We start from the raw sequence: 242,742 nt of genomic DNA on the forward strand, positions 1-242,742 counted from the left end.
ACAGGTCCAGAGGATGCCATGGATGTGATTTGAGGGCTGGAGCGCCTCCTGTACGAGGAGAGGCTGAGAGAGTTGGGGTTGTTCAGTCTGGAGAAGGCTACAGGGAAACCGCAGAGCAGCTTCCAGGACTAAAAACGGCTCCAGGAAAGCTGTGGAGGGACTTTATACAAAGGCTTATAGTGATAGGACTGGGGACAATGGGTATAAGCTGGAGAGGGGCAGATTTAGACTAAACATAAGGAAGAATTTCTTCACAATGAGAGCGGTGAGGCACTGGCACAGGTTGCCCAGGGAAGCTGTGGCTGCCCCATCCCTGGAGGTGTTCAAGGCCAGGTTGGATGGGGCCTTGGGCAGCCTGATCTAGTGGGAGGTGTCCCTGCCCATGGCAGGGGGTTGGAACTGGATGATCTTTAAGGTCCCTTCTAACCCAAACTCTTCTATGATTCTATGAGAGGGAATCAGAGTTTCCTCTGCAGCTCTGGATAAGCCTGTTCTGCACCTCAGTTCCTATGTGGGAATCACAATAATCTTCCTTTGCCTGCTTTCCTTGGACAGGCTGGGGTTTATCCAGGATGGAGACTGCCTTTTCTTACAGTCCTCACTGGGATCACTAATTTTAGCAAACAGTGAGCCTGCAGGAAACATGGTCATGAGTAAGGAGGGAGAGGGAGATCAGGCATTTTCACTCACACCCCCATGTACACAACAATGTCACAGGAGGAATTATACAATATATCTATGTGTGTATATATATCTCTATATATAGTTTATTTCTCACAATCCTGGTAAGAGTTACAGGTGTATTGGGAATCATTTACAGTTTCACAGCATATGGAGTGGCCATACAGCTTCTGATGTGAGTAACATACAGTGTGTAGAGAGCACACGTTTCCAACCCATCCACCCACCACTCATACAATGGGTTTTCAAAGCTAATACTAGATTCAGCTACGTAGAAAGCCTGGAAAATGTCAGGGTACAGCGTTGGGTGTCGGACAACACTGTCAGTCACAATGGGACAAGCTAAACTACTTTAATTTTCAATCTAGTATTTCTAGTCTACCTGCATTATTGCATTTATACGCTTTTGTTTTTTTTAAGTCAAAGTAAATAGAATACTATATGGGAAAGGAAAAATTCTTGACTATTTTAGGATTTGAGCTGCAGCCCATACAAAGTGTCCATAGAAGCATAGACAAGATTATAAATTCAACAAGGTATAAATTAGCTGTAGAGCTTTGTGTGTAGGTAGGTGTCCATTTCCCTCCAGGAAATGTGTCTAGCAGCAAAGTGTTTCTGAAAGCAAACCAAAACAACCTGTATGTTGAACACAGGTAAAAATGTGTAAGTGACAAGCAGGTCTGTTTGTACAGGGAAGAAATCAAGGTGTCAAATCCCTGTCATTTGGAAAAACACGGTCAAGAGCTGGTACAAAACCCACCGGTGTCGTTGGAAAGACGCCTGTGGCTACCGAGGTAGCATCTTCACTACCAGCGTTTGAGCTTTCCATCCGACCTCCGAGGGCTTTGGATCAGTCCCTGGAAAAGAAACAGAACCCAAGCAAAACAAAAGAAAAAGTAAAATCCCCTGTAGTCTGACCTCTGAGTTCCCTTTCTCCAATTTTCCTTTCTCCACAACAACCTGCACCTACCACTGGAGGAGAGTTGGGTTTCACCAGGGAGTCAAGTTCGCTCCTCTTAAAGGTCTGGATTGAAACGGTCCTAACCGGTGACTCGGGAAAAGGCACCAGGCGTAAGGAGAGCTGCTCAAAACTTAATAAAGCCAAATTATTTGCTTGTTGGTTTGTTTGGGGTTCTTTTTAAACATGATAAAATTGTATGGCATCCTTCTTCTTCTCAAACTGCCCCAAAAACCTGACTGCTTGAAGCTGCTGTGGCTAAACCAGGGATACAATGCAGGTCTGTATTGGTGCAAAGATGATTGAAGACTCCTCTCTACCTACTGAGAGTTTTGGTCGCATCATCGCGCGCAGACGGAATGAAGCTCTAACTTCATTCTTGGTATGGTTTGCGTTATGACAAGTGGAAAAAAAGTTGAATTTCAAGCTGGAAGTGAAAGAAACCAAAAGAGAAACAGGAGGGAGAGTAATGTGTTGGTCTGAATCCTATTTAATCCAAATTATTTTTTTCAGAAAAGAAAATTGGTTTATTTTGAAGAGCATAGCATCAGAGAGTGTGAGTCCCCAAGGGCTGCCCACAGCAGCGAGCAGGGTGATAGCTCGCGGTAGAGCCAGCTCCCTGTGTGCCGAGAGCCAGTGGCTGAGATCTGTCTCGCCCCTTGCTGCTCTGGGTATCAATTTGTTAGCACGGTTGGTGGAATGAGCTGTGAATTTTCAGAAGTCTCCCATTTATGAAATGGCAGCACCTGAGCAGCCCCTTCAAATGGAAAAATCCTTGCAGTTTCCTGTGTTCTCAAGCCTGTGGGTGATGGAGGAAGGGAGAGAGCGAGCTGCAGCATGTTCCTGCGAGCCAGCAGAAATGGAGATCATTCGGTTCACCTGAGAGCCAACTCTTGAGTGCTTGTGATGCTCTCTTCTCTGTTGGTATCTATGGTGCTCCAGTAAGAAGAGGACTGCAGAAGCACCAACTGCAGCCAATGTAGAGCACGCTAGGGCCCTGTCGGCATCTCTCAAGCAGCCAGAACACCACACACCTGACCAGCACGCAGGCTTCAATCCAGAGCGGAGCTTGTGGCTGTGCAGCGACTTACAGGCATGGAAGAGCAAGGACAAGAAAGGGACCTTTCAGCTGAGGTTTTATCATCTACTCGGCTCCTGTGGCAGCCAAGAGCACTCAGCACCTTGCAGACTCAGACCCTCAAGCCTTATCAATGAAGGCAGAAGCAACCTTCATCCATTCCGTGTTTCACAGTCTCTGCACTCCCCTGAGGTGCTCTGTGGCTGAACATGGCCTGTGTCTTCTGTATGGGGCTACCCAAAATCTGTCTCGGCCCTGGACCAGAGTTCCTTTCTGGCTGAGGAGAGGTCAAGACTGCAGAGATGCCTGGGAAGAAAGTAAGGAAAGGAAAGGGAATGTAGTACAGTACCTAAAGAAGAAGTGAAGGACAAGAAATGAATCAGATCTTCAGAAACCAATGGGGCCACATAGTTTGTAGAGATCTGGCATGAGCCAACAGCCAGGAATTTGGGCATTAAAAATGAAAGGTGGTCATAAGGCTGGGGTGGTTATCAAAAAAAAAGTGGAAAAAGTCATCATAAAACCCCTTTTCTGCACAGATTAAGCTTCCCAGGGCCAGTCAATAAAGGTAATATGATCTGCACTAGATGCAATAAAAGACATGGAAACTGTGTTGGGCAGACCCAGCCAAGTCCAGCTGAATGGCATGGGAGGCACGAGCTCAGCCTAATTGCAGTATCCTCAGCAGCACCTTGCATCGTCATCTGGGCTGCTCAGTTCAAGATAACCCAGCTCAAGGAGATCTACTTTCTGTATCGTGACCTTCAGTTTGATAAACCTAGATTAAGCACCCTCTCCTTTTTGCCACTGAGACAGCTAAGACTTCTTATTCTGTGCTCTTTGCCCTTTATGCCACTTAAAACCTAACTTCCCATTAACGATTAAGACTTCAAACACACAAACTTCAGGAAAGAACTAGTCTGCCGTGCAATGAGGACAGGAGAGGTTTTAAGAAGGATGATAGATCAAAAACAACCACTGCAGGAGAAGCGTTTAGGAACCGATGCTGGGCTGAAAACAGAGCAGCAATGTTTAATCCACAGTAGCAGGCAGACACTGCTCAAGTCACCCTTTCCTGGCTTCTTCAGAACCCACAGAGCATAAATCCCGAAAGCTGTGGCTGGTGTCGCAGCCCAGGCTCAGTTTGCTGTGCAGGCTCCATCGCTTCCTGGGGTGGAACTGTCAATCATGGGGCCAGATATGTGCAGGGAGAGCTTCAGCATCCACAGGTTCCTTCCTGACAGAAGACTGAACACCACTGGTGTAAATACCAGGTAATATCCTGATTCCAGCCTCCTGTGCTGAGAGCTTAACTAATTTATAGAGGGAAAGGAAGGGAAATTTTTAAGGTCAGAGCAAAGGGAGGCATCTAGTCTGTAAAACAGAAGCGCAGACAGTTTATGGAAAGGATGTAATGTGGTTCCCTGCCCCACAGAAGGCAGCTTGTCCCAGCTTGGGAGATTTCTCCCACCTCTGCAGTGATAGGAGCGAGGCTGCATTAAGATGCTGCACAGCTTGGGAAGGGAACCAGCATCCCTGCTCTAGCATGAGGTCACAGACCAAGACGATCAAAGCATGATTAGATTGGACCATCAATACTTCTAATAGCAAAGCATGGGAAGAGAGAACACAGCCCTTCAAAATGTCTAAATCCTAGCCTTGCCCTTTCCCTTAATCACCCAAAGTTGGTTGTAGAAAACTACAGATCTTTTTCTTCCTTCGCAAACCTTTCAGCATTGAACAGAGGCAGCAAAAATTCATTTGGGGAGTCAGTCAAAGGATGATTTGCACGGCATCAGAGTTGGTCATTTTCACTTTTGTCCAAGAAAAAAATAGATGTGGATAAGGAATAAATATTAACGTGTCCTCACCAAACGGTTTAAGATAATGATGCCATGTGCTTTTTCTTTTATCTGCCTTTCTCTGTCCTGTTTCGTGCACTCTTTCAGAAGCAACAAAACCTGAAGCTTTCCATAGAGCTGATTGGAATTCCAAGAATTTCACTTTTTTAATACAATTTTTCACTGCCTTCCAGTTTTTTGTTGTTCCTTAAAGACTTCAGTTTTTTGTTAAGCCTTCAGGACTGCTACTCCCAACTAATTCCAAGAAAAGTTAGAAAGATGCCAGTGGCATTTCCAAGAAAGGAAGGGACATTTTTAAGGCAGAATCATCTCCTTTCCCCAACTCGTGGGTTTTTTAGTTGTTTATACACACATATTAATATAGGTATAAGCATGGTTGTAGACCGTGGCTGCCTCAGTCAAGAGCCGAGCCTTTCCTCCCACTCAGCAGGACTAAGGTTGAATGACTAAGGAATGCTTTGCCCAGAGATGCCTTTCCATTTTACAGTGACCTGCAATCGTATCCCTGGTGCCAACATGATCTCAAAAGCCTCAGCAGAGCATGGCAAAGCCAATGGAAAAATCCCCTTTGCTTTCCGTAGCCTATGGATTAACCCCAAAACTTTGCTTCGGCAGAGATAACCTAATTTTTAGTTGATCACTCAACCTAACAGAGCTAAGAAATGCTTCAGGGCAAGCAACTTGCTCAAGGCTTAAGGGCGAGTCTAAGAGGTGAACAGCACCTGCAGGGATTCATCCCGCCCTCCTGAAAATGCTCCTGCTTTATCATTTGGTTTCCAGATTTGTTTGGATCCTGTTAGGAATAATTGGACTTATCCATAGCTTATTAAATGGGTAGAAAAATAAGAAGGAGAAGCGTAAACCATTTCCTCTTCCTTCGACATAGAAGCATCAAAAGCCTTCTACAAAGTTGTCCAAGAGAGCGTAATGACAGCTTTATATTCAACTAAAACTTACAGCTCCTTGAAAATAGGTTGAGATCGGGTGTAGGAATTGAATCAATAGTTTTAGTGATAAGCTACGATGTCTGAAGTCGGTTTTGCAACTTGATAATTTATACTTTATCAAAAGAGTAAACTAGCAATCTAGATCTCGTCAAATCCCAAGCACAGAATCCGATTAGATTTAAGCGTCAGCTTGTTCTCCCCACGGAGGTACCACTAGAAGGACTTCATATCACAAACACCACACAAAGAAGAACATCAAGCAAATAACGGCGTGTGCTCAGTACGAGAAAAGACAACTATTTATTTAGCACAGCGAGTTCAGTCATTTAAGCCTTCCGCTTCAACAAACCTGGTTTCAGCCTCCCTTTGGTTCAGAGAGGGGTGAATTTACTCTTCTCAAACCTACTTCTCGCTGGACATATTTTTGTCTCAAAACGAAACCACGGCACAGCCTGGCACATTAAGGCAGAACAGGAGGTGTTTGCTAAGAGGATGTTGTTTGCAAGTCAGGACTGAAGTGCAGCGCTCTGGCTGCGTGCTTAGGAGCTCGTACGGCATCTATGCTTGAGCTACCTGACCCGAATCAACACTAGACCCACACTTGGAAAAGCGCTACAACACAGTCCAGTATAGTTCAGTAAAGTCTAAAAGTGCCTTATTTGAAAGCTAGTTGCTCACACGACTATCCAAGGGAAGGAAACAGTAATTTGGAGCTTCTAGCACAACGGGCACATCTTACATTCAGCAGTTCACTAGCCATACATTCTTTGCACTGAGAAAGAAACCAGGGACTGAAAATGAATTCAGGTGCTGCATGGCATGATGCAAATGGCACAGAGAAGACATCACAGACACTTTGTGTGAAGGCAGGGGAATGAACAAAGGGTCATCTCCAGGTTGATTTGATTTCCCCCCACCTCAGACTGCAGTAATATAAACATATATGTATGTGGACATACATATGCAGAACACTCTTCAAGGCAGGGTGGTGTCCGCGCGTGCACACACACACACACACAGATGTTTTTGCCAAACCAAGCTGCCACAGAGGTGGTTCCAGGTAGCAAAGAGGTGGGTTCCAGGTGGGGCAGGGGAAGCTGGAGACAGACAGACATGGTTAAGGCTCATGTTGGCTGAGAACTGTTTTTTTTTTTTCCCCCTTTTCTGTTACCAAAGGTTAAGTCAAGGACTGAAACCACTTTGTAAAGTAAAATAGGAGACTCAACTGGAGCAGGTGGTTCTATTTACTCCTCCTGTATCTATCTACTCTGATCAGGACAGAATAGATAGCGACATCTATAATCCCGTCGTGCTGCTAAATGAAACAATCCTACGCCAGGGCAGAGAGGGAGGGAACACAGAAGACAGGGAGCAGCATCTCTCGAAAACAACCCTCCTGGTTGGAAAGAGAAGCTGCTGTCTGAAAATCACCACCCTACTTTGGCAAAGCAGGAATCAGAGCAGCAGTGGCCCATTTCCCTTCCTCACAATAACAACAGCAAAATTTCCCTACAGCCGAGAGCTTTGTGCTTCAGAGATCTGAGGGGAGGGCAGCCCAGAAACAGCCATCCCCACATCCAAACCCCGGTTGTTTGGATACCTTCCTCCACAGCACGCAGCTCCCAGTCAGAGACCAGGTTCCTGGCAGGACTGCACTGTGGTTTGCTTCTACCTTGTGCACCTCAATTTCCCCTTGTGAGGATGTTCAGGGTGCAAGCAGGAGCTGGGGGAGTTGGTCTGCAATCGGGTATCTCCCTAACAAGAGGTTGGGGCACCATCAGGTTCAGAGGCACTCCAGTTCCCAGCCTCTCAGTGTGGATGCTGCAGCCTCACCGCATCCTCTCACAAAGCCCTGCCACAGTCGCTGCTTCTGAGCTGCATCCTCTGCCATCTCTCTGCTTTCCAAAGATCTTTCCTATTCCTTTGGTACCGTTCTCCCTCTCTCCCCCCACTAAAAGAACCTCCGCAAAAGAGAACAAGGGGAAATCGCATCTCTAGACATAAGTGGCACCATAGAAATACCCCAGCATGGACCCTTCTGCTTCAAATCAAAGAGATTCTCCAGGCTGGGAGTGACGTAGGAGACATCCACAAGACAGGCAGAGAGTGCTTTGAGCCACCAGGATTTCACTCAGGGCTGTAGCACTTGTTCCAAAAAACACTGTCAAACCAACATTCCCAGTCTCTGTCTCTGCTGGTAAAGGCAGAGGTAGACGTTAAATCTCACCTGCATGCAGACAGCATTGGATTCTCCCAGAGGCTGTGCACCCTTGGGAATATTTAGTGAGCCTGGAGGAAAAAAGCATGACAGATCTCACCATTGGAATGGCCAGGCTGACTCAAAGACCTTTTGTTTGGGGAAGCCACATGCATTTTAGCAAAGCAGATTTGGAGGTAAATAAGACAGATGTGAGCGGAGGTTATGACATCATTGTTAGATAAGGTTATACACACCCACCGTCCTATCTTCTAATCCTGCCAGCAGCGGATATCACAGAGGCATAACCTGAGGAACGTGTGCCTCTCTCTAACCCTGCACCCACCAAATTCATAGAGCCAGGCTCAGAGCTGTGTGACTTATGCTCTTTACCTGAACTCACTCCACTTTGTCACAGCCTCTTACGAGCCATCACTGCAAACCCTGCCCGCTGTCTGCAATCGCTGAGCTCCAGCGGCTGTGGTTCTGACCTCATCTAATCTCTGACCTAGTTTAAAAACAACACTTAAGGCCCTATTTGTAAGACTTTTTTTTTTTTGCTGCCAGGAGCAGTCTAATGGAAACTTTCAGATAAGGAGATCTGCCCACTTTTTGGCGTTAGGAGAAGGGCAGCAGCCAACACACTACATCCCCTCTCTCATCACCTGCCTGCCTTCTCTCCTTCACAAGGTCTGCCTTTAGAGCTGCCTTGTCACCGATGAAACCAGGCTAATCAAGGGCTGGGAATTTGTCATCATTTCCAAAGCTTGGAGGAGTCACAAATCCCTGCTACTGTCATGGGAGAAATCCCCCACAGACAGACTTCCAGTGCCCTTGAAGAAGGTTTTCCTGGTATGAAGCAGATCAGTCTCATTCTCATGGGGTCCCAGGTCCTCTCCACCCATAAAACCATCTCATCTCCACTTTTTCTACCTTCTTACATATCAGAGACTGTAGCCTTCAGTGAGAAAAATGCAGGCAAAAGGCCTGATCCAAAGTCCAAAGAAATGAGCAGAGAGTCCAGCTGACCTTGGGGGAGTTTGGGCTGAGGCCACAGCATCCTGCAAAGCCCAGCTTAACTTTAGGAAATACTAATCCAAAACACAAAGTCTCTCTATCCTCAAACACTGCCCATATGAACCTGGTGAGCCATGGGATCTTGGAGGCTGCCTGCCAGCATGCCAGAAACCCAGCAACTGCTTGCTGTCTGTTTGAGGTCGGCATAGGACTTGGCCAGGTACCTCCACGTGCTGAGCCCTGTGGGTCAGAGCACAGCCCCTCTGCTCACTCCCCCGCTGGCAGCTCAGCCAGAGCTGTGACTCAATGTGATGCCCCGAACTCTGCCACGCTGCAGCCTCAGCCTCCAGTTGCAGCCAGCTCTTCTTTGGGGTGTTTTCCAGTTGGGTTTTTAAAGGTGGGTTGATGAGCAGCAGATACACAAAACACCTATTAGAGATCACACTTGGCTGTTTGGTCAGGGAGATGTCTTTTGCCTGCATTTCCCCAGAGGCGGGATGGATAAACGCCAGCCCAACATGCAGCGACAGACAAGCAGGGTCTTACCACTAAGCTCCAACGCCTCTTAGGACTTCTTCACCGCAACCTAACTCCAAACCAAACAGAAACCGAAACACAAAGCAGAGACTCTGGATGGGACGTAGAACACTTTGGACTTGAAAACAGGGGACTGCGAGAGAGGTGGGGGCATCTCCCAGGGAGGACCGCAGGGGAGGGGAGGGGACACCGTCATTTACACTGATCAGGAGAAGCTGTAATCTATACACAGTGGTATAAGCCAAGATATATTACATGAAAGAACACACTGAGTGCATGGAGTTACCCACACCGGGTCAAACTGGCACAGTTGTCTTGAACAAGACTCTTGGATTTGCAGTTGGTGTTTGTCGTTGACCTATCTAGCTCGCTCTATATATATAGATATGTATAGATTTTTTTCTGCATGCATTTGTCTCAAAAGGAGCTGTACAGCTGGGTTGGGTTTCTCATCCCCACCCTGTCTCCATCTTCATTTTTTCCGGGCTAGGAACGCCACTCCCACAATCACAGCGAGTGCAGCCACTGCCACTCCTCCGACGATGATCAAGGGCTTCATGTTGTCGAAGATGCTTCCCGGTGACTCCTCGGAGCTGTTTCCCTTGTGGTCAGAGTCAGGGGACTGGCCGGTGGCCTCCTGCGTCTCCGTGGAGGCAGGGCTGGGTTTCAGGTTGCTGTGGTTGTTCACAACAGCAGCATCACCACCTGCCTTCTTGGTGGTGGAGGTGGTGGTGGTGGGAGCAGGTTGCTCTTTGGGGGTCTCCTTCTTGTCTGCATTCGTGGTTGGCCCAGGGTTGGGCTTTTCTGGCTTTCCAGAGCTGGGGGCCTTGGCATCAGGTTTGTTTCCGCTTCGGACATTGCCTTTGGAATCCATCCTTACGAGTGCTGTGGGTCACACCTGGATGCCGTGCACACAGGGCAATCCCACCTCTTCTTCACTCAGCTGCTGGAGAAGGCAGAGGAGCCACCTGAGAGGGACAGCTCAATCTCTTGGAGCAGTTGTCTCAGGACAAGTCTTACACTGGTGGTGTCCTATCTGGACATTGTACAGCACCTGGAAGAGGAAGCAGAGCAATGAGAGGTGAAGGAAGAACAGAGCAAGCCAGTGGTGTTCCATCCAAGTGATGGAGGAGAATACAAAACTGGAAAACCGCTGCCTCGCTCTTTAGTATCTGAGCTGTATTCAAATCATCTATGACAGTGCCTGTATTTGGGAGAACACCAAACACGTCAGAGTGGCTGTCACCTAAGGCTGCCACAACCAAGCTCCATGTGTGATTGAGACCCATTCTGGCCATCTATGTGCTACCATATGTCACTGATCAAATATAATCACGTCCAACTAAATAATTCTTACTTTTCAGTTGCTCAGCACATCTGCCTTTCTCCTGGGTAGGGAGAAGGTGCTGTTCCATGGCAAAGCTGATCAGTAGCCCCCCAGAGGCTGGACGGGGCCTTGGGCAGCCTGATCTAGTGGGAGGTGTCCTTGCCCATCGCAGGGAGGTTGGAACTGGGTGATCTTTAGGGTCCCTTCCAACACAAACTATTCTATGATTCTATAAACCCATGGTCCTGGCCAAGTGCAAGACTGTTTTCCTCTCCTTGCTCATTTTGTACTATTTCTGGAGATACCACTTGCCTCAACTTTTCCTTTCTGCTGCCTCCAGAGAGCATTCCCACTGCTCTGCTCAGTAGGAATCCTGCGGGCTGAGGCTGTACACAGGGACTCACAGAACTCTGCTCCTCTGGTTTGGGAGCAATTTATCCTCATTTTACAGCCAGTACAATGATGAAATTGTAAATGGAGCCCAAGACTGAAGCAGGCTTAGAGGTTAAAGCGGAGAGAATCAGATTCATCATGACATAAACATTACCTGCTTAGTTACTTTAATATCAATTAGCTGAGCTATCCCCACACTCTCTACTATTTGTGTGGTTCTACTGTACGAACAGAGCACTCAATGTTCACTGCAGTCTCTAGGACCTCAGTTTCTCCACCTCCCTCATCGACCAGAGCTGGTTTCCAGTTGCCTGGAGGCAGGAAGGCTGGTTCGGCTGGGAGGCTGCGCTGTGCTGCGTCCCACAGCCACACCCTGCACTGCCACAAACACCAAAGCACAGGATTTCTTCATTTTCTAAGGGAGTTTCCACTAACAGGGCTCTCTGCCAGTGGTTTTCCATCACTGGAATGTAGTTGGAATTGGATGGGTTTTAAGGTCCCTTCCAAACCAAATCATTCTATGATCTCCCCAGACCTCGTAGCTTGGTTGAGCTGATGCTGGTAAACACTGCAGCCAAGAATCATGAGCACCCTTTCTCTCCCCAGTGTGGCAGCAGCCAGAGCCACTGGCTGGGTTAGCATCACCATCAGCCATCCATGCTGCCCTCCTCTTCCTCCTCTGGACCCAGGATGCTCCTAACAGTATCTTTTTCCACCAAGGTACTTAACCCTCTCCTGTATCTTATTTACCTCCCAATCAGTCCCCCTGCCTTGGACATCATCCCTTCTTACCTTTCATGCTCCTGTCCCTATCCAGCCCTGTGCTCTCGAGGACATGAGCGTTTGCTCATCTCTAAGCACCTCCATGTCCCACAGACTGAAAAGTTCTTTCACAAAATCATAGAATCGTTTAGGTTGGAATGCACCTTAAAGATCATCCAGTTCTAGCCCCCTGAGATGGGCAGGGACACATCCCACTGGATCAGGCTGCCCAAGGCCCCATCCAACCTGGCCTTGAACACCTCCAGGGATGGGGCAGCCACAACTTCCCTGGGCAACCTGTGCCAGTGCCTCACCACTCTCATCGTGAAGAAATTCCTCCTAATGCCCAGTCTAAATCTGCCCCTCTCCAGTTTATACCCGTTCCCCCTCGCCCTATCACTCCAAGCCTTTGTGAACAGTCCCTTCCCAGCTTTCTTGAAGCCCCTTCAGGTACTGGAAGGTCACTATAAGATCTCCTCGGAGCCTTCTCTTCTCCAGGCTGAAGAATTCCAACTCTCTCAGTCTGGCCTCGTACGGGAAGCGCTCCAGCCCTCTGGTTATCCTTGTAGCCTCCTTTGGACCTGTTCCTCTTTCGTCATTCTCAGAAACTAAGCCTGCACATGGAGGTGTGAGGGGCTTTCCGACAGCCCACTGCCTGCTCCTCTTCCCTCATTCGGTCACACAAAGTTGTTCTCGAATGCCCCATTTCTTCACCTTTGCTTTCTGTATAGCTCCTCACATCTATTTATTCCTCCCTCCTCTCCTCAGTCGCTGTCTCTGCCTGTCTACCCATTCCTCACGCTTCCACCTCCCTCTCTGCCTCTCATACTGACAGCAGCACTTAAGAAGAAGGTTTTGTGATAAAAGCTTCATCCCCTCCTTTTCCCCCTGCCACCCCATTTCTTTGTTTGACAATTTGTGCCTTTTCTGGGAGGTTTTCACTCCGCAGCAGCTAACCAGATCCTTCCCAGGCTAGGAAGAGGGAGCAGAGCTCACAAAACCAATGATAAAGGAGAAAAAGGGGAAAGCAAAGCCCTCCAAATCCTTGCTGCTGCAAAAAGCAGCACACAAACACCTCAGCCCTCCCGGGATGCTGCTGGGGTTGTTGCAGCTCTTGAGGTCGGCACAGTTGCTCACCAGCGCAACAAGTTGGCCAAGGCCAAAGCAACGGGGCCAACATAAGGAACAGCTTTCCTCAGCTCCCTGAAGGGCACCTTCCCTGTCTCAACCCCAAGGAAATTAGCAACCGCATTTCTTCATCTGCCTCCTGTGTGCACAGATGAAAGTTGCATCATTCCTGGAGCAGATGAGTCATTTTGAGCCTTACTGTTAAGATATCACCAGGAGAATCATAGAATCATGGAACAGTTTGGGTTGGAAGGGACCTTAAAGACCATTCAGTTCCACCCCCTGCCATGGGCAGGGACACCTCCCACTGGATCAGGGGCTCCAAGCCCCAGCCAACCTGCCCTTGAATACCTCCACGGATGAGGCAGCCACCACTGCTCTGGACAATCTGTTCCAAATCAATCCCCTTTGCCATGACACAACTGAAAGTCAATGAGAGCTGAAAGCACTCAGCAGTGCTGGAGAAGGCGGTTTGGCCACCACAACCTCCTCTCCTGAAGCCGCAGAGAGCTATGAGATCTCCCCTCAGCCTCCTCTTCTCTAGACTAAACAGCCCCAGGTCCCTCAGCTGCTCCGAGAACCCCTGTTCTCCAGCCCCTGCCCCAGCTCTGTTCCCTTCTCTGGATGCATTCCAGCCCCTCAATGTCCTTCTTGGAGTGAGGGGCCCAAAATGGAACCCAGAATTCGAGGTGCAGCCTCCATTTGAAAATATCAGTCTCAGAAATAGCCATGTCTGATCTGGGGGAAATTTGCAGTAGAAGCCAGAAACGACAAAAAATAGACCTTCTTTATCTTCAAATCTTCTTCCCTAGCCCCTAATGTCCCCTTTACTTCTTCATCATTCCTACTTGTCTGGAAAAAAAAAGCTGGGAATTTTGTCTTTTTGAGGTGAAGAGGAGAGCTGGAATTACCCCATTCTCTAAAGTAGCATAGCCTGTGTTGGCTTTTGGGCAAAGAATTAAACGGGACCTCATTACTAAGCAAGCACTAATGCCTCTTCCTGCCTCATCTCCACTATCAGCTCCTAAACCCCTTAGCCTGAAGCAGCTGAACCATAGAATCAGAATCATGGCATGGTTTGAGTTGGAAAGGATCTTAAAGCCCGTCCAGTCCCACCCCCTGCCGTGGGCAGGGACACCTCCAACTGGACCAGGGGCTCCAAGCCCCATCCAACCTGGCTTTGAATACCTCCAGGGATGGGGCAGCCACCACTGCTCTGGACAATCTGTTCCAAATAAATTCTTTTTGCCATGACACAACTGAAAGTCAATGAGAGCTGAAAGCACTCAGCAGTGCTGGAGAAGATGGTTTGGCCTCTGAGGACCAGTCCCCTCCTTCCTGAAGCCAAGGCAGGGCTTTGAACCAGAGAACACAAAACCCAACGTGGTTCTCATCCTATTTTTCAGTCAATTGTTCTTACACCACCACTGTGAAAGGTTTTCAGTGCCATGGAGGAAGAACGTACGCTGAATAACAATTCATTCCCAGCCCCTTCAGGAGGTTCTGTCTCAGCTGGTGTGCTTGCATTTGGTCATTTAAGACAAACGAGCTTTCTTAGGGACATCAAACGGTCCTCTTCTCAGATAATTCCCCTTCGGTGAGTGCAATTTGCACCCTGCCAAAACTGGCTCATGGGACTGAATTAACATCCCCTTTGCAGGCACCGGCACCGACTGGTAGGTGAAGAGCAGTTAATTTTAGACTGAAATCTGCAGATTTCATTCCTGCATGCATAAAGAGGGAAATTAGCATGTGGCCACTTCAAAAAAGCACCTGAAAATACATCATTTTCTCAAAGGGAAAGAAGAAGCACGCAATAAAAAGCAGTTCTGACTACAAAAGGTAAGGTAGCTCTGAGCTGAAGTGACCGGGTGATAAGAAATTGGGGGTGTGACTGGGGAGATCAAGTGTGGCCACACGATTGTGTGAGCTTTGAGTGTCACAAACTCTCTCTCCTTTGGTGAAAATCAATGCGATACAGGGGGCTGAACTTGTGAGACTCTCCACTGGAAGACAGCACGGTCATATGGAGGATCATGATCACCAAAGGGGACCTCACTGAAGCGATCAGAGGAAAATCAGTTGGAGCACTAGGCCAAGGTGAGTTCATAGAATCATAGAATGGTTTGCGTTGGAAGGGACCTCAAAGCCCATCCAGTTCCACACCCTGCCATGGGCAGGGACACCTCCTACTGGATCAGGGGCTCCAAGCCCCATCCAACCTGGCCTTCAATACCTCCAGCAGCTACCACTGCTCTGGGCAACCTGGGCCAGGGCCTCCCCACCCTCATAGCAAAACATTCCTTTCTGAGATCTCACCTCAATCTCCCCTCTCTTTCAGCTCCAAATCCTTCCTCTTCATCCTCTCCTTGCAATCCCTGATCCAGAGCTGCTCCCCAGCTATCCTGGAGCCCCTTTCAGCCTTTCAGTCCCCACTTCCCCAGTCTGAACAACCCCAACTGTGTCAGCCTGGCCTCATACAGGAGGTAATCCAGCCCTCAGATCATCTTCTGTTCATGGTGGGCTGAGCAAAGTGCCAAGGAAAAGGTAGCCCATTGGCTTTTCCAAAGAGGCCTGAGGTTACTGGCCACAGGGCAACACCAGTTCATTGTCCCTTGTCTTTTGATGGCAAAAGAAGACAAAGGCTGCAGTCACATTCCCCCGAAGAAGGGATCATTTCAGAGAGCCACTGGCACAAGGTTTGGGGCATCCTTTCTAAGATCCTAAGGCTCAAGAGCTTTCTTGCCTCCCTCTCTTCTTCCAGAGATTACCAGATCTCCTCATGAACCAAAGTGGCATGGAAGAGAGGTAAGAAAACGAGGGACTTTGAGCATGGGCTCAAGGAGGGAACGCAAGTTCTGTCTTGCTCAACTGAACATTGTTTAAGAAACCAGGAAAACTCCTCTAAAAGAACCCAGGATTTGTCCCCTCACAGCTGCTCACTGCAGGCAGAGCTGGAATCACACTGCTGAGTTATTTTAGCGGAGAGAATAGAATCAGCTCACTGACTCACAGCCAGGCTAGCCCTGCTTTTCCCCACACGGGATGCATCTTAAACTCACTGGCCCAAATATAGTCCCTCCAGTGTCTTTTGAGGACATCTGCCCATTCGAGTTTGTGCCAGCCACCAGAGCATCCAGGGGGTTGGAACTGGATGAGCTTTAAGGTCCCTTCCAAACCAAACTACCCCATAATTCTATGGTTTTGTTTCCCAGTGCTTCCACTCCCCATTTCCAATGTGGAAAAACAGCACTTCTGCCTCTTTCCAAAGTGCTGGGGAATAAACACATTAAAGGCAGAGAGATGCCAGGTAAGCACCTACGATAAAATCACAGAATCACCAAACCATGGAATGGTTTGGTTTGGAAGGGACCTCAAAGCCCATCCAGTTCCACCCTCTGTCACAGGCAGAGACATCTCCAACTGGATCAGAGGCTCCGAGCCCCATCAGAGGATAACGATCTGGGATGGGGAGGAGTGTGACTAAGCCTTTCCCCCCCAGTCTCCACAAAGTGGAGACAGATGAGGTAACGCAGTGCCTCTCGGAATTACCATAAATATTAAAACAGCTTTACATAAGGAGCTTGTGTTTGTTCAGCTGCTGGGAGCAGCTCCCCGAGGAGGATTTTAGTTCCCTTACAATCTATTTTGGCCCCCCTGCTCCTGATGCAACACACAGCAAAGGTGATAAAACACAACGTGAGCACAACGATAGCAGAGGTCACTTATCATGGATGCTTCTAAACGGCCCCAGCGCACCAGGAACAAGCTGTGCAGGGAGACAGCTCTCCTTGCAGCCCCACCAAAGCAGAGTCTTGGAGACAGCAGCACCAAGATCCAGCAGACGCCGCCGACCCACTTCGTTCTGATGAGATATTTATGAATCCCTTTCCCCATCTGTTGTTTGCTGCTCCCCGTATCCCTCCCCCCTCCAGCCCTGGATTAAACATTTCCCTTCCAAACAAGCTCTTTGAATCTTGACATGGAGAATATCAGATGCCAAAAGTGTTTTCTCAGGCAGCTCCAAATCGCTGGCACGGTGGGGATTTGCCAGCAGAGCCTCTGCTCCATGGCTGCGGCAGTCCTGCAGCTGCACCGGGACCCAGCACTCTTGTTGCCTCTTCAGCTAGTGTTGCCAATGACCAAAACTGCAACCATCACCCACATGGCCCCTAGAGTGTACAGGACCCTACCCCTCGCTCCCTGTACCACCAAGACATCGTCACCTCTTTCATAGCCTGGGTGATGTATCAATGCTTAGCGGTTGGGTTTTGCCTGGCACTACGGGAGATGTGGGAAGAAGATGGGCCCCTGTTCCTTTGTCCTGGCTTCACCTTACATGTGCAAAGAGAACAGCTGTGGGGGACAGCCCCTGGGCGTGCTGGTGGGACACCGGCATGGTGGGGTGAAGTCCTGGTTTGCAACGCAAGTGCCAGTGTCCCCTCCAGAAGCTGCCCTGCCCCAGCCTGGTCACACACCCTGCACGGGTGACACAGCATTTCAGAGCCCCACAGCCAGCCTCAATGTACTCCCCACCAGCACAAGCCCAGGAGAAGGCGAAACAGCCTTTTTCTGCACCGTGAATTCTGAAGAAGATGGCATCTGAGCCACGTGTCACATCTGCAAGCCACACTTGCCCTGACCCCAAAGATCCCACCGAGGTCACATCCCATGCTCCTGCCAGGGGCTTTACTTCTGTTGTTCTTCTTTTAAATGCAAGCCACAGCTCTAACCCCCACTGGTCAGGCCCTCTGCCTGCATACAGCCACCTACACGGCAAAAACATCCTCTACGCTGTTATCTTCTCTCACCCAATATGAAAATAAAGCAAAAAGAACCATGAGAAATGGTAAACTGGAGTGACTCTGCCCTTAAACCTGCAACAGCGAGGCAAGGACTGCTCTCTGCCGTTCCACTCTGCCCTTCAACAGACCCAACTGGACCTCCTGTCACACATTTCCTGCTGCAGCGCCCACAAAGATCTGCCCAGGGCATGTCAAGGCACAAACCCAGCCGTTGCTCTGCAGCAGCACAGGCTGAGAAGCACTTACAGTTCCCTTCAACTTCCTGCCCACAACTCCATTCAAACATATAGACTGCTGCCAAAAATCCTGGCCAAGCCCCCTCCTTCCCTCCTCCATCAGGGTGGACCATGCATGGTCCCGAAGGGGCAATGCATCACCCAAACCCCTCACTGCCAGGCACCCTGTGCTCGTACGGGCACAAAGCCAACAGAAAGCCCTTTCTCACACCTCAGCTGTCCCAAAGCGTGGCAGAAATTGGAATAGCATTCCCAAAACAGCCTGGGGAGGCAGATCTCTGGTGGTGCCCATTGCATGCTCTGTTGTCAGACAAGATCATAGCGGTTATCCTTCAAAAACCAGGAGCTGTTGGATCTTAAGCCTCTCCCCCACAGGACTGAGCACCATTCACCTCAAGACAGTAATTATGGGGAACAAAGGAAAGGCTTTTTTTCCCATGGCAGCTCTTTGGCAGGACACTGGAATGAAGCACTGGGGTAGCTTCAACAGGAAACGATCCAGGAGATGCAGTGGAAGATGCGCAGCCACCAACAGGAATACACAAGCATGATGTCTCGCAGGCAGGCATGAGGGCTTCTGAGTGCATCCTGCACCCCAGGCTCCTGTGTCACCCTTGCATCCCACCCTGGGCACCTCCTCACATCTTGGCTTTCACCACACTCACCATTTCGCTAACACGCTCCTTTTGTTGCTTTATAACCCTTTTCCAGCCCTCCCAGAGCCAGCAATTCAATGTCAGCAGCTCTGGGGCACTAGGGACGAGCTGCTGCACTGAAAGATGGACAGGCTGAGGACAGGCTGGTACCTCCTGCAGCACCAGAAGGGAGCTCACCAGAGCCCAAAAGTCCCAGCAGAAGCTGGCCCAGCAGCCTCCTGTTGCGGCCCTGCAGCCTCCTGTTGCAGCCCTGCTAGTGAAAATGTAATTATCCCCCTTCCATGCACAGCTTTGTAGCTCGGCATCAGTGACAGAGAGGGGTGAGCCACTCATTCCTGTCCCCCACAAAGCCCTGCCCTGCACGTCAAACCTGCCAGCGCCTGGAAATCTGCCTTTGGCAAGAGGGCAGATGCTGCCAGATTGGGGTGCTTCTCCCCACGGAGCCAGGAGCAGGTATCCAGGTGCAGAAGGCTGGTTTCCTTTCTAAGATCTGTGCTTTTAAGGCCTCTTCCTAACAGTCCGTGGGTCTTGGATCTCTCAAGTTCTATATCCACAAGCAAAAAAGATGAAGGTTATCTCTGACACAGTAAAACGGCTCCAACCACTGCAGCAGATTTAACAGCGTGTGGGCATCCTAAACCCATCCCTTCCGAGTGATGCGGGATTGCACCAGGCTTTCGGGGCATCACCCACTCAGCTGTGACCAGCAAAAAAATTACAGAGGCAATTCCGTACATGCAGAGCCAGGTCCTGAATCCAACAGCCCAAGGATCTGCAGGCGTCAGCCAGAAAACTGTTGCTTTGCAGCTGAAATGCAAGAAGCCACTGCAGGCTGACAAGGGGCCAATTCAGCGAGAGGCGGTGACCTTCCAGGGAGGGTCCTGGCACGCCCTGGGGTAAAGCCCATCGCTTACCTTGTGCGGCAAAACCAGAGTGCTCTCTCCCTCCCTGCAGAAAGGATCTGGGGAAGGATAAGCAAAGCTCCTCCAGCAGAGAAATGCCTGCTCAGAGAGCTCCATCCCTCCCTTCCACCCCATCTGCCTGCCTCCACACCTGACCAACAACAGGGAGAGCGTGCCAGGATGCTCACCAGCCCAGTCCTGGTAGCCTGCCACCGGAGGGGATGGATGCTGAGGGAAGAATACCTGCATTTAGGGGAATTCTAGGTTTTCTGCTCCCATCCTGCCACAATTTAGAGGCTGATGGTGGGCACTGTGGCTGAGAAAGATGGAAAATGCTTGAAGGTCAGACCTGTGAAGGTCAGACTTTTGGAGGTCAGTCCAGAGATGGAGCAGGGAGCTCAATCCAACATAGTCCATCCTCTCTCTCCCGACAGCACCCTGCCCAAGCTCCACCCAGGAAAACAGAACTGCGATGGGGAGGGCTCCCTCCTGTTGCCCCAATGCCAAAGTTCACCCTGATTCCAGAATAAAAATCCTCTTCCTTCCCAACCCCACCAGAAGTTCCCAGATGGTCACAGCGAACCAAGCAGGAGCAGGGAACAAATCAACAGGTCTTGGCAAATACATAGGGCACAGATGCACATGGATGCGCAGAGACGCAGGGACAGCGGATGGAAAAGCCCAAGACATCCCCCGCATGCATTTTATCTCTGGATGCACACACGTTGAACGAGGAACCATGATCTGGTGTCCTCCTCCCTCCCACTCATTTGGGGTAATCTTCTCCCCATAGCTTAAGAACAGGCACTGTTGCCTCTGTCTTCTCTCACAGTTTGGGGCAGATTTCCCTTTGCGAGCTCCTTTCCAGCACAAGCCAAAGGTCATATCAGAGGATACCTCTTTAGTATCAAAGCCTCCCTCCTACCAGAACAATTCCCAGCTCCTTCCTTGGGAAAAGTGAGGGCTAACAGGGCTGCTGGCTGTTCCTTGCCTCAGGATTGATAGCAATAATGAAACAGAAACATTAAACCCATCCAAACAGAGCCAATGGCAAACAAACCCCACTGCCATGCAGATGGGAGAGGAAACGCAGCTGGAAACCTGATCCAAACCTTCCAGGGAGGTGTAGAAGCTTTCCTGCCAAGGCTGGGAGGTTTCAGCTGGGGATAATGATTCCCCTTCTCCCTCCCAGCGGCCCCATTTCCGGCACACAGCCAGCTCCACTTCTCCATGCTCGGAGCTTCCAGCCTCCATCCCAGCCTCCATCTCCATCTCTAGGCTGCCTGCTCCTCTCTGAAGTCTGTCAATGAGGACTAGGCAAGCCCAGTGCATCCCACAGCACAGGCGACGGATACGCAGAGGCAGCAGCCAGGCTCCCACACACTTTCGTTTGCAGAAATGCCTCCTTCTGGCTGCCTGACCTTCAGGGAGCAGAAGAACAGAGCTGGGGTGGGAGAGGAGCTGCTGGGGGCCAACCGTCCTCATTATGCTCATTATTTTGCGCTCAGAAAAAGCACTTTTGCCTATTAACAGGGAGAGCTGCGTGAGGTCGCGTTTCCGAGGGCATGGCAGCTCCTGGCCTCTATCCCGGGTGGCTGCGAGGAGGTGGACGCTCACCTTGACCAGGTAGATCTGTATTTCACTACGTCACCCTGAGCAGGAGCGCGGCACAACCCTGTGCTGAAAGCTGGGGAACCCCCAGCAGCTCTGTGCCCTCATGCCCTGGGTTCTATCCTACACCGAGGGAAGCGGCATCCCTTACCTTCCGTCCTCTGGCCGCTGCACAGTGTCCCACCTTGGGAGCTGGCTCTTGCGCAGAGAGGAGGGAGGGAGGAAGGCAGAGGAGGAGGAGAAGGGGGGGGAAACTTGGGAGTTTCCCACAATGCACCTCAACAGACTGCATGAAGATGGAGAGCAGGGGAGGTGGGGGAGGGAGACAGCGCTCCAATCCAAGGGAAGGGCAGGGCTCCGGTGGGGGGAAAGAATGCCAAGGGGAGCTGGCAGAGCAGGGAAGGCAACCCAGCTGCATCTCCACGTCCCTTGTTATTTGAGGCTGAGCTTTGGCCATTCGGGGCTGTTCCCTGCCTGCTTCACTTCTCCAAAGCCTGCCTCGCTTTGCAGGGTTTACAGTTAATAAAGCCACAAAGCCAGGGGGAAACACAAAAAAATGGGATAATTTGGGATGCCTGTGTGTAGACAAGAGAGGAAAAAAGGAGGATGAGGCTCCCCCAACCAGGATAAGGGATTTGCAAGCAGGATAAGCCCCCAGCAGCAAGTTAAGAAGGGGCAATGTGGCCAAGAAGGAAGATTGCAGGTTCCCCAAGGCCACTTTGGAGCTGGCACACACAAGATCGGCCGTGGCTGATGCTGATGGCCCCGCTGCTGCCTGTCTGGTCCTGAACCCAGCAGTACCAGCCCTCTCCACTTTCTCAAGGACTTGGGCCAGGCACAGCCAAGCTGTGAAGATCCAGTGGCTGCCGACATCTTCCCTGCTCCATCAAGAGCAGCAGAGAGGAGCCGAGTTTCTGCAAAGCTTGTGCAAGCCTATGATTTAACACAGGAGAAACACCCAAACTGCTGCTTCAGGACACATCAAACCTTTCTGCCACTTCTACATCAGGCAGAAACATCCTCAGCCTCTGTGTCTCCCCTTAGGACGCCAGGAGGGAGTCTGCTGCAAGGAGATATCATCAGCTCCAATGCCCAGAGCCTGGACAAGCTGAGACCAGGCGGTTCCAGCTGTGATTTCCTCTTGTTCACGCATGCTGCCTCTGCTTTAGGAGCTAAACAGCCCCACACAATACCTTTATATGCCTTAGACTTTTTGGATTTACCTCATATGCCTCAGATTTTGAATCTAACATGCATTTTTACCGACAGAGAAAAAGGAAACCAAAAGAAGGAAGCACTAAACCAAATAACCTCCCCCTCCTCCCCAACTGCAGAGGGAGGGAGAAGCCAGGAATGCAGCACCTGAGCTGGGCAGCACTCGGAAGCCCCAAGGAGGGGAAGGGTTCCCCGTGTGTCACATCACCCCTAGCGCAGCGTGGGAGAGCGCCAAGCACCGGCACAGCAAGCAGCGATTCAGAGCCAGTCACGGCAAGGTGAAAACGACTTCCTCAAGGTCAGACGGAGATGGGAACCTTTAGCAGCGGTGCTGCTGTTTTCTCCTCCTCCCTCTCCACTCACAGCAAACCCCAGGATGAGTTAGCAGGTAGGAGAACAGCTCTGGCTCCTGGGAGAGGATGGCAGCAGCAGCCTTGGGAACGAGCACAGCGTGTTCTGCATTTTCAGAGAGACGCGGTTGGTCCCAGCCCTGTTTGACATCCTGCAAGGGGGAAGGAGAGGATGCTGGCAGACTCCGAGCAGGGAAACTGAGCTCCATGGATCCAGCTCAGCCCACGGTCATTTCGGGGTCTGGGAAACCCTGAATGTTTGGGTAGAACCATCTCCCCATCAGCGCTGCCTTGTCGCTGGCAAAGCCTGCTGGCCTCCGTGCCCCATTCCCTTGCTGCAGGAGCCACCCAGCAGGCTCCCCACAGGCTTTGCCGTAGCAGCTGCTCCATTTGCAATGGGCTGCCAAGACGTAGTCAATAAGAAGTCTATTTTCTCTCTTCTTAAACTCCTAAAGTGCCTTAAAATATCCTTTCCCCCTTTCCCAGCATCCCTCAAAGGCAGCTTCACTAAGCACATCCCTTTGAAGCATTTTCTTTTCCGTCATGCCTAGTTGAAAGCCTGATCATTTAGGATGCTTGTGGATAGATAAAAGAAATAAAGGAATATGAGGCTCAGACTCAGCTGCAAAATCCACTCTCGTACCACAATTCCAGTCCCCGACAGGTTTACCCCCTTCTAAACCAAGACACAGGTGCCCCGTTCATAAACTGGAGCATGAAAATCAGGAGAGCAGGGCTTAAACTCATTTCAGCCCTGAGCATCAGGAACCCCCAGGGAAGCCCCTCGCCTTCCTTAGAGCCCCAACTGCAACGCAGCTCTGCCTGCAGGAGAGCTGGGGGAGCTCTTGATCAGGGAGGGCAGGGACAGGACAAGGGAACGGTGTGGAGCTACAAGAAGGGAGAGTGAGATGAGAAATGTTTTCCTGTGAGGGTGGGGAGGCCCTGGCCCAGGTTGCCCAGAGCAGTGGTGGCTGCCCCATCCCTGGAGGTTTTCAAGGCCAGGTTGGATGGGGCTGGGAGCCCCTGATCCAGGGGGAGGTGTCCCTGCCCCTGGCAGGGGTTGGAACTGGATGGGCTTTGAGGTCCCTTCCAACTCAAACCATTTTAGGCTTCCACAGTTCTACAAAAAGGTTACACCAGCAAAAAACTGCTGCTATTTAGGCAGAAGCCACTTCTCCTTACCTCTGTGCCTCCAGCGAAGTGGAATGAAGGGCATTTCTCAGGGTAGAGCACCTTGTGACCACAGCCCATGGGTTTGCAGTCAGTACAGCAGCTGAAGGGCTGTCTGGCTTAGCACAACCAGTCCCTACAGTGAAAAGTCAAGCCCAGCTGCCTCTGAGGGGCTTTTAATAGCCTCAAAGCCCTCATCAGCCTCAACGGGGCTTCCCCACCCACTGCCTGGGCTCGATTTAAGCTCAGCCCTGGGCACCCAGGCTCTGAGCATTGCTGGGAGGGGGGTTGGGTTGGGTTGGTTGGTTCAGTTTGGTTCAGTTCAGTTCGGTTTGGTTCGGTTCAGTTCGATTCTGTCTCCTGCATGGGCTTCAATACAATGCTGCAGCCAGCTCATTCATTTGCTGCATTCCTCCAAGGTGCATTTTAGCTTGTCATTCATAAGCCTCATCCTTTAGAAGTTCCCAAGCACCTCCCCATAACCTGGCAGTGATGGGATGTCCTCTCCTCCCCATATCATTTCCTGTTAGCCAATGTGTTTCCCTTTTGCACAAGCACAATTATACTTATTATCATAGAACCATGGAATGGTTTGGGTTGGAAGGGACCTCAAAGCCCATCCAGTCCCACCCCCTGCCATGGGCAGGACACTTCCCACTGGATTAGGGGCTCCAAGCCCCATCCAACCTGGCCTTGAACACTTCCAGGGATGTGGCAGCCACTACTGCTCTGAGCAACCTGGGCCAGGGCCTTCCCACCCACAGCATGAAAAATTACGAAGAAAACCAGCCTCTTCTCTCCCCCCTCCAAAAAAACACAGCGGCTTTTCTTCCCCTCTCAAAAACCAGCCTCTTCCCCCCCTCCAAAGACCAGCCTCTTCTCCCTCCCTACAAAAAACAGCCTCTTCTCCCCTCCTCACAAAAAAACAGCCTTTTCCCTCACCATTAAAAAAACAGCCCCTTTTCCCCTTCCAAAAACCAACCTCTTCTCCCCTCCCCAAAACCAGCATCTTCCACCCCAAAACACAGCCTCTTCCACCCCAAAAACAGCCTCTGCCCCATGGCCTCGCTCCCCAGGCTCATCCCCGGCTTCCGTGGGTCCCTCTGCCCATGTGGGTGGTTTTGGGGAGGCTGGTGGACCAACCCTGCCAAGGGATGGAGGAACCATGTGCTGGATGTCAGGAAGCCATGCGAAACTGAAACCCTGCTTGCATGTGAGATGGAGATTTCAGGCAAGGCTTGAGCCCTTCTACTATCCCATCCCACTGCCCGGATGGTGCAGTGAGTGCATCGCGAGGGATGGGGAACCAGCCACCGGGACTCTGTCTCCCAATCTGGAGACAACCCCCCAGGATGGTTGTTTGGGTGCTTTTCTCTCTCCTGTGCCCCAATCTGGATTCAGGTTTGGGCTTCTCAGGACAAGAAAGATGTTGAGCTGCTGGAACGTGTCCAGAGGAAGGCAACAAGGCTGGGGAAGGGACTGGAGCCCAGGTGTTCTCGGAGCTGCTGAGGGACCTGGTGCTGTTTAGCCTGGAGAAGAGGAGGCTGAAGGGAGACCTCATGACTCTCTACAACTGCCTGAAAGGAGGTTGTGGGGGGGCGGGTGATGGGCTCTTCAACCAAGACGAAGTGATAGAACAAGAGGAAATGGTCTCAAGTTGTGCCAGGGGAGGTTAGATTAAGATTAGCAAAAATTTCCTTACCAAAAGAGTGGTGAAGCACTGGCAGAGGCTGCCCAGGGCAGTGGTGGAGTCTCCATTCCTGGAGGGTTCAAAAAGCGTGTGGCTGTGGTACTTCAGGACATGGTTTAGCAGGCACAGTGAGGTTGGGCTGATGGTTGGACTGGGTGAGCTTACAGGGCTTTTCCAACCTTAATGATTCTATGGTTCTGTCCCATGAGGGACATCTTCATGGAGCAGCCCGGGTGACCTTGCCACGCTGGGGTGATTGCCACCAGCCTTTCCAGCACAGGAAGAGATGGGCTGTTTGGGACAAACTTGGTGCCCAGATCCAAAACCTCTTGCTGTGGTGTTGCCGTGATCTCTAACCCTTGGTATTTTCGGGTGACATCCCACAAGGGCAGAGCAAGAGCAGGCATTAGCTGTTCTCGTATGAGCGCTGCAGGCTCTCACACCTACAGGCTTCCAGGAATTTAAGATGAAGTTATCGGAGGCTCATGTGGAAGTAGGATGGAATATCCCCAAGGATTTGCAGGCAAAGGCCGCGCACCCTTGCAGTCTTGCCAGCTGCATGGGCAAGAACTACAGCAAAGACACTGCAATGGACATCGTGATTGGGTTGTTTGAAGAGATAAACCAGAGAGACCTTGCTGAGAAGGTGAAAGGTAGGAAGCCAGTGTACGTTTTGCTTTTTGTTTTCTCTCTCTCCCTTGAGTGATCCTGGAGATGAGTAGAGTGTGGTAAGAGCAGGTTTTGGCTTCCTGGGGAGCCTGGAAACATGAGATCTCCTGCTGTGATCCTATTAGCTTAGGGGCTGCAGCAACCTCTCTTAGTGCCAGGCTTCCTGTTGTCCTGGAGAAGAGCCTTCAGCTCTCAGGACCACCTGGCAGATAGCTGGCCAGATCCCTGCCCATGGCAGGGGCATTGGAACTGGGTGATCTTTAAAGTCCCTTCCAACCCAAACCATTCTAGGATTCCACCCTTTCTTCCTGGGATGGGGAGTAAGGATGTCTCCACAGAGTTCACACTTGGTAATGCTGTGGAGCCAGGGGCATCCCTGGGAGCCCTGAGACAGTGCCTTTGGCCCCAGGAGCATGAGCAGAGGGGACAGATGCTGTAGGTGGCCCCAGGCAATTGCATTTGCTCCCAAAGTGGATGAGGATTGCAGGGTGGCTAAAGTGTTGATGGATCAGGATGATGGGAGAACCCAGGAGAGGAAAAGGACCCCCACAATTAGAATCATAGAATAGTTTGGGTTGGAAGGGAATTTAAAGATCATCCAGTTCCAGCCCCCTGCCATGGGCAGGGACATGTCCCACTGGATCAGGCTTCCCAAAGCCCCATCCAACCTGGCCTTGAACACCTTCAGGGATGGCCATCCACAACTTCCCTGGGCAACCTGTGCCAGTGCCTCACCATTCTCATAGTGAAGAAATTCAGAAGCCCTAAAGTCTCGCAGACAATGATGTCCTCATTGACTTTTCCAGACTTAGGAAACAATCGAGTATGCTGACAAAATCATCAGGTGCAGGATTTCACCACGAGCCAGGGAAGATTTGATGAGATGGCTTCAGGTGAGGCACAGAGGCAGCTCCCATCCCAGCTAAGCAATGAAGGTTTCCAAGTTGGACACTTTCCACTTCCTATTCAAGATGAACAAGGAAGGCTTCACGCAAAGCGCATTGGGTCATTTCATCGACATCAACTTGCAGAACGTCAAGTTGACTTCTATGACCAAATGGCTCTTTCCTTCTGCATCCGGCACCGGCCTGGGCTGGGCTGCGTCACACTCTGGGGATGCTCCTTCCACCAGCAGGATCCCGAGGAGGAGCTGGCCACATCACTGCCTCAGTGAATACTGCCCCTACACATTCGAGTGACCCAAAATCACCAAGTTTTCTTCTTGTCCACCCCAAGGGATGGATTTAAAGGCACCTCTGCTCCTTCCCCCCAGCTCTGTTGCCCTTCTTCTGGGGGTTTAGTTCCTCACTGGAGGATTTTACTTTGACGGGGAGAGAATTGTAGGAGAATAAGGAACACGTGGGCTCCTTCTTCCATTGCATGTGGTGGGATTGATGGAGCATCAGCTCAGCTTTTCCAGCCTGATCAGGTCAATCTGCTCCCAGGTGTTGGTTTGGCTTTACGTTTCCCTTCTCACATGCAAAGTGGAAATTCTCACTGTGGAGATTTTAAGCACATCCCAAACTGGGCTGGACAGCAGGATAACTCCAGATCCTTTGCATCTCCAAAGCCATGGACATTCTTTCTAAGGAGACCTACTGTGAGATGGTGGCCAGCTCTGCTTGGGGTGGATTATGTGCCAGCACCAAAGCCAGGAGCTTCCGATACTGGGGAGGGCTGCCTATGCCCACTGTGGCTCTGTTCCGGTGCCTCAGGAGTTGGAGGAGGTTCCTGTCCCATCGCTGAGTGGCAGCAAGAGGAGCTGCACTCCCCCATCCACCTGCTCTGCCAGGCACTGCGGCACCTGGGCAGCAACCTGTAGGTGCTCCAGTAAGGGACCTCCACGCAGCACTGAGATGGAACAGGACTGCCTGCATGGGGAAGGGGTGATGGCCAGGGCCTGATGAGGGTGGTTGGGTGAGGTCCCTCCATGCTGATTGTCTCTGGGAAGTGTAGATGTGGTCCTTCCATGCTGATTGGCCATGGGTGGTTGGGTGAGGTTCCCTCCATACTGATTGGCCATGATGGGTAGGTGGGGTCCCTCCATGCTGATTGTGGCATGGGTGAGTGTGGTCCCTCCATGCTGGCTGGCCATGGCTGGATGTGGTTCCTCCATGCCAGTTGGCTCTGGGATGGGTGGGAATGGTCCCTCCATGCCAGTTGGCTCTGGGATAAGTGGAAATGGTCCCTCCATGCCAATGGCTCTGGGATGGGTGGATGTGGTCCCGGGTGACAGGGCTGGGCAGTGTGGTGGTGTGATAAGCCAGTAGGTTCTCTGCACCTCTCCTCGCAGGCTGCAGTGGTGCCAGCTGTCAGAGAGCTGCTGTGTAGAGCTGGATGAACACCCCAGCCTGGCACAACTGGAGCTGGGAGATGGCACGTTGGGTGATGCTGGCATGCGCCTGCTCTGCAAGGGGCTGCAGCAGCCCAACTGCCACCTGCGCGTCCTGAGGTGAGTGGTCCTGGCACCCCAGCATCCCCCAGGACACCACCAGCATCTCCCAGGTGGCCAAACCCACGAGGAAAGCTAGGGAGGTACCCCAAAAAAGTCCCTGCAGGGTAGTACCATAGCTCTGTCCCACCCTCCCAGGGTCAGGACCTCCAGAGCCAAGGGAAGGGGACCATCACCATGGTGGGGTGGCACCGGGGGTGGCTCAGGCTGGCTCTGAGGGTCTTTCCTGGGGATCCTGGCAAGCTGTGGTACTCCCACCTCACCAGTGCCTCCTGTGAGGACCTCACCACCATGCTGGGCACCAGCCCGTACCTGGAGGAGCTGGATTTGTCCTTCAGCAAGGGGTTGCGCGATGCCAGCGTGAAGCTGCTGTGCAAGGGGCTCCAGTGCTGGACCTGCCAGCTGCGGTTGCTGTGGTAAGGAGCCGTGGCACCCTCATTCCCTTCTTCCCACCTGGAGCAGCCCATCAACCGCTGGCAAAACCCTTTGGTCCCACAGGCTGGGGAGCTGCCAGTTGACGGGCGCCTGCTGCCAAGCCCTGGCTGCTCGGCTGGTGGAGAGCCCTGGTCTTACCTGCCTCGACCTGAGCAACAATGAGCTGGGAGTTGATGGTGTCCTGCAGCTCCGCCAGCAGCTCCGGCATTCCACCTACCCGCTGTGGGTGCTGAGGTAAGGTGCCTGGCATGACCCTCTCTTAGGTTCCCCCTACCCACTTCCAGCCTCCACATCCCTGTGCCAGCACCACAGGGTTGGGCGTGGTGGGACAGGCAGGGGGACACCAACATCCTGATGCCCAGCAGAGCAGAGGGTGGGTTTTGACCGCTCTTCTCCTTTTTTCCCTCTATTTAAAGCCTGAGCATGTCTGAGTTAAACGAGGAAGCGCTGCAGGAGCTGGCGTTGCTGCGGATGCTGAAGCCAAACCTGAAGATCGGGTACCTCCTCGAGCAGGATGTGCCGCAAGCACGGGCCATGGTGCGGCTGCCCTTCTACCGCGGGGTCCCGCCGGGGGGCAGAGGTTCAGCAGGCAGAAAGCTGCTCCCCTTCAGTAGGAGAGGTCCCTGCAACAACCAGAGCCGTTTCTAACCCAGGTCTTGAAGTTGAGGAGGAGCCTCCTTGGGTTTGAATCTGCCTCACATGTAGGCATCTGGTGGGGGTTGGGCAGAGCCTGTCCAGGTCTTTCCCTCTCCCGTTATCCCAAGTGTGGTGGTGGGAAGAGTTCTGTGTGTGTTTGCCAATGCCAAATAAAAGCCCTGGGGCCAGTCCTGTGCTCTTCTCCACCCAGTCCCCTCATTGCCCGTGGATGTGTCTTTGGATCCACCTCCTGCTCCGCATTCCCAAGGGATGGCTGATGTGTCAGAGTCACAGAATCACAGAATGGTTTGGGTTAGAAGGGACCTCAAAGCCCATCCAGTCCCACGCCCTGCCATGGGCAGGGACACCTCCCACTGGATCAGGGGCTCCAAGCCCCATCCAACCTGGCCTTGAACCCCTCCAGGGATGGGGCAGCCTGGGCAGCCTGGGCCAGGACCTCCCTACCCTCATGGTGAAGAATTTCTTCCCAAATCTCAATCTTCCCTCTTTCAGCTTCAAACCCTTCCCCTCGTCCTGTCCCTGCACTCCCTGATCAAGAGCCCCTCCTCAGCTTTTCTGGAGCCCCTTTCCATACTGGGAGGCTCCCAGGCCCCAGCCCTGGAACTGAATTTCCAGCCAGTTTGGGGTTTTAATAGTGAAACAGATAAACTAACAGTGAAATAAGAGTCAAATCCCTGGTGGCGCGGCTGGTGGGAGGGATACGGGTGCAGTTTTGCTGCCACACTGAGGTACTGGGCAGGGTGAGGTGATCACCTCTGCAGCCAGGGCCACCCCTTCATGGGGATAGAGCCCCCCCACCCTGCACACGTGTCCCCAGGGTCTCCTGCGGTGGCCCAGGCATCCTCAAGGCGATGTCCCCACGGTGCTGATGCCAACATCATCGTAGTCTGTGTCTCCCGGGGGCGATGCTGGGGGTTCCCACGTGACTTCTGGGGGACCTTGCGGCAGACAGGTCCCACCTTGGGGGACAGCAAAGACCAAGCACCTTCAAGATCTGCTCCGTGTCCCTCCCGCCAGACCCCATCTGGGATCTTGCTGCAATCCCTAGGGATTTGCTGCAGGCTCCCTGCCCGCACCACAACGAAGCCCTCACGGAGGTGGCTGCGACCCCTCTTACCGGAGGGTTGGACACTGTCCCAGCTCCTCCATGCCACCTCCTCGGAGGTGTCCCCAGCGCTGGGATCAAGGGATTCTTCTGGCACAGCCGCAACATCATCATAGCCATCTGGGGAGCCGTGCTGGGCAGGGGAGTCTGGGACAGGGAGTGAACCGAGGGCCACAGCAGGGCTCTAGCTGTGCCATCCTCCCTCCACCAGGCCACCAGGGATGTCCCCAGTGCCTGGCCGCATCTCCTCTCCCCAGGGCTGGGATAATGCCACCATGCCCCTACCTGGGTCTGCCTTGGGGTCGCCCTCCTCCATGCTGTCACCGGTGTAATATGGCAGCTTTGTCCCCGAACCCTCCGACAAGGAGCCTGGGGCAGTAGAATGGGGTGTTGGGGTGGCCAGGGTGGTGGTGGGATGAGTGGGGACACCCCCATGCCATGGGGACAAGCCAGTGCCACATCAGGGCTCCCAGTGCTGCTGTGGGGCAGAGCCCTCAACCCTTGGGGACAACCATGGGGCACCGACCTGCATGACTGAGCACGTCCTGGTACTCCGGGGCCTGGACATAATCCAGCTCCTCGTAGATGGCATCAGAGATGGCATCCACTGCTTTGCCACCACCTGAAATGATGGGCAGCGCTCACCTATGGGCAGCACCCCCTGAGCCCCAGGACCCCAAACTGGCTCTGCCCCGGCACCCACCTCGGTGCCAAGCGCGGGCACGGCATGTCTGCGCGGCCAGGGCACCCAGGGCCAGGCACAGCAGTGTCCCCAAGACCAAGCTGAGGACTGTGGGCACTGGCATGGTCCCCACCATTGCTGCCATTGGGGTGCTGCCAGGGAGCCCTGTGGGGACAGGGCCAGGCAGGGTGATGGAGGGGACGCCAACCAGCCTGGTGTAGGGGGCTGCAGGTACAGGCAGCGCTACCTGTGCTCCCCGGGGATGGGATGGGTGTCCCGCTCGTGCCATCGCCATCCCCATCGCAGCTGATGTAGGTGTCCTCTCTGAGGCGGCAGGGCTGCAGGCGCCAGGGGGCCGAGCGGCACTGCCAGAGCGAGCGGGAGTCCTCCTCGCAGCCCACCCAGGCCAGCCAGGCAGGGGCTGAGTCCTGGCTGGGGGCGGCCACCAGCCTCCCTCCTTGCCCACAGCTCAGCTGGCGGCACACGGTGGCCGCGGTGGCAGGGCTGGTACCATTGGCACACACGCGGCCCCACATGCCGTTGTGGAACACCTCCAGGTACCCTCCGCAGCGCCTGCTGCTCCCCACCAGCCGCAGGGAGAGCAGTTCTGCAAGGGGGCGCAGGGGGTTACTGCTGCACCAGGAACCCCCCGATGGTCCCCAATCTGGTGATGCACGGCACTGACCTGAGCACACGGCTCCTGCGGCGCCGCCGTGCTGGCAGATGCCCTGTGCTGGGCAATCCCAGAGCGACGCCTCAGTCCCGGCACAGCCAACAACACTCTGCCACAGCAGCCCCGCACCGACACCGAAGCGAGCGGAGCTGGGTGCTTCCAGTACCGTCCCACATCCCAGTTGGCGGCACACAACAGCAGCTTCCAACATGTCCCAGTTGTCCTCGCACACGGTGGCCCAGGAGCCCTGGACATAGACTTCCACGCGCCCGGCACAGCGCCTGAGGCTGCCCGCAAGCCTCACACGCCGGCTGCCTGCAGGGCACGGAAGGCACCGGGCTGTGGTGGCCGCTCGCAGTGCTGGCACCCTCAGTCCTTCCAGGCACACTCACCTGAGCAGACGATGGCCACCTCCTCAGGGCTGCCAGTGGGCGCGGTGGCCACCCCCGAGGTGTTGCACTGGGCCAGGTTCTCCTCGGTGCCAGTGCACCACAGCCCCTGCAGCCCTGTGGTTCCCGAGCCCGGCATGGCATGGATCTTCTCTGGCACACCACAGCCCAGCTGCCGGCACACCACACCAGCACCCCGGGCATCCCACAGCCCCACGAGCACACGGGCCCAGGTCCCGGGGCTTGTGGTGACCTCCAGCCGTCCATCACACCGGGTCTCTCCCTCCACCAGCCGCAAGGGCTCAGCGACACCTGCAAAATCCCCAGTGGTGCCAAGGGGCTACAGGGTACCTGAGAGGATGTTGGGGTCCCCCTTCAGCCCCCCCCTTGCCCCAGAATCATAGAAACATAGAATCGTTTGGAAGGGACCTCAAAGCCCATGCAGTCCCACCCACCTCCCACTGGATCAGGGGCTCCAAGCCCCATCCAACCCGGCCTTCAACACCTTCAGGGATGGGGCAGCCACCACTGCTCTGGGCAACCTGGGCCAGGGCCTCCCCACCCTCACAGCAAAACATTTCTCCCCAAGATCTCATCTCAATCTTCCCTCTTTCAGCTCCAAACCCATCCTGTCCCTGCCCTTCCTGATCAAGAGCCCTTCCCTAGCTTTACTGGAGCCCCTTTCCCGACGGGCACCGCACAGACCTGAGCACCAGACGGCTGCTGTGTGGCCGACCTTGCAGCTGGGCTCTCCCAGCACTGCCGTGGGACACTCGCCTGGGTGTCGCTCACTGCCGATGCAGCCGAAGGTGTCCTGCCACAGTGGCGCATCCCCAGCGCCGAAGGAGCCTCCTGGGGGCACGGTGGCAGCGGGGCCACAGCCAAGGTGGTGGCAGAGGACATGGGCATCGGGCAGGTCCCAGTCGGTGGCACAGAGGGACCCCCAGGTCCCCCCTGCCTCCACCTCCACCCGCCCGGCACAGTCTGAGCCGTTGCCCGCCAGCCGGAATCCTGTGTAGGCTGTGGCAGAGAAAGGGCATTGAGAGGGACGCAACGGCTCAGGGACCCCCCCGACACCCCTCGGCGTCCCCAGCGCTTACGGGAGCAGACGATGCTGGCATACGCCATGCAGCCCTGTTTGCGGGATGGCCGTTGGGCGCAGGCGGTGAAGAGGGGCTCGGTGCCATTGCACTCGAACTCCCCCTCCCAGAGCGGCCCCATTTCTGCCTCAAACTGGCCAGTGCCGGGCATGGCGAGCGCCGCACCACAGCCCAGCTCCCGGCACACCACTTGGGCAGCCTTGATGTCCACGGCGTCCTTGCAGACACCGACCCACGCTCGGCCCCGTCGCACTTCCAGCCGCCCGGCGCAGGCACTGTCACCGCCAACCAGACGGGCAAACCCTGCCGGGAGCAGCAGTGAGGGATGTGCCGGGTCTGGTGCAGCCTCCCCACCACCGGGCTCCTACCTTGGCAGACGACGGCGGTGTCGAAGTCATGAATGGCGCTGTAGGGTCCCCAGCCGCGGACTTCGCAGTCCCAGATGGCGGCTTCGTCCCCGCGGCAGTTGATTATGGCCAGGCTGATGGGGCCATTGCCTGCACCAAAGCGCGTGCTAGCAAGGTAGGCACCAGCGGCCGAGCCGCAGCCGAGCTGCTGGCACACCACCTCGGCATCATTCATGTCCCAGTTATCATCTGCCACCGAGCCCCAGCGTCCTTGCAGCTTCACTTCCACCCTCCCGGCACAGGGACCTCCGCCGGCCGCCAGCCTCAGCTCCACCGCATCTGAACCAGAGCACCAGCATGGCCTCAGCCCTGCCTGGGGATGCCCCGGCATGTGGCGGGGGTCCCGGCACGGCCACGTCCTCTCCTCACCTGTACAAGTCACACCGACATCCAGGTCGTGGCCACAGAAGTGCTGTCCCCAACCGAAATGGGGACAGGCTTGCAGCGTCTCTTCTATGCCCCGGCAGAAGAAGGGCTGGAGCCAAATCCTGCCAGTGCCCTGCCCGAATGGGGCATAGGCAGACGCCTTGGCCACAGCACCACAGCCCAGCTGCCGGCATACCACAGTGGCCCACCGGGCATCCCAGTCGAAGTCATAGTTGCAGACAGAGCCCCACTCGCCCTCGTGCTTCACCTCCACACGGCCGGCACAGCGCCCGCCACCATCCACCAGCCGCAGATCCCCGGCACCTGCAACAAAGAGGATGCTGAGCCCAGCTCCCGGCTGGGAACAAGGTCCCTGTACCCCAAGGCCAGCACTCACCCCCGCAGAGCCGCAGGCACAGGAGCAGTCCCAGCACCCCAGTGGGCACCATCGTGCCGTGCTGGACCCTCGGGCGTGCGGTGGAGGATTATATAGGTAGGCGGGAGCCAATAGAGGTGGCAGCACCTTCTGAGCCATTATCAGGCGAGTTATCTCCCGGCTGCCAGCGCCCCAGCCTCCAATAACCGTCTCCGTGCCCAAATATGAGGCTCGGCTCTGCTTCTGGCGTCACACACCTCACCACCGCACCCGGATGTCCCCAAGAGGAGGCAACCCCACCTGAGCACCTGCACCCACACAGGGAGCCTGAGCCCTCCCCACTCGTGTCCCCCCCGTGGGGTGACCCTGCCGGAAAGCCCAGCAAGAGCCCAGTCCCAAAGGTGACAGAATTGACCGCAAAACCCATCAGTGACTCCATGGATCCCCAGTGAGTACTGGGGGCAAAGCCCAAAGACCCCCCATCCTTGGGCTGCTCCCCTCACTGGGCAGAGACACCGGTGGGGACACGGCGGTGGAAGCAGCCCCTGGGCTTACTGCGGTGGGTGCACGTGGCGGGTCCCCAGCCCCTCGCGGTGGCACATGGCAGCGCTGCCTGCAGGTGTCTGGGCAGGAAGGAGGTGGTTTCCCCCTCAGCGAGGACTCAGCATCAACGTCAACCACTCACGGCTCCCCAGCCACCTGCAACATTACCGACAACACCACACTTTGGCACACCAGCATCTGCCTGCAGTGACACCGGAGCTGAGCACGGTGCTCAATGGGCACGGAGCTGAGCTGGTGCTGGTGGGACACGCCTGACTGTGCTGCCGGCAAAATCCGATGGGCACAGGAGGTGGAAAGAAGCAGGAGCTCCCTCGTTCGCATGTGTGGACGAGTTCATGGCTGAGCCACCCATGGCCACAGTACCTGTGATGGGCCTGGCCAGGGCGGTGGGACACGGATCATCCAATCATAGAACGTCCTGAGGTGGAAGGGACCCACAAGGATCATCTAATTCACCTCCTGTCCCTGCACAGGAGGCCTCCACTGTGGGGCTGAGGGGTTTGGCCAGGCTTAGCACCATGACTGCTTCCCTGGGAGCTGTTCCCATGCTCCACCACCCTCTGGGGCAAGAACCTTCTCCTAATGTCCAACCTAACACTCCCCTGGTGCATCTTCCTGCCACCCTCTCAGATCCTAGCAGGGTGAGGAGGTGGCGATGCGGCTGGCGAGTGGGTTCACACTGAAAGGCTGCAGGTGTTCAAGCACATGCAAAGCCACCAAAAGCACAGGAACAGCCCCAGATCGTTGAAGGAAGCGGAAGAGCCTTGTGACTGTTGCGGGGGGCTGTAGGGACACACCTGCAGGCAGCAGGGAGGGGTCAGGGACCTGCCACCTGTAGCCTCTCCACGTCACCCTGGGGCTGGTGAATGGCATAGGATGGACCTGCCAGAGCCTGCCTGTCCCTGCCAAGGTCTGCGTGTCCCTCCTGGAGCAGCTGGGGATGGATCCCACCAAGGCTGGCAGGAGGAGGGGTTGCACAGCTGTGGTGGCACTGGGCCGAAGGTGACCCTCCCCGCAAGCCGCAGGGACACCAAAAGACCGCTGCACCGCATCCCACGCCACTTCCAGGTGGTTTTTATTCTGGAATCTCCGCCTTCGTTTTCCAAGAGTTGGGCGGGGCGGGATTCGAACCAGTGGCTATCGGGGCCCAGAGCCTCGCTCGAGGTGGCCACGCCCATTGCCCAATATGGGCATACACCGCACTCGGCGCTGGCCACGCCCCCATCTGTACTGGTCACGCCCCAGGCCCTATAAGGCCACGCCCACCGTTAGGCGCCGGTCACGCCCACCGCCCGCGGCCTCCGGGCCGTGAGGGGGCGCCCTCGCGCGGCCGCGCCTCTCCGGAAAGAGCCGAGCGGCGGCGGAGGTGGCCGAAGCGGGGCGCGGGGACGATGGCGCAGCAGGTCGAGCAGCTGCGGGCGGACGGCGTGGACAAGGAAGTGCTGCGGGAGGGCACCGGGCCGCTCCCCGACTTCCGCGATGGCACCAAGGTCAGACCGGCACCACCAAAGGGGGGGTGGGGGGGAAGGGAGCGGGCGAGGCGCGCATGCGCACCCCCCGCGTCCATGATGACGCCACGGGGTCCTTGTCTCCCTGTCCCCAATTTCAGGCCACTTTTCACTACCGAACGCTGCGGTGCGGGGATGAGGAGCGGCCTCTGGACGACAGCCGCGCGCGGGGGAAGCCCATGGAGCTCATCGCGGGGAAGAAGTTCAAGCTGCCGGTGTGGGAGGCGGCGCTGCGCACCATGCGGCCCGGCGAGAGGGCGCGCTTCCGCTGCGACACCAAGGTGGGCGGGGCATGATGGTGGGGGCGGGGCATGGGCTCAGAGGGGGCGCGGTGATTGGCTCGGAGGAGGGCAATGGGGCGTGGTCATCGAGGGGGCGGGGTCTAGCGCCTGGGGCGGGGATTGGCTCAGGGATGAGTAAGGGGGCGGGGCCGAGATTCGTAGGGGTACAGTGATTGGCTCAGGAAGAGTTGGGGGTGTGGTCGGCGAGGGGGCGGGGGCTGGGATCATAGGAACATGGTGATTGGCTCAATAGGAGCAGCGGCGCGGTCTGGGCTCATAGCGGTGCAGTGATTGGCTCAGGGGTGAGTGTGGGCGTGGCCTGCAAGGGGTGCAGCCTGGGCTTATAGGGGCACAGTGATTGGCTCGGGAGGGATGGGGCGTGGTTAGCAGTGGGGCGGGGCTGTGGGCACGGTGATTGCTGTACAGGGGCCTGGTTAGCGCAAGGGGCGTGGTCTGGGCATATAGAGGCATGTTGATTAGTCGATGCTGTAAACGGGGGCGTGGTCACTGAGGGGGCGTGGTCTGGGCTCAAGGGGTGCGGTGATTGGCTCGGAGGAGATCTGAAATACAGAGGGTGGGGTCTGGGCACTGTCATTGTGTTGGGAAGCAGGCGGGGCTTTTGCTTAAGGGGCGTGGTCAGTTGTAAGGGGCGGGGTCTGGGAGCAAGGGGCACGGTGATTGGGTCAGAGCAGTGTGAGGGTGGGGCTTGGGCGTGGGGGCCTGGTCAGCACATGGAGCTGTGTGCAGGGGGCTTGTGTGAGGGGGTAGGGCCATGGGAGGTGGGGGGACAGCAGTCGTTATGAGGTAGGGGGTGTTTGGGGAGAGGCCTCACCACACAGGGCACAGCCATTGCATCCCAGCTCCTCAGTGCAAGGCTGGGAGCATCCCAGTTGCCGCATCCCAGTGCCATCCCGACTCAGAACTACCTCAGTGCATCCCAGTTTTCCCCGTCCTAGTTGCATCCCAACTCAGAACCACCTCGTTGCATCCCATCCCCAGGGTGCGAGGCTGGAAGAATCCCAGTTCCTCCCAACCTGGTGCTGTCCCAACTCAGAACCACCTCAGTGCATCCCAGTTCTTCCCATCCCAGTTCCATCCTGACTCACAACCCCCTCAGTGCTTTCCCAGCCTCGGGGTGTGATGCCCAGAGCATCCCAGTTTCCCCTATCCCAGTGGTGTCCCAACTCAGAACCACCTCAGTGCATCCTAGCTCCAGGGTGCAATGCCCAGAGTATCCCAGTTCCCCGCATCCCAGTGTCATCCCGACTCAGAATGACCTTGTTGCATCCCAGTTCCCTCCATCCCAGTTCTGTCTCAACTCAGAACCACCTCAGCGCATCCCAGTTCCCCCCATCCCAGTTCCGTCCCAACTCAGAATCACCTCAGTGCTTCCCAGTTCTCCCTATACCATTTCTGTCCCAACTCAGAACCACCTCAGTGCATCCCATCCCCGGGGTGCAAGGCTGGGAGCATCCCAGCCCCAGGGTGCCAGGCCCGGAACATACCAGTTCTCCCCCCAGCCCAGCAGCCTCTCCTCCCACCCCACAGCACGTGGTGCTCTACCCGCTGGTGGCCAAGAGCCTGCGCAACATCGCGGCGGGGAAGGACCCTCTGGAGGGGCAGCGGCACTGCTGCAGCATCGCCCAGCTGCACGACCACTACTCCCTGGGCTACCCCGACCTCGATGAGCTCCAGAAGAACCCCCAGCCCCTCATCTTCGATATCGAAGTGCTCAAGGTGAGGCACCTGCTAATGCCAGCGTGGGGTATGGTGAACGAGGTTGTCCTACTCCGGGGTGAGCTCAGGGACAGCCACCAGCACCCCAGCCCCGCATGGAGCTGTGGGCAGGAGGGCGCTGGGGCTATGTTCCTGCCCAGATCCAAGCTCTGCTGGTCACAAGTGGTATCCCCAAAGCTCAGTGCTGGGGCCCGTCCTCTATAACTTCTTTATCCATGATCTGGATGAAGGAATTGAGTCAGTTAGTGGATGACATTAAGCAGCGCAGTAGTGTTGATGCGCTGCTGGGTAGTGTGGCTCTGCAGAGAGATCTGGACAGGCTGGATCCAGGGACCAAGGCTCTGCAGAGGGATCTGGGCAGGCTGGATCCATGGGCCGAGGCCAACAGGGTGAGGTTCAACAAGGCCAAGTGCTCAGGGATCTGCTTTCGTAGTGGACAGGGATGATTGGACTCGATGGTCTCAAAGGCCTTTTCCAACCAAGCAATTGCATGACTCTATAACGGAATGCCGGCAGGTGGAGGCCCCTGGCTCCTACGAGCAGGACCCGTGGGCCATGACGGATGAGGAGAAGCTTCAGGCCGTCCCCCAGATCCACAAGCAGGGCAACGAGCTGTATCGGCAGGGCAAGGTGCAGGAGGCAGCTTCCAAATACTACGATGCCATCGCCTGTCTCAAGAACCTGCAGATGAAGGTGGGGCTCCCTGGTCCCTCTATGGGGTGCACAGAGGTCTCTCTCCACCCCTCCCAGTAAGGAGGAGCTTCCCCCCACTCTTCCTCTTCGGTCTCATCCTGCAGGAGCAGCCGGGCTCTCCAGACTGGATCGAGCTTGACCAGAAGATCACACCCCTTCTGCTAAATTACTGCCAGTGCAAACTGCAGTGCGAGGAGTACTACGAGGTGCTGGACCACTGCTCCTCCATCCTCAACAAGTATGAGGGTAAGGAGCCCTGGGCCAGTGTGGCCGGCTACTGTGGGTGTTGGTGGGATAAACAGGCCTTGGGGGCTCCCCCGCATCCCCCCAGCCCAGCGGTTCTCTCCCCACAGACAATGTCAAGGCTTACTTCAAGCGGGGAAAGGCCCACGCAGCGGTGTGGAACGTGGCGGAGGCACAAGCTGACTTTGCCAAAGTGCTGGCCCTCGACCCCTCGCTGCGTCCCGTCGTCTCCAAGGAGCTGCGGAGTCTGGAAGCGCGCCTGCGTGAGAAGGACGCCGAGGACAAGATCCGCTTCAAGGGCATCTTCTCGCAGTAGAGAGCCCAACGCTCTCTGAACAGGTTCTTTTAGATATTCCACATGTGGAATGGTCATCGATGTTTATTAATGTTTAATACAAATTTTACTTATTTGAAGTCGTTTGAAGTGGTCCGGGAGCTGGCCCCAGCCCGGTGACACTGCAGTGCACTTAAAGTCGCAGTATTAAGCAGCGCATAGCGATCTCAGTCCAAGCACGAAGCTCCTTGCCGGGCTCTCGGCTACGCTCGTCATTACCCCAGGAAAAAGACGCTGGGGATGATGTGCACTCAAGCCCACTGCTCCCTGCCAAGCGCTTTTATTCGTTGTTTTGATGGTGTTATACTTTCCGTCGGGCTGAGCCGCCACGCCTGGGGCAGCCGAGCTGTTTTATGGTTGCAGGGGCTGCGGGCAAAGCCTTAGCCCCGTCTCCTACCCCTCCGTGCCTGTACTGTGCGCCATGTCCTGCACCGTCACTTCTCAAGGCTGCTGCATCATCCCAAGCCGGCGCTTCCTCTCCATCGTCATGTCAGCGTCGTAAATATTTTATATAGAATAACTGCTCGTTACTGCTATCTATATAAAACTCTGGTCATGTTATGCCAAGATAAACAAGATTAAAACTAATCACAGGCATGTGGTCACTTGGAAAAGTTGCTCTTAGAGGTAAAGAAGGCAAAACAGGTCCTGCAGGCAGGAGCAGGTTGGGAGGACAGAACCTGGCAAGCCCTGTCTTGCTTAAGCGCATCAGGGATGGGTCAGAGCTGCTACGCAACTGTTGTGAGGGGCAGAAGCAAGAAGACTCCAGCAGGGCCCATGGTAGGCGTTAAAGCAGCTCTAACACACACAGGGGCTATGCCAGCACATGCCCCACACGGCCCTGTGCTAAGAGAGCTCAAAGCCAAGCCGGTGCCGCTGCAGCCCCCTAAACTCCACAGCCCTCACCCCCTAGGTGACATCAGGGTGGCAGAGCTGCCCCTGCTGCGCTCTGCTCGCTCAGCCAGCAGCTTTCCCCTTCCCCATGGTCCCTCCATCCCTGTCCTAACACCTCTTGTAGAAAAGGTTTAACCGCTCACGTGACATACGGCTTCATGTCAGCATCAACCCGAGAGCTTTTCCCTGCCGCGACGTGTCCTGAATTCCTTATGACCCAGCTGCTATGCCTGAAAACCACTTCCCTGTGTCCAAGGATCCCTGGGGTCTGGGCTTTGCTGGAATCCCCAGTGCCACCTTCCATAGCCCTTAGGTACGGAGCAGACACACAGGCCCCAGCACCTTGTCTTTACAACAATTTATTTGACACCGCCACAAAACGAAGGGAACAAAGGAACTGTTTTTGAATCTCAGCCCTTCGCCTGCCCTGTGGCTGGCGACACCGAACGGAAATAAATAGGTGGGGAGCAGAGAGGTGCCGCTTGCCCTGGGGCATATCCACAGGCCCCCCAACACTGCCCAGGGACAGACGAGCCCGGGAAGCTTCGCACTGGCTCCCCTGAGGGCGAATCTGCCCCAGCACTGCCGGGCAGCAGCTCTGCACCCCTCAAAGACCAAGGGGATGGGGCAGCGGGGTGGAGGCAGAGCTGGGGGGAAGCAGTGGGGCCGAGGGGTGGCTCAGCTCCGACGGGATCGCTCTGACCCTTGGGGTGGCTCCGAGCACCACCTCCCACAAACCCTCAGTCTCAGGGAACCCAGCACCTTTGTCTTCCTTCCTATCAGCTCTGGGCCCATGGCAGGCTCCAGCCCCACGCGCTCCCGGCTGGGAAATGAAGGCTGCGGACAGAGGGCGGACTCACTCCTCACCTTCCAGCTTGAGGCTGACGCTGCGGGGCTTGGTCCTGGGCAGGCCGGAGGCTGCCGACGGGGGACCCCCATCCCGCTCCACCTGGCTGGAGCCCCGCGACCGCAGGAGCTGGCTCTGCTTCCGTAGGAAGTCGACAGGTGCCGGACAGCCATAGGTGCCTTTGCCCAGCACAGGCCGGGGGGGTCCTTTGGGGGAGTTGGCCAAGGCCACAGCTTCCAGCTGTGCCAAGTGGGCTACGTAGCCCTCGGACAGGAACTGCAGGACACACGAGCCAGCAGCCTCAGCCATCACACACTTGCTTTGCCCCAGGGGTTCAGTAATTGTCCCCTGCAGCCCATCCCCAGCCCCACCACGGTACCTGGCACTGGTTCTGGAACTTCTTGACGGCTCGGCCCACGATGTAGATGTTGGCCGGTGCCAGCCCCAGTGAGCTGTAGACGGAGATGTCCTTGGTGGAACCATAGCCAGCAACAATGGTGATCTCTGCCTACACATGGATAAGAGCATTAGGGTAGGGAGTGACCCTTCCCGTGGGGATAGATACCTCCAGGAGACTGGAAAGCATGGATGAGGCACCACAGCCTGGGAGCTGCCCCTCTGTCCCTGGGGTAGAGGATGGCACCAGCTCTGCCCTTGTAGCATGGTCCAGCTCCAGCATCTCCCCGCGCAGCTCCACTGATCCCCGGGATGGAAAGGGGCTGCGGCACAGTCCACACCACCCCTCCCCACCACTATCAGTCCCGTTTTCCTACCCCGCCAGTGTTCCCATCCCCACCTCGGTGAGCAGGCTCTGGAGGAAGGCGGCTTTCTGGCGCAGGGGGTCGTGGGTAAGCCCATCGCAGAAGGAGACGGCGCCATGGGGGAAGTTGTGCTGGGAGAGCCAGGCCACCACACGATGCTTCTGCATGTCGGGGCGCCCCGTCACGTAGATGATCATGTAGCCCGAGTCCTGCCAGTGCCTAGGAGAGGACACGTGTTGGTGCCACAATCTAGCACTGGTGGAGAACCACTGAGCATCTCCCAACACACCACACATGCATGCTGCCTCCAAAACCTCCTCCACACAGGGAAGTAGTGGAGCCTCCATCCTTGGAGAGCTTCAAAAGGTGTAGATGTGGCACTTGGGAACATGGTTTAGCAGGCACAGTGGGGCTTGGGCCGAGAGTTGGACTGGATGAGCTTAGAGGGCTTTTCCAACCTTAATGATGCTATCATTTTAGCAAGGCTGAACGCACAGTGGAGCTGTGTGGTATCACAGGAGGCTTCAGGACCAAAACTGGGAGCAAGACTGCATTTCTGCAGCATCTCAGAGACACTGTGAAAACACTCCGGGTGAGGGGGTGGCAGATCTCCCAGCTCATCCCTGGGAGGGCAGCTTGCTCCAATGTCCCCAGTTGGGTTGTCCCTACCATGAGAAGAGCACCTACCGTACAACATCGACAGCCCCGGCCCGCACTTTGGGGTCACTGCCCATGATGGAGACGCTGGCAGTGAAGGAGCCATCAATGCTGAACACGACCGATTCGGTGCCCCGGGCCACCACTGTCAGGTAGGCCTCAGCATAGCTGTGATCCCCCCTGGAATGGGAGAGCCAAGAGACTCAGAGGAGGCTCTGCTGCACAGGGAGCTCTGCCAAAAGGGCTGGAGGAGGAACCAGGGTGGCACCACACACCCATACCTCACCTGACCACCATGCGCACAGGGTAGATGCCGATGGCCAGAGCCTTGTCTGGAGGGATGGTGAAGGTCAGGCGCCCGCTGCCGCTTGTCACCTCGGTGCCATAGTGCAACCACTTCCCTGACAGTGGCTGCGTCATGATGTAGATGTCCACCTGGGAGGGGAAAAGAGATGAGCATGGACTGAACCTCCAGATCCTGCTGTGTCCCCAGCCTACAAGTCCCTACAACCCTCTCCTGCATCCCATCTCCCTGTTCACCACATCCCTTCCCCTGCTGTGGGTGACACCAGCCCCGTGTCCACTCCTGGATGCCCCACCCTGTTTGATTGGGTCCTGGTAGCACGCATGAGCCCCACAGTACCTTCTCCCCAGTCAGCGTCACCACATCCAGGGGTCCATACATGAAGCGCCCGCTGAGGACCTGCGCTTTGCCCTCGCAGATGATCACATCACAGGCCCGGTGGTTGGCTGTCACATTCTGCAGTGACATGGGGGGTTCAGCAGCCTGCTCTGAGGCTGTGGGTGGCACCCAAGGGAGCTCCCGAGGTGGCACAGGGACCCTGCCAGGCTGCAGGACCATCCTGGCAGACAAGAATCTCCTTGGGCACCTAGGGACAGCTGGAGCCCAGCATCACCCTGGCAAAGAGCTGGGCTCCTGCTGGCCACAGGGCACGTACCCGGATCTTCACTTGGGTGCGCTTGCGCTGCCACTTCTCCCGGGGGATAGCGGGGCTGTAGATAGAGCTCTCCTCGCTCTCTGCTGGCTGTGGCCCCTCCTTCTCCATCACCTGCCGAGCAGCACAGCCCCGGCTCAGCTTCCACCGGCCCCAGTAAGCCGTGCTGCCTGCCCTGCCGTGCCCGCCCTACCTGGCGCAGGATGAAAGCCACCACATCAGAAGACTCCCAATAGCTGGCGTGGAAGAGATGGGGCAAGGTGATGGTGGGGAAGGCGGTCAGGGCATCAGGGCAGTACAGGGAGTAGTCGATGCGCTTCAGGCCCCACCAGCGCTCCAGAACTGTGGGGAGAGCTGGAATGAATCTGTTCCTCGACCTTATCCCGTTGTGCATCCCAAGATGTCAGCATGGGATGGGATGGGTATGGATGGCACTTACTCTTGACGACTTCACTGGTGTTGGCAGGAGTTGGGGGCTCTCCCAGCTCGCTGCCCCTCCAGAAGCCCCCAAAGCTGCCGGTGGGAGTAGGGGGAGCGGCCACGTCCGCTTCAGGCAGGAACAGGGCAGAGTGCGTCTGCAGGGCCTCCGCTATGGAGAGAGGTGAGGCCACCCAGATCCCTCCTCTGGACATCAACCACCCTGGGATCCCCCCTCCAGAAGAGTCCCACAGGGGTGGGCTTAGAAACACAGAATCCCGGAATGGTTTGGGTGGGAAGAGACCTCAAAGTCCATCCAGTCCCACTCCCTTGCCATGGGCAGGGACACCTCCCACTGCATCAGGGGCTCCAAGCCCCATCCAACCTGGCCTTCAACACCTCCAGGGATGGGGCAGCCACCACTGCTCTGGGCAACCTGGGCCAGGGCCTCCCCACCCTCACAACAAAATATTTCTCCCCAAGATCTCATTTCAATCTTCCCTCTTTCAGCTCCAAACCCTTCCCCTCATCCTGTCCCTGCACTCCCTGATCAAGAGCCCTTCCCAGCTTTCCTAGAGCTCCTTTCATTCCTGGAAGCTGCTCTAAGGTCTCTCCACAGCCTTCTCTCCTCTAGGCTGAACAACCCCAGCTTTCTCAGCCTGGCCTCGGACAGGAGGTGTTCCAGCCCTCGGATCATCTCCGTGGCCTCCTCTGCACTCGCTCCAACAGCTCCATATCCTTCCTGTGCTCGTGTAGGACTGGGCTTCCACATCCCTTTCCCCTCAACGCAGCCAGGCTTCCGCAGTGCTGTGAGTGCTCTGGGTACCCCAGGGCGATGCCAAATCCCCACATGCACCTCAGGATGCCTGGAATCAGCCCAGCATAGGAGTCACTCACCCAGCAGGGAGGAAGTGCCATCACCCAGGGGGTATTTCTGGTAGCGGGGCACGCTGAGTGGCGGGATGGCATGGAAGGCTTTGGCCAAGAGGGGCTCCAGGCGAGAGGCGCAGGGATCGGCCGCATGGAAGAGGTTGTAGATCTGCTCACAGGCAGGACGCAGCTGGGCCACTGTGGCAGAGAGGGGGGAGTTGGGGCTGTCCCACAGCGAGGACAGGGCACGAGGGCTGATGGACAAAGGGCATTGCGGCCAGGAGCTCAGCACCCAGCAAGGAGAAAGCAGGACCCGGAGAGAGGAAAGGCTGGGGATGCAAACCCAGCACACTGGTGACAGTGAGGAGACAGGCTGGGGCTGACATACAGCAGAGAAGGGGACACTGGGCACACACCAATGCTGACACCCACACAGCCAGGGTTGGGCGTGCGAGGGGCTCAAACCCAAGCTGGGCTCTTTGGGGAGGTCCCAGGAGGCTCAGGCTCGCAGGGGGCAAAGGGAGAACGACTTGGGGACAAGGGAGGGTTGGCAGCTGGCACGGTGGCTGGCAGGGGTCCTCACCATCCAGAGTGGGCATGACGGTCTTGCGCAGCGCGAGCACCAGCCCCAGCGGGGAGCCAAAGAGGAAGAAGCCGGATACCTTAAAATCGAGGCGGGTGCTGGTGCCCTCCACCCCATCCAGCGCCGCGGTGCCGCTCCGCAGTGCCTCTGCCTCCAGCGGGACCTCGCTGGCCTGCAGGCTGGGACAGCAGGGCCAGTGGGCATGGAGAAGGCCAGAACCATCCTGCTCCCACCAGCACAGGGATAAAGCTGTGCCCAGAACAGCCCTGTTAGCCCAGAGGAGCTGCTGGAACCAGGGGAGCTCCAGCAAGATGCCCAAAGGCAGGCGGCCCCCATGCAATGCTCCTTCCCAGACTGGTGCAGATGGGAAGTTCTTCCTTTCCATAAAGTACAAAATTATTTGAGAGATCACCAGCATTCCCACAGGGACGGACCCCAACGCTGCCAACTGTTCCCCTGGCTCTCACCTGCATGAGGAGCTGTGCTGGTGGCTCTCCCCCTGCTCCCGGCAGGGTGGCTGTGTGCCCAGCTCGGGGCTGGCCTGCCCTGCCCCTGCTGCTCCGTCTGCTCCATCAGCCAGCGGATCCCTGCTGCTGCACAGCTCGGGGGAAATGGGCTCTGTGCTCTGTGGGGGGAAAAGCAGCAAATGCCCACACCCTCTTTAGCCAGCATCCAAGGGCACAAACCCCACTCCCACCCTTCCCAAACTCCATCGGGAGGCAGGGTGCCAGCAACTCACCAGGCTGCCGCGGCGGCTGCTGCTGCGGCTGCCACCCGAGCCCACCCGGCTCTGGCAGAGCGCATCAAAGCCCAGGATGCCACCCACGCAGTCCCCCAGCAGCACCACCTGCAGAAGGCATGCACCCAGGACAAGGGTGAGGAAGGACAGAGCCCCCAAGCTCTCTGCTCTGGGACAAAGTGGTCCCAGCGGAGCCCTAAGTGAAGCCTTTTCCAAATCACAGAATGGTTTGGGTTGAAAGCAAGCCTTACAAGTCATCCAGTCCAACCCTCCGGCAGAGGAAGGGACATATTTAACCAGATCGGGTTGCTCAGAGCCCCATCCAACCTGACTTGGAATGTTTCCAGGGATGGAGCAGCCACTCCTTCTCCAGGCAACCTGGGCCAGGGCCTCCTTATATCCAGATTAAACCCCTTCTCACCTGGCCACAGAAGCCAGCTCCCTCCCCAGAGCGCAGGAAGGCGCTGTAGGCCTGGTTGGCGCGGGTGATGACAATGCCCACGGCGTGCTGGTAGCTTGCTGAGGAGGTGGCCAGCAGCGGGAGGGCTGCCAGTGGGATGTGGTCCTGGCTGCTGGACAGGCTGTCCCTGTCATGGCTGTAGGGGCTAAGCCTGGGAGTGAACACAAAGGATGAACCAGGGTGATCCCGATGTTCCCATCTGACCACACGACGCTAGGTCAACCCCAGGGTGCTGCACCAGGAGTTATCCCCATCCCACCCCTATCCTATCCCATCGCTTTTCCTGGATCCTTCACCAGGAGAAGGAAAGTCCCCCCTCTGAGCCCAACACCTCCCTGCTCCCCTCCCACAGCTCTGGGGTGGTTTTCCAGGGGGACAGCCCACTCCTTGTCCCACGGCACAGCCCCAGCATCCATACTTGGAGACGAGGGCGTAGGCAGCGGCGCAGATGGGTGGGCAGGGCACCAGGCGCAACGCCACGTGCCCCAGTGCCTCGGGGAAGTGGACACGGGTGACAGCATCGAAGGTGGCCGCCAGCGTCTGCACATCCGCCTGCTTGGAGCCTGGCTCACCCACTCCCTGGTCCAGGATGTTGCCGCTGTGGAGGATGAGGAAGAGGGCGTGGATCCGGCATGCCTGCGCTGTGCTGTCCACCGAGCTGCCCTGAAGGAAGGAGAGCACTGCCATTGGCACCCACGCCAGGGAACATGGCCTAAGGGAAGGGACGAGTGGGACACACACCTCGGGGAAGCCAGACGCTCCTAGTCCTTCAGCATCCACCTTGGCAGCGCTGGCTGCGTCCCCTGTGAGCACACGGCCCCGGTGAGCCCGGCTGGGGCATCCAGGTGGGAGTTTGACCCCTTTCGGGACACCGAAATCAGGGTTTGGAGTCCCCAGCCACTCACCCAGAGCTTCGTCCAGCTCCACCGGCCGCTCCAGAGTGTCCAAGAAGTCATTGGAGCTCCACTTCGTAATCTCCTTTGCAAAGACGTCATCGCTGTCGGACAGGTCCTCTGCGGTGGCAGAGAGGGGGCCGTGGGTGTGGAGCCCACAAGGTCCCCCTCAAGGGTCACATCCAGCCCACCTCAAGCTGGTGCCAAAACACTGAGCCACAGGGCTGCCCTGCCATACCGTGAGCATCGAAAAATTCCTCTTCGGAGCTGTTCTCAGAGTCACGGGCAATGTTCTGAATCCGCCACTCAGACAGGCTCTGAGGAGACACCCCCCCTGCCACCGGTGCGGGATCAGCACCCAGAGCCCCCCCCCAACAGTGAGACCCTGCACCTGAACTCCCCACCAGGAGACCCAGGGCTACCCCTGGGGGCACCCAGGCCAGGGAAGAGAGAGTTCTCTGCTGCATCTCCTATGGAGAACGGCAGAAACCAGGGGATCCCATCCCACCCATGCGGGACCTGGTCTCTCACCTCCATGCTGGGAAGAGTAAGAGGATCGTGAAGAGGTGGACCACTGCTTGGCAAAGGTATCATCAGGGGAGGCATCAGCCCCTCCTTGGACCTCAGTCCCCTCCTGCCCGCTGGCATCCCCAGGCTCTGGCTGCCCCTCGGGGCTGGGCCCAGGGGTGGGAAGCTCCTCAGTTTCACCACACTTGGCCATCTTCTGCGCTAGCATCCGTGCCGTCTCCTCCTCCAGCTGCCGGATATCCTCCATTGTCAGGTCCGTCCATTCATCCTGCCAGCACCAAGCCTGGCGATGGGCACGCAGCATCACCTTCCGCAAACCTGTGACGGCAAGAGAGAAGCGGGGAGAGAGTCTGGCATGGCTCCAGTGCTCCCCAAAACTGCCCCTCTGGCAGCATCAAGACGTCGGCGGTTGAGGGATCACCACACTCACCCACATCATGGATAAACTGCTCGATTTTGGACTGCATCCCCCAGTAGCGAAACTCCACCTTGCAGAGCTTGTATGCGCACATCAGGGGCCCACTGGCAGCCACCTCCAGCCAGTCATCCCCCAGCGGGCCCCGGCCCGTCTTGACCGAGCGGTAGAGCTTGGGGTCCTCCTCAGGTTTGTATTCCCCAGGGGAGATTGGGTCACGCACAATGTCGATGGTATCTGTGAGGAGAACAGCGCTAATCCCCCTGCAGCACTCATCGAGGGGACATGGGCAGGTGGGAGCCCCCTCGGACCAGAAATTGGAGCAGGCACTTGTCAAATCAGTCCCACATGCCAACAGCTGGCAGCAAACGCTCCCCATCCTGCGGCTATAATGACAAAGGCATCCTTGGGTGCATCAGAACGTGTCCCATCCCTGCACAGGGGCCTGATCCAGCACCCGCGGGACACGCAGCACGGCTGCAAGAGGCACCAGGGCCATGGAGAGAGGTGTGGAGGCAGCGAAGCATGCGAAGAGCCGGGGCTGACACAACTATGCACATTAGCCAGGAGATTTGGCAGCTGGGAGAGCAGCCCTGGCAACCCCGAGAGACGCAGAGGCTGAGTAGAGCTGGATGGAGCAGCTCAGCACAGTGCGGAACCCCACCAGAAGCCCCCCCAGATCCGAGGAGCCCCCAGTAATGGGGCGGGGGGCACAGCAAAACCACATTGAGTCAGAGGATGCGATGGCAACATCTCCTTCACCCCAAATTGGAGTGGCATTTCCAAAACAGGAGAAGGGCTCACGGAAAACATGACCCAACAGACCTTGGGGGGCTGTTCAGGCCCAATCCCGCACAAAGTCTCCTGCAGTTGGATTGCTCCAGCCCTGTCTCCAAGCCAGCTCCCTCCAGTTGGGTTTTGGGGAGCACTGAGGGGGTCCCAGGGCTCCCCGCTGGCCCACGGGACCTTCCCAGAGTGCCACCCCACATCAGTCCCTTCAGGACATCCCCAGGATCTTCCAGACCTCGTATTTCTTTGCTCCACTGATGCCTCTGAGGTGCCTGCAGCTCAGGCCAAAAAAAAAAAGGGGGGAAAAAAGGACTTTGATGACCCAGAACGTAAACGACAGCTGCAGGGCAAGCACTATGAAGTCGGACTTCTCCCATGGTGAGGAGATGAAATGCAAACTGTTCCAAGCACCCCAGCCTGCAAAACAACACCACGGGGTGGGAAAGCAGCCCTGGTGTCTAAATCACATGGCAAGAGAGGTTGAAAGGACATCCCAGGGCTGGCACAGGGGGGAGCACATCTCCCTACCCAAAACACAGCCCTGTGTCCCCTCTGATTATCCCTGTCCCAAGGGTAGAGCAGGTCCATGGCTGCACCGCGGACACTAGAAATGCTTCAATCCCACAAAGCTACCACTGCCCAGCCTCAGGCTGATGCACGGCACATGGCACAGCCGCGGTGGTGAAGGGAACACAACACCTTAAATAGGCATCTGATGGGATGGCTGAGCAGCTCGCAAGGAGCCGGGACATGATCTGCCGGCTGCAAGCAGCTCCCAGCAGCATCAGCAATGACCAGCAAGTCCATTTGCTTTTACTGCTGCGAGAAACTTGTCGAGGAGGCTGCTATTCCCGCGGTTCACCCTGACAGCACTGACCATGTTATTCTACCACCCTTTGAAATACAAGATGGGATTTAAATCTGTCACTGCTACCGGACACCAGGATGAGAGTGAGAACTGGCAAAGAAAATCCCAGCACAGTCCATGTCAGAGCCAATCCCACCCCAGCCCCACTCCCCATGGATCCACCTAGGACGCAGTGTGCCTTGCAGAAAGCCCGCAGGATGGGCATTGGGGCGGAAAATCAAGCAGAGCAGCAGGCAGCGGGCACAGGGCTGTGTCCTGCCCGCTATCCGCTTGGCCTTGGTTGCTGCCTGGTGGTGTAGAGGTAGAATTTGCCCCCCCGCAGCCCAAGGCACCGGCATCCTGGCTGAACATCCCCAATTCCACAAGAGCCAATGAGAGAAATAGGTCAGATGAATCATTTCCTCCGAGTGCCTATTTTAGGCCTCCATTTTAAGAGGCAGCGCATCATGCTCTGCGCTCCAGCACCCAAAACGACACCGCTGGACAAGGAAGGCTGCAGCACTGGTGCCAAACCTGCCAGTGAGGGAGGAATCCCACTTTGGGCTCCCAGAGCTGCCTGCCACCCCCCAGCATGCAGTGGAAGGGCTCAAAGCCGGAGAGCGATCTGGAGCGAAGCCCTGGGGAACCCAGCAAGCAGGACAAGGGATGGGAAAATCAGGACATGCTCTTCCAGCTTCCCCTCCTCCAGCTGATCCAAAATGCCCTGCAGGAGCCCAGTGTGGGTTCCCAGGAGAGGGAACCGGGAAGGCAAAGCTGTGACAAAGTGGGACAAGGAGACGGAAGCAGGCTGCGATCAGGAAGGGGAGGGCTGCAATCAAATATAGTCAACGGAAGAAGGCAGAGGATTAAATTGTCCACCTAAACTTCTTTAATGTGGACTCTGGGGAGCGGGCAGAGAGCTCAGGACAGGGAGCTTGGTGGGTGCTGGGCTCTTCTCTGAAGTGAGAGGTGATAGGATGAGAGGAAATGGCCTCCAGTCGTGCCAGGGCAGGTTCAGATTGGACATTAGGAAAAATTTCTTCAGTAAAAGGGTTCTCAGGCACTGGCAGAGGCTGCCCAGGGTGATGGTGGAGTTACCATCCCAGTAGGGGATTAAAAGATGGGTAGATGAGATGCTCAGGGATGGTTTAGTAGCGGACAGATACAGTTGGGCTTGATGATCTCAAAGGTCTTTTTCCAACCAAGTGAATCTATGATTCTATGACACAGGCACCGTCCCCTGCCAGGTTCTCCTCACCGCTGTCCCCAGAATGCGAGCGAGAGCAAAGCTGAGTGCGCTGCAGACAGCAGGGAAGCAGAGCCCCTCAGGTGCCGTGGCACACCCCCACACCCAGCCCTGCAAGCGCCGTATATGAACACCGGCAGCATTGGGACCTGCCCAGCGCCCCGAGCCAGCCTCGCAGTGGCTGTACGCACCCAAAATCCTCTGCCTCTTCTCAGCCACGCTCAGGTTGAAGACGTTGGTCTGCTGGCCCGCATCCGGCCGGTAATATGTCTCGATCTCAATGGAGAACTTCTCCACAAAGGGACAGGTGTACCTGGGAAACGCGTGGAGACAGGGATGAAGAGAAGGTTCCAAGGAGCTCTTACAGTGACCTTCCAGTACGTGAAAGGGGCCTATAAAAAAGCTGAAGAGGGATTGTTCACAAAGGCTTGTAGTGATAGGACGAGGGGGAATGGGTATAAACTGAAGAGGGACAGATTTAGATTGGACATAAGGAAGAATTTCTTCACCACGAAAGTGTTGAGGCACTGGCACAGGTTGCCCAGGGAAGTTGTGGCTACCCCATCCCTGGAGATGTTCAAGGCCAGGTTGGATGGGGCCTTGGGCAGTCTGATCCAGTGGGAGGTGTCCCTGCCCATGGCAGGGGGTGGGACTGGGTGATCTTTAAGGTTCCTTCCAACCCAAACTATTCTATGATTCTACGAGCCTGGTGGCCCTGTCAGCCCCGCAGCCCATCTCGCGTCCCCACCTGGTGCGGGTGTAGGGGTAGGCATTCCAGGATTCCTCCTCCACCTGCAGCGCGGCTTTGGGGAGTAGCGCCCGAAACCAGCTGGGGATGTGCGAGCCCACGTGGTAGATTTTGTGGGTGTACTGGCCGCTGCCACCAGGGCCATCGCTGTAGGGTCGGTTGGCCAGGATCTCCACCCCGCTGCCCTCGCCACTCGACTCCTCGCGGCTTTTCTTCTGCAGGAAAAGCCGCTGAATGAGCTCGGGCCTCTCCCAGACCCCAGACGGCCCCAAGGGCTGGCACTGGGACGGACCCAGACCCATAGCTGCTCCTGAGATCCCCTGCTCAGCTCCATGTCCTCAAACCCACCCAACCCTCAGCAAACGCCCCTGCAAAACCCTAGAGGCATCCTCAGGCCCCCCTGCACCCTCCAGATCTGTGCTCAGCCCCACAGACCCCTGCAACCCCAGCTTCCCACGCTCAGCCCCATAGATCTCTGCACCCCCAGCTCCCATGCTCAGCCCCACAAACCCCTGGACCCCCAGCTCCCCATGCTCAGCCCCACAGACCCCTGCACCCCCAGCTCCCCATGCTCAGCCCCACAGCCCCTTGCACTCCCAGCTCCCCATGCTCAGCCCCACAGACCTCTGCACCCCCAGCTCCCCATGCTCAGCCCCACAGACCCCTGCACCCCCAGCTCCCCATGCTCAGCCCTACAACCCCCTGCACCTCCAGCTCCCCATGCTCAGCCCCACAGACCCCTGCACCCCCAGCTCCCCATGCTCAGCCCCACAGCCCCCTGCACCTCCAGCTCCCCATGCTCAGCCCCACAGACCCCTGCACCCCCAGCTCCCCATGCTCAGCCCCACAACCCCCTGCACCCCCAGCTCCCCATGCTCAGCCCCACAGACCCCTGCACCCCCAGCTCCCCATGCTCAGCCCCACAACCCCCTGCACCCCCAGCTCCCCATGCTCAGCCCCACAGACCCCTGCACCCCCAGCTCCCCATGCTCAGCCCCACAGACCCCTGCACCCCCAGCTCCCCATGCTCAGCCCCACAGCCCCCTGCACTCCCAGCTCCCCATGCTCAGCCCCACAGACCCCTGCACCCCTAGCTCCCCATGCTCAGCCCCACAGACCCCTGCACCCCCAGCTCCCCATGCTCAGCCCCACAACCCCCTGCACCCCCAGCTCCCCATGCTCAGCCCCACAAATCCCTGCACCCCCAGATCCCCATGCTCAGCCCCACAAATCCCTGCACCCCCAGCTCCCCATGCTCAGCCCCACAGCCCCCTGCACCCCCAGCTCCCCATGCTCAGCCCCGCTGCTCCCTGCACCCTCAGCTCGCCATGCTCAACCTCACAGCTCCCTGCACCCTCAGCTCGCCATGCTCAACCTCACAGCTCCCTTCACCCCCAGCTCCCCACATTCAGTCCCTCAGCCCTCTGCACCTCCAGCTCCCCATGCTCAGCCCCACAACCCCCTGCACCCACAGCTCCCCATATTCAGCCCCTCAGCCCTCTGCACCTCCAGCTCCCCATGCTCAGCCCCACAACCCCCTGCACCCCCAGCTCCCCATATTCAGCCCCTCAGCCCTCTGCACCTCCAGCTCCCCATGCTCAGCCCCACAACCCCCTGCACCCACAGCTCCCCATATTCAGCCCCTCAGCCCCCTGCACCCTCAGCCCCGCATGCGCTGCCCCACCTGGATCATGTACAGCTGGGCCACCTGGTACTCCTCCAGGCTCATGGGCAGCAGGATGTGGTACTCCTTGATGAGCATGGCGGCGGGGGGCAGCGCCTGCGGGGCCGCCGTTACCCCGGCCCGGCCCGCGCCGCTCCCATGGTAACGCGCCCCCCGACCGGCCGGCTTCGGCTGCGCTCGGCTCCGCGCGCCCCCCGCTCGCTCTGCTCCGCGCGCCCCACTTCGGCTCTTTCCGGACGCGTTCGGCTGCGCTGGCCCCCCGCCCGCTCACACTTCGGCTCTTTCCGGCTGCGCTCGCCCCCCGCCCGCCCGTCTTCGTCTGCCTTTGGCTCTTTCCGACTGCGCTCGGCTCTCCTCGCCCCCCGCCCGCTCACACTTCGGCTCTTTCCGCCTCTCTTCGGGTCCGCTCGCACCCCCGCCCCCCGCCTTCGCCTCCCTTCGGCTCATCCCGCCTCCCTTCGGCTCCGCTCGCCCCCCGCCCGCTCAGCCTTCGGCTTTTTCCGCCCTCCTTCGGCTCTTTCCGGCTGCCCCCCGGCCCCGCCGCACCTGCGCCGCCTCCGCCCGGACCCCCTGCCCGTGACATCACAGCCCCATCACGCGGGGACGGCCGTGACGTAGATAACGGGGGGGGGGGAAGGAGGGGGGCCGTGACATCAGAGGGAGGGAGGTGGGGAGTGGCGCCGCATGGGCACGTGGGGAAACCGGGACCCCCCTGCTCCAAGCTCTGCCCCACAGATCCCTATGCCCCCCTGCTCCAAGCTCTGACCCACATCTCTGCGCCCCCATGCTCCAAGCTCAGCCCCACATCTCTGCACCCCCATGATGCTCAGCCCCACAAATCCCTGCACTCCCACGCTCCAAGCTTTGCCCCACAGATCCTGTGCCCCTATGATGCTCTGCCCCACAGATCCCTGCACCTCCATGCTCCAGCCCCACATCCCCGTGCCCCCATGATTCTCAGCCCCGCAGATCCTGCACCCTCATGATGCTCAGCCCCACAGATCTCTGCACTCCCCTGCTCCAAGCTCTGCCCCACAGATCCCTGCACCCCTCTGCTCCAAGCTCCAGCCCCCTCAGCTCCCCCTGCTCAGCCCCCCATCCCAGTGTAGCTCCAAGCCCTTCCCCATTATAGCCTCTCCCTGGTGTCCCCAGGGCACTAACACCCCCCCCCCCCCCCCCAGTTCTGCTCCCCCGTGTCCCCTCATCATCCCCAGGACCCCCCCTACACGCTCAGCCCCCCTTGGCTGCAGGGACACGGCTGGGGGCAGACTCCCAACCACCTTCTTTATTTATAAAAACAGGGATTTCTAAAGCAAGGGAGAGCGTGGGCAGCATGGTGGTCCCCCCGCCGCCAGCACGGCAGGGACACCAGGGGACCCGGGGGTTTTAGGGGGGTCCCGGGTGACAGCAGCTGTTACGTGCGGGCGTTGCGCTCTGTCTCTGCCAGGCACTCCCTGACCAGTGCCCGGGCGTGGATGATTCCTGCGGGAAGAAGCAGAGACACATCCCACATCAGCATCCCTCCCTCGCCCCACCCCTCCCCGTGGGGCATGGAGCCCTAGCGGGGGCAAGGGGGTCAGTGTCCCCTCCATACCCCGCTTCAGCCGCTCCATGGCACTCTTGCTGCCGGCATAGGTGGGTCGGATCTCCTTCCCCATCTCCTCGATGACGGAGAGCAGGTCGGTGTAGGTGCTCTGCGACCCCTGAGCCCCGGGGGGCTTCATTGCCTGCAGAGGAAAGGAGGCACAGAGGAGCTAAATGCTGACCCCGCCCCGGGTCTCCACCTGCCCTGCCCTGCCCCACAACCACAACCACATCCACCCCCAGTTCCCCCAACCCCGGTTCCAGTCCCACTGCTCCCATCTTTGGTCCCCTGTGTCTCCTCAAACCCTGCCTTCCCCCCACACACACGGTGACCCCCTCACCTGCACGTAGCCCATGGATGGTGGGCCGAAGTCATTGAAGAGCGGTCGGAACGGTGCAGCAGCACCGGGGACCGAACCGGAAGGCGATGGGACACTCGTGGCTGTGGGAGATGCAGGGTTACCAGTTACACCCACCACCCTTTCCCAGTCCCCTTCCTTTCCCTGGTCCCCTCCCTATTTCCCCATTCCCCGGTGCACGCCCCTGCACTTTCTTCACCCACCCCATTTCCCAATCCACCCCCCATCTCTGATGCCCCCCAGCCTTTTCCCCATCGCCATTCCTCCCACACCATCCCCACACTCACAATCAGGAAGCAACTCACCCCGTTCTCCGCCCATCCCTGTCCCCCCCATTCCTCTTCCCCCCTCTCCTCGTTCTCCCCCGCTTCCCTCCCATTCTCCCTCTCCTCCCCACTCCCCCTCAACTCCCCTTCCCACTTCATACCATCATTGTTCCTCCCATCACTGTTCCCCCCCTTCCTCCCCACTCACCCCTATCCCCATTCCCTTTTCACTCTTATTCCCCATTCCCTTCCCACCCCCTTCCTTGTTCTCCCCCATTCCCACAGTCACCGGCAGGCAGTGCCCCCCACATTCTCCCCATTCCCCATTCCCACACTCACTGGCAGGCAGTGTCCCCCACCCCGTTCTCCCCTATCCCCTTCCCCACCCCCTATTCCCCGTTCTCCCCCCATAAGCCCCCCATTCCCCCCACTTCCCACTTCTCCCACCCCATTTCCCCACATTCCCACTCCATCCCTGTTCCCCCGCTTTCCCCATTCCCTCTCATTCCCTTCCCCCCCCTTGCTCCATTCTACTCCCCCCATCCCCGTACCCTCCCGTTCCCACGTTCACCGGCGGGCAGCTTGCCCCCCCCCCCGCTCCCCCCTATTCCCAGTTCCCGTTCCTCTCACCCGCTGACCGGTAGGCGGCGCCCCCCGTTCCCCGTTCCAGCTCGCCATTCTCCCCCCCATCCGCCCCCCGCGCTGACCGGTGGGCAACGCCCCTCCCTTCCTCCTCCTCCACCCCTGCTCACCCCCCGCCGTCCCCGGTCCGTCCCCGCCTCGCAGATCGGCGGGCAGCGCCTCTCCCGTTCCCCGTTCCTCCCCCCTCTTTGCCCTTTGCCCCCCCCGCTGACCGGCAGACAGCGTCCCCACCCCCGGCCTTCCGTTCCCATTCCCCGTTCTCACCCCTGTTCACCGGCGGGAAGCGCCCCCCCCCATTCCCCTTTTCCCCCCTTCCCACCCCCCCCGCTGACCAGCGGGCTGCGACCCCCCCGTCCCCATCTCTCCCGTCTCCCACCACCCCATTCCCGTTCCCATTCTCCTCGCCCCTCCTCCGCCCGCGCCGCCGCCGTGAGCGGCGGGCAGAGCCCCCCCTAGTTGCCCGTTAATCCCCTCCTCCACCTCACCCCCCGCCCCCCGGTGACCGGCGGGCAGCGCCCCCCTGGTCGCCCCCCGTTCCCGTTCCAGCCCCCCGTTCCCGTTCGTTCCCTCCCCTCCCGCTTCCGCTGACCGGCAGACAGAGCCCCGGGCCCCGTGGGGGCGGGGCTGGCGCTGGCGGCTCCGGCGGGGACGGGCGCGGGAGCGATGGGCTTGTAGGACATCCCCGAGCGCCGCCCCCGCCCCGCGCCGCGCTGACGTCATTGTGACGCGCCAAACCACGCCCCTCGTGTCACGCGACCGGGCCGGCCCGTGACGTCATCGCAGGGGGGCCTTAAAGGAGACGCGAGCAGAAAGGAGAGCTCGAGTAGAGGGAACTTCATTGCAAAGGGGAAAGGGGACACGTTGGGTCATTGTCCCGCCCCAAAGCAGGCGAAGGAGGGGGGGGGACACCGTGAGGAATGATGCCATAGGTGACACCATGGGGGACACAATGGGTGACATGATGGGTGATGTGATGGGCAATGCCATGGGTGACGCAATGGGTGACATGGGTGACACGACGGGTAACATGATGGACAATGTGATGGGTGACGCAATGGGTGATATGATGGACAACGCAATGGGGAACGCAATGCATGACATGATGGGTGACAGGATGCACGACATGATGGGCAACACAATGGGCAGCAGAATGGGTGACATGATGAGCAGCGTGATAGACAATGCAATGGGTAATGCGATGGGCGACACGATGAGTGACACTATGGACAATACAATGGGCAACATGATTGGCGATGCAATGGGTGAGATGATGGGCGATGTGATGGGCAACACAACGGGCGATACGATGAGCAATGTGATGGGCGACGCGATGGATGATGCAATGGGTGACACCATCACTGTATCACAGTGTGGAAGGTGCGAGGTCAGTGTGAAGGGCTGGTCATGGGGTTCAGGGATGGAGGGATGGGGTGGGAGGTCCCCGGCACAGTTCAGATTTCCTAGAATCGTGGAATGGTTTGGGTTGGAAGGGACCTCAAAGCCCACCCAGTTCCACCCCCTGCCATGGGCAGGGACACCTCCCACTGGATCAGAGGCTCAAAGCCCCATCCAACCTGGCCTGGAACACCTCCAGGGATGGAGCAGCCACCACTTCTCAGGCAACCTGGGCCAGTGGGAACAGCTTTGGTTTGGGGAACAACAGCCAAGGCCTAGATGAGTCCACGCCCAAAAGGTACTCAGCGTTGGCCCCAGTGTCCCATGTCGTGGTCAAGGGTGAGCAGGAGCACCTCGGGTGCTGCAGCCCCGCTCCTGGCCCAGGTGCCACGCTGCACCGTCACGTTTCCAGCTGCAGCAGCCAGAGCCGGGTGACTCCTCCGTGTCCCCCACCTCTTCATAAGGCACGGCGGGGGCTCAGATCCCGTGTTGGCATGCGCTGCCCTCAGCGCGACATCATTCGCACGAACTCTGCAGGCAGGAGAACATATAGAGAACATCCTGAAGGTCCCCAGGGATGCTCCCAGCCCCCTTCCCGATCTCTACCTTCGAAGTCCACCAGGCCGTCCCCGTTAAGATCCACATCCTTGAGTATTTCATCCACCTCCCGGTAGTTGAGCTGCTGCCCCAGGAGCTTGCGCATTGCCTCCCGCAGCTCGGCCATGCTGATCTGCCCGTCCCCATTGGTGTCGAACTGCACAGCAAGTGCCCATCGGCAACAGCTGCCCTGGGCATGCCAGCAGCGTGCCCACACCGCCATTCCCCCATCCCCTCACCTCACGGAAGGCATCACGCAGCTCCTTGATCCCAATCATATCCGCCGTCTCCGCCAGCATCTTGGGGCCCATCAGCTCCACAAAGTCATCAAAATCCACCTTGCCGCCAGCTGTGGAAGAAGGGAGGTGTCACTGGGATCACCAGGAGCAGGTCCGGAGGGGACCTCTCATACCCCATCACCTACTGATCTGCTGGGACAGCTCGATGAGCTCCATCTCGGTGGGCATGTAGCCCATGGTCCTCATGCACTCGCCCAGGTCCTTGTAGCTGATGTATCCGTCACGGTCCTTGTCAAATTCCCGGAAGGCCTGTTTCAACTCTGGGAGCAGTGCAGCATCACCATCGGCATCGCCGCACACCCCCACCCATCACCACATCACCACCCATCAACTGCGGTGAAGCCCCCAGCCCCATCCTCACCTTCGATCTCTTCTGGCCGCAGCTCTCGGTCCTGGCAAAGAGAAAATGGGAAGAAGCAAAGGCAGGGACCTTCCCCCACGGATCCCCTTGAGGATCCAGCCCCAAATTCTGTGCCGGCTCGCATGGTAGCGCATCCGGCAGGCACGCGGGAAGGGTGGCTGCGTACCAGCTGGGTGATGGCTATGCTCTGCCGCAGGAAGATGCAGGCCGGCCCCACCAGCCCCTGCAGCACTGAGTAATTCTGCAACGGAGGGGATTGCGTCGCATCCCCTGCCTCATCGGGGTCCCCGGGGCCAGCAGCTGAGGGACCGGAGCGTGGCTTCCCATCCTGCGGGGAGAGCGGACATGGGTGGCGAGGCAGGGGCCAAGCCCAGCTCCCCCCTCACCCTTCTCCTACCCTCCCTGGGCGTCCTTACCTTGGCAAGCCTCCGCTCAGGGGTCTTGGTGCAGTTGCCCATGGCTTGGGGTGGCCCCCGCGCCGCAGGACATGCCTGGCCACAGCTGAGGGGGTGCGGGAGCAGCCGGGGCTGCGCGGGGATTTGAGTTTTTTATGGAATATCTGGGGATATGCAGGGCAGGCGGCAGTGAGGGGGGGGGGGTCACCGTGCCCGCGCACACACATAATCCTCCGGATTATTCCCTGCTTGGCCGCTCTGCTCCAGATGTGGGGAGCCGCCCAGCTGTTCCCGCAGCCCCGGCAACGCTCACGCCTCCTGGAACCCCCCAAGACCCCAACCTCTCCCTCCACAGCCATTACCTCTCTGACAACGGGGCGTGGCTGGGGTCGCGGCCACTCGGCCCCATGTCGACGCTCCAGTGCGGACGTGCCACTGTGGCTGGGATGCCTGCATCCCTCAGGGGTGCTGGTGGTGCTGGGACGCCCCTGTCCCCGGAGCTGGGGAACGAGGCGGAGGCGACGGCTGCTGCGGGAGGTGCTGGGGGACACGGGGGGCACAGGGGTCGCGGTTCCCCGACGCTGTGGCCCACGGAAGAAGAAAAACATGTTGCTGTCCGCCCTGTCCCGACGCCTGCCACCAGACCCTGCTCTCCCGCAGAGGGAAACTGATCCCCTGAGCTCGGCATTCACCCCAACCCTCTGCCTCGAGCGGACGAGGCCACTGGCAGTTGGGGACGAGGCCGCTGATGACCGGGGACAAGGACGCTGCTGATAAGGAACAAACGTGGCTTCAAATGTGGGGAGAGCGGGGCTGGCTCTGGGCACCGAAGGGCTTGGGGGACTGTGGTTCCCCCCTCCTCAGGGCCGGGGGGGGGGGTCGGAACCGGGCGCCCCAGGGGGTAACGGGGGAGGGAGGCTGTGGGGGCTCCAATTTCAGCTGCGAAACCCGAGACGTACTGGTGCACCCGGCACGTGGCGGGGGAAGGGGGGCACTGGCCACGCCCCTTGGAGGCCGCGCCCCCTCTTGGGCGACAGTCATACTTGGGTCACGTCCACTTCCTTGAGGCCACGCCCATCGCCCTGTGGCCACACCCCCCGTGTCCTGGGCTGCACCCAGAGCAGTTGGACCAGGGAGGGAGGGGATTCTGACCCTCTGCTCCGCTCTGTGAGACCCACCTGGAGCCCTGCGTCCAGTTCTGGAGTCCTCAGCACAGGGAGGACATGGAGCTGTTGGAGCGAGTGCAGAGGAGGCCACGGAGATGATCCAAGGGCTGGAGCACCTCCTGTCCGAGGCCAGGCTGAGAGAGTTGGGGTTGTTCAGCCTGGAGAAGAGAAGGCTGGAGGGAGACCTTTAGAGCAGTTTCCAGGACTGAAAGGGGTTCCAGGAAAGCTGGGGAGGGACTCTTGATTGGGGAGTGCAGGGACAGGATGAGGGAAAGGGTTTGGAGCTGGAAGAGGGGAGATGGAGATGGGGTCTTGGGGAGAAATCAGCAAACTGATGGTGGAAGGCAGGGACAGGGCTGCAGGTCTGGACTTTGGAGCTGCTCACAAGTTCCTAGAAGCAGTTGATATTCCACCTGAAGGTGGGAGATGCTTCCTTTATGGAAACAATTTAGTTAACCAAAAGTGACCACCTCCCCAGATTACCCTTCTCCTACTCTGGTTGGGCAAAGAATCACAAAAACAGTCTTTTCAAATGAAAGGATGTCACCCACAAAGTAAGCAACTCCAACAGCCACTTCTCTGCAGGGGAACAACCCATAGGATGCCCAAGTTACCACCAGCTCTGCATTAAAGAGGGCACAAGGGCGGGGCTGAGCTGGAGGTGTGTGTGGAGGAATGCTGGGGCTTGTAGTGGCAGCTTCCCTGAACATCACAGATTCTCCTCTGCCTCCACGACTGGCCTTGTCTGGGGTCCATGGCTCCCACCCTGAGCACCATTCTGGCAAGATGTGCTCATAGTCCTGGGTTATTCGGTGTTGCAGACAACAGAGCAGGCCCTCCTCAGCGTGAGGCTGGAGAAGAGAAGTCTCTTGGGAGACCTTAGAGCAGCTTTCCAGGACTGAAAGGGGCTCCAGAAAAGCCGGAGAGGGGCTCTTGATCGGAGAGTGCAGGGACAGGATGAGGGGAAGTGTTTGGAGCTGAAAGAGGGAAGATGGAGATGAGATCTTGGGGAGAAATGTTTTGTTGTGAGGGTGGGGAGGCCCTGGCCCAGGTTGCCCAGAGCAGTGGTGGCTGCCTCATCCCTGGAGGTGTTGAAGGTCAGGTTGGATGGGGCTTGGAGCCCCTGATCCAGTGTGAAGTGTCCCTGCCCATGGCCGTGGTGGGACTGGATGGAGTCTGAGGTCCCTTCACACCGAACCCATCCCGTGGTTCTACGATCCCACACGGCCCCCAGCCCTGTGACCACGCCCCCACCCCATGGTCATGCAGCCGCGTTTTGGCCCCGCCTCTCAGAAGACGAGTGCTACAGCGTGGACACACCCCTCGCTTAGACCACGCCCTCTTCTCATGCCACGCCCCCTCGATCAGCCTGGCACGCTTCCCCCTCGCCGTTGTTGTCGCTCGCTGATGACGTCACGTCGTGCGCCGCAGCGGGGGCGGCTGAAGGTGACGGCGGCTCCGGTGCCGGTGCCCCCTCAGCCCCGCCATGGCCGCCCGGCAGCTGCTGGCGCTGCGGCGCCTGCCCGCCGCCTCCTACTCGGTGAGCGGGGACGGGAAGCGGCGGGCGATGCGGGGCGGGTGCCGCCGGGACCGCCGGTGCTGAACCTGTCTGTCCCCGCAGACCGCGCCCAAGAAGACGCAGTTCGGGTCGCTGCGGGATGAGGACCGGATCTTCACCAACCTCTACGGGCGGCACGACTGGAGGTGAGCACCGGGGCTGGGCGGGGGCCGGTGCCTCGCATGTCCCGGTGCAGCCCCGTCCCGGTGCCTTGCATGTCCCAGAGCATCGCAGTCACAGTGTATCCCAGTCTCAGTGTATCCCAGTCCTGGTGCCTCATATGGCCCGGTGCAGCCCAGTCCCAGTGCGTCTCAGTGCCTCACACATCCCAGGGCATCCAGTCGCAGTGCATCCTGTCCTGGTACATCCAATCCTGGTGCATCCCGGTGCCAATGCATCCAGTCCCAGTGCTTCATATGTCCCAGTACATCCCAGTCCTGAAGCATCCCAGTCCCAATGAATCCTGATACTGGTGCTTCACATGTCCTGATGCATCCCGGTCCCGGTGCCTTGCATCCAGCTACCTTGTGTCCCAGTGCGTTCCTGCTCACCCATCCTGGTGCATCCTGTCCCTATGCCACCCTTTCCAATGGCAGCGTGGCCAGTGCAGTGCAGTTTGGCTTGGCCCAGCCAGTCCCAGTGCTACCGGTTGTGCCATGCCCACAGGCTGCAGGGCGCCCTGCGCCGCGGCGACTGGTACAAGACAAAGGAGATCCTGCTCAAGGGAGTGGACTGGATCCTGGGTGAGATCAAGACTTCGGGGCTGCGGGGCCGCGGTGGTGCCGGTTTCCCCACCGGCCTCAAGTGGAGCTTCATGAACAAACCCCCGGATGGCAGGTGAGCCCTGTACCAGTGTGTCTCTGATTCCGGTGGGGTTCCCTCCTCACGGGGAGCCCGACCCTGACATCTCCACCCCCCAGACCCAAGTACCTGGTGGTGAACGCAGATGAGGGGGAGCCGGGCACCTGCAAGGACCGGGAGATCATGCGCCACGACCCCCACAAGCTGGTGGAGGGGTGCCTGGTGGCAGGGCGAGCCATGGGCGCCCGCGCCGCCTACATCTATATCCGTGGTGAATTCTACAACGAGGCTTCCAACCTGCAGGTGAGTGGCAATGGGGCAGGGACTCCACTGGCATAGAGCCCCCAGACCCACCCTCAGTGTCCCTCTCTGTGTGTCCTGTGCCACAGGTGGCCATCCAGGAAGCCTACAAGGCCGGGCTGCTGGGGAAGGATGCCTGTGGCTCCGGCTACGCCTTCGACGTCTTTGTGGTGCGTGGGGCCGGGGCCTACATCTGCGGGGAGGAGACGGCGCTGATTGAGTCCATCGAGGGCAAGCAGGGCAAACCGCGCCTCAAGCCGCCCTTCCCCGCAGACGTGGGTATGGCTGGGCCCTCCCTGCTTCCCAACCAGCTTGCACGGCTCTTGGTGGCCTGAGCCCTAATTTTGTAGAATCATTGAGTTTGGAAAAGCCCTCTAAGCTCATCCAGTCCAACCCCACCACACCAACCAAAGCATGTCCCCAGGTGCCACGGCCACACATGTTTTGAACCCCTCAGGGATGGGGACTTCACAGCTGCCTTGTGCAGCCTCTGCCAGGGCTTCACTGACCTTTTCCGTGAAGGAATAGTTCCCAATGTCCAATCTGAACCTCCCCTAGCACAACTTGAGGCCATTCCTTCTCAGCTTATCACTTGTCACTTGGGAGAAGAGCCCAGCACCCACCTGTCTCCAGCCTCCTTTTAGGCAGTTGTAAGAGTGTGATGAGGTCTCCCCTCAGCCTCCTCCAGACTAAACAATCCCAGTTCCACTCAAACATGGCCACTCAAAAGCAGGACACAATGGCAGCATCCAGACAAAAGCAGTTCTCCCCAAGCCACTGTCCTGCTGCTTTTGGTTGAGAGCTCCTGCTGCTTCTACGTGTCCCTTCCCATCCGGCTCACGTGGCTCTTGGTAGCACGAGCCCTAATTTCCACACAAAGGCAGCCACTTGGGAGCAGGACAAAATGGCAACAACCAGACAAAGCCAGTTGTCGTTAAGCCACCGTCTCTCTACTTCCAGGTGTCTTTGGCTGCCCCACCACAGTGGCCAATGTGGAGACGGTGTCCGTGGCCCCCACCATCTGCCGGCGTGGCGGCACCTGGTTTGCCGGCTTTGGGCGGGAGCGCAACTCTGGGACGAAACTCTTTAATATCTCGGGTCACGTCAACCACCCCTGCACCGTGGAGGAGGAGATGTCGGTGCCACTGAAGGAGCTAATCGAGAAGCACGCTGGTAAGTGCTGCTGGCCACCAAACTGCACCGGGATGGCGCTGGGCCTGGCTCAGCCCCTCCTGTCCTCGGCTCTTTGGCAGGGGGTGTCCGTGGGGGCTGGGACAACCTGCTGGCTGTCATCCCGGGGGGCTCCTCCACGCCGCTGCTCCCCAAGTCAGTGTGCGAGACGGTGCTGATGGACTTCGACGCCTTGGTGCAGGCACAGAGCGGGCTTGGCACGGCTGCTGTCATCGTCATGGATAAATCGGTAAGGGAGGAGCCCCCTCCCTGGCACCACGGTGCTGCTGTGGCATCCTCACCCTTCTCTCCCTCCCCAGACCGACATCATTAAAGCCATCGCTCGCCTCATCGAGTTCTACAAACACGAGAGCTGTGGGCAGTGCACACCCTGCCGAGAAGGTGAGCGGGGAGATCTGGAGGGAGCCTTTCCCTCCCTCTGAGCCCCTCACAGCTTTTCCCTCCCCGCAGGTGTCGACTGGATGAACAAGGTGATGGCGCGATTCGTGCAGGGCAACGCGCAGGCAGCCGAGATCGACGCACTGTGGGAAATCAGCAAGCAGATTGAGGGCCACACTATCTGTGCCCTGGGCGATGGCGCAGCCTGGCCCGTGCAGGTGCCAGGAGGGAATTTGCGGCTGGGAGCAGGATTTGGGAGGGCTGGCAGCCTTTCTTGTGCCTTGTTAACTCCCTTTGCTCTGCACAGGGTCTCATCCGCCACTTCCGACCGGAGTTGGAGGAGAGGATGCGGCGCTACGGTGAGGCCAAAGCCCGTGCAGCGTCAGCGTAAGGAGTCACCAGTGGAGCCGGCTGCCAGCGGTGCTTCCAGCCTCTGTGGGGGCAAGGGGGTTCCCGGAGCAGTTGGGGCTCCTCAATAAATGCTGCTGCACTCGCGGGCTCCTCTCGCTGCTGGGGCAATGAGGCTTTGGGCATAAAGCAATGGGAAGGGGCTGCCAGGGGGCTCTGGGTTCTGCTTCCCTGGAGCAGGGGATCCCTAGGGATCGGGGAACCACACAGCTGAGGTCTGGATACCCCCAGACTGGAGATCCTGACTCCGTGGAAGTCCATGTACCCTCTGGGGCTGGCAGGGAGGGCGCTGTGGGGCAGCACCTGGGTTTCCACAGCCACAGGTCCATCCCTGGGGACTCCACACCCTTTGTCATGACTGTGGTGACACCAGAGCATCTCCTGCCTGTCCTTGTGTCACGGGGATGGATTTCACCCCCTCCACCCCATGGTGAGGTGCTGGGGCCCATCCTTGTGCCACAACTTGGACCCCCCGCCACACGTGGTTTCAAACATGTTTTTTTTAACCAAATCACAGTGTTTGATGGCACCCATGGGCGCAGGGAGGCAGCAGCACCTACGGCTCAGCGCCGGTTCCCCACTTTGCAGCGAGGTCCACGTGCAGGCAGATACCACCATCTGCACCAAAGGAGCTCTGCCAGTGCCCTCCACCCCAAAAATGGCACCTGGGGTTCACCCCATCAGGCTGACCTCCTAGAGTGGGACGGCACGTCGGTCTTCTTGCGGTAGTGGCCAGGCACAAGCAGCTCCAGGGTGAGCTCAGTGATGATTGCCGTGAGCCCCCAGATGCGGTGGGGGCCGTTGAGGAAGACTGGCAGGGTGTAGCCGTAGCGGCCGGCGGTGCGGAAGTGTGTGTAGCCCTGGTTCTCCTCACGCAGGAGATGATCCAAGGACAGCGTGAAGACCTCCTCCACCTGCGGACACAGCATGGAGGTGGGGTGGCCACGGCATCACCGAGGCAGCCGGGGAAGGGGGTCTGGTGTCACTCACCTCGTCAGGGTTGGGAGTCAGCGTTAGGTCCTCCAGAGGTCCCAAGTTGGCCACGATGGGAGCCACCAGCTGTCCCTGCTGGAAGGAGGGGTCTGGAAGGGGCAGGAGTGCCAGGCTCCTGGCCCCAGTGCCACCCAAACCCAGCGCGTGCCTGTCACCTGACACTTCTGCAGACGGTGCCCTGTGTCCCTTTCACTGCCCAGCCCTGTCCCTGCTGCCTTGTTCTTGCCACCCTGCCCTTATCACCTCTTTCCTGGCCACCCCCCCCGCCGATACTTGTTACCTCCTGCCCTTGTGTCCTTGTCCTCTTCATCCTCATCACCCCCCACCCTCGGTGGCCCCAGCCCCTGTCCCACCGTGGTGTCCTTGTTGTCTCCCTGTCCTTGTCTGTCCCCCCATCCCTGTCCACTCCCTCATCCTGGTGTTCCCCCCGGTGCCAGCAGCTGGTGTCTCATTCTGCCACCCCCCCCAGTATGGTACCCAGTGTGTCCCCCTGGTACCATGCCCAGTTGGGCAGCACTCACAGCTGTCACCCCCCGGTGTCCCCGTTCCCCCTGTTGTCCCTTGTCCCCTCAGGTCCCCCTTGTCCCGTACCTGATTGGACGGCACTCGCAGTTGTCACCCCCCGATCCTCCTGGTGTCCCCGTCCCAGTACCCGGTCAGGCAGCACTCGCAGCTGTCACCTCCCGGTGTCCCCATTCCCCTCACTGTCCCCGTTCCCCGGTTGGGCAGCGCTCGCCGCTGTCACCCCCTGGTCCCCTCCCGGTCCCCTCGGTGTCCTCATTCCCTGGTCCCGTACCCGGTCAGGTAGCCCTCGCAGCTGTCACTCCCCGTTCCCCTCCCGTTACCCCGGTTCCCGGTCCCTGTACCCGCTCGGGCAGCGCTCCCAGCTGCCCCCACACGCTCTCCCGGTCCCGTACCCCGTCGGGCAGCGCCCGCAGCTGCCCCCACACGCTCTCTGCCCGCAGCCGCAGCCCCAGCTCCTCCCGCGTCTCCCGCAGCGCCGTGGCCGCCGCGTCGCGATCCGCCGGGTCCCGCCGCCCCCCGGGGAAGCTGCAACAAGGGAGAGGTCGGTGGAACGGGCCGGGGGGTGGTGCGCGGGGGTCGCCGGTGTACCGTTTCGCCCCCCCCCCCGTACCTGACGTCGCCGCTGTGGGGGCCGCTGAGGCAGCGGGAGCGGAGCGTGAAGAGCAGCGCGGGGCGGCCCCGCCGCGAGCACAGCGGCACCAGCACCGCCGCCGCCGCCCGCACCGCACCGCCCAGCGCCGCCCGGCACCGCCGCTCCGCCCCGGGGCTCAGCACCGCCGCCGCGCACCCCACCTCCGGCATGGCACCGGCACCGCCCCTCCGGGACCGGGGAGCGACCGATAACCGGCACCGCCCCCCCGGGACCGGGGAGGGACCGATTACCGGCACCGCCCCTCCGGGACCGGGGAGGGACCGATTACTGGCACCGCCTCCAACTCGCCCGGGACCGGGGAGGGAGCGGTTACCGACATCGCTCTCAGAACTGACCCCACCTTCCCCGGGACAGGGCAACAGGAGGGAGCGATAACCGGCACCACCTCCCCATGGCACCGAGGACAGACTGGTTACTGACACTGCCCCTGAGCCTATCCCAGCCTCTCCCATGGCACCGGTGCCACTTCCCTGCCGGTAACGGGCACGGCCACTCCACACCGGGGCTCAGCAGCCCCGACCCTGAGAGGAACCAGTTACGGGCACCAACCCCCACCCCCGCAGCAGCAGCTGGGCACCTGCCAGAGGGTAGTCACCCCCTCAAAGTGGGCAACCACTACACCTGGGTGGGCAACCTCGCTGGTGGGTGGGCAACTGCCCCACCATGTGTGTAACAGCACCATTCCCGTGTGTGCAACCACCTCCCAGACGTGCAACTGCCCCGCTGCCAGGCGCCCACTGTCAGGCCAGGTGTGCAGCACCACCCCTGAGTGTGCAAGCCCTGCGCCCCTCCTGTTGCACATGGAACACCCCTGGGTGTGCAACAGCCCCTGCTGGGTGTGCACACACCCCCCCCGGCTTTGCACACACCCCTCAGGGTGTGCAAGCCCAGCTCCAGCTCCCAGCACTCTACCAGCACCCCAGAATTATCCATAGCTTTTAACGAGCAGCGCCAGCCCCAGTGCCCCTTGTACAGCTGAGTGTGAAAAATCGGGGTCTTTGGGAAGGCAGCGATGGTTCCAGGCAGGAATTCCCACTGTCACAACAGCCCTAATTGGGTCCAAAGGTGGGAAAAGGCTCCTGGAACGACCAGTTGGGAAACAGAAGAGGGATTTCTGCTGGAGGAGAGATGCGACAGAGGTGCCGTTGCCCATGGAGAGAGGATGGATGCAACCAGGTCTCCTGGGATCAATCCCACACCCAGCCTGGTGGATAAAGGGTTGGGGAAGAGCACGGAATAGGAGGGACATGGCACCGGTAGCTGGAACGGGGAGGGAATGCCAGAGAGCAACAGACACTGAGACGCCGCCTTCATCTCTCAGCATTAAATGATTTTAAAAAACTGTATAGAAATCATCACTCTTCCATTGTTTTTTGCCTCCAGAGCCCGGCATTAGCTCCACAATTCCACTCGTCTCCGGCTTCAGCGAAATCTCCTCTCCTCCCAGACATACCGCTTCCCTGTGGGAACCTTGCGGAAAAACAGGCTGTTCCCTCGGCTCATGTTGCCCTGGAAGAGGGAGAAGATTCCCGTTGGGTGAATCGGGGGTGCCCGAGCCCCACAGGAGCCCCCCAGGTCCCGCAGGACTCCCACCCATCCCTTCGCATCCTGGCACATCCCAGCTCCAGCTGCTTACCTCCCGGCGCAGCTGGCTCCAGCAGTCCAGCCAGGAGGAGTAGGTGGGTGCATAGGGCAGGAGGCCCCCAGCCAGCCTGGGGAAGGGAGATCCACAAGGAATTATTCCCACTCAGGGCTGAGCTGGTGGAATCAGAGCCGTCCCCTCTAGAGATCCACACTCAGCTCAGACCCCTTTGACGCCGGGCTCCCCCCCACACCTCCAACCTCAGAGTGTGCTGGAAACCTCTGCTGAGCAGGATCTCTGGAAAGGTGATCTGGGGGCTGATCTGGCAGCCCAGCGGCGCGCGCTCGCCCTTGGAGCGGGTCAGGAGCTGGTGGGACTCACCCGCAGTTGTTGACAGCCATGAGGTTGGAGACCAGCACGAAGGGGTAGGTCAGCATGCTAGCGAAGAACTGCAGGGAGAACGGGACTGGTTGGCTGCGGATCCTGCACGGATCCCTGTTTCCCTCCACAAGCCCCAAAAGATCTCTATGAAACCCCCGGAGAGAGCCCTATCTGCAGGATCCACGCGAACCCTGGCCAAGACCATGAGCCAGCAGGCATGCAGGGTCGCACACCTCCTCCACGGAGGGCTGGTTCCTCCAGAGCACAGGCCAGCAGCCACAGGACAGTCAGGATTACAGGAACACAGCATTCCCTTGGGAAAAGAGGACTCATTTCTCCCTCCCTGCCAGGAAACTCAGGGATATACTCACTCCAGTGACTGCTTGGGAGTAGCTCTTCATCTCAGCCATGGTTGAGACCTGCGGGAGGAGAAAAGGCGCTGTTGGCCCCCACAGAGCTGCTCTGTCCGCTTTGTTTGTCCCTGGTCCCTTCCCAGTGCCGGTGATGCCACCAGAGAGTCCCCAGCTCTCTGAGGCGGGTGCAAAGCCCATACCCCATTCTCCAGTGCGTAGGTGTTGATGAGGTAGGCCAGCATGTTGCAGAGCCAGAGGGAAAGGATGTCCCCCAGGAGCCGTGGGATGAGGCCACTGGAAGAGAGGAAGCAGCGGGAATGTGAGCCTAGAGAAGACAGGGATCCGGAGAAAAGCTGGGTGGAGGGGGAAATCCACCCTGGGAATAGGGATGCTCGGATAAAAGGTTCCCAGAGGGCACGGGTGCTGCCAGAGGGATCCCAGCCACCCCATAAATAGCATTCCCAGGAAGGGTTGCTCTCTTTCAAAGTCCCCAGGCACTGGACGTCACCCCTGCCGGCCCTGGGCTTGCCGGATCTGTGCCGGGAATCCCGCTTGGGAGGGCAGAGTGAGACAGGAGCGCAGAAGGAACACCCGAGCTGTGAGAGAGGATTCCAGGGATGGATTCCGCTGCCCATGTTGCCAGCACTCACGCGAAGAAGCCCAGGATTCCCTCTTCCCGGTAAATCGTAGTGAAGGCGCTGAGTGTGCCGCTGTGCCAAGGAGGAAGAGAAGAACGCTGGGGTCAGCGGGGCCTCCACAGGCCGGCATTCCTGCCCGGCAGCTCCCTGTCCGTACCTGTACTTTGTCTCCCGGCCGATGAATTGCACCATGCAGCGCAGGGTGATCACTGCGGGCAGAGACGAGCATCAGCCGGGGCACAGCGATGCCTTGGAACGAGGCGGGAATATCGCCAGGCTGGCACACGCCAGCTCTGGAGTGGCACCTACCGTGAAAGGGGTGCGTGATGAGCGTGGCAGCAGAACGAGCGACCATCTCCCGGGATGTCTAGCGAGAAACAGACAGTCAGGGAGGGAACGCAGTCGGTAGAGCTGGAAATGGGCACCTCTGCCACCCCAGTACCCTCCTCTTCTTCCTCACCTCCTTGAGGACCTGCTCCAGCGAGGACACAGGTTCCTTTTTGCTGGCTCCAGGCTGCGAAGGGGAAGACGTGTCAGGTGGGAAACAGTTTCCTGGGAAGGAACTGCACGCTCCTCACCATCACTGAAAGGCTCCAGACAACCAGTGCGGGATTGGCAGGCCCGGATGGGAGAGAGGGAGCGAAGAGAGGGATGGCAGGGGGGGGAGAGAGAGGAGGGGAAGAGGGAAGAGAAGGAGGGAGGAATGGCAGGGATGGGATGAGGTGGAGAAAGAGAGAGAAGCAGGATAAGGTGAGATAGAAGTAAGGAGAGAGGAAAGAAAGGGAGGGAGGGAGGGACGAAAGAACAGGAGGGAGGAAGGGGGAGAGGGAGGAACGGCAAGGATAGAAGAGAAAGAAGAAGAGTGGGAGGGATCACGAGGATGGGAGGGAAGGAAGAAAGTGGCCCTATGCTCACCTCAGCCTGCTCGGCTTCCTGGTACTGCTGTGGAGTAAAGGGCAAAGTCAGCAGGGCCGGGCGCTACAGCCAGCACTGCAGGGAGGGGTTCCGCCCATCCCTGCTCCCGAGCCCCAGTTACCCCAGCATTGCATCTGGCTCCCTCCCGGTACCTGCAGCACTTTGCTGTGCACGACGGTGCCGATGGCGCTGGAGCAGAGACGCGGGGTGAGGCCCTTGAAGAGTCCCGCTCGGCCATCCAGCTTCACGATGTGCTTGGCTGAGAACAGCAGGCACTGGTCACGCCACCGGCGACCGGTCATAGCACCAAGGCCCCTCCACACCCCGCAGGGAGGGGGAACCGGGGCTGCACTCACCGTAGGCGAAGAGACCGGGGAGTTGGTAGACCTGGCGTCCGAAGATATTCCTGCCCAGGGTGGGCGGCAGCGGCTCGTACCCGACCTGCGGTGGGAGCAGCACTGGTACTGATACCGAGCCTGGGCCCTGCCGCCCCAGCCCCCGTAGCCGGTACCGGGCTTGGTGCCCTTCCCGGCCCCCACAGCCAGTACAGCAGGTGGTACTGGTGCCCCCTGCCGCTACGGCACCTGCTGCCAGTGCCAGTAACGGTTCCCCCCTAGCTCCCAGTAGCCGGTACTGGTGCCCGCCGATGCCACCTCGACCCCTGTATCCGGCACCGGTGTCCCCACTGCTACAGCCCATGCAGCCGGTACCAAAGCCCCCAGCCCATGCAGCGGATACCGTTGCTCCCAGGTCATGCAGCCGGTACCAGTGAACCCCGCGCCGTCTCGGCCCCTGCAGCCGGTGCCCGTACCGGTGCCGGTACCCTCTCCGCCTGCGCCGCCCCAGCCGGTGCCGGTAGCGGAGCGGGCCCGCCCTTACCTGCACGAGGACCTTGACGTACATAAGGGGCTGTGAGAGCACCGTGAGCCCCGAGCCCAGCAGCACCTGCGAGGCCGTGTCCGCCATGCTGCCCCGGCCCCGACCGCGCTTCCGCCTCCACCCCCCGCGCTTCCGGCGCCGCGCGCGCGTACTTCCGGTCTGGAGGGGCGACGGCGAGACGGGCGTCGCGTCGCCATGAAAACGGGGCCTGGCGGGGGCGCTGGGCGGGGAGAGAGCTTGGAGATCAAGGCCAGTTGTCCCTGTTCTCCTCTGAGCTACTCTCGAGCGCCTCGTCTGCCCGGCTTTTAAACCTCTGCAGGCCTGGGGGCTCTATGGCCGCCTGGGTAGCCTCTGCCAGGGCATGAGAACCCTCTGAGTGAAGAAATTGTTCCTGATGTCCGAGCTGAACCTGCCCTCGTGCAACTTGAGGCCGTTTCCTCTCCTTCCATCACTTGGTTGAAAAGCCAAGCACCCACCTCACCTCACCCTCCTTTCCAGGAGCTGCAGAGAGCGATGAGGCCTCTCCTCGGCCTTCTCTGTGTTCAGTCCTGGGTTCAATTCTGGGCCCCTCACTACAAGAAGGACATTGAGGAGCTGGAGAACATCCAAAGAAGGGAGCAGAGCTGGGGAAGGGGCTGGAGAACAAGGGTTATGAGAGGCAGCTGTGGGACCTGGGGCTGTTCAGCCTGGAGAAAAGGAGGCTGAGGGGAGACCTCATCGCTCTCTGCAGCTCCTGGAGAGGAGGTTGTGGTGAGGTGTGTGCTGGGCTCTTTTCACAAGTGTCAGGGGACAGGAAAAGGGGGAATGGCCTCAAGCTGCGCTGGCACAGGTTCAGACTTGGATATCAGGAAAAAAATTTTCACAGAGCGGGTCATCAGGCTCTGGCAGAGGCTGCCCAGGGAGGTGGTGGAATCACCATCCCTGGAGGGGTTCAAAAGACGGGTAGACGAGGTGCTCAGGTGTCTGGTTTAGTGGCAGATAGGAGTGGTTGGACTCAATGATCTGAGAGGCCTTTTCCAACCTAAGGATTCTATGATTCTTCTCCAGGCTAAACAGCCCCAGGTCCCTCAGCCACCCCTTGTAACCCCTGTTCTTCAGCCCCTTCCCCAGCTCCGTTCCCTTCTCTGAACACGCTCCAGCAGTATTGCACACCTTCTCTCTTATTTCCACAAACACACCCTTTTCTGAAGCATTTGCTCTGATTTCTGACCAAGAGCTTTAATCAGGAAACTCGGCAAGAAAACTGTACACGGGTCAGAGCTCATCACAGCCCTCTGAGAGGGAACACTCCTGTATGAGGGCAACCGATAGATGTTTGAGGAAACATACCCTCTCGTAGCTGTCTTCTTTGAAGGCTGTTCCACTTTCTTGGCAGATTTAGACAGATTACCAAGTCTGGCAAAGTCTGCAAAATGCTAAGCCATCCTTAGGGCAGAACCACAGAATTGTTTAGGTTGGAAAAGACCTTTAAGATGATCAAATCCAACCTTCAACCTGCCAAGCCCACCACTCAACCATGTCCCCAAGTGCCACATCCCTCAGCTGCTCCAAGAACTTTTGTTTTCCAGACCCTTCCCTAGCTCTGTTCCCTTCTCCAGAAGCGCTCCAGCCCCTTGATGTCCTTCTTGGAGTGAGGGGCCCAAAACTAAACCCAGGATTCAAGATGGAGCCTTGAGGGACGATCCCTTCCCTGCTCTTGCTGGCTGCACTGTTCCTGACACAGACCAGGACACCGAAATAGTGACTTGGAAACGGTGAGGCAGAATGTCAACTGCAATGTGTTAAAACAAAATTGATGACTACAAAACTGTAAGGACCCTGATCCTCTTGTCGCCCAAAGTTGTTAAGTCTGACAGCTCAGGTACAGCCAAGCTTTAACGACTCGGGGTGGGATGAATTTCATCCCCTGGGTGTGCAACGAGTTCCCAGGAATAGGGTGGGCTTGTCATTTTGTGGAGAAGTTATGAAGACACCTCTGTGTATCCAAAGTTCTCCAAAATCACTGTTGGGTAGAAGCACTCTGGGGATGAATCCTGGGTCTGTATAAAGCGCAACTTGCCTTAATAATTAAGTTAAATTATTAAGCGTAAATTTGTTTCAATGCTCTTGTCCTCCTTGGCCCCCTGGGTCACAGCTGGCTCATGTTCAGCTGCTGTTGCCCGGCACCTCCAGGTCCTTCTCCTCCAGGCAGCTTCTCAGTCTCTCTCCCCCAAGCCTGGAGCTGCATCGCGGCCTGAGGTGCTGTTGCAGCACAGGGGCTATTGTGGTGCAAGGCCAGGGGACACAAGGCAGTCATGCAGGCACAGCACGATGGAAGCAGCTGTTCCCCCATGGAATCATGGACACTTTAATCCCGAGCACAAGCAGAAGGGGTGGCGAGGGGCACACGAGCCCTGTGTCGGGGCGTGGTGGTTGCCTGACCCCCCTGCTGCCCCCTTTGCCTGTCCTGCCACCGCCCCGTTCCCGCTACGGGGGATGCATCCCGGGGAGAATCACCAGTGCCACGGTGAATGCTCGGGCGGTGCCGTACCACCGCGCTCATGCCACCGCCTGGCTGTAACTGCTCCTTGGCAGTGTGGCAGCCAGCCCAGGCTCCGGCTGCCCTGGGAAGGGTCCCACCAGAGCCACCACCAGCCCCTGCTCTGGCTGCACCATCTACCCTCGGGCTCCCAGGAGGAGCTGGCTGCCTGCAGGGGCTGGAGGAGCCTGGCCTGGCCTGGCCTGGGGGGCACAGGAGAGGGATTGGACCTGCTCGGAGCACCGGGAATGCTGGCACCAGGCTGGGACAGTGCTGGGGACAAGCGTCCCTGCAGGATTGTCCCCTTTGGGATGGAGTGCACCACGCTTGTGGGCTCAGGCTCACCAGGACACCGGCATAGCTCTGGTGGACAGCATTTATCCGGTGCAGGACATTCCTTGCTCTCCTGCTCAGCAGCCGCTTCCTCCTCTGTTGCTTCAGCTGTATCTTCTCTGTCCTTCCCGCTCCAAAAGTGGTGGCACCTGTGGACTCACCGGCTGCGCTGGACTGTTGAGGAGAGCCACCCACCCAGTGTGGAGCCACCAAAGGCCACTTCCATGGTGTAGCTATTGGAGATGCCCAGGTGCCACAGGACACCCCTGCCCGTTGCCGCCTTGCTCCTCTGCACCTGGAACTTGCAGCTGGGGAAGGAGAACTGGCAGCAGCCCCGGGGTCTGCGTGGTGGGGATGCATCCGGGCACACGCACAGCACAGCGCCCGCACTCCCTGTGGCAGTGAGGATACCGTGCCCACCTTGGCAGGAGCCTTTTTGCTCAGCATGAAGATGTGCTGGGGCAGCCACAGCCCTGTGCCAACCCCACTGCCATCACAACCGTAAATGAAGACGTTGTTCTTCCAGCTGTGTTTGTGGAAGATGCAGTACAGCACCACCTCCTGCTCCGCCAGCAATCTGCACATCAGGATATGGCCTCTGGCACTGCTGCCAACCTCCTGGCTCCCTGTGCCATCACCTCCTGCTCCACCAGCACCCCGCACGCATCAGGATATGGCCACTGGCACTGCCGCCACCCCGCCAGCTCCCGTGGCCCCACCTCACCTCTCCACCATGGCCCACAGGTGCCACACACCGGGGAAGGAGCTACTGTCCGCCATCCCATAAGCCTGGTTGGGATCGCGGCCAGCCAGGGAGTAGTGGCAATTGCCCACCAGCACCCCATCGGGATTGAACACAGGCACCACCTTGAAGACGAAGAGCTGGCGCAGGAGCCTGGCATCAGCATGGGCGCTGAGCAGGAAATCCAGGAATCCCCGCATGGCTCAGGAGCCGCTGCTCTCACCAGGATACGCACAGGCACTCAGCACCACTGCCCGTTTGCCGGCCACACCGCTGGGCCTGGTGATGGTCAGCAGGAAGACGGTGTTCCCGACAGGCTGCGGCACAGCACCCGCACCGCACAGTACCAGGAGCACTCCGGGTCACATGCCAGAGCCCGCAGGTAGCGCTGCAGGTTGGAGTAGGTGTAGGGGTAGAAGTGGGCGAAGAAACAGGTTTCGGCATCGTGTGGGAAGTGCGACGTCCAGGAGAGGCAGAAAACAGCTATCTCCTCACCACCACTGCCCGGGTAGTAGCAGATGTTGGCCCCAACCTGGTGCCAGCCAATGCTGTGCATCCCACTGGGAGTAGAACAGCGGCTGCATGCCCTCGCCGTAGAGGCTCTTTAGCTTGACCAGGTAGGCGATGGTGAAGCGATAGAGTTGATCTTTCTGGGTGTTTTGGATGCGAAAATATCACCGTGTGTGCTTAGCGGTATAGAGGTCCAGCCGCAGTCTCAGCACATACTCAAAGGGGCCCCTGCGTGGCAGGACAGGCCACGCTCTGGATCCCAGCCCCGTTCCAAATCCTTGCCCCACCATTCCCACTGCCCCAGCCCCTCTCTTACACCACGACGGCTCGCTGGAGGTTCGAAGCGGGCAGGGGACCCTGGGCTGAGGGGAGGGTGAAGAGGGTGCGCAGCTGCCCCGGCGACCCGCAGTGCCGTGCTGAAGGGAGCAGAGTGCTGCAGCATAGGGACAGATCTGGAGTCCCAGGGGCTGCAACAACATTGGGAAAGGCTGGGAAGCTCCCCCAAGGAGCCCAAACTGGAAGAGTTGGAGTGGGGACGCTCCCAAAGCCACCACCACCCCAAGGCAGAGGAAAGGAGGGGCTGGGAGGGGGCAGCTCCGGGATGGGGGGCAATGGGATCACACTCACAACTCAGCTCCTGCCTAGGACCCGCGGGGGGCTCCTCGATGGGGTTCCCTGGGAACACCAGGCTCTTCTGCCCACACGACTCCTGGCCTTGGGGAGAGCAGTGCTGCATCACAACCGGCTGGGGACAGGGGAGGACGTGGCCCCTCAGCCACCGCTCACCTTGGAAGTAGCCGAAGTAGCGCAGGTGGCTGCGCATGAAGCGGTCGTAGGGTGCGGGGAGTAGCCCCGCGTTCCCTTCCCCATCTGTGGGGAGCCCCGAGTGCCGCATGGGCACCAGTGCGACCTCGCTCTGGGGCGGCAGCGCCAGGGAGCCACATCGTGGTCGCTGAGCGACCAGCTGGCAGTGGGGAGGGACTGGGAGCAGAACTGGGAAGGGAGCCAGAGGGAGGAAAGGTGCAAGCACTGAGCTCCTCTTCCCTCATCCAGCAGCGCTGTAGCCCCAGCGCAAGTGGCCACCAGATTTATGAGACTCTGCCCTTAAAAGCTGGAATGACGTGGAGCTGTTGGAGCGAGTGCAGAGGCCACAGAGACGATCCAAGAGCTGGAGCGCCTCCTGTACAAGAAGAGAGTTGGGGTTGTTGAGCCTGGAGAAGAGAAGGCTGCTGGGAGACCTTAGAGCAGCTTCCAGGACTGAAAGGGGCTGGCGAGGGGCTCTTGTTCAGGGAGGGCAGGAACAGAACGAGGGGAATGGTTTGGAGCTGGAAAAGGGGAGATGGAGATGAGATCTTATGGAGAAATGTTTTGTTGTGAGGGTGGGGAGGCCCTGGCCCAGGTTGCCCAGAGCAGTGGTGGCTGCCCCATCCCTGGAGGTGTTGAAGACCACGTTGGATGGGGCTTGGAGCCCCTGATGCAGTGGGAGTCCCTGCCCATGGCAGGGGGTGGGACTGGATGGGCTTTGAGGTCCCTTCCAGCCCAAACCATTCCACGATGGCATCAGGCATGGCACACACCAGTGCCACGCTGCCGGGACAGGCACAGCCCTACACAACCAGACAGCACGTCCCAAACTGCTACGATTTATTGGTGGAGGGTGGGGGTGGGAACTGTACATCTGTTAAAAAAAAAAAGAAGAGCAGGGCGGTGCCTTATGTGCTGGAGGTGGTTTTCCTGCGCTTCAGGCGCGCTCGCCAGTCCTCTGGCAGCGCCTCAAAATTTGCGTTCCTCTCGGCCATGCCACTGCGGGGAGAAAGCAAGGGGTCAGTGCCGGGCAGGGTGAGGACACGCTCCCCACCACCTTGTGAATGCCCGGAGATGCGGACCTCAGCTCCCTGCTTTTACAGGGAACAAGGAAACGTCCCTGCCAGGAGGAGCAGAGTGGGCAATGCGCCATGGGAAGCGCTGCTTGCACCAGCAGAGCTCTCAGAGCCCCTACCTCATCAGCTGCTGCTGCTTCCACTCCTCAATGCGCCGCTGAGCAGTGGTCTCCCGGTCCTCCTCGCTGGAGCTGGAGTTCTCCTCCTCGTCCAGCTCCCGCTGGATGCTCTGCCACTTTTTCACCAGCGACGGCATCTTCGTCTTGGCCTTCTTGCCCTGTCCAGGAATGCAGCACCGCGGTGAAGGCAGCTGGAAAGGCAGAAGAGGGTGCCCGGCCTGGGACTGGCACAGCACCAGCCTACCTTGTCCTTCCGGCTCTTCCTTGGCTTCTCCTTCTCTGGTGGCAGCGGGGCCTTGGGGGCAGGAGGTGGAGGCGTCTGGGGGGGCGGTGGTGGTGGTGGCTGTTCGGTGGTGCCGGCAGCAGGCAGGGCTCCCCGCGCTGGTGTTGGCTGTGTGGCAGCGGCAGCAGCCAAGCTGACAGACGCGGCGCACTCGGAGTAGCTCATGACAGCCGGCGCAGTCACACCGAGGTAGCCGGACTGCAGGCCCATCGTGGCAGGCTGGGGGCCAGCGTGGCTCGGTGCCATGCGGAGACTGGGCCGGCCCTGGATCTCGCTCTGCAGCCGCTGGCGCGGCCTCAGGGAAGCAAGCGGCACAGCTGACGGCTGGTACTTGCTGGCGGCCATCAGGGGCTGGCTGTAGATGACCGGGCAGCTGCCGATGGTGGCCGTGCGCTGCATCAGCCCCGGGCTCATCTCCACAGCTTTCCTCTTCTGTGGCTTGGCTGACAGCAGCGGTGTCGGGCTCGACTCAGTGGTGCCCTGGAAGAGAGAGCTGAGGTGAGTGCCGTGCCAGGGCCCTGGCAGCACTGAGCCCCGGTTTAACCCGTCAGTGCTGCTCACCTGGCTGCCACTGGGTGCTGGACGCGGGAGTGGCTTCAGCAGTGCATCCTCCTCGGTTCCTGGCGCGGGTGGCTCCTCGCCCCCCTCATCTTCCATCTCCACTTCCTGGATCTCGCCATCTTCTCCGGGAGGCGGTGGTGGCGGCGGCGGTGGTGGTGGCGAGTCTGGTGGCGGTGGAGGTGGCGGAGGCATTTCCAAAGGCAAAGGAGGTTGGAGGGCCGGGACAGAGGACTGAAGCAGAGTCCAAAATGGAGTGACCGGCATGAGAGATGTCGCAGGGACTTGGCCTGAGAAGGATTCTTTACAAAGGGAGCCTGAAGAATACACAGCGACACTGCCTTCAACACCCCAGCTCTGGACTGCGCGGCTGCTCTGGCCCACTGCCTCCAGCCAGCACCTGCCTGGGAGCGGGTGGGCAGAACTTTGGCCACAGAGCCTTCCCTGGCACTACTGTGACCCCTAAAACCAATGGGAACAACCTGGATGCAGGACTGGCCCTTGTCCTGGCCTTGTTACAGCCACCACGAGGTGCCTGGAGCTGAAGGGCAGCACCTCTGGGTGCCCCGGCACTTACTGAGACCCCACAACACCCCAGAGCCAAAGGGCAGCACCCCCAGAGCCCCAGCGATGCCCTGTCTGTACCTGTGGAGCGCTCGGTGGTGTCCCCGGTGCGCTCTCCTTTGTCTTTCGGAGGTGGTTTAGGAGGACCGTTGGCTTTTCCGTCGGTGACTCGCTGTCCCTCCTCTTCGTCCTCCCCTTCGGGGAACTCCCACTGGGACTCTCCTGAGCGCTCGTTAACATAGAAATAGCGTCTATGCTCCCTAAATACAAGAAAGAGAAGGAGGCTTTAGATTCCATTCCCCGGAACGGACACTCTGAGGCGGGCCTGCCTACGACAGCAGTGCGCTCTCGCAGGGAGGACCCTTCAGCAGCAGGGCTGCCGCTCCCAACACACAACAAACAACTTTGAGGACAGAGGCAGGAGAGACCCGAGCCGGCCGGCTCAAAGCTCTTTGGCGTTTTGCTGGCTGCGTGAACGTCGCCCTGAGCCCCCACGCTCCGAGGGGAGGGGACGGCCGGGAACGCCAGCCGGCACGCAGCCCGGTGATGTCTCGCTAGCACTGGGACTTTCAGCCGGCACCCTTGGCTGAAAGCCGCCCTCCGGGCAGAGGCACCGGGGAACAGCCCAACAGAGAGAAGGGGCTGCTCCCCTACCCCGTGGAGGTCACGTTTATGCTACTCTTGGTGTCAAACACACAGTGAATGCTAGAGAGAGGGAGCGGATCTGGGAGCTGAAAAACAAAAGAGCAAAGATTTCAAACAACGGCAAACGAATCAAGGAAGCCAAATAGACAAAGAAATGTTTGGGTCTGACCTGCTGGCAGGAGACAGAAATCTCGTTCTTCATTCCGTCGGTGAGTTGGGGTTTGTCCTTTGTCAGAGCTGTTGGTCAGAAGAGGTGATCCAGAGATCCTGAAAAGTTCACAGAGCTCTCGCATGCGCGACCCCCCAGGCCCGCCCTCCGCAGCGCTTGACGCTCGCGAGAGTTGAAAACCAGCTCTGTCCGATCAGGGAAAGCAGCTCCATCTCAAAAAGCACCAAGCACTCCGTTTGCATCCTCCAGTTAAGGGTCGGCCGGCCCCAAACTCTGCGAGTGCCGGATGGTTTTTTTCTCTGCCTGCCCAGCACTGCTAACACAGAAGCTGCTCTCAGTCTGCCAGAGTCGGCGCCAACGTCGTCAGGTGGTGATGGTCACAAATCATGTCTGAGATGTCAGAGATGAAAGGTGAGAAAGGTAGGAGAGCGCGTACCTGTCCCAGTGGCAGGACCAGCCTTTAGGGGTGGCGTTTATTTCGTATTGTTTTAGCTGTTCGGCTGCATCTTGGAGTTTGCGTTTGAGGTAGTTTCCATTGAGAGCACCTTCTCGCCAGTCTGCAATGCGGGTCTAGAGGGCAAGAACCGGGGGAAGCTGTTGAGGGAGGCCGCAAGTGGCCCTCGGGACAGGACACAAGGTCCGGGAGGCTTTCCCTTACGGCAACGGGACTCAGGGGGGGCCAGGAGGAAGACACCGCCTCCACGCAAAGCCATGCTCTCCCCCCGCCGAGAAGGGCCCTGCAGGAGGCGGGAAGACGCGCGGTGCTGGTGCCACCGCAGCGGCCACGAGGTTCACACAGCACAGGCGGACAGTATTTGATCCGCTTCGGAACAGAAGGCCGGAGCGAGGGGCGAAGGCTCGGTTACCTCTGTCTGCAACAGCAACATGTGGAAGTTGGAGATAGATTGTCTGTTGATGCCCAGGAACTCCAGTTTGTTGGTCAGAGTGTTTGCCAGCTCTCCGATCTGAAACTGCCAGGGAGAAAGGGCAGAGTAAAGAGCCGCCCTTGGGGCGCAGCTCTGGGCTGCTGTGGCCTCCAGGCCCTCCCTGGCAATCGGGATCCAGGACCACCCAGGGCCCCTCAGCCTGGCGGGACTGGGACGTCCCTGTTACCTCCTCCTTCGTGCCCCGTGCCCTCCTGTGCCCCAGGGATGGGGTGGTGGGATGAGACCTCTCTGGAGCTGCAGGAGGTGCCAACGAATCCCAGCTCCTGCGAGCAGATCCTTCCTTACTCCCTGCCACAGCCCCCGGCACGGTCACTGCTCTGGACTGGTCAGAAATGGGTGTGGGCTCAGTCTGTGTCTGCACCGCAGCTCTGGAGTTACAGCAGAGCAACCGCCAGGGCTGCAAGCATTAAGTACACTGCTGCAACTGCTTCCCAGAGGAAATGGGCCAGGAGAGAATTCCAGACTTTGTAATTGCTGCTTTCCAGAGGAGCTAGCTGGAAAGCGCGGGAGAGGGGTAACAGCTCTGGATTTACTCCAGAGCAGAGACAGCCACCAGCCCGCAGCGAGTGCTGTTCCTCAAGGAGTCAAACCTCCGATCTGGGCGCTGCTTGGGAATACAGGGTTGCCTAGACTGAGGGCACTGTGTGAAAGCAGCAACAAGCTGGGGAGCGATCCAGCAGAAAGGAGATGGACGCTTGCAGACGGCACCACGATTGCATGAGGAGGTCTCTTAAACATTTGTGTCTTCCTTCTCTCTTTGGAACAGGCTTTGGGAGGTTCCCAAAGCTGACAGTGCAGCGACTGTCTCCAGAGAGGTGCATGGGCCAGAGAGACATGCAACGCTAGAGAAGCCTGAGGCAGGGAAATGAATTTCCACATTAATGGGGCTACGGAGAAGCCAGGGAAGATCCCACAGCAGAGGGTGACTTCGCAGCAGAGGAGCAGATCTCCTGCAAACCAGAGAGCTGGTAGAAGAGAGATTACCCGGACCCGATGAAGCGAGCGGTACCCATTACCCGAGGAGACGGCATTCCTCCACGGCTCTAATCGGATCCTGCATGGGAAAGCACCACGCTACAGCACACAGTCTGTCACAGAGCTCTGCCAGCGCCGGGATAGGAGGGGACACAAACAGGACAGCTTGGGGTGCAGCAGCCAACAAGTATGACACTGCTGCCGGCTTTTTTCCCCCTCTCTTCTTAAATAAACTTAATTTAGAAGCCCGATGAGACCTATGTAGGTGCTGCACTGAGGGAGGCTGAGGGGTTTGGGCAGGGAAAAGTGCTGGAGTTCTCTTACGGGAGAAGAGCTCAACCTGAAGTTCTCTTATGGGAGAGAAGCTCAATCTGTCACGAGGACAATAACAGAGCCCTTCCCTTTCACCCTCGGAAGATAAGTGGTGGGAAACGACCTCCGGGTCACCTTTCCCTATGGGTTTCCACCAAGGCTCTTCCATGAGCTGGTGATTCCTCATTCGCAAACCATCTGGCACAGGGAAGGCAGCATTTGCTAGCAAAACAGCTATTACTCTGGAGCCCAACCTAAGGCTGCAGAAGATCTCACGGTGCAGAGCCACCAGGGAATCAGAAAGAAAAGCTCTCCTGTGATTTTCTGCGTCACTACCCCAGAGCCGTCACCTCTGCACATCCCTCCTATGGCTCAGAAAGGAATTGCTCAGCCGCAGCCAAAAAGAGCAAACCAAGGCTCAGGAAAGAAAATATCAGCTCAAGGCTGCAGAAATCCCCACTTTGCACCTAACAACTTCGGAGAGTTGAGAGGGGGCGGTGACTGGTACCGGCAGCCTCTGTAAACATGAGGGAATACAAACAAGGAGTCTTCACCTGGAAGTGTGATGATGGAACAGGCACGTGGTGCCTGAGGGCTGCAGTGTTGTTATTGGGGAGAAGAAAGTCAAAAGCGTTTGCTTGCTCTTCCGCAAATCCGAAGGCTCAGTCTCTATGCCCCCACATCCTGCTTTTATCTGTTTTTAAAATACTTCCAAGCCCTGGCTGCTGGCTCTGGCTGGAGACGGGACATGGAACAGCAGAGATGCCGGCCTAATCCTGCACGGCCGCTCTTCCCCAAGGAAGGCCAAGCTGCTCTGGCAGCTGCGCTGGGGCCTGAGGTTTAGAGCTGCCGGAAGGGCACAGCACCGTCCTGCTGGCAGCGCAGGAAGCAGGAGAGGTCGCTCCAGCTGGGCTGAACCCCATCCCAAAGCTTGGCTGTCTCCTAGGCCAAGGGAGCTGGCGCATTCCTGCGTGCTGCTGGTGGCACGGAGAGCCCTGGGGAGAGCAGCGAGCCAGCCAGGGCCTGGGGGAGCTTCCGAGTGCCCGGCCATGTTCCCTACGGACCTTGCAGACACGCACCTCTGCATCTCCATACCTTTAGGTCTTGCTCCTCCTCTTCCAGTTTTGGTGCCCCTTGGGCTTTTGCTTTCTCCTGGGGCTCCTCAGACTCTGCCTCTTTGTCTGAATTCCCATCAGCTGCTTCCGTGCTTGCTGCTATGGGAGAGGAAACAACAAGTGAGCCCTTCTCCTGGCACAGCGCTGCCAACGCTGGGTGGAAACAGCGTGCTAGGAGTGAAAGTTGTGGTGAGAGAGCGCAGGGAAAGAGATGGGGCCTCTTCCCTACAGGAGCCAGTGATGAGAGCCTGAAATTCAAAAGAAGAGAGGGTCACTGCCTGTGTGACAAGTGAGTCTTTCCAGAAGAACAGCACGGGAAGCAGAGAATTACAGCTGCTGGGGCGGGAAGTAGGGACAGCCTGGAGCATGGGGGTTCAGGGAAGTGGGAATGGAGCTAAACACCAGGTGGGAAATAATTAACCTTTGCTGGTTTAATTATTCATCAATAAAAGACCTTGATAATTAAAAAAGCCAAGACAATTGTCAAGAGAGCAAGGAACTCCCAAAAAGTTGCCGGAAGCGCAAGAATTCACCCGAGCTGCATCGCAGGGCAGCAGTGACTGACCCAGTGTCTAAGCAACAATCCCAGGGCAGGATGGTTGCCCGTCACCCTCAGCAGCAGGCACTCAGCTGCTAACAGGCTGTGCAGGTGGTGGCTCCCTGCTCTCAGGGAAAGGAGGCACTGCTGGGAAGAGCCGTCACCCACAGCAGCAGGACACAGTGCGCTCCAGGCTCAGAGCACTTCCATATTGTTTTTTTCCTGGGAAAAGCTATGGTCCCTCTCTTTTTCAGCTTTCTGCACTGGAGGGGCTGCCTCTCGCTTTGCCAGCAGGCAGGCAGGCAGCAGGCCTGAAGATCTTAAAAAAGTTCCCTCCCTGGGAGCTCTCCCATGCTGCTCTGCATCGTCTGCCTCCTACGGGTTAGGAATGGGCTCTGGGAATCGCTCAGCCGCAGCCGAAGACAGCAAACCAAGCCTCGGGAGAGGAAATATCAGCATAAGGCTTCAGAAATCCCCAGTCTACATCCAACAACTTCAGAGAGCTGAGGAGGGGCAGAGCAACCGGCAGCCTCCAGAAACAGGGATTATGGACGGTCTCCACCTGGAAGTGTGATGATGGAACAGGCACTTGGTGCCAGAGGGCTGCAATGTTGTTATTGGGGAAAAGAAAGTCAAAAGCTTTCTCTCTCTCTCTCTCACAACAAATCCTAGGGCTTGGTCTTTACGCCCCCACACCCTGCTTTTATCTGTTTTTAAAGCACTTCCAAGCCCTGGCTGCTGGCTCTGGCTGGAGGCAGGACACAGCATGGCCGAAATGCTGGTCCTCTCCTGCACAGCCACTCTTCCACAAGGAAGGACGAGCTGCTCCAGCAGCTGTGCTGAGACCATACGGGCAAGTCTGAAGCCAAACGGGTTTGAAATGTGGTGACTGTTACCAGCTGGCTTAGAAACACAACATGGAAAGAGAATGGTTCCCTGTGTACTGCAGTCAGGATTTATGGTGTTGGGATGAAGCAGAAGCTGGTGGGGTGCGGTAATACCGTTATCACACTGCTGTGCTCCCTCTCCCAATAAAGCACTGGCTATGGACACTCTCCTATCTGTTCTCTTATATTGGATGTACACTCTCTCCTGATTATTTTAATTACAGGATGAAGGAGGGGATTTTGGACAGCAACAACTCATTCCTGCTCTGCCCTGTGCCGGCAAGCTCAGCTGCCCGTGGCAGAGGTGGGCGCCCTGCCTTCGCCCGTTCCCGGCCCATCCCACATTACCTCTGCGCCAACATGGCTCCTCTTCGTGCCAGGAGGGGCTTCAGGTGCCCCACACATCTTCAGGGAAAGGAGATCCCAGGAGGAGAGGGCCGCAGCCTTTCCAAACACTCGCCTTTCCAATTACCTGTTTCTACTGCTTCCGGACTCTCTCGGCCCGTTTTGGTGGAGCCTCGACTGGCAGATTCAGGGCTGGCGGCTCCGACAAACAGTTTCCATTTCCCTCGCTTGGAGGCCAGCCTGCGGGTTGCATCCTGCAATGCTGACTGGCTGCCGTCAGAGAGCGGGCTGGAGCCCGAAACGCTGCCATCGCCTTCCTCCAAAGCACGCAGCTCCGCCTGCCAAGAGAGCCGACAGTGAGCAGCACTTCAGGGGCCGGAGCTCTCTCCCAAGGTGCAGAGTCAGCTGGCAAAGAAGAGCAAACGCCTCTTCTAATTAGGGCAGGGCATTGGTGCTGAAGACAGAGCAGGAGTTTGCCAACAGCGGTCGATTAGCCAGCAGGGCATCCCCAGGAAGCTGTGGCTAACCAGCGCCCATATCCATATGGAGTTCATTCCCATAAAGGAACAGCACGGGAAAAGTAGCATTGCTCTCCCAAAGGAGGCAGGAGAGACACAATCGCCTGCTGTTCCATTTCCAGCTATTCCTGCAGCCTCATTTCCATGACAGAAGTCTCCTTACCTTCTTTCTTTCCAGCACCATCTCGAGTTCAAGTGTGTCTTGTTCCTCCTCTTCCTCGGCGCTCTCCCCTGACTGTACCACGCTGCACACATCCTCCGGCAGTGTCTCTTCCAGGGGATCCCTGCTGGGCTCCTGCTCTTCGGGAGCAGCTGTCACCTCTTCTGCTTTCACCTCCTCTTCTGGGGGCGGCTCAACCTCCTCCTTGCAGATCACCTTTCTCCTCCAGCGCTCCTCTTCCTCCTTCACCACATCAGGCAGGAGCGGTGCTAGGAGGGCAGCAGCCACCCCCTTCTTCTCCTCCTCACTGTTGGAGAGGGCTTGGACACCTTCATTCACTTCCTGTAGGTCAAATCTCTGTCAGCTCTCCGGCAGCAGCTGTGGTTCCCTTCCCCAGACAGCAGAGGAAGGAGCCTGGGTGTCCCTGTGCTCCCAGAGCTTTTCTCCAGGCTGCAAGCACAGAGTGACTCACCTGCTGCTGCCGAGGAAGCCCAAACTGGCACCTACAAGAGCCAGTGGCAACCAGAAACTGTTCCCTGGTGCATCTGACTCACCTTCTTCACCTCCCGCTTGGCAATGGTGGCCCCGCGGCTGACGCTGCCTGGGGCGGCCCCCTTTTCCTGGGGATACAGCTCGGCAGCTGCCACAAAGCTGCCATTGGTGCCTGCCGCGGTGCTGCTGAGGAAGAGGAGGAGAGGGAGTGAAGGGCAGGCTCAGGGAACACATCCCAATGCCTCCTGCTGCAGGGCTGGGAATCTCACCCACCTGTGCTGGTAGTGCTGCAGGCCCTGGACCTGTGTCGCCAGGTACGGTGGCAGCTCCCAGGTGACCTCGTTGCTCTGCGTGTTCCAGTAATAATAGCAGCTGGTGTTCTCATCCCACACCTCTTGCCAGTCACCCATTTCCAGCTCCCCGACTGCCGGAGGAACAAGGACAGGCTGTCACCACAAGATCTGTCCCACCTGGATTGCCTCCCAGGCTGCGGTCACTCTGCTTTCCCCAGTGGCACCCGTTTGTCACTGCCTTTGGCTCCCGTTGGGACACCAGCTCCTGGAGACAGGTGCAGCAGGAATACCCAAGGTGCTCACCTCCTGCCAGTGAGCACTGGGTGTCGTACTGCCATTCCGGAGCCGGCGCCAATCCTGCTCCATTGGCTGTGCCTGAGGACTGGCCTGGGCCTGTCTCCTTCGGCTCCGGACGGGGAGGCGTAGGGGGCAGCGCCGAGGAAGTGCCGGAGGGCTCCGAAGGCTGCGGAGGTGCTGTGATGGCATCAATCTCCTGCACAAAAAAACATCATAGCATCAAGCTGGAATCCCAGCAAGGCAAAACCAGAGCCAAAGTGCCCGCTGGAGACATCCTGGATAGTGTAACAACCCCCTTTCCACCACCCAAGGAGAAATTCGGCTCTCTTCGGAACCACACTGACCGCCAGGAAGTTGGCCAGCGTGCTGTCGATGTCTGCTGAGTTATTGCCATTTGCGTCCGTGGAACGAGCTGACTTCTCCGGGGTTTCACCCTCCTCGTCATCACTGTCTGCGTAGGCACCCAGCAGGCACAATCCACCTGGCAGGGAGAAAGGAAGCAGGGGATCCTCAAGGAACACGACACAGAGCAGCTCGTTCATCCTGCCTCGGAGCCGTGACTCTTCTCACCCGTCACTCATCCCACGGCACGGGGGATCAGGCAACCCCCATCCCAAGCATTACAGGCAAAAACACCTCCCATCCCTCTTCCAAACATCCATGGGAACATCTACTGACCCCTAAAATTATGAGGGTGCCTGCCAGGCACAGTGGGAGCGGGAAACGCCTTTCCTAGGGTCAAAAAAACCCAACAGAACAATGCTAGAAAAGAAAAACAGTTCCCAGCCTGGAAAAAAGACTGGGAAGTGAGGAATGTCATATCCTGCCTACAAACCACCAAGGAAGGCATCACTTCTTCCCCAAATATCGATATTCTAGTTATTAAGTTGGTACTACATTGATTTAAGAGATAATAGGCAATAATAATAAGAAGGGGAAAAATATCACCTCTCTCTCTTTGTTCTTCCCCTCAAAAAACTCACACTGGGCAGGAAGTATCTATCTCCTAACTCATGTGTTTAAGATGAGAAAGCATTTCTGCGTCAAAAATCACTTGGAGGAAGCTTCTACATCACCCCTCACCACCAAGAAAGAGTAAAATGAGGGCAATGACCCAGCTCACCCTGAAAAAACAGACAACAATGGAGTGGGTTGGGTTGAAAGGGACCTTAAAGCCCATCCAGTTCCACTCCCTGCCGTGGGCAGGGACACCTCCCACTGGATCAGGGGGCTCAAAAACCTCAGGCCTTCAGATAAAAAGTACTTAAAGAGAGTCAAAACCTCATCTCAATAATAGATTTAAAAAAGCACTTAAGGGGGAGCAACACCCTGCAAACAATTTAAAAAGGAGCAATCACATCTGGAAAGCAAATTATTTAAGGATTAATTATTTCCTCTTAAAAATAAGCATTTATAAAAGGATAATCAGCTGCCCTTAACGAAAAAGGACTGAAGGAATCACAGAGATTAAGAAGCGATGTTAAGCAGAAATGTTTTGCTCTGAGGGTGGGGAGGCCCTGGCCCAGGTTGCCCAGAACAGTGGTGGGTGCACCATCCCTGGAGGTGTTGAAGGCCAGGTTAGATGGGGCTTGGAGCCCCTGATCCAGTGGGAGGTGTCCCTAGAGTCAGAACTGGATGGGCTTTGAGGTCCCTTCCAACCCAACCCATTCCATGATTCCATGACAGAGCGATTGGAACCAGATGAGCTTTGAAATCCCTTCCACCTCGAACCATTCCACGACTCTATAGCAGAGGGGTTGGACCCTTTGAAGTCCCTTCCCCCTCAAACCCCTCTCACTCTCTGCTGGGCGCTTTTCCAACCCCGATTCCTCAATCCAACAGCGCCGAGGGCGGTTTCTCCTCTCTTACCTGTGGCTTTGACAGTGGCGGGCGCGGGGGGCGGCGGGTTAGGGGCGATGCGAGGGGGCTCCGCCACGGCTTCGGGTTCCTCTGTAAGGGAAGAAACGTTAGATTCGAGGATCTGAGGTCGGGGGGGGGGGGGGGGGGGAAGGGAGGCGCGGGGAGGGGGCCCCTCCCGGCCCGCGAGGCCTCACGAAACCACCAAGGCCGCGCCCTCCCAACAAAGAGCTTCCCCCGCCGTTACCCGGCTCGGAACCCGACTCGGTTCCTTCAGCAGCGGGAGCCACGGTGGAATCGTCGCGGCGAGGCCCGGGAGGGGAGAGGCGGAGGATGGGCCGCCGAGAGGGCGCCGAGCGCGACTTCTTCCCCATGGCGGCCGTGAGGGAGCGGCGCCACGAGCGTCACCGCGTAAGCCTGCGTCGGTACGTTAAAGGGGCGGGGAGTGCGCGAGGACGTGACTAGTGAGGGGGCGTGGCCAAGTGAAACCACGCCCCCCCCGCGGGGTGGGGCGGGAGGCAGTCGGCCAGGGTGGAGCGCGTGGGGTTTTGCTGCTCCATCGCACGGGGCTGCCCTATAGCCCCCGCTGGCACCATAGCACAGGGCCACCCCCTAACCCTGTCCTGCCCTATAGCACAGGGCTGCCCCATACACTCCTGTCCCATAACCTTCATCCTCCCCCATAGCAGATGGCTGCCCAATAGCCCCTTCTGGCCCCATAGCACAGGGCTGCCCTATAGCCCCTTCCTGCACCAAAGCCCAGCCTCCCCGCCCCACAGCCTCCTCTAGCCCCACAGCACATGGCTGCCCTATACCCCCATCCTGCTCCATTAGCCTCCCTCTAGCCCCATATGACTGTCCTGCCTCATAGCCCCCTCCTACCCCACAGACCCCACTAGGGCCATCCCACCCCATAGCACCTGGCTGCCCCACAGCACTGTGTCCTTGGAGCCCACAGCACAGTCCTGCCCAAACCTCCCTGTCCCTGGCGCCCATGGCCCTGGCCCCATAGCACTGTGGTGCCTCTCAGGGCTGTTAGCCCCGGCCTATCCGATAGCATAACACTTCTCCAAAGGGCTGCGAGTTCCGAATGACTGTACAGCACCCCCACTCTGCCCCATAGCTTAGTTGCTAGACTCCCAGCAGGGCTGGCCGTGTAGGATCCCCCAGAATCCCCCCTGTGCTCCCCAGGCGCAGCACCCAGCCTGACACCGGCCTGTAATAACGCTTCCATTTTATTAAATTTCCTCCAAAACCACAACAATAAATAAAACAGATGCCAAAAGCTGCCAGGTTTGGTACAGGATGAGGGCAAGGGGAGTGCCCCAGTGTTGGTGGCACCCTGGAATCACCGCTCAGCCCCAGCAGGGGACAGGGACAGCACGGTGAGACAGCGAGGACGCACTCCACAATCCCCAAACTGGACCTTTATGGAAAATGAGTAAAACCAGCACCGTGGGCTGAGTCAGCATGGGGAGGGATGGCCATAGCTCCCAGGGACATCACCTCGAGCCGGGGCTGTCCTGGAGCATGGAGGTGGCCAAGAGTGGGTGATGTGAATGCTGCTAGTTGCGGCGGAACAGGCGATCCTGTGTGGCCACGCTGACCTTCTCGTGGTAGTCCTCCATCTTCTCATGCAGCTTCTGGTAGAGCTGGACGAGTGGCAGAGACATCAGCAGAGACCAGCGCTCCCACCCCACAGCCCTTGCTCCCACCCTATCCCCACAGCCCAGTCCCAAGGCCAGGTGAGTCCCTACCACGATGTTGTGTGTGTTGGCAGAGCTCTCCCGTAGCGCCTGGAGCAGCTGGTCGATGGCTGTGTAGGGCAGCCACACCATGGGGGCGGTGGCAGAGAGCGGGAACTGGAAGGGAGAAGAGAAGAACCCACGTGTCACCTGTGCTGGCAGACGAAGTGCTCCTCCCCACAATCACGGTGAGGAAGAGCCCCAATCACAACATCCTGACCACCTCCTGGTGCCACCAAGATACCTTCCCCTCAAGGGTGGGATTCATAGAGTCACAGACTGATTTGGGTCAGAAAGGACCCCAAACCCATCCAGTCTCACTCCCTGCCATGGGCAGGGACACCTCCCACTGGATCAGGGGCTCCAAGCCCCATCCAATCTGGCCTTGAACACCTCCAGGCATGGCACAGCCACCACTGCTCTGGGCAACCTGGGCCAGGGCCTCCCCACCCTCACAGCAAAACATTTCTGCCTAAGATCTCATCTCAATCTCCCCTCTTTCAGCTCCAAACCCTTCCTCTCATCCTGTCCCTGCCCTCCCTGATCAAGAGCCCCTCCCCAGCTCTCCTGGAGCCCCTTTCAGTCCTGGAAGCTGCTCTAAGGTCTCCCCGCAGCTGTCTCTTCTCCAGGCTCAACAATCCCAACTCTCTCAGCCTGGCCTTAGACAGGAGGTGCTCCAGCCCTTGGATCACCTCTGTGGTCTCCTCTGGACTTACCTGCAGTGCGATCTGCCCCAGGGAACAGATCCCTCCACATCCCACACTGCAGGTGAGCTCACCTCGATTCCGAAATACTGGTGCCCTTTGCCCAGCACCGCGTCCACATATTCCAGGACCAGATCCACAGCCTCCTCCAGGAGATCGTAGTTCAGGTAGAGACGCAGTAGCTCGGCAGCATCCACTTTCTGCAAGGAAAGGCAGCTGGCATCAGCCAGGGAACGCACCCAGGAGCCAAGGAGAATCTGTTCTGAGCCTCACTAACGGGCAACAAAGCATCCAGCACGGCTTCCCAGAGCTGGGAATGGGAAGGTGGGGAAAAGCTTGCAAGGAGAAGGTGCCTGCGGGAACAGAGGTGATTCGGCAGCTCTGGGACAGCTGGGATTTGGGGCCAGGAGGCAGGGCTGCACGGTGCCCCTCTCCCTGTCCTCACCTTGTAGCTGTTAATGAGCCAGTTGGGCAGAGGAATCCCATGCGCCAAGAGCTTGTTGATGACGCAGCGATGGTACAGGCTGTTCTGGCATGGATAACGCTCCAAATAGGTTGACAGCAGCCGCCAGGCTTCATCTGTGGCGCTGCAAGGCAATATTCCCCCTTGGAACCTGTGCCAGCAGTGCCTGCCGCTGTCTGTGAGGCCACAGTGTCCTCCAGGGATCTCATCCTGCTGCCTGGGCTCAACGTGTGCGCTCGAGGGGCAAAGTGGGGCTTACGGAGAGCCTAGCACCAGCGCAGAAGCACGGCTCTCTTTATGGCCCACTCCCACAGGAGTGCTTTAAGGGGGTTTTATGAACCAGGGACCCCCCTGGGTGCCTGCAAGGCTTCTGCCTCCAGAAATGTATCATAAGCACCAAGATTGGAAAAACCCTCTAAGCTCATCCAGTCCAACCCCACCATGCCTGTTAAACCATGTCCTGAAGCATCACATCTACACGTCCTTCAAATTCGTCCAGGGATGAAGACTCTACCACTACCCTGGGCAGCTTTTTCCAGTGCTTCACCACTCTTTTGGTAAAGAAATATTTCTAGCACCTAATCTTAACCTCCCGTGGCACAACTAGAGACCATTTCTTCTCATCCTATCACTGTCCCTTGGGAGTAAATGACTGTCACTCTCCCAAAAAGTGGCTCTGCTCTCCTCCCACATAGACAAGGACCTACCTGGACTCCTTGGTGGTGACGAGGGAGGAGAGCTGGTTTGCTGCCAGCCAGTTCCAGGCCTCCGCCTGTGCTGCTTCTCCTCCCAGCTGCAACTTGATGCACCTGGAAAAGCCAGCAGTGGGTGGTGGACACCTTTAGAGCCCTTTCACCCTGCCTTCCCACAGCGGCCAGCATCGAAGTCCCCTCTTGTGGGACAATTCCCGAGCAACAGCTACGAATTAGCTGGCTTGGAGGGAAAAGAAAGCGATTAGAGTGATTTCTAAGCAGCTCTAAGTGGCAGAGAGGGATTAATAATGACTCTGAATTGAATCTTGGGGTTAGCAGAGCTCCTGAACAACTCTGCCAGCACTACACTCCTCTGTAAGCACAGAGGGCAAAGGAGCAGAGGAATTCTGGGGTCAGCAGAGCTCCTGGACAGTTCTGCTGGCACAACGCTCCTCTGTAAGCATGGAGTCCTGGGGTCAGAGATGTGGCGTGAAAGCAACTGGCTAGTGCAGAGGTCAGACAGAAAAGCAAACACTCTGCCAACCACTATTTGGGAGCCGCTCAGCAGCTTGAACAAATCTTCCATAAGCAGCTCACTGGGCATCAGCAGGAGCCAAGAAGGTCTCCAGTCGATGGTTGTGCCTGGATTGGGATCAGCTGGGACCATCAGATGCCAGCTCCCTTCCCCATGATCAGGGAGAAAACTCTTCCTTCCATTACCTGCTCAGTAAGGCTCCCTTATTTTCCTTTTCAGGTGTGAAGTTCCACCTCAAAACCAGGAGCCACAGAGGCTGCACACAGCATTAAAAGCCACGAGGAGCAGACAGGTCAGGACAGCACTGGCTTCTGACCCCAAGGAACTGCAAGCTGTGCCCTGCCAGCATCACGCAGCACACGTGTCTCCAGCCACGTGTCGCCCGAGGTGGGGAGAAGCTCACTACGTACTTGAAAGCAAGTCCCTCAAAGATGGGCGTCAAAGGCAGCTTGAATGTTTGGCACAGAGTGACGGCAGTGTCAAAGAGGCCGGCTCGGATCAGGAGAGCAACCGTTTCCTCAGGCGTAGAGTTGCCTGCAGGAAAGGAGGACCAGGTAAACACCCATCCACTATGGCCTAACCCTCTTCAATTCAACAGCGCTGGGTGAATGGCTCAACGTAAACTACATTGTGCAGTACTTGTCAGCACATGGCTTGAGGTTTTCTTGGCCCTGGGAACATCTCCTGAGTCCAGGAGCCGTCCCTGGAGGGACTGCACAAAGCAGCAGCGTTCCTCGGAGCACAGTGAGCCATGGACTTGCCCTAATCATGTACCAGCTGGAGGGGGACACAGATGGCAATGCATGGCCTGCAGGTTGCTCCAAGCCCCATACAATCTGGCCTTGAACACCCCCAGGGATGGAGCAACCACCACTGCTCTGGGCAACCTGGACCAGGGCCTCCCCACCCTCACAGCAAAACATTTCTCCCAAAGATCTCATCTCAATCTCCCCTCTTTAAGCTCCAAACTGTTCCCCTCACCCTATCCCTGCCCTCCCTGATCAAGAGCCACTCCCCAGCTCTCTTGGAGCCCCTTTCAGTCCTGGAAGGCTGAGGATTCATCCTAGGGAGGCAAACTGACCAGTCCCTGCCAGCTCCTGGTTTTGCCTCTGGGTCAGAACAGAACTGCAGTTCCCTCCCCTGAGCTACAACTAAATGCACTGTAACAAGCACAAACCTCAGGAGAATTAGAGAATCATAAAACGGTTTGGGCTGGGAAGCATGAGGTGGCTGCGCCACATCCCTCTCACCTGCTACAGCCGCTGTTGACAGGTCATGCTGCACCAGAGTCAGCCGTATCCGGGCCAACACGCACTCCCTCTCCAAATCCTCCAGCTCCAGGATCTCGATTTGGCGAGTTGCTGTAACAGATGGAGATGAAGGGCTCACAGCATTTTAAGAAGAGCTCCTCAAAGGTCTCTCAGCCATCCTGAGAGGAGTGGTGTCACAGGAAGCACTAAAGGAGGCTCAGGTTTTGCTGCCCCTTCCTTGCCACCTGAGCCTGTCTCCTTGATACAAACCTCCCACTCCTCCTGTTAGCGGTGTTACCCAGTGTTTGTGCTACAAAAGAGCTCGTTCAGAAAGAACTGTTTTAAAAATGCCAGACCTTGAACCTTCAAGGTTTCTATCACAATGCTGAGGATTGCGATTCTAATGCGACCCTGCTGTTCTGTGTCTCAGCAGACACCAGCAGAGGGGAGACCTCACCAGCAGGGATGCGCTCTGGCAGCAGAGTTTCAAAAAGCACAAACAACAAAAGCCTTGAACAACTGGAAACAGCCTCAACAAAGGCTTTTTTGTTTAAATTGCGAGTTATTTCCACTGAAAGCAAAAGCGCTGACGACAAACTGTGGAGGAGCGTGCACAGAAGCTCCTTGGGGAATAGCTGTCACATTGCAACCAGCAGACACTAATGATGAGAGAGTTAACGATCTTAAAATACCCCAAATTTTTGATCTGACAGAGACGAGAGCTGCCTGAGCCACCTCCCAGCTCCAAGGCCAAGGTGGCTACCTGACAAGAGCCAGAGGAAGCACAGGGACTGGGCACTTACTGGGAACAGCTGTGCACTCCCCATCGTGGCTTCTCTTCGGGGATGCTCCAGGGCGTTCATACTTGCAGGAAAAAAAAGAAAGAGGGCTTATGGCCACCTGGTTTCCAAAGGACAAAGTGCCTTGATAGGACACAGCCCTGCCACCGGCAATCTGTGTCAAGCCTTGATTTGAATCAGAAAGCCACACAATCACTTGGTGACTCGGGTTACATTTATCTCTGGTTATCAGAAACACTGGGTAGCATTAGATGATCAGGCTGCAGTCACCACCTCCCTGCAAACAGATCTGGAACACAAACCATGCTGCAGTAATTCTCTCTTTGACAGCTATTCAGACTCCCCAAAAGAATTGCTCTCTCTGACAAACATGTCTGTGACATGTTCCCACATAATCACAGAACCGTGGAGTGGTTTGGGTTGGAAGGGACCCCAAAGCCCTTTCAGTCCCACTCCCTGCCACGGGCAGAGACATCTCCCACGGGATCAGGGGCTCCAAGCCCCATCCAACCTGGCCTTCAACACTTCCAGGGATGGGGCAGCCATCACTGCTCTGGGCAACCTGGGCCAGGACCTCCCCACCCTCACAGCAAAACATTTCTGCCTAAGATCTCATCTGACTCTCCTCTCTTTCAGCTCCAAACCCTTCCCCTCGTCCTGTCCCTGCCCTCCCTGATCAAAAGTCCCTCCCCAGCTTTCCTGGAGCCCCTTTCAGTGCTGGAAGCTGCTCTAAGGTCTCCCAGGTGCCTCCTCTTCTCCAGGCTGAACAACCTCAACTCTCCCAGCCTGGCCTCTGATGGGAGTGTACATTTACACCAATCTCCTCTCAAAAGTCGTCCTGTTTTCAACCAGCCAGAAGGGGGCAAAATCACGACCAGTATTTCCACTGCGCAGGGCAAGACAGCGCTGCACAAGCTGGCCAAGATGACAGCAGCAGATTAAGTAGGCTAAGGCCTCTGTTCATCACATTGGGAAGGATTTTGGAAGCTCCTTCCAACCATACAGCTCTAAGTCAGTCACGACAGTCAGGACAGAGGCTCCACAGTGAGCTCAGCGTTCCCTACCACGGCTCCAGGAGCTGGCTGCACGATCCAGGCATACTCTGGGCGGATCAACCGTAAGCAGTTAATAGCAGCAAGGAAACAGTTTCCCTGTTTCTGAAGCCCTCGGAGCGTCCGCACCTCCCTGCCCAAGCGCATGCCGTATTCAAACATCACTGTTCCAGCTGCGGAGAGAAGAGGAATCATCAGCCAAGAGCCAGGACAGGCCACGCCACAAGGGAAGGGCACGTGGTGTCCCAGCAAGACAGGCTGTAGGCTACAACATTCCCACCCAGAGCCGTACCCTTGCGGTAGTTGTGGCGGTAGATGTGGAAAGCATAGAGCAGCTCATAGTAATTGTGGGTCATCAGGTCCACCGCTCGAGCATGAGATTCAATGATCCCCACGACCTGTGGCACAAACAAAACTCTAAGGGGTGGGAAATCTCTTTACAGAGAGCAGTTGTGCCCTCCCTTTCTCCCCGCACAGGCCAATTACCTCGTTGTGGAGGTTGATGTAGGGGAACTCCACCAGGTCCTGGAGCTGGGAGCGCTCACAGAGCACCACCACTAGCTGGCGCAGACAGTCCAGCTGCCTGCAGAGAGACAAGCACAGCCCTTCAGGAGGAGCGGGAAGAAATCGTCACCAGGATGCACGGTTTAAACCATGCAAGTGCCACTCTGGGACAAGCTTCATAGTTTTTTTCCAGCTTAGAGGTCCCTCCAGGCTTCTCGTGTGCTGGAAACTGAGATCCTGGACAGCAGAGATCCTCTGCAAAGGTCTCACAGGAGGGCAGGCTCCCTCCCTCAGCTCAATTTGGTTAAGATTTCCTTCAGTTTTAATTAAAATGCATTCCTGCTGCTCCTCTGAATGTCTATTCCAGCCTTTCCTGCTCATCACATCCCCCTCTACTGGGGGGAAGCTTCCTCTCCGAGTTCACTTCTCAGGTGGCACTCAAGCTGAAAATTCCACCTCCAAGTCTTTTATTAAGCTAAATTATCTGGACTCTTAAAGTTCTTTCAAAACGTTCCATGTGATCCACAGACATTCTTCTGGCTTTTCCCTCAACCAGCTTCTGCCCCATCTCATTTCCTCCTCTGGGACAGTGCCAACCCCAGCTGTTCTTACAAAACTGCAGGATGTTTTGAAACATACCTTCACACATGCTAAAGCAGAATCTCTTAGCACAGCAGCCATATCCCACCCTAAAGCCTCATCCTTTCAGTTGATGGAAAAATTGATATGTAGACCTCTGGACAAGTGAGAAAAAAAGGTGTAAAACTGTCGCATACCTGCTAGGATCTGGGTTTTGTGTTAAGGCTACATATGCTTCACTGTTGTGTCCTAAATCCAAGTGATGTTTGAAGATGCAAGTCCTCAACGTAGCCTGCGAACACCAAAGAGCACAAATGAGCACGTTTTGAGTCATACAACTAAAGAAAAGTCACACATAAGCTCCCTGAGGAAACATCTTGACGCAAAAGAAGTGACCTGACCTGGCTCCTCCAGTCATCCGCTGATTCCATGATAGCCAGGGAGGCCAGCTGGATGACCAGCTCCGGTAACCCCACCATCTCCAGCAAGCGCAGCACCTGGAGAAGACAATATTCAAGCACTGGCTGTAGCAGCACTGCAGAATGCAGTGGGATGGTGATAGGGAGTTTTTTGTTTGTCTTTTCAGAACCCTATCAACCAGAGGGGCAGTCAAGAGATTTTGCCAATGTTTCTAAGCAATTAGGCTGAAAAAGGAAAGATTTGGGTAAAGCGGCAGAAGTCTGAACCAAATCCCAGCACACCAGGGCCAGGCTTTTCTGGAGGATTCCTCTCTGCACATGCAAGTCTTCTGCACCATTTTAGCACTGTCAGTAACAGCAAACCCCTGTGACAGAGGGAAATGTTTTTGACCCCAAGCACACATGCAGCCACGTTGGAGAAAGAAGTTCCTTCTCCAAAAGCACCTGACAATCCTTGTGTTTTCTGGGTTTTAAAATCAGGGATGAGCCTTGGTCCAAGCTCGTAGCCCAAGTTATGGCATTAGGCAAGACAGATCCTATCTTAACTCAAAGGCATTAATTTTAATTTGCCTCAAAGCTTAATAACTCTCCCTTAAGCAGTACCTTATATCCAGCCTGGACATGCCTGGCTGCTGCCTCCGGCAGCTGGCTCTCACCCTGCCTTTTTCTGCTGGATAACAAAGCCCTCTGCTATTAGGAAACCAAGAGGTGGAAAGTACCCAGCTTTCACGCTGCAGTCACCTTGTCATCACCCCCTCTAGAAAGTAAACAGACAACACTGAGGTTTCACCTCCCAAAGTATGTTTTTCAACCCCCAAATCACTTCTCTGGAAGCTGGGGACTGAGAAGGAATTCTCTCTTTCTGTGGAACGACTTGGTGCTGATTTACTCAGCCTGGAGCACAGGGCCAGGTCAAGCTTACCTTGTTGTAGTACTGCAGGCGTGGAGCAGAGACCATCTCACCCTCCTCAGGCTGGATCAGCCGGTCCAAGAACTCTTCTCTTCCCACCTCTGACACAGCTCGGCAGAAACAGTCCAGAGCCTAGGAGAAGGCAGAAAGCAGCTTGTGTCTGCCCCTCAGGGGACTGACCCAGCCAACTGTGCCAGTAAGGGGACAGCATTGCCCATTCCAGTTCCACTGCACAAGTTCTCCTGGCCCCAAGAGAACAGTAACCTCCCCAAGAGCAGATCCCACTGTCTGCCCCTTCCCAATCCCTTTCTTTGCCCTAAGGTGGCAGAGCTTGATATGAAAGTTTCCCAACTTCCACGGCAGAAATAATGCTGATCCTGCCTGCGCACCTCCTCCCTCCGAAGGAAAAAAGTCCCAGATCCCAGAGGCAGACAGTGCTAGGAGACGAGGGCCTTACCTTGTGCCCTTCCCCCATGACGAGGTAGCACCTGCCCATCATGAAGCAGCAGGAGCCCATGTTCACGTGGCACCACGGCTGCAGCAGGCGGATGTATTCCTACGGGAGAGGACGAACAGGAGTTGCCATTCAGGTCAGCACTTGCTCGTGCTGGGCCAGCACCCAGAACCAGAGGAAGGGTTAGGTTTCCAACACCAAAGCACTATTCTGGTGGCCCCTTTAGCTGTTGCACTCACACAAATTCCACTCTTCCACCTTGAGGGCCGGTTTCCTTGGCCCCAAAGTCCCTTTGGTGCACAGATGGGGAGACATCACCCATGTGCTCATGGAGAACAACCTGCTTTTAGAAACTCCAGTGTCTGTACGAGGCGCCTCAGAAACAGCACCCAGCATTCCCCAAACCAGACATGATGCAAAGGAAATGTTGCCTTGGTGCACGCAGAACACAAACAGGAGTACGAAAGTGTGAAGGCAGCGGGAGAACAGGCAAAAGCAGGTGCTAGAGAAGCACTATCCGCGCAGCAGGGCAGGAGAGGGAGAGCAGCCAAGGAAGACCACGGATTCCAGCAGCCAATGGACAGGCATGATGGCATCAAAGACACAAATAAAGCCACAACACAGCAGCTGGCCAGAGCTATACAATACAACCTGGCCCTGTGCCTGTCTGTCAGGATAACAGAAGGGCTGCGAAGTGTCATCATCTATCCAGAAGGAGCTTGGAGGCCCAATGAAAACTCAAAAGCTGGCATTTCTCATGCCTGCAAAAGTGGTGCATGCTTTGTGCCTGCAGAAGCAAAGATGTCCCACTAGTAAGGCTCTGGGACTCAGCAGGAAAGCAGGAGAAGCCAGGATCCAGTGGGAAAGCAGGGCTTCACCAGCCAGCCTGCATCTTTCCACGTACATAAGCCACCAACATGTATTTCCCACCTACCCCAGCCACGGGTCCACTAACAGCCACGTGGCAACGCATCCTCTGAGCCTGGATTCACCACTCAGATTAGCCAGCTACAAGAGATAAATCCCAGGCCGGGCTTGCTCAACAGCTTGTCGTTCAGAATAAGCAACAAGGAGAGGTTTGGCCCTTGTCCCAAACCAGTGCTTTGGTCACCAGACCTTCTCTCTTCCCGCCTGTTACTTGCAGGGTGCTTCCTGCATCTCTACCTCTATTTGGGTCACCGCGCTCAAAGCAAATCTGGCGTTACCTCCCTGAGGTCAAGGCACTTAATCCAAGTTTACGTGACCGACTGGGATCAGTAAGCGTAACAGAAGGTAGTGGGGAGGAGGAAGAGCCTGCTCCTGCAGAGATAAAAGTCTCTCATCTCTCCTCAAGGCGGGAGGCAAGTGAGGCGAAAGCAATGCGAGGAAATTCAAAGCGTGCACACATGCCAGGAAGCAGAACGATGCTGCCCAAATTGTCTTGGCATTTCCTAGCTCAAAAGCTCTGCGGATCTGACATTCTTCTCGGCAGTAACATGGACATAAAAAGTAATTCAGCCCCTAGGTGGAAAAGACTGTGAGAATAAAAGGTTCTACTCAGCACAGGAAATAACATCTCTCTAATAACAGTCTGCTTAGCCCCAAGGACTGCCTTCCGCCGGGATTGAAACATGTCACATGGAGCTGGGGGTGAGAAACGGTGCTGTTCTGAACTAGAGCATGAGCAGCTACGACTGCCAAAGCCCTGAAGACCACAGGAAGAGACAGTGGAGAAAGAGCAGTCTGAAACACAGCAGTTCATGGAGACAGCTGAAAGAAGTAGCTCTCTCACCCTGCTGCTAGGATGTCAGGAGTACGGTGGGGGATGGAAAGCCATTTCCTACAGTTTTTTACCAGTTAAGGCATTTAAGAAATGGATGAGCACTCCTGAAACTGTGCTGCTGGGTTGCAGACAGGCTTCTGAACCCCATCCCACAGGCAATGATTGCTGTGGTACAGCAGGCAAGGCTATGGGTACATCGGCAGGAAACAAGCTACCGGGTTAACGGGCCTGCTGTGACACTGAAACAAGCTCCACAAAGACGTCCCTTGTGCATAGCATTGCACTGACAGACAAGCCCTGGGAGACTAAGCTCCTCCACGGAAAGACGATGGAATAATCCTAAGCACTAAGGCCTGGATTTTGGGAAGACATCAAAAGAAACCGCATAAAAGCAGGATTGGGAATGGTTCCTCTGCAAACCCTGTGGTGTTTTCTAGGCACAAGACATTTAGCAGAAAGTCCTTCTGTTGGCAGAGGTGGAGACTGCAGGGAAGAAGACAGAGGCGCGAGGAAGAGGGAAGGTATTTGCACTGATTTGCCTGCTGCACCGACCCTGCAAGAGATCTCTAATAACTCTCCAAGAGAATCATTCCTTTCTGCCCATTTAATTTGCAGGAAGAGCTTCCAGACCATCATCTCTGAAAGGGAGATGCGGGAGCAGAGCTCTTGGGAAGCTGAGCTCCTGAGCTCACAGAACAATGAAGGGAAAGCAGATCAAACTCCAGTGGCTGGAAAGATGCTGTCTTGGGAAGCTCTTTCTGAGCACAGACATGGTGACTGTGAACAGAGCTCACGTTACACCTCAGCATTGGCCCAATGGGATGAGGTTCAACAAGGCCAAGTACCGAGTCCTGCACTTGTGATACAAAAACCCCATGCAGCGCTACAGGCTGGAAGAAGAGCAGCTGGAAAGCTGCACAGTGGAAAAGGACCTCGGGATGCTAGTTGACAGCAGCTGAATGTGAGCCAGCAGTGGCCCAGGTGGCCAAGAAGGCCACCAGCATCCTGGCTTGGATCAGCCATGGTGGCCAGCAGGAGCAGGGAAGGGATCGTCCCCCGGACTCGGTGCTGGTGAGGCTGCACCTTACATCCTGGGTTCAGTTTTGGGTCCCTTACTCCAAGGACATTGAAAGGCTGGAGCGTGTCCAGAGAAGGGAACGGAGCTGGGGGTGGAGAACAAGGGTTACAAGAGGTGGTTGAGGGACCTGGGGTTGCTTATCCTGGAGAAGAGGAGGCTGAGGTGTCTGTTAGTCTCTTCTCCCAAATGACAGGCGATGGGATGAGAGGAAACGGCCTCAAGTTGCACCAGGGCAGGTTCAGATTAGACATCAGGAACAATTTCTTCACCAAAAGGGTTCTTGGGCCCTGGCAGAGGCTGCCCAGGGTGGTGCTGGAGGGGTTTAAAAAGATGGGTGGATGAGGTGCTCAGGGATGGTTTAGTAGTGGACAGGTACAGTTGGACTCGATCTCAAAGGTCATTTCCAACCAAACGATTCTATGGTTCTATCACCTGCTGCTGAAAGAAACCTACACTTAGGAAGAGGATGTTGCACTCATCCTGCTCCTCTCCTTTCAGCTCCTGTGAGAGCAAGTGTGAAGCACTCACCTGCAGCTGCATGTACTGACAGCTCCCCATCAGGCACTCCGGGAACAGGAAGCCGGGATTGCTGGGCCATCTGAGTGGAGGTTAAGGAACAGAGGACAATCCAGTCTGTAGTGCTTGAAGAACTTAGTGTGAAACTCAATGTGCCACTCACGCTCCGTTTGTGGGGAAAAAGGAGAGAAGATTAATCTGCTCCTTATACAAGTCATTATTCTGTAATAAGATTTATCCATATTAGAACAAAACCATTACTACATCTTATCTGCAACCGCCCAAATCTTGTTACCCTTTCCAAATCTCCAGCATCGCACCTCACCAAGCCAAGTTGCTAGAGCTCAGGGGCTTAAAATCAAACACTCAAATCCTTTATTGTGCACCTAAACGGGATGAAATCTTAAAATACCCACAAATCCCATCAACAGCCGCTTGTTCAGGAGACTTGCCTGCAGAATTTGTGTGTGAAAAAACATGGATTTTGGCACTGCATGAAGTTTGGTGGCAGAGATGGCCAGCTTGGCGCCCTTCAGCACTCCACAGCCCATCACCCTAATCCCAGCCCTTGTCCCCCCGAGGCTCCCAGCCTCAGGACGGGAATGCAATAACACAGCCTCTATACAATCATGTTTCCACACTGCATGGAAACGCCCTCTGGTCACAGCCCAGCGAGAGCAAGCGTCTCACAGTGGGTTTACAGCCAAGGATACAGGAGAGGAAGAAATTCGGCCACTATTGTGGTGATGAGATGGGGCCAGTTCAGACTCGTTTCAGCCAAAGAGGTGTTTGGCTGCAAGAAGAGCCGAGAGATGATATGCTTCCTGGCCACCTCCTGGAAGAACAGCTCCACAATTGTTTGAGGAACAGGTACTGAAAATACAAGGTGAAGAAACATTGAGAAGAGGGCCCACAGGAGCCAGTCCAGGCTTTATACACAGCGCTGCCACGCTAGGCTCATCACCCCAAACAGCACAGGTTGAGTCAGAGCCAAACAATAACCACATTCAGAACACGAACTGTTGGGTTTGTATTCCTCTTGCCATCTCATCTGGTTAAGTCAGAGGGAGCAGCAGGAGATCAAAGAGCAATGTTTATTAAGCACGACTCAATTAAAACATGAAACAAAAAGGGTTGAGCTCTCTCCAGCTGCGCTATCCGCAGCCCCTCTGCAGCTTTCCAGCCTGAGTGTTCGGCAGGGACTGATTCAGCTCTCTGGCTCTGTTGAAACACCTCCCTTCTCAACCCAGCCCCTTGAAGTCCATCTCCCATGAGCTCACTGTTTCCCGTGTGCCTGTCCCCAAGCTGCCACCTCCTTTCTCTCTACCCTGTGTTTCACATTCTTTTCCTGAGGCACAGCAGCCAAACACGACTTTCCTCACGCGCGGGCCAAGAACGAACCCATGACACTGGCATCCACAAAGGATGTTTGCAATTTCCCTTTCATGCGCTGACATTTACGTCGAGGCAACGGCCTTCCAAAAAGACACTCTCGCTCAGGGAGAGCTCTGATGATCACAGCCTGTTCAGAATGATCAGACACCCCAGGCCTGTCAGCAAACAGAATAAATTCATAGAATCACAGAATGGTTTGGGTTGGAAGAGACCTCAAAGCCCATCCAGTCCCACTCCCCCCATCGTGGACAGGGACACCTCCCACTGGATCAGGGGCTCCAAGCCCCATCCAACCTGGCCTTCAACACCTCCGGGGATGGGGCAGCCACCACTGCTCTGGGCAACCTGGGCCAGGCCCTCCCCCCACCTAGCAAAACATTTTTGCCTAAGATCTCTTCTCAATCTCCCCTCTTTCAGCTTCAAACCCTTGCCCTCGTTCCATCCCTGCCCTCCCTGATCCAGAGTCCGTCCCCAGCTTTCCTGGAGGCCCTTTCAGTCCTGGAAGCTGCTCTAACGTCTCCCCACGGCTTTCTCTTCTCCAGGCTGAACAACCACAACTCTCTCAGCTTGGCCTCAAACAGGAGGTGCTCCAACCCTCGCATCCTCTCTGTGGCCTCCTCTGCACTCGCTCCAACAGCGCCACGTCCTCCCTGTGCTGAGGACTCCAGAAATGGACAGAGGGCCCCAGGTGGGTCTCACAGAGTCGAGCAGAGGGGCAGAATCCCCTCCCTCCCTGCTGGTCCCACTGCTTTGGATGCAGCCCAGGACACAGGTGGTTTCTGGGCTGTGAGCACACGTTACCAGCTCCTGTTGAGCTTCTCCTCCCCCAGCACCCCAAGTCGTCTCCTCAGGGATGCTCACAATCCATTCTCCACCCATTATTTTCAAGCCTACAGCACCCAGTATTCCCAGGCAGTACTCCCATCTAAGTACTAACCGAGCCCAACACTGCTCAGCTTCTGAGATCAGAAGAGATCTGGCATTCTTGGGGTGTGGATTAATAATGCACTGTTGTTGGGGTTTGGTGGACAGCACGACAAACATCTCCATGGAAAGTGGGGTCAGTAAACCACCTGCTATTTTAGCTCCCTGCATGAAGCATTGCCCTAGGGTGACCAAGAGGTCCAAGATATAAATCACAGAAACCAAGGGCTGATGAACTGCGGACAGCTTACCAAGTTTATGGGGTGTCAGGGCAGTGGTGTCCGCTAACTCCAACACAGACAGATGCTGCAGATTAGATTCCCTAGAGAAGAAAAAGCTATCAGTGAAGAGACAACAAAACGCCTCCTGCTTTAATCGTGCTCATTGTTCTACTCAAATGACTCCTACGGCTGAAAAAGGCAACAGCACGCAGAACAGCGAGACCTCACACGGCAGAATTAGCACATGGCAAAGAGCCAGCTTGAAACATGGTAGGAAAAAAACCTCCTCCCCAGCACAACCTGACTCCCAGAGTGACGCTCCCACAGCAACCGCCAGCTCTGCATACCAGGAAGGGCATTTCAGGTGGATTTAGCAGAAATCAAAGACAGGACGGGCATGGCAGACTTACAGCGTGTCAACGGGGACATCTGATGCCAGGCACTGGCTAGCCCACCGGATCAGGTAGTAGGACAGCAGCAGGGGCGAGGTACGGTGCAGCAGGTCCTGCTGGGACTGGAACAGGCGTCCGCCTCCCAGAACCACCTGCAAACACACCACAGAGGTCAGCATGTGAAGAGGCCAAGCCTGGAGAGCCACAGGAGGACAAGGGCAATCTGTGGGGCTCATATCAGGCTCATCTTCATGCTGCTGCAACGATTATCATGGAGAGTGAAATCACAGCTTTGCTCTAGAGACCACCTTGGGGCCTGGCCCTGCTGCCCAGGCATCGCATCCCTGGGTGTTCCAGCCAAGAGCAGCATGGCTGAGCAACATGGGAGGGAAAGCAATTCACGCTTGTGAAGGACACAAGGTGGCAATGTGGCAGTTCCTCATCAAGGAAGCAGCAGGTCACCTGCCTTGTGAGAACCCAGCTCCAAAAGGGCACCTTGCACCTTTAAATGCTCCCAGAGCAACCTTGTCCAGGAAGAAGGGGATTTCTTTTCAACTAAAACTACTGCACTAACGCTTCCAAGTGAGTAACACTGATTTAAACAGCATTTCCCTGGTCTGGGAACTTGTTCTGCACTCCTGCATCCAGCCAAACCATCAATGCCATCCCTCATGTGGCCACACATCTCACCGGATGGACGCAGCCCACAACGACAAACACAGCTGCCATCCCAGCAGCTGTTTACACTGGCTGGAGCAGCCTCAGCGAGGCTGAAACCACAGCCCCTGGGTAAACACCACTGCTGTGGGGCAAAGGTGATGCGCTGACAGAGAACAAGGCTGCGATCGTGTGCATGCTGGGCTGGGCAGCGGCACAGGAGGGGTGAGGAATGGGAGAACTGTATGTGCCCAGGCAGCGCTGTTTCAGATGGAAGGCTGGAAATGATGCCCTTCTCCTGCAAAGAGAGCTTTACTTCCTCCTCCATGGATAGAAAAAGGCAGCCAGGGCATGAGCTCAGCACACCGCTGCTTTGCTTAGGATGACAAAAAAGGCTGGAGGAGAGCACAGGGCTTGCCCAAGCCTGGGGACAATTCAAACAGCCTTCGGGGTTTTGTTGGAAGACAGAGAGCTCAGTCTGGCACCAGCAGAACCCCAGACCCGCAAGTTCAAAGAGCGTGGCTGCAGCTTAAGGGCTGCACTCACAGGATCTCCAAGCCGCAGCAGCAGCTGCTGGAGGATCAACAGGTCCCGGCAGATCAGGAAACGGATGGTAGCAATCTTACACACGCCCCAGCAAACCACGCCGGCAGCAGTAGCGCTGCCGTACAGCTGGGTGAGATTCAGGCGCATGCTCAGGTGATGGGCTGCAAGATAAAATCAGGGAGATAAGGGAAGGAATGAGACCAGGGAGAACACTTGCTGAGCCACTGCTTTCCCAGCCCAAACACCCGGCTGCAGAGCTTTCACCTCTTTCCATGTCAGCATCCATCTCATAGTCCATCTCTCGGATGAGCACTCCAATGGCATGGATGGGGTTCCTGATCTCCTGCAGTTTGCTGTGGATATTCTCCATCATATTTTCTCTGCAAAGTCAAACAGTTAATGATAACAATCAGCAACATGAGGTTTAAACTCAAGAGGGCTCCCTTTCCTCCCTAACTGATGCTCCTGATCAGCCTGGACATTCCTGAAGGGAATCCTCTTCTGACTGTTAGTTTTATGACAGCACCTGCAGGGAGCAGTCTATTTATTCCGCTCCCCGAGGCTACCAGGAAATGACAGTCAGATAGCTGGCATTCCACGGTGGAATGATTTCAGGAGGCTTGACCAAGGCTTCAACCTCTACCCAGTGCCTGCAGGCATTTGCTTTCCACACTGGACTGATCACCTAACAGGAACTTGTTCCTCTTCTCTATCTCACCCTAGAATCCCCAAAATGTCTTTTCCAGAGGGCCCCAAGCAACAGCAAGGGGCTTCTGGATGGAAGACCTTGCTAATATCACGAATACCCATGCTCCCTGGCTCTGAGGGGACCTGGAAAAGTCTTCTGCAGGCCAAGGAGAGCCTGCACATCCCAAATGTGCTTTGACACCAATCAAGGATGGTTCCAAACAATCCCTGCCCAGCCATCCTTGCCTCCCTGCAGAGGAGCTCCTGCAAAAAGCATCTCCTTACGTGTCATTAGCTATCAAATCCTCCAGGATCTGCTCTGCAGCCTTTTCTGGAGGCTGGAGGCGGGAGCAAGCCATTTCCATGATGAATGCCATTTCCATGGAAATTGATTCTCCAATCAGTCGAAGGCACTGGACAAGACAGACAACATCACGAGACATCTCCAAATCTGCAATGAAAGAATCTAACTGTATACTTACAAGTGATTTCAAAGCGAAGGTGGGGGGAGGACCATTTAAAAACCAGTTAGTTCTACTCCCATCTGCAAATTACCAGCAGCAGAGTGGTCTCAGTCCCATACATCAAACTGACCCTTCCCCATTAGCTGAGAAGTCAAATTAAAACTTAAGAGTTGACAAGGGGAAGATTCAGGCTTTATTATTTGGAAAGTGAAAGACTGATGCAACAATAGAACACTGAATTTCCCTCTAAGGAATTTTCTCTGGCCACAGGTTGAAAGGAAGGAATTGGTGCGGCACAAGAAGAAAAAAATCTCAGGGCAAATGGCTGAGAGCTCGGCTCTGCCAAGCAGAACATGCTGTCATTGCAGCAGCTCCCCATCTGCAGCTGAGAGGGGATTCTCATCCTTAAAAGCAATTGGAAAATTCAGGATGGAGGGTTTCAGTCCTTTCTGTTTAAATTAAGTCCCATTTTTGGAAAAGTTTGGAAGGGACAGGGCAGGAACAGCTGGGCCTCCCAACTCTAGGCCTCCAGCTTTTTCCCTCCAATCCAGAAACAGCTCAACCAAAAGGACGATGATTTTCCTTTCTAAAAACATCGAAATCACTCCAGCATGAAAGTGGAGCTTAGGTAACATTTTCCGTTGCCTTTTCCTTGTCCTTCCACAGCCAGCAAAGCATAGAGGGCACTGTGGTGACAACATGAATTGTTGTGCATGCTGGCACTGACTTCCTGGAGACAAGGAACAGCACGGTCCTTCCCACAGCTTACATACAAACATGTATACAAAACCATTGCACTGAAAGCTGAGTTTGCAGCAGAGCCCAAGGCATCTGGAGGATCACAAGCTTAAGCTTCCCTGTAGTCTTTGAATCATAGAATTGCTTGGTTGGAAAAGACCTTTGAGATCAACTGTCTCTGTCCACTACTAAACCAGATCTCTAAGCATCTCATCTGCCAGCCTTTTAAACCCCTCGAGGGATGGGAATTCCCTTATCGCCCTGGGCAGTCTTTGCCAGTGCTTCACCACTTTTTCGGTCAAGGAATTATTCCTAATATTCAATCTAACCCTTCCCTGGCACAACTTGAGGCCATTTCCTCTCTTCCTATCACCTATGACTTGGGAGAAGAGACCAGCACTCACCACAACCTCCGTTCAGGAGCTGTAGACAGCGAAGAGGTCTCCCCTCAGCCTCCTTTTCTCCAGACTAAACAGCCCCAGGTCCCTCAGATGCCTCTCATAACCCTTGTTCTCCAGACTTTCCTCAGCTTTTGAAGAGTTTACTCCATCGAAACACAGAGACTGGGGAATGTTACCAAACAGAGCTGCTTGCAGAGCAGAGCAGATCTTATGGCTCTCAGTGGAGATAGCAAAGCTGAACAAGCACCCAGCTGAAACAATGTTAGCTAAGATTCACCCACAGGACCAGAAACAGGAGCTGCTGCATCCCACTCTTCACATCGGCACGCTACCAAGCTCCAACCTGGCTGATCTGTCCCACAGAGAGTGGGCACAAAGGCAGCAGCAGGTAACCACAGCCTACACGGGCACTTTGTAAAGCCACAAGAGCAAAGGATCTGCCAGAGCAGGCCCTGGTCACTGAGTAACGTGGCCCGAAACTGAAGATTCTTCCTTTTTTACATTATATAAAATGAGTCAGGACAGATTTGCAGCCTTGACACTATGTTCTACCTCCTGGTGGGAGCACGATGTCAGCTTTCACATAATAAAACTCACTGCAAATGACAATATAAGAAAACTATCTCCATGTAAACATGGAGTCAGGAGCATTCTGAGAGTCTGGAAACTCCCACACCCCACTGCCTCGGGCTTCCCTGACACACAGTGCTTCAGCCTCCAAGAACAAAAGAGCACCACGTCTCCTCACTTACCATCAAAGATTGCCGCGTCATCCTCGGTCAGGAGGTGCTCGTTAGAGAGGAGATAAAGATGGTCCACCAAAGAGCAGGGCATGAGGAAAGACAGGGAGCCCTAGAGAGGGGAGGATAAAGCCCTTGAGCTCCCCAAATCCACTCCGTAGCCAGAAGAATTCCTCCCCAGAGACAGCTGCTCCATTTGGCGGCACTGGCCAGTGAGCAATCATGTCCAAGCCTCACCTTCTTCAGCAGGCACACCATGCTTGTGTAGGGGTTCAGGAGCAGCGCCAGGGGCTGGGAGAGCGCTTCCTGGTACTGAAGGCAACAGGCATAGAACTTGGACCAGAACTCCAAATGCAGCTGCCAAAACTCCTCTGGTGAGCACTCGTATTCTGTCACACTGCCCTGGAACTGGTGGAACCAAAACAGGGCTTCAGCTGGATCCAGGCAGAGAAAAGCTCACAGGATCATGGAATGGTTTGGGTTGGAAGGGCCCTCAAAGCCCATCCAGTTCCACTCCCTGCCATCGGCAGGGACACCTCCCACTGGATCAGGGGCTCCAAGCCCCATCCAATCTGGCCTTCAACACCTCCACGGATGGGGCAGCCATCACTGCTTTGAACCAAAAGGACAACCAGTTGGTCTTTCAGGTATGTCCCCTAAGCAGATTATCTTCTGGCATTAAAAATCACAGCTCTGCGTGGTGGTAGCCAGCACCCATGTGCAGGGAGCTGAGAACAGGCAGCACGTTCTGTGTGACCAGCAAAGCAGAGAGACCAGAACGCTAGGGAAGAAAGGACTCCTAAAGAGGAGGGAATGGAAAAGCCAGGCACGAAGGATGGCAATTTGTACTTTCCATTTAAATAGTGAGGTAACTTCTTTAGAGAGAAAGGACAAAACAAGGCCTGGGGTCACTTTTTGCCTCATTGAACTTCACCAACCACCACAATAAAACACAAGAAGAAAACCTCATGGGGAAAAGAAGACTCACCTCCCTTTCCACGGCCAAGGTAACCTCTTTTTTTAACTCATCCCACGTCAGATCCATGTGTCTCTCGGTTCCTTGAGAAAAGATCTGAAAAGCAGCACAGCAAATGTTTGCTCAAGCAGCCCTGAGTGACATAAAGCAACCACAACCTCATCACCCAGTGCTTTGCCAGACAAACCAAGGCCAGTTGCTAAATGTGGGGTACAGGGAAGTACAGCCAGCTTCTCTCTCCCAGAGGAAAGGGAGGAACCTCCTTGCAGACAGTGCAGTGGGAGGCAAGGGAAGAAGTGCCGCACACCTTCATGGCAGCTCTCGCCCACACCTCACTGCAGGCCTCAAGGTCACAGCACAAAGAATCAAACCAGTTAGAGCAGCTGAGGTTTGGCTTCTCCGTTTTTCCTGAAAAGGCTTCACATGTTGCCTTGTTTTATCCTTAACAGTCCTGGAAGAGCCAGAACGAAGTGGATACCTTCTGAGAAACAGCTCTACAGTGGGCTGAGAGTCTCCATTCACCTGGCTAAAGCGGGAGGCAAGGAAGAGTAAGGTCTTCCTAAAGGAAAACACCTTCTGGGAACCACACGCTGCCTCCCGCCGTCAGCACATGCCGTCTGAAATACAGCACAGCAGACGCTCACTTGCTTCAGTGACTAAAGGTTTACAAACTATTAAATGCAAAGTGATGCCAGCCAAAAGCTCTGAGGAATTGGGTTGCCTCACATCTAAACAGCCAGGAAGAAGCTGAACAGAGCACACACCAAATGCTCTCTCACCAACCTGTAAAGCCTTCTGGATCGCTGCGTTTGTGAACCGCCCAGGCGTGAAGAGATACTCCAGGTAGGTTTCCTGCCAAGAGGACAAGACCTCAGTTTAAGACAACGTGTGTCAGGAGGACAGCATTCAAGAGACTGCTTCTGGGTCTTCCTCCCACCCTCAAACCCATCCCCTGGAGCTGTATTTCTTTCCAGCCTCAGTTCATGCCTACACTCTGCTCCAACCTCCCCCCTCCGATCCCAGTGATTGAACGTTGCTTCCCGCACACTCCAGATCTTATTTATTCATGTCTTGCCTCAAGGCTCTCTTTTGCCTGACTTGAAATTCTCCTTAGCCCTCAACTTCTGGTTTCATAGCCAAGCCTAGCACTTCAATGCGGTGGTGACAGAGGCGAAGGCTCGTCCCCTTTAATTTGGAGTAATTTTAAGGCAGTATTGGTATAATTTGTACACTTGCAACTGTCTTAACGTTCTCCTCCTGGGGAGAGAAGCTTCGTTAGTTCTCGTTGCTATTACAGTCAGCTCACCCTGAGGTCCTGGTCCTGTTGAACTATCACCTCCTCCTCTGGCAGTGGCTGCACAAAGACTTGGTTCCACTGCCCCGCCACATTTCTGGAAGGAAAACAAATTCAGGATCAGCTTTGCATTGCAAAGCTCCAACACAGCGCATGTGGGATCAGCCACCTGAGCCAAACCCATCCCTTCCACCGGCAACAGCAGACTTTAAAGCGACCACAGCCCCTCGGATCTGGTAATGGAAGAGCTTTGACTACTGACAAGCAAGAGGCGAGCTGAACAGCAGCATTCCCAGTGCTGAGCTAACAATCAGGTTGGATTCTCTTATTCATACCAACGTTCTCCATCACGTACGCTCATCAAGCTACTCTTTCTCAGCCTGACCACTGTTCTGCCTAAATCTGCAAGCTCACAGCATTTGCTACCCAGAATTCAACCCCCTAGTCTGGTCATTCACCTGCCGGCCTCTTCAGCTTTATAAAGGCAGAGCTGATCTAAAAATGTCTTTCCTGGAAGAGATCGGTCGACTATGGCTTGAAGGAGCTGCCGGTGAAGTACAGCCTGCCCTTGGCCATGCTTGCAGCAGACTCCACTTGAAACATGCCTCCCACCCAGCTTTTCACATTTTTCACATTCCTGCAGCTGAGCTTTATTATAAAGCAGAACTGAAAGAAAAAAACCTAAACCCACATATTCTGCACTGTAGGAAGAGAGCTGAGCATGTGACACTGCAATAGGAAGAACTAGGCACTGCTGCATCTCAGTCAGCAAAGCAGGACAGAAAAATACCCAAGAAGCTCGATCGGAGCCTTTAGTGAGCAGCACGTGGAGATGCTTCTGCAGTTACCCCCGCGAGGCTGTCAATGCCAGTGATTCAGTGCAGAAACTCACTGCTCAAAGTTGATGTATTTCACAATGGTTTGGCTCTCTTCGTTGTGCCAGAGTGCCCAGATTTCAGCTGAGGTTAAGGCAAAGTCAATGAGAGTCTCCTAGAGAAAGAGAGGGCAAACATTTATCTTCTTATCAGAAACTCAACTACAGTAGAGAGACGTGTGTAGTAAAAACATTCCCTCATATAATATAACCACACTTTAGAAAGGATTCTTTATTCACAGATAAATCATAGAATTGCAGAATGGTTTGGAATGGACCTCAAAGCCCTTCCAGTCCCACCCTCTGTCATGGGCAGGGACACCTCCCACTGGATCAGGGGCTCCAAGCCTCATCCAACCTGGCCTTCAACACCTCCGGGGATGGGGCAGATGTCACTGCTCCAGGCAATCTGGGCCAGGGCCTCCCCACTCTCATGGTGAAGAATTTCTCCCTCATGTCTAATTCAAATCTCTCCCCTTCCAATTTAAAGTCACTCCTCCCCATCCTATCCCTGAACCCCCTGATGAAGAGCCCCTCCCCAGCTTTCCTGAAGCCCCTTTCAGTACTGGAAAGCTGCTCTAAGGTCTCCCCACAGCCTCCTCTTCTCCAGGCTCAACAACTTCAACTCTCTCAGCCTTTCCTTCTACAGGAGGTGCTCCAACCCTCGCATCATCTCCGTGGCCTCCTCTGCACTCGCTCCAACAGTTCCATGTCCTTCCTATGTTGGGGATTCCAGAACTGGATGCAGGGCTCCAGGTGGGGTCTCACCAGAGCAGAGCAGAGGGGCAGAATTCCCTCCCTCCCTGATGGTCCCACTGCTCTGCATGCAGCCCAGGACACGGTTGGTTTCTGGACTGGGAGTGCGTGTTGCTATCTCATGTTGAACTTCTCATACCCCAGCACCCCAAGTCCAAGTCCTTCTCCTTAGGGGTGCTCTCAAATCCCCAAGTCCCCAGATCTGACCTCTCAGCGAGCACCACCCCCCCCCCCCCCGTCTCTGCCTTCAGGGGAGCTGGGCCACGGCACTCACCTGCGAGGAGAACAGAGAGGATATGTGGTCAAGGCTGTAGCGGTTGCTCTCGGTGCTCACCAGCTGGAAGACACAGAACTACAAACACATCTCATAAGTCACCTGCTAGAGGACAGTAACCAGCACATCATGGGGATGCTCATCTCTCCACTCCCACTCCATGCCTAATCACAGAAACACTGAGGTTGGAAAAGACCTCTAAGATCATCCAGTCCAATCATCAGCCCAACCCCACCATACCAACTAAACTATGTCTGGAAATGCCACAGCTACCCATCTTTTAAACACCTCCAGGGATGGAGACTCCACTACTGCCTTGGGCAGCCCCTGCCACGGTTTCACCACTCTTCCAGTAAAGACATCTTTCCTAATATCCAGTCTAATCCTGCCCTGGGGCAACTTGAGGCCATTTCCTCTCTTCCTACACCTGTGACTTGGGAGAAGTGACCAACACCCACCTTGCCAACCACCTTTCCAGGAGTGGCACAGAGCACTGAGGTCTCCCCTCAGCCTTCTCTTCTCCAGACTAAACAACCCCAGGTCCCTCAACCACCTCTTATAAACCTTGTTCTCCTGCCCTTTCCCCAGCTTTGTTCCCTTCTCCAGACACGCTCCAGCCCCTCAATGTCCTTCTTGGTGTGAGGGGCCCAGAACTGAAGCCAGGATTCGAGGTACAGCCTCACCAGCACTGAGTCCAGGTTGATGATCCCTTCCCTGCTCCTGCTGGCCACACCATGGCTGATCCAAACTAGGATGCTGGTGGCCTTTTTGGCCACCTGGGCCACTGCTGGCTCACTAGCACTGATGCTCCAGTCAGCAGACCTCAAGGGCTGAGGACAGGAGGGCCAAGCTGAGCACACCACAACTGCCAGCCATGGATCCAGCTAAGCTGACTCTCTGTGCTGCTACCAACATCACTGACTTCACCCCATCCAACAAGGACATTAATCTCTGCCTCAGTCTGAAAGGACTTCTAGTCGCCTTCATAACGACTAAAACACAAAATGTGAACACCACCACTTCTGCAGCAGTGGTGACACCACAATGCAGGCAAGGATGGAGATGAAGGTGGGAAAGCCTCGAATCCTCAGGCTGCATGCTGCAAACCAAGCCCAAGCACTAGGTTGACAGCAGAAGCCACAACAAGTACTCCTACTCCGTATGTGAATCCTCTGGAGAACAGCAAGGGTAAGCTGTCCAACAGATGGGATCGCTCTGTCCTGATAACTTTACTATTCACTGCACAAAGCCAAAGTTCTATAGAAGCCAGCATTTGACATCGCATAACAACACATCTGCATGCTCCCAGGGGCCCAACATAAATACCTCATCAGTATTTCCACATTTTTAGCTCCTTTCAGACATCATCTTTTCCCACGACACATATGTACTTTTAGGATCCTACCAGAACAGGAGGTGAACAAGAGAACCAGTGCTCACAGCTCAGCTCGGTCACAGTCACGCTACTCCCAGCCAGGAGCATGCGCTTCTTGCAGTGTTTTGAGACTAAAACCGTTTGTTTATTAGGAAAGCGCAGCTGTCCCCAGAGGGACAGACGTGAAACTTTTCCCTACTTCTTGTCTTAGAGACCTAAATCCAAGGAGAAATGACCTATTTTCTGCATGCCCAAGAAGGATGTGTTCACAGTGAGGAAGCCCTGTCACTCCATACCTGCCCCTGCTTGGGCGCGTGGATGTAGACGCCGAGGTAAAGGCCCAGGGACGGGGAGAAGGCCAGGCGCAGCCGGTGCCCGGTCCCAGCTGCAAGCCGCAAGTCCCTGCTCACTGGCATAAACTCCAGCAGATCAGCAACCATCAGGCACATTTGATCCTACACAAAATAAAGGGGAATCAGAAAAGTAGCACAGGAAAGACTTGGGACTGAGAAACAACCCTCCTCCTTCATCCTTCCCCTTCTGGATAAAGTCTGCCCAGATCTTCTGCTACAGGATGCAAGGAAAGCACCTGAACACATATCTGAGCTGCTGCTTGGCCTTCCTCACCTCCCCTGTGCCGTACCCCATCAAGCACAGAGAATTATTGAATGGGATGGGTTGGAATGGACCTCAAAGCCCATCTAGTTCCACCCCCTGCCATGGGCAGGGACACCTCCCACTGGATCAGGGGCTTGGAGCCTTCAACACCTCCAGGGATGGGGCAGCCACCACTGCTCTGGGCAACCTGGGCCAGGGTGTCCCCATCCTCATAGCAAAATGTTTCTCTCTAAGATCTCATCTCAATCTCCCCTCTTTCAGCTCAAAACCCTTCCCCTCGTCCTATCCCTGTACTCCCTGATCAAGAGCCACTCCCCAGCTTTCCTGGAGCCCCTTTCAGTCCTGGGAGGATGCTCCAAGGTCTTTCTGCAGTCTTCTCCAGGCTGAACAACCCCAACCCTCTCAGCCTGGCCTCAGATGGGAGGTGCTCCAGCCCTCACATCATCTCCGTGGCCTCCTCTGGACTTCCTCTAATAGACCCATGTCCTTTTTGTGCTAAGGACTCCAGAACTGGACACAGAACATAGGCTTTCAAAGCCCAGGCACGTACGCTAAGGCTTTCCCTCCCTCCTGTAACGCACACATTCCAACGCAGATGAGCCATGAAAGCACTTGTGCTGGTCCATTAGCTTTGGCACTGATGTTTGGAAGCAAGTGGCATGCAGCGAGCAGAGGCTTTTACTAACTTCTTGTTGATGAGGAGCCATATTAGACCCACTCTTATTACTGCTAACATAGTAGAAAATCCATTTGGTGTACCTGCTCGGCCCTGGAAGCTCCTGCCTGCTTCCCAAACACACCAGTATGATTGTAAATAACCCAGCGCAGCCTCTCACCCTATGGACAAGGCTTTCCTGCAGAGAAGACCCACCGCCCACTTTCCAAACATAGCTACTCAAACCCCCAATTTTCACAACCTGTCCTCAATCTCAGCGTGCAGAAGTCGGCTAAGCGACAATTTAATGGCAGATTAAATCTACACCGACCACTCAGGGTGCTTCTTCATCCTCAGACTCAGCAGCGATGGAAGAAGCTGATTTCCTGAGCACAGACAGGACTTGCTCACCTTGTAGGACCACATTCGAAGTTTATGGTCCTGACAGAGCGCGAACAGAAAGGCATCGTGATCCAGGCAGTGAACGGAGAGGCTGACGGGCAGGTCTGATGGGCCACAGTCACGTCTGAAAACAGAGTTTATTTCAACAGCTTGAAAGAAAAACAAGGCTGGCACATAGATTCTGGGCACAGGTTCTATCGCGCTGTGTTTAAATCCAAATAAATCAGCAGTGGTGGACCAGGAGGAGAGGGCAGTTCTCCATCTGCTTTAGCAGAGTTGAAACATGTTTCCAGCTTCCCCAGTCTTGCGCTTCCAGAACATGGATGAAGGATCCACAGGAAAGCAGGGATCCAACCAGCCCCGAGCAACTGTCAAAGTCATTCAGGGCACTGGGGGACTAGATTCTCAAGCAACAGGGCCTAGAATTTGACTGATTGCTCCAAAATATCGTAACAATTACAACCCAACCCGAAGCTGCGCCTGCACACAGAGCGTCCGTATCAGCCACACGTAACCTCTGCCGGTCAGGAACAAGGCTGACATCTCAGTACAAGGGCAAGAACACACAACTGCTGTAATCCCTAATCTGCACTGGCTGCAAGCCATATCCTGGGCAAATCCTCGGAGGCCAATTACTCGCTATAACATATTTGCAGACACAGACACACAGAACCAGCAGGACCCCATTAAGATGAACTAATCCAGTGTTCCAGTCCCAACTTCCGTACCGTGAAAGGTCCTGTGACCCAGTTAACTGTTTTGGTGCAGTATTTATAGATGCTGACTTGCTCGCCTTCGACTGCAGCTACAAACTCAAGGGGAGAGAGCCAGAAAGGCAAAAGTCAGTTCCACTTGCCCACCCCTAGACACAAACCTGATGGCAGTTGGCATCCAACCGGTGAGGAACCGCTGCACCACCGAGCTCTGTTTCAATTCCACGACTGAAAACGTCCCTTTCAAAATAAATGTGGTAATAAAAAAGAAATTGAGTACTCATTAACAACATATTTACTGCCCCCAGCCAGGGGCTTCCCAGGCTGGATTCAGAAGAGCTTTTGAGCATGTGGGGTTGATTTGTAGGACATGTGCCAAAAATCAAATGCAAACAAAGTTCAGAGCAAGGGGAGGGGATGTCACACACACGGAGGAGCGCTGGGCAGAGGCAGACGCGAGGAGGCAGCCTGCTCCCCCTCCTTACCAGGCACATCGTGAGGAGGCAGCTTCAGGATGAAGATCCCTCCAGAAGCAGAAGGCAGAGCAAAGAGAGCCTCCCCCTCGCTGCTAAGCCACGCCGCTGAGGCGACGGAATTTGGCGCCAGGCCTGGCACATTGGGAATCACACAGTAATTCAAAGGGTCTCTGAAGTTGATTTTGCCGATATCTGTAAACACTGACTGCATTTGACTCTCTGTTATCAGCTCCTGGAGGAGGGAAATGGCAGAGTACAAATCCTGAGTACAAGAGCCACAGAAAACCAACCTAATGCCTGTGGAATGACAGCTGCGACACTGCTACTGATAAAAGGATCTCCCAGTAAGAACTCTCATCAACACCACTCCTGTTCTCTTACTGTTAACCCCTGACCACTGCTCTTCAGAAGCAGAATGGAAAGGGATTTCAAATCCTGCAATTCTCTGCCCCCAAACATGGTGTCACAGTGCAGGAAGCATCTGCTCTGTACCACGGAGCAGGGAGCAGCCCCTTAGTAGGTGAGGTGTGTTCCCCACTGTGTTCCTTCCCAGCTTCCTGTGCACTTCCAGCCAGTTTGGGGAGCCGAGGGAGGAAGAGAGAAGCCTCTGATGCTGCAGAAGCGCTGCTCAGCAACTGCTCCAGCAGCAGCACGTTCCCAGCTCTGCTTTGGACACAAATCCGCACATAGCACCACACAAGCAGAGAAAAACAACTCTGTTCCAGCCCAAAACAGTACACACTCTGCTCAGCAGTGAAAAAAAATCCAGCTCGACTGGAAAGAGCTCGGGAAAAGTCGAGCTTCCCACCCATCGGCAGTGTTTCTTCAGCCAGCCCACACTACATCGGCATGAAGGCAGCCACAGGATTTGCGTGAAGCCCTGCAACACGCAGGTCACACAGTCACTGTCCCCAAAATGGGATGGGAGACTAGGAAAAGAAGGGTAAAAGGCAGAAAACTTGGGGGTTGAGATAAAAAAACCAAAAACAAATGCTTAATAAATGAAAGTCAAACAGAAGAAGAGAGAAGAAAACAAAACAAGGGATGCAAAGGCTGGATAGAGCAACACTGAGCCAACTTCCAAGCAAAAGATACTAGTTCTTCCCCAAAACCCTCTTTTTCTTCTTATCGCTGAGCATGAATACATGGAAGGCACATCCCTTTTGTTACTTCGGGTTATCTGCCTGGTTGTGACCCACCCCAAACCACTGTACATCCCTAAATCTCTTCACAGGGCGGCCTTGAGGTTGCACAAACACTGCTCAGCAAAAGCAAAGTTACCAGCATGTTAACAATACTCTCTTGGTCATGAGTTCAAAATACAAGATACTATGATGAAAATTAACTCTGCAGTGGCCAAAACTGACCCTGGCCCTGGTCAAAACCAACCCTGATCCTGGCAGCACAGGTGGGAAGCAGCACTTTGTGCCTGTGCTGAAAAGCACACAAGACCTTCGCTATCTTGCAGCTTTACTAAGGGCTCCTTATACACAGAACAGAGGCCAGCAGCTGAAAGAGGCAGGGAGCAGGCCAGCCCAGTACTCACGCTGCGGTACATGCGGGCGGGATGCGGCAGGAGCAGGCGATGCACCGTCTGCCCGGTGATCAGCAGGATGACCAAGTGGCTCTGTATCTCGCACACATGCACGCCGCCCGGGAGAAATGGGCAACCCTGGATACAGAGGCGTACGGAGTTGTTCAGGAGGTTGACATCCAGAGATTCCTCTACCAGCTCCACTGTGTCTCCTGATGTTGTCCTGAGGGAAGAGATCATAGAATCATGGAACGGTTTGGGTTGGAACTCAAAGCTCACCCAGTTCCTCTGCCGCAGGCAGAGACATCTCAAAGTGGATCAGGAGGTTCCAAGTCCCATACAAACTGGCCTTCAGCACCTCCAGGGACGGACGGGGCAGCCACCGCTGCTCTGAAAATCATCCTGCCTACCCTCACAGCAAAACATTTCTCCCTAAGATCTCATCTCCATCTCCCCTCTTTCAGCTCCAAACCGTTCCCCTCGTCCTGTCCCTGCCCTCCCCAATCAAGAGCCCCCTCCCCAGCCTCCCTGGAGCCCACACACTGTAGCGCTTACACCACTGCCTGATTCCTCACGACCCATGTCACATCTTGACACGGTAAAGGTTTACAAACATTGGTTATAACTTTTTCCCCCACCACCTTACCAGGTTTTTCCCTACAGCAGCAAATCACATTTCTCCCTAAGATCTCAGCCCAACCTCCCCTCCTTCAGCTCCAAACCCTTACCCTCGCCTTTTCCCTGCACCCCGTGACCCGGAACCCCTCCCCCAGCTCCCCAGAGCCGCTCCCGCGCTGGAGGCCGCTCTGGACTCCCTCAGCCCCGTCTCCCCCGGCCCGAGCCCGCTCTCACCATCGCACGAAGCGGTTCCTGGCGGCAGCCGCGAGCTGCGCGCTCTCGCGGTAGCAGAACCCTCCGGCGCTGTCCCCGTAGCGGCCGGTGGGGAGCGGAGCCGTTCCCGGCGGAGTAAACACCACGTTCCGAAAGCGGCGGGGCGGGTCCCGAACGGGGTCACCAAGTTCCAGGCAGCTACGCTCCGCCAGCCCCGCCGCCATCTTGGCGCGCGCCTGCCCGCCGCGGCCACGCGGGGCATCACGGGAAAGGGCGCGGGGCAGGGCGGGAAGGGGCGGGGCGGGGGTAGAGGGGGAGAGCGGGAGAAGAGGGACAGTAGGGGAGAGGGGGGAGAGAGGGGAGGCGGTAATGGCGGAGAGGGTAATGGGGAGGGAGAGAGGAGAGGGGGAGAGAGGAGAAGGGAGGGGAGGGGAGGAGTGATAGGGAGAGGGGAGGGGTGGTGGGGAGGGGGGAGGGAGAGGAGGGGAGAGGGAAGGGTGATGGGTAGAGGGGAGGGGAGAGGGAAGGGTGATGGGTAGAGGGGACGGGAGGAGAGGTGATGGGGAGAGGTGATGAGGATAGGGGATGGGAGGGCCGCCCCCTGGCGGGCGGGGGGAGAAGAACGGAGGAGGGAGAGCGAAGGGGGTAATGGGGGGGAGGAGAAGGGGATGATGGGGAGAGAGATTGGTGAGAGGGGAGAGGGGAGGGGGAAAGGAGAGGAGGGGAGGGGGATGGGGAGATGGGAGAGGGTTTGAGGAGGCGAGGAATGGGAAGAGGGGAGTGGCAGAGGAGAGAAGGGGAGAGGGGTTTGGGGAGGATGACGGGAAGGGGAGAGGGAAGAAGAGGGTGTCATGGGAGAGGGAGATGACGGAGGGGAGAGGGGGAGGGAGGGGAGAGGGATTGGGGAGGGGGGATGGGGGAGAGGGCATGGGGAGAGGATGGGGAAGAGGGGTTTGAAGGGGTGGAGAGGATGGGGGAGAGGGGATGGGAAGAGGGTGATGGGGGAGGGAGGGATGGGGAGGGGAGAGGGAGGAGGAGGGGATGAGGGGAGGGGTTTGGGGAAGGGGAGAGGGGAATGGGGGGATGGGGAGGGGTAAACGGAAGGGGGTAAAGGGGGAGAGAGGATGTGGGAGTGGGGAGGGGAAGTAGGAGAGAAGGTGATGGAGGAAGGAGGAAGAGGAGGGGATGGGGAGGGGTTTCAGGAGGGGGTATTGGAACGGGGACTGGGAAGAGGGGGAAGGGGAGAGGGGTTAAGGGGAGGGGGTGGGAGGAGAAGGGAGAGGGAGGGGGAGATAGAATAGGAGGGAAGGGGAGTGGGAGAGGGCAGGAAGGGATGAGGAAATGGGGGAGAGGGGAACGGGAAGGTGGAAGGAGGGGATGGGAAGGGGGATTTGGGGAGAGGGGTTCTGAGCGGGGGGATTTGGGGAGGGGGTCTGTGGAGAAGGGAAGAGGAGTGGAGCAAGATGGGGAGAGGGGATGGGGGCAGAGAGTCGAGAACGTCTTTGGGTGAGAGGGTGGGAAGAGGGGCTTGGGTAAAGGTTCTGGGAACAGGAGGACTGGGAAGAGGGGATGGGGAGAGGGACTGGCGAGGGAGGATGGGGAGGGGTTTGGGGAGGAAGTAAGGAGAAAGGGGAAGGGGTCTGAGGAGAGGGATTTGGGGATGCAGTACGGGGAGAGGGGAAGGTGAGGGGCTCTGGGGATGGAGATTTGAGGAGAGGGACTGGGAAAGAGAATACAACCAGCGCCCACCATGCCAGCACCCACGATGCTAGCTCCCAGCACCCACCTCTTGCCCATGCAAGCACCTGCCTGGTGGCCGTGCCTCTGCCCTGGTGACGGAGCCGGCAGACCCTGCCCGGTGCATGCCAGGCCATTGGTGCCACACCACTGGTTGGGCCGGCAGGGATGGCAGGGACCCTGCCAGCCCCACCACCCCGATGAGGCCACACGGTCCTCCGTGACGCATCTGTGCCAGAGTCTGGCCGGGCACGGGGGCAGCCAGCCCTGAACAATCCTGCCTTTGAGCCCGAGCCTGGTGCCAGCGGCACGAGGCACTCGCCCGCAGAATGGTCCCATTCTGGTGGCGCAGGTGCTATGCATGGGTTGGTGCTCCAGCTGCTTCACTTGGGGAGCTTGGAGCCCCCAAGGCTGCTATGGGGCCCGTGGGGAGGTGGCGTGTGAGTCCTGGTGACCACGTCCCCTTGGGCAGAGATCTGGGGGTGCCCATGGGAGGGGAACCATGGGGTGACCATGTCCCCTTGGGCAGGGATCTAGGGGTGCCCATGGGAGGGGATCCATGCGGTGACCATGTCCCCTTGGGCAGAGATCTGGGGTGCCCATGGCAGGGAACCCATGGGTGACCACGTCCCCTTGGGCAGGGACTGAACGAGGACTCTACTGGGACCATGCTTGGGATGATACTGGGACTGTACCAGGACCGTAGCGGGGTCACACCAGACTGTGACTGGGACCATATCGGGTCCACACTGGGATTGTACTGGGACTGCATTGGGATCATATTGGGATTATACCAGAACTGTGCCCAGGACTGTACTGGGACTGAACTGAGACTGTGACAGGACTGTACGGGGAACATATCAGGACCATACTGGGACTGTGCCAAGACCATACTGAGACTGTGCCAGGACTGTACCGGGACTCTGCCTGGGACCACACCAGGACAGTGCCAGGACTGTACCAGGACTGTACTGGGACCATATCGGGACCATGCCAGGACCATACTGGGACTGCGCCAGAACAATGCCAGGACTGTACAGGGGCCATACTGGGACTGTACTGGAACTGTGCTGGGATCGTAGTATCATACTGGGACTGCACCGGTACAGTGCCAGGACCGTACTGAGACTGCAATGGGACACTGCCAGGACTGTACTGGGACCCTGCTGGGGTCATACTGGGACTGCATCAGGACAGTGCCAGGACTGTACTGGGACCGTACCAGGACCATACTGGGACCGTGCCAAGACCGTACTGGGACCATACCAGGATCATACTGGGACCGTGCCGGGTCCGTGCTGTGCCGGCGCCCGGTCGCACTCCGGTGTCGCTCCGGTGTCACTCCGGTGTCGCTCCGGAGCGGCTCCGGGGCAGTGCTGTGCGGGCGGGGCGGCCCCAGTCCCCGCCCCCGGGCTCTCCCGCCGCTTCCTGCGGGCGCGATCGGGCCGGGGCGGCGGCGGCAGCGGTGAGAGCGGCCCGGGGGGGAACCGGGGGGAGCGGGGCGGGGGGGTCTGGGGGGGAGGAGATGTTGGGACGGGACGGGACCCATCCCGGCGGGATGTGGCGGTCCAGGTGGAGCGGGAGATGTTGGTCCCGGTGGGGCGGGGGGGTCGGTTCTGATGGGACGTGTCAGTCCCGGTGGGGGAGGAGATGTTGGGACGGGAGACGTCGGTCCCCGTGGGACACGTTGGTCCCGATGGGACAAGGGAGGTCGGTTCTGGTGGGACGGGACGGGTCGGTTCTGGTAGCGCAGGAGAGGTCGGTTCTGGTGGGATGGGTCGGTCCCGGTGAGACAGGACAAGTGATTTCTGGTGGGACAGGAGAGGTCGGTTCTGGTGGGATGGGACAGGTTGGTCCTGGTGAGACGGGAGAGGTCGGTTCTGGTGGGACAGGAGACGTTGGTCCTGGTAGGACTGGAAGGGTCGGTGGGGCAGGAGATGTCGGTCCCAGTGGGACATGTTCCCAGTGGGGGAGGAGGTGTTGGTCCCGATGGGGCAGGAGATGCCGGATCTTGTGGGGCAGGAGGGGTCGATCCCAGTGGGACGTGTCAGTCCCGGAGGAGTGGGAGAGGTTGGTCCCAGTGGAGCAAGAGAGGTCGGTCCTGGTGCCGGAGATGTTGATCTTGGTGGGATGGGAGATGTCGGTGCCAGTGAGATGGGTCGGTCCCAGTGGGGCAGGAGAGGTTGGTGGGGGCAGGAGATGTCGGTTCTGCTGGGGGAGGAGATGTTTGGATGGGAGAAGTCGGTCCCGGTGCCTGATGCCGTGGGGTGGGAGCCATTGCATCCCAGTGGAGCAGGATCTGTGGGGCCCAGAGTGCCCAGTGCATGGGTGCAGGGACAGGGGGTGTGGGTGCCCAGCACCGAGGGGGCTGGTGGGGCCACTGCCATGGGTATCAGTGGGGCAGGAGCTGTGGGTCCTGAGGTGCCCAGGGCTGTGAGGCCCCATGGGTCAGGAGCTGTGGGTCCCGGGGTGCCCAGAGCTGTGGGTCCCCATGGGGCAGGGCTGGGGACCCTTCGGTGCTGGCAGACGCCCAGGCCAGCAGCCATGGGGTGCAGGAAGGAGGCTGTGAGGTGTGGGGTGGCCCCATGGCATGTGCCGGGGTCTGGGACAGGGTCACCGTGCCCCTCCGGTGGGATTAGGTGGCTGGCAGCCACGCGGGACGCCACGGGTGCCGGGCACTAAGAGGCTTTGGCAGCCATACGGCATCAATGCTGCCGTGTGCCGGGAGCTGGCGTGGGCTCTGGTCCCACCTGGGCGGCTGATGTGGTTGCGGGGTCACCGCGTAGTGCCACAGGGACCCCGGTCGTCCCAGCCCACCTGTGGCTCGGCGATGCCACGGGCAGGGCTTCCAGTGCCCGGCTCGTGCCTGCGGGCACTGGTGGTGCCAGCCGCGGCTGGGAGCGACGGCGGCAGCAGCTGAGCCAGAGGCGGCGGTGACCTTCGCCTCTCGCAGGGCTGCTGGGATCCTGGAAAAAGCCTGGAAAAGGGGAACCGCTTGCCCTTATATGGCTGCTCCAGGCCGGCCACTCGGCTCTGCGCCCGGCGTGCCAGGGCGTGCCGTGGGCCTGGGAAAGTGCCGTGGGCTGTGCCTTGCATCCCGGCTTCGGAATGTGCCGCCGATCCCGCGGTGCGGAGAAAATCCTGGCGGGGCCACGGGTGGCATTTCTGTCACGGCAGCACCGGCTGCTTGGCACAGCCCTGGCCCTGCTTCAGTTTCCCCTTGGCTGCGGGGTTTGGGCTGCTGTTCCAGAGCCGCCAGTGGTGCCGCGGAGCACATCCTGCTCAGCACCTGGGGAATCTCCACTGGGAGGCAACGGCTGCCACCCCATGGCACCGACAGCACCCTCAGGGCCTACGGCTGCCACCCCACGGCACCCACAGCACCCTCATGGCCCACCCCACGGCACCATACACTCCCATGACTGATGCCTGTTACCCCACAGGGACCCACAGGTCCTGTTCCGCTGGGAAGCAATGGCTCCCACCCCATGGCACCTGTGGCACCCAGCACCCCCATGACCCATAGCACCTCCTCCACTAAGATCCACGGATCTTGTTCTGCTGGGATCCAACAGCTCCCACGCCACGGCACACACAGCACCGGCCACCCTGGGCCCTACAGCTCTCTGTCCCACCAGGACCCACAGGTCCTGCTCCACTGGGATGCAGTGGCTCCCACCCCACAGCATCAGGCACAGCCATGACCCACAGCTCACTGACCCACGGAGACCCACGGATCCTGCTCCACTGGGATGCAGTGGCTCCCACCCCACAGCACCGCGCGCCCCGTGCCCCCCGGCTCCCACTGCCCCCCTCGGTGCCAGGTTCCCTGTGGGGCTGGGGGTGCTCGGGGTGCCCTGGGGAGCAGCCGCCCCACCGGCACTGAAGGTCAGGGCTAATCCCCCACCTCTGGCCGTCCGCGTGCCCACCACCGCAGCGCTGGGGGGTAAGCGGATAAACCCCCACGGATGGCGGGGAGGGCCAGTGGTGGCCAGGGGACCGAAGCAAGTGGCCACTGTCCCTGTGACGTGGGGCTGGCGCCGTAATCCCGGCGTGCTGAGCGGATTAGGGCGGCCGGGGGCGGCCTTCGGGGACGAGCAGCAGTGGCCACAAATCCCTGACCCTCCTGGGCACTGAGGTGCCATCCCCCACGTGGGGCAGGGGACAAGCTGCGGCCCTGTCTGCCCCCCAGGTACCGCCCCCAGCGTCTCCTTTTGTACCTTGGCAGGGATGCAGTCACGGGTGGGGATGGGGGTTGGATCCTGCCGGGGTGGGGATGCTTGGGGTCTCGTGGCCCTGGTGGCCCTGGTGGTATGGGGTGGCCATGGGGCTGGGGTCGTCGTGGGGCTTGTTGTTCTGGCACTGGGGTGGCCGTGGGGCTGGGTGGCCTGGGACTAGGGTGTCCGTGGGGCTGGGGTGTCTGTGGTGCTGGGGTGGCCATGGGGCTAGGGTGTCCTGGTGCTGGGGTGGCCGTGTGGCTGGGGTCACCATGGGGCTGGGTGGCTTGGGACTGGGGTGTCCGTGGGGCTGGGTGTCCTGGTGCTGGGGTGGCCGTGGGGCTGGGTGGCCTGGGACTGGTGTGGCTGTGGGGCTGGGGCAAGGCTGGAGGATCTGAGGTCTGGGGGGCTGCTCCCCAGATACCATGTGCCGAGGGGTGGCCCAATGGCAGAGCTGGCTGTGCTGGTGCCCAGGCTGTGGCATGGTTAGGGCTGTGGGGCTGGGCCCCACTTAGGGGGCAGCATGGTGGGATTTTGGGGGGGCTCCTGACTCGAGAGGGCGAGAAGCTGCCGGGAGGGCGGTGACGGGAGCGCGGCCATGCGGCACGACGGGTGCGGGGAGGAGCTGGCGCGAACCGGCCTGACCGGTTGGGTTCTGGCATCCCCAGTGCCGGGGGTGCTCAGGCGGCCCCACCACCAGCACGTGGCCCGGGTGAAGGTCACCGTCCCCAGGGCCACCCGCTTGCCCCGGTGAGCGGGCTCTGTGCCCGTAAACCATCGCTCTGCCGAGAATCACTGGTGACCCCTCGCCGCTTGGGCATGCTTCAGTGCCGCCGGCTGGGTTTTGGTTGCCCCAAGCGGGTCAGTGGCACCGCATGGTGCTGGTGGTGTGGGAGGATCTCAATGCTGCCCGGAGGTGGCCAGAGGCATTGGTGGTCTGGAAGGGCGAGCCGGCGCTGAGCTCACTGGGAAGGTGTCCCGCGGGCGCGGCACTGACGCATGGCCCTGGCACGGGTGCTGCAGGGTGGGTGTTTGGCATAGCGATGGCGCAGCTCCCACCGGGGCACCTTGTCCTTGGCTTCTGGGGTGCATGGACAGGCTTAGGGTAAGACGGGGCGAACCCCTAAATCTAAGGGCAGGCAGGAGGACGTACCAGGATCCGGCTGGGCTGTATCCTGCTTTGGCTGAGCCATAGCCAAAAATTTTGGGGGGTGAGGGGTGCTGGCACCCCCAAACCTACAGGATTTGGCCATCAGGTCAACCCCAGGTGTTCTTCCTCTCCCATACTGGGGTGTGAGCCCCCTGCAGCCCCAAACAATGCCCGGGCCTTGGGGCACCCTCTAACCACACCGTTTTCTCCCCAGAGCTGCCCTGTGTCCTGCCGGTATCCGGGGATGCCGGCATGCCAATGCCTGCCTGCCTGCAGCGCCCTGCCCTGAGCCCGGTGCTGGAGCCCGGCCGCGCCATGGAGGAGCCGCCGAATGGCAGAACTGAGCCTTGGCCCGAGGGACTGTGCAACAGCAACAACAACGCTGCCCCGGCGGGGTGGCCGGGGGTCCGCAGTGGGCACCCTCTGGCACCATTCGGCAGTGCTGGGACCGAACCCAGCTACCTGGGGCGTGTGATGCTAGAGATTGTGGAGTCGGAGCGCACCTACACTCGCGACCTGCGCAGCATCGTGGAGGTGAGCGTGGGGTGGGCATCTATCAGCGGGGTTTGCGGGGCTCTGGTAGCACCAGTGCCAAACGCGGCTGCCCCGCAGGGTTACCTGGGCAAGATCATCGATGCTGAGGAGCCGGTGCTGCGGCCGGAGCAGGTCAGCGCGCTTTTTGGCAACATTGAGGACATCTACGAGCTCAGCAGGTGGGTGCTGTGGAGGGACACAGCCCGTGCCACCCCGTGCTGTGCTCCACCCTCACCCTGTCCCCTCTGTCCCCCCCAGCACCCTGCTCCAAAACCTGGAGAGCTGCGCCAGTGACCCAGTGGCTGTGGCCGTCTGCTTCGTCACCCGGGTAAGGACGGGCGTAGAGGGGGACACTGCGGGGCGCTGGGAGGCACTGGGGGCCGTGATTGTCTGCTTTGTCACCCAAGAAGGGATGGGCACTGGGGGGCACTGGGAGGCACTAGGAGGTGCTGGGGGCCATGGTCATCTGCTCTGTCACCCAAGAAGGGATTGGCATAGTGGGGTGCACTGGGAGGGCACTGGGAGGCACTGGGGTCCATGCTGGGCTCTCACCGCACTCTTCCCACCTGCAGAGCCAGGAATTCGCTATCTACACCCAGTACTGCAACAACTACCCCAGGTGAGTGGCGGTGGGCGGGCGTGCGGGGGTGCTGGCACCGGCCCTGAGCCCGCTTCCTGCCCACAGCTCTGTGGCGGCGCTGGCTGAGTGCATGAGGAGCAAAGCCCAGGCTCGGTTCCTCCGCGAGTGCCAGGAGCGGCTGCGGCACGCGCTGCCCCTCGGTGCCTACCTGCTCAAGCCCGTCCAGAGGATCCTGAAATACCACCTGCTGCTCCAGGTAAGCCGTGCCCAGCGCGGTGCGGGCGTGTTGCGTGGCATGGGTTGGGTTGGGGACAGTTGGATTGGGTTCAGTTGGTGTCTCTGGAGGTGGTTGGGTTGGGTTTGGTTGAGTTGGGGACAGTTGGTGGCTCTGAGGTTGTTGGGTTGGGTTGAGCTGGTGGCTCTGGAGGTGGCTGGGTTGAGTTCAGTTGGGAACACTTGAGTTTGAGACAGTTGGGTTGAGCTCGTGTTTCTGGAGGTGGTTGGGTTGGGGACAGTTGGTGGCTCTGGAGATGGTTGGGTTGACTTGGGCCAAGCCGGGGATGGTTGGGTTGAGCTGGTGCCCAGTGGGGTCCGGGTGCCTGGTGGGGTATGGCAATGTGGCAGAGCAGGGGTTTCCAGCACAGTTCAGGCAGCAGATGTGGCACCCGGCACAGCCTGAGCAGCTGGCATGATCCAGGGACTCATCACAGCATGGGCACCCAGCATGGTGTGAGCTCATGGCACGGGCATGTGGCACGATGTGGGGGATTGCACAGCACAGACCCCCTGCATGACACGTTTTCCTGCCACAGCCTGGTCCCCTGGTATTGAATGGGCACCCGGTATAGTCCAGGCACCTGGCACAGTGCAGGCAGCCGGCACAGCACATCTCCCTGGCACAGCCTGCTTCCTCTGGCATGGCACGGCCACCCGGCACAGCCTGGTTCTCTGGCACAGTGCACACTCCCAGCGTGGCACAGGCACCCGGCATGGCAAACCTGGGCATGGCAGCCCTGTTGGCACTGCCCGACGCTGCGTCCTTTGCCGGCAGGAGATCGCCAAGCACTTTGAGCACAAGTCGGGGGATGACTACGAGGTGGTGCTGGAGGCCATTGACACCATGACCTGCGTCGCCTGGTACATCAATGACATGAAGCGCAAGCATGAGCACGCCATCCGCCAGCAGGTGGGCACTAGTGGCACCGGGCTGGCACCACTGCAGCGACCGGTGGCCTGACGCCACTGTCCCTGGGCACAGGAGATCCAGTCGCTGCTTCTGGGCTGGAAGGGGCCGGACCTGACGAGCTACGGGGAGCTGGTGCTGGAGGGCACCTTCCGTGTGCAGCGGGCACGGCATGAGCGCGCCGTCTTCCTCTTTGACAAGACCCTTCTCATCACCAAGCGCCGCGGAGACCACTACGTCTACAAAACCCACATCCCGGTGGGTGCCAGGGAAGGGGATCCAGGAGGTGCCAGGGAAGGGGATCAGGGAGTGCCGGGGATGGGGATTCAGGAGGTGCCAGCGATGGAGGCACCAGGAATGGAGGATCCAGGAGTGCCAGGGATGGAGATGTGGGGGTGCTGGGGTGGGGATCAGGGGGATCCAGGGATGGAGATGCCAGGAATGGGGGATCCAGGAGTGCCAGGGATGGAGATAGGGGTGCCGGGGTAGGGATCCAGGGGTGGAGGTGCCAGGAATGGGGGATCCAAGGATGTCAGGGATGGAGACTGAGGGGTGCCAGTGATGGGGTACCCAGAGGTGCCGGGGATGGAAGTGCCAGGAATGGGGGACCTGGGAGATGCAGAGCATGGGGAGACTTAGGGGTGCCAGGGATGGAGGTGCCAGGAATGGCAGGTCCAGAGGTGCCAGGGAAGGAGACCTGGCAGTGCCAGGAATGGGGGATCGAGGGCTGTCAGGGATTGGGCACTGGGGGGATACAGGGCATGGGGAACTCTGGGTATGCCAGGGAATGGGGGACTTAGGGGGTGTCAGGAAAAGGGGATCCGGGAGGTGCAGGGATGGAGACCTGAGGGTGCCAAGGGATGGGGGTCTGGGAGGTGCCAGGGATGGAGGATCTAGGGGTGCCCAGAATAGGGGCCTCTGGGGGTACCAGGGCTGGGGAACCAAGGAGTTCTGGGGATGGGGACTCAGGAGGGTGCTGTGGATGTGGGACTTTTGGGGACACTGGGGATGGTGTACCTGGGGGGCGCTGGGATGGGGAGCTGATGGCCTCTCCCCGCAGTGCTCCTCGCTGATGCTGATCGAGAGCACACGGGACTCTCTGTGCTTCAGCCTGGCTCACTACAAGCATGGCAAGCAGCAGCACAGCCTGCAGGTAGCGGGGCACGGGGTGGGGGGGTACCTTGGGGGCACCCCTGCCCTACCCCACTATCCTCCCTGCATCCCCCCCAGGCCAAGAGCGTGGAAGAGAAGCGCGTGTGGACCCACCACATCAAGCGGCTCATCCTGGAGAACCACCATGCCATTATCCCCCAGAAGGTGAGGGCACCGTGCTGGCTCCAGGGTCCCCTCCGTCCAGCAAGGGAGGTGGCTGCACCACACATTCACCCTGTTTCTCTCCATCCTCCCTCTTCCCCAGGCTAAAGAAGCCATCCTGGAGATGGATCTGTTCTGTGAGTGCTGCCAGCACCTCGAGGTCCCCGCCCTGCCCTTGTCGGTCCCCCTGTCCCCAACATCACCCCTGTGCCCACAGGCCCCCCGCGCCTGCCCCGCTACAGCCCCGAGCACCTGAAGAAGAGCTGGTCCTGCCAACCCCTGGGTGACGCTGCTGCCGAGCTGCGCCAGGGCCGCCGGCAATCCGGTGAGAGCCACGTGTCCCCACTGTCCCCACTGCCACCCCTTTGCTGGGTCACAGGGATGGTGGGCACTGGGTGCCAGCACTGACGGGTGTCCCTGTCCCTGCAGAGCCCTTCCAGCACCGCGACCGTGCCGAGACGCTGCCGGATCGGCTGCATGGGCACGTGGGGCGCAGGCAGTCGGGTGTGGATGCCAGCGGGGAGTGTCGGGAGACTGGGGGTGCTGGGGGGACTGGAGACAGGCTGGGGGTGGTCTGGGGATGCTGTTGGGGCTGGGGATGCTGGTGGGACTGGGGATGCTCCGGGGAAGCTCTGGAGATGCTGGTGGGGCTGGGGATGATCTGGGGATGCTGGTGGGATTGGGGTTGGGCCGGGGATGCTCTGGGGATGCTGGTGAGACTGGGGACGCTCTGGGGATGCTGGTGAGACTGGGGACAAGCTGGGGGACACAGGAATGATGCCACCATCACCCACTTTGGATGCCTGCCTTCTCCCCGCAGAGCCTGCCAAGCAGATCCTGCTGCAGCTGGGGGACCAAGGTGAGCCTGTGGGGCCGGCAATACCGGTGGGGTGGGCGGAGTGGAGTAGAAGGGAGTGTTTTGGGGTGTTACCCCCCCCCCAACCTCTCTCTTTCCTGGTTGCAGGGCTCAAGGTAAGGCCGGGGTGCAGGGGGCTGGACTGTGTGGTGACTCCAGCCCTGGCAGGGGCGCAGGGTGCTGAGCCCGGTGCTCGTCCCCCGAGCAGCATGCTGGCAGTGCTGGGGTGCTCCTGGAGGCGGGGGAGCCCCCTCTGCACCCCACAGCCTGGGCAGCGCCTGAGGGCATGGTGGAAGAGGAGGAGGAGGAAGAGGAGGCTTTGTGCAAGGATGGCCAGGAGGAGCTGCCGGGAGCTGGGGATCTGCTGGTGGAACCCCAGGAGGAGCAGGTACCCCCCACCCCCAAACCCAAGAGGGCACCCACTGCTTAGTGCTACCCAGGGCACCCACATCGCTCCTGGGGCACCTCTTATTCTTCCCAGGGCACCCCATGTCACTCCCAGGGCATCCTGCATTTGTGGGGTACCCTGTATCACTCCCAGGGCACCCCTTATTCTTGCCAGCATCACTGCTGAGGCACCCTACATCATCCATGGGGTAGTCAACATCACTCCTGGGGCAGCCAGGGCACCCCACACCACACCCGTGCCACTCCACATCTCTCTCAGGGCACCCCTTATTCTTCCCAGTGCATCCCACATTGTTCCTGGGCCCCAGGAGGGGCTGCAGTCTCCTCAGCCTTGTCTTGGCCAGGATGCTCGGAGCAGCGTGGGTTCCCCCCGCAGTCCCCAACTCCCCGTTTGCTCCTGCACAGGCCGGGGGGCATCCACTGCTGCCGGAGGGACCCACGCGCCCAAGCAGCTGGGGACCAGGGAGCTGCGAGAAGGTCAGCGCGGCCCCGCAGCCCGCCCTCGGGGGTCCTGAGGGACTCGGCGCCCACCCCATTGCCCCTCCTCAGGCCTCTGAACCCCCATCCTCACTGCGGCACTCCACACCGGTGCCGTCTGGTGGGGAGAGTGAGCCCGAGCGCCCCGCGGAGGATTTGCAGGGCTTGAGCAGCGAGGAAGAGGAGGATGAAGATGAAGAAGGAGCAGCGGGCAGCATCCTGCCGCCCTCAGTGCTGGACCAGGCCAGCGTCATCGCCGAGCGGTTCGGCGGTGGCAGCAGCTTCTCGCGCCGCAGCAGCCTGGCCCTAGAGGGGCCGGCGGGGCGGCTGGGCAGCCGCAGCGGCAGCGCACTCAGCCTGGACGGCGTGGGACCCCAGCTGGAAACTGGGGAGCCCGGGGAGCCTGGAAACACCATTCCCTCACCCGAACCCCTCACTGGAGCCCGCCGGGAGTCCCTGCTCTCCAGCCGCGACCGTTTGCTGCTGGACAAGATCAAGAGCTACTACGGGCATGCCGAGCACCAGGACGCTGGCTTCAGCGTCCGCCGCCGCGAGAGCCTCTCCTTCATCCCCAAAGGGCTGGTGCGAAGCAGCGTCTGCCGCCTCAACGGCCTCCCCCGGCCCCCGGTGAGCCCTGAGCCCCACAAGGCATCACCGGAGGAGCTGTGCCGGGAGAACCGGCTGCAGCCCGTGCCAGCGGTACCCAGGACATCGCTGGAGGAGCCATACCAAGAGAACGAGCTGCAGCCCGCACCAGTGGCCTCCAAAGCATCACCGTGCCAGGAGAATGGGCTGCAGCCCACGCTGGTGGCACCCAAGGCATCGCTGGAGGAGCTGTGCCAGGAGCTGGGGCCGCGGCCTGCATCCATGGCACCCAAGGCGTCGCTGTGCCAGGAGGATGAGCTGCAGCCCGCATCCGTGGCACCCAAGGCATCACTGGAGGAGCCATGCCGGGAGAACGGGCTGCAGCCGGCCGAGCCACTGCTCATCCTGGAAGAGGACGATCTAGGGGCTGGGGGCTCGGGGGCACCAGCTGGGCCCCCGCCACAGCTGCTGCTGACCCCACCGCATGCCGGCACCAAGGTGTACCAGCTGGCGCGGCAGTACAGCCTCCGCATCAAGAGCCGCCGCTCTGGTGCCCGCCGTGCCCCGCTGCAGCTGCAGGAGCGGGACCCCATTGCCAGCGCCCCTGCAGTGGTGGCGCCGCGAGCAGAGGGGCTGTTGGTGTCCCCGTCTGCCGGTGTGCCCCCCAGTCCCCCCAGCCCCGAGCCCTTCGCCTGGCCTGACGTGCGGGAGCTGCGTGCCCGTTTCGGTGCCCCACGGCCTCCACCCGTGAGCCGCAGCCGCTCGGCACCCGACGGGCCGTGTCGTGGCGGGCGGCCGCTGGAGAAGGAACGTGGCAGCGGCCGAAGCCGGAGCGCTGAGACGGGGGTTCCCAGCACCCCAGGCCCAACGCCGGCACGGCACAGCAGCGACGGGGCGCTGTGGGTGACGGCGGAGGCGCCCCTGGGTGCTGGGCAGCGGATGCTGGTGCTGGAGCGGCTGCCGGTGCCCACCGAGCCACCCGCCTACGTGCAGATCCGCTCACCCACCACGCGGGAGAAGATCTGCTTGAAGGCGGTGGTGGAGCGCTGCAAAGCCTACCAGGCCTCTGAGGAGTACCAGCGGCGCTGCGCCGAGCCCCCCGGCACCCCCGAGCCCCCCCGACACGGCCTCGTCAGAGACCTGCGCCAAAAATTCCAGACCCTCGATGCAGCCAGCTAGGTAGGTGATGGGATGAAAGGGCGACCCCTGGGGCAAGGAGCATCCCAGGGACCCCAAACCTGCCCAGGGGACGGGGCAATCAATGGACCCTAAACCTGCCCAGAAGAAGGGGCACCCCACGGACCTCAAACCTACCCAGGAGAAGGGAAACCACATGGACCCTCAACCTGTCTATGAGAAGGAACACTACGTGGACCCCAAACCTACCCAGGAGAAAGGGCACTACACGGACCCTCAACCTACCTAGAAGAAGAAGCACCCCATGGACCCCAAACCTGCCCAGGAGAAGGGACACCACATGGACCCCTAAGTGACCTGGAAGAAGGGGCACCCAATGGACCCCAAACCTGCCTGAGAGCAGGGGCACCACATGGACTCTCAGCCTGCCCAGGACAAGGGGCACCCAATGGACCCTCAACCTGTGGAGGAGCAGGAACCCCACAGACCCCCAGGTTGCTTGGGAGAAGGAGGACACTGGAGCCCCCCACCCTGCGGAGGAGCAGGAACCCCCTGGCCCCTCACCCTGCAGAGCAGCAGGAGCCCCCCCAGCTCGCTTTCACATCTTTATTAGAAAAAAAACCCAAACTGACCCAAAATCTCTCTGGTTGCGGAACCCCCGGGTTGGGAGGCTGGCTGTGGGGCTGGGGAGTCGCTGTGGGGCGTGTGAACTCCGTGCCGATGCTCTTTGGTTGGTGCCCGTGGGCTCCCATGCGCCCACACGCCGGGGGGGGTGGGGAGGTTATGGCTTTAGAGGGCACCCGCAGCAACCCCCGTGTGGGCACCGCGGTAGGGAGCACGCACACACGTGTGTGTGGCACGCACACTCGGGAGGGGCAGCTGCATGCAGGGACCACGCGTGTGCAGGCGTATGCATGCAGGGACGCGTGTGTGCACGGGGCTGCAGGGCACTCCGAGTGGGGGGGGCGCCTACGCACACACGTGTGCACACAGGGATGCGTGTGTGCACGGGGCTGCTGCACACCTGGAGCTTGGGGGCACCTACATGCACACGCATGTGCACATGTGTGCACACAGGGATGTGTGTGTGCATGGGGCTGCTGCACACCCTGTGTGTGGGGGGCACCTGCGAACACACATGTGCAAAGGTTTGCATGCAGGGATGCATGCGTGCATGGGGCTGCTGCACACCTTGTGCATGGGGGCACCTCTGCACACGCGTGTGCGCACATGTGCATGCAGGGACACGCATTTGCAGGGGGCTGCTGGGCACCTCTGGCTGTGCACAGGTGGAGAAGCACATCTGCACATGCGTGTGCACGCAGGGCACGTGCACAGGGATATCTGTGTGATCTGTGTTCAGTGTGTACTTTCTACACGGCACTGCCCATACATCCATAAACACAAATCTATGCACACGCCTGTGCACGGAGGTGTTTGACCCGTGCTGGGCACGCTCCACCCATGTTCCCACGCGTGTGCAGAGCTGTGTGAGTGGTGATGGAGGCGAGGGGTGCCCACATGTGTCCATGTGCCCCAACCTCCCCTTCAGCCCCAGATGCCTCCCCTCGGCCCGGCACACGCGATCCTGGCACACGTGTGTGCCCCGCAGGTGTGACGGCTCCCCCTGCATGGGGGTTATTTCTTTTTTGGGAAGAAGCTGAACCGTTTCTCCTTGTCCTTGCGGGGCAGGGGGGCGGCGGGGGGCAGGGGCAGACTCTGCGCCTTGCCCCGGCTGCCCTGGCACTCGGTTATTGCTGAGCTCAGCCCCTGCAGCCAGGCCTGCAGCTCCTCCTGTGGGGTGGGCGACGGCTCAGCGGGGGCCCCTGGCCCCTAGCCAGCCACCTTCGCGTCCTCATGGGTACCACTGGCTGCCACACACATGCCCCTGGGGACCCCCCAGACCCCAACCATTTCTTCATGGCCCCCCTGGTCACCCCATGTCCCCTGGGCATCACCAGACCCCAACCATGTCCTCTTGGCACCCCATGTTCCCCTGGGCACCACCAGGCCCGCACCATGTCCTCATGGCACCCCTTGTCCTCTGGACATCACCAGACCCCAACCACGTCCTCATGGTACCCCATGTTCCCCTGGGCACCACCAGCCCCACACCATGTCCTCATGGCACCCCTGTCACCCTAGGCATCGCCAGACTCCAACCCCATGCCCTCATGGCACCCCTGAACACCCAGAGTATCACCAGCCCCCCCTCCTGACGGTACCCTGGGCACCACCAGCCACCCTAGGTCCCCCATGGCATCTCCAGTCCCTGCTGGCTACCCGATGTTCCACCAGGATGTCCCTCACCTCATCCTTGCCATGGAAGAGCCACTCGCTGCCATTGCTGAGCCTGGGGACAAGAGCGCAGGTGGTGGTGAGGCACGTGCCACCTCACGCCATGCCACCTCGTGCCATGCCAGGGCTTTACCTGAGTTTGAAGACGTGCTTCTTCTTCTTGTAGCCGGCGGCCACCTCACAGAGGGCATCTCGCAGCCCCAGGGGCTCCTCACCGTGGCAGGGCAACCCCAGCGCCCGGCTCTTGGCATCCTTGAAGAAGGCAAGCTGGCCACCGCGCAGGACACAGTACCGTGTGCTCCACGACCTGCGGCCACACCAGTGCACCTGCGTCACCTGGCACTGCCACCACCACCACAGCCTGGCACTGCCACCGCGGCCACCGCCGTGCCTACCGGTTAGACGCCCGCTTGGTGGCCGCCTCCAGGTCGTGCTTGCGGCCAAGGTAGCCCTCCAGCTGGATGCTGCAGGTGCGGGCTGGCAGCGTGGCCGGCTCCTCGGGCTCCTCCCGTGGCACCCGTGGGCTTGGGGACGGTGGCTCCTCATCGCCTGTTGTCCGGGCCAGCTGCCGCAAAGCAACAGCCCTGTTACACCATAGGGTCACCACCCACCACATCCTGAGGTCCCATCTCCTCCCATGGTGGAACCTCGCATGTGGGTCCCTGTCCCCAGCGAGGATTCATGGTCCCCAAGTTGGTGGCCTGGTGGTGGGTGCCAGCGTGGAGTGGTCACTCCCAACTCTTGGTGACCCATGTGGGAGCTGGTGGCTACTAGAAGGAAGACAGTGAGCAGCTGGGATGTGGTCCAGCACTGGGACCAACGCTGTGCTGGATTTGAGGTGCTGAGTTTGAGCTGAGATGGCAGTCCTGTGAGCCACCAAGGTGTTGTCCCACACTCAGGGGACTTGGGGACAGTGAGGGTGTCAGATGGGGTCTGGGTGTCCAGCAGATGGGATACTCTCAGGGGACAACAGGCAGGTTCAGGGCCAGGGCACAGCCATCCCAGTGCCTGTCCCCTCCTCCACCCACCGATGTCCCCAGCCCTGCACGGGGTTGCCAGCATCATGTGGGGATGTGGAGGTCCCATGCTGCGTCCCACCAAGAGGGGTGGGAGAAGGGACGCTGTCCCTGGCAGCCAGGAGGGGACCACATCCCTAAGCAGGCAGAAGTGTTCCTGTCCCCAAGCAGCCAGAAGATGCCCAGGTCCCCAAGCAGGAAGAGGGGAAGCCCTGTCCCCAAGGAGCCAGAAGCTACCCATGTCCCCAAGCAGGCAGAAGAAGTTCTTGTCCCCAAGCAGGCAGAGTGGGCAGGAAGAGCAGAGAGGCTGTCAGGGAGTACAAGATGGTTGGTACGTAGGGTGACGATGTCCTGAGGGTGGCAGTGCCCTGTAGGGTGATGATGCCCCAAGTAGGGATGATGGTCTGAGAGTGGCCAAGCCCTCTGGTGTGATGACACCTTGCAGGGTGGTGATGGCCCAAGGGATGATGATGTCTTGCAGGGCGCTGATGCCCTACGCTGTGATTATGCACCTCGGCGTGACAATGCCCCTTGGGGTGATGATGATGCCTTGCAGAGTGAAAACCCCAAGGGATGATGATGATGCCCCATGGGTAGATGATGCCCCAAGAGACGATGATGCCTTGCAGAGTGAAAACCTCAAGGGATGATGATGATGCCTATAGGTTGATGATCCCCCAAGGGATGATGATGAATGCAGAGTGAAAACCCCAAGGGATGATGATGCCCATGGATGGTGATGCCCATGGGACAACAATACCCAAGGAGTGATGATGTCCCAAGGACCGCATGCAGTGGGGTGCTGTGAGCACAACCAGCCAGGAGCACCATTTCTGTGTCCATGGGCAGCTCTGCCCGACGTCCCCTCCATGCCGGGGCAGAGCCCTGGGTGCTTGGAAAGCTGGGTGCCACATGGCTTTGTGGTGTCCCTGTGGGTTCTCCTGGGACACACGCTGCCTCTCAGAGCGCGATGGTGGGGTCTGCCCACGGCTGGACTGCTGCTCCAGCTCTGGCTGCTGCTCCCATCCCAGAGACACCCATGGGTGCCAGCACCCAGCTGGCCTGAGCCCAGTTGTGGGAAGGGTTTCTCTGAGGAGCGGGGGCAGAGGGGACCATGCAGCACCCATGCTCCCGTCCATCCATTTTGGGGTCATTTAGCATTTATTCAACACAAGGCAAGGAACAAGGCAAGGAACAAGGCAAGGATGAGGGGGTGGGGAGCTGTCACCATGCCACGGAGTCACCAGGAACATGCAGGACATGCAGGGAGATCTTTTATGGTGTCAGGGAAGGAGAAAGCTAAACTCAAGAACTGACCGGCTCTGGTCCGTCGGTGGTGGGCAGAGAGGTGTCCTGTGTGCTCTCGCCCTTCCTCTTCTCCTCCTCCTCCTCAGACCTGCGGCAGGGAGAGGCCCACTCAGCACTCCCAAAACCCCCACCGCAGGCACAGTCCCATCGGGACCAGCTGCTGCAACGCCATCCGACCAAACACAGCAGGGCTTGACCTTCATCCCCTGCATCGATTTAACGCATAGGAAATGGAAATTGCTGAGTAAACCCTTTCTGCTTTGTGAAGAGGGAAGCTGGAAGAGATGCCCACATGCCATGGAATCTCCTCTTCTCTTACCCAGCCTCCAGCTCCCCGTCCAGGTCCAGGTGGTACTCGGGACCCTCCACATGCGTCACCCCATCACGCAGCGTCCGCCCATCCATGAGCTCCAACTGCCAGGGAAGGGGGCAAAGGCGTTAAGGGCTGGTGGGGAAACTGAGGCAGGGCAGGAGAGGTGAGCTGGGACTGCCTGCATCCCCTCCTGAGCCTTCCTCACCGTCGTCAGCTTCCTCAGGGCGGCGATGCGCTCCTCCCAGGTGGCTGAGGACTTCTCGAACGCCTCATGGCGCTTGAGCAGCTTCTCCACTGCGTCCACTGTCTGCCCGTAGTCGCTGCTGGCCAGGTAGGGCTCTTGCGCCATCAGCCATGACTCGGCCACTGTGGCGTCCCGGGAGAACTGGCACACCTCCAGCACTGCAGGCAGGGATGGGGAGCGCTCAGCACCCTACACCACCCCCATCGCCACCCCCTGGCTGAGCCGCAGTCCTATCCGGCACCGCCGGCGAACTCACAGAGCCGCAGCCGCTCCCAGCGCTGCTCCCACGTCTCCATCATGGCCCTCCTCTTCTCCACCAGCTCCATCAGCTTCACCTTGATCTGCAAGGGGACACTGTCACAGGGTGACCCCGGTGGCACCATCCCTACCGCGCTCCATCTCTGCTGGCCTCACCTCGGGCGAGTCCTGGTGCTTGCGCTGCAGCAGCTTCTTGCCCAGCTCAATGCAGGCAGTAAAGTTCTTGCCCCGGGCATCCACCTCGGCCCTGATGCCCTGATGGTACTTCATGAGCAGCTCCACGGAGGAGACATCCCTGGAGACAGAGAGGTGATGGCATCAGTGGTGGCATCAGTGCTGGGAGCCAGCGAATGGTGCTGGGTGCCCACTGGGCGCACTCATACCTGGGTTTCTCCTGTGTCTCAATCTGCCGGACAGTGCTTTCCATCCAGGAAAGCAGATCCCGCACCATCCCGAAGAAGCGATGCTTGTCGGCCGTGTCCACCAGCCGGGCCCGACGCCCGCTGCATGCCTCCAGCAGCGCCTGCAGGGCTCTGGCCACCTCCTGCTCCTGTTCTTGGATGCCGGCTGCCTTCTCGCCAGCGTAAGCAGCCTGCAGCCGTGCCGCCGTCTCCCTGAACTGCTGCACCTGCCCGGAGGAGATGGAGAGCATGGAGGATGGCGAGTGCTGGTGGTGCCAGTGCTGGGCATCCCTGCAGGCTCCGGGTGCAGCCTCACCTGCGTCTCCAGCAGCTGGAGGTCACGCTCGAAGGCGCTGTGCATGCGGTGGAAAGCCTCCACTGTGCCAGCATCCTCGCCCAGGTCCTGCGGCAGCTCCTGGCGCCGGGCAGCAATGAGGGACAGCAGCTCAGCACCATCGTAGAAGTACTTGTGGAGGTCGTGGGAGGCGGCGAGGAGCTGCATGCGGGTGTCGATCAGCTCCAGGAGGTCAGCCCAGCTCTCATTGAGCCCATCCTTCCACTCAGCCATGGTGGCCGCCTCCGTGTGCCCCGCGTCAATGAGGTCCTCAATGGCCAGGTTCACCCGGTCCACGCGTTCCTGCCCCACGCTGCCCGTGTCCCGTGCAAACTCCCGAAACTTCTCCCGCAGGAGCTGCATGAGGGAGAGGAGAGTCTGGTTTAGCCTCACAAAACCACACATGGGCATCACCATGCCCAGGCCGGCACCGGCATTCTCACCGTGACGTGGTCCAGGTCCTGCCCCATCTCCTGGGAGGAGGCGACCACGTCGCGCTCGGCAATCCACTGCTCCAGGTCTTCCACCTCCCGCTTCAGCTGGAAGAGGTGGGACATGTTCTCCAGGCGCCGGCGGCGCTCCTCAGCCACCTCCTTCAGCCCTGCGTAGTGCTTGTCCACCTGGCCCTGCAGCCGGATGATCTGCTCCCTGCGCGGCCCCGGCACACAGACACCCCAGTTCTCACCCGGGAAAAGATGTCCCCAACCCATCCGTGTTGCCAACTGGGGGAGAACTTGGGGAAGGACCCTCTCTGTTCCCTGTGTCCCTTTGCCTCCACCTCCTTGATGCAGCCAGGGTGATGCTGCCCAGCTGGAGCAAGGTGCCAGGGCAGCCAATGCCACCAGAGCTCCAACCAAACCACCCACCCCAGTGCTGAGGGCAAAGAGCTGCCCCGAGGGACAGGGGACACGTGGTGGTGGCACCTACCCCTCAGGGTGGCCAGCAGAGAGCAGCTGCTGAGCCCTCCCTGCCAGCTCCTTGATGGTTTGGCCGTAGTCCTCAATGGATCGCTGCTGCCGGATGTGTCTCTTCAGCATCACCAAGCCACTCTCCTCATCCTGCGGCATGGCAGACACCGGTGCCCATCAGTGCCCAGCATGGAGGTGGGATGGGGACCAGGGTCCAGCCCCGGTGTCCACCCTGCGGGCATGGTGTGGGGTAGCATGGGATGGGATGATCTGGCTTGGCATAGGGTGGCATGAGATGGGATGACCTGTAATGGCTTGGCATGGGGTGGCATTTGATGAGCTATAGTGGCATGGGGAGGCATGGGTTGGGGTGTAATGATGTAACATGGCGTGGGATGGACTGTGTTATGGCACAGTATGTCATGGAATGACCAGACACAGGATGACCAGTAGTGGGATGGGATAGGATGGGATGGGATGCCCTAAAGGGATGGGATGGACTGTGCTATGGTGTGTAACAGCCAGAGGATGGCATGCAATGGCACGGCACAGCATGGGATGGATGGTATGTAATGTCTCAGTGTGGCATGAGATGGAGTGTAACGGCATGGCAGAGCCTGGGTGGACACAGGACATCCCAGCATGGCACAGAACCACACCCCCCCAACACGTGGCACCATGTGGAGCACCCCTGTCACCTTTGGCTTCTCCTCGGCTCCCATGAAGAGCTCCTGCTCACTGATCCATGCCTCAGCCTCGCTGGCATCCAGGTAGTACTGCTGCGCCTCGCCAGCCTCCCGCAGGCGCTGCTGCCGGGCGGCGGTCTCTGCCCGCAGCATTTCCCACAGTGCCTGCAGCTCCCGCGCCCGAACCTCCAGCTCGGGGCTCAGTCCGGTGCTGCTCACCGCCGCCTCGCCGCGCCTCAGCACCTCGGCCAGGCGAGGACCGTGTCCCGCCAGCTCCTTCTGCAGCGTCTGCGGGCGGGACGGGGCGTCATGGCAGGGCATGCGGCCACCACAAGGCTTGTCCTCGGGGCGAGTGGCACTATGGGACCAGCCGGGGTGGTGGGTGGCACCACGGCACCGGGGCTCACCTCGTTCCTCTTGGCCAGGCACTGCACGCTCTGCAGGTCAGTGCCGTGCTCCGTCGACCTCGCCAAGGGCAGCCGCTCCTGCACCCACAGCTGCGGGCGAGAGCACCCCCTCAGCACCACACGGCACTGACAGGTGCTTCTGGCACACCCGACCCCACTGCCGTGATGATGCTCACCGTCTCATCCTCCAGATCCCGCCCGAGTTGGTACATGGCCTTGGCGGTCTCCAGCTCCATCCTCCTCCTGCCCAGCGGCTCCAGCAAGTCACGGAATCGCCGCCGGAGCTTCTGCTCATGCCCATCAGCATCAGGCTCATCCCTGACAAGGGGTGGCCCCTGCCATTCCAGCTCATCCAACTCCTTCATCCGCGCTCCCACTTGCTCTTCCAGTCTCTGCATGGGCAGAACAGCGTGAGCCACGGCAGAGCAGGGTCACAGAATCATGGAATCGGTTGGAATTTGAGGTCATCGAGGCCAATCATCCCTGTCCACTACTAAGCCATCCCCGAGCACCTTGTCTGCCTGGCTTTAAACCCCTCCAGGGCTGGGGACTCCACCACCGCCCTGAGCAGCCTCTGCCAGGGCCCAAGAACCCTTTTAGTTTTTCCTGATGTCCAAACTGAACGTGCCCTGGTGCAACTTGAGGCCATTCCCTCTTGTCCTGTCCCCCGTCACTTGGGAGAAGAGCCCAGCACCCACTTCACCACAACTTCCTTTCAGGCGGTTGTAAACAGCAATGAGGTCTCCTCTCGGCCTCCTTTTCTCCAGACTAAACAGCCCCAGGTCCCTCAGATGCCTCTCATAACCCTTGTTCTCCAGCCCTTGGGAGATGGGGACCCCATGGGCACCATTCAGCCCTGTTCAAGACCACAACCCAGCACTTCAGAGCCCTCCCCACCCCAAACTAGGGTCCTGCCCAAAGGAATGGGTGAGATCCCAACACCCTTCCACCCCCTCAAATTGCTCGGCTGGCGGTGCCACCACCCACCGTCAGCTTCTTCAGCTGCAGATTTGTGGCGGTGAGGTCTTTGGCCGGCTCGGCGCTGCGCAGCTCCTCCTCCGCCTGCCCCAGCCAGCTCTCCAGCTCCCCGTAGCTCTGGGCGTACAGCGTTGAGCGGTTGGCCTCAAAGAGCTGCCGGCCCTTCTCCTCACCCGCATGGCGCAGCCCGTCCCACCGCTCCCGCAGCTTCTCCAGCTGCCGTGCCACCACCTCGCCGTACTGCGGTTTGCGACTTGCCAGCTCCTTCCCTTCCTGCCGGCAACACCAAAGAGGTTTGTGAGCACCACAGCGTGGCTCCACGCTGGCATGGGGACCTCCCACCTAGCCAGGGTCAGTGAGGCTTCCAGGCTCTGGTACCCACCTTCTCAATCTTCTCCAACCAACCCCGGTTGGCCGCCAGCTCGGCCATGAACGCCTGGTGCTTCTGCCACTTGCCGTGGAGGCCACGGGCTTCTCCGTAAGAGGCATCCAGTGCTGTCAGCATCTTCTCCTCCACCCAGGCATCAAGCTGTAGGTGAGGGGTGTTAGGACTCAGCTAGTGCGGACCCCCCAGTGCCACCAGCCGTGCCATGTGCCTACCTCCTGGCAGTTCTGCAGGAAGGTCTGCAGCTCATGGTTGTCCTGAAGCAAACCTGCCGCCTCCTCCACCTTGGCTGCAATGTCCCCGTGCCTGGTAGGGCGACCAGAGATGGGCAGCATCAGCCCTGCTGCCAACACACTGCCCGCCCGCCGACCCCTCGCCACACTCACCGCTTCTGGAGGGCCTGGCACTTCTCGGTGATCTTCTCGGCAAAGATGTTCCCCTCCGCCACGAGCTTGGTGCCACCAGCCACCACCTCAGGGACCTTCTCGGCGCTGCTCTCCACGCCAGCACAGAAGTTCTGGAAGCGGCGCAGGGCAGCAGCTGAGCCCTCCAGTGTGGTGGGCACGTCCAGATGGGTCAGTGTGTACTCCTAGGGGGACACAAGGGGGTGTCAGCACCTTTCTGGGGTGCCCATGAGCCAAGAACCGCCCTGGGACCTTCCTTGGGCACCCACCTGGTTGGTAAGGAGGATCTCCGCCTGCTTAGCATCACGGAGGAACTCCTGGAAGCCACGGCATTGGATGAGGAAGCGGTGCCGGGCTTCTGCCATCCTGCCCAGGGCAGCCCAGCCGGCCTCCACGCCCTGCAGGCGCTGCCGCAGCCCCTCATACTGGGGGTCCGTCTGCTCCCCCACCACTTTCTCCCCAGCTTCCATCAAGGTGGTGAAGGCATCCGCGTGCTCCTCCGCATCCCGCCTTGCAGCCTCGTGCCGCTGCAGCAGCTCCTCTGCCTCGGCCAAAGAGACCGGCACCTCGTCGGTGGCTGCCACGGCTTTCTGAGCCCCGAAGAGCCAAGCCTGAAAGTCATCCAGGTCCTGCAGGAAGCGTCGAAGCTGCCCGGCTTCACCCAAAGAGGCTGCTTGGTCCCGCAGGGCCGCCTGCAGCTCGTCCCACGCGGCCACCGCCGCTGTCAGCTGCTCGGCCACCTCCCCGGCCACCTCAGGCCGTTCCTTGGCCAGCTCGTCAGCCTGGGAGCGCAGGGTGGCCAGGCGCTCCTCGGCGACCGCCAGCTCTCGCTCGATGCCGTAGAGCTTGCGTTGGGTGGCCAAGACGCCAGCCAAGTCCCGTCCCAGCTCAGCGGTGGCCTCGACCGCCCGGGCTTTGCTCTGCAGCCACTGCCGCGTCTCCTCGCACTCCAGGCGGTAGTTGAGGAGCCGCAGAGCCGAGCCCACCGCTCGGTGACGCTCGGCCACCAGCGCCCTGAACCGCTCCCACCTGTGAGGGGGAAGCAGGTGAGGGCAGGGGATGCGGCCAGTGGGGACCAGTCTGACCACTCCGGTGTCACCCACTCGCCCCAATGTCACCTCCTCGCCCTGGCATCACCCACTTGCCCCCAGCATCACCCACTTGCGTCCAGCATCACCTACTGGTCTCAGCACCACCCACTCACCCCTGACATCACTTGCTCATCCCCCAGCGTCACCCACTCACCCCCAGCATTGCTCACTTGCCCCAATGTCACTTGTTCACTCTGGCATCACCCACTTGTCCTCAGCATCGCCCACTCGCCCCATACCTCTCGTTGAGCTGCTCCTGGCACTGCCGGACGTGGGGGCTGCGGGGGTGTCTGCTGGCCAGCAGCCCATCGGCTGCCTGGTTGACGGCTGCAATCTGGGAAGCCACGGTGGCCATCTCCTGCTCCAGTCCATCCAGCCTGTGGGGACAACCAGGCTGAGAACGGGCAGCAACTCAGGACACCTCATGGCAGCACCACCACCGTGCAAGCTCCTACCTATGCTGCACCACATCCAGGTCCTCCAGTGCCTGAGGGACCTCCAATTGTCCCAGCCAGGTCTCCTTGGACGCCATCCAGAGGTGGCAGGCATCACTCTCGCCAAAGACAGTGTAGAGGTCGAGGGCGTCCTGCAGCTGGCGGCCTCGCTTCTCGGCCAGCATGGCCACCTCGGCGTGCAGCTCCCACAGGGCTTCCAGCCGGCTCTGTGCCTCGGGGCTGCCGCGCAGCTCCGGTGGGAAGCCATCAGCTTGTTGAGTCAAGCCATCCAGCTGCTCCTTGGCAGCCACCAGCTCCTCCAGCAGCTCATGGTGCTGCCGCAGCAGGACACGGGTGTGGGACTCGTCCTGTCCCAGCTCCTCAGCAGCCGCACGCCGTCGCGCATCCCTTAACGCCTCCATCAACTCCTCGGTCTCCGCTTGGAACTGGAAGAAACCTTCAGCCTCGCGCAAGCCACGCCGGCGGAATGCTGCCAGCTCCTCCAGCTGCGCCCACAGAGCCCGCACCACAGCGCTGCGCTCACGCAGCCGATCGGCTGCCTGCCCCGCCACCGCCAGCCCCTCGCCCGCTGCCAGTGCCTGCTCCAGCCGCCCACCACGGCCCCGCAGCTCGGCCTCGAAGGCGGCGTGGCGGCGCTGGAGCAGCAGCACGCCCGGCAGGTCCTTCCCAAAGTCCAACGAGGAGTAGAGCTGTTCCTGCTCCTTGATCCAGGCTTCGGTCTCATCCAGCTCCCACAGGCAGGTCCAGAGGGAGCGAGACTGCTCCAGCAGAGCTCTCCGCCGTGCCGCCAGCGCTGCCAGCTCCCGCCGGCACAACTCCAGGTGGCTCACGCGGTCCCGGATGATTTTGGGGTCGCATGGACGATAGCCTGGATGGGAAACAGCGGGGGAACCTATCAGTGGGGCCTCCTGGCTTCTCCTGGCCATACCACGGTCACAGGGATCCTGGGTTCTCCTGGCCGTGCAATGGTCCTAGGGCATCTCAACTCCGCCCAGCCATGCCATGGTCCCAGGATGTCCTAGCTTCTCCTGGCCATGCCGTGGCCCCAGGATGTCCTGACTGTGCATGGTCCCAGCTCCCTCCGGCCATTCCATGGTCCCAGGATGCCTCCACGTGCCTACCCTCAGCATCGGCGAAGCGGAAGGCAGCAGTGCTGATGGCTCGTGTCTTCTCCGCCTGCAGGGCCATGTCCCTCTCCAGCAGCTGGTGGGTCTGCAGCAGCTCCTCAGCCTCCAGAAGGTGCTTCCCACACTCAGGCGATGCCAGCTGCACCTGCAGGAGGGCCCAAGCCAACATCCACCACCAGTTCCAGCCAAGAGCACCCGCTGCCACCCAGAACCTACCACCAGCACCTCAGTATCTCATCTGTCTTCTCATGGGGGTCCTACCAACACTCTGCCTGGTAGGGACCAAGGCATCCCACCCATGGTGTTCCCCAACACCCACAGCTCACCTTGACCTCATCCATCCAGTCAATGCTATGGAGCATCTCCTGGAAGAGGTGCTGCAGGACGAGATTCATCTCCAGGCGCTGGCGCCGGGCAGCCAGCAGCTCCAGGAGCTGCTCCCAGAGCCGCAGGATGTTGTCCTTGCGCCTGTTGATGCGTTGGATGTCATGGTAGCCCTCCACCTCCAGCTCCTTTGCCACTGCCTCGATGGCCTGCACTCGCTCCTTGTAGGCGGCTGTGTCTGTCTCGATGGCCTCATGCTTCTTCTTGGCCGCCTCCACTGCTGGCAAGTCCTGGCCGAAGTTGTCCTGCACCAGCACAAAGCCCATGGTGAAGCTCCAGTAGGGCACCCTGGCTGTCGGGGTGGATGTCCCCAGTCTTACCTGGGCCACCAGGCGCTGGTTCTCGCTCAGCCAGGCCTCCCGCATGGCCGCCTTGCGGTCAAATCGCCGCGCCAGCTGCTCCAGCTTCTCCTGCCGGATCAGCTCGTTGCGCAGTGCCAGCTCCCGCTCGTGCTCCGCTTTCTCCAGCTGCTCCCACGCCTGTGGGAAGGGGGAGCCAGATCAGGGTGGCACCTCACCCCTCAACCACCCGTGTCTTGTTCTGGTGGTGAACCCCAATGTGTCCCATGGGCTGGGGAGGGTGGCTGGAGGAACCCAGCCTGCCTTAGGGTGGACCTGATAGATCAGGTCCATCTGGGATGGACTTGAACATCCCTGGGAGATGGACCCAACCTGCCCTGCCACCCATCCCAGGATGGACCTGAACTGCTCACAGGAGAAGGACCTGACCTGGTCTAGAACAAACCTAATTTGCCCTGGACAGACCCAACCTGCCCCAGGACCTGAACTGCCTTGGGATGGAACCAAGTTGCCCCAGGAGATGGACCAAGGAGTTGGACCCAACCTGCCCTGGGACAGCCTGGGAAGCAAAGCCCTCAGAGACACAGGTGGAAGAGCTGCCCCAGGTCACAGGGTGTCATGTGTCCCTATGGTACGTTGCCAGGATGGGCCCCATACCCGGTTGATGTCAGAGACCAAGCGCCCCTCGTTCGGTGTGTAGACGCGCTGGTTGTTGGCTCGCATCCTTGACTGGATGGTGAAGAGCAGCACCTCCAGGTTGCCCTTCTCCTGAAACCTGCCCCAGAGAGAGCTCAGCCTGGAGGACCCATGGGTGCTCCCCACCACCGTGTGGGCATGGGGGGCTCAGGGGTGCTTACTTGGGGGGCTTCTCCACAGTGCGGTAGGTGCTGAAGGCCTGAAGCTGGTGCTGCACCCCGGCCAGCGAGTTGGCAAAGCTGCGGCTGTTGAGGGAGGCGATGGTCTGCTCGATCCAGGTGAGCAGGTTGGATGCCAGCCCTCCATAGCCCTCGATCATCCGCTCCGTCTCCTTGGCGTGCTCAATGACCTGCACCATGGCCCGTGGTGAGCATGGAGGTCCAGCACCCTGGCAGAACTCCCACCCCAACGTCATCCTCTACCTTGCCCAAGCGCCTGCCTTCCACCTCCAGCACCTTCATCTTGGAGAAGTAGTGGTAGAAGGCCACCACATAGGTGATGATGGACTTCTCATCGGGGTTCTCTGTGAACACATCTGCCCAGTGCAAGCAAGACGGGTCAGTCCTGACCTGGCCTCCACAGTGCCCGGGCATCACCCCAGGGTGCCACCCCTGCCCTGGTGGTGATGGGTCACCACGGCCTTATCAGGTCCTTACTTCCCCACCCCCAGATCCTCCTTCTCTGAGGTGGAAAGCCTCAGAGGTCCATAGAGGCAGGGTGCAATGGGGAAACTGAGGCAGGAGTGTTGGCAGTGGCAGCCTCACCTTCAGGGTCGAGGAGTGAGGTGATGCCCAGGTGCCGCTCGGCCACACTGAACGCATGCTCCAGGTTGTGCCGGGCATTGGATTTGGTCAGGTTTTGGAAGTCAACCAGCTCAGGCCTGGGGTCAGAATGTGTGGGATGGTGGTGACACACCTATGGGACATCCCCTGGTGCCACCGCCACCCCGACGTGTCCCAGTGCCCACCACCATGCCACCTACCTGTGCCTGTGGATAAGGGCATTGAAGGCCAGCCCATCCTTCCAGCTCGAGGTGAAGTTGGTGATGTTCACGTGGGGGTACCTGCGATGGGGACAGGGCGTCAACATCACCCTCTGGGCACTCCAGACCCTGGCGTGGTGAGGTGAGGGTCCCACCACCTACCCTGCTGTCTTCATCTGGCACCAGAGCAGCAGCGCATCCCTGGCAGAGCGCGTCTCCCGGCCCTCCTGTGTGTGCACGATGATGTCCTGGATCTGGGGCAGAAGAACATCCCAAGGTTGAGTGAGGACATCCAAGGAGGACAGTTCCCACATCCACAGGGCACCGAGCTGGGAGGTGCCCCCCACCCACATAGTCCCACCTGGAAGCGGAGGATGATGGTCCAGATGAGGCCAAGGACAAGGCGGTGGTTGCCATCCACGATGTCATGGGAGCCCATGTTCTCCAGGTGCACCCGCTGCTCCTTCAGGAACTGAAGTGCCTTGTCCACGTTCTCCAGGCAGTGGATCCGCATCCGGCCCTTGGTGGGCTTGGGCTGGGTTACAACAGCACTCAGCACCCTCCCCTCCATGCTGGGCACCCCTATGGCTGCTTGGGGACACCTGCGTGTCCTTGCTGCCACCCCAACCCTAGTGGAGCCTTCATCAATACCAAGGTCAAGAGCTTTGGTGGACCACCAGAGCTGGTGATGTAGGGCATGGGGTGGCATGGAATGGGATGGTCCCAGGGTCCCCATCTGGATGAGATTCCTACCAGAAGCTCTCCTGACAGCACCTCCAGCAGCTTGATGAGCACTCGCCCGTCCCGGAGGTCCATGTAGAGGTCCGAGATGCGGCAGGTGACGCGAGCCAAGTGTGAATTCACCCACTTGGTGAAGGTTTTCTTCTGCACGGCCTCCCGCTCATCTACAACAACAGCGAGCATGGTGATGCCAGTGCTGGTGGGGACAACCCAGGAGGACTGAGACGACCTGACCCCAGCACTGACCTGCCAGGGCTTTGATGCGGGAGCGCTCGAAGAGCCGCGCTGAGCTGTTGTCGTTGTCCAGCTCATCGTCGGAGGCATCCCAGCGGACATTGACGCGCCCATATGGCTGCTGCAGCTCCAGCTGCTCGTAGTCGTTGGCCGAGGTCATGGTCCTGGCGTCCCCCGGCCAAGTGGCCGTCGGCTACCAGCAAGAGGCCCCTGCGGGAGAGCCCGGAGGCCATTAGCTTCAGCAGATTGGCGGCTCAGCACGGCTGCGTAAGCTGCTCAGAGGGATTTAACCTTGTCCCCCCCACCCCCAGGTGTTGGGGGGCACCAGGGTGCCAAGTGCTCAGGGAGTCATCCTGTTGGCACGCAGCCCTGTGCTGCGGCCTGTCTGCCCCCCAGTGCCCCAGCACCCCACCCAGTGTCCCCTTCTGTCCCCCCAGCACCCCATCCTGCCTCCCAGCATCTCATTCTGCCCCCTCAGCACCCCACCTAGCATCCCCTTTTGCCCCCCCCGCACCCCATCTTGCCCATCCAACGTCCCCTTCTGCCCACCAAGCACCCCATCCTACCCACTCAGTGTCCCCTTCTGCCCACCCAGCATCCCATCCTGCCCCTCAGCACCCCAACCAGTTTCCTCTTCTGCTCCCCCAGCACCCTGTCATCCTACGCAGCACCCTAGCTGCTTGCCCAGAGCCCTATCCTGCTCTTCCAGCACTCCACCATCTCCCCCAGCACCCCATCCTGCCCTCCCATGCGCTATTATCCTACACAGCACCCCAGCTACCCACCCAGCACCCCAATCCTGACTCCCAGTGCCCCATCATCCCACCCACTGCCCCATTCTGCCCACCTGGTGCCCCACTGTCCTACACAGCACTCCATTCTGCCCACCCCCAGCACCCCCCCATCCCAACTTGCACCCCATTCTGCCACTCCAGCACCCCACCATCCTATCCAGTATTGCACCATTGCACACAGCACCCCACTCTGCCCCCTCCCAGTGCCCCACCATCCTACACAGCACCTCAGCCACTCACCCACCGCCCCACTCTGCCCACCCAATGCCCCATCCTGCCCCCCCAGCACCCCAGCTGCCCACCCAGCACTCCAATCCTGACCCCCAGTGCCCCACTGTCCTACACAGCACCCCAGTTCCTCACTCTGCCCCCCCCAGCACCCCACCATCCCATTCAGCACCCCATCCTGCCACTCCAGTATCCCATCCTGACCCCCTCTTCAGCACCCTACCATCCTACAGAGCATCTCAGCTGCCCTCCCCAGTGCTTCACTCTACCCACTCAGCGCCCAAGCTTCCCCCCAGCACCCCATTCTGACTCCACAGCACCCCATTTGTCCCCAGTCCCGGTCCCCGGGGGTCCCCCCCCCGAGCCCTCGGGTGCCCTGGGGGGCAGTGGGCGCTGGCCGCACGCACCCCGACACCTCCGCCGTGGAGGGGCTTCGCCGGCATCCTCGGCAGAAAGCATGCGACAGCTGCCAGCGGGGGGGCCACCCACCCCTGGGGACATTTGAGACACAGATAGGACGTGGCCCGTATCTAAAAATGTCTGCGAGCAGCTGTCGGGGGAGGGGGGGGCGGGAGGAGGCTGCAGGGGCCCCCAAGGGGTGTGGGGAGCCGCGCTGGGGCTCCCCAGGGCCAGCACCCGGCTGGGACCCCCTCAAGCACCCATGGGTGCATGGCACAGCCGGGGGAACCCCGGGTGCCCCCAAACCCCTCGTGTCCCCCTGAGCCGGGGCAGCCCGTAGCCACCAGGTCCCCGGGGGCCCCTGGCAGGCGTGTGGGCAGGAGGGCGTTATCAGGGCTGGCAGCGCTGGGTGGGCCCCAGCACCCGCTATAATCGCACCCGTGCAGGCAGCGTCTGGGGTCGCCAGACATCTCGCACACCAGAGCGTGCCAGGACCTCAAGGAGCGTGTGAGAGGTTGCACGAGTGAGCAAGGACATGGAGGAGCAGGACAGGGTGTGCAAGGACCTCAGGGAGTGTGTGAGAGGTTGCACGAGTGAGCAAGGATGAGGAGGAGCAGGCCAGAGCGTGCAGAAGCATGTATGCATGAGTAAGGACATGAAGGAGCGTGCGAGAGGATGCACAAGTGGGTAAGGACAAGGAGGAGCAGGCCAGGGTGTGCAAGGACCTCAAGGAGTGTGTGAGAAGGTGCACGAGTGAGCAAGGATGAGGAGGAGCCGGCCAGAGCATGCAAGGCCATGAAGGAGTGTGTGAGGTGTTGCATGAGTGAGTGAGGATGTATAGGAGCGGGCCAGAGCGTGCAGGAGTGTGTATGTGTGTGCAAGGACATGAAGGAATGTGTGAGAGGATGGATGAGTGAGCAAGGACAGAGAGGAGGAGGCCAGAGCATGCAAGGACCTCAAGGAGCATATGAGAGGATGGACGAGTGAGTAGGGACATGGAGGAGCATGCATGTGTGAGCAAGGACATGTAGTGTCAGAGTGTGCAAGAGGATGCACAAGTGAGCAAGGATGTGGAAGAGCATGCACGTGTGAGCAAGGACGTGGATGAGCATGTGAGAGGTTTCATGAGCAAGCAAGGACGTGGAGGAGCAGGCCAGAGCATGCAGGAGCATGTATATGTGAGCAAGGACATGTAGGAGTGTGCAAGGACATGAAGGAGCGTGCAAGAGGATGGGTGAGTGAGCAAGGATGTGGAGGAGCAGGCCAGGGTGTGCAGGAGCATGGATGTGTGAGAAAGAGCATATGCAGAGTGTGCCAGAGTATGTAAAAGCACACACGCGCAGGCAAGCCCATGCAGGAGCATGCATCTGCAAGGACATGTGAATGCATGCAAGCGCATGCAAGACGACACGCGAGAGCATGCAAGGTCATGCAAGTGCATCGGGAGTGTGCAAGAGCAGGGCTGCAGCTCTTCATGCCAGGGCTTGGTGCTGCTGCCAGCAGCACAGCTGGCATGGGGCTCAGCCTCCTGCACCATAACCCCTTGGGGAAGCCACTCTGGGGAACCCCAGCCCAGCACTGCAGGACCTGCAGCCGCTCTGCCTGGGCCAAATGCACCGAGGTGTGTTGAGTCTCTGTCACAGCCTGGCGTTGCCATCCCCGTGGGAGAGCTTGGCCCTGGCTGGGCCTCCCCCACCCCATCACCCCAGCAAGCCCGCAGCTGGGGGCATCTGAGGAGGAGGAGATCACACAGGGAGCCACAGCGGGGCCCAAGGCAGCCGCCAGCATGCATTTTGAACGCAGGTGCTCGGTGAGCCTTGAAATCTCCCTCTGCTGCACCAGCGCTTTCCAAACAGCCCTGTCTGGCGGAGCTGTGCCGCCACCAGCACCCGCTGCCCGGGGACCCTCATTCCACCCGCTGAGCCGGAGGAGAGCCAGGAGTATCCTGCACCCAAGCCAGGGCAGCGTTGCCTCACCCGGCTGGCGGCTCAGCGCCGTGAATCAGCACTTCCCAGCAAGGGGCTGGCATCCCGCCTGCCCGGGGATGTCCCCCCTGCACCCCAAGGGTGGCCAGGGTGCGGTTTGGCACCCACCACCCATGGCATCTTTGAGCCCCTTCCTCATCTTGGCCCTCGTCACGGTGGTGCAGGGCCAAAACACCTTCTGGTGATGCATGAGATCTTATTGGTGTCCCCCAAACACCCGGTCCATTGCCTGCAACCTGGCAGGACCCAGGCGCACCCACTGCCTGGCTGCTTTGCTTCCCCAATTAATGCTTTCATTCTGCATCACCACCGAACCAGAGCTCGGCAATGCTCCCAGTGCCACCGGCCCCACCAGGGAGCAGGAGTTGGGGGGCACCCCCAGAGCCACCTGCCTGCTGCCCAGGCACACAGCCAGGAGCAGATGGGCTCACTCGGGAGTGCTGGGCACTGCATGGCCAAGCTCCTCCGGCCATGGTGCCCCAGCCAAGCTCCCACCAAGTGGGCGAAGGGGTTGGGGTTCCCCAGGGCCGCAGTTGGGGTGGATGCCGTCCGTGCTGGGACTGTTGCATGTCACCTAAACCGACATGCACACGTGCTGGCACTCCACACACATTTTTGGCTAAAAATAGGTCTTCCCTGCACCCAATGCCAGCCAAGCCCCACTCCCTTCTTAGGAGCTGGCCCCCCTGCACCTCCTCACCTGCCTCAAAATCATCAACCAGGGCCCAAAACCCACCCGAGAGCCACAATATACTCCTCGGGGGGCTCTGCTGGTGCTCATCGGCATTGGGGGAGGGTCTTGATACCTCCTCGTTGGCTCAACCCAGCGGAGCAAAGGGCACACTAATGCTTCGACTCTAGGAGCTGGGAATTTGCCAAAGCAAACCCCCCCGACCGGTGAGCTGGGAAACCAGCCTTGACTGACCCTTGGTTTACTGGGTTGCAGGCAGGAGACCTCCAGCCCAACAGCCACCCATGAGCATCCTCCTGCCACCACACTGGCATGTGGAGGCCAAGGCATGGTGGCCAGAAAACTCTTCCCAGTAACTCCCAGTTTGCCCAGTTCCCCCACTGCACAGTGCCTCCAGAGTCAGCTTGCCCACCCCGTCCCAACAGGACATCCCCGGTGGTCCCAGCAGCTGCCAGTACCCATGTGGGGATCCCGCTTGTAGTTGGTTTTCCTGGGTGTCCCCACAAAGTCACCGCTGTTCACCTGCCCCGTCCTTGGTGGCAGTGGAGAGAGCAGCCCCGGGGACACAGAGGGACAGCGGGACCCCCCCAGCCAGGGGAAAAGGAGATGCTGAGCTTCCCGTGGGGTCCCCAACCCCCTGCTACACTTTGCAGCCAGGGGGTCGCCGGGGAGGGCAGCGCGTCCCGGTGCACCCCTGCTTCTCCATGGGAAGCAGCAGCTCCCGGTGCTCCCAAACCCCCGGGAAGCGGTGCCTCCCGGTGCCCACCGGTCCCTCTAGTTCTCCACCTTAAGCCCCTGAGAACGGGTCCCTCCCGGTGCCCCCTAAAGCCCCGAGACCCGGTCCCTCCCGGTGCTCCCCGGTTCCCTCCATCCCCTCAGAGGCGGCTTTTCCCGGTGCTCTCCGGTCCCTCCCGGTGTCCCCCGAACCCCCGGGGACCGGTTCCCTCTCGATGCTCTCCGGTGTCTCCCGTTCTCCCCCCACCGCAGAGAACGGCGCATCCCGGTGCCCTCCGGTGCCTCCCGCTCCCTGCAAACTCCCGGTGACCGATGCCTCCCGGTGCCCCAAACCCCCACATTTCCCTGGAGGCGGCGTGTCCCGGTACCCACCCCCCCCCCGCTTCTCCCCATGGAGCGGCGCCTTCCGCTGCTCTCCGCTCCCTCCCGTGTCCCCGAACCCTCAGGGACCGGTGCCTTCCGCTGCTCTTCGGTCTCTCCCGGTGTCCCCCGGGGACCTGTGCCTCCTGGTGCCTTCCAGTTCTCCCAAACCCCCGGGAAGCCGTGCCTCCCGGTCCCCTGGAAATCTCCAGGGACCGGTGCCTCCCTGTGCTTTCCGCTCCCTCCCGCTGCTCTCCGGTGCCTCCCGGTCCCCTAAACCCCGGGGAAGCGGTGTCTCCCGGTGCTCTCCGGTCCCTCCCGGTCCCCAAATCTCCAGGGACCGATGCCTCCCGGTGCTTTCCGCTTCCTCACGGTGCTCTCCGGTGCCTCTCGGTCCACCAAACCGCGGGAAGCGGTGCCTCCCGGTGCTCAAACCCCCGGAGACAGATGCCTCCCGGTGGTCTCCGTTTCCCCAAACCCCCGAGGTCCGGTGCCCACCCAGACCCCCGGTGCCGCCGCTCCCCCCGGTTCCCGGTGTCTCACCTGCCCGGGGCTGCGGGCGGACGAGCGGCGGCGGGCCCGGCGCGGGGCGGGGGAGCGGAGCCGCCCTGCTCGGGGCTATAAATACCATTATCTGCGGACATTCCTGCGGGCCCGCGGCTGCCCGGCCCCGATAGCCCCGCGCCCCCCCCCCCGGCCCGGGCGCAGGCGGGCGGGACCGCGCTGCCCGCCCGCAATGCAGCACAGCGGCCCCCCCGCCGCTCCGCCCGCACCTGCCGGCGCCCACAGCCGCTCCGCCGCCGGGGAGACGGGGCCACCGGGGCCCTGCCAGCCCGGGGCCACCTCCTGACAGCCCACCTGCCAGCCCCCCCCCAGTTAGTCCCATCACCGCTCCAGCAAGCCCAGGGCAACCTTCAACCAGCTCCCGCCAAGCCTGAGGCAACCTCAAAACAGCTCTGGGGGTCCCCCCAGTTAGTCCCATCACCCCTCCACCGAGCCCGGGGCAACCTCCAACCGGCCCTGGGTGGCCCCCAGTGAGCTCAGAGCAAGCCCCAGCCAGCCCTGGGCCCCTCTGGTTAGTCCCATCACCCCTCCAGCAAGCCAGGGGCAACCTCCAGCCAGCCCTAGGTGGCCCCAGTAAGCCCAGGGCACCCCCTAGCCAGCCCTGGGGTCCCCCAGTTAGTCCCATCACTCCTGCAGTGAGCTCGAGGCAACGTTCAGTCAGCCCTAGGTAGCCTCAGCGAACCCGGGGCAACTTCCAGCCAGCCCTGGGGGCAACTCAGCTAGCCCTTAGAGGCCCTCTGCTAGTCCAAGCAGACCCCAGGTAGCCCTAAGCACCCTCCAGTTAGTCCCATCACCTCACAGCCAGCCCTGGGCAACCTCCAGCTGGCCTAGGATGCACTTCAGCTAGCCTAGGGGGTCTCCCAGCTAGCCCCAGGCACTTTCTTAACTAGACCCAGTGTCCTCAGTAGCCCTAGGCACCCTTCAGCTAGCCCTGGATGCCCCCCACTAGCCCTAGGCACCCACTAGCTAGTCCTAGGCATCCCCCACTAGCACTGCCTGTCCCCAGCTAGTCCCAGGCACACCCCAGCTAGCCCTAGGCACCTCTTAGCTAGTCCCACGTGCCCCTCGCTAGACCTGACATGCTCCAGATAGCCCTGGGTCCCTCCCAGCTGGCCCAGGCACCCAACCCCTCACCAAAGGGGGTCACCGCCCCCCCATCACTTTAACTCTGCCTTAGATGCGGGGGGTGGTGCTTGGCTCCGCCTCCCTATCGCAGCCCATCACAAGCCACGCCCACACACAGACCACGCCCACTCAACAATACCCCATTCACGGACCACGCCCACACAGACGCAAGCCCCCGCCCACTCAATCAGAAACCCCGCCTACAAAGCGCCTACAAAGACCACGCCCCTGACCTAACCACGCCCCCTACACGTAAACCCGCCCCTGCTATCGGAACGCCCATATATGGCAAGCGCTGTGCTCCAAAGCCCCGCCCACAGGGCGGAGACACGCCCCTACTACGTCCAGACCACACATGTTATATTCTCCTTTCCAAGCCCCGCCCACAAGACGGAACCACGACCCCTTAGCTCCATGCCCCCGGCTCTAAGCTCGGCCAATAGAACAAGCGCTGGGCTTCAAGCCCCGCCCACAGAATGAAGCCACTCCCCCACTAAGCACCACCCATAGAGATGACGCTCTGCGTGCCAAGCCCCGCCCACAACGCAGAGCTATGCCCCTGCTTAGCTCCGCACACAACGCGTAGTCACGCCCTCGGCTCTAAGCTCCGCCAATAGAACAAGCTATGCGCTCCAAGCCCCGCCCACAAGACGGAGCCGCGCTCCTCCAAGCCTCGCTCACAAGGCATAGCCACGCCCCTGCACTAAGCTGCACCAATAGAGCAAGAGCGAGTCTCCAAGCCCCGCCTACAGGGCGGAGCCTCGCCTCCACTAAGCCCCGACCACACATGGCACGTTCTACGTTCCAAGCCAGGCCCACAGACCGCAGCCGTGCCCCCACTAAACACCGCCCATAGAGGTGAGGCTCTGCGTTCCAAGCCAGTCCCACAAAGCGGAGCCCGCACACGGCGCTAAGCTTCGCCAATAGAACAGGAGCTGCGTTCCGAGCCACGCCCACAGGGCGGAGCCATACTCAGCTTAGCTCCGCCCATAAGGCGGAGACACGCCCAGGATGCTAAGCTCCACCAATAGAACAGGAGCTGAGTTCTAAGCTCCGCCCCGATCTTAGCTCCGCCCCCTCCACGAAGTCTCGCGAGACTCGGCGGCGGCAGAGGGGAGATGTGCGGGGGCTGCGTGGGCACAGAGTACCCGGAGAGGGTGGGCGCCGGGGCCGGGGCGGGGAGCGGGGAGCGGGGCAACCCCGTGCCCGGTGCCACCCCCGTGCTGACCCCTCCTAGGGCACCACCTGCCTGGAGGGCGGCTCCTTCCTCCTCAACTTCGTGGGGTGCGCCCAGTGCGGCCGCCGGGACTTCGTGCTGCTGAGCAACCGCGCGGCGGGGCTGCAGGACGGCGAGGAGATCGTCACCTACGACCGTGCGGGGCGGGCACCGGCGGGGGGGGGCGGCTTGGGATTCAAGGGTACTTGTGGTGTGAGGGTGGATTGGAATGGAGGAGAAGGCTTGGGATCAAGGGGGCTTGGGATGGAGGGATGGAGGGACGGGGGATTGGGATGGGAGGGGTTGGGATAAGTGGTCTTTGGGATAGGGGGCCGCTTGGGATTGAGGGTGCTGAGATGCGGGGTTTAGGATTGAGGGGGTTGGAATGGGGGATGGAGGGGTTGGGGGGGGCTTGTGATGGGGGTGAGGGACTTGGGATTCGGGGGGGGGTTGGGATCAAGGGGGCTTGGCTTGGGGTGCGGAGCAGAGGGGTGTGGGGGCTTAGGATTGGGGGGGTTGGGATGGAGAGTGGGAGGGTTGGGGATGGCTTGGGATTGAAGGGTGGGGGGTTGGGATTGAGGGTGCTGAGATGTGGAGGTATAGGATTGGGGAGGGTGGAATGGGGAGAGGTGGGAGGGGGTTGGGATTGTAAGGAGTTTAGGATGGGGATGAGGGGTTTAGGATGGGGGAGCTTGGGATTGGGGGGTTGGAATGGGGGGCGCTTGTGATCAAAGGGCTTGAGATGGGGGGTTGGGATTAGGGGGTGAGGGGTGGAGGGGCTTGGGATCAACAGGACTTGGGATTGGGGGGTGTGTGGGGTTGGCATCAGAGGGCCTGGGACTGGAGGGGCTGGGGGGTGGGCACTTGGGCTTGGTGGGGGTTAAGGGGTGGAGGGCTCAGGATGGGGGGAATGAGGGGTGGGGAGGCTTGGGATCATGGGCTGAGAGGTGGGAGCCTTAGGATTGAGGAGGGACTGAGGGGTGGGAGATGCTGGGGGTGGGAGCAGCCATATCCCCTCGGCTCCTGACCGCTGTCCCCTCTGTGCCCCACAGACCTGTGCAAGAACTGCCACCACCTGATCGCACGCCATGAGTACACCTTCAGCGTGGTGGATGACTACCAGGTATGTGGGGGAGCTCCTGGCTATGCAGTCTTGAGTCTTGGGATCTTCCTCTGCCTCTGGATTTCCACACACACCCTGCCGTGGGCAATTCCTGCCCAGCAGCCGCAGGAGGGAGCCAGGCGGCTTCGGAGTTGAACCATGACACTGGCCTCAAGGGTTTCCGAGCCACATCCCTGTGCTCGGGGCTCCCTGGATCCCCCTGGCTGTTGTCCTTGCTCTCAGAGGGGAAGCCCAGCTCACCTCTCTCCTCCTGCATGGGGATGTTGGGATTTCAGGGATGTTGGGGCTGTGCCTGGCCCCAAGCAGTGAGGTGGCCACGTGGTTGGTGGCCCTGTGGCTTGCCTGTTCCTCCTCCCTGGTCCATCATTCCCTATGCAGCTGCCAAGCCCTGGAAAATGGGCTCGGGGGGAGCCACTGGGGCTCGAAACAAGATCTCTGTGGCTCTGATTGCAATCGCGGCTCGGGTGCCGGCTCAGGTTTCCCTGGCCGTGGCTGGAGTGTGGCAGCCACTCCACTCCCACCCCCGTCCTGTGCCACAGGAGTACACCATGCTGTGCCTGCTCTGTGGCCGCGCCGAGGACTCCATCAGCGTCCTTCCTGATGACCCGCGCCAGATGACCCCGCTCTTCTGAACTCAGTTCGTATCCTGTTGGGTATCCCTGTGCACCGCAGGACCTCCCTCCTTGCTCACATCAAACCCCGGCGCTCAGGGCTGCCTGGATCCCTGTCCTGGCGCTTGGGGCTGCCTGGATCCCATCCTAGTGCTCAAGGATCCCAATCCCTTATACAATTCTCCTCTCTGAACTTCCAGCCTGGATGTGGCGAATGCCAGACGCCAGATGCTCCGTGGCTGCTGCCCCATGGCTCTGGCCGCAGGGGTGGAGTGAAGCACTGCACCCCCAGTCCCCCTCAAGCTGCAGATGTGAAGGGGACCCAGCATTTTGGCGTTCCCAAACGGGATCCAGAAGGACACCCGTCCCATCTTGCCTCAGGAGTGTGTGTGGACAATAAATGTGACATGTTCCAGCTTGGTGGTGCAAACGGGAATATTCTGGGGTGGCCCTGAACCCCCTGGAGTCCTGGTGAAGGTGTTGGGGCCCAACACAGGGTTGGGAGGGGGCTTTTCCCATCCCAGGATCCTATGGGATTCGTCCCTGTGCAGCAGATCCGGCGCTTCCCTGCATGCCAGCGCCTGCTCTGCTCACTTTGCTCTCCCAGTTGCTGCTGCCATGTGAGGGAATGATTTTCGCTTCTTGAGGGGCTGCATGGAACTCGGGTGGAGCACATTTGCTATGGATTTGTAACCCACCCACCCAGGGGAAGCACGTTCCCAGAGCAGGAAGGAGCTGGGTGAGCCACGGCTGCCAAACTTGCTCCCGTGGGGCACGGTGCTGCCGTTGGCACCCGGACTTGGCAGTGCCCGCAGGGACCTTGGCGCTGTCACCCTAGTCCTGCTCCATCCCTGCTCCACCGTTTCCCAGCTCTGGCACTGCGGGGCTCATTCCTGGCTGCCCTCACTGAATCCACACAGACGCGGGTATGCTCCCTCCGTCTCCTTTATTGCCGCTGTCCTGCGCCACCCCGGTGCCTCCTGCTCTCTGCCACCATCGGGCCCCCTCCCTGCGGCAGTTTCAGAGGGGGCCGTCACCCTGCGGAGAGCAGGGACCATGGGGGGTGGCAAGGACCTCGGAACAGCACCTACTTGGCCAACTTGAGGAGACGCTGGATGTCGGGCTCCAGCTGGGCCGTGGGCATGCGGGGACTGTAGCGCCGGAACGGTTCCCCTTCGGGACCCACCAGGAACTTCTCAAAGTTCCAGGAGATGTCGGAGCGCCGCACAGGGCTCCAGGTGATGAAGCGAGGCTCAGCCATCAGGTGTGCTGCCTCGTCGGCTGGTGCCGGCAGGTGAGCCTTCAGGTAGGTGAAGACGGGGTGAGTGTCTGTCCCATTCACCTGGCACTTCTGGAAGAGCATGAAGTTGGGCTCAAAGCCCCCTCCGGGCCGCACGTACTTCAGGCTGTTGAGGATCTCCTCATTGGCGCAGTTCTCCTGCCATAGGGAAGGAGAAAACTGGAGCCATGCCGCGTTTTCACCCTCCTCATGCCTGGCGGCACTGCGATAGCCCTGAGGACTTACCTGGTAGCCAAACTGGTTGCAGGGGAAGCCCAGCACGACCAGCCGCCGGGGGTAGCGGGCTTGCAGCTGGTTGAGCTGGGTGTAATCCCGCACCGTGGTGCCTCAGAGAGACGCCACGTTCTCGATGAGGACCACGCGGCCTCGGAAAACATTGAAATCCACCTTCTCCCCCTGCAAGGAGGTGGCGCTCAGGTCGTAGAAAGACTTGGCGATAGGGATGGTCATGGCTGCAGGCGCGCGTCTGCCTTCCCCGCACGCCCGTCGGCGCGCCTTAAGGGCTGCCCAGCACCCACGTGATGTCTTGGCTCCAAAGGTCTCCTCGTCCCATCATGACTTGGTGGAAACCGGAGCCGTCCCACCCATCCCACCTGGCACCCACCCACGGCAGGAAGCAGAGAGTGTGGGTGGCACGGGGCCAAGGCGATGCTACCTCAATAATTGATGGCGAGGTGCGGCACAACTGCTCTTTGCAGTGCGGCACAGCCACGCTTCATGGTGGGCATAACTGTGCCTTGTGGTGGTTGCAACCACCCTTTGCCATGCCCCCAGGCTCTGCAATGCTGCAGGGCTCACTCCCCCCAGCCTGGCACAGCCCAGCACCGAGGGCTGGGAACACCCGTGGGTGTCAGGGGATAACGGGACTCCAGGAGCTGGGGCTGCTTGGGACAGCATCCATCGCATACCCATCTGCTGAGTTGACGGTCATTGTCCTGGTACCCTCTCAGCCCAGTGCCCACCTGTCCTAGTGGCCACCACCATCCTCCTGCCCACCCATTCCAGTGCTCAGGAGCATCCCAGTGCTCAGCAGCATCCCGTTGGGCTGTGATGGCCCCATCCCTGCCAGGGCCACCTCCTGTGTCCCCGCGGAGCTATTCCTGCAGCTGGGACTGAGCCAGCAGCAGCACCGGGCAGCGGTTATGGACATGGGTACCCATGGACACAGCTCCCCATGGACACAGCACCCTATGGACATGACACCCCATGGACATGGCACCCATGGACACTGTGCCCCACGGACACAGCACCCATGGATATGGCACCCCATGGGCATGACACCCCATGGACACGGCACCCTATGGACATGGCTCCACATGGACATGACAACCCATGGACACGACACCCATGGACATGACACCCACGGACATAGAATCACAGAGTCACAAGGTTGGAAAAGATTTCTTGGGTCATGGAGTCCAACCATTCCTATTAACCACTAAACCATGCCCCTGAGCATTTCATCCACCTGTCTTTTAAATACCTTCAGGGACTGTGATTCAACCCCCTCCCTGGGCAGCCTCTGCCGGTACCCAATGACCCTTTCTGTGAAAAATTTTTTCCTGATGTCCAGCCTGAACCTCCCCTGGTGCAGCTTGAGGCCGTTCCCCCTTGTCCTGTCCCCTGACACTTGGGAGAAGAGGCCAGCTCCCTCCTCTCCACAACCTCCTTTCAGGTAGTTGTAGAGAGCAATAAGGTCTCCCCTCAGCCTCCTCTTCTCAAGGCCAAACAACCCCAGTTCCCTCAGCTGCTCCTCATAAGACTTGTTCTCCAGGCCCTTCACCAGCTTCATTGCTCTTCTCTGGACACGCTCCAGAGCCTCAACATTCTTCTTGTAGCAAAAGGCCCAGAACTGAACACAGGGTTTGAGGTGCAGTCTCACCAGTGCCGAGTACAGAGGGAGAATAACTTCCCTGGACCTGCTGGTCACACCATTTCTGATACAAGCCAAGATGCCGTTGGCCTTCTTGGCCACCTGGGCACACTGCTGGCTCATGTTCAGACGGCTGTCAATCAACACTCCCAGGTCCTTCTCCTCCAGACAGCTTTCTAGCCACTCTTCCCCTAGTCTGCATCTGCACAGGGTTGTTATGCCCCAAGTGCAGGACCCGGCATCTGGCCTTGTTAAACCTCATGCCATTGGTCTCAGCACAGCTGTCCACCCTGTTCAGATCCCTTTGCAGAGACTTCCTACCCTCCAGCAGATCGGCACTTCCACCCAGCTTAGCGTTGTCTGCAAACTTCCTTAGGGTGCATTCGATCCCCTCATCCAGGTCATTAATAAAGACAGGACTGGACCCAGCACTGAGCTCTGGGGGACACCACTTGTGACCAGCCTCCAGCTGGAGTTAACTCCATTTACCAACACTCTTTGGGCCCGGCCATCCAATGGGTTTTTCACCCAGGAGAGTGTGCGCCTGTCCAGGCCAGAGGCTGACAGTTTCTGAAGCAGAATGCTGCAAGAAACTGTGTCAAAGGCTTTACTGAAGTCCAAGAAGACTACATCCACAGCCTTTCCCTCGTCCAGTGGTGAGTCACTTTGTTATTTGAACAGATTAGTTTGGCAAGATCTGCTTTTCGTGAACCCGTGTTGACTGGGCCTGATCACCCGGTTCAAGCACTCAAGATCACCTGTTCCATGACTTTCCCCAGCACTGAGGTCAGACTGACAGGCCTGTAGTTTCCTCCCTCCGACCCTTCTTGAAGACGGGTATAATAGCCAGCCTCCAGTCAAGTGGAACTTCCCCAGTCAGACAGAACTGCTGGAAGATGATGGAAAGGGGTTTGGCAAGCACGTCCGCCAGCTCCCATCCAGCCCCATAGACTTGTGAGTGTCTAATTGGGCAAGTAAGTTTCCAACCACCTCCTCTTGGAAGATGGGAGCTTTGTTCTGCTCCTCTAACTCCTGGGTATGTACATACAGGGAACAACTTTCCTTACTCTCCAAGACTGAGGCAAAGAAGGCATTAAGTACCTCAGCCTTGTCCTTGTCCTTTGTCACAGTTGTTCCCTTTGCATCCAATAAGGACTGAATATTCTCCCTAGTCCTCCTTTTATTGTTAATGTATTTATAGAAAGATTTTTTGTTATCTTTCACTGACTTGGCCAATCTGAGCTCTAGCTGGGCTTTAGCCCTCCAGATTTTTCCTCTCCATGAGGTTGAGGGTATCAAAGCACTCTCTAACATAGAGGGCTACCCCACCACCTCTCCTACCCTTCCTGTCCCACCTGAAGAGTTTATATACCACCATAGCAGCACTCCAGTTATATGAGTCGTCCCATCATGTTTCTGTGGTGGCAACTATGTCATAGTCACTTTGCCCTACAACAGCTTCCAACTCCTTCTGCGTATTGCCCACGCTGCGTGCATTGGTGTAAATGCACTTCAGCTGGGCTGCTAACCCCTCAGCTCTCATAAAGGGAACAGTGTTCATTCCCAAGCGACTGGTACTTGGATTATCTAACCCATCAGTGCCAGTTACATTCTTTCCTCACCAGATGTACTTGCCCCCACTTGTTCTGTATTGATGTACTGGAGGTCCTCACCAGTACAGCATCTCTCAGGCACCGGAGTGCCATTTCCAGGCTCACTCCCGACTAGCCTTGCTTCATCCCCCTCCCCCTTCACATCTAGTTTAAAGCTCTATTTATGAGCCCTGCTAGATTTTTGGTGAGGATTTTTGTACCCCTAGGAGACAAGCATGCCCCATCCCTGGTAAGGAAGCCTGGAGGTGCATGGGCCAGTCCATGATCAAAAAATCCAAAGTTTTGCTCCTCACACCAGGTTTGGAGCCAGGTATTAATTGACTGATTTTTCTTGATCTCTCCTCTCTTCATTCCTTATTGTTGGAATGGAGGTAAACACTACTTGTGCCCCGGAGCCCTTCACCATTTTCCCCAGAGCCCTGAAGTCCCTCTTAATTGCCCTCAGCTTCCTCCTCTCTATGTCACTGTTGCCTATTTGAAACACTAGCAGAGGGTAATAAACTGTGGGTGTCACCAGGGAAGGAAGTTTTCTAGTGATGTCTTTCCCTGAGGCCCCAGGCAGGCAGCAGACCTCCCTGTGCAGTGGGTCTGGTCTGCAGATAGGGCCCTCTGTTCCCTTCAGAAGGGAATCCCCCAAGACAATCACTCTTCTTTTCTTTTTTCGGATGTTGTTTTGATGTTCTTTTGAGGATGGCACAGCCTAGGGAATGTTTCTAGGCTGTGGGAGCCATCCTCTTCATCTGCAGGGATTGATTCCACTTGCAGTGCTTCATATTTATTCTGCAAGGGAACCTGGGGATTTGTTGTGTGAATGGGGACAACAGGCTTTCTGCTCCGGGCAGGAACTTGCTCCCATTCCCCACCTTTTTTCTCCTCCGTCTTACAGCTGTTGGATGGGTAGTTCACAACTGTGCTGTCTCTGGCAGCCTGCTTAGCTTGTGCGAGGGCACAGCTCCACTGGTCTATTTCCCTCTCACACTCCCTCATAGTCCTCAGTCCAGTTCCTTCCTCCTGTAGCTCTGCCACTAACCGGAGGAGTTTCCCCACGTGAGCACAGCTTCCACAAGTGAAGTTGGTACCGGTGGTGGGATTCAGTGTGGGAGAGGGGTGCTCCCTGCTGCCCAGTGTCTGGGTGGCTGCATGTGCCCACCGAGGCTCCGTCTGGGTGGCTGCATCCATCCTGGCTGGTGCAGCACCTGGAGCAGCTTTAATTTTGAGAGGGACTATTCATAAGGGTTTGTAGGGATAGGACCAGGGGGAACGGGTATAAACTGGAGAGGGGCAGATTTAGACTGGACATCAGGAAGAATTTATTCACTATGAGAGTGGTGAGGCACTGGCGCAGGTTGCCCAGGGAAGTTGTGGATGCCCCATCCCTGGAGGTGTTCAAGGCCAGGTTGGATGAGGCCTTGGGCAGCCTGATCCAGTGGAATGTCCCTGCCCATGGCGGGGGGGTTGGAGCTAGGTGATCTTTAAGGTCCCTTCAACCCAAACTATTCTATGATGCTATAATTTTATGCCGGATGGTCCTCGGTCCCTTCCAGCCGGCCTCCAGCCCCCCTTTTCACCCTCCCCGCTCAAACTGCCGCTCAAACTGCCGCTCAAACTGCCCTGTTTTTCTTAACACGCCCCACATGCTCCCATCCCGCAGCCGGGAAAGGGGACACCATCCCAGTGGCCCCAGAGCAGCCTCAATTATTGATGCCCGCTCGGGTTGCAGCGCTGCCAGGGGCTCTGGTGGGACTTGGCTACCGTGGCCCCGTGCCACCGGCCCAGCCCCGCACCCACAACCCCCCACGAGCCCCCGAACACCTCCAGCATCACCTTTATTCTGCAAACCAAGAGTGTCTGTGAAACCGGGGGGATCCCATGGGCACGGGGTGGGCACATGGCACCCAGGAGCTCCCACCCACCGCAGGGTTCTGGGATGAGGGGCAACCCATGATGCCCACCCAACGCCCACCGTCCCCAGGGGGTCCCAGGTCCCCCCCCAAGCACCCCCTGTCCCCCCATCCTGCCGAGCACCCCCAGCACAGCCCAGGGGAGGGGGGGCAGGGGGGGCCCAGGCTTCAACACCAGCAGGTTTTGGGGGTGTCCTCGTTTCTGGGAGGCTGCTGCTCCTCCTCCTCCAGCCGGGCCAGGGTGGGGGTGCGGGGGGGGGCCCGCAGCCCCTCCAGCTCCTTGCGATGCGCCTGCAGCACCAGCTCCGTCAGCCGCGTGAAGGACTGCGGGAGAGGGGGGAGGGTAAGCTGGGGGACCCCCCTGCCCCCCTATTTTGTGTGTGTGTGTCCCCAGACCCCCCTCACCTCTTTGATGTTGAGGTTGCTGCAGGCACTGGTCTCGTAGAAATCCATCCCGTACTCCCTGGCCAGCTGCGAGGGCGAGGGGGGGGGCAGCACCCCTGAACCCCCTCCCGCTGATGTGCCCGGCCAGGCAGAGACAGAGGGACAAGTGGTGGCATGGGGGGGGCGGGGGAGGGGGGGGGCCTAGGAGCGTCCCCTGGGGCTGGGAAATGGGTGCAGAGGGTACTGGGGGGGCACTGGGTACTATGGGGGTGCGGGGAGGCCATGCTGGGGGTGCAAGGGGGGAGTTGGAGGTCCCTCAACATGGTGCAGGGGGGGAAAGGAGGTGTAAGAGCTGCTCGGGGGAGGCATAGACATTATGGGGGGGGTCTTTGCATGCAATGAGTGGAGGGTAAGGGCCTCCAGCAGCACTCGGGGGAAACTGGGGATGCTTGGGTTGTAGAGGGTCCCTGGACACGGGGTGGGGGGAACAAGGAGGTGTAAGAGCTGCCCTGGGGGGGGCACAGGCATTATGGGGGGGTCCCTGAATGCGTTGGGGAGGAAAGAGGTGGGTGGGGGTCCCTGGGCACGGTGCAGGGGGGAAGAAGGAGGTGTAAGAGCTGCCAGGGTGGGGCACAGGCACAATGCGGGGGTCCCTGGATGCACTGAGGCAGGGGGTAGGGGTCCTTGTCCATACTGGGGGAGTGAACTGGGGATGCTCGGGGTGCAGAGGGTCCTTGGACATGGGATGGGGGGAACAAGGAGGTGTAAGAGCTGCCTTGGGGGGGCACAGGCACCATGGGAGGGAGGTCCCTGGATGCACTGGGGGGCAAGAGGTGGGTGGGGGTCCCTGGACACGGTGCAGGGGGAAGAAGGAGGTGTAAGAGCTGCCCGGGGGGGGCATAGCACCATGGGAGGGGGTCTCTGGATGCAGTGGGGGAGGGTTAGGGGTCCTTGTCCATGCTGAGGGGGGTGATCTGGGGATGTTCGGGGTGCAGAGGGTCTCTGGACACAGACAGGAGGGTCGTTGGGGTCCCTGGAATGTGCAGAGGGGGTCTCAGGGGGGCCCTGGCCATGCTAGGGGTGCAGGGGAGGCCCTGGCCCCACCGGGGGCGCACGCCAGCCCCCGCTCACCTGCAGCCCTTGTTCTTTGGGCACTTGCCTCTTGTGCTCCTCGTCCGCCTTGTTCCCGATGAGGATCTTCTGGACACCGTCAGGCGCGTACTGGGGAGAGGGGGGCAGCGTGAGGACCTCCTCCTGCCACCCAACCCCTCCAAACACCCCCTTTTCCCTCCACCTCATCCACGTCGCTGGCCCATTTCACGATGTGCTGGTAGGAGCGCTCACTGCCAATGTCGTACACCAGGAAGATGCCCTGTGGGAGAGGGGGGGGTTGCCATTCACCCCCTCTCCCCTCGTGCCTCAGTTTCCCCTCTCCTGCACCAGGCTGCCCCCCCCGTACCTGTGCCCGCCGGTAGTACTGCTTGGTGATGGTTTGGTACCGCTCCTGCCCGGCTGTGTCCCTGCACCGGGGAGAGAACATCAGCGCGGCCACTAGCGACATGAGTTGGTCGGGACTCAGCCCCCACCCTGGCAGGGGGGAGAGGAGCTCCCCCCGCCCCCAACCACCCCGGCCGGGATCCGGTGCCAGCACTCACCAGATCTGTATCCGCACTTTAATGCCGTCCACTTCGATGGTCTTCATCTTGAAGTCAACACCTGGGATGGGGAGAGTTTGGCCCAAGGGTCCCTTCCTGGCAGCAGCTCCCCAGGGTCCCTCTGGTCCCCTCCTGGCCCACCCCAACTCCTGGTGCTGCCAAACCGGGTGCCGGGGCTCACCCGTGCCTACCACGTGCTGGTACCGGTGCCCACACCAGATCCCAGGTCTGGCAGGTGGCCCCGGTGCTGGGTCACCATGCAGATGCTGGCAGCCACCTGGGTGATCCCGGTGCTCCCACTGCCCCCAGTTTTGCCACGCTGTGGCCTCCCAGTGCCCTCATTCCCCAGTGCCCCCAATTTCCTTATGCTCCAGTTACCCAGTGCTCCCCGGTCCCAGTTTCCCAGTGCCGCAACTCTCCAGTGTACCCAGTTCATTGGTGCCACGGCCACCCAGAGCCCTCAGTTTCCCAGTTTCCCAGTGCCCATGGTTTCCCAGTGCCACAGCTGCCCAGTGCTCCCCGTTCCCAGCTCCCCAATGCTCCCAGTTTCCCAGTGCTCCTGACCCCCCAGTGCCACAGCTCTCTGGTGTCGCAGTTTCCCCCAGTCTGCAGTTGCCGGTGCCCGCAGCTGCCCGGTTTCCCAGTGCTGCAGTTGAACGGAGCTCCCACTTCCCCGATGTCCATGGTTTCCCAGTTCCCCAGTGTTGTGACTGCCCGGTGCTCCCGGTTCCCTGATGCCCACGGCTCCACGGTTCCCATGGTTTTCCTGTTCCCCAGTACTCCCAGGTCCCTGGTGCCCTGGCTACCCGGTGTCCACGGTTTCCCAGTTCCCCGGTGCTGTGGCTCCCCGGTGCCCTCTGTTCCCCGGTGCCCACGGCCCTCCAGCTCCCCTACCTCCCCGGTTCTCTGGTGACAACTCCCCAGCTCCTGGTTCCCCGGTGCCACTTCTTCCTTATCCCGTATCTCCCTGGTTGCCAGTGCTCCCGGTTCCCTGACGCCCACAGCTCCCCTAGCCCCCCCGTTTCCCGGTTCTAGAGCCTCCCGGCTCCTCTATCCCCCCGGTTTCCTGGTGCTCCCCGATCCCTGATGCCCACAGCTCCCTGTTCCTCCCGGTTTCCCGGTTCCACAGCCCCCCCATTCCCCTAGCTCCCCGGTTCCCTGATGCCCACAGCTCCCCTGTCCCCCCGGTTCCCTGGTGCCCACAGCTCCCCGTTTCCCGGTGTTCCCGGTTCCCTGATGCTCACTGCTCCCAAATCCCCCTGGTTCCCGGTTCTAGAGCCCCCGGCTCCCCTACCTTCCCGGTTCCAGGTGCTCCCGGTTCCCTGATGCCCACTGTTCCTCTATCCCCCCAGTTCCCGATGCTCCCGGTTCCCTGATGCCCATAGCTCCTCTGTTGCCCCGGTTTCCCGGCTCCGTGATGCCCACATCCCTCATATCTCCCCGGATCCCGGTTCCACAGTTCCGTGATGCCCACATCTCTCCTACTTCTCCGTTTCCACAGCCTCCCGGCTCCTCTACCCCTCCGGTTTCCCGATGCTGATGCCCGCAGCTCCCCTATTGCCCTGGTTCCCGGTGCTCCCGGTTTCCTGATGCCCACAGCTCCCCTGTCCCCCAGATTCCTGGTGCTCCCGGTTCCCTGATGCCTACAGCTCTCCTATTCCCCCCGGTTCCCTGATGTCCACAGCTCCCCGCTGCCCGGTGCTCCCGGTGCGGCGGCCCCGGTACCGATGGTGGAGATGTGGGCGGGGTGGAACTGGTTGTCGGTGAAGCGGCAGAGCAGGCAGGTCTTGCCCACGCCCGAGTCCCCGAGCAGCAGCAGCCGGAACAGCACGTCGTACTGCTTGGCCATGGCGGCCCGGCCCGCGGCACCGGCGGCGGCGGCGGCAGCGCGGGGCCCGCGGCGGGGCGGGGCGGGGGCGGCACCGGGGGTGCTCCGGGGGTAGGGGATGCTCCGGGAGGGGTGAACCGGGAATGCTCCGGGGAACCGGGGATGCCTCGGGAGGGGGGGACCGGAGATGCTCCGGGGAACTGGGGATGCTCAGGGAGGGGGAGACTGGGGATGCTCCGGGGAACTGGGGATGCTCCGGGAGGGGGAGACCGGGATGCTGGAGGAGGGACGCACCAGGGATGCTCCGGGAATAGGGGATGCTTCGAGAGGGAGGCACCGGGAATGCTCCGGGAAAGGAAGCACCGGGGATGCTGGGGGAGGGAGGCACTGGGGATGCTCCGGGGAACCGGGGATGCTCCGCGAGGGGGGACCGGGATGCTAGGGGAGGGACGCACCAGCGATGCTCCGGGAATACGGGGTGTTCCGGGAGGGGGGGGACCGGGGGTGCTGGGGGAGGGAGGCACCTGGGATGCTCAGGGGAAACAGAGATGCCCCGGGAGGGGGGACCGGAGGATGCTCTGGGGCACCGGGAGGTGGATACCGCGGGGAGGGGGGCGGGAAACCGGGAGAGGCTGTGGGAGGGCGGGACCGGAGATGCTCCGGGAAACGAGGGATGCTTCGGGGCACCGGGAGGAGGATGAAGGGCCTGGGGCGGGCACCTGGGATGTGGGGAGGAGAGGGAAGGGGGGCACCAGCGATGTTGTGGGGTCAGGGGGAAACACCGGGAAGGCACCGAGGGGACCCGAAGGGACACCAAGAGATGCGCCAGGGTACCGGGGGATGCACTGGAAAATACGGGGTGGATGGGACCCCCAGGGACCCCCCAAAGAGAGAGTGGGAGGGGACACCGGCAGTGCAGCAGGGGACACCGGGGTGACACGTATCTGCGCCAGGGGAGTCCCAGGGATCCCGTGGAGGGACTGGGGGGGGGGGGGGCACCTGGGGGTGCAGGGGGGACAGCGGGGTCCCTGTGGCTACGGGGTGGGGCGGGGCTGAGGTGCAGCTGGGGGAGCTGGGATGTGGTGCTGGGATGTAGTGCTGGGTGCAGGGGTGCAGTACTGGGATGCAGTCATAGGGGCTGAGGTGCAGCACTACATCCTGGGATGCAGCACTGGGTGATGGGATGCAGTGTTGGGTGCTGGGATGCGGTGCTGGGTGCTGGGGTGCTGTGCTGGGTGCTGGGGTGCAGTACTGGGATGCAGCGCTGGGTGCTGGGATGCAGCACTGGGTTCTCTGGTGCTGTACTGGGATGCACTGCTGGGGTGCAGCCCTGAGTGCTGTGCCGGGGTGCCATGCTAGGGTGCCGCACAGAGGCAGGGGTCGATATGGCACAGAGGGACGATGCAGCGCTGTGGCATGATGATGCAATGCCCTGCTGCAGCGCAACGACACAGCGCTGTAGTGTGATGATGCTCCAGTGCCATGACGCAGGGCTGTGGTGTGATGATGCAACACAGGGTGGCCATGCAAACATGCAGCACTGTGGTATGATGATGTGATGTCCTGCTGCAGTGCCACGATGCAATGCTCCAGTGCCAGAATGCAATGCTGTGGCGTGATGAGGCCAGCGGGGTGACGTTGAACAAGGCCAAGAGCCAGGTCCTGCACTTGGGACACAAAAACCTGGTGCAGCTCCAGGCTTGGGGAAGAGCAGCTTGAAAGCTGCCCAGCAGAGAAGGACCTAGGGATGCAGGGTGACAGTGGCTCAACAGGAGCCAGCAGTAGCCCAGGTGGCCAAGGAGGCCAACAGTATCCGGGCCTGGATCAGGAACAGCGTGGCCAGCAGGAGCAGGGTAGGGATTGTCCCCCTGAACTCAGCGCTGATGAGGCTGCACCTCGAATCCTGGGTTCAGTTTTGGGCCCCTTGCTACAAGAAGGACATTGAGGGGCTGGAGCACATCCAGAGAAGGGAACAGAGCTGGGGAAGGGGCTGGAGAACAAGGGTTGTGAGAGGTGGCTGTGGGCCTGGGGATGTTTAGTCTGGAGGAGGCTGAAGGGAGACCTCATCACTCTCTGCAGCTCCTGAAAGGAGGTTGTGGTGAGGTGGGTGCTGGACTCTTCTTCCTGGGACAGGTGACAGGATGAGAGGGAATGGCCTCAAGTTGCACCAGGGCTGGTTCAGATTCGATATTGGGAACCCTCAGAAAGGGTTCTCAGGCCCAGGCAGAGGCTGCCCAGGTGGTGGTGGAGTCCCCGTCCCTGGAGTGGTTCAAAGCCTGAGCAGATGAAGCGCTTGGGGATGGTTCAGCGGTGAGGGGGACGGCTGGACTCGATGATCTCCAAGGTCTCTCCCAGCCAAGCAATCCCATGGTCTCTGATGCCGCGACGCCCGGTGCAGCGCTCTGGAGCCACCATGCCATGACGACACATGGTTCAGCCGTGACGCAGCCCTGGAACCTCCCCGTGAGACAACACCTGCCGTACTCCGCCCCCCGCTCCGTTCCGCGCATGGTTAGAGCGGATGGCGGGGAAGTGGGCGTGGCTTGGGCTGGTGGGCGTGGCTTGGCCTAAGCGCGGGTTGGCGGGCAGGGGAGTGGGCGTGGCTTGGGGGCGAGGTGGGGGTCCGCTGCGATAGGTCTGGCTTTGGTCGTAGGACGGATCGCGGGGCAGGGAGTGTGACTTGTGGCGGTGGGCGTGGCCTAAGGAGAGGGAAGGCAGAGCTTAGGGCAAAGGAGTGGGCGTGGCTCGTGGAGAAAGGAGAGGCTTGTGACCATGAGCTGGCTGGTGGGCGTGGCTTTGAGCGAAGAGCAGAGTGGGCGTGGTTTGCTGTTTGTGGGCGTGGTTTGAGGAGATAGGTGTGGCTTGGAACGCAGCGAAGGGCGGGGAGCAGGCGTGGCTTGGGGTGATGGGCGTGACTTGTGAACTAATGGGCGTGGTCTGTGATGATGGGCGAGGCTTGAGGACGCACAACGTAAAGTGGGCGTGGGTTAAGCGAATGGGTGGGGCTTGTGGAAACGCTCAGCGCGGAGTAGGCGTGGCTTGAGGCGGTGGGTGGGGCTTGAGCCTAAGCGCGGGAGGAGTGGGCATGGCTTGAGGCAGTGGTCGTGGCTTGCTGCTAAACAGGGCTTGAGATGATGGGCGGGGCTTGCGGCTAAGCGCGGAGGAGCGGGCGGGGCTTGCGGCGGAGCGCAGGGCGGAGAGTGCGCGGAGCGGTGCCGCATGTCCCCCCCCGGCCGCCGTCGCCCCGCTGCCCCCCTCCCCGCCGGCGCGCGCCGCCCGCAGCATGGCGGGAGCGTCTCCTCCCCCGGGCGGGCGGCGGCGGCTGCGGGACGATGGGGTGCGGACGGCCACCTCCGCCGAGCAGGTGCGGGGCGAGGGGACCCGGGGGCGGGGTACAGGAAGCCATGGGGCTGGGGAGCGATGGGTTCGGGTGGGGGGTGCCAGGCTGCTGTGGGGCTGGGCTGTGGGGAGACCGGCTGCCGTGAGGCCAGGGTACAGGGTGCCGTGGGGCTGGGCTGTGGGGAGCCCGGCTGCCGTGAGGCCAGGGTACAGGGTGCCGTGGGGCTGGCTCTGTGGGTGCTAAGCTGCCCTGGGGCCAGAGTACAGGGTGCCATGGGGCTGCAGTATGGGTAGCCAGGCTGCCATAAGGTCAGAGTACAGGGTGCTGTGGGGTTGGTGTGTGAGGGTGCCATCCTACAGTGGGGCTCGGGAGAAATGGGGCTGGGTATGGGCAGCCATGGGGCTGGGGCATAGGGTGCCAGGGTGTTATGGAGCTGGGGTGCTATGGGGCTGGCTGTGTGTGTGCGAGCCTGCTGTGGGGCTGGCTCTGAGTGTGTGGGTTGCCGTGAGGCTCAGGAGTAATGGAGCTGGGTCTGAAGATGACAGTATGCCGTGGGGCTGGAGTGTGGGGTGCCAGGCTGCTATGGGGCTGTAGTATGGGGTACCATGGAGCTGGGTTTTGAGGGTGCCATGAGGCTGGCTTTGAGCATGCCAGCGTGCCGTGGGGCTGGGCTATGGGGTGCCATGCAAGCACCCCCCTCCTCGCTCTGGCTGAGCCTGATCCAGCCCTGGCGCTGCTATTGCTCCCGCGGGCGCTCAGCTGGCCCTGACAGGGTGAAAGGCAATGCTGAGTTTTGCAATCCTTGGGGTTCCCACTCCCCTCTGGCTGGTGGGGCTGGTGTCCCTGTTCCTGGTGTCCCTGGGATAAAGGAGGCTATGGCTTTGTCCGTGGGATCCCGGGATAAAGACGGAGTTTGGTTCAACCGCTGCTTGTGGGGTGCGGCCCCGCATGGCATGGAGTCCTGGTCTAATCCCGGTGCAAAGCTCCTCGGCAGCTCCCGCTAAGCTGCTGCGCCGGCAGCTTTGAGTCCGTTTGGTTTTCCTGTCAAGGGCGGGGAGCAGGCTGATCCCCCGGGCTGGGGCAGGGGCTGGGTTTGGCAATGGCAGAGCTGCTGCCCAGAGCTCACCGCGGTCTTGGTTTCCGCTCTGCTGGTGGCAGAGCAAGGTGGAGGACATCGTGCAGGAGGTGTTCGACGCCTACAAGACGAACCATCGCACCTCGCGGTGAGTCCTGTCTGAATTCCGAACAATAAACAATCCCCCACTCCCAAACCACCGATTCCAGAGGCTGCTGAGATCCCTAGCGAGGAACTGGCCTCTCTGATGGGCTTTGGGCTGGGATCCTGTCCCTTCTGCCAGCTGCAAGCGCTGCCTTCAGCTCCAGGCTTGTGTTCCCGCTCGGCTGGGCAATCCCAGCTGCCAGTGCTTTGCCTGCCAAGCCCTGTACTGCCTGTCTTCCAGATTCATTCTGCACCGGGAGAAGCACTTCCATTACCTAAAGAGAGGCCTCCGGCAGCTGACAGAAGCATATGAGGTATCCGTACTGCTGGCTCCCTGCTTTGCCCTCCAGCCGGGATGAACCCTTCACCCTGGGGCTGCTGCTGGAGTCATCACCAGGCCCTGGAGCAGCAGATCCTGGTGTTCCCTCTGGTTATGCTCATCCCTGTGGCAGAGAATAGATTGGGAGCAGCCCTGAGAAGGAGTTGGGGTGCTGGGGAAGGAGAAGCTCAACATGAGCGGACAATGTGCATTTACAGCCCAGAAACCACACGTGTCCTGGGCTGCATCCAGAGCCGTAGGACCAGCAGGGAGGGAGGGGGTTCTGCCCCTCTCCTCTGCTCTGTGAGACCCACCTGGATCCCTGCGTCCAGTTCTGGAGTCCTCAGCACAGGGAGGACATGGAGCTGTTGCAGCGAGTGCAGAGGAGGCCACAGAGATGATCAAGAGCTGGAACACCTCCTGTACAAGGCCAGGCTGGGAGAGTGGGGGTTGGTCAGCCTAAAGAAGAGAAAGCTCCGTGGACACCTTAGAGCAGCTTCCAGGACTGAAAGGTGTTCCAGGAAAGCTGGGGAGGGGCTCTTGTTCAGGGAGCGCAGGGACAGGACGAGGGGAACGGTTTGGAGCTGGAAGAGGGGAGGTTGAGGTGAGATCTCAGGAAGAAATGTTTTGCTGTGAGGGTGGGGAGGCCCTGGCCCAGGTTGCCCAGAGCAGTGGTGGCTGCCCCATCCCTGGAGGTGTTGAAGGCCAGGTTGGATGGGGCTTGGAGCCCCTGATCCCGTGGGAGGTGTCCCTGCCCATGGCAGGGAGTGGAACTGGACAGGCTTTGAGGTCCCTTCCAACCCATCCCATGGTTCTGTGCTTCGGAGCAGCAGCCGTGGGTGCTCTGCTGGCACCACCAGACCCCACACCACTCTCCGGGGTCCTGACCGGCGCCTCTGCTCCCCGCAGTGTCTGGACGCCAGCCGGCCCTGGCTCTGCTACTGGATCCTGCACAGCTTGGAGCTGCTGGATGAGCCCATTCCCGAGTCAGTGGCTTCTGAGTAAGTGACACCAAGAGCCTGGGAACCCCAGCACAGATCTGGCTGTGGCTGGAGATCCCACAGGCCACTCACGTGATGCCAGAGGTGCCACCTCCCGCTGTCCCCGCGCGCTGGTGGCAGCAAAGGAGTGCTTTGTCTGCCCTGCGGCTCTCAATGCCCGCTATTCTTGCAGCCAGCGCCTCGTGCTCCAGCATCTTGTGACAGATGGGGATGGGGGGGGAGAGCGAGAACCCCGGCTCTGACCGTGGAGGTGGGGGGAACAGGGGATAATGTAGGTTCCCTGCTGTAGAGGGGGGTGAGGAGGGGTCTTCCTCACCTAGGTGGGTGTGTCAGGAGCACCGAAGGGTCTCCTGTGCCTGTGTGGGTGCCAGGGAGTTCTGAGCACCTTCCCCACCCTCTCCCTGCCTTTTCTGCAGTGTCTGCCAATTCCTGAGGCGCTGCCAGAGCCCCCAGGGCGGCTTTGGGGGGGGGCCCGGCCAGCACCCCCACCTCGCTCCCACCTATGCTGCTGTCAACGCGCTTTGCATCATCGGCACAGAGGAAGCATTTGATGTCATCGACAGGTACGGCCGGCATTCAGGTGGCATGGGGGGTCCGTCCATCTGGAGTGGGGATGGAGGGAGGCAGGGGGTGTGCCCCCTCCTCACAGCTCGCTGGCTCCCGTAGGAAGAAGCTGCTGGAATACCTGCACTCGCTAAAGCAGCCTGATGGCTCCTTCCTCATGCATGCCGGCGGTGAGGTGGACGTCAGGTAGGTGAATGTGGTGGAGAACGGCTGTGCCGCTCTCGAACCAGCTGCATGCTGCGGTGGGGAGCCGGTGCCACGGCCCTGAGCACCCACGTCCCGCAGGAGCGCCTACTGTGCTGCTTCTGTGGCCTCGCTGACCAACGTCCTCACCCCCGCGCTCTTCGCTGGGACGGCTGAGTGGATCGCAAGGTGAGAGCGGCGCATGTGGAGCTGGGTTGGGGACAGGGGACAATGCCGTCCTGATCCTGCTGCACGTGCAGGTGCCAGAACTGGGAGGGTGGCATCGGCGGCGTGCCAGGCATGGAAGCCCACGGCGGCTACACCTTCTGTGGCATGGCAGCACTGGTTATCCTCAAGAAGGAACATCTCCTGAACCTCCAGAGCTTGCTGGTGAGTGGCACTGTGCCCACAGCCCCTTGTCTGCTGGAATGGCAGGGTCTCATCCAGCCGGTGGTGCTGGAAGGTTCCTTGCAGCAGCACACATTCCTCTCCGTCCCATGCAGCGCTGGGTGACCAGCCGGCAGATGCGCTTTGAGGGCGGCTTCCAGGGCCGCTGCAACAAGCTGGTGGATGGGTGCTACTCCTTCTGGCAAGCCGGCCTCCTGCCCCTCCTCCACCGTGCTCTCCACGCCAGGGGTGAGTCAGGGAATCTCCAGATGGGATGAAGGTGTTTTAGCCAGGGAACGAAGCACAGAACAACTTGGTGTCTCTATTCCTGGGGGGCTGCTGAACCACAGGCTTAACTGTCTCCTGGGCAAGTGCCTTGTGGGTTCCCTGGGGGTGTGGGAACGCTCTGGGGTGGAATTTTGCCACCTTCCCAGCGTTTCAGTGGCTTCTCCCTCCAGGTGACACGGCACTCAGCATGACACGCTGGATGTTCGACCAGTCGGCGCTGCAGGAATATATCCTGCTGTGCTGCCAGTGCCCAGCCGGTGGGCTGCTTGACAAGCCGGGCAAGTGAGTGTTGGCTCGGGGCAAGAGGGGCTACAGGGTGCCCCGATCCCTGCTCAGCATCCTGATATGCCCCCTAGATCCCGGGATTTCTACCACACCTGCTACTGCCTAAGCGGGTTGGCCATCGCCCAGCACTTTGGCAGTGGCGAGATCCACCACGAGGTGATCCTGGGCATCCCCGAGAACCGCCTGGTAGGTGCCGGACATTGCCGTGAGCTGCTGGGCAGGCAGGGATGAGCTTCCCAGACTCTCCGGTGCTGGAAAGGGCATTAAATCTCCTTTTTCTCTCTCTCTCTCTCTCGCAGCAGGCAACGCACCCTGTCTACAACATTGCCCCGGAAAAGGTGGTGAGAGCAGTGATGCACTTCTTGCAGCAGCCTGTGCCCAGCGTGGAGCCGGCGGCTGCTGCTGAGTAGGGATCCGGACTGTGCGGAGCATCCTGCCCCGAGCTGCCATGGCATCTCAGCGCAGCCGGGCAGAGCAAGGCGATCAGGGTGCTAGCAATACCAAAAACCAGCCTGCCCTGTGGCCACCAGCTCCTACCGCCAGGCCAGGCGCCCCACTGCCTTCCCAGCAGGAGCCGCCGAGTGGGATGCGGCAGAGCTTTTGGCATCAATAAACCAGAACCGACAGCAGCGTCTCCTGTGCGCGGGGAGGGCGCGTGGCTGCCACCGCCACTGTGCCGCCGCTGGTGGCCCTGGGGATGCAGGGCAGCAGGTGACACCTGGCTTGGGCTGTTCCCAGAGCTGTCCCGGTGCCGGCTCTGCTCCAGCTCCAAGAACACGTCTACCATGGGGAAGGATAAAATAAGGTGGTTTTTTTGTTTATTATTTATAGTCTTATAGTAAAGGGAAGCCTTAACTTGCAAGACAACTCTGGGCAGTATGTACAACATACCTTAGATCCATGGAATGAATGGCCTCAAAATGGGGCTGGTTTCACCTATGGGGCTGGGATGGGACACTAGGGATCAGAAAATGCCATGGAAGTGGGGAAGGGTGAGGGCTGGGGGCCGGAGGAGGGGGCAGGATGCACAAGCAGCCCCCCTGCTGTCAAGGAGGGGCACAGGCGCTGCCCCCTGGCTCTGGCGGGTGCTGGGGGTCGGTGGAATTGCAGAAAATAAATAGCGAAAACCCCCAGCTTCTGCACTTGATGAGCGGCAGCGTGGCTCCCTGCGGGGCCTGGCCTTTTTGGGGGGACACAGCGGGTGCTGCCTGGCTCCTGCGCAGCCTCACCGCTCAGCTCAGGACTGCTGTGGTCCCCGGGTATAAATAGAAATGCTCATATAAAACCAGGAGGGAGGGGGGCGAAGGGCTGGCTGGCTGTGGGAGGGCAATGGGGGCACCTCCTCGCGGCCCCCCGATCCCCCCCAAGTCTGTTGGGCGGGCACTGCGAGGCCCCTGTGGAAAAAGCAGGAAAGGGGCCAGGGAAGGCTGGGAAGCTGCAGTCCGAGAGCCTTTAGGAGAGAAGGGAGAGTCCTTACGCAGCCAGTGGGCGTGCTGAAAGCAGCACGGGGCTGTTGAGGAGCCTAACTGGCCTCCATGCGCAACTTCTTCCTGCTCTGAGGCTCCTCGGGTTCCGAATCAGAGCTAGAGTCGGAGCCACCATCGAAGGCAGAGATGGTGCTGCCCTTGGGGTTGGTGTAGAGGCTGTTGTCCGTCGAGGGGTAGTTGGCCTGCAGCTGGGCGCTCGACCGGGCCTTCTCCAGCGCACGCACTGCAAGGCAGGGCCACTGCGTCATCCTGGGGTCCCGCAGACGTGTTTTTTTCCCCCCAACCCTGTCTCCCACAGGATTCCCACTCACCTTGCTGCTCCAGGAGGGCGTTTTGTCTCTTGAGGTCGTCAATGTCTTGCTGGTGCGTGTGGTTTTTCCGGCGCATGTACTGGATGTACTCTGTGGCTTTGTCCAGGATTTGGGCCCGGGATGCCTGTTGCAATAGTGGGAAAAGACAGAGGCAAGATAAAGACCTTGCCCAGGGTCCCAAGGACTCCCAGGTCTCCTCTCCTAAGGAGGAGGGCTTGGGCTGCTGAGGGAGGAGAAGCTCAACGTGAGCCAGCAATGTGCGCTCACAGCCCAGAGACCACCCATGTCCTGGGCTGCATCCAGAGCAGTGGGACCAGCAGGGAGGGAGGGGATTCTGCCCCTCTGCTCCACTCTGGTGAGACTCCACCTGGAGCCTGTGTCCAGCTCTGGAGTCCTCAGCACAGGGAGGACATGGAGCTGTTGGAGCGAGCGCAGAGGAGGCCATGGAGATGATGCGAGGGCTGGAGCACCTCCTGTCCGAGGCCAGGCTGGGAGAGTTGGGTTTGTTGAGCCTGGAGAAGAGAAGGCTGTGGAGACCTTAGAACAGCTTCCATGGCTGAAAGGGGCTCCAGGAAAGCTGGGGAGGGGCTTTTTACAAGGGCCTGGAGTGATAGGACGAGGTGGAATGACTTTAAATGGGAAGGGGGAAGATTTAGATGAGATAGTAGAAAGACATTCTTCACGATGAGGGTAGGGAGGCCCTGGCCCAGGTTGCCCAGAGCAGTGGTGGCTGCCCATCCCTGGAGGTGTTGAAGGCCAGGTTGGATGGGGCTTGGAGCCCCTGATCCCGTGGGAGGTGTCCCTGCCCATGGCAGGGGGTGGAACTGGATGGGCTTTGAGGTCCCTTCCAATCTAACCCATTCTATAATTTTATCTGCCCTGTCCCAGAAAGGATTTTGCCGCTGCTCTGCTGGGCTAACATCACCGCGCAAACCAAATCCCAGCTGGAAAGCCACGTGGTGGAGCAGAGCTTCGCTGGCACTGGGAATGGTCATTCCTGGCTCCTGCTGATGGTGCTGGGCTTGGGCTGAGAACAACAAAACGTCCCAAACAGCAGCATTCCAAATGGAGTATCCATTGTGCAGGAGGGTGCTGCCAGCCCCGCTGCTGTCAAGCAAAGCGCTGTTGCGAGCCTGGAGGATCCTGCTGGTGGATTCACCCCCTCTGCCTTCCCAAAGGAACAGGGACCTGGGCGCACATCCTGCCCCCAGGAATGCTGCCTGGCAAGCCCCGCAGGCACGGAACCGTGGCTCAGCCCCGCTGCTGTCTTCCCCTCGTTCCAGTCCAACCTAAGTGCCGTGGGATGGGAATCAGGGCGGGTGTGCGTCTGGGCTCCCACCACGCTCAATAAACTCACCTTCTCTCCTTGGAGGGAGGGGACAGAGTCCCGCAGGCTGTGGAAGCTGTCCTTGATGTGGTCCCTGCGCTTGCGCTCCAGTGCGTTGTGATGAGCCCGTTTGTCGGCCTGAGAGCAAAGGGAGAGCAGGAGCATGAGGGGGTGGCACCATGCAGGGAACTTCGGCAGCTCCGCTTAGCACAGCTCGACACTCCATTGGCATTTTGGCAGCCACTGGAGGAGCCAGGCTGCCAACCCACGCACAAAACCCCATGCTGGCAACTCCAGATGAGTTGCTTGGAGCTGGCACAGGGCTCAGCCGGACCCTCAAGCCCTTCTCACGCAGCTGAGACACCACGACAGCCAGTGGCAGCGCCCAGCATGGGAAGGCGGTGGCTCCTGTAGCTTTCGGTTTCCCCGCTCAGAGCCCATGGCAGAGCTTCCGGGAGGAGGAACCGGAGCCCAGGGGCCCCAGGACAGCCCCTCAGGACATGGCCCCCCCAAACAACTAAACACAGGGCCCCCCATCTGCCAGGAAACACCCCAGCCCCCCAAAAGCCATACATAACTCCAGCTCACAGAGCCCCCCTCCTAAGACCCCAGCCCCCTAGGGTCCCCCAGAGCCACCATCCAAGCCTCTCCCCTCCCCAGGACCCCCCCGCCCTGAAGTCACCTGCCCCCACGAGACCCCAGCCCAACTTCTCCCCAAGCCCCAACTCTCCCCTCAACACCTCAGTCCCACAGATGCCCCCCAAAACCCCAACCTCTTCCAAGACCCCAGCCCCACAGGACTCCCCCAAAGCCACCTGCCCAAGCCCCACGGGGCTCCCCCAAAACCCTAACCCCCCCCTAGACCCCCAACTGCCTCCCAGAGCCCCAGCCCCCCCCAAGACCCCAGCCCCACAGAACCCCCCAAAACTCTAAGCCCTTTCAGCCCCACAGCCTCATAGAAGCCCCCAAATCTCCAGCTCTCCCACAAAGACCTCAGCACCACAGACAACCCCAGCCCACTCCAAGACCACAGCCCCCCCAAGACCTCAGCCAAACAGAACCCCCAAAACCCCCCAACATCCCCAAGACTCCCATCCTCACAAGATGCTCCTAAACCCCCAACACCACAGATGACCCCCAGCCCCCCCCCCAAAACCCCAGCCCCCCCCAAAATCCCAGCCCCACAGACTCCCCCAAAGCCCTAGCCCACCCCTCAAGACCTCCACCCTTACAGACACCCCCAAACCTACAGCCCCACAGACGACGCCCCAACCCACTCCAATAACTCCAGCTCCACAGGACTCGCCCCACTCCCTGAAGACCCCAGCCCCACAGATCCCCCAAACCCCTACACCCCTCCAAACCCCAAGACCACTGCCTCTCCCCTCGCCCCCCGTGTTCCCGGTGCCGCAGCCACGTACCGCGGACTGAAACCTCGGCTGCTCCTCCTGCAGGGCCCGGGGCGACGAGGAGGAGGAGGAGGGGGAGAAGGGGGAGGAGGGGAAGGAGGGGGGGGACACCGGGAACCATGAGGGCGAGGGCGAAGGAGAGAGAGAAACCAAACGTTACTCCCCCCGCTGCACCCCCAGCCCGCGCGGGGAGCGGCGAGGGGGGTTTTGTCCCGGTGGCGGCGGGCGGGGACCTGGACTCACGTCGCTCTCCACCTCGATGTCATCGTTGTCGCTCATCGCTGCCGGCCGGGCCGCGCCGCCACAACAACAGCGCGCAGCGCGCAGGCGCAGCTCCGCCACGTGATCCTCTCTCCCTCAGACCCCGCCGCGCGAGGGATTAAGGGAGATGTAGTCCATGAAGGGAGGCAAAACAGCAATTCCCTATTGGGCTCTGACTACATCTGCCAGCATGCACCGCGCCGCGCCGGCGCAAAACACCGACCCTAGCCTGCGGCGCGGTGCACGCCGGGAGTTGTAGTTCTCTCTCACCGGCTCTCCTCATGGTGGGCGGTGGGGCCGCGGCGACGCGAAGATGCGGGACGGAGGCGGTGGGCGAAAGGGGTTTTATTGAGCCACAGGGGAACAGGGAGGGGCCAGGCTGGCTAGGAGGTGGTGTCTCGGGGGCTGCGAGCCTGTCTGGGGCTTGCAGGCTTGGCTTGAGGGGCTCTGGACCTGGTGTGAGGGGCTGTGGAGTAGTAGTGTAGGGGCTGCAGGCTTGGACTTGGGGCTCTGGACCTGCTCTAGGGGGGGCTCTGGACCAGTTTGGGGGCTGGAGGTTTGGCCTGAGGGGCTTTGGATCTGGTCTGGGGGGGGCTCTGGACTTATTTGGGGGCAGCAGACTTGGTCTAGGGGGCTCTGGACCAGTTTGGGGGCTGGAGGCTTGGCCTGAGATGCTTGACTTGGTCTGGGGCAGGGCTCTGGACCTGTCTGGGGGCTGGAGGCCTGGCCTTGGGGGGCTCTGGACCTGGCCCTGGGAGGCTCTGGACTTGTTTCTGGCTGCAGGCTTGGACTGGGGACCAGTCTGGACCTGGTCTGAAGGGCTGTGGGGTGCTGGACCTGTTAGGGGGTTTGCAGACCTGTCCTAGGGGTCTGCAGGCTTGGTCTAGGGGTCTGTTCTGAGGGGCTGTGGACCTGGCCTCAGATGAGCTATGGACCTGGCCTCAGATGGGCTGTGGACTTGTTTGGGTGCTGCAGGCTTGGCTAAGGGAGCTATGGACCTGGCCTGAGGGACCGTGGACAAGTTTGGGGGCTGCAGCCCTGGCTGGAGGGGCTGTAGACTTGGCTAAGGGGGCTGTGGACCTGGCCTCAGGTGGGTTCTGGACCTGTTAGGGGGCTGTAGATCTTTCTGGAGGGGCTGTGGGTTTGGCTAGAGGGGCTGTAAACCTGATCTGGGGGGCTGTGGACCTGGTCTGAGGGGCTGCAGGCCTGGTTAGTGGGGGGCTGTGGTCCTGCTTGGATGATTGCAAGCCTGTTCTGAGGGACTGTGAACCTGGTTAGGGATCTGCAGGCCAGCCCAGGGGTCTGTGGGCCAGCTTGGAGGCGCTGCAAGCCTGTCCTGAGGGAGGCTTGTAGAAGCTTTGGTCCGTTCAGGGGGGTTTGGGCAGCTCCAAGGAGGGCTGTGGACCCCCCCTCAGGCTCAGAGAGCAGGGGGGTGGTGGGGCAGGACAGGCTGTCTCTAACCCAGCTGGTCCCTGTCATTTTTTGGCAGCTCCTCCTCACTGGTGGCTTCTGCTGGGTGCTCGTCATTGTCATCCTTGCCATCCTTGCCACCTTCATTGTCGGAGCCAGTCTCATCCGAGTCGTCCTCCTCCAGGTAGCGGTAGCCACGCATCTTGTGGCGTGGGCGAGGGATGCGAGGCAGGCGGTACTGCACATGCTGCACCAGCTTGCGCTCCATCCAGAGGTAGGAACCCATCGCCACCGCCAGTGTCAGCAGCATGATGGACAGCTTGGCCTACGGGAGTGGAAAAAACAGGGATTGGTGTGGTCCTGCACCTTGTTCTGAGCTCACCAGGTTCTGCAAGGGACGGAGCTGATGGCGAACAGCTGCCCGCCCAGCCCCACTCACCTTCATGGGCAGCCCTGACCACAAGTAGACAGTGAAAATGGCCAGGGCTTGCCACCAGTGGTAGATGGTGAAGATGAAATCCTGGCGATCCTTGTCCTCGTACAGCATGCCCAGGAGGACTGCGGTGGAAGGGACCAGCTGTCAGTGTCCCCCTCCCATGCCACTGTCACCTCTCGGTGACCCAGCCAGGAGGTCCACCCTGCTCCTTAGCAGTAGCTCAAGGAGCTGGGGACCACCAGGGTGTGATGACACAAGGAGGGGATGGATTGGGGACAAGCTCGCTATGCCAGGGGAAAAGAGAGGCCTTGTTGGGGACCTCTTGGTACTCACTGCTAATGCCGGTCTTGTTGAGGGCGCTGCCCAAGCCCCAGAGCACGACTATGGTGAAGAGCAGAGGTGCCTGCAGCAGTAGCCGTGGCTCGGGTGCCCAGCAGAAGAGGGTCACCAGGAGAGCACCGTGGACAAACGCTCCAGCCAGCAGCAGGAGCTGCCGCCGCAGGCGCAGCATGCCAAGCGCCAGCATGGAGCAAGCTGAGCCGGAGAAGCCGTAGGCCATAAGGAGGTACGCCAGCTTCTCTAGCCCCAGGGCACACACGCCGTAGTTCTGCAAGGAAGACAGGGCTCACCGTCACCTGGTTGGCTTGTCCCTGCGCTGTCACCCTCTCCCCATCCCCAGGACCTACTAGGGAGAAGCCGGTGCAGACGAAAAGCACCTCGAAGCCGCTGTAGATGAACAAGGGCAAGAGGTGACGCAGCCGGTAGTCTCGCATGTGCTTGAAGGGCAGCTGGAAGATGTTCCCCCAGCCGATGCTGCGCAGGTCAATCTCCTCTGTGGGCCGATACGCCGAGCCGCAGAGCACCAGGACCTGTCACGCAGCTGTGGGTGAGGCACTGCCATGATCCAATCCCATCCCCTGCCCACCCCGGCACTCACCACCAGCATGGCGAGGAAGGCGGCTGCCATCAGGGCGCTCTCCACAATGATGAGGTTCATGCTCCGGGGCAGGCTCTGCAGCACCGTCTTGTTGAAGCCGGGCAGTATTCCATGGCTCAGGGTCCCTGCCGAGAGGCCACACGCCACAGCTCAGCCCCAAACCCTGTGCTGCTGCACCGTCCTGTGCCACAGTGCCGCCCCACACACTCACCGCAGTGCTTGACTCCAAAGAGCGTGTGGTTGAGATGGTAGAGGTAGGTGTTGAGGAAGAAGACCATGGGCATCTGAGCACAGACAAAGCTCAGCTGCAAGACATAGAGTGGAGGATGCTCAGCGACAGGCTGCACGGTGCAGGCCCCTGCCTGTGCCGCCCTCCCTGCCGGTGCTTACATGGAAGCAGGTGTAGAAGATGGTCTGGAAGATGATGACGTAGGCATGGCAGGCACCCCGTGGCGCCCGTTGCTGCTCCTGCACATGCTCCTCCTTGTAGTTGACGTACTCGTAGTACTTCTGGGCCATCCTGCATGGTGCGGTTGGTCAGTGGGTGCCCCCTCAGACCTCCCCTCCTCCCCCCTTGCTGCTTACCGTGTGATGTAGTTGCCCATGGAAGCCCAGAGGGGCACAATGGCCACCCCAATGGCCACGGCGGAGGGCACCAGCGTGTAGTAGCGCTCCCAGTAGTTGCTGGAGACGAAGAGGGCGTAGATGCCCACCGCTAGGAACATGGCCCACTTGGTGCCAAAAAACCTGCCAGGGTGAGGAAGAGGAGGAGGAATCATTGGGTGCCCATGCCGGTGTGCTGGTGGGAAGTGCTGGTGGTGCCGTACCTGATGAGGACAGGCGTGTAAAGCAGCGCTGCGACGGGGGTGACGTTGATGCCCATCAACACCTTATGGTCTATGTCCTCCAGTTGGATGTTGCTATATTTCACCTCCCGGTAGGTCTCATCGTAGTGCAGGATCAGCTGCATCTGCAGGAGGCCTGGGGGCGCGTCCAGCAGCTGTCACCCCCACCCTGTGTGCCCCACGCTGCAGCGAGGGGACCCCAGGGACAGGCAGGACCCTACCCAGGTAGACGCCGTAGGTCAACATGCCAGCCAAGCTGGCGGCCACCACATTCTTGATGACACCAAGGCGCTTGCGGCGGAAATACTTCTGCTCCTCCTCCTCCTCATTGTAGTCGGGGTGAGTGCTCACAAAGTCATCCAGCTGCTGGGGACACCGGTTGTCAGCCCTGGGGATGGCCACCACCAGGCTGACCAGCATGGGTGCCCTCCGGCCTCACCTGTGTCTCCGTCCCCTCGGTGCCCAGAGCATCACCCACCGCTGTCTTGGCTGCATCCTGGTAGCAGTTGGGGTCCTTTTCCATCACTGCCTCTGGGGTGGCCTGGGTGCTGGTGGTGGGGGATGGGCACCTTGTTGGCACCCCCAGGCCTTGCACCCCTGCACTCCTGCACCCCCTAACCTTGCACCTCTGTGCCCAGCACCCCTGCACCCAGCACTGCCAGGCCCTGCACCCATGGGGCTTGTACCCCTGGAGCTGCACCCATGCCCAGCACCCCCAAACCATCCCAGAACCTTGTGCTGTGCACCCTAGCACCACTGGACCATGCACCGATGTGCCCAGCATCCTCAGACCATGCACCCCTATGCCCAGCACCTCCATGCCCCAGCACCTTCAGACTTGGCACCCATGTGCTTTGCACCCCTGTGCCCCAAACCCCTGCACCCACCACCCCAAGACCTGCACCCCAGCAGCCTTGGGCCGTGCACCCATGTATTTTGCACCCCAAGCCCTTGCACCCGTCCACTGCGCACCCTGGGCCTCTAAACCTTGCAACCCTGTGCCCAGCCCCCCCAGACCTCACACCCCTCCTTCCAGCACCCCGGGGTGGAGCGGGCACCGCTTCCTCTTTCGGAGCCGGCGGGCGGGACAAGGGCGTTTAAAGGAGCCGCTCCAGGACCCCGCATCCCATCCTTCACAGCACCCTGACACCACCCCCCCCGGCTCCCTGCTCCCCCTGCACTGTACCCTGAGTCCCCCCTACAGAGCACCCATTGCATCCCCCTTGCACCCTGACCCCCTCAGCACCCTGACCCCCCTTGCACAGAAACCTGACACTTTCCCAAACCACCCATCGCATTCCCCCCAGCACCCTGACCCCCCCATACAGCACCCATTGCATCCCCCAGCACACTGACCCCCCCATTGCCCTGACCCCCTCCCACAGCAACCACTGCTTCCTCCCAGCACCCCCACCCACCCGCACAGCACTTATTGCATTCCCCCCAGCAGCCTGACCCCCCTGGCACAGCACCCATTGCATCCTCCCAGCATCTTGACCCCCTCCCACAGCACCCACTGCATCCCCCCGGCACCCTAACCCCCCTGCACAGCACCTATTGCATCCCCCCAGCACCTTAACCCCCCAGCACCTATCACATCCCCCTGAGAAACCCGCTCCATCCCCCCCAGAAAAGCACCCTGACCCCCTCCCACAGCACCCATTGCATCCCCCCAGCATCCTGACCCCCCACCAGAGCCCTCACCCCGCACTCCCACCCTGCCCTGCCTTGGGTGCTGCTTGCTCGGGGTGCCTGGTGGTGCTGGGTGCCCGCCCTGCCGCTCGCCTGAGCGCTCTCGCTTCCCCTTCCCAGCCCGGCTGATGTGGCAGGGTGAGGGTCACCCCGCTTTAGGGATGTGGGGCTGGTTTGGGGGGGTGGAGGTGGGGCACCCACCTGTCACCCAAACCCTGGGGCTGTGACAGTGCTTGGGCACGTGGCAATGCCAGGGTGCCCGGTGCCGGACACAGGGTGGGGAGGCCTTTGGGCAGGGTGGGGAGCGCGAAATCTCCGTCACAGGGAGCTGGAGCAGGATCTGGCCCATCCGGTACTGGGGGATTCTTGAGATGCAGTGGAGGAGCGGAAAGCACTGCATGGGGAGGGCGCTGAGGCCGCGGCTCCTGCAGGATGCAGGGGTGCAGGATGCGGCCCTGGGGCTGCTGGGGAGCAATGCTTGCCCCAGGATGTCAGGGAGAAGGGCCCTTCCTGGGATGCAGATCCGTGGTCTCAGATCCGAGTGATGGTGGCAGTGAGGTGGCTGTGGGTGCCCCTGTCCCAGCGTGTCCCCCAGCACCAGGTTGGGTCCCCAGCATCCGTTTGGGATGCAGAGCCCATCCACTGTTTTTCCCCATCCACTGTTTTTCCCCATCCCCAGCTGCCATATGGAGCATCTCTAACATCCCAAATTGGGATGGGGGACCCCAGCGTTCCAGGTCCTGATGTGCTGCTGTCCCTTGCAGGTCTCTCCAGCAGGCGTGGAATGTGGATCCCAGGGATGTGGGTCCATGGTCTCAGATCAGTGCCGGACACAGGGTGGGGAGGCCTTTGGGCAGGGTGGGGAGCGCGAAATCTCCGTCACAGGGAGCTGGAGCAGGATCTGGCCCATCCTGGAGCAGGATCTGGCCCATCCGGTACTGGGGGATTCTTGAGATGCAGTGGAGGAGCGGAAAGCACTGCATGGGGAGGGCGCTGAGGCCACAGCTCCTGCAGGATGCGGGGGTGCAGGATGTGGCCCTGGGGCTGCTGGGGAGCAATGCTTGCCCCAGGATGTCAGGGAGAAGGGCCCTTCCTGGGATGCAGATCCGTGGTCTCAGATCCGAGCGAAGGTGGCAGCAAGGTGGCTGTGGATGCTCCCCATCCCAGTGTGTCCCCCAGCACCAGTTTCGGTTCCCAGCTCCATGCAGTCAGCTCCATTCTGGCTCCAATGACACCAGTGCGAGGGCCCATCTCCCAGTTTTCCCCCTCCCCAAGGGCTATGTGGAGCATCTCTGCTCCAGGGATGTCCCAAAATGGGATGGGGGACCCCAGCACTGCCCAATGAACCCGTTCCAGGTCCTGATGCGCTGCTATTCCTTGCAGGTTTCTCCAGCAGACATGGAATGTGGATGCTGGGATGTAGGTCTGTGGCCCCGTATACAAGCGATGGCGGCAGTGAGGTGGCTGAGGGTGTCCCCAGTCCCAGCGTGTCCCCCCAGGGCCAGTTTGGGTCCCCAGCTCTGTGCACCCATCTCCATTTGGGATGCAAAGCCCATTCCGTTTTCCCTGTCTCCAGAGGCTGCGTGGAGCATCTCCACCCCGAGGATGTCCTAAATCAGGGGTGGGGGGAGTGAGGGGGTGGGGGGGGGTTGGAGGTCCCAAACTAGTGCTGGCCTTGCAGGTCTCTCCGACAGCAGAGCTTGGGGCTTTGCCTCCCTTGGAGCCAGATCTGGCTCCTGGTGTTGCCCCGGGCATCGTGGCTAACATCCTGGTGCCAATTTTGGGTGCTGCCAGGGTGGAAAACCATTCCCCCTTGCCTGGGATGCGGTGATGGACGGCTGCCCTTCCTGTTTACGAAGGCGGGTAGTTAGGGTTGGGGAGCAGGCGTGTGGGCAGCCGGCATTGGCCAAGGGCTGTGGTGCCAGGCAGGAGGAACCGGTGCCGGCGGGCAGGGCTGGGCATGGGGTCAGCTGAGGCCTCAGCTGGCACTGAGGTGGGAGTGGGCAGCTCTATGGACAGAGCTGTGGGGTCCATTGGGGATGTCTGTCGGGTCCCCACAGGTCAGGGTAGCCCAGGGGAGCAGAGTGAGGGGGCTGTGTCATGCCCATGGGTCAGGATGGTCATGGGGAGCAGGGTGAGGGGTCTGTGGGGGTCCCTCTGGGTCAGGATGGTGTAGGGGAGCAAGGTAAGGGGTCTGTGGGCTCTCAGTGGGTCAAAGTTCATGGTGGTGGTTTGGTGGCCATGGGAGTTGCCCAATGCCACCATCCCATGGGGGAGGTCCCATCCCATCCCATCCCATCCCATCCCATGCCATGCCTTCTCCCAACTGCCAGCCCCACGGAGGCGGGGCACTGTCCTGTCCGCCCCTGGCCGTGGGGCTGGCCATCAGCCCCACAGCATATAGAAGAGGCCCCCTGACCCTGAGCAGTGCCAGCCTCCCCGCGCTCCTCTGGCCACCACTCAGCCCCCAGGTAGGAACCACGGGGTCCCTGTGCGCCATCGGCTTCTCCAGCCCCACGCAGGTGGAGGCTATGGGGCTCTGGGTGGGTTCCTCGAAGAAGGGTGGGTGTATTTGGCTTGGAGAGGGGCAGGGTGGCAGATGTGGGGCTGCCTTACACTGCCCCACACGGGGGTCCCTGGAGATCCAGGGGTCAGACCAGGATGCTGACCCACACCTGGGTCTCAGGAGGATTCAGGGATCAGCCTGGGATGCTGCCCCACACTTGGGTCCCAGAGGTCAGCCTGGGATGCTGCCCCACACTGGGGATCCAGGGGTTAGCTCAGGATGCTGTCCCACACCAGAGTCTCTGGGGATTCAGGGATCAGCCTGGAATGCTGTTCCATGCTGGGGTCCCAGGGGTCAGCCTGGGCTGTGCGGCCGTGACCCGAGGCTGGCGTCCCTGCTGGAGCACGGGGATGCCCAGGAATCCCAGGCATGTCCCGCTGGGCACCCCGGGCCTGCAGCAGCTGTGCAGGGCTGAGTCACCCCACAGCCAGGCCAGCCCCGGGCCGCAAGCCGCCCTTCAAAGGCTTGGCTGCCTCGCTGTGCGGTGACTCCTCTTGGGACCAAGCCGGCACCTCCGGTGCTTCCAGCCTTGGCGTTGCCCATCCTGCATCTCTTCCCAGGGCCACCACATTCTCCGTGAACACCTTCCAACAGCTCAGCATGCACCAACCCCTTGAAGCACCTGGGCAGAAGCCCCTGGGCCATGGCAAGTGCAGCACAGTTGGACACGATGCTGGAAAAACCTCTGGATGCGGAGCTGGTGGTGGGAATGGTCCAGTGATCTGCAGTGCCACAGGGTGAGAGCAAGGGGCTGGGGCACATGTCTGGGTGAGAGGAGGCAGGATGGGTGGGGTGAGGTGGGGGTGCTGCAGTGGTCCTGGGTTCCTCAGGTTTGTGCTGTTGATGGAGACTGGAGGACAAATTTGGAGTCCATAGGCCACCAGATCCCAAGGGAGGAGGCAGGTTGGATGGGGCTTGGAGACCACTGACCCAGTGGGAGGTGTCCCTGCCCATGCCCATGGCAGGGGGTGGAACTGGATGGGCTTTGAGGTCCCTTCCAACCCAAACTATTCTATGACTTCCTGGAATGGTGCAGAGCAGGGAGTATGAGGAGCCCTTGCTCCAGACAGCAAGGAGAACACCCAGGTATCTAGGCTCCCTGCCCTCTCCCCAGGGACACTGGGGCTCCAGTTTGATGCTGGGCTAGGGTGAAGTGGAGCTGGAGCGACATGGAGCTTGTCTCCATCACCTGGAGAACAAAGGGTTGGGCTTGGGTTGGGGTCCCTCTGACATCCCTGTCCCTGCAGCGGGAACCCCTACGCGGGGCTGGTGAGCCACCTGCGGGCAGCCTGGCTTTCGGGGAAGACACGGCCCATGGAATACCGTGTGGCTCAGCTGGAGGCACTGGGACGCTTCCTTGATGAGAAGAAGCAGGAAATCCTGGAGGCCACCGCCTTGGATTTGGGCAAGGTGAGAAGAGGACGGGTAGTGGCCATGGAGGTCCAATCTTTGGGGCCCTTCACAGCCCCATGTCTGGGTCTTGTGTCCTCCTGGGTGCAGGTGTTGGGCTCTGGGCATGGGGTTCTCCTTGTTGGGGTCCTGCACCCCCCTTGATGTGCTCCAGGGCTGGTGTGGTGCCCCTGCAGGCGCTGGGTCCCTGCTGAGCCAGGCTTAGCCAGACTGTGCATAGGGTCCACAGTGCCAGGCTCGATGTTGTTAACCTGCTTCCCAGTGCCCTTAAACTGGGCAAATTCCTTGTTAACTGATGTGAGGTGGCAATCTCAGTGTTTCCAAGCTTCACCTTCTGCATCTGTCCCACACATTGAGTCCCTAGTGGCTTCGTGTGACCTCTGCAAGGGGCCATGTCCTCAGCATCCTGGTTGCACCTGGCATTGCCAGCACTGCGCAATGTGCTGGCCTTGCACATTCCTCTCAGGGACTGGTTTCCCTGGCACAAGTGGGGACCTGGACATGGCTCCAGATATTGTGACACGCCAAAAGCTCCCATGCAGTCACTTGGAAAAAGCAGGAGCATCCCTGCTGTCTCAGACAGTCTCAGCTCACCTGAGACCCTTTTCTCCCTCTTTTTCCCTGCCTGACTTGTGCTGCAGCCCCACAGATCCCCACATGCTTTGGCCCCGTGACGTTAGGAAACGTTTCTGGAGGGATGGCTCGCCCTGGCATGCCGTAACCACTCTTATCTGGTAGAGGGAATGCTCAGATCCCAGGGACTTGTGGCTGTGGGTGTATCAGCGGCGGTGCCCTCAGACACAGATTTCGACACCCTGACACCTTCCCAGGCTTGTAATTGCCTTGTTTGTTTGGGGTGAGGGCCTTCTCCTTCAGCTTGATAGGCATCAGCAGTCCAAGGGCATCCTTCGTCTCTACTAATTGCATCTAATTAGAGCTGGTTGTCGAGTAACACACTTGATATGCAGCTAGGCCTTCATAGTTCAATGGACAGTTCATCTGGTCTTGCGTATCCCTGGTGGGTACCTCACCTCCAGGGCTGCCGGTTTCTCTCCATTGATCACGGAAGGAACTTGGATGACCTCAGACTTAATGGCCCGTCTTATAAACTCTGTGTTCCGTCAAAACCCTTAATGGCCCATCTTCACCAGCATGGTCCATCTTTACCAGCAATTTCCTCATCCTCCTAATGATGCAACTGTCAACCCAGGTCAAGAAGAGCCCGTTGCTTCACTGCACATCTGACGTCCCTGCTGAGCCCTCATGTCTAGGAGCAGCTTGGCTTCCTGACCAGCTTGTGGCCGGCAGCATTAGAGTGGGGCTTGGTGATGGAGCAACCGAGCTTTCCAAGCCTGAAGTTGGTGTTTGGCTGCAGCCATGGAGCTGGCTCCTGCCCAGGGATGCTTTTGGGTTGGAGGAACCCAATGGGTGTTGCGGTGGAGGGTGTCAACTGCACCCACCACACTTTGCAAACACAACTTCACAGTGCAGGAGCTTTGCTCCTCCTGCCCTCCAGGGCAACGGAGGGGCTTTACTGAGCCAGCTGAATTATCTTCTCATGTCTTCACACTTCTCCTGCAAGACCAGTCCTGAGCTGTGCTTCACAGCTGTGATTATGGCAGCAGAGAGGACACGCCAGGGGCTGGAAATACCTCAGCAGCCCCTGCGATCCCAGCTGTGACATCCCAACACCGCTCCCAAGTCATTGTCCATTTAGTCATTGTCTGATGGGAAGGTCTGTCTTCGAGAAGCCTGCTGGGTTTGTTTAATCTCCTGACCCTGACCTGCCTTTCCCAGCCATGTGCTGGCTCGGTGCAGGAGCCCCAGCACCTACAGGGAATTTCTGCCCTGGACCAGAGCCTGGTAGCGTTCAGCTGAGCTCCATCATGAGGTGTTTAATTAAGTGGTTGCTCTTCTTCATATTTCTCTTCAAACAAATCAAGGCCTTCATTTCAGCTTTCACGCATGGGCTGTGAGAGGGAGGTTGGGGCTTTGCCTCCCGCTCTGGTGCCCGAGTGGTCGGGACACAAATGCCTCAGTGCAAGAGCACTATCCCATCCCAGGTCACCAGCCCCTGCTTTCCTGGAGCTCCAGTGGCATTGCTTGGTCTCCACTTGGCCCAGGGCTCTGTTCTCAGGCGAGGAGTTCACAGATGCTGAGCTCAGGAGGCTGTTCAATATCGAGAAGATGTTAAATATTGGTTTATATCTCTGGCCCAAAACCTACTTTTATAGAATGTCAGGGATTCTGATGTTCCCTGGGGATTGCAGGAGGTGACAGCAACTCAGAATCATAGAATCATTGAGGTTGGAAAAGAACTCCAAGCTCATCCAGTCCAACCATCAGCTCAGCCCCACCATGCCTGCTATACCCTGTCCCCAAGTGCCACCTCTGTACACTTTTTGAACCCCTCCAGGGATGGAGACTCCACCAGTGCCCTGGGCAGCCTTCTGTTAAATAGCTTCTACTTAGAAGCTTCTCCTGCTCTTCATAGGCAGAAGAGGGGGCAGATGTCTCCTGTGGAAGGGGAGGAGATGGGGTCAGTGTGGAGTTGATGCTTACGTGATGTCTGTCCCCAGCCGTCCTTTGAGGCATACTTCACCGAGATCCTTCTCTGCAAGAACGAGCTCAATGATACCCTGAACAACCTGTCCCACTGGATGAAGGATGAGCACGTGTGCAAGAACCTGGTAAGGCAGAAGCTCTGGGCTGTCCTGGGAAGGGAAGAGAAGGAGACAAATTGCAGGTGGTGAGAGGCAGGTCGGGTTGGGAAGGGCAGGAGGTGCTGGGAATGGCACTGAGATCATGGCCTGTTTGCAGGCAACACAGCTGGATTCGGCCTTCATCCGCAAGGACCCCTACGGGGTGGTGCTCATCATCGCACCCTGGAACTACCCCATCCACCTCTTCCTGGTGCCCCTCATTGGGGCCATTGCTGCCGGTGAGCAAAAGCTGTCCCCTGGCCTGGAGGATCCAGGCAGTGCCCAGCACTGGCGAGGGAGTCTGGCTGGGGGCCTCGTCCCCAAGCTGGGGTGCCAGAGGGCTGGCTGTCACCGAGTCACTGCTCTGACATCCTGTCGATCTCCCCCAGGTAACTGTGTCATCATTAAGCCCTCGGAGATAGCCAAGAACACTGAGAAACTTGTTGCTGAAACACTGACCTGCTACCTGGACAGCGTAAGAACCTCTCCTTGTTCTTGTCTCCATTCCTGCCCCAAGGCAATGGTGTTCCCAGCCCTGCCTTGCACACACCAGCACCATGCCGTCCCAGGTCCTTCCTCCATGCCCAGCAGCCCGGGATGCTCTGGGTGGGGATGGAGACAGAGTGGCCCGGGCAGATGCTGACACTGGGGACCCTTCCTCTTCTGCTGCAGGACTGCTTTGCCGTGGTGACCGCTGGTGTGCCGGAGACCACCAAGCTGCTGGAGAACAAATTTGACTACATCTTCTTCACAGGTAAGTCCTTCAGGCCAGATCAGAGCTGTGCCTGGCTTTGGTGAGCTGAGGAAGAGAGATTCTCACTGGACATCTGGCTCTCTTGAGAAGGCAGGGCTTGTGTTGGAGATCTCATGTTAGGATGTGTAGGAGGATCAGGGCTGTGTGGGTGTCTGAGGGTCTCATGATGCAATTCGTGAGGACGTGGCTCCCCCACGTGCCGTGTCCTAGAGCTGGGCTGTAGCTGGTGGGATCCTCACCGTGATGCCTCTCTTCCCTGCCCGCAGGCAGCCCCTCCGTGGGGAGGATCGTGATGACAGCCGCTGCCAAGCACTTGACGCCCGTGACGCTGGAGCTGGGGGGCAAGAACCCCTGCTATGTGTCTGACAACTGTGACGTGCACAACGTGGCCCGTCGAGTGGCCTGGGGTCGCTTCTTCAACGCGGGGCAGACCTGTGTGGCACCTGACTACGTGCTGTGCAGCCTGGAGATGCAGGAGAAGCTGATGCCTGCCCTGCGCGAGGCCATCACTGAGTTCTATGGCTCCAACCCCAAGGAATCCCCTGACTTTGGACGCATTATTGGGGACAAGCAGTTCCGCCGAATCCGAGCACTGCTGTGCAGCGGACGTGTGGCCATCGGAGGACAGACAGATGAGAAGGAGCGCTACATCGGTGAGAGGATGGGGCCTGGGGGCTGTGGGACTGCCCATGCTGATGCTCTGAGTGATGCGTGGCCATAACCCTTCTCTGCAGCTCCCACGGTGCTGGCGGATGTGCAGCCTTCTGACCCTGCCATGCAGGAGGAAATTTTTGGCCCTATCCTGCCCATCGTCGTTGTGGCCAACATGGATGAAGCCATTGATTTTATCAACGCACGGCCGCGGCCATTGGTCCTCTATGCCTTCTCCTGCGATAGCAAGGTGCGTGTGATCCATGGACCAGAAAGGGAGGTGAGGGAAACGGGGCAGCAGGGCTGATGCCTACCTTGCCGGCAACTCAGGGCGCACTGTGGAAGGGTGTTTCGAGACCAGCTGCTCTGGGCAATGCGGCTGGTGAATGATTTGTGTGATGTTTGACAAGTGCTGCCTGTGGAGCCAAGCTGGAAGACCACATCTGCTTGTTTTTAACCTGAAGGACTTGGAGTGCTGGGGGAGGAGAAACTCAACAGGAGCCGGCAACATGCACTCACAGCCCAGAAACCACCCATGTCCTGGGCTGCATCCAGAGCAGTGGGACCAGCAGGGAGGGAGGGGATTCTGCCCCTTTGCTCCACTCTGTGAGACTCACCTGGAGCCCTGCATCCAGTTCTGGAGTCCTCAGCACAGGGAGGACATGGAGCTGTTGGAGCGAGTGCAGAAGAGGCCTTGGAGATGATGCGAGGACTGGAGCACCTCCTGTACAAGGCCAGGCTGAGAGAGTTGGGGTTGTTCAGCCTGGAGAAGAGAAGGCTGTGGGTAGACCTTAGAGCAGCTTCCATGGCTGAAAGGGGCTCCAGGAGAGCTGCGGAGGGGCTCTTGTTCAGAGAGTGCAGGGATAGGACGAGGGGAAGAGTTTGAAGCTGAAAGAGGGGAGACTGAGATGAGATCTTAGGGAGAAATGTTTTGCTGTGAGGGTGGGGAGGCCCTGGAGGTGTTGAAGGCCAGGTTGGATGGGGGCTTGGAGCCCCTGATCTAGTGGGAAGTTTCCCTGCCCACGGCAGGAGGTGGGACTGGATGGGCTTTGAGATCACTTCCAACCCAAACCATTCTGTGCTTCTATGATTCTCTGCTTCTCTCCCAGGTGGTGAACCAGGTCCTGGAGCGCACAAGCAGTGGTGGCTTCTGTGGCAACGACACCCTGATGCATATGATGCTGACCTCGCTGCCCTTCGGAGGGATTGGTAGGTCCAGATGCCCCCACCCACCCTGTCCCTGGCCAGCGTGAGCCATGGTGCCTGAGACATGTTGGATACTATAAGGAAGGGCTTTGAGGTCCCTTCCAACCGAAATCATTCCAGGATTCTATGATTCTATGAGTACAAGAAGCCTCAGATGATGCTCCCTTGGAATGCTTTCCCAACCTCCCGGTCTTCTCCCTGAAATCTTCTCTGGGGAATCTATCTCTGTCTGCTGCTCAGTGTCTCTGTCAGGGCTGGCAGCTGATTCACACATAATATGACACAGCGGCTGCAATTAATTCCTCACCTCCCTGTGGCTCAGGGACCAATTTCTGGTGGTTTCTATCCCATCACTTATCTTTATGGAAATGATTCAGCCAAATTGCCTCAAATTATCAGGTGAAGCAATTTTACAGACGCCTGGGCAGGTGAAGAGTCTGAAGTCATTGGGGCGAGATGGCATTTATCAATGCTTGCACAGTAGCTTGGATGTGCAGTCATTGGGCCATTAACCACGAGGTGCAACCTCAAGCTTAAACCATCCACAGGAATCAAGAAAACCAGCATTGCCAATGTGGCGCCAGGTTTTAAGAGCTCTGGGAAGAAGCTGGCTTTTATGCTGTTAGCTCCTAACCATGGGTAGATGTGGTAGAGCACCATAGAAGGAAATGAAGCCTTGGAGACACAGTAAAGGTTCCGTAGGCTGGTAAAATTGGAACAGGCTTCCCAGGAGTAGGGAGTGGTGTCAAGTTGCACCAGGAGAGGTTTAGGTTGGACATTAGGAACAATTTCTTTACTGCAAGAGCAGTGAAGCCCTGGCAGAGGCTGCCCAGGGCAGTGGTGGAGTCTCCATTCCTGGAGGAGTTAAAAGCATGTGGCACTTGGGGACAAGGTTTACCAGGCACGGTGGGGTTGGGCTGATGTTTGGACTTTACAGGTCTTTTCCAACCTGAGTGATTCTGTGACTATGAGCAATGGCGATGCCTGGGGGTATTTAAAAGATATGTGGATGTAGCACTTGGGGACATGGTTTGGTGGTGGAGCTGGCCATGTTTGGTTTATGGTGGGACTCAATGATCTTAGAGGTCTTTTCCAACCTAAATGATTCTGTGATTCCATGCGAAAAGCGATGCTCTTGGGCCTCCAAACAGTGCTGAGCTGCAGAAGGATTTCCTGGACTGCATAGCTATAGAGCTGGAAGAGGCACAGGGAAGGGCGAGAGCTCCTCCACCTGAGGGCGAGAGCTCTGCTCCTCCACCCAAAGGCAAGAGCTCCTCCACCACTGTGGTTGCTCAGCAGCAGGACAATTTGCATGAAAAAAGCCTGTTAGCTTTTCCTTATGATGCCCAGAGTCCCGTACAAGCTCAGACCTGTTCTATGTGTTGCAGGGAACAGCGGCTTGGGGATGTACCATGGCAAGTTCACCTTCAACACCTTCACCCACCACCGCGGCTGCCTGCACCGTAGCATGGGCCTGGAGGCCATCAATGCCCCACGCTACCCCCCCTACAGCCAGCAGAAACTGGGGGTGCTGACGACCGCCACTGAGATCAAGCGCAGGGGCATGTGCACCCTGCTCTGAGCACTGCTCCTGGACTAAGTGGGTCCTGGCTGCATCCCCCTGCGGAGCAAACCCACCCGTCCCTGGTTCCCTTGCCACATCCTGTGTCTCGCTGCCACCTCAATCCACGTTGGACAGCAGGGATGGACATCTCCTCCTGCGCCCTCGCTTCTCCCCAGCTGCCTCTGCTCCAGACCTTTTGCCAGGACCCATCTGAAATGCCCAAATGTTCTTTTTCTCATCCCGTACTTCTATTCCCAGTGGAGAAACAGTCCCTGTGAGGATGAGGACCAGCACTTAACCCCATCTCCCGTTAGATGGACCTTTCCTTCCGGATGAGCCTCGCTCTCCCTCCTCTTGTTGCCAGCCAGTGCCTTTTCCTCTGTAACCCTGCCTGTAGTAAAGACTTTGCATCCAGCAATCCTGCGTGGCCTCACCTTGCGCCTCCATCACCCAGCTTGGGGGTGGAATTTGAGGGAAGGAATTTTTGGGGGGGGGGAGGGGTTCCCAGCCCCCCAGCATCCCCATCCACCCCACTGACTCCCAGAGACACCTCCACCGCCCTGTGCCTGGTGGCAGCGAGGTGCCCTGGGCTGGATTTGGGGTGTGGTTTTGCATCTCCAAAAGGTTTGGGCTGGAGCGAAGCCAGCGGTGATGCCTGGCAGGGCAGGCAGCCAAGGGGCAGAGCAGGAAGCCAGCGGCTTCGTTGCTCTGAGCCAGCGGCTGCGCAAGGGACGGGGGTGCCTGCGCCCTCCTACTCCCACAGCCACCCCCAGCAGGGCTCCCCAAGGCCACCTCTGCTGCTCGCCACGGTTTGGAAGCTGTGCTTTGCAGCCCAACCTGTGTGAGGCTGCCATCCCCCACGTCACCCATCCACGTCGCTGCCTTGGGACCATGGAGACCGGGAGCGTCCTCCCACAGCCCAGCAGCACCAGCGGCGTCGGGAACTCCACGGAGGATGATGGTAGTGGTAGGAAGGGGAGCGTGGATGGCGATGCCGTGAGGTGAGAGAGTGAGCAAGAGGAGACAGGAGGGGTGTGGACACTCTGTCCTCTTCTCAGAGCTCTGGTTTGGTGCTGGGCTGGGGTGAACCAGAGCTGGAGTGGCACGGAGCTTCTATCCCTCATCGGCTGGGGTGGGGTTGGGGTCCCTCTGACATCCCTGTCCCCACAGCGGGAACCCCTACGCGGGGCTGGTGAGCTGCCTGCGGGCAGCCTGGCTCTCAGGGAAGACACGGCCCATGGAATACCGTGTGGCCCAGCTGGAGGCACTGGGACGCTTCCTCGATGAGAAGAAACAAGACATCCTAGAGGCCACTGCCTTGGACTTGGGCAAGGTGAGAATGGGATGGGCACCAGGGGCACTGAGGGGCTCCCACTGTCATGCAGAGGGGGGTGGTGGTGACCCAGGGGAGCTTCCCCACCCTGGCACTCCCTGCTCCAGCTGGGCTTGGAGCCAGTGGATGTGGGTGGAGGCACCAAGAGGAGACTGAAGTGGAGCATGTCCCACCCCACCTTCTCCAGAGCTCATTCCTGCCCCCAGTGTGGACAGAGTGGGGCTGTGAAGACCATAATTACCTCAACCAACCTCCCAGCAGGGAAAGCCCCGCCACAGGCATATTAATGCCAACAGGACTGGCCTGGTGATACTACAATCGGATTTTGGAGGTCACCAAAGCCCAACACCACCAAGGTGGTGGGGCTCACCTGCTCCCCATGGAGAGCTCACCTTGGGGGTGAGAGCAATCCACCACAGGACAATAAGGGCTTGGGTCCCTAAATTCTGGGTAAAAAAACATGCAGGGAAAGGATAAGGGGAGTCGCTGAGCTGCAGCTCATGGAGACCTGACACAGAAGATGTTGTGTCCACAGCCGCCCTTCGAAGCCGAGTTCTCCGAGGTTCTCCTCTGCAAGAATGAGCTCCATGAGACACTGAACAACCTGGCCCACTGGATGAAGGATGAGCATGTGGAGAGGAATCTGGTAAGGGGGGAGAAGTAGGAGAGGATGGGAAAGGACTCGTCTGCTGGGAAGAGGTGGGTGGGGAGTGGGCATGGAGACAGGGGTGCAATGAAGTTCTGCTGTCCTGCAGGTGACCCGGCTGGACTCGGCCTTCATTCGCAAGGACCCCTACGGGGTGGTGCTCATCATCGCGCCCTGGAACTACCCCGTTATCCTCCTCCTGGGGCCCCTCATCGGGGCCATCGCGGCTGGTGAGGATCCAGGCAGTGCCCAACACTGGAGAGGGCACCTTGTCTCCAAGCTGGGGTGCCAGAGGGTCTGGCTGTCACCATGTCATTGCACTCATGCCTTCTTGATCTGTCCCCAGGTAATTGTGTCATTGTCAAACCCTCGGAGATGACAAAGAACACTGAGAAACTCATGGCTGAGGCGCTGCCCAGCTATCTGGACAAGGTAAGAAGCTCTCCCTGTCCTTGTCTTATGGCTGACACCATCAAACCATGCCCCGTACCCTCCCAGCACACACCAGCACCACACCATTCCAGGTCCTGCCTCCATGCCCAGCAGCCCAGGATGCTCTGGGTGGGGATGGGGACAGGGTGCCCCGGGCAGATGCTGACACTGGGGACCCTTCCTCTTCCGCTGCAGGACTGCTTTGCCGTGGTGACTGCTGGTGTGCCAGAGACCACCAAGCTGCTGGAGAACAAATTTGACTACATCTTCTTCACAGGTAAGTCCTTCAGGCCAGATCAGAGCTGTGCCTGGCTTTGGTGAGCTGAGGAAGAGGGATTCCCACTGGATGTCCCTCTGGACACCCCACTGTGGCTCACCTGCCTGTCAGCGTGAGGTGGTGAGGAGCCTGCAGACAGGTCCCCTTTCCTGCTCTCTGAGGCTGCAGAGATTGTGTTGGGGAATCCGCTGTCAGTATGAATTACACCATTACAGGCTGGGGGAAGAATGGATTGGGAACAGGTCTGAGGAGAAGGATGATGCGAGGGTTGGAGTGCATCCCGTATGAGGCCAGAGTTGAGTGCATCCTGTATGAGGCCACTTGTATGAGAGAGTTGGTGGTGTTCAGCCTGGAGAAGAGAAGGCTGCAGGGAGACCTTAGAGCAGCTTCCAGCACTGAAAGGGGCTCCAGGAAAGCTGGGAAGGGCTCTTGATCAGGAAGTGCAGGGACAGAATGAGGGGGAATGGTTTAAACTGAAAGAGGAGAGATTGACATGAGATCTTAGGGAGAAATGTTTTGCTGTGAGGCTGGGGAGGCCCTGGCCCAGGTTGCCCAGAGCAGTGGTGGCTGCCCCATCCCTGAAGGGGCTGAAGGCCAGGCTGGATGGGGCTTGGAACCCCTGATCCCACTGGGAGGTATCCCTGCACATGGCAGGGGTGGAAGGGGATGGGCTCTGAGGTCCCTTCCAGCCCAAAACATTCTAGTGTTCTGTGATTCAATGATCCATGAAGGATCCACCACCAGTGTGTCTGAAGATCTTACAGCCATCACTGGGTTCTGTAATAGCTGAGCTGGGGATGCCGTGGCTGAGCTGGAGAGCGTGAGGGCTCAGCTCCGTTCTGCACACAAATGTGGATGCTGGACAGGAGTGGCACTTCATGTCTTCCATGTCCCTGGCCCCTCATAATGGTACAACCATGAGTTGGACTGTAGCATGGTGGGATCCTCACTGTGATGCCTCTCTTCCCTGCCCGCAGGCAGCCCCTCTGTGGGGAGGATCGTGATGACAGCTGCCGCCAAGCACTTGACGCCTGTGACGCTGGAGCTGGGGGGCAAGAACCCCTGCTACGTGTCTGACAACTGTGACGTGCACAACGTGGCCCGTCGAGTGGCCTGGGGTCGCTTCTTCAACGCGGGGCAGACCTGTGTGGCACCTGACTACGTGCTGTGCAGCCTGGAGATGCAGGAGAAGCTCCTGCCTGCCCTGCGTGAAGCCATCACCGAGTTTTATGGCCCTAACCCTCAGGAGTCACCCGACTTTGGCCGCATGGTGGGGGACAGGCACTTCCAGCGCGTGCAGGCGCTGCTGCGCAGTGGGAATGTGGCCATCGGAGGACAGACAGATGCAGATACGCGCTACGTCGGTGAGGGCTTGAGCCTTCATCCTTTCATGGTGTGGACCTGGATTTTAGAGAGGGCCTGGAGGGAGGTTCTAGGTGGAACTGAAGGTCTGCATGGTAATTGAGGAGATGGTGAGATGTCCTGTCCTGGAGGAGGTCTTGGGGAGAGGACCATAGTGTTATCTCCAACCTCTGTTCGCGGCTGATGCCTCCATTTCCTTCTCTGCAGCTCCCACAGTTCTGGTGGATGTGCAGCCCTCTGATCCTGTCATGCAGGAGGAGATCTTCGGCCCCATCCTGCCCTTTGTCACTGTGGCCAATGTGGAGGAAGCCATTGACTTTATCAACAACCGCGAGCGGCCGCTGGTCACATACGCCTTCTCCTCCAACGACAAGGTACAGCGCCCAGGTTGTGTGAAGGCAGGGCTACGCTTGCCCCATGCTCCTTGGAAGGTCTTTTCAGCCATGTCCATGCTCCAAAGGTTTTCTTTATAGCAGAGGGCCCTAGTTGTGGGGAAGGATTGCAGCTGGAGGTCCAGGAACAGGGTGCAAGATGCATGTCCACCTTCTCTGCTTCCCACCCAGGTGGTGAATCAGGTCCTGGAGCGCACAAGCAGCGGTGGCTTCTGTGGCAACGACACCCTGATGCATGTCATGCTGACCTCGCTGCCCTTTGGAGGCATCGGTAGGTCCCCCAACCCAACCCACCCCGCCCCTGGCCAGCTGTGGTCCATGGTGCCTGAACCAAGTTGGGCATGGTGAGGAATGGCCTGGGAGGAGATGGGGCACCCAGTCCTGGGTGCCAGGTCCAGAGGGATCAATGGTCTGTGGAGAAATCCTGTGGAAGATCCCACCAGGAGCCTTGTGCTTCACTGCACCAGGGCTGAGCTCTTGGGCTTCAAAAGGTGGAGCCCTGTGAGTTCTCTGCTCTGCTCATTTGCCATCCCAAGCACAGAGTTCCCTGTGTAGGGGAAATATCTGTTTAAAAAGTATGGAGTATTGAACGTGGCCACCACAGAAGCAACTCCAGACCTTCCTTTCCACATGCAGTGCCTCTGTAGGCAGGAGCCTGTCCCACCCATCCTGCTGTTGTGCCACCTCTTTTTCCTGCAGGAGAAAATGTGCAAATTGTCACTTATTCACAGTTTCTGGGAATTCAGAATTTCAGGTTTTCATAAATGTCCAGTTTGGACTCTGGGTCTGAAGACAGCACAATCTTCCAACAAATTCCTAAATCATAGAATCATTGATGTTGGAAAAGCCCTCTAAGCTCATCCAGTCCAACCCTCAGCCCAACCTCACCGTGCCGACTAAACCGTGTCCCAAAGTGCCACATCCACACAAATTTTTGAACCCCTCCAGGGATGGAGACACCACCACCGCCCTGGGCAGCCTCTGCCAGGGCTTCACCACTCTTCTAGTGAGGAAATTTCCCCTGATATCCAATCTAAATCTCTCTTGGTGCAACTTGAAGCAGTTTCTTCTCATCCCATGAACACACAGGAACACGCATGCATTAATTGATGTCAGCTCCTGGAGATCTCTAGTGCATAAATCATAGAATCATGGAATGGTTTAGGTTGGAAGGGACCTCAAAGCCCATCCAGTTCCACCCCCTGCCACAGCAGGGACACCTCCCACTGGATCAGGTTGCCCATCTGACCTTCCACAGGATGTGTTCTATCCAGAGCATTGGCTGGAAAACAATTCTTCCACTCTTTTAGAGGCTTCAGAACAAAGCTGTGTCTGGTTCTGCATCATCCTACCTGCCCTCACCTCCATGGAGGTGCATGATCAGGATATGCATGCATGATGTTTCCTCCTGAAAGCCTCCCAGCCTCCACCTGTTTCCAGCTCAAATGATTTTCCAAGCCAGAAGGGTCCCATGTGGTCAGTGTTGGGTGCTGGACTCTGCATAATTATGGCCTCGACTTGCACCAGGGGAGGTTTAGATTGGATATTCAGAACAATATCTTCACTAGAGGAGGGATGACGCCCTGGCAGAGGCTGCCCAGGATGGTGGTGGAGTCTCCATCCCTGCAAGGGTTCAAAAGCTGTGTAGCCATGGCACTTGGTTTAGCAGGCACTGTGGGGTTGGGCTGAGGGATGAGCTTAGAGGTCTTTCCAGCCCCAATGACTCCATGATTCTGTCCTTACCCAGCCTCTCCTTGAATCCAGGGAAGCATTTAGGTATGCTGGGATATGGTGTTTCACAGGTCACGGACAGAAACAGCACCCTGAGGCTGCGTTCCTTGTGGTTGGTCCTGGATATCTACTTAGGGTTAAGAAACACATCCAAGAGTGCTTCTCTCTCTTTCCTCGGAAAGGAGTCTACGTCAGGGAGATACCCACTTTTGATCAGATGACCTTCACCTCCCCAGAAAAAAACTCCAGTTCTTTTCCTAAGAACCAGCCACTTAGCTGGCCAAGAGCCATCAAGCGACCTTCCTCACGCTGCAGTTGCTGACACGTGAGATATCAACCACAACCTCGATGGGGTTTTGCATTTTATTGGTTAGATTGACTGTCTCGAGCAGAATTTTATTGCATTGGTTATTAGCACACAGCTGGGTTTCTGTATTTTCTACCAGCCTTCCTCGCTGTCCCTGCTCGCTCCTGGCCAGCTTCCACCTCCTACGTTCATCTCACCCATCCCTGGGTCCCATCCTCAGCAGAGCCACCTGGACAACCCTCTCCCTCCATTCATGGAGTCTCACTAGCACTGAGTCCAGTAAGGGGACGTGTTTTGGAAGGTGTCCCTGCAATAGGGAAGCTCGGCTGGTGGCAGCAGCAGCTCCAACACCCCGTCATTAGTGACCCCTTCCAGGCTGCTGTGCCACCAGGTGAGGTTTTGTGATCAGAAGGGTTTTTGAATCCATAAAGTTTTCAGAATTAGAGTAAAAAGAGAGGATAAACTTGAGAAGGGGATGGAGGAAGCACCTGAGAAAGAGGAGTTATAGATATAGGATGAGGCTTTGAGCAACCTGATCCAGTGGGAGGTGTCCCTGCCCATGGCAGGGGATGGATCTTGGCTTTAACACCCCTTCCAACCCAGACCATTCTATGATAGAAACAAAAGTAGTTTTCTTTATGGAGTGTTGTAGGTGCTTAAGTATCCATGGAGACAGAGACATCCTCCAAAACATGTCCCCTGCCAGGCCCCATGATCTCTGCCAAGCCACCAGGTCCCCTCCCTGCAGCATGCCGTGAAAGGCTCCAGCCTTGCCCAGCTTCCTGGGCTCAGAGATCCTCCAAGGTGTGGTCTCCTGTCGAGAAGATGATGTTTTGCCAGACTCTTATTCCATCAATACTTCTCTGAGCCTGGTGAGCTTTGCATGACGTCTAAATGTGCCGCATGAAATGGTGAAACCCATGCTGAGAGGGTCACTGGGAGCTTTTCCTCCTCCCAGACATGAGCCTGCTGGACCAGTCTTCCTCCTCCAAAGCTCCTCAAGCCCATTTGGGTGTTGAGCCAGGCCACCTCCAGGGTTCCCTTTAGACCTCAGCCCTACCCACCGACCATAGTGCTAGAAAGCAGCTGGTTGAAAATGTTGAGCTGTCCACAGATCAAGGAATCATAGAGGCATTTGGTTGGAAAAGACCTTTGAGATCATTGAGTCCAACCGTACCTGTCCACTATCAAACCATATCTCTGAGTAACTCATCTGCCCATCTTTTAGATACCTCCAGGGCTGGGCACTCCACCACGTGAGAACCCTTTTGGTGAAGGAATTGTTCCTAACCTGAACCTGCCCTGGCGCAACTTGAGGCCAGATGGAAGAGGTCTCCACCACCAGCACCTCCTCAGTGCCCTTGAAGGGGGAGCCAGGAGCTTAATTTTAGGCTCATTGGCCCAAATGTTGGGTGAGATCCAGCCATCAAGCCAGGACCTGTGCTGTGTGTTGCAGGGAACAGCGGCCTGGGGATGTACCATGGCAAGTTCACCTTCGACACCTTCACCCACCACCGTGGCTGCCTGCACCGTGGCATGGGCAGGGAGGCCCTCAATGCCCCACGCTACCCCCCATACAGCCAGCAGAAGCTGGGGATGGTCCGGGCTGTCTCCGAGTTGAAGCGCAAGGGCGCCTGCACCTTGCTCTGAGCGTCTCCAGCCACCAGTCGTAGTGACCTTGGTGGCCACATGCAATGAAACGCCTTTCCCTGCAACTAGTAGCCTCCTGTGTGCCTCCCTTCCACCTCCTGCTCATCTGCTGCCTCTGTAGCACCCCAACAACCAGGGCACGGGATGGAGATGTTGGCCAAATGGAGGGGACAGGGAAGTGGAGAGGCCAGCAGGAGAGCAGAGGCTGCCAGCAGCTGGGGCACAAGGTTGGGGCATGGCCAATACAGGGAGTCTCTGTGCCCCATGTCTCCTGCACCCCACAGGGTGTCCCTGTGCCCCACAGAGGTCCCACTGTGCCCTTACCATCTCTACGTGTCCCAGTCACGCCTGGATCCAGTAGCCTCCCGCTCCATCACCAGTGGTGCCACCACAGCAGAAGGGCTGGTGGGGTGCTCTGGGGTGATGCTGGTGGTCACCTCCTGCTCTCCAAGCACCCCATTGAGGACATCCACACCAATGTTTTCCTCCCAAATCCTTGAGCTGTGAGTCTCACGGCTTCCTCCACTCCACGCCCTCCCTTATCTCACACGGGGTGGCAATCTCAGCAATCAAATGGGGACCTTGGAGCGAGCAAGGGAAGCTGAGCCTGGAAGAGAGGGACAGGTAGGGTGCCAGCACGGACGGGAACCTTTGTCCTTCCTCATTTTGGGGTGAGCTGTCCTCCACAGCCCCGCTGTGCTCCGTCCTGGTGGGTTCCTGGGCTCTATTCTTCCATCCCAGCTGTTCTTCCAGCTCCACTCCCCGCTACTCCACGCTTTGAAAACCGAGAAACCAAGGCAAACCCAGCCCTCTGCTTCTCAAGAATTCGGTTGGACATGTCCCACCTGGCATGGTGTATAGTCTCTGAGGACACACTGAGCTGCTCCATCCTCCAGCTCTAGGGGCCAGCTCGTTGGCTTTCTCTTCCCTGCTGCGCAATCCCTCTTGCTCAGAAGAAAGAAGAGAAGGAGTGGCTCTTTCTGTGGGCCAGTCAGCCACCCCACCCAGCCTACACACTGGAATTTCACCTAGCAGTCAACTCTGGAGGTCCTCGCCTGACCCAAGGCAGCAGTTACTTCCTTATCTGCAGGGTGGTGCTCGGAGGTTCCTCTCATGAATCCCCACGAAGGGTTGGTGAGCCGCCTGCGGGCAGCCTGGCTCTCGGGGAAGACGCGGCCCATGGAATACCGTGTGGCCCAGCTGGAGGCACTGGGACGCTTCCTCGATGAGAAGAAACAAGACATCCTGGAGGCCACTGCCTTGGACATGGGCAAGGTGAGACCACCACAACCACAGCAGCTGGCAGGGACTGTTTTGTGCTTCCCTTTCCGTCACTTAACTTCTTCCCACCTTCCCTCCCTGACTACTGCCTGCACCTCAACATGAGTTTCCTTGCTTTTGCTCTTTGAGTCGCTCCTGGCAAAGTTGGGCATGTGCCTCGATGCTGGCCAGGGTCAGCCCTGTGCACCAGGGCAGGGGTGGCCTTTGGGTCTGACCGTTAGCTTCAGCTTCACCTTTGGGGATGCCCCTGGTGGAGGGGTACACCCTACAGCAATTCCCACTGGCTGCACAGCAGTGGAAGGAATCAGCTCCGGGGAAGACTTCGCTGAGAGCAATCCGGTTTCTGGTGCCCATGTAGCCCATGGTTCTGAGAACCATGGAGCCCAGAGGTTCTGAGGGTGGCTGAGGGACCTGGGGCTGCTTGGTCTGGAGAAGAGGAGGCTGAGGGGAGACCTCATCGCTCTCTGCAGCTCCTGGAAAGGAGGTTGTGCTGAGGTGGGTGCTGGGCTTTTCTCCCAAGTAATAGTGATGAGAAGAAATGGCCTCAAGTTGCACCAGAAGAGGTTTAGATTGGAGATGAGGAACAATTCCTTTACTGACAGAGTGGTGAAGCCCTGGCAGAGGCAGCCCAGGGCAGTGGTGGAGTCTCCGTCCCTGGAGGGGTTCATAAACAGTGTGGCTGTGGCACTTTGGGACATGGTTTAGCAGGCACAGTTCGGTTGAGCGGACAGTTGGAGTAGATGAGCTTAGAGGGCTTTTCCAACCTTAATGATTCCATGATCTCCACCTCTGGAGCCATGTCTGCACCATGCTGTGTCTGGTGTAGCTGAAGGTCTCGAGATACTGAATCCACATCTTCAACCGCAACCTTCTAGTGCTGGTGTGGGGTGGCACAGGACCAAGCAGCATGCTGTGACACACGTGGCATGGTGGCCACCAGGCTCTGCCTGCAGTGGTGGTCATGACAACCTCCTGTGTGTCCCCAGCCACCCTTTGAAGTCGAGCTGTCTGAGATCTCCATCTGCCGGAGCGAACTCAATCACACACTCAACAACCTGGGCACCTGGATGAAGGACGAGCACGTGCAGAAGAACTGGGTATGGGGCGGTGGTTGGATGGGGACATGCAGAATGGGAAGCACGTGTCCCTCACACCATCCTTCCCTCCACAGGTGACACAGCTGGACTCAGCCTTCATCCGCAAGGACCCGTATGGGGTGGTGCTCATCATCGGGCCCTGGAACTACCCCATTAACCTCCTCCTGGTGCCCCTCATTGGGGCCATCGCTGCTGGTGAGGCTGGGTTGCGTCCCTGTCACGCCAGGGGGTGCTAGAACCTCCCTGGGGCAGTACCCCATGTCCTCCCTGCAGTGGGAATGGGGTGATGGTGGTGGGGCTGCACTGGGGGCAGACCTTCTGCTCCCCAAGAGCAAAGTCCTTACCAGGAGTGAGCTCCTGTCCTGCAGGTAACTGCGCTGTCATTAAACCCTCCGAAATCAGCAGGAACGTGGAGAGGTTGGTGGCTGAGACACTGCCCAAGTACCTGGACAAGGTAGGAGACCCTCTGTGGCCACCTCACTCTCCAGGGTCATCTTCTCTGTGTCCTAAATTGGCTTGGACAAGCCATGTCTCCTTTCTCTCTGTTCTGGCCTGGATCTGGTGCCACATGTCTCCATGTCACAGGACTGCTTTGCTGTGGTGACCGCCGGTGTGGAGGAGGCCACCAGACTGCTGGAGAACAAGTTTGACTACATCTTCTTCACGGGTATGTCCCAAGGGACGCTCCAGTCCCACTCCTGTCTTTGAAGAAAAGAGGGGGCTGTCCCAGCAAGCCTGGTGTGGATCTGTTGGGAGACCCTGACCACACTGGGTCCACAGGCAGCCCCTCTGTGGGAAGGATCGTGATGACAGCCGCCGCCAAGCACCTGACGCCTGTGACGCTGGAGCTGGGGGGCAAGAACCCATGCTATGTGTCTGACAACTGCAACGTGCACAACGTGGCCCGTCGAGTGGCCTGGGGTCGCTTCTTCAACGCGGGGCAGACCTGTGTGGCACCTGACTACGTGCTGTGCAGCCTGGAGATGCAGGAGAAGCTCCTGCCTGCCCTGCGCGAGGCCATCACTGAGTTTTACGGCCCCAACCCTCAGGAGTCACCCAACTTCGCCCGCATTGTGGGGGACAAACACTTCCAGCGGGTGCGGGCGCTGCTGAACAGTGGGAACGTGGCCATCGGAGGACAGACGGACACAGAGACACGCTACATAGGTGAGGGGATGGGATCCACCAGTGGGAGCAGGTGTGGGTCCTGCAGGATGTGGCGAGTGCCTCCCAGCCAGGCAGCCCTGGCTCAGGTCTCTCCTCACAGCCCCCACAGTGCTGGTTGATGTGCAGCAGGACGACCCTGTCATGCAGGAGGAGATCTTTGGCCCCATCCTGCCCATCATCACGGTGGCCAGCATGGATGATGCCATCGCCTTCATCAATGCTCGGGAACGGCCGTTGGCTCTCTACGTCTTCTCCTCCTGCAAGAAGGTGCAGAGCTGGGCTGGGAGCACCATCCTCCCCACCCTTGGTTGCACCCTGCTGGGATGCTGGCGGCACCCTCCCCAGTCCAGGCTGCTCCTTCGCCTTGTCCATGGTCAAAGGAGAAGATGCCCCCATGTTCCCAGCCACAAGTGTCCAAGCAGAGGGGAGAGGGGAGGCAAGGGGTGGAGGGAGATGAGGGGTGCCCAGAGGGGGCTCAGCACCCCCTGGCCTCCCCACAGGTGGTGAACCAGGTCCTGGAGCAGACGAGCAGTGGTGGCTTCTGCGCCAATGACACCATCATGCACATGACACTGACTTCACTGCCCTTTGGTGGCATCGGTATGTCCACCCCTAAACCAGTGGGCTGGGACCCCTGCCCAGTCCTGGTGCTGCACTGGGGCTGTGCTGGGGGTCAGAGCTTGGTGCCAGCCCTGAGCCCTAGAGGTTGAGCTCCTGCCCCAATGCCTCTGGAGGCCTGTGCTAGGGGTCAGAGCTTGGTGTCTGGTTTGAGCCCCTCCCTTTGAGCGTCCTCGGTTCAGCCCCCCCACGGAGTGCTGGTGTCCCCCGGTGGCTATGCCCGGTCCCAATGCCTCCTGAGACCCTTGTCCCAGTGTCCCCAGTGCCTGTGCCAGGGCTCAGTTCCAACCCTGAGCTTGGTTCCAACCCTGAGCTCCTGGGGCTCAGCTGGGGGTCAAAGCTCAGTGCCAACCTTGAGCCCCCAGGACTGAGCCCTTGCCCCAGTGCCCCTCCAGGGGCTGTGCTGGTAAGTCAGATCTCGGTGCCAGCCTTGGGCCACCGGGGTTGAGTCCCTGGCCGGTGCCGTGCCCGGTGCCGTTTCCCCGGTGCCCCCGGGGGCTGTGCCGGGGGTGAGAGCTCGGTTCCACCCTTGAGCCCCCGGGGCTGTGCCGGATCCTGGTGCCTCCTGGGGGTTGTGCCAGGGCTCAGAGCTCTGTTCCCTCTTTGTGCCCCGAGGTTGAACCCCTGCCCCGGTGCCGGTGTCTGACACCCGGTGCTCCCGCAGGGCAGAGCGGCTTGGGCCGCTACCACGGCCGCTTCAGCTTCGAGACGTTCTCGCACCCACGCTCGGCGCTGCTGCGCGGGATCGGCCGGGAGGCCTTGAACGACCCCCGCTACCCGCCCTATGCCGCCCGCCGCCTCCCGTTACTCCGCGCCGCCACGGAGACCAAGCGCCGCGCCGTATGCGCTATCCTCTGAGCACAATAAAGTCCCACTTCCGCCTCACCGCGCGCCCGAGAGCTGCTTCCGCCTCAGAGCCCCGCCCACTCACGGCAACTGTCCAATCAGCGCCCTGTCAACTCTCCGCTCCGCCCACTCACAGCACTATCCAATCAACGCCTGATCCACTCACTGCTCCACCCAATCAGTTGCCCGTCCATCCTTCTCCCCGCCCACTCTCCGCCTCGCCCAGTCAGCGCCCCTTCCGTCCTTCATCCCGCCCACTTACCCCGCTGTCCAATCACCGCCCCGCCCTGCGGACTCCGAGCCCAATCACGAAGCTCCCCCTCCCCGTCCCTACCCCCCCTTTCTCCTAGCGACCAATGGGCAGCGAGCCCTGCTCCGCCCGCCCCACCCCCGCACGTGACCGGGGGCAGCTGCGCGGCACAGGTTCGCGCATGCGCGGTGCGCGCCGGGGGCGGGTCAGGACGCTTGGGTCCTTGGGGGAGGTGAGTGGGGGAGGGGGCTGTGGCGACCCATGGAGGGAGCAGTGGCTCAGGAGGGGGCTGAGGTGGTCCGTGGTGGGGGGCAGTGGCCCAGAAGGGGGCTGAGGTAGCTGGGATTCCTCGTGAGGGAGGCTGGAAGGGGGGCAGGACACCTGAGTCCCTTAGGAAAGGGGAAGGACGCCTGGGTTCCATGGGAGAGGTGGGGGACACCTGGGCCCTTTGGGGGAGGTGAGGGGGGTCACCTGGGTCCTTTGGGGGAGGTGAGGGGGACACCTGGGTCCTTTGGGGGAGGTGAGTGGGACACTTGGGCCCTTTGGGGGAGGTGAGGGGGGGTCACCTGGGCCCTTTGAGGGAGGTGAGGGGGACACCTGGGTCCTTTGGGGGAGGTGAGTGGGACACCTGGGTCCTTTGGGGGAGGTGAGGGGGACACCTGGGTCCTTTGGGGGAGGTGAGTGGGACACCTGGGCCCTTTGGGGGAGGTGAGGGGGGTCACCTGGGCCCTTTGAGGGAGGTGAGGGGGACACCTGGGTCCTTTGGGGGAGGTGAGGGGGGTCACCTGGGCCCTTTGGGGGACGTGAGGGGGACACCTGGGCCCTTTGGGGGAGGTGAGTGGGACACCTGGGTCCTTTGAGGGAGGTGAGGGGGACACCTGGGTCCTTTGGGGGAGGTGAGGGGGGTCACCTGGGTCCTTTGGGGGACGTGAGGGGGACACCTGGGCCCTTTGGGGGAGGTGAGTGGGACACCTGGGCCCTTTGGGGGAGGTGAGGGGGGTCACCTGGGCCCTTTGAGGGAGGTGAGGGGGACACCTGGGTCCTTTGGGGGACGTGAGGGGGACACCTGGTTCTTTTGAGGTGGGGAAGGCACCTAGGTCCTTTGGAGGAGGTAGGGGGGACAACTGAATTGTTTGGGAGATGTGAGGGGACACACTTGGACCCCTTGGGGAAGGGGCATGAGACACCTGGGTCCCATGGTGAAAGTGGAGCGGACACTTGGGCTCTTTGGGAGAGGTGGGGGGGAACACATCTGGGTCTCTTGGGGGAGTGATGGAGTGGGCAAGGATGCCTGGGGCCCTTGGGAGAGGCAGCAGGGTCACCCGGACCCTTAGGGGGCAGGAGGACACCTCAGTCCCCTGGGGGGGTGTTGGGACACCTGGTCCTTTGGGGGTGTGTGGGGTAGGACACCCCAGCCCCTCGCGGGAGGAGGGGTGCCTGGGGGTTTGGGGTCTCTTCTGGTGAGGGTTGGGGTCAGGACGCCTGGGTTTGCTGTGGGAAGTGGGGATCTGGCCCCCCCTGGCTCTGTGGCACCGAGGGCTAGTGCCGAGTGTCAGGCTGGGACACTGCTGGCAGCAGGACCGGAGATGGCGGCACTGCGACTGCTGTATCGGACTGCCCGCACAGGTGAGAGCCGCGCCAGGTAACCCTGAAACCCCCCAACCCGAACCCCCCTGAGCCCTCCATCTCCCCTTCCGCCAGGCCCGGCGGCTCCTGTGGGCTTCCTGCGCACGCTCAGCACCACCGGCGCCAGGGACTGCTACAGTGAGTAGGGGCACGGTGCCCTGCGCTGCCCTTCCTGGGATGGGCACGGTTCCCCTCTCTGCGGGGCAGACACGGTCCCCTCTCCCCAGAGTACGTCAACGTCCAGGAGCCGGCCATGGACATGACCTCCATCACTGACCGGGCCGCGCAGACCCTGCTGTGGACAGAGCTCATCCGAGGTGACACCTGGAGCTGGTTAGATGCTCTATGAGGGGAACAAACCCCTGCGGGTTGCTGGCCCCCTGAGCGTGCCGTAACCCCTCCTGTGTTTTCCAGGCCTGGCCATGACGCTGAGCTACCTTTTCCGGGAGCCGGCCACCATCAACTACCCCTTTGAGAAGGGCCCGCTGAGCCCGCGCTTCCGTGGGGAGCATGCACTGCGCCGCTACCCCTCGGGCGAGGAGAGGTGCATCGCCTGCAAGCTCTGCGAGGCCGTCTGCCCAGCACAGGTCAGCCTTCTTCCCCCCCCTCCTCCTCCTCCCTCTGGCTCGGGGGATCAGTTTGATGCCTGGAGCGGGAGCTGATGGATTCTCTGGGCTCCACGGAAGGCAATCACCATCGAAGCCGAGCCCCGAGCTGACGGCAGCCGCCGCACCACCCGCTACGACATTGACATGACCAAATGCATCTACTGCGGGTTCTGCCAGGAAGCCTGCCCTGTCGATGCCATTGTGGAGGTGAGCGGGATGTGGGGTGGAGCTGAGGGGCAGACAGACCCCTTTCCTGGGGTGCTGGGGGTCTGGCGAGCCTTGAGGGCCAACATCTCCCATCCCTGCAGGGCCCTAACTTCGAGTTCTCGACGGAGACGCATGAGGAGTTGCTCTACAACAAGGAGAAGCTGCTCAACAATGGTGACAAGTGGGAAGCGGAGATTGCAGCCAACATCCAGGCCGATTACCTCTACCGGTGACGGCTGGGCACTGCCGCGTCCCCTCCCTGCTCCCCAAATAAAGGGTCTGGGGGGGCTCTGCCACCCCTGGCGGCACTGGGGGCACTGGTCCCTTCCTAACCCGGAGCTCTGACTTCTTCCATATCTCTTGTTTCCAGGATTGGGGCAGGGGAGGGGTTCAACCCCTGGGGTGGGGGACAAGGGTCTTGGGGGTGCTGTCACCCCCGTTGGGGTGGGGGACAGGGGTCTTGGGAGTGCTGTCACCCCAGTTGGGGTGGGGGACATGGGAATGGGGGGAGAATCGGTTGAAGGGAAGGGTGTGGGATGGGCACGGGATGTGGAGGATGGGGGCAAGGCTGGCTTGAGGGAGCAGGCAGGGACCAAAGGGCAACGCTGGGTGGGTTGGGGGCTTAGGAGGGGCACCTGTCCCCCTCCAAAGGAGGGGGTGTCCCTGCCTGCAGCTGGCTCTGGGTCCCGGGGGAGTCATTCCCGGCCTCCAGCTTCTCAGGGCAGCTCTGGCTTGGGGGTCCCTCTCGGACGGGGTGGGTTGCCATTTCCACACTCCTGGAGGGATGGAAGGGTCTTGGCTGCAGGGGGTTCCGGCTCCTTCCTAGTGGGGAATCCTAGCCCAGGGGTGGGGGATGTGGCGCCGTCTAGGTGAAAAGGGGGTGGAGGTTCCCAGAGAGCAGTGGCGCCGCTTGGGTCCCAGAATAAAGGGGGTCCTGGTGAGTAGTGAGGCCGGTCTGGTCCTGGGGGAAGGGGGGGGTCTTGGGGAATGGCAGTGCCGGTTGGTCCAGGAGAGTGGGGGTCCTGGGGGATGGAGATTGTGGGATAAGGGGATCCTGAGGGAAGGGAGGTCCTGGGAGATGGAGATGATGGGGGGATGGAAATTCTGGGATAAGGGGGTCCCAGGGGTTGGAGATTCTGGGATAAGGGGGTCTCGGGAGATGGAGATTCTGGGATAAAGGGGTCCAGGGGGATGGAGGTTCTGGGATAAGGGAGTCTTGGGAGATGGAGATTCTGGGATAAGGGGGTCCTGGGGGATGGAGATCCCAAAGGGATGGAGATCTCAGGGAAAGAGGGATACCAGGGGATAGAGATTCTGGGATAAAGGGGTCCAGGAGATGGAGATTCCAAGATAAAGGGATCACTGGGGATGGGGGTCCCAGGGAAAGAGGGGTCCTGGGGATAGAAATTTCAGGAGATGGGGGTCCCGGGAAAGGAGGGGTCCCAGGTGATGGAAATTCCGGGAGATGGGGGTCCCAGGAGATAGAGATCCCGGGAGATGGGGGATCCTGGGGGATAGAAATTCCGGGAGATGAGGGTCCCAGGTGGTGGAGATTCCGGGAGATGAGCGTTCCAGGGGATAGAGATAGGGGTCCCGGCGGGTGGAGATTCCGGGAGATGGGGGATCCTGGTGGATGGAGATTCCGGGGAGTGGGGGTCTCGGGGGATGGAGATTCCGGGATAAGAGGGTCGCGGGGGCTGGGGATCGCGGGGGCAGGGGGGCATCCCAGGGCGGCAGGGCTGCTCCGGTCCCTCCCCGCTGCCGGTCCCTTCCTGGGGAAGAGGAAGTGCTGCTCCCGCCCCGCTCCGAGCCGGGGCCGCCGCGCCGCGCCGAGGTGGGTGCGGGACCGGGACCGGAACTGGGACTGGTGCTCCGTGCCCGGTGCCGGGATGCGCTGGCGCTGACTCAGCTGCAGCTGAGCGGGACGGGGCGGGGGGGCTCGAGGGTAGCAGGGGGTGGGATGGGGGATGCATGGAAAGTATTTTGCAATCCCGGTGCTGGGAAAAGCTGCGTGGGAGCGGGGCCGGGCAGTTCCTCCTGGGTACGGCTGCGGGGGCGCCTCCGCTCTGCCCCTGCAGACCCCGGGACCCCCGGTCACAGCCCCGGCTGACCCCAGCCTTGTTCTCACCCCCGCTCTATTTGCACCCCTCCTCTCTGCACCTCTCTGCCTGCATCCTTTCTCTTTGCACCCCCTTTCTCTGCACCCCTCTCTTTGCATCCTTCCTCTCTCTCTGCACTCCTCTCTGCATCCCCTTTCTCTTTGTATACCCTCTCTTTGCATCCCTTCTCTGCACCCCCTTCTCTCTTCAACCCCCCGTATCCCCTCTCTCTGCATCCCTCTCTCTTTGCACCCCTCTCTTTTCACCTCCCTCTTTGCACCCTGCCTTTGCACCGCCCCCTCTGCTCCCCCTTCTGCCCCCGTCTGCCCAGGAGGGTGCCAGGCGCATCCGGACCCCCCACCCCCAGGGCACCATGGGGTCCCTGTTCCGTAGCGAGGAGGTTTGCCTGGCCCAGCTCTTCCTCCAGTCTGCCTCAGCCTACAGCTGTGTCAGTGAACTGGGCGAGCGGGGGCTGCTGGAGTTCAGGGACGTACGTAGGGGCTGGGGGGCTGGGTCTGGGTGCCCTGGGTGCAGGAGGTTGGGTCTGGGTGGGTTTGGGTGCTCTTGGTGCAGGAGTTTTGGTCTGGGTGGGTTTGGGTGCTCTTGGTGCAGAAGTTCCGGTCTGTGTGGGTTTGGGTGCCCTGGATGCAGGGGGTTGGGTCTGGGTGGATTTGGGTGCCCTGGGAGGAGGGGGTTAGGTCTGTGTGGGTTTGGGTGCCCTGGGTGCAGGAGGTTGGTCTGGGTGGGTTTGGGTGCTCTTGGTGCAGGAGTTTCGGTCTGGGTGGGTTTGGGTGCCCTGGGTGCAGAAGGTTAGGTCTGGGTGGGTTTAGGTGTCCTGGGTGCAGGAGGTTAGGTCTGGGTGGGTTTGGGTGCCCTGGGTGCAGGATTTTCGGTCTGGGTGGGTTTGGGTGCCCTGGGTGTGGGGTGTGGATGGGGGTGGTTTGGAGTGGGTGGCTTTGGGTTCTTTAGGTGCACGGAGTGGATTTGGGTGCTCTGGGTGCAGAGGGAGGGTGGTTTGGGGTTCTGTGGGTGCAGGGAGCAGGTTTGGCTGGTTTGGGGTGCTCTGGGTGCAGGGGGGTGGATTGGGGTGCTGGGGACACCTGCTCCCCCAGACGCTTGATCCCCAGTCCTGCTTGGCTGTGCTGTGACCGTGCCCCCCCACTTTGGCAGCTGAACCCCAACGTCAGTGCCTTCCAGCGCCGCTTTGTGGGCGAGGTGCGGCGCTGTGAGGAGATGGAGAAGACCTTTGGTGAGACCTTTGGCTGTCTCAAGGGGGGCTGCTCAGGGGGTTCCCCCCTTTCCCCAGCCTCCCCCAAACCTGACAGGGGCTCTCGCAGCTTTCCTGCAGCAGGAGCTGCGTGTCGCCGGGCGGGCACTGCACCCGTGCCCAGAGAACCCGCGGGCGCCACTGGCGCGGGAGGCGCTGCGGGTGCAGGAGCAGTCAGAGCAGCTGGCGCAGGAGCTGCGGGAGGTCAGCCGCAACCACGCATCCTTGCGCGGGCGCCTGCGGGAGCTGCGCCAGTACCTGCACGTTCTGCGCGAGGGCCAGCGCTTCACCAGCCTGCCGGTGGGTCTGCGCTGGGGGCCCCAGCCCTGCGCCCCGCTTCGCCCCCTCCGCAGCCTCAGCTCTTTGCACCCCATCACTGCAGGCGCCCCTGGGCTCCCCAGCGCGGCCGCGGGCCTTCTCGGATCGTGAGCCCATCCTTGACCCTTCCCTTCACCAGCACCTCGACCGCAAGATCAAGTGAGCGCGGCTGGCATGGGGGGCAGGGGGTGGAAAGGGTATGGATGTAGGGTAAGGGCTGGAGATGAATGATGGGGCAGTGGACAAGGCTGTGGGATAAGAGTTGGAGGTGGGCCATGAGATAGTGGTGTGGCCACAGGACATGTGAAGGTTGTAGGAGAAGCGTTGGAGATGGGCCATGGGCAGTGGCGTGGCTGTGGGGAATGGGCAGCAGCAGAGCCGTGCCTATCCCGGTGCCCCCACTGTGTCCCCACAGCTTTGTGGCTGGCGTCATTCACCCGTGGCGGGTGAGCGCCTTTGAGCGGCTGCTGTGGCGCGCCTGCCGTGGCTACCTGGTGGCCAACTTTGTGGAGATGCCTGAGCCCATGGAGGACCCAGCCACGGTGAGTGGGTCACCAGAGTCCTGGTGGCTGGCAGGGAATTGGGACCAGGATGGCCGTGACTGACGTGAGCTACGCTGTCCCCAGGGTGAGAGCATCACCTGGGTCATCTTCCTCATCTCCTACTGGGGCGAGCAGATTGGGCAGAAGATCCGCAAGATCTCAGACTGGTGAGTGTGTGGCCATGCAGAGTTTTATTTAGCAAGACCCTTTCTGGACCCCACCACGAGGACACACTGGGCCACCCTGGGGAGCCCTGTCATCCCCAGACACAGTGGCGTCCGTCTGTCCCAGCTTCCACTGCCACGTGTACCCCTACCCCGAGAGCGAGACCAGCCGGGCGGACACCATGAGTGGGCTGCACAGCCAGATCCAGGACCTCAGCGTGGTTAGTTGGGCACCACAGCGGGGATAGTGGGACCATGCCAGGACCTCCCTGTCCCTGACTGGTCATCTGCAGGTGCTGGAGGAGACGGAGCAGTACCTGACACAGGTGCTGGACAAGGTGGTTCTGGCACTGCCCACCTGGCGGGTGCAGGTGCAGAAGATGAAGGCCATCTACCTCGTCCTCAATCAGTGCAGCTTTGACGTCACGGAGAAGTGCCTCATCGCTGAGGTCTGGTGCCCCGTGCGGGACCTCACCCAAGTGCAGGATGCTCTGCGCCAGGGATCGGTGGGTTGCTTGGTGTCTCCAAGTCCTCATGCCATGGGTTCCTCAGTGTCCCAATGTCCTTGTGCTGGGGTTGCTTGGTGTCCCCATGTCCTTATGTCACAGGTTCCTCATTGTCTGCATTTCCTTCTGCCATGACTTGCTTGCTGTCCCCATGTTCTTGTGTTTCTTGGTGCCGCCATGTCTTCATGCCAGGGGTTGCTTAGTGTCCCTTTATCCTCCTGCCACGGTGGGGTGGCTGCTGTGGATCAGACGCCGGGTGCTTTCCCCGCAGTACAAGAGCGGCTCGAGTGTGGAGTGCTTTGTGCAGCGCATCCCCACCTCAGAGAGCCCCCCAACCCTCATCCGCACCAACAAGTTCACCGCTGGCTTCCAGAGCATTGTGGACGCCTATGGGGTGGCCAGCTACCAGGAGGTGAACCCTGGTAAGGCCCCCTGCACCCCTGCCACAGCCCAGGGCTGTGAGGGGTGTCCCTGTGTGACATGGTCCCTGTGCCCCCACAGCACCCTATGCCATCATCACCTTCCCCTTCATCTTTGCCATCATGTTTGGGGATGTGGGGCACGGGCTGGTCATGTTCCTCTTCGCTCTTTGGATGGTGCTGTACGAGAACAGCCCCAGCATGCAGCAGGCCAGCAACGAGGTGAGGGGACATGGTGTGGGATGGCACTGGGGATGTGGGACAGGGCTGGAGGGGTGACATAGCCTTGGAGGAACAAGATGGGCTTGAAGGCACAAGATGGAATTGAAGGTGTGGGATGGGACTGGTGGTACAGGATGGGGCTGATGGTGTGGGAGGAGGGTGGTGTGGAGCAGGAGAGGGGGTGTGAGACATAGCAACCATGTTTGCCCCCCTTTCCAGATCTGGCAGACATTCTTTGAGGGACGCTACCTCATCCTGCTCATGGGGGCCTTCTCCATCTACACCGGCTTCATCTACAACGAGTGCTTCAGCAAAGCCACCGTCATCTTCCCCTCTGCCTGGAGCGTGGCCACCATGGCCAACGCCTCCTCCTGGAGGTGGGACTCCCATCTCCCGGTGATCCCTGCCCAGGTCCTTGCCAGCACTGACACCCCCTCACTCTGCCCACAGCTCTGCCTACCTCGCCATCCACCCATCCCTCACCCTGGACCCCAACATCACCGGTGTCTTCCAAGGGCCCTATCCTTTTGGGATCGACCCAGTGAGTCCCATGGAGGAGAGAACAGGGTGGGACCCTCAGTGGGATGGCCTTGAGTCTCACCCTCCTTGCCCTTGGCAGATCTGGAGCTTGGCCACCAACCACCTCAACTTCCTCAACTCCTTCAAGATGAAGATGTCTGTGGTGCTGGGCATCATACACATGGGCTTTGGCGTGTTGCTGGGGGTCTTCAACCATGTGTGAGTCCATGTGGCTGCAGCCATAGGCTTTGGCCACCTGTGGTCATGCTAAGGGTCATGCTGGACCCACCCAGGTGGGGTGGGAGAATGGGGTCCTGTACCCCTACGTCTGGTGGGGCTGCGCCATGCCAGGCTGAGTGTGGTTGATGTCCCCCTGCCCAGGCACTTCCGGCAGCGGCACCGTCTGGTGCTGGAGTTCCTGCCTGAGATGGTTTTCCTCCTGGCACTCTTCGGCTACCTCGTCTTCCTCATCTTCTACAAGTGGATCAAGTTTAGCGCTGCTGACTCCCGGCGAGCCCCCAGCATCCTCATCCACTTCATCAACATGTTCCTCTTCACCTCCAACGCCGACAACCCCCCTCTCTACCAGGGGCAGGTAGAACCCTGCTGAGATGTGGGGCAACCCCACGCACCCACCTTTCTCCTCGTCCAGGCTGGGAGCAGTGGGGAGCCCCGTGGTGGGGTCCCACCTATGTCATGAGTAGGGCCGTTCTCAGCTTGGGTACCCGGTGTCCATGTGCTGCAGGTGCCGGTGCAGATGGTGCTGGTGGTGCTAGCACTGGTGTCGGTGCCAGTCCTCCTCCTGGGGACACCGCTCTACCTATACTGCCGGCGGCATGCGCCGAAGCAGGGCCATGCTGCGGTAAGGCTGCAGTGGCGGTGGCGGGGCTGAGCTGGGGCAGCACAGCGTGATCTCACTACCCGTGCTGTCCCCATGCAGCTGGCGACCATGGCGGAGCAGGAGGCGCTGCTGGACGGGCAGGAGGCTGGCAACTCCGTCAATGCCACCAGAGAGGACGTGGAGAGTGGGGAGCACGGCCCTACCACGGAGGTAAGGAGCGCCGGTGCTAGGCTTGGCGGGCAGAAGTGATGTGGAGGGGGTGGTTGTCCTACCGATATCCTGTGTCCTCTCCGTCCCCGCAGCATGCGGACTTCGCCGACATCTTCATGCACCAGGCGATCCACACCATCGAGTACTGCTTGGGCTGCATCTCCAACACAGCGTCCTACCTGCGGCTCTGGGCGCTCAGCCTGGCGCACGCCCGTGAGTGGCCCCTGCCTGCTGTGGTCCCCGCGCTGTGGGGCCAGGCAAAGCCTCACGCCCTCCTGTCCCCCAACCCCAGAGCTATCGGAAGTCCTGTGGAGCATGGTGATGCGCAATGGCTTCGTGCGCCTGAGCTATGTGGGCGGCGTGGTGCTGGTGCCCGTCTTTGCTGCCTTCGCCGTGCTCACCGTGGCCATCCTGCTGGTGATGGAGGGGCTTTCCGCCTTCCTCCACGCGCTCCGCCTGCACTGGTGAGCCTGGCTTGGGGGTATCACAGTGGGATAGGGGGTCCAACCCCCTGGCATCGCTTCTCACTGACCCCTCTTCTCTCCAGGGTGGAGTTTCAGAACAAGTTTTACGTGGGCACTGGCTACAAGCTCTGCCCTTTCGCCTTCGCGCCCGACGCCTGGGAGTAGCTGTGCCACGGGGATGCTGGGGGGCTCGGAGCATCCGAGGGATCCCATCGCCCACCCTGCCGGTGGGCAGATTTACCCCCCAAGGGCTGGGGGGCAGCAGGGGTCCGCCACGGCGTCCTCCTTGGCAGCGATTAAAGGCGTCCTCGTGGCTCGTCCCCATCTCCATCCCTTCCGCCGTGGACTCGGGGGGGGGGGCATCTTGCCCCCATCATTGCTGCCCATAGCCAAAAGCGGGGGCCGCGAGGGGGTGGAAGGGGGGCAGAGGGTAGGGCAGCGTGCGGGGTTTGGCCCCCAGGTAGACACTAGGGGGGCAGGCGAGGGGCTGGAAGGGGCCAGCAGGCAGTTCAGGGAAGCCGGAGGGGGGAGCCACCGGTGGGGACACAGTGGCAGCTGGCACCCCACAGTCATGGGGACCCCCAGGAGTGGGGAGAGGCAGCAAGAGGGGGTCGGCGCCCCCCCTGGACCCCCTACCTTTCTCCTCCTTCTCAGAGTGCGAGGGCAGTGCGGTGGTCCGGGCACGGGGCATCGCACCCAGCAGGGACCCTGCAGGCACCCCACACCTGCAAGAGAGAGGGGGGCAGCTTGGAGCCCCTCATCCTGGCATCAGGGCAGCGTTGGGGGGATCAGGGAAGGCAGCATGGAGCCCCTCATCCTGACTTTGGGGTGGTGGTGGGGGATCAGTGTGGAGCCCCTCATCCTGGTGTTGGGGGGCTCAGTGGTGGTCAGCATGGAGCCCCTCATCCCGGTGTTGGGGCAGTATTGGGGGATCAGCGTGGAGCTCCTCATTCTAGCACTATGGTGGTGTTGGGGGTCTTTACCATGGTTCGGGGTCTCCATCACGAAAGCCTTTGGCGAAGGGGTTGCTGGCGATCTTCAGCTGGGTGATCTATGGAGGAGAGCGGGCTCAGGGGATGCCTGGGGGCCACCGCGCTGTCCCCCAGCCCCAGCGCTCACCCGGTGGTTCTGGTAAGCCGTCACCGCCATGAACTGGGTCTCAGGGAAGCTGAAGGACTTGAAGTTCTGGTGGGCGAAGCGCTCACTGTCCCGGCGCGGGTCCACAAAGACCACATGGAAGCGGGGCTGGTAGCGGTGCATGGAGTTGAGGATGATCTGAGGGGAAAGAAAGGAGGTGGGCAGGAACCCCCCATGCTGGGATGCAGTGCACCCTCCCCCCATCGCCGGCTCCTCACATGGCCGTTGTCGTCCAGGAGGTTGTTGGTCAACTTGAGCTTGTCGAAGGAGACGATCTGCCGCATCCACTGGGCTCCTTTGGCCGGGGAGTCGGGGTGGAAGTGGACGCGCCCAGGGGCTGCGGGGTCTGCCCGTCCTGCCGCCAGCCAGGAGGAGCTGTGGAAGGCATACCTGCACGACAGGAGGGCTCAGCACCACTAGCACCCAACCCTCTTCCAGCATCCCCACCGCCTTGACCTCCTCACCTGTATCTCTTGTCGTCCAGCGGGATGAAGTCCATGAGCAGGACATAGTCAGCGAGCGGGTCCAGCCCTGACAGCTTCACCTGGAAGGTGGGGAACATCCTCCTGTGGGGAGATGGGGTGGGAAGGGGGTGTCCACACCCCAGCAGACCCTCTATCCTGCTCCGGTACCCACCTGCCTGCCTTGGTGACGATCATCTCGGTGCCCAGGCGGTTGAACTCTTCCCAGAGGCTGCCCATCTCCAGTCGTGCCGTGGCATGGCACACACGCCGGTTCTTGCCGTCAGCCCCCAGTCCCTCGCCTGCCCACCTAAAGCCAGTGCTGCAGGGGGGTCCTTCGCCCGGTGCCCCAAGGAAGGCTGTGGAAGGGGGCATTGGGGGGGGACTGATCCTGCACCGGAGATGTTGGAGCAGACCCTGTGGACCACCAGCCACCCCATTGTGTCCTCCCTCTGTGGAAGGACCAGGAGGTCCCATCCCTGCTACGTAATGGGGTTTTACCCCCCTCCCCATTGCAACCTCACTCTCTCGTGGGGCTGGGCAACCCTCTGCACCCCAAAACCACCCTGAGACCTACCACTGGGTAGAGGGAAGCGTTGCCATGGGTGGGCTTTACCTGCCATGGGTGCAGCGAGTGGGCTGGTGTCTGTGGCTCCGTCCTTTGGCACGGCAGCGGTGGAGAACTCAGCGAAGCCCCAGCTCCTCTGTCCCCTGCAGCCAGCTGGGGGTTTTATGCCCCAGCTCGGGGGTGGAGACGAGGGGGCTGGATCCGCAGTGGTCCTCAAGGGCTGGAGCATGGCCCCCTTCCCCAACCTGCCTTCGTGCCTTGATGTGATGATGATGGACGAGAGACGAGCGATGGCCCTTGGGCTGCTGGGACCACCTCTGGTCCCCAGCCAGGTTTTGGGCTGCCCTGGGCTGGGGGGCAGAGCTCTTTTGGGGTCTCCTTGTCCCCGTGGTGTCACACATCTGAACGGGGGGAGATGGGGGATGCTCCAACCTTCTTCCCTGGGTGAAGTCCCTCTCAGCATGCAGCAGCCATCTATCAACACCTGCTACTAAAAAGCACAGCGAGGTGTTGAGGCATCCGTGACGTGCTGGCTGCTCATGCAAAGCCTCTGCGGCTCCAGGAGAGGGGGAGAGGATGCTCCTCTTTCCCCTGCACCCATCCCAAATGCTAGTCCTGTTTCTGCTCTGCTAGCTGAGCCCCTTCCATCCCACCCTTCCCAGTGCTTGATACTGGTCTGACAGTGAGAGATGGATGGGGAGAAGCGCGTGCCGCAGGGGTGAGGGACATGTGAGGCGAGGTGATGGACACAGAGGAACCAGAGGGGCAACCCCAAGGGCCCCTTGGGGCTGCAGTGGGGCATGAACACCGTTTTGGTGCACACCTTGGGAGTGTATTTGGGGGGATGAAGGATGGATCTGGAGGGAGCAGGGGACACCCCCATGGCGATGCTGGTGGCTTTCTGTCCCTGGTGGTACTCAGGTGATGGTGGCCCTGGGCAAGAGCTGAAATCCCTCCCTGCCAAGGGTTTTGCTGTTTTCTCCAGACTGGGACTCAATCTTCACATCTGCTTCGGGGTTGGCACTTAAATCCTCCCTGGCCCTCGTAACGGAGAGAAAACCCTTTGGCTCCCAGGCTGCAGCATGGCCAAGGGGGCTGAGAAAGCAGCGCTGGGTTTTAGGACCAGGACTGATGCAAAGCAGACAAGAGCCACCTCCCCAACCTGTCCACCTCCCTTGCATCTCCACACGTGTCCCATGCCCTGCGGTGCTGGCTTGGCCCCATCCATCTCCTGCTGTCAGCCAGGCCATGGCCGCAGGGTCAGTATTGAGCAGGAAGATGAGGAGGTGTGGAGATGTAGGGCTGACAGCGGGGAGGAGGAAGGAGGGAGCTCAGACCCAGGCAGGATCAGATCTGCCGGGGCTCATTCGCAGCATCCACCATGCTCTGTGGCTCCTGGAGAGAAAAGAAAAGGTGAGGATGTGGCCCTGGAAGGATTTTAAACCCCCAGTTCTGCCCACATTGTGGGGGTTTGCTCCCAGGGAAGGGCAGCCTCTGGATCTACAGCTTTAAAACAGCAGTTACTGGCATCAAACTGGACTGGAGGCTGGCTGATCTTGTGTCCATCTACAAGAAGGGTTGCAGGGAGGATCCAGGGAACTACAGGCCTGTCAGTCTGACCTCAGTGCAGGGGAAAGTCATGGAACAGGTGATCTTAAGTGCTATCCTGAAGCACATGCGAGAGAACCGGGTGATCAGGCCCAGTCAACACGGGTTCATGAAAGGCAGGTCTTGCCAAACTAACCTGATCGCCTTCTATGACAAAATCACTCAACTACTGGATGGGGGAAAGGCTGTGGATGTTGTCTTCTTGGACTTCAGTAAAGCCTTTGACACAGTTTCTCACAGCATTCTGCTTCAGAAACTGTCAGCCTCTGGCCTGGACAGGCGCACACTCTCCTGGGTTGAAAACTGGTTGAATGGCCGGGCCCAGAGAGTGGTGGTCAATGGAGTTAACTCCAGCTGGAGGCCAGTCACAAGTGGAGTTCCTCAGGGCTCAGTACTGAGTTCAGCTCTGTTCAATGTCTTTATCAATGACCTAGATGAAGGCATCGAGTGCACCCTCAGCAAGTTTGTAGATAACACTAAGCTGGGTGGAAGTGTGGATCTGCTGGAGGGTAGGGAGGCTCTGCAAAGGGATCTGAACAGGCTGGACTGCTGGGCCGAGACCAATGGGATGAGGTTTAACAAGGCCAAATGCCGGGTCCTGCACTTGGGGCACAGTAACCCTATGCAGTGCTACAGACTGGGGGAAGAATGGATAGAAAGTTGCACAGAGAAGGACCTGGGGGTAATGGTTGACAGCCGACTGAACATGAGCCAGCAATGTGCCCAGGTGGCCAAGAAGGCCAATGGCATCTTGGCTTGTATCAGAAACGGCGTGACCAGCAGGTCCAGGGAGGTTATACTCCCTCTGTACTCAGCACTGGTGAGACCGCACCTCAAATCCTGTGTTCAGTTCTGGGCCCGTCATCACAAGAAGGATGTTGAGGCTCTGGAGCGTGTCCAGAGAAGAGCAATGAAGCTGGTGAAGGGGCTGGAGAACAAGTCTTATGAGGAGAGGCTGAGAGAGCTGCAGTTGTTTAGCCTGGAGAAGAGGAGGCTGAGGGGGGAGACAACTCTCTACAACTCTACAACTCTGCTTTCTACAACTACCTGAAAGGAGGTTGTGGAGAGGAGGGAGCTGGCCTCTTCTCCCAAGTGACAGGAGACAGGGCAAGAGGGAATGGCCTCAAGCTCCGCCAGGGGAGGTTCAGGCTGGACATCAGGAAAAAAATTTTCACAGAAAGGGTCATTGGGCAGTGGCAGAGGCTGCCCAGGGAGGTGTTTGAGTCACCTTCCCTGGAGGTGTTTAAGGGACAGGTGGACGAGGTGCTGAGGGGCATGGTTTAGGGAGTGTTAGGAATGGTTGGACTCGATGACCCAGTGGGTCCCTTCCAACCTGGTGATTCTATGATTCTATGATCAAAAATTACAATGGAATCATGGAATGATTTGGGTTGGAAGGGACCTCAAAGCCCACCCAGTCCCACCCCCTGCCATGGGCAGGGACACCTCCCACTGGGTCAGGGGCTCCAAACCCCATCCAACCTGGCCTGGAACACCTCCAGGGATGGGGCAGCCACCACTGCTCTGGGCAACCTGGGCCAGGGCCTCCCCATCCTCACAGCAAAGCATTTCTCCCTAAGATCTCATCTCAATCTCCCCTCTTGCAGCAGAAAACTGTTCTTCCTCATCCTGTCTGTGCCCTCCCTGATCAAGAGTCCCTCCCCAGCTTTTCTGGAGCCCCTTTCAGCACTGGAAGCTGCTCTAGGGTCTCCCCACAGCCTTCTCTTCTCCAGGCACTCAGTTCTCCAAACGCTGAAAATTCTATTTAGTAGTTAATTAACCTAGTGAGGACGCAGGTGGAGAACTACAAGAATGCACTATTCCTCATTTAAAATTTTGCCCTCTACCATTTATTCAGTTGTGTACCAGGCTAAATTAAACCCCAAGATGGCAAAAACATCTGCAATTGGTTGGACTCAAGTCATGAGCTGTGTCATGCTTTGCTCTCCCTTTTACTTAGCAAGTCAGAATAAACGGGGTCTGGATTCTACTGTTCCACTAGATAGAATTCCATTTTAAGACTCATTAAGGGCCGTAACAACTAGCACCAGGATGCCAACCCCTTTAGCAAGGAGTACATAGATGATGGTGAGGAACTGGCACGCGGCACAGGCAATGTTCTTTTCTTTCTCCTACTCAAAGCTCATTCAAGGGTTAACAGCACCACATACCTCAGGTAATTTAAGTTAAAACTAAAAATTCAAGTTAAATATGGTATTCTGGTGACATCGATAGTGAATAAAGGCACTTTGGAAGCTCTTGAAGAAGCACTGGTGATGAATCTATCTCCTCAAAAGCAGATCCTATCAAGCAACCCCCTCTCAACTGCAACACACTTTTGCCTTCCTTCTCCCTGTTGACAGCAGTAGAAGCCCGGATCTCCGCAGCAGCCTGACCAGATGGGCTCATGGGAGCTATGGTGTTGCTCAGCAGCCTTCTCCTTCAGATCCAATGTTCTGCTGCCCATGGAATCATAGAATGGTTTGGGTTGGAAGGGACCTTAAAGATCATCCAGTTCCAAGCCCCTGTGATAGGCACCGCATGGTAGCCTGGAGTGATGCCATTGCTCAACCTGATGTCTCTCCTCCTGTGTCCCTGCAGAAAGAGCTACCCGGTGATGCAACCATTGTGTGAATGAAGAAAGCAAAGATACTCCACTTTGTCAATTAGCTCAGCCCATACAGCCTGAAGCCCCCGTGAGGACCATGGCGAAACCTGGAGCCTTAGGGTTCTCCTAGCGAAATGCAAAGACTTGGCTTGGAGGGAGAAGCTGCTCGGTTGGATTAAATCAAGTCAGGATCAAAGCAGAGTTACTAACGACACACAACTAAGACACTCAGGGTCAATCAGCTGAAAACTTCTTTGTTCCCAAAGCTTCCCGATAATTCCCTGGTTATTCTTTAATCCAGCCAAGGGTCGTCTGGCTGTCTGGGACTGTCAGCCTGCAAAAAACACCCTCCCCGGCTGTTTGTGCTGCTGCTTCTTTCATCAGCAGTGATGCTATGAAAGACTGTGCTGCCCCTCCCTCCCATACAGCCACCCACACCAACCAAAGCCAGCTCAGACCCTGTTGTCTCACTGAGCCTTGAGGACCACCCAGGGCAGAGGTCTCACACCCTCCCTGGCCCCTCTATCAGTGTCTGATCACCTTTGTCAGAGTTTTTTAACCTCCCTTTGGTTCTAACTGGAATTTCACATCTTGAAAATTGACAACAGTCTCAGGTTTATCCTTATCTTCTCAGAGCAGTGATGGCTGCACCATCCCTGGAGGGGTTCAAGGCCAGGTTGGATGGGGCTTGGAGCCTCTGATCCAGTAGGTGGGACTGGATGAGTTTCCAACCCAACCCATTCTACGATTCTATGAAATACATCGTTGGGGTACGGTGCATCTCTTTGCAAGGCAGACACCTTCACTTCTGAAGAGGTTGATAAACTTCCCTGATTGCCTTGGCCAGAGTTGTGTTAGCTGTACTGAGACCTTAGCTGATAAATAGGTAATGACAGACACTCAGATTTGGGTCATAATATGAGCTGAATCTAAAAGAGAGTTAAATGAATCCTGTTCTGGAGATCCCCACTGCAGCCACTTCTCCTCCAGCTGGTGGGTAAAAAAAAGCACAGAAACAGTTGATTAAAAAGGAGTTGAAGACTTGGCTTCAAATGTGTAGATCCACCTCTGGGGTGGTGACTCCTCTTCATTGCATAAGATCAGCTGTGTAGGAAGAACCAGGGGGCTGGAGCACAAACCTCTTTTCTCCACGGCAGCTGAAAACTGAGTGACTTTCAGTTTCTTGTAGTACAGAAATGAAAGGAGGAGTGGTCTTGGGTTGGCCGTGCTCCTTAGAATTGACAAAGAAGGTATCTCTCCATTGTTTTCAAAAGCGAATTGGGAGATATATGTAATATATATAAATTAGATAATCGTTTGCTTTAGGCACAGTTACTGTAGTAAAAAACCCTCCTTGAGGTCCAGATGGAAGAAGCAAGGAGACTCTACTCAAACAGCATGAGTTCCTTGCTGTTCCTGCCTTTACCACCAGTCATGGTGACATCTTGAACCCAAGAAAGAGAAATCTGCATTTCCCGCATCTTGAGAAAGGAGGGAAGCGAGAAGAGGAAGCATGGGTTGAGCAAGGACAGAGAGACACATGGGGCTGGACCAAGCTGCCTTTACCTGTGACATCTAAATGTGCATCTAAGGCTGACAACCCTGAGGAACAAATGCTTCTGTGCGTGATGAAATGTGGATATCTGAGACAGGATGGATGATGTTTTGCACCTTACAGACACTTCAGATGTGGTTAGATGTAATAGCTGTGTTTTAGATGTCTACACCCAGTTACACAAATCCCATCCAAGCCTCAGAAGGATGGGAATCACATGAACTTCAAAAAGGGATAATGCCAAGTCCTGGCCACGAGGAATAATTCCCCCAGGCACCAGGACAGCCTGGAGAGCAGTGCAGCAGAGAAGGATGTGGAGGTAGTGGTTGCCATCAAGTTAAAGATGAGCCATCAGTATGTCCTTGCAGCAAAGATGCCCATCGGCACCTCTGGAAGAGCAGCAGGTTGAGGGACTTTCTGCACTGAACTTTTGACCTCCAGCCTGAGGAATGGGGAAGTAAAAACTGCTTCAAGAGGGGTGATGGGAGAAGAGGGATCATCCTGAAGCAACTGTCATCTCACCAGTGCCAGAAGGGCTGAGAGAAATAAGGAAGTGAGAAGGGAAGATATAGTAATACTTATTTCTCAAACAGGGCATGTGTTTGAAGATCATCTCTGGTGGGGAACATGACAAGCAGTCATCTCTTTTTTTAAAACCTTAAATAAGAACAGAGGAAGAAAAATCTGGCAAAACGATTGTGATACTGAACAGCAAGGTGTAAGCCCAGCAGCCAGACTTGGAATCACAGAATAGGTTGGGTTGGAATGGACCTCAAAGCCCATCCAGTCCCACCCCCTGCCATGGGCAGGGACACCTCTCACTGGATCAGGGGCTCCAAGCCCCATCTAACCTGGCCTTCAACACCTTCAGGGATGGCACAGCCACCACTGCTCTGGGCAACCTGGGCCAGGGCCTCCCCTCTCTCACAGCAAAACATTTCCCCCTAAGATCTCATCTCAGTCTCCCCTCTTTCAGCTCAAACCCCTTCCCCTCGTCTGTCCCTTCACTTCCTGATCCGGAACCCCTCCCCAGCTTTCCTGTAGGCAGTTATTGGCTAAAAGCTAGTTTCACCTTCTAACTTCTGAGAGGGGTTCTTGAAGGACTCCAAAACATCAGCACAGTGAGCTGAAGCTTTCTCCTTAGGTTTAAATTGACTCTTTAGACCATGCCCTGAGTGTGATTGCTCGGAACAAAACCCACGCTTGCCAGGTGGCCGTATCAGCCCATCACCATTCACCACCAAGAAGCAACCGGAGAAAAACACGCACTTTTCCAGAAGAATTCATCTCACCCTGATGCAGATGTTTCAAAATAGATCAGATGAATCAAAGCCCCCACATGCATCATTGTCTCCATAATTAAAACCTATGGTGACCAATGAAAGCCTATTAGATAGGATGGCTCCTGGACCGAGATGACTCAGCCCCTGAAACCTGGAAGTAGAAATTATGAATAAGGTGCAGCTGGAATGGAAAGAAGACTTTGTCTGGATGGAGAGACATGAGAAAGAGAGGAGGTGGTGAGGGTCTGTGGGCATTAAGAATCCTGGAGCTGTTAAATGAGTTGGGCAAGTTTGAATACAGCATAACATAGTATGGGTTGGGTTGGAAGGGACCTCAACGATCATCTGGTTCCAACCCCTACCATGGGCAGGGACACCTCCCACTGGATCACGTGGTTTATATTTTATATAAATACATATATATTTTTATACATATAAAATTATTTATAGAAACAAAGAAGTGGGGAAAAAACAACACTTGAGCTTGCATCTAACTCGCTAACACTAAATGTTATCAGTGCATGTCTCCTCCTTAAGGAGCTGCTTCCAAAGTCCTCAAACCCCAAGAGAAATTTCCTGCCTGATGCCACTGGGAGGGCAGCAGCAAAACCCCCTTGGTCTTCTAACGAGAGAGACCTATAAACAGCAGTTTTCTTGGTCAAATATGGATGCCCTCCATGACGGGCACATCTTTCTTGGTTTTAACACCAATACTGGGAGAAATTGGGGTTTATTTCTCAGATAAAATATTGCCCTATGATCTCTGATAAACCAAAACCCGAGATGTGAGCAGAGGTGAGTCTGAACATAAATAATGCTGCAAAGAGTTGATCTGCTGCAAGGGGAGGACTAGGCAGGAGCTGGTTTTCACAGGGAGGACATGGAGCTGTTGGAGTGAGTGCAGAGGAGGCCACGGAGATGATCCAAGGGTTCGAGCACCTCCTGTTCAAGGCCAGGATGAGAGCGCTGAGGTTGTTGAGCCTGGAGAAGAGAAGGCTGCAGGGAGATCTTGGAGCAGCTTCCAGGACTGAAAGGGGCTCCAGGAAAGCTGGGGAGGGGTTCTTGATCAGAGAGTGCAGCGACAGGATGATGGGAAGGGTTTTGAGCTGAAAGAGGGGAGATTGAGATGAGATCTTGAGGAGAAATGTTTTGCTGTGAGGGTGGGGAGGCCCTGGCCCAGGTTGCCCAGAGCAGTGGTGGTTGCCCAATCCCTGGAGGGGTCCAAAGCCAGATTGGATGGAGCTTGGAGCCCCTGATCCAGTGGGAGGTGTCCCTGCCCATGGGAGGGGGTGGAACTGGATGGGCTCTGAGAACCCTTCCAACCCAAACTATTCCATGATTCTATGAAGTAGTTGCCTGAGGTCAGGGGATCTCACAGGAAACCCAAGTATTTAGAAGTTGCTTTTCCAAACGGAAGGCAGCCATGAGCTGAAGCCAACCGATGTTGTACCATATGTACATGGTTTTTTTAAAGCCCTCCAAGGATGGAGACTCCACCACTCTCCTAGGCAGCCTGTTCTGATGCTCCTGAAGAAAATTCTTTTCAAAATCTCTCTCTTTCTCCCTTTCTCCCTTTCTGTTTGGGTTTATTTTGGATGCACACTTCAATTTCTGACATCAGAACAAATTCCTGCAGTTACCTCTGTTTATTTGACAAGTAACAAACTTCTGAGCTCCTTCAGGAGGTAGAACATGCCTTCCCATTTGCAGAGTGGCTGCAAATTAATAGTGGCTGGACCAGAATAAACCCATTGGAAATAAATTCCATCATGCCCTTTGTTTACTCTGGAATAGATTTTGAGACAAGCATTGAATATGTTGTTCAGCAGCCCCTGTTGCAGAGTTTTGTGTTTCCTGGTCAAGAGAATCACATCTTTAATGTTTGTTTGGGGGGAGAATGGGAATACATTGACTCTGAGTTTCTCTGCACCCCTGCTTTCCCATAGCAACCGCATAGCAATGGCAGCCAAGGGGAATCACACCACCATCACCGAATTTGTCCTCCTGGGGTTCTCAGAGTAGGGGGATGCCCAGGCTGTCCTCTTCATTGTCTTCTTGGTGATCTATGTGATCACTCTTCTAGGGAACCTGGGGATGCTCGTGTTAATCAGGCTGGATGCCCAGCTCCACACACCCATGTACTTCTTCTTGAGCAGCCTGTCCTTCCTAGATATCTGCTATTCCTCCTTAATCACCCCTCGACTGCTCTTGGATCTCCTTGCAGAAAGGAAGGTAATTTCTTACTCTGCATGCTTCACACAGTTTTATTTCTATGTGGTCTTTGCCACCACCGAGTGCTACCTCTTGGCTGTGATGGCGTATGACCGCTACGTGGCCATCTGCAACCCACTGGTCTATGTCATCTCCATGTCCAGCAGAGTTTGCGCACTGCTGGTGGCTGGCTCATAGCTCGTTGGGATCATGAATGCCACCATCCACGCAGGGTTTTCACTTTGGTTGTCCTTCTGTGGTCCCAACGTCATCAACCACTTTTACTGTGAGGGGCCCCGCTTCAAGCCATCTCTTGCACAGATCCTACTGTCAATGAGATTATAATGTTCACGGTGGTTAGCTTCAACCTGTTAGTCACCATACTGACCATCCTCATCTCCTACACCTACATCTTGGCCACCATCCTGAGAATGCACTCAACTGTGGGGAAACGCAAAGCTTTCTCCACCTGTGTGCCCCATCTGACTATGGTGACCCTCATCTATGGATTTATTGCATCCATGTACTCACGACCCAGTTCCAGGCAGTCCAAGGAGCTCGACAAAGTGGCCTCTGTGTTTTACACTGTTGTGACCCCTATGCTGAACCCCCTCATCTACAGCCTGAGGAACAAGGAGGTGAAGAACACGCTGGGGAGAGTGATGAAGAGGAAACGTTCACCTGAAAAGTAGTTTTCCCTGTTTTGCCAGAGGAATGGAGAGGTCTTCTTGGAACCATTTATACTTTCCATTTCTGTATGGCCATGGTGTAAATGCAGGGCTCTCCTGTGAACTTCTGGGGACAAAGGTAGTGGGAAACCTCTGCCTTGTTCCTAAAATCCATGGAGGTGTTCAAGGCCAGGTTGGATGGGGCTTGGGCAGCCTGATCTAGTGGGAGGTGTCCCTGCCCATGGCAGGGGGTTGGAACTGAAGGATCTTTAAGGTCTCTTCCAACCCAAACTATTCCATAGTTCTATGATTCTAAACACTGGGTCGTTCACTTCTCTTGGCTCATCCTACTCACTGACCTGTCTCAGGTGTGCGTTACCTATTTTCATTTGGTTTTACAGCCTAATATTATTTTAATATCCAGAATTTAAGCCCTTCTGACCATTTGTGGTGTGAGAATGTATTCCCACGGCTGTCTTGAGCAACAACAAACAACAGCTACTCCTTCCAGTGGGACAATGATGACCAGAGCTCTCTTTATATCAAATAAAGATGCTTTTTATAAATACAGGACTCAGGTATTTTAGTTCTCCAAGTACTCAGAGTAGACACAAGGCTCCTTAACAACAGTTAACTGCAATAATGCTCATCAGACCTTTCTGCAACTCATTTTACTTCAAATGTAGCTCTATTTTCAAATTAACTTGAGAAACTGCTGCAGCACCTGCAGTTTGCACAAGGACCAAAGAGCTGGCGTCTCCTATGAGCAACAATAAAATGCCCCCAGGGCAGGTACCAGCTCCCTGTCCTGGCATTTTGGTTATTCTGGCTCTCTTATCATTAAATGCTTTTGCTTGGTTTTGAGCAATCATGTGGCTTTGCTTTCTACCTTCCTGGAGTGGCCAGCAGGAGCAGGGAAGGGATTGCTCCCTACAACCAGTGCTGGTGAGGCTGCACGTCGAATCCTGGGTTCAGTTGGTGCTGCTGGGTCACTGCATCACCCCACCGAGGAAGAGAGGCCCCAGTCTGCAGGTGGGAATTTAATCTCAGGGATGAGGGTCAGCTACTTTAATCACAGAAACCTGGAAGACAATTGGTCCCCATCCACCCAAGCCCACACAATTGTCCTTAGAGCAGTCACATGCCAACACACTGACTCTCCAACTACTTGGCTTCGGGGCTCTGACAACAAAGGCAGCTGTAGAAGTTCACTTTGTCATTAACAAGGAAGAAAGTTTCTTTCTTGTTAGCCCCTGCTAATTAATCTCTCAAGGCTTGTTAAGAAGAAAGAGGCATGTTGACTATAAGCCCGCTGAGAAGATTTCATGGTGATTAGGAAACTTTCTTGGTCAAACCCCAGAAGGTCTTTTTAAGTTGATGACTCCTAGAATGGTGGTTTGTCCCCAAGGACCACTTCTTGCTCTGGGAAAGGGAGCAACATCACTTGTGATGGAAATAGCTGTAAACACCTGTATTTCAAGAGCCTGGGGCTCAGGCCTGCTGGAGGGTCTGCTAGAGGGCTTCCTGTGCTGGGACAAGCTTGGGCCTACACCCTCATTAAAGAGAGACAACCTTGACTTCGTGACCTGTGTGGTTCTCTTGGTTCTCTCTGGTGGGGTGATTTGTCCCTGCCTGCTTTTGCCCCCTAGCAGAAGGAGCTGGGGCAGCTCATTGCATTTCTCCTCATGTTTGGATTTCCACCTATCAAACATATCTCTCTCCTATTCAGAGAGAAGGATGTTGTAGGGGACTGTGTGGAATCCTCCATGTCTGACTGGTTAACACAAATGTGATTTGCCTACCATTACAAACTCAGGACTGGACAATAAGCATGCGGACTGCAAAGTGAGAGGAACAGAACACAGCTTTATCAATCACAAATGGAGACAAGGAACTCCAACTTCATCACTCAGCTTTTATTTATCTAAATTTAAAGGAGAGGAAACTACTTTGGACCACCCTCCTCCTCACAGTCTTAATAATAATAATAAAAAATATAATAATAACTTTATTGTGGGTTTTTCTCCTTTCATTTGGACTAAAACTTTATAAAGACAAAAAAGAGACTTGATAATAACTAAGGAACTTCTTCACCTTTATAGATATAAAAATACACATACATAAAGTGGAGGCTCTCATCTCTGGAAACATTCAAGGTCAGGTTGGATGAGACTTTGAGCAACCTGATTTGGTTGAAGATGTCTCTGCTCCTGCAGGGGTGTTGGACTGGATGCCCTGTAATGGTCCCTTCCAACCCAAAGCATTCCATGATTCTACATTTTCCTACAAATTGGGCTGGAAATTTTTTGCTTAAGTTACAGAAAAGGACCAAGGAGCAGTGAAATTCCCCAGCCCAGGTCTGGGTTTTGTGGCCAGATGTAGAAATCTGATGCCATTTAATTCGTCCTGAGGTTCCCAAGGACATTGGCATGTGTGTGGCACATCTGCTGTGCAACCTTCGGAAGAGTTGGGCCACCCTGGAGCAACGCCTGAAGGCTCAGAGGAAGACTTGTGGGTGTCTCTGTGGTGTTAGAGTCTATGTTCAGGCAACTGAACTCAATACCAGATGCTTCTATGCTTCTTAACATTGGTTCTTCCAATGTGCCCCCCTCTAACCACACTGGTGTGAACATTTCACTCGGAAAATAGTGTGTAGGACCATGAAAAGTACATTTGTATGGTGTAATACAGCCTTGTGAGGAAATAACAGGACAGCTCAGGAGCAGAGGTGCTGACACATGGTGTTCCACCAGAGCTACTGCGCTAGCAGGAGAAAGGAATGTTTAATCCAGAGAAAGCACGGGGAGAAGATGATGATGGTTTGGTACCAGGCTACAGGCGAGCCCCTGCTAAGAGCCCGTTTTATAGTGCAGATATAAATTATACATGGGAAGGAGAGGAGGTCTGTGCACAGTGACATCTCCTGTCCATCAGGAAGCACTTCAAGATCGGAAGAGCCCATGCTTCTGTGTTCCTTCTTCCTGCTCCTGTTGTGAAAAGCAACCAATAAAAACACAAGCAAGACAGGTTCACTTCTTGCTACGTGCATCCCTTGGGAGGTAACTCCTGCTCTTCTTCTCCTATGAAGCTGTCTGTCTCTTCATCAGTTTCTCCAGCACCTCCTTTACATCCTGGTTCCTCAGGCTGTAGATGAAGGGGTTCAGTGTGGGAATCGCCACTGTGTAAAACACAGAGACCACCTTGTCCCTCCGCATGACACAGGTTGACCTGGGCCAGGACTAAATGAAGAGGATGGAGCCATAATAGAGAGTGATGGTGGTCAGGTGGGTGGCACAAATGGAGAAGGCTTTGCACTGCCTCTTGGCTGAACATATCTTCAGGACAGCAACCAGGATTGAGGTGTAGGACATGAGGACGAGAGCAGAGGGGAGGATGACATTGGAGGCCAGAATGAAATACCCGAGTGTCTGGTAGCTGTCTGTCACGTTGCAGGAGAGCTTCACCAATGGAGGCAGGTCGCAGAAGAAGTCATCAATGATGTTGGTGTTGCAAAAGCTGAAGGCAAACATGCAGCTGGTAATGAACATGGAGTTGGCAAAGCTGCTGAGGTAAGAGGCAGCCACCAGCACCATGCACACCTTCTTGGGCATGGCAGTAAAATAGAGCAGTGGGTTGGAGATGTCACTCAGGGTAGGCCAAGCCACCAGAGATGAAGAACTGAGCAGCACACCTAGTGAGGGAGATGCTCTTGTTCTCAGAGGTGCAGTTCAGCAGGATATTGGGGTTGTAGATGCAGGAATACCAGAGATCCAGGAAGAACAATTTCCCAATGAAGAAGTACGTGGGGTTGTGGAGCTGTGAGCTATGGCGTATCTCCACGATCCTAATATGAAGTGCTATTGTATAGAATCATAGAACAGTTTGGGTTTCTGTCAATTTTCTGCTCGCCACAAAAAAAACCCCAACAAGTTTGCAGAAGGAACTGGATGAGCATCCTCTCAGTATCAGCTGTGATGAGATGGCTTTGATCTTGCAGAAGTGGAGCAGCAGAATGACCTGGTTCTCTGCAAAAGGGAGTTAAAAATGGGCAGCTGAGAGATCTCCGCAAGTATCTGGAGTATAGTAAAAGGGTTTGTGGACCATCAATGACATTCAATGTCTCCCGTAGAGACCTCCCTGTTCTTTACCATCTGTAGCCTGTGAGCCTTTCAGACTCATTTGTTGCCCGGAGGCTTGGGTCAGCCTTCATGTCCTGTAATCCCAGCCATCTGCTCCAGGCGTCAATCCAGAGCTAATCACAACAGCCTAAGCTGCTTGCAATAGATGTTGAAGACACTTGGATTAAATCACCCTTTGGACACCTTCTCACCTCCTCTTGATTTCAGTGGGGCTTGGAAAGGATAACGTGGGCTCATCTGGATCTCTACCTTTTCTGTCCCTTGAGGCTGCCAAGTGTTGTGACAGGTTATTGATATTTGGGGCAATAATTAGCACAGATTTTGTGCCCTCTCACATGCACAGCTAAGGTTGCAGTTTAGAGTGTTGTGACTCATGGATTCTCATTAAGGAGCCAGCAGTAGAAAATCAAGATTTCCTTCTCTCAGAGACCGGAACTGTAGTCAAAGCCATGACAAACACTCAGGAGAGACCTTTTTGGTTATCTAGAAGCTTGGATGATGTCCTTAAGGGTTTGTCTTCCAGACTCGCTCATCCAAAGTGGAAGAGAGTTTGCAACTGCTAAGAGGAGATGATCTCCATCCACAGGTAGGAGGGACCATTGCCCAGAAGGTCCAGCTGAGCTCTGCTGGGACCACCCTGCTCTGCCATAAATCACTGCAGCAACACCGCCTTTGGGGAGGCTGCTCTGGTTTACACCAGGTAAAGGGTTGTTCCTCTGTCTGGGTTAAAGATGATGAAATATTTCTGCTCAATGCACTCTAGTATTTTAAAATCAAAAGACTAGAAATCATAGTGTTTAAGGTGTGCTTAAGGAGCCCGGGAAAAGAAGAGAGGAGAATGCTCTCAAGGAAAGACTCAGCCACCCACTAAGCCTGAAACAAGGGGATGTTCACTTTATTTGAAGTAAATGATGTTTCTATAATCAAATATTCTGTTGATGGAGAATGGCTCCTCAATGAGTCTTCTGATCCTGGCACTCATCTGTTGGGGTAAGACCTTGGTTCTCATTTTTGATCTTGTAAAGTTTTAATTGTTTGGTTCTGAACCTTCATGTTTTCAGAGACAGAAACCCGTTTTGTGCACTTTCATTAGGGCCAGAGCCTTAACAAGATGCCTAAACTTAGGCAACTGAAGTGGAGTGGGTCTGTCTTGGCACAGCTCCGTGGTCTCATTGGTGGCGTTGACTCCTCGTCTAGCTGAAGGGAGAGGCAGGAATTTCTGGGCTTTTGTCTGCTGAAAACGGGGTGAGGAAAATCCTTGTGAGTGCCCTCATCACTGTGCTGTGCCCTAGCAGGCTCTCTCTGAGAAACTTTTTCTCCTCAGATGGCATCTTAAACTGGTGAACTCTCAGTTTCGTCCTTTTTCTCTCTTGCCTGTTCTTTTCCCTCATGTTTTCTGCCTGTTCTAATTCCGACTTTGTTTTCATCTGGAGATGAGGTGCAATTCAGTGGGATGCTGCTGTTCACATACGCTCAGGAACAGCTTTATATTCCAGGACAGCATCGTGGATTCCTCTTTAGTCTGGGCTTAGTTCCTCACTACTGGTTCATGCTGACAAAGACTCAGCTGTCCGCTGACACTGAAATCACTTCTGTAAACGGGGTTTTACCTCCCAGTTCACTTCTGGACATCCAGGGCATGTTTAAAGCCATTGTCAAGTGGTTGCAGTTTGTGGTGAACAACTGCAGCGAGGTGAAGGGAACCCTAACCAGGGACATGATGGGCTGGTTCTGGAAAGGCTGATTTGCCATGTATTAAACTCTTCATACAGGGGATGCCAACTCCACAGCCAGGACCTTTGCTCTGAATGTCATGGGGAAGTCAAGATGGATTTTACGGTGTTTAAGCCTTTTCATTGTGTGTTCTTGAAATTGTGCTGAAGAAACGTTTGATGCTCATCCCAGTTTGACATAACAGCTTTGGACTCTGATTTCTCTCATGGTCTCTCCAAGTTCATCTCATCAAGGTTTCTGAGATGGTAATATTAAATACTTATGTCCTGAATGAGTTTTAGGATCATTCTTGGAGAGAGATGTGGTTCCTGGTGGGTGGTGACTGTGCCCAGCACGAGCCTTACCCCCCTCCTGGCTTTCATGTCTATGTCTTGGATCACTCCTCACAAAGCCATTGGTTTCTCAAGTGAAAAAATAAGCATGGATGAGCATTGGTTAATTGTTATATTCAGGTCAATTTTCCAACTGCAGTAGATGTTCACATCTAGGCAGGCGCCTGCTGCCTCAGGGAGAGGATTCAGCTCCAGACCCAAACAGCTCGATATTCATTACTTGTAATGCATCTTCCAGTGCCACGTGGATGGCCCAGACGTTGCTTTGCCTCTGGCATCTCTACGTGGGCAGTGAAAGACAGCTCAAAATCCACATTAACAACACCAGCAGAGCAGATACGCTGCTCACACGACATCTGAAAC

At 58.4% G+C, this 242,742-nt stretch overlaps 29 protein-coding genes across 67 annotated transcripts in view; 12 read left to right on the forward strand and 17 right to left on the reverse strand.

The window, feature by feature from the left end:
- Nucleotides 1-743: 743 nt before the first annotated feature.
- On the reverse strand, nt 744-21,385 carry CEND1 (cell cycle exit and neuronal differentiation 1). Its single transcript, XM_054068524.1, has 2 exons — nt 21,249-21,385; nt 744-10,331 (listed from the first exon to the last, which is right to left on the reverse strand). The coding sequence occupies exon 2, from the start codon at nt 10,149-10,151 to the stop codon at nt 9,750-9,752; it is 402 nt and encodes a 133-aa protein (XP_053924499.1). The 5' UTR covers nt 10,152-10,331; nt 21,249-21,385; the 3' UTR covers nt 744-9,749.
- LOC104064464 (NACHT, LRR and PYD domains-containing protein 12-like) lies at nt 19,320-29,886 on the forward strand. Its single transcript, XM_054067088.1, is given in 9 exon segments — nt 19,320-19,480; nt 25,910-26,204; nt 27,004-27,235; nt 27,238-27,358; nt 27,890-28,009; nt 28,485-28,647; nt 28,887-29,059; nt 29,142-29,312; nt 29,495-29,886. Coding segments are annotated over 9 exon segments (1,668 nt in total). The 3' UTR covers nt 29,727-29,886.
- Nucleotides 29,887-30,427: 541 nt separating this feature from the next.
- LOC104064465 (antigen WC1.1-like) lies at nt 30,428-34,906 on the reverse strand. The gene is given in 13 exon segments (XM_054068111.1): nt 30,428-30,694; nt 30,853-30,987; nt 31,126-31,209; nt 31,367-31,462; nt 31,544-31,687; nt 31,770-32,129; nt 32,208-32,510; nt 32,588-32,896; nt 33,290-33,604; nt 33,685-33,987; nt 34,053-34,370; nt 34,461-34,857; nt 34,859-34,906. Coding segments are annotated over 13 exon segments (2,928 nt in total). The 3' UTR covers nt 30,428-30,578.
- Nucleotides 34,907-36,567: 1,661 nt separating this feature from the next.
- AIP (aryl hydrocarbon receptor interacting protein) lies at nt 36,568-40,738 on the forward strand. The gene is made up of 6 exons (XM_009566751.2): nt 36,568-36,887; nt 37,007-37,186; nt 38,735-38,923; nt 39,440-39,616; nt 39,721-39,862; nt 39,970-40,738. Exons 1-6 carry the CDS (start codon nt 36,789-36,791, stop codon nt 40,173-40,175), a joined length of 993 nt encoding a protein of 330 aa, XP_009565046.1. The 5' UTR covers nt 36,568-36,788; the 3' UTR covers nt 40,176-40,738.
- Nucleotides 40,739-41,520: 782 nt separating this feature from the next.
- On the reverse strand, nt 41,521-55,137 carry PITPNM1 (phosphatidylinositol transfer protein membrane associated 1). 5 transcript variants are annotated; one of them, XM_054068108.1, is made up of 24 exons: nt 55,074-55,137; nt 54,528-54,623; nt 52,844-53,058; nt 52,287-52,408; nt 49,229-49,450; nt 48,802-49,116; nt 48,509-48,604; nt 48,283-48,390; nt 48,119-48,180; nt 47,796-48,040; nt 47,339-47,528; nt 46,918-47,025; nt 46,646-46,803; nt 46,179-46,357; nt 45,623-45,793; nt 44,748-44,897; nt 44,502-44,650; nt 44,312-44,422; nt 43,996-44,112; nt 43,639-43,787; nt 43,383-43,532; nt 42,731-42,914; nt 42,314-42,442; nt 41,521-42,210 (listed from the first exon to the last, which is right to left on the reverse strand). In XM_054068108.1, exons 2-24 carry the CDS (start codon nt 54,603-54,605, stop codon nt 41,944-41,946), a joined length of 3,675 nt encoding a protein of 1,224 aa, XP_053924083.1. In that variant the 5' UTR covers nt 54,606-54,623; nt 55,074-55,137; the 3' UTR covers nt 41,521-41,943. The 5 variants fall into 5 exon arrangements, 3 of the variants coding, with proteins under 3 accessions (XP_053924083.1, XP_053924084.1, XP_053924085.1); XR_008450047.1 differs by lacking the exon at nt 55,074-55,137 and having other exon boundaries at nt 42,191-42,210; nt 42,314-42,653; nt 54,528-54,915; XM_054068109.1 differs by lacking the exons at nt 46,918-47,025; nt 55,074-55,137 and having other exon boundaries at nt 54,528-54,914.
- A 645-nt stretch (nt 55,138-55,782) lies between these two features.
- CDK2AP2 (cyclin dependent kinase 2 associated protein 2) lies at nt 55,783-58,113 on the reverse strand. 2 transcript variants are annotated; one of them, XM_054068663.1, is made up of 4 exons: nt 57,489-57,512; nt 56,453-56,553; nt 56,122-56,254; nt 55,783-56,009 (listed from the first exon to the last, which is right to left on the reverse strand). In XM_054068663.1, the coding sequence occupies exons 2-4, from the start codon at nt 56,465-56,467 to the stop codon at nt 55,942-55,944; spliced, it is 216 nt and encodes a 71-aa protein (XP_053924638.1). In that variant the 5' UTR covers nt 56,468-56,553; nt 57,489-57,512; the 3' UTR covers nt 55,783-55,941. The 2 variants fall into 2 exon arrangements, with proteins under 2 accessions (XP_053924638.1, XP_053924637.1); XM_054068662.1 differs by lacking the exon at nt 57,489-57,512 and adding an exon at nt 57,968-58,113 and having other exon boundaries at nt 55,784-56,009.
- A 39-nt stretch (nt 58,114-58,152) lies between these two features.
- Nucleotides 58,153-62,816, reverse strand: CABP2 (calcium binding protein 2). Of its 5 annotated transcripts, none has more exons than XM_054068659.1 (9): nt 61,604-62,816; nt 60,788-61,006; nt 60,447-60,589; nt 60,197-60,358; nt 60,031-60,061; nt 59,795-59,929; nt 59,610-59,719; nt 59,380-59,527; nt 58,196-59,304 (listed from the first exon to the last, which is right to left on the reverse strand). In XM_054068659.1, exons 3-9 carry the CDS (start codon nt 60,486-60,488, stop codon nt 59,279-59,281), a joined length of 654 nt encoding a protein of 217 aa, XP_053924634.1. In that variant the 5' UTR covers nt 60,489-60,589; nt 60,788-61,006; nt 61,604-62,816; the 3' UTR covers nt 58,196-59,278. The 5 variants fall into 5 exon arrangements, with proteins under 5 accessions (XP_053924633.1, XP_053924631.1, XP_053924632.1 ...); XM_054068660.1 differs by having other exon boundaries at nt 60,447-60,557; nt 61,604-61,737; XM_054068656.1 differs by lacking the exon at nt 61,604-62,816 and having other exon boundaries at nt 58,176-59,304; nt 60,447-60,557; nt 60,788-61,257.
- A 155-nt stretch (nt 62,817-62,971) lies between these two features.
- NDUFV1 (NADH:ubiquinone oxidoreductase core subunit V1) lies at nt 62,972-66,312 on the forward strand. Its single transcript, XM_054068650.1, has 10 exons — nt 62,972-63,131; nt 63,213-63,295; nt 63,816-63,986; nt 64,070-64,253; nt 64,340-64,529; nt 65,211-65,423; nt 65,504-65,670; nt 65,741-65,822; nt 65,892-66,037; nt 66,127-66,312. Exons 1-10 carry the CDS (start codon nt 63,078-63,080, stop codon nt 66,208-66,210), a joined length of 1,374 nt encoding a protein of 457 aa, XP_053924625.1. The 5' UTR covers nt 62,972-63,077; the 3' UTR covers nt 66,211-66,312.
- Nucleotides 66,313-66,460: 148 nt separating this feature from the next.
- Nucleotides 66,461-68,563, reverse strand: NUDT8 (nudix hydrolase 8). 4 transcript variants are annotated; one of them, XM_054068653.1, is made up of 4 exons: nt 68,356-68,563; nt 68,087-68,270; nt 67,218-67,292; nt 66,461-67,141 (listed from the first exon to the last, which is right to left on the reverse strand). In XM_054068653.1, exons 1-4 carry the CDS (start codon nt 68,544-68,546, stop codon nt 66,908-66,910), a joined length of 684 nt encoding a protein of 227 aa, XP_053924628.1. In that variant the 5' UTR covers nt 68,547-68,563; the 3' UTR covers nt 66,461-66,907. The 4 variants fall into 4 exon arrangements, with proteins under 4 accessions (XP_053924628.1, XP_053924627.1, XP_053924630.1 ...); XM_054068652.1 differs by having other exon boundaries at nt 67,218-67,295; XM_054068655.1 differs by having other exon boundaries at nt 68,138-68,270; nt 68,356-68,562.
- Nucleotides 68,564-69,699: 1,136 nt separating this feature from the next.
- Nucleotides 69,700-73,300, reverse strand: MTCH2 (mitochondrial carrier 2). Its single transcript, XM_054068022.1, has 13 exons — nt 73,146-73,300; nt 72,623-72,707; nt 72,419-72,525; nt 72,267-72,293; nt 71,812-71,865; nt 71,661-71,718; nt 71,509-71,560; nt 71,364-71,423; nt 70,914-71,007; nt 70,732-70,779; nt 70,361-70,428; nt 70,034-70,109; nt 69,700-69,906 (listed from the first exon to the last, which is right to left on the reverse strand). The coding sequence occupies exons 1-13, from the start codon at nt 73,230-73,232 to the stop codon at nt 69,820-69,822; spliced, it is 903 nt and encodes a 300-aa protein (XP_053923997.1). The 5' UTR covers nt 73,233-73,300; the 3' UTR covers nt 69,700-69,819.
- Nucleotides 73,301-75,800: 2,500 nt separating this feature from the next.
- On the reverse strand, nt 75,801-78,143 carry AGBL2 (AGBL carboxypeptidase 2). Its single transcript, XM_054067097.1, is given in 10 exon segments — nt 75,801-75,866; nt 76,009-76,145; nt 76,192-76,318; nt 76,417-76,573; nt 76,721-77,051; nt 77,054-77,286; nt 77,288-77,476; nt 77,565-77,715; nt 77,876-77,962; nt 78,035-78,143. Coding segments are annotated over 10 exon segments (1,587 nt in total).
- A 738-nt stretch (nt 78,144-78,881) lies between these two features.
- FNBP4 (formin binding protein 4) lies at nt 78,882-90,622 on the reverse strand. Of its 6 annotated transcripts, none has more exons than XM_054068282.1 (17): nt 90,450-90,622; nt 90,215-90,295; nt 88,690-88,826; nt 88,352-88,541; nt 88,029-88,179; nt 87,818-87,938; nt 87,267-87,605; nt 86,713-86,923; nt 84,796-84,914; nt 82,333-82,437; nt 81,903-82,036; nt 81,467-81,564; nt 80,734-80,912; nt 80,092-80,322; nt 79,492-80,010; nt 79,248-79,405; nt 78,882-79,051 (listed from the first exon to the last, which is right to left on the reverse strand). In XM_054068282.1, the coding sequence occupies exons 1-17, from the start codon at nt 90,574-90,576 to the stop codon at nt 78,961-78,963; spliced, it is 2,991 nt and encodes a 996-aa protein (XP_053924257.1). In that variant the 5' UTR covers nt 90,577-90,622; the 3' UTR covers nt 78,882-78,960. The 6 variants fall into 6 exon arrangements, with proteins under 6 accessions (XP_053924257.1, XP_053924258.1, XP_053924261.1 ...); XM_054068283.1 differs by having other exon boundaries at nt 84,796-84,911; nt 87,818-87,941; XM_054068286.1 differs by having other exon boundaries at nt 81,467-81,534; nt 87,818-87,941.
- An 805-nt stretch (nt 90,623-91,427) lies between these two features.
- NUP160 (nucleoporin 160) lies at nt 91,428-121,873 on the reverse strand. Its single transcript, XM_054068272.1, has 35 exons — nt 121,630-121,873; nt 120,790-121,000; nt 119,253-119,475; nt 118,929-119,007; nt 118,064-118,178; nt 116,676-116,834; nt 115,005-115,082; nt 113,993-114,090; nt 113,113-113,197; nt 112,590-112,658; nt 111,819-111,902; nt 111,068-111,238; nt 110,843-110,942; nt 108,773-108,938; nt 108,065-108,180; nt 107,801-107,961; nt 106,616-106,749; nt 106,236-106,306; nt 104,379-104,538; nt 103,678-103,747; nt 100,313-100,411; nt 99,868-99,987; nt 98,928-99,023; nt 98,724-98,818; nt 97,930-98,026; nt 97,736-97,841; nt 97,456-97,616; nt 96,395-96,455; nt 95,592-95,702; nt 94,752-94,875; nt 93,822-93,923; nt 93,097-93,238; nt 92,726-92,851; nt 91,960-92,064; nt 91,428-91,854 (listed from the first exon to the last, which is right to left on the reverse strand). Exons 1-35 carry the CDS (start codon nt 121,830-121,832, stop codon nt 91,768-91,770), a joined length of 4,185 nt encoding a protein of 1,394 aa, XP_053924247.1. The 5' UTR covers nt 121,833-121,873; the 3' UTR covers nt 91,428-91,767.
- Nucleotides 121,874-124,160: 2,287 nt separating this feature from the next.
- On the forward strand, nt 124,161-135,828 carry PLEKHG3 (pleckstrin homology and RhoGEF domain containing G3). Its single transcript, XM_054067092.1, has 16 exons — nt 124,161-124,636; nt 128,927-129,246; nt 129,325-129,425; nt 129,505-129,574; nt 129,819-129,865; nt 129,932-130,082; nt 130,878-131,012; nt 131,085-131,267; nt 132,070-132,162; nt 132,240-132,326; nt 132,427-132,460; nt 132,541-132,648; nt 132,753-132,827; nt 133,144-133,190; nt 133,388-133,567; nt 133,993-135,828. Exons 1-16 carry the CDS (start codon nt 124,336-124,338, stop codon nt 135,826-135,828), a joined length of 3,768 nt encoding a protein of 1,255 aa, XP_053923067.1. The 5' UTR covers nt 124,161-124,335.
- A 1,589-nt stretch (nt 135,829-137,417) lies between these two features.
- SPTB (spectrin beta, erythrocytic) lies at nt 137,418-157,627 on the reverse strand. 3 transcript variants are annotated; one of them, XM_054067089.1, is made up of 36 exons: nt 157,471-157,627; nt 151,748-151,945; nt 151,514-151,665; nt 151,122-151,295; nt 150,923-151,014; nt 150,761-150,841; nt 150,543-150,658; nt 150,201-150,313; nt 149,940-150,127; nt 149,740-149,857; nt 149,104-149,262; nt 148,726-149,028; nt 148,394-148,544; nt 147,273-148,140; nt 147,057-147,194; nt 145,996-146,755; nt 145,709-145,911; nt 145,538-145,628; nt 145,320-145,466; nt 144,947-145,210; nt 144,136-144,351; nt 143,960-144,049; nt 143,565-143,840; nt 142,886-143,016; nt 142,402-142,606; nt 141,941-142,315; nt 141,607-141,851; nt 141,380-141,518; nt 141,222-141,306; nt 140,927-141,123; nt 140,728-140,822; nt 140,418-140,496; nt 138,480-138,649; nt 138,218-138,391; nt 138,097-138,139; nt 137,418-137,580 (listed from the first exon to the last, which is right to left on the reverse strand). In XM_054067089.1, exons 2-36 carry the CDS (start codon nt 151,893-151,895, stop codon nt 137,425-137,427), a joined length of 6,942 nt encoding a protein of 2,313 aa, XP_053923064.1. In that variant the 5' UTR covers nt 151,896-151,945; nt 157,471-157,627; the 3' UTR covers nt 137,418-137,424. The 3 variants fall into 3 exon arrangements, with proteins under 3 accessions (XP_053923064.1, XP_053923065.1, XP_053923066.1); XM_054067090.1 differs by lacking the exon at nt 157,471-157,627 and adding an exon at nt 153,165-153,289; XM_054067091.1 differs by lacking the exons at nt 137,418-137,580; nt 138,097-138,139; nt 138,218-138,391; nt 138,480-138,649 and having other exon boundaries at nt 140,231-140,496.
- Nucleotides 157,628-159,661: 2,034 nt separating this feature from the next.
- Nucleotides 159,662-161,977, forward strand: CHURC1 (churchill domain containing 1). Of its 2 annotated transcripts, none has more exons than XM_054066690.1 (5): nt 159,662-159,773; nt 159,854-160,034; nt 160,885-160,955; nt 161,495-161,592; nt 161,767-161,977. In XM_054066690.1, the coding sequence occupies exons 1-4, from the start codon at nt 159,735-159,737 to the stop codon at nt 161,585-161,587; spliced, it is 384 nt and encodes a 127-aa protein (XP_053922665.1). In that variant the 5' UTR covers nt 159,662-159,734; the 3' UTR covers nt 161,588-161,592; nt 161,767-161,977. The 2 variants fall into 2 exon arrangements, with proteins under 2 accessions (XP_053922665.1, XP_053922666.1); XM_054066691.1 differs by having other exon boundaries at nt 159,854-159,989.
- A 265-nt stretch (nt 161,978-162,242) lies between these two features.
- GPX2 (glutathione peroxidase 2) lies at nt 162,243-163,459 on the reverse strand. The gene is made up of 2 exons (XM_009566753.2): nt 163,092-163,459; nt 162,243-163,004 (listed from the first exon to the last, which is right to left on the reverse strand). Exons 1-2 carry the CDS (start codon nt 163,314-163,316, stop codon nt 162,654-162,656), a joined length of 576 nt encoding a protein of 191 aa, XP_009565048.2. The 5' UTR covers nt 163,317-163,459; the 3' UTR covers nt 162,243-162,653.
- Nucleotides 163,460-164,413: 954 nt separating this feature from the next.
- On the reverse strand, nt 164,414-172,602 carry RAB15 (RAB15, member RAS oncogene family). Its single transcript, XM_009566799.2, has 7 exons — nt 172,018-172,602; nt 170,293-170,353; nt 170,097-170,157; nt 169,932-170,009; nt 169,769-169,858; nt 168,659-168,724; nt 164,414-168,577 (listed from the first exon to the last, which is right to left on the reverse strand). The coding sequence occupies exons 1-7, from the start codon at nt 172,139-172,141 to the stop codon at nt 168,422-168,424; spliced, it is 636 nt and encodes a 211-aa protein (XP_009565094.2). The 5' UTR covers nt 172,142-172,602; the 3' UTR covers nt 164,414-168,421.
- A 710-nt stretch (nt 172,603-173,312) lies between these two features.
- Nucleotides 173,313-180,149, forward strand: FNTB (farnesyltransferase, CAAX box, beta). Of its 3 annotated transcripts, none has more exons than XM_054066685.1 (12): nt 173,313-174,631; nt 176,619-176,683; nt 176,921-176,993; nt 177,908-177,999; nt 178,416-178,562; nt 178,666-178,749; nt 178,849-178,935; nt 179,007-179,136; nt 179,250-179,382; nt 179,592-179,703; nt 179,778-179,892; nt 180,009-180,149. In XM_054066685.1, the coding sequence occupies exons 1-12, from the start codon at nt 174,488-174,490 to the stop codon at nt 180,114-180,116; spliced, it is 1,290 nt and encodes a 429-aa protein (XP_053922660.1). In that variant the 5' UTR covers nt 173,313-174,487; the 3' UTR covers nt 180,117-180,149. The 3 variants fall into 3 exon arrangements, with proteins under 3 accessions (XP_053922660.1, XP_053922659.1, XP_053922661.1); XM_054066684.1 differs by having other exon boundaries at nt 173,326-174,631; nt 180,006-180,146; XM_054066686.1 differs by lacking the exon at nt 173,313-174,631 and adding an exon at nt 175,289-175,484 and having other exon boundaries at nt 180,006-180,146.
- A 1,023-nt stretch (nt 180,150-181,172) lies between these two features.
- Nucleotides 181,173-184,615, reverse strand: MAX (MYC associated factor X). Of its 2 annotated transcripts, none has more exons than XM_054066689.1 (5): nt 184,484-184,615; nt 184,253-184,279; nt 182,862-182,969; nt 181,505-181,628; nt 181,173-181,416 (listed from the first exon to the last, which is right to left on the reverse strand). In XM_054066689.1, exons 1-5 carry the CDS (start codon nt 184,517-184,519, stop codon nt 181,229-181,231), a joined length of 483 nt encoding a protein of 160 aa, XP_053922664.1. In that variant the 5' UTR covers nt 184,520-184,615; the 3' UTR covers nt 181,173-181,228. The 2 variants fall into 2 exon arrangements, with proteins under 2 accessions (XP_053922664.1, XP_053922663.1); XM_054066688.1 differs by having other exon boundaries at nt 181,505-181,634.
- An 85-nt stretch (nt 184,616-184,700) lies between these two features.
- On the reverse strand, nt 184,701-190,061 carry UNC93B1 (unc-93 homolog B1, TLR signaling regulator). 11 transcript variants are annotated; one of them, XM_054066669.1, is made up of 12 exons: nt 189,857-189,960; nt 188,569-188,677; nt 188,351-188,495; nt 188,112-188,265; nt 187,870-188,031; nt 187,675-187,804; nt 187,496-187,589; nt 187,285-187,409; nt 187,034-187,216; nt 186,681-186,954; nt 186,351-186,469; nt 184,701-186,236 (listed from the first exon to the last, which is right to left on the reverse strand). In XM_054066669.1, exons 2-12 carry the CDS (start codon nt 188,650-188,652, stop codon nt 185,958-185,960), a joined length of 1,749 nt encoding a protein of 582 aa, XP_053922644.1. In that variant the 5' UTR covers nt 188,653-188,677; nt 189,857-189,960; the 3' UTR covers nt 184,701-185,957. The 11 variants fall into 11 exon arrangements, with proteins under 11 accessions (XP_053922644.1, XP_053922648.1, XP_053922647.1 ...); XM_054066673.1 differs by lacking the exon at nt 189,857-189,960 and adding an exon at nt 190,023-190,061 and having other exon boundaries at nt 184,703-186,236; XM_054066672.1 differs by having other exon boundaries at nt 184,703-186,236; nt 189,834-189,871.
- A 2,078-nt stretch (nt 190,062-192,139) lies between these two features.
- Nucleotides 192,140-201,084, forward strand: LOC104064477 (aldehyde dehydrogenase family 3 member B1). Its single transcript, XM_009566822.2, has 11 exons — nt 192,140-192,292; nt 192,948-193,124; nt 193,635-193,797; nt 196,377-196,487; nt 196,618-196,738; nt 196,889-196,974; nt 197,172-197,253; nt 197,520-197,906; nt 197,988-198,154; nt 199,014-199,113; nt 200,499-201,084. Exons 2-11 carry the CDS (start codon nt 192,988-192,990, stop codon nt 200,690-200,692), a joined length of 1,548 nt encoding a protein of 515 aa, XP_009565117.1. The 5' UTR covers nt 192,140-192,292; nt 192,948-192,987; the 3' UTR covers nt 200,693-201,084.
- A 228-nt stretch (nt 201,085-201,312) lies between these two features.
- LOC104064425 (aldehyde dehydrogenase family 3 member B1) lies at nt 201,313-208,964 on the forward strand. Of its 3 annotated transcripts, none has more exons than XM_009566758.2 (10): nt 201,313-201,675; nt 201,845-202,007; nt 202,543-202,653; nt 202,763-202,883; nt 203,000-203,085; nt 203,281-203,362; nt 204,340-204,726; nt 204,932-205,098; nt 205,288-205,387; nt 208,611-208,951. In XM_009566758.2, exons 1-10 carry the CDS (start codon nt 201,326-201,328, stop codon nt 208,802-208,804), a joined length of 1,761 nt encoding a protein of 586 aa, XP_009565053.2. In that variant the 5' UTR covers nt 201,313-201,325; the 3' UTR covers nt 208,805-208,951. The 3 variants fall into 3 exon arrangements, with proteins under 3 accessions (XP_009565053.2, XP_053922654.1, XP_053922653.1); XM_054066679.1 differs by lacking the exon at nt 208,611-208,951 and adding an exon at nt 206,919-208,604; XM_054066678.1 differs by having other exon boundaries at nt 203,000-203,362; nt 208,611-208,964.
- A 953-nt stretch (nt 208,965-209,917) lies between these two features.
- On the forward strand, nt 209,918-213,876 carry LOC104064478 (aldehyde dehydrogenase family 3 member B1-like). Of its 2 annotated transcripts, XM_054066682.1 has the most exons (9): nt 209,918-210,079; nt 211,072-211,182; nt 211,257-211,377; nt 211,551-211,636; nt 211,768-211,849; nt 211,963-212,349; nt 212,450-212,616; nt 212,850-212,949; nt 213,632-213,875. In XM_054066682.1, the coding sequence occupies exons 1-9, from the start codon at nt 209,918-209,920 to the stop codon at nt 213,823-213,825; spliced, it is 1,410 nt and encodes a 469-aa protein (XP_053922657.1). In that variant the 3' UTR covers nt 213,826-213,875. The 2 variants fall into 2 exon arrangements, with proteins under 2 accessions (XP_053922657.1, XP_053922658.1); XM_054066683.1 differs by lacking the exon at nt 211,072-211,182 and having other exon boundaries at nt 213,632-213,876.
- A 330-nt stretch (nt 213,877-214,206) lies between these two features.
- Nucleotides 214,207-216,858, forward strand: NDUFS8 (NADH:ubiquinone oxidoreductase core subunit S8). Of its 3 annotated transcripts, none has more exons than XM_009566759.2 (7): nt 214,207-214,295; nt 215,642-215,689; nt 215,765-215,827; nt 215,917-216,006; nt 216,104-216,276; nt 216,376-216,504; nt 216,606-216,858. In XM_009566759.2, the coding sequence occupies exons 2-7, from the start codon at nt 215,650-215,652 to the stop codon at nt 216,735-216,737; spliced, it is 627 nt and encodes a 208-aa protein (XP_009565054.1). In that variant the 5' UTR covers nt 214,207-214,295; nt 215,642-215,649; the 3' UTR covers nt 216,738-216,858. The 3 variants fall into 3 exon arrangements, with proteins under 3 accessions (XP_009565054.1, XP_053924066.1, XP_053924065.1); XM_054068091.1 differs by having other exon boundaries at nt 214,254-214,295; nt 215,639-215,689; XM_054068090.1 differs by lacking the exon at nt 214,207-214,295 and adding an exon at nt 214,355-214,398.
- Nucleotides 216,859-218,231: 1,373 nt separating this feature from the next.
- TCIRG1 (T cell immune regulator 1, ATPase H+ transporting V0 subunit a3) lies at nt 218,232-224,379 on the forward strand. Its single transcript, XM_054068838.1, has 20 exons — nt 218,232-218,338; nt 218,935-219,093; nt 219,774-219,852; nt 219,941-220,170; nt 220,253-220,347; nt 220,604-220,730; nt 220,815-220,897; nt 221,022-221,115; nt 221,188-221,400; nt 221,672-221,822; nt 221,902-222,041; nt 222,261-222,418; nt 222,492-222,582; nt 222,661-222,779; nt 222,942-223,155; nt 223,306-223,422; nt 223,501-223,611; nt 223,704-223,824; nt 223,904-224,075; nt 224,159-224,379. The coding sequence occupies exons 2-20, from the start codon at nt 218,977-218,979 to the stop codon at nt 224,238-224,240; spliced, it is 2,514 nt and encodes an 837-aa protein (XP_053924813.1). The 5' UTR covers nt 218,232-218,338; nt 218,935-218,976; the 3' UTR covers nt 224,241-224,379.
- Nucleotides 224,380-224,448: 69 nt separating this feature from the next.
- On the reverse strand, nt 224,449-226,296 carry TBX10 (T-box transcription factor 10). Its single transcript, XM_054067098.1, has 8 exons — nt 226,290-226,296; nt 225,849-226,032; nt 225,677-225,778; nt 225,431-225,602; nt 225,195-225,350; nt 225,059-225,126; nt 224,712-224,800; nt 224,449-224,630 (listed from the first exon to the last, which is right to left on the reverse strand). Exons 1-8 carry the CDS (start codon nt 226,294-226,296, stop codon nt 224,449-224,451), a joined length of 960 nt encoding a protein of 319 aa, XP_053923073.1.
- Nucleotides 226,297-235,254: 8,958 nt separating this feature from the next.
- Nucleotides 235,255-236,198, forward strand: LOC104064480 (olfactory receptor 1020-like). The gene is given in 2 exon segments (XM_009566824.2): nt 235,255-235,795; nt 235,798-236,198. Coding segments are annotated over 2 exon segments (942 nt in total).
- Nucleotides 236,199-239,254: 3,056 nt separating this feature from the next.
- Nucleotides 239,255-242,742, reverse strand: part of LOC104064481 (olfactory receptor 9G9) — a 4,240-nt gene continuing 752 nt past the window's right edge. Inside the window, 2 exon segments of the mRNA XM_009566825.2 lie at nt 239,255-239,819; nt 239,821-240,031. Coding sequence (XP_009565120.2) covers nt 239,255-239,819; nt 239,821-240,031 — 776 coding nt within the window.

Source organism: Cuculus canorus, chromosome 5 (genome assembly GCF_017976375.1).
Source record: "Cuculus canorus isolate bCucCan1 chromosome 5, bCucCan1.pri, whole genome shotgun sequence".
In the NCBI taxonomy this organism is placed as follows: Eukaryota; Metazoa; Chordata; class Aves; order Cuculiformes; family Cuculidae; genus Cuculus; species Cuculus canorus.

Coding starts and splice junctions, on each gene's coding strand:
- SPTB (XM_054067089.1), bottom strand. CDS start 151,895: ATGACCTCGGCCAACGACTACGAGCAGCTGGAGCTGCAGCAGCCATAT. Junction 151,666..151,747: donor CCGCATCAAAGCCCTGGCAG/GTCAGTGCTGGG, acceptor CTGTTGTTGTAG/ATGAGCGGGAGGCCGTGCAG. Junction 140,823..140,926: donor CCCTGAGGAAGCTGACGACG/GTGAGGAAGGCT, acceptor CTTCCCTGGCAG/TTGGAGCTCATGGATGGGCG.
- TBX10 (XM_054067098.1), bottom strand. Junction 225,603..225,676: donor CTGGACGACAAGAGATACAG/GTGAGGAGGTCA, acceptor CCTGTCGTGCAG/GTATGCCTTCCACAGCTCCT. Junction 225,127..225,194: donor CGGCTTACCAGAACCACCGG/GTGAGCGCTGGG, acceptor TCTCCTCCATAG/ATCACCCAGCTGAAGATCGC.
- NDUFV1 (XM_054068650.1), top strand. CDS start 63,078: ATGGCCGCCCGGCAGCTGCTGGCGCTGCGGCGCCTGCCCGCCGCCTCC. Junction 63,132..63,212: donor TGCCCGCCGCCTCCTACTCG/GTGAGCGGGGAC, acceptor CTGTCCCCGCAG/ACCGCGCCCAAGAAGACGCA. Junction 63,296..63,815: donor TACGGGCGGCACGACTGGAG/GTGAGCACCGGG, acceptor CCATGCCCACAG/GCTGCAGGGCGCCCTGCGCC.
- RAB15 (XM_009566799.2), bottom strand. CDS start 172,141: ATGGCCAAGCAGTACGACGTGCTGTTCCGGCTGCTGCTGCTCGGGGAC. Junction 169,859..169,931: donor GGGCCAGCGACGTGGATGAG/GTGGAGGGAAAA, acceptor CCCTCTCCCCAG/TACGCGCCTGACGGTGTCCA. Junction 168,725..169,768: donor CCAAAGAACAAGGGCTGCAG/GTGAGCGGGGGC, acceptor TCGCCCTCGCAG/CTGGCCAGGGAGTACGGGAT.
- LOC104064425 (XM_054066678.1), top strand. CDS start 201,326: ATGCCTGGCAGGGCAGGCAGCCAAGGGGCAGAGCAGGAAGCCAGCGGC. Junction 205,099..205,287: donor CCTTCTCCTCCAACGACAAG/GTACAGCGCCCA, acceptor CTTCCCACCCAG/GTGGTGAATCAGGTCCTGGA. Junction 205,388..208,610: donor GCTGCCCTTTGGAGGCATCG/GTAGGTCCCCCA, acceptor TGTGTGTTGCAG/GGAACAGCGGCCTGGGGATG.
- FNBP4 (XM_054068281.1), bottom strand. CDS start 90,576: ATGGGGAAGAAGTCGCGCTCGGCGCCCTCTCGGCGGCCCATCCTCCGC. Junction 84,915..86,712: donor TCCGGAAGCAGTAGAAACAG/GTAATTGGAAAG, acceptor CCTCTCCCATAG/CAGCAAGCACGGAAGCAGCT. Junction 79,406..79,491: donor GGAAGAGCCGGAAGGACAAG/GTAGGCTGGTGC, acceptor ATTCCTGGACAG/GGCAAGAAGGCCAAGACGAA.
- PITPNM1 (XM_054068108.1), bottom strand. CDS start 54,605: ATGCTCATCAAGGAGTACCACATCCTGCTGCCCATGAGCCTGGAGGAG. Junction 48,605..48,801: donor TTACTCTTCCCAGCATGGAG/GTGAGAGACCAG, acceptor CACCGGTGGCAG/GGGGGGTGTCTCCTCAGAGC. Junction 43,533..43,638: donor CCTGTGCGCATGGTGGTCAG/GTGAGGTATGGG, acceptor CTCCCATTCCAG/GGGGGATCACAGCTATGCTG.
- CABP2 (XM_054068656.1), bottom strand. CDS start 61,033: ATGTTTTTCTTCTTCCGTGGGCCACAGCGTCGGGGAACCGCGACCCCT. Junction 60,558..60,787: donor CACGCCCCGTTGTCAGAGAG/GTAATGGCTGTG, acceptor ATCCCCGCGCAG/CCCCGGCTGCTCCCGCACCC. Junction 59,930..60,030: donor GCGGCCAGAAGAGATCGAAG/GTGAGGATGGGG, acceptor CACTGCTCCCAG/AGTTGAAACAGGCCTTCCGG.
- CHURC1 (XM_054066690.1), top strand. CDS start 159,735: ATGTGCGGGGGCTGCGTGGGCACAGAGTACCCGGAGAGG. Junction 160,035..160,884: donor GGGCGGCTTGGGATTCAAGG/GTACTTGTGGTG, acceptor TGTGCCCCACAG/ACCTGTGCAAGAACTGCCAC. Junction 160,956..161,494: donor GCGTGGTGGATGACTACCAG/GTATGTGGGGGA, acceptor CCTGTGCCACAG/GAGTACACCATGCTGTGCCT.
- PLEKHG3 (XM_054067092.1), top strand. CDS start 124,336: ATGCCAGGACCATACTGGGACTGCGCCAGAACAATGCCAGGACTGTAC. Junction 129,426..129,504: donor GACATCTACGAGCTCAGCAG/GTGGGTGCTGTG, acceptor TGTCCCCCCCAG/CACCCTGCTCCAAAACCTGG. Junction 131,013..131,084: donor AGCACGCCATCCGCCAGCAG/GTGGGCACTAGT, acceptor CCCTGGGCACAG/GAGATCCAGTCGCTGCTTCT.
- CDK2AP2 (XM_054068662.1), bottom strand. CDS start 58,058: ATGTCCTACAAGCCCATCGCTCCCGCGCCCGTCCCCGCCGGAGCCGCC. Junction 56,554..57,967: donor GCCCGGGGCTCTGTCTGCCG/GTCAGCGGAAGC, acceptor CATCTCCCACAG/CCACGAGTGTCCCATCGCCT. Junction 56,255..56,452: donor CATCCATGGGCTACGTGCAG/GTGAGGGGGTCA, acceptor TTTCCTCTGCAG/GCAATGAAGCCCCCCGGGGC.
- LOC104064477 (XM_009566822.2), top strand. CDS start 192,988: ATGCACCAACCCCTTGAAGCACCTGGGCAGAAGCCCCTGGGCCATGGC. Junction 193,798..196,376: donor CCGCCTTGGATTTGGGCAAG/GTGAGAAGAGGA, acceptor GTCTGTCCCCAG/CCGTCCTTTGAGGCATACTT. Junction 197,254..197,519: donor TGACTACATCTTCTTCACAG/GTAAGTCCTTCA, acceptor CCCTGCCCGCAG/GCAGCCCCTCCGTGGGGAGG.
- FNTB (XM_054066684.1), top strand. CDS start 174,488: ATGGTCTCTGATGCCGCGACGCCCGGTGCAGCGCTCTGGAGCCACCAT. Junction 178,750..178,848: donor GGCGGTGAGGTGGACGTCAG/GTAGGTGAATGT, acceptor CACGTCCCGCAG/GAGCGCCTACTGTGCTGCTT. Junction 179,893..180,005: donor GCATCCCCGAGAACCGCCTG/GTAGGTGCCGGA, acceptor TCTCTCTCGCAG/CAGGCAACGCACCCTGTCTA.
- CEND1 (XM_054068524.1), bottom strand. CDS start 10,151: ATGGATTCCAAAGGCAATGTCCGAAGCGGAAACAAACCTGATGCCAAG.
- UNC93B1 (XM_054066668.1), bottom strand. CDS start 188,949: ATGGAGGTGCTGGGCATAGGGGTGCATGGTCTGAGGATGCTGGGCACA. Junction 188,032..188,111: donor TACACGCCTGTCCTCATCAG/GTACGGCACCAC, acceptor TCACCCTGGCAG/GTTTTTTGGCACCAAGTGGG. Junction 187,590..187,674: donor TCTTCTACACCTGCTTCCAT/GTAAGCACCGGC, acceptor TATGTCTTGCAG/CTGAGCTTTGTCTGTGCTCA.
- MTCH2 (XM_054068022.1), bottom strand. CDS start 73,232: ATGGCGGACACGGCCTCGCAGGTGCTGCTGGGCTCGGGGCTCACGGTG. Junction 70,429..70,731: donor ACTCCCAAGCAGTCACTGGA/GTGAGTATATCC, acceptor TTCTCCCTGCAG/TTCTTCGCTAGCATGCTGAC. Junction 70,110..70,360: donor ATGGCTGTCAACAACTGCGG/GTGAGTCCCACC, acceptor TCCCTTCCCCAG/GCTGGCTGGGGGCCTCCTGC.
- TCIRG1 (XM_054068838.1), top strand. CDS start 218,977: ATGGGGTCCCTGTTCCGTAGCGAGGAGGTTTGCCTGGCCCAGCTCTTC. Junction 220,348..220,603: donor CACCTCGACCGCAAGATCAA/GTGAGCGCGGCT, acceptor GTGTCCCCACAG/CTTTGTGGCTGGCGTCATTC. Junction 221,116..221,187: donor AGATCCAGGACCTCAGCGTG/GTTAGTTGGGCA, acceptor GGTCATCTGCAG/GTGCTGGAGGAGACGGAGCA.
- NUP160 (XM_054068272.1), bottom strand. CDS start 121,832: ATGGCGGCGGGGCTGGCGGAGCGTAGCTGCCTGGAACTTGGTGACCCC. Junction 119,008..119,252: donor GCCTCCTCACGATGTGCCTG/GTAAGGAGGGGG, acceptor TTATTTTGAAAG/GGACGTTTTCAGTCGTGGAA. Junction 95,703..96,394: donor GGAGTGCACAGCTGTTCCCA/GTAAGTGCCCAG, acceptor CATCTGTTACAG/CAACTCGCCAAATCGAGATC.
- AIP (XM_009566751.2), top strand. CDS start 36,789: ATGGCGCAGCAGGTCGAGCAGCTGCGGGCGGACGGCGTGGACAAGGAA. Junction 38,924..39,439: donor TCGATATCGAAGTGCTCAAG/GTGAGGCACCTG, acceptor GAATGCCGGCAG/GTGGAGGCCCCTGGCTCCTA. Junction 39,617..39,720: donor TCAAGAACCTGCAGATGAAG/GTGGGGCTCCCT, acceptor CTCATCCTGCAG/GAGCAGCCGGGCTCTCCAGA.
- LOC104064478 (XM_054066682.1), top strand. CDS start 209,918: ATGAATCCCCACGAAGGGTTGGTGAGCCGCCTGCGGGCAGCCTGGCTC. Junction 211,637..211,767: donor TGCCCAAGTACCTGGACAAG/GTAGGAGACCCT, acceptor TCCATGTCACAG/GACTGCTTTGCTGTGGTGAC. Junction 212,950..213,631: donor ACTGCCCTTTGGTGGCATCG/GTATGTCCACCC, acceptor GTGCTCCCGCAG/GGCAGAGCGGCTTGGGCCGC.
- MAX (XM_054066688.1), bottom strand. CDS start 184,519: ATGAGCGACAACGATGACATCGAGGTGGAGAGCGAC. Junction 182,970..184,252: donor AGCCGAGGTTTCAGTCCGCG/GTACGTGGCTGC, acceptor CTTTGCTCTCAG/GCCGACAAACGGGCTCATCA. Junction 181,417..181,504: donor CGCCCTCCTGGAGCAGCAAG/GTGAGTGGGAAT, acceptor CCTGCCTTGCAG/TGCGTGCGCTGGAGAAGGCC.
- NUDT8 (XM_054068652.1), bottom strand. CDS start 68,546: ATGCCGGAGGTGGGGTGCGCGGCGGCGGTGCTGAGCCCCGGGGCGGAG. Junction 67,296..68,086: donor TGGGAGCGCTGCCCGAGCGG/GTACAGGGACCG, acceptor CCCTCCTTCCAG/CAGGGACAGCTGGTGGCTCC. Junction 67,142..67,217: donor TGACTCCCAACCCTGACGAG/GTGAGTGACACC, acceptor CTGTGTCCGCAG/GTGGAGGAGGTCTTCACGCT.
- NDUFS8 (XM_009566759.2), top strand. CDS start 215,650: ATGGCGGCACTGCGACTGCTGTATCGGACTGCCCGCACAG. Junction 216,007..216,103: donor GTGGACAGAGCTCATCCGAG/GTGACACCTGGA, acceptor TGTGTTTTCCAG/GCCTGGCCATGACGCTGAGC. Junction 216,277..216,375: donor AGGCCGTCTGCCCAGCACAG/GTCAGCCTTCTT, acceptor GCTCCACGGAAG/GCAATCACCATCGAAGCCGA.